The 212750-nt window shown below is 47.0% G+C and overlaps 7 protein-coding genes across 19 annotated transcripts; 1 reads left to right on the top strand and 6 right to left on the bottom strand.

The window, feature by feature from the left end:
• Window positions 1–3449: 3449 nt before the first annotated feature.
• Window positions 3450–42482, bottom strand: TFCP2 (transcription factor CP2). Of its 3 annotated transcripts, none has more exons than XM_050925462.1 (15): window positions 41950–42480; window positions 22237–22388; window positions 21138–21214; window positions 20250–20355; window positions 19294–19400; window positions 18361–18513; window positions 14281–14391; window positions 13371–13459; window positions 12522–12600; window positions 11236–11329; window positions 10957–11047; window positions 7712–7815; window positions 6477–6619; window positions 4729–4780; window positions 3450–4539 (listed from the first exon to the last, which is right to left on the bottom strand). In XM_050925462.1, the coding sequence occupies exons 1-15, from the start codon at window positions 42069–42071 to the stop codon at window positions 4502–4504; spliced, it is 1518 nt and encodes a 505-aa protein (XP_050781419.1). In that variant the 5' UTR covers window positions 42072–42480; the 3' UTR covers window positions 3450–4501. The 3 variants fall into 3 exon arrangements, with proteins under 3 accessions (XP_050781419.1, XP_050781420.1, XP_050781421.1); XM_050925463.1 differs by having other exon boundaries at window positions 12552–12600; XM_050925464.1 differs by lacking the exons at window positions 3450–4539; window positions 4729–4780; window positions 6477–6619; window positions 7712–7815 and adding an exon at window positions 7822–7945 and having other exon boundaries at window positions 41950–42482.
• A 4659-nt stretch (window positions 42483–47141) lies between these two features.
• POU6F1 (POU class 6 homeobox 1) lies at window positions 47142–82135 on the bottom strand. 6 transcript variants are annotated; one of them, XR_007769828.1, is made up of 12 exons: window positions 81874–82135; window positions 63683–63777; window positions 62728–62923; window positions 59898–60019; window positions 59022–59247; window positions 57123–57373; window positions 55469–55597; window positions 54676–54894; window positions 53350–53488; window positions 52098–52272; window positions 49736–50845; window positions 47142–49505 (listed from the first exon to the last, which is right to left on the bottom strand). XR_007769828.1 is itself a non-coding variant. In XM_050925458.1 (12 exons), the coding sequence occupies exons 3-12, from the start codon at window positions 63725–63727 to the stop codon at window positions 50500–50502; spliced, it is 1848 nt and encodes a 615-aa protein (XP_050781415.1). In that variant the 5' UTR covers window positions 63728–63777; window positions 77947–78171; window positions 81874–82135; the 3' UTR covers window positions 47142–50499. The 6 variants fall into 6 exon arrangements, 5 of the variants coding, with proteins under 5 accessions (XP_050781415.1, XP_050781417.1, XP_050781418.1 ...); XM_050925458.1 differs by adding an exon at window positions 77947–78171 and having other exon boundaries at window positions 47142–50845; XM_050925460.1 differs by adding an exon at window positions 58814–58884 and having other exon boundaries at window positions 47142–50845; window positions 59022–59158; window positions 81874–82133.
• A 10462-nt stretch (window positions 82136–92597) lies between these two features.
• Window positions 92598–98563, top strand: DAZAP2 (DAZ associated protein 2). Its single transcript, XM_050925467.1, has 4 exons — window positions 92598–92729; window positions 95509–95630; window positions 96413–96655; window positions 97196–98563. The coding sequence occupies exons 1-4, from the start codon at window positions 92717–92719 to the stop codon at window positions 97322–97324; spliced, it is 507 nt and encodes a 168-aa protein (XP_050781424.1). The 5' UTR covers window positions 92598–92716; the 3' UTR covers window positions 97325–98563.
• A 2966-nt stretch (window positions 98564–101529) lies between these two features.
• Window positions 101530–115044, bottom strand: SMAGP (small cell adhesion glycoprotein). 2 transcript variants are annotated; one of them, XM_050925468.1, is made up of 5 exons: window positions 114037–115044; window positions 111357–112637; window positions 106608–106702; window positions 104942–105019; window positions 101530–102034 (listed from the first exon to the last, which is right to left on the bottom strand). In XM_050925468.1, exons 3-5 carry the CDS (start codon window positions 106639–106641, stop codon window positions 101865–101867), a joined length of 282 nt encoding a protein of 93 aa, XP_050781425.1. In that variant the 5' UTR covers window positions 106642–106702; window positions 111357–112637; window positions 114037–115044; the 3' UTR covers window positions 101530–101864. The 2 variants fall into 2 exon arrangements, with proteins under 2 accessions (XP_050781425.1, XP_050781426.1); XM_050925469.1 differs by lacking the exon at window positions 111357–112637 and having other exon boundaries at window positions 114844–115044.
• Window positions 115045–115128: 84 nt separating this feature from the next.
• On the bottom strand, window positions 115129–141422 carry BIN2 (bridging integrator 2). Of its 2 annotated transcripts, XM_050925449.1 has the most exons (13): window positions 141309–141421; window positions 135617–135697; window positions 135076–135130; window positions 133700–133794; window positions 130911–131006; window positions 130435–130542; window positions 129821–129906; window positions 126796–126871; window positions 125098–125180; window positions 123563–124595; window positions 121839–121913; window positions 119893–119988; window positions 115129–116900 (listed from the first exon to the last, which is right to left on the bottom strand). In XM_050925449.1, exons 1-13 carry the CDS (start codon window positions 141384–141386, stop codon window positions 116790–116792), a joined length of 2073 nt encoding a protein of 690 aa, XP_050781406.1. In that variant the 5' UTR covers window positions 141387–141421; the 3' UTR covers window positions 115129–116789. The 2 variants fall into 2 exon arrangements, with proteins under 2 accessions (XP_050781406.1, XP_050781408.1); XM_050925451.1 differs by lacking the exon at window positions 135617–135697 and having other exon boundaries at window positions 141309–141422.
• A 13312-nt stretch (window positions 141423–154734) lies between these two features.
• CELA1 (chymotrypsin like elastase 1) lies at window positions 154735–164054 on the bottom strand. The gene is made up of 6 exons (XM_050925466.1): window positions 163767–164054; window positions 162105–162205; window positions 158845–158970; window positions 157530–157666; window positions 156286–156431; window positions 154735–154920 (listed from the first exon to the last, which is right to left on the bottom strand). The coding sequence occupies exons 1-6, from the start codon at window positions 164052–164054 to the stop codon at window positions 154735–154737; spliced, it is 984 nt and encodes a 327-aa protein (XP_050781423.1).
• Window positions 164055–170256: 6202 nt separating this feature from the next.
• On the bottom strand, window positions 170257–212323 carry GALNT6 (polypeptide N-acetylgalactosaminyltransferase 6). 4 transcript variants are annotated; one of them, XM_050925452.1, is made up of 11 exons: window positions 212209–212323; window positions 198267–198857; window positions 193645–193817; window positions 186664–186813; window positions 185085–185319; window positions 179381–179498; window positions 178440–178640; window positions 177192–177323; window positions 174429–174530; window positions 172864–173016; window positions 170257–172168 (listed from the first exon to the last, which is right to left on the bottom strand). In XM_050925452.1, the coding sequence occupies exons 2-11, from the start codon at window positions 198752–198754 to the stop codon at window positions 172046–172048; spliced, it is 1875 nt and encodes a 624-aa protein (XP_050781409.1). In that variant the 5' UTR covers window positions 198755–198857; window positions 212209–212323; the 3' UTR covers window positions 170257–172045. The 4 variants fall into 4 exon arrangements, with proteins under 4 accessions (XP_050781409.1, XP_050781411.1, XP_050781413.1 ...); XM_050925454.1 differs by lacking the exon at window positions 212209–212323 and adding an exon at window positions 206133–206269; XM_050925456.1 differs by lacking the exon at window positions 212209–212323 and adding an exon at window positions 205687–205712.
• Window positions 212324–212750: the final 427 nt, after the last annotated feature.

Here is a 212750-nt window from a genome sequence, read left to right as displayed (position 1 = left end):
TTTGTTGCCCTCCGCCAGATTCTCTTCAATTTTTCCACATCCTTCTTGTAGTGTAGGGCCCAAAACTGGACACAGTACTCCAGATGAGGCCTCACCAATGTCAACTAGAGGGGAATGATCACGTCCCTTGATCTGCTGGCAGTGCCCCTACTTATACAGCCCAAAATGCTGTTAGCCTTCTTGGCAACAAGGGCACACTGTTGACTCCTATCCAGCTTCTTCCCCACTGTAACCCCTAGATGCTTTTCTGCAGAACTGCTGCCTAGCCATTCGGTCCCTAGTCTATAACAATGAATGAGATTCTTCCATCCTAAGTGCAGGACTCTGCACTTGTCCTTGTTGAACCTCCTCAGGTTTCTTTTGGCCTGATCCTCTAATTTGTCTAGGTCCCTCTGTATCCTATCCCTACCCTCCAGCATATCTACCACTCCTCTCAGTTTAGCATCATCTGAAAACTTGCTGAGAGTGCAGTCCATGCCATCCTCCAGATCATTAAATGAAGATGTTGAACAAAACCAGCCCCAGGACTGACCCTTGGGACACTCCGGTTGAAACCAGCTGCCAACTAGACATGGAGCCATTGATCACTACCCATTGAGCCCGATGATCTAACCAGCTTTCTATCTACCTTACTGTCCATTCATCCAGCCCATACTACTTTAACTTGCCAGCAAGAATACTGTGGGAGACTATCAAAAACTTTGCTAAAGTCAAGGAATAAAGTCAAAGCTTTCCCCTCATCCACAGACCGAGTTGTTATCTCCTCATAGAAGACATTTCAGTTAGGCAGGCATGACTTGCCCTTGGTGAGTTCATGCTGATGGTTCCTGATCACTTTCCTCTCCTCTAAGTGCTTTAGAACTGATTCCTTGAGGACCTGCTCCATGATTTTTCCAGCGACTGAGGTGAGGCTGACTGGTCTGTAGTTCCCCGGATCCTCCTCCTCCCCTTTTTTAAAGATGGAAACTACATTAGCCTTTTTCCAGACATCCGGGACCTCCCCTGATGGCCATGTTTTCAAAAAATAATGGCCAATGGCTCTGCAGTCACATCTGCTAACTCCTTTAGCACCCTCGAATGCAGCACATCTGGCCCCATGGACTTGTGCTCATCCAGTTTTTGTAAATAGTCTCGAACCACTTCTTTCTCCACAAAGGGCTGGTCACCTCCTCCCCACACTGTGCTGCCCAGGTCAGCAATCGGGGAGCTGACCTTGTTCATGAAGACAGAGGCAAAAAAAAGCATTGAGTACATTAGCTTTTTCCACATCCTCTGTCACTAGATTGCCTCCCTCATTCAGTAAGGGGCTCATACTTTCCTTGACTTTCTTCTTGTTGCTAACATACCCGAAGAAACCCTTCTTGTTACTCTTAACATCTCTTGCTAGCTGCAACTCCAAGTGTGATTTGGCCTTCCTGATTTCATCCTGCATACCTGAGCAATAATTTTTATACTCCTCCCTGGTCATTTGTCCAATATTCCACTTCTTGTAAACTTTTTTTGTGTTTAAGATCAACAAGGATTTCTCTGTAAAGCCAAGCTCGTCTCCTGCCATATTTACTGTTCTTTCTACACATTGGGAAGTTTTTTTTCTGCAACCTCAATAAGGATTCTTTAAAATACAGCAGGCTCTCCTGGACTCCTTTCTCCCTCGTGTTATTCTCCCAAAGGATCCTGCCCACCAGTTCCTTGAGGGAGTCAAAGTCTGCTTTTCTGAAGTCCAGGGTCCCAAACAATTTTTGCTCTAAAAATCCAAATTTGGGTATCAATGCAAATGGAGAGTTTGTGTCCATTCAATTAGCTAATAATGAAGTCAAGTGATTTCCTTAGTGAAGCTGTTTAGGCAAAGAAGCAGTTGATCAAGAGGATTTCTATTTCCTCTTTATTGTATCTTTTATTTCCAGTACTGGCCATTAAGTTTCAGGAGGAGGAGAAGTGAACCTCTGGCTGTTTTGCCCTCTAACCCTTCTCTGAGGGACTGTTTAACGAGCAGCTGTAGATCAAACAACACAGATGCACAAGTTTATGTTTTCAAAGAATGGATTCATTAAGAATCTGTACGCATCCAGAAACATGGATACAAAAATGTTCAACAAGTCTGTCACTATTGTACATTTTCTATTACGCCTCTTGCATACTGAGAACCCGTTCCCCTCCCCTAGATTAAAATACAGGTATCTTCCCAATCTATCACAGATGTAGTACAATAGATACAAAATAATAGCACCTCTGTATGCAGGGTTCATAGTCCCGTCAATTCATCAGTAGTGCACACTGTTCTTCAGCAAGGAAAGCAGGTGAGTTGCTCCAGCTTTTTCTAAGGCTTTTCCTTGGCATCTTCAGCCCCATCGATTTAAGTGGCCGAGGCCTCCACATTTATTAGACAAAGATCCATGACAGAACAAAGAGCCACGGCAATTTCAGAGTGTTTATATTTAAAGTTCAAGATTCAAATGTGACGACTTATGACACAAGCCATCAAAAAGCCAGGTAGAGGAACAATGCAGGTTGCTGCCCACAAATCAGGCCGTGATACAAAGGGGCTTTCAGAGTCTTTTTAAGCAAAACCCAGGAAAAAACAACTGCTTAGGCACTGAAGTGAATTCAGCCCTGGGTGACAAAACCAGATAGAAGAGACTGTCCCGAAGTCCTCTATTTATCCCCAGGACACAAAACAGCAAGCAGCACAGCATGTTCGCACATTGTCCTGCAAAACGTTACTCACCATCAACTCAGTCAGTTCTTCGTCAACAATGATGCCAATGATATGGCATTGACCGGTCTTTCCTAGGGAACTGGGGGTGGGGGTGCGGGTGGGAGAGAACTTCCAGTACCTTTCATGCAGGGGCTACCACGCAGCCATCAAATGGCCAACAACTCCTGCGCCATCGCTGAGTTGTTTCATTATTTCAAATCCAGTCAAGAGGTGAAAGGCTCTCAGATGCATCACTAAATAGCATCTACAGAAGCCATCATTGTCAGAGGGAAGGGGGGATTGGAACAGATACATAATGGTTGCCCTCTTTAGGGCTTTCCAATGAACTGGAGGCAGAGGGGAGTTCAGACAGGTCTTCTTAGGGTTATAAGAGGAGCAGTCAGTATCCTACCAGCTGTTTAGAACTATGGAGATATGGATTGTCAGACTGTTGCATACGCAGCCTTACTCCCGCCCCTGCTGGGCCTTTCCTGGTCCGACTCAGAACCTGGCATTTCCTGCCTTGTGTTGGTTAATGTCACAAGCTAATCATCTGAACACATCTGCTTTGTATTATGTTTCTTGTAAAAATATTTCATGTATGTTTATAAAAACCATCTGTTTATCCAAGAACCTGACATTCTGGGCAAATATAAATTCAGGCCTCATTTTATTATAAGATGCTTTTTATTTAGAACATCTTCTTTTAAGCTATAATAGGTGCTCTCACAAAGAGGGGACATGTGCTAAGGCATCTGTTTTAGAAAGCAGATTTATTTATTTATTTCACACCCAAGAGACCCAACAGCTGCTGTCCTGGAAATCTGTATGTAGGCCCTTTTGTTGCCATGGCGTTTTCAGTAGCTTTAAGCACAGCCTGCAGGCTCTTGCTATGTAAATCTTTTTCAGTGCTCGTCCCATACTGTTCCAGCTCCAAAAGTGAGTTTCAGGCCAATGAGACATAAAAATCAACATACCAATAAAATGTCACCCAAGTTTACAATGAAGGTACAGCAGAAGTTTATCACTTCCCCTCCACCCCAAAGATCAAGAATTTCAGTTCCTTTGAGAGTAAAGCCACGTTTGTCCATATAGACAGTGATCTTATAAATCCATGAGACTGGAGTTAGTTCCTGACAGTCTTGACACTGACACGGAGGACAGAACTACAATCAATCCCTTTCACACACACGCAGGAACTAAACCAACAAGGATTGGGAGAATGAGAATAACGCCTTTACAATGCAGCTGTCCAATGTCAAAAAGAAGCTTAAAAAATAGTGCTTCCCCCCCTACAGTTCCCTCAGTGCAGTTAGAAGGTTATTTTGGGGTGGGGGGGTGGGCAGGGTGTTTGAGAGGTCGCTGTGTATGCCAGAGAGGTTGCTGGGTTGAGTTATTAGAATAGATGTTCACTTGCGAGTCTCCAGCACAATCACAGGAGCCAACCTCTCTCAAAATGTAACACACTTATCAAACCCATACGCAGGTCCCAAGACACAAAGGCAAGTTTCTATCAATAGCTAAGGACAACACAACCTGGCAAGTTTAGCCTCACATCTGCAACTACTTTCATTTTAAACTCCAGAGGTTAAGCAGTGTGCTATCATCATCAGCAGGCTGCATGCCAGAAGAGCTACAGGGGGGCGGGGTCACCTGCCAGAAGATACAGCGCAGTAACAACAATTAGGATCTTTCCAGAAGCCTCCCATGAATTTCTGATCTCTGCTTGCATCCTTGTGCAGTAGGCGATGGGTCTTTGTGTGTGATGAGAGGTGGCTACGGGCTCTCTCCTAATCCAGTTCCCTCTTACTTTAAGATGATGTGGTAGCTATCGTTGGTTTCAGCTGCAAAGAAAGCAGAGCAGCGTCAGACATCTCCAACCACAAGGAAAGCAGCTTTCAATTTCAATTCAACATGCCTCTTTCTATAGAAGAGTTCTCAAGATTGCCAAACAAGTGGTTGGGGGGAAGGAAAACTAAGAGGAGGGGGAGCACCCACTGTTTTATAAAGGCATATTGAATGAATTCAGTTACCTTTCATTGTGTCCAGAACAAAACACGATTCATCTTGGAAATTCTGTATCATCTGAAAGAAGGCATGAGATCAGTTGAGTCCATTACGGAGTGTTTAAGTTTAGGACCGAGGCTCAATTTCTTTTATGTATAAGTCATTCAATGGTGGGGTTTGGCACGGCCCCTTGAAAGGGCTGGAAGCTATTCAGCCACTACTGTGCTTTGGGATGTATAGAATGCATCACCTGGAATAATTATCCCTCACATCGAGAGAAGGAGAGAAATACAGCAGAACCAAACCAGTCAATCAAACAAACGAACAGATTTTAGAACTCCTGCCTCAGATATTGAAGTCCCTTCCCAAATCGTCAGAGAGAATATATACATGCATTCTTAAGGATGGCTGGTCCCTTAAGAAAAAAGATAGGTCCCCCATCTTAACTTGCCTCCCCAGCTATGGAAAAAGCCTAAGCAGAAGCCTAAGGAACTGCAGCCAGCACTCTTACTACAGCTCCCTTCCCTCCCCAGGGACCAGCAGTGCCTCACCGAGTCCCATGTCCCAATGTCCACACCTGAGGAGGTGAGAAAAGCTGGTCGCAGATGGACTGAGGCTCATCTCCCCTTAAGGGGCTGGCCACTCTGTGACAGTCTGGTTATAATTGTTAGTGGCAATTTTGTTACCTGCTGGAGAGGCAGCATTTGCTCACGACATTTGCATTTATTTTTAGAGTCAAGGCAGCAGCTCTGTTTCCTGATGCACAGCCCTGAAGTCAAGTCCCACTAGCCAGCATAGAGGCTATTAGTAAAAGCTTTGTTTGCCTTTCTGGAGACCTCTCTGCAACCTTTATGGCAGGAGTCGCAGCACCTACCCCACCGGTTTGTGCCACTATTAGCTGAGTGGGCTGAGCAGGCGGCAAGCCCAGCTGGGAGGTTGGACTTCTCACTTCCCTTCTTCTAAAGCAGACTTGCCGCTGGCCACACACATGCTGCAGCTAACTGCCCCTCCTAGCAGTTCGGTTGCACTGGACAGTGAGGGTTATATGGATCCCACAGGAGTTAGAGAGACCTAGGAGATCATCCAGGTCTTTGCCCATAGACAGGACGGGCCAGGTATTAGGTGGATCTTTCACTGTGGGCCTGGTTTTTGTTTACACCAAGGCTCCTTCCCAGCTCTATAGCAATGTAAAGGTGCCTAACTTTAAGGCTCTTTTACATTGCAAGAGTGGTATATAAGGGGTTTTATTTACACTAAGACTCAGGCCCCTGCACACAAAGCAATCTGGGAAACTCACTCTAAATGAGTAATTCCAACTTTCCCTTTAAAACAGGCAACATTGGGTGGATCAGATCTTAAGTGCCATGGCCTAAGCACAAAACTGGGAGCCTGGATTCCCTCCAGGGCCTTATTTGGGCCCTGACACCAATTCTGTGGCCTTGGGCAGAGTTTTGGCATCTGTGAAATGGGGATAAGTGGGGTGATGGTTCAGGGTTAATGCTTTGAAACGAAGGAACGCAAGTAGCATGACAGGTGAAAGCACAAATGCAATTGTAAAATCTAGACCATTGGGCTCTGCAGACAGGTACGCAGAGCCCCTAAGATGTTTACCTGGAAAGGGCCAATATTCAAACCATTCCCGTCTATTTGGAATCCTTAGCACGTTTCCCCATGTCACAGATCACAGAACCAGACCAGGCTGGCAACAGACTGAAAGTAGTTGAGCCACCATGACTCGAAGATCCCTCCAGGCTAAGTGCCAAGAGGTACTTACCTCATCGCTGATCAGTACGTGTATTCCTGTAGGGCCCTGTTTGTAGATATGGCTGATCTGTCGAGAGGAGATACTGAAGAGCTGGGCTATTTTTTCTGTCAGTTCCACTGCTGTCAGCTCTTCCAGATAGATAGCGTGATATACTGCAACAGGGACAAGCGCAGTTACAATTAGCTCCCAAAGCATCTATTGCGACCGTGTCTGAGCTTGAATACTGCTTGAATACTGTAAATATTATGGCAGTGCTTAGGCACCCCCGTCATGGATCAGGGCCCCACTGCTATATGAACCCAATGGAATGACCCTGCCTACCGCAAAGAGTTCCCATCTCAGTAATGGTGGCCAAACGTGATTCTGCACCATTCCCGGCTATTTCCACTCAGACAAAAGAAAGTGAAGTGCAACTGACGAGCCCCCTTGGAATACCAATGCCATCGCCTTGGAGGGGACATGAGGAAGCATGCGGGTTATGGAGTCGTAACAAGACGGAAGGACAGAGCCCACGGGCTTTGCAGTTTCCTCCCAGAATGCAGAAAGTGGATGTGCTGGCATCAAGCCGCTCCAGAAAAGTAGGTAAGTCAGTGTGTCCGGGCCATGCTCGATTCTCACATAAGCTATAATTTATCAGCCCAGTGCAGGCACCGTGCCAACCATGAGATGCCGCAGCCACAGTTTCGATTGGGGAGGAGAAAACCAGCAGGCTGGAATGATGGCAGGTCAATACAGAGCCCTCCTTCCAACCCCACTCAACCTTCTCCCCAAATGCTGGCTGTGTGGGGGAACCAACGGCCCTACTGCCTTCATCCTGATGCTGGGTTATCCTCAGGGAAGACTTCCACTTTCTGGCAGCAAAAAAGCAAGAACGATAGGGGCTAGGATAAGAAAGGGCAGCCGAAAATGGAGGCAAGGTTGCATAAAATTCCTCTAAGGTAATGACTAGAGGCACCAGCTGAGACTGAAGTCCCGTTTTACTGGGCACTGTACACATATTGAGAGAATATCAAGCCCTAAAGAGCTTAAAATAGACAGAAATAGTGTCAGCAGGGAAGTGACTTGCCCAGAGTGGAAGAGCCAGGATTAGAACCCTGTCCAGTTCTCTATCCACTGGACCATGTTGCTTCTCCTCTGAGATAACTGGTATCCTACATGCTGCTTCTGTAGAGATCCCACAGCACTAAGCCGTAACTGCAGCACGTGAGGGGAGAAAGCACATCACCCCTTCTGGAAACTCTTACCAAAGAAAGTACTGTTTGCCGACTCCCCATCCTCATGCTTCTGCTGGTCCCTCAGCTGCTGAGGCTCCTGGCACACGTAGATGGTCAGCCTTGGCCGTACCATCCTGCGGGAGGGAGGGCGGGACAGGTGAATACCATTGAGTTTACCCATGAGCATGTTTCCAGTTTCCCTGATGCTCAGGTCCCACGCTCCACTTTTCAGGCTCCTTGATGCAGAAGACCAGCCACACAGGCCTGTCTTCAGGCAGAAATAAGAAGATCACAGCAAGTTTTGTTTCATGGAGACAACACAAAAAAAGGAGGGGGTGAGGGGGGAGGAATCAGGCAGCATTCAGACTCCTGGCCAATTAAGGGCCGTGAGGACTGGCTGCCAAGTGTCCCATTCAACCCTCTTAAGTGGGATTAATAGCAGCTGGGAGTGGATGGGTTGGGGTTTAAAGCAGGGAGACTCTAGGCTGCGGCAAGAGCAGTGGATAACACTGGAATAGGAAACAGATGAAGCTTGTCACTGCAATGTGTGAATTGAGTCAGCTAGGAGGTCACGAATGTCTGCTTCCCCACCCCCATGCCAAGCTGCGACAACGTTTCAGTGCTATCTCACCAGTCATCCGACTGGGTACATTAACTCCCTGGAATGCTCACACTAGCACCGCCTCTTGCCGTTCCTTATCCGAAATCCACACCCTCCCAAAACACACCCCGACATTAGTACACCACCCGTGGCTCTATGCTTCTCTGCCTGGTTGCAATTGCTGCAACAGTTTCTCCACTAGCTGATCCTCCATCTCCGGCACGGGGTGACGAACTGCAAGCTAGTCCAGAGGCTTCACATGGAGATGCAAGGAAAGCTCCCTAATGGAGGAGCTTGCCCACAAGAGACGTTTCTTTCTACCCCCGTCGCCTGAGGCCAGATTTTGTGACTGTCCAGCACTAATGATCCGGTCCAGATTTTCAAGAGAGCTCAGCTCTTATTCATGCACCTCAACAAAGATCTGGATTCTCAGAATTGCTCAGCACCCGACATGCAGAGCTCCTGAAAATCTGGATCCTTATTGGTTGGACTTATGTCCTAAAAATATGACAAAAGTGTTTCAAGTTGATGTAACTTACATCGCTCAGGGCTGTGAAAGACACACACCCCCGAGCCACACGTTACATCGATCTAAGCGCTGTCCACGCCAGCACTATGTTGGCAGGAGATGCTGTCCTGCTGATATAGCTTCCGCCTTTCATGGAGGTGGAGTAATTATGCCAAAAGGAGTGCGGTCTCCTGTCAGCCTAGTGTGTCTCCACCAGACGTGCTACAGTGGCACAGCTGCGCTGATGCAGCGCAGCAGGGCCGCCCAGAGGGGCGGGGCAAGTGGAGCAATTTGCCCCAGGCCCCACAGGGCCCCCCACAAGAATATAGTATTGCAACTTTTTTTTATGGAAGGGGCCCCCAAAATTGCTTTGCCCCAGGCCCCCTCAATCCTCTGGGCAGACCCATAGCCCAGTAGTATAGATATGCCCTTAGAAGCATCTAATCCTCTTCTGAACCCTGCTACACTCTTGCCCTCGACGGTGTTTTGTGGCAGAGTTTTCCAGGAGTTAATTTTCCAAAATGTATAACTATTTTCATTTAGCAATTATGCATTTGTTGCTCTGCAATGTCACTCAATGCCCTCAAGTTTTTGTGTTACAAGGAGGGATAAACAGAAGCATCCAGTTTAGCTTCTTTACCCCGTATGTTTTACCCACCTCGCATCCCCTTGTCGTCCTCTCTTCACAAAATCCAACCTTTCCTCACCTGGAAGTGACCCTTTTAAATCATTTTCATTGTGTCTCTAGACCCCTTCTATTTTTGTTCTATCCGTGGCAGACAGCTTAATGATACGCCCTCTAGTTTTTTCCTTGTTTTTCCAGTGGTTTTCATGCAGAGGGTGTGGGACTCAGTTTCCCTGGATGTTATTGGTTTAACAAGGTGAGGGGAGAGAGTTTGTTGTTACAGAGGACCGGAGAAGGAACCTGGGACCCCAGCCAATGGCCTGGAGGACGGATACCTCAGCGACTGGTGACCTGCTGACCCAGAGGCCCAGCTCAGGAGTCACAGACGGTTCTGGCCAGTGGAGGACAATGGGCTGTAAAGAGAGGACCCCGATGAGAGGACTCTGGTGATCTAACCAGTGGTTCCAGCCAGAGGGGCCAGAGGATAGAAGAGGGGAGATGAGGCCCACGTGACCCTGTTTACCTGGAGAGAAGACAATGGACAGAGGCAGGGCTTGGGGCCGATCACATCAGATGCCCAGCTGGGAAGCAAGGGCTCTGGGCTGGGGATAGGGGGCAGGCAGAGCCCACGTGGAGGTATGGGAGACTTGGAGGTGCTGTGCTGAGGGAGGCCAGGCCTGAGGCCCTGAGAGTTTTCTGTGCTGTGTTCAATGATCAATAACCCCTCCTGTTTTATGCTGGCTCAGAGTCGTGCCGGTCTAGAGAACAGGGTTGCATCAACCCCTTTGGGGGGTGGAGGCCCCAGGGGTCGAAAGTGAGTGGACTCCCTGAGGGGGCCCACGGCGAGGAACAGGTGTGCTAAGGCTCAGAGAGGTGCAGCTCCAGGAGGTGGAGGGGCCTAATCTTGAGAGTGGACCTCCGAGAAGGGTTCTCTCACTGAAAGGGGCACCCCCCCACGGACCGCACGGGGCCAAGAGTGGGCATGATCTGTGAGTCTGTGATATAAGGTCAGATCCTGAAGAACGATTTTGCTTTTAACTGTGCTAGGCTTTTCAACAAATCCACGGAATCCCTGGCTTTTTTCCTGCAGTTTTTGGAATAAGGTTAGCCTTGACATTTCTAACCTGTCACAACATTTTTCTCTCATGCCACAGAAGTCCTCCTTTGTCGTGGGTTTACGGAGGCACTAGGCATCACGGCAGCAGTGCACTGATGAGCCAGAGGCCCAGTCTACACTGAAGCTTTGTTGGATTAGTACATCAGTCAGGGGTGTGATGAGGTAGGATTTGTGACCAACATAGCTACGCTGGCAAGAGCCCTAATGCAGATGCAATTATATTGGTAAAAGAGTCCATTTGCTGGGAGAAACTGCATCTTCACTATCATTGGCGTCCACTAAAACTATAATTATACCGGCAACCTTTTCCAGGGTAGATAAGGCCCAGAACAACAAGAGTGACAGAGAGGCAGAGATCCCATGTACATTGCTCTGTGGGGCATAAAAATCAACACTCATTCTCAGCTTTTACAAGTATACACACCGTCCCTTTAACGCATTGAAGAGCCTGATGCCATCTGCAGGGCCACAGATCTGGATAACGTCTTCCCTGGTTAGCTTCAGTAAGTCTGCACCTGGAATTTAAAACAACAAGGAGCCAATAGATCACCAGTGGGGAAAAGAGTAGGAATGGTTCATGTAAAGAAGATGGAGGTAAGTGTCATACAGTGCATCACAGCAGAGTTTGCACAGACTACAATGCTGCCAGCGATCGATACCTCCTCAGGCAAGAAGCGAGTAGAGATGGGCTTTCATCACCAACCTGAGAAGTTTGTGAAGAGCCGGGAGAACGTGGAGAAGCGGTTTCGATGCAGCCATTGCTGGGCTTCCTGAGGCGTCGTCGTTGGCAGGAGGTTCTGCGGCACGGGAACAAAATGGTTACTTTTCCTTAGACTAGGTAACACACAAGCCACTTGCATTAAAACATTAGCACAGGTCAGCTAGATTACTACTGTAATATGGTAACGCCTAGGACCCCAAAGGCATGGATCTGGGCCCTGTACAAACATAGAATGAAGATGGTCCTTATCCCAGAAAGCTTACAATTTCAGTATAACACTAGAGTCAGCAGGTGAAATACAGACAGACAGGGTGTGGGGGGCGGGAAGGGCGGAAGAAGGCAGAAGTGCAACAACGAGATAATGCTGGTCAGCACAGTAGAGCAGAGGTCACAGAATGCCAGCTGCTCAACCCGTCAAAGTTTTTGTATGGCTTCATTGAGAGGGTTTTCACTCTAGGACCTCTCTCACCAAGTAGGAGCCATTGAGGCAGAAGTTATGGGCTTAACTTAGAAGTTACTTAGGGTACGTCTTCCCTACCCGCTGGATTGGCGGGCAGCGATTGATCCAGCGGGGGTCGATTTATCGCATCTAGTCTAGACGCAGTAAATCAATCCCCGAGCGCTCTCCCATTGACTCCTGTACTCCAGCACCGCGAGAGGTGCAGGCAGAGTCAACAAGGGAGCGGCAGCAGTCGACTCACTGCGGTGAAGACACCATGGTAAACCAATCTAAGTATGTCAACTTCAGCTACGTTATTCATGTAGATGAAGTTGCGTAATTTAGATAGCTATTTCCTCCCCTCTCAGTGTAGACCAGGGGTTAGTGAACTTCTTTGGCCTGTGTAATAGAGGTGGTCAGACTGGATGATAATGGCCCCTTCTGGCATTAAAATGGTCTATGAAATTTATTCTCAAAGGAAGCCTGTCCAGCCCAGAGACAGAGGACTTGTCTACATGGGGAATTATTCTGGAATAGCTATTCCTGATTAACATCACATGTGGATGCTCTTATTCTGGAATCAGAGTGTTTTATTTATCTGAAAGTGGATTAAATGCATTTGGAATAAGGGTGTCCACAGATGGAGTTAACCAGGAATAGTTAAACCACTTTAAAGTCATACCCTACCTTATTCCGGATTAACTTTCATGTGTAGACAAGCCCAGAGACCCCATACTGCAGCATACCAGCAAGCTCCTGAACATAGACACCTAGAAACCCACAAACTTCCAACAGTAAATTTAGAAAATAGGATTAACACCATCCTTACCACAAGCATAAGATTTGAGGTGGGACTTACATCTGTGATCGGAGGAGGTGGCTCGGGTTGGTGGTTTGGAGAGCCATTTCTAGATTTTGAAAAAGAAAAAAAAAAGCAAAAACCAAACACACCATGGTTGGAATCTGCTCTTCCCCACCTCCCAGTCTGATGCCTCTAAAATACACTTACAAAAAGGTGTCACATATGCTATTGTGAATCATGATACGCAATAACCAGCACACAGTGTTTCTAGGAAGTGGGTTCAGAAACCCATAGGCATGGCTGGTTGCAAGTAGCAATGTGACCATTTCAATATAATTGCCAGGGAAATGAAATACCCTGCAGAACAACAAACAGCACTATGTGAGTGGATTGATATGCCAGGGAAAGACTGGTGGCTGAACACAGACAGAACAGCTACACAAATGCACATTCAGTTCTCATTTCAGGGGCAAAGTTTGCTGTACATGTTGGAGATCAAAATAAGCAACCGTCTAGATCTCCAAAAGCTGCCATTTTTGCTGCCATTAGCGCTTTTTAAATAGGATGCTCTAGCTGCTGATTCTAAAATGTTAGGAAATCATTTAGCCTAAGGTCACCAGACAATTCAAATGTTTCCATCCTTCAGGGAAGTCAGAAGAGGATGACAGCCAGCCAAGGGATAGCTCAGTGGTTTGAGCGTTGGCCTGCAAAACCCAAGGTTGTGAGTTCAATCCTTGAGGGGGCCATTTGGGGCAAAAATCTGTCTGGGGATTGGTCCTACTTTGCACAGAGGGTTGGACTAGATACCTCCTGAGGTCCCTTCCAACCCTAATATTCTATTCTATGATTCAAGGAGTTCTTACTGCCCACACTTACCCCTCACCAATGGAAAAGCTGCTGTGGGAGCTGTTAAAGCCAGGAGAAGGTGCATTGTTGACATAAGTGATCTCTGGCCACGGAGAACACTAGAAATGAAAGCCCCATTGTGAGATACCCAGGAAAGTCACAGTATTGTTTTCGACTTTTACAAACTGGTTTCTCTAGATTTAGCTTTAAGCTGGCTTCTATGAACTAGGGCAAAATTGTTACCTGCTGCATTTAATGTAGACTAGAGTAAACCTGCTTTTGCAGAAAACCGCTAAAGCGCTAGTTTACCGCTGCATTACAATTTACAGGGGTAGTACAGACCCTGTGAAACACTGGACTGTCTTCAAATTATAATATTCAAAACAGTGAGCTCTTGGATTGGAGTCACATCTCCTGGGCATTTTGTGTGTTTGCTTAATATCCTCCCACTGTGCCAGCTGCAGACCGTGCACACACATCAAGCAGCCCGTTACTGAATTTAGAAATGGAGTACCACCCCAGAATTTACTCTAACCGGATCAAATGTTCAACAAACTGTTCTACTGAAGCACTTTCCAAGAGTCAGTTTAACATGGCTGTTCAAAGAATAGTATCAGAGGGGTAGTCGTGTTAGACTGGATCTGTAAAAAGCAACAATGAGTCCTGTGGCACCTTAAAGACTAACAGGTGTATTGGAGCATAAGCTTTCGTGATACCCACTTCGTCAGGCACATGACCAAAGAATAAGACAGTTGCCTCTCATTGATAAGCTAAGAATTCTCACCCTATCTAGCTATTTATCACACCCACCACTGAGCTTAACAGTTTAATGACCTTTCAATTAGGCCTGGAGGAGGTGGAATGACATTGTCACCTCCAACCAAGTTGATCTGCGAAGACACAGATTCCAGTAGCCAAATGCACCTCCAAGATGTCTTACCTCTGTGAGTATTGTGGTCTCATAGGAAGGCTGGTATTTCTCCTTCTCATGAGGAGTTCTCTTCTCCATTTTCTCTCTGTCCGTCTTCTGTTTTCGATCTGCTCCTTTGGGCTGGAAGTCCAACATTTTTGTTAGATCACAAATGCCTGGCATCTTGGAAGGGAGTTAGCCAAATGCAGGAAGAGAGCTAGATTCACACTGGCTGCACAAAGAGACAGAAGGAGACTGGAACAGAATAGAAAAGCTGACAGAGCTGGGGAACCTTTCAAGTTACTGAGCTGGGGGACAGATTCCAAACTGCTGCCTTAGGGGAAGGTAGCCCGGTTGGCATGGGCAGAGAATAATGCTCTCCCTGTGACAGATCTTCATATTACGAGACGTTCTCCCTACTAACCCAATCTGCCCTCTCCCAGGAAAAGATTTCAAAATATCTGAACTAGAAAGTGAAAAATCTTTCAGAAAGGAATTAGACACAGACCAGGATGCTATGCCACGCCAGTGAGCTCTAACAGGACAAAGACATGGGTGGGTGTGGCTGCAGATCTGTTCTGGTTTAACTCTGTTGCAGCATAAGGGAAAGAGCCCTGGATGGTGAATCAGACCAAGATTTTATTCCAAGCTCTGCCACTGGCCTGCTGGGTGACATTGGGCAAGTCACTTCACCGCCCTATACCTCAGTTTCCCCAGCTGTAAAATGGGATAATGGAACTGACCTCCTTTGTAAAGTGCTCTAAAAGACTTGATGAAAAGCATAAGAGCTAGGGATTATGATTTAGGCCTTCACCTATTGCTTTAGGAGACTAGCAATTCCCCTTCTACCTCACTTCTGGAGAGATTTAAAGCTAGACTTGCAATTACTATAGGGAATAATTCTGTGCTACTTAGCATAGACTGGCTGACAATGACCAGGGAAGGGAGATGGAGAATTGGGTTCTTCATGCTAACAGAATACGTTTTCCAACACTTTGGTATTTCATAGGGGTGCTGGTATAAGCACAGAATCAGCAGTGAACTGAAAGGGTCACCAAGTTCTTTTGGCTACAAAGCTCTTCCCTGCAATATTTCACAGTGTTTCAGTTCCTCTCTTTTTCCACGTTTACTTTAATCCTTCAGCTAACTCATTTTATTGCACCTCCTGCACTTAGATGAAAATCTAGCAAGGAATTTCAGTGTAAACAGGTTAGCAGCATGCACGCAAACCCCCCACACCCTTTCACAGCTCAGTGTAAGTTGTTAGACAACATAGCTCAAGCTGTGTGTAAATGAAGGCTGGAATTCCCGTTCAGGATTCTGAAGACACTGCCTTTGCATTTGGAGGTTCCTTAACGTGCTTCTCAGGACTACGGTCCTCAGGCCGTTTCTGCATTAAAGAAATTTGCTCTGGCCCAACGACACCAATATAGTTGCATTGATGCAACCCCCTAATGTAGACAGGCTGCAAGAGTGAGCTGCACAGGTGTAAACCCTGCAGCAGGTCTACACTTAAAAGCACTTAAGATGCTCCTTCGCCAGTGGGAGAGCGTCTCCTGTCGGCAGAGTTAATCCATCTCCACGAGAGGCAGTAGCTATGTCCTGTCAACATAATGCTCTCTAGACCGCGGGGGGGGGGGGGGGGGGGGGGGTATGTTGCTATAAGTATGTTTCTACCCCTGAGCAACATAGTTATACTGATAAGTCTGTAGTGTAGACCTGGCCAGATGGTTTGCAATGATGTAATTACAACGGTACCACATTTCTTAATGCAGACATAGCATCAATGGAGTGCCATGCTTTCCCCCAGACTCCTCAAAACTGAGGATCTGAAATGCAAAGCTGGAGTTTCTTTCCTGCCCAAGTGTTAAGCTTGCAGAGCAGCTTCCCCTCCCTGGCTTAGAAACAGCAATGAGAGCAACAAGCCCTTTAAAGAGGACATCAGCTGCTTTGAAACAGAACTTGCATCCCTGCTCTGCCCCATATTTCAGTTTGGGTCTGTGTCAGGTGTCTCTGCGAAGGTTTGGGAAGATGACCCAAACTCCACACGGGGAAAAAGACCTGATAAAAGCCCTCACAAGCCACTTTCAAAACACAGCTGCACTGGACTTCTACTCCCACTATCCTATAATCAATATTACTCATGCGGGTAAGAATGTCCTGAGACTCTCCTGCAGTGAAAGGATTGCACACCAATTTACCCCAGGCACCGATGTTATCTTCAGCCCCAATAGTGCTTGTGCTACAGGTGCAGCGGCTGTATCTAGTGAGCAGATCAACCTGATTCCATGTAGTCAGGAATCCCTGCAAAGCTCTCAACCACTGGTGGAGTTCAAAAGAGTTTTCTGTGATCTCAGTCATCCATCAGCTCTTGAGAGGGAAGGGTTATTTACACTTCAAAATGGGAGCAGCTACTTCCACCAAGAACCCAAACAGAGCATATAAAGGTTGCTTGTAGGATAAACAGCAAGAAGTCCTGCTGCAGAGTAGCAGCTTTTCAAACAGGCAGTAAGAGTGGGTGCATCAAGTGCACGAAGATCATGAATCATTCTGACACTAGATAGAGATGCCCCCAGACCTACCTACCAGCCAACCCTTCTGCAAAGGGTTTATGCCTCTGTTCTAACATGTGCCGGCTTGAAGCCTGGTAAGCAGGACTTTACTTCTGAATAGCTGAGTGGTTTTAACTCTGGTTTCAAAGGGAATTTGGTATTTTTTGCATCTGTTACCATGTTTCCCAGTGTTAGAAAACAGAAGCTGTGCAGAATTTCAGAGTCAACGGCTTTGCAATCCTGCTCTTGAGAGCAAGCTGGCCTATAGGCTGTCATATCACAGCTCAGGATGCTAGAGGTTACATTTACTTTATTTATTTGTACTAAAGTAGCATCCAGAAGACCCAACAGAGATCAGGGTCCCATTGTGCTGGGCATTGTACCAAAGCATAGGCCATGTCTATATGACTAGTGCATGCCTGTGGTGAAGACGTGCTTAGCCGCTAGGAGAGACCTGTCCTGTCAGCATTAAAAACCCCACCTCCGTGAGTGGCATAAGCTAGGTGCTTATGAGCTTCTCCCACTGACATAGCGCTGTGCACACAAAAGCTTACGTTGGTGTAACGTATGTTGCTCAGGAGGCTACAATATTCACACCGCTGAGAGACATACGTTTTGTCGACACAGGCTGTAGTGTAAATGTAGCCTAAGAAACAGTCCCTGCCCTGAAGAGCTCACAATCTAAAGAGACAAGACGTAGTAGGAAAACAAGCACAGACAGAAGTGACTTACTTAAAGGCACACAGCAAGTTAGTGGCAGGGTTGGGCCCAGAACCTCTGTTCTCCTGTCTTGGTGCAGCACCCTAGCCACTAGACCAAGCTATTCCGACAGTTCTTTGTGGAGGGCTCCCCTTTGGAGCCAAGGAAGTTGTCCGGGGTTCTGCATTATTATGAGGGAGTGAAGATTCTCTAAGATGGTGTCACTTGTCCCAAACATCCTGGGGGTGCCATAGGTCATCTGTTCCAGACCCAAGCAGTTCTGCTGGCAAGCAGCCTTTCCTCTAGGGCTATCCTTAAGCTTTGATGTTTTACCTACTCCTCTTACCATTACTCACAAAAGCTAAGGACAGATCAGATCGTCACACTCAGGGCTTATGTTGACATTAAAGCTCTGATCCAATCCTTAACTCGTATTACATGTACACATTTCACTCATGCCTGTGCTAACCCAGGGGCTAGAGGGGGACTAGATTTATGACTTTAAAAGAAAAAAAAAAAAAAAAAAAAAGCACCTATCCCACAATAGCTAGGTGTTAAACAGAGAAAACTGCCCAAGGCCAAGATATGGAGCCCTAGGAGAGCACAGGCAAAGTCCACTTGGATGACATTACGTTACTCCCAGCCTATGAGTTTTGCTGCCTATATAAAAGTTATTTATAGGGTGCCAGTCATGACAGGCAAGGAGCTCCTTCTGTGGCGTACAAAGGCACAGCCCTGTCCCTGAAGTTCACTGAGGCAGCAGAGTCAGTTGGGGTCTGCTCCCCAATTGTGTCACATGGGGGACGTTTGTGTCTGGTTCGAGTTCTTTAGCAGGATGTGCCCACAGCGCACATGGTACCTTGAAGACTTTAATCTGGCAGCTGGCAGAATGCAAGTGCTCAGTGTACTCCCCATTCTCATTGTCTTTGAAGGTGTCGATCTGGACTCGGAAGGGCACTCCCTTTTCGCCACCATGTTTCCTCATGGTGAACTCCGTGCTGATACAGTGCACCTGAGAAGAGTCACACAAGGAGGTGCATCATTAGTAGAGCTCTAATTTTGCAGAACAAGAACATGCCTGGTAAACATTCAAGGCAAAATATTCCCCATGAAGTCTCACACTCAGCTGACGCATGTTCTTGGGCAGCATCCGTGAGATGCATGCACTGCAGGGCGGAGATGGAAACACATCGGATAGCATGAACATTAAAGAGTTAAAGAGACACCAGCTGAAGTGTGTGGTGGGGGAGGGGGGTAATTCACTTTCCGCCCACAAGATTTCCAACCTACTATTGCTACAAATGACGCCCCAAGATCATTGAAACTGAAAGCAGTTTGCAAACCCCACCCATGCTTTTTCCAGTTTATTCCTTCTAGGCCCAAAGGACCAGATTTTCAAAGATATTTAGGCATCCAGTGGGATTTTCAAAGTGACTAAGCAGGTTAGGCACTCGAGTCCTATCAATTTCAATAGGAATTAGGCAACGAGCAAGCTTATGTGCTTTCAAAAATCCTATTAGGTGCCCAAATACCCTTGACAAGTTGGCCCAAATGCACAGGTAATTTCACTGTTTTACAGCTAGTCAGAGGCACTTCCTATTTCATACAGTAACATTGCTCTAGGGGGAGCTCTTGTGCAGATCCTTCCCCAGCCCCTGTAAAACCCAGCCGGCTGTTGTTTCTGAGTATTGACCCAGGAAAGAGCCCCTTTTCCCAGGACAGCTTCTCCCCTTCCCTGGGTTGCTGCAGAGGAGCAGTGGGAGCCGGATGTTCCCCACAACTCCTGTCTTACCTGGATGAACACTGAAGTCCTCTTTGAAGGATCCCAGAGAAACTCCACTGTATTTAGTTGCGTTGGATTTGCCCTGGGGTCAATTATACCCACAGACATAGGGATATCTGTGGAAGCAGAAGACACACTTGGAGGGCAAGCACAAGGCAGAAAGTGGGGGAGGGATAGCTCAGTGGTTTGAACATTGGCCTGCTAAACCCAGGGTTGTGAGTTCAATCGTTGAGGGGGATGCTTAGAAATTTGGCACAAAAATCAGTACTTGGCCCAGCTAGTGAAGGCAGGGGGCTGGATTCGATGACCCTTCAGGATCCCTTCCAGTTCTATGAGGCATAGCTATATCTCCATATATTTTATAAAGTGTTCCTGACCCTCTGGATATACGAGCACAGGTACAGTGACAGACGCATCATCTCTATTTCTTGAGCAAGTTCAGTGTGCAAGAAATCAAGGGACCGAGGAGCTTGGCTAGAGCCCCATATAGTTCAGGCAGATGCTGTGGAATCTTCCCCACTTCCAGCCTCCATGACTGCCAGGTAGTGGTGGCAAGGGAGACAGAGAGCAATATGGAGGCTACAGCTAGGTGAAGATGTGTCTTACAGTAGTGTGAAGGCTTCTGCTGCGCAGGGTACATGGAACAAGGGATACTGAATGTTTTTACACCCTTTAATACCTACAGTGATGAGTCGGTCACTTTTTTTCCTGAAGGGCTAAGAGCGGGGAGGTCATATTCAAAACAGAACTGCCAGCTAAAGTCATGAGCCAATGCTAAACACAGTAATTTACCCTCTATTTTATGAGCAACAAAGAATTATTATTCCCTCTTCTTGCCTATAAAAATAATTCTTGGGTTACTTAGAGCACAGAAGCTGTTTGGATCAGTGGGAATTGCATCAGTTAAGACAAACTACACGCAAATCTGTTCTCCATGCCCTATCCAGGCTACTGCAGACACTCACCTATATCCAATATCCTGTCCCCAGGCCTGTTCCACCTCCAGCCCTCAAGCTGCTGATGCTCCGTATACTGTAGCCGCCGGTCATGAAACACCACTCGAAATATACTCTAGAGGGAACAATCGTAGAATATCAGGGTTGGAAGGGACCTCAGGAGGTTATCTAGTCCAACCCCCTGCTTAAAGCACCGTGTCCAGTCCTACAACCACTAAGCAGCTCAATATCCCCCAGGCAGCGGGGGTTTCCCTGTGTCACCAGCTCAGTGAAAGAGCAAGGAGGGAGAATATGGGAGACCTAGAGCCATCTACAGAAGCTGAAGGGGCAAAACAAAGAGTTAAACTAGGCCCTGTGACATGAGTGACAAGCCACCAAGTCAGCATTTCCTCTTATCCCAGCTCTTCCCTATCAGAGTGCTTGTGTGGAATGGTCCAAAGATCCATTCAAAGATGGAATGAGGTGAAGCATTAGCTGTGGGGGCAAAAGGGGGTACTCTTACACAATGCAAAGTTCTCCTCCATCTCTATACCCCTCAGGAGGTGTGTGTAACCGTCACATTTTCTCTTCTTGGCACTAGACTGTTGTATTTTAGCCTAATGCTTGAGGATCTCAGGCCCAACAGCAGATTCTCTGCCAAGGGGGTGATGGAGTCCAGCTGGCTCAATTTTCCACAGGGCCTTTGGTTCTAGTGAAGCCCTGGAGAGACCAGCTAAGCCCATACCTGCTGGGAAGCACCTTGTGCAGGCTGCTGGCATTGAGTGCCTTACAGTACCTATCAATCCCTATGCCCAGAGGACCCTTCCGTGCAGACTGCCTGGTGTTCTGCTGTGCTGGCAGGGCGCCCTGTGTGAGGAAGTCTGTATAAAAAGGACATTCCTCTTCTCGCTCACTTACCTTTACCAGTTTCCCATTTATCTCAGGCAGCTCCCCGATTTTCCTGTTGTCCAGCATCCGGATCTCATACGACTGACCTAGGGAAGAGGCCTAACGACTGTTAGCTGCATATGGGTTTTTGCTCTTCTTCGGCATTTAATTTGCCATCTAATACAAGAGCGACAGAAGCGGTGAGAAGTGTAAATGATATGCTGATCAAGGAGTGGATGAACACTGGCCAAGGGAGAAGGACCTGTTGGGTTGTTAGCTCCTGTCCTTCCTCGTGAACCAAGATGGAGCTTTCTAAGAATTGTCCACACTAACAAAGCTCATCTACTTGCAGACTAAGAATATGAGAAGAAACCCATTACATGTTGGCTTAATGGGGTTACTGGCAGCTATCCTGATCTTTCCAAAATCCCACCTATGGAAGTGACTGGAATTTATAGAGTCAGACTGTAAGGTCAGAAGGGACCATCATGATCACCTGGTCTGATCTCCTGTGCACCGCAGGCCACAGAACCTCACCCACTCCTCCAAAAGAATACACATGCTGAAGAATTTCCTAGTGTATGCCCAATAATATGCTTGCTCTAACTTACTTCCTCTTACGGCCAGTCACAAGAACGTGTGCTGGCAGCCAGGTGAGCAAAGTCCCAGTAAGGAGAAAGGGGTATGCTCCTGAGGCAGGAGGTAGGATCAGGAGAGGCATTTGTAGCACAATCTGCTTTAGGCTACGAAGATTGTCTATAATGTCTGTAAGATGCAGTGTACCTGTTGCTATAGATGCTAACCAGTCCTATGCTAGCCTTGGTTTAAGAATTGCAAAGGTTAGCAGTAGGTTCTCTGCCAATCAGGCTGTGGGGTTTAGATAGCTCAATTTTCCTTCGGACTTTTGGTTCTGGTGGAACCTTGGGGAAACCAGCTAATCCCACACCTGCTGGGGTAGAGAGAAATGAGGTGAAAAGGCTGGGAGCCTTGAAGCAGCTTGGATTTTAGTACAAAGATGGTTTACATTTGAAGGGTGAACGTTCTTAGGAGTATGTTATGAAAGTCAGACCCTTAATAAATAAATATGTGACCCATGTAGCTGCCCTCCAGCAGCACAGAAAAGCCTCACCTTGATTGAGATAGGTGAGTGTTTCATCATGGAGTTTCACTGCAGGGGATGTGGCTGCACACAGAACGTATTGAAAAGGCAGGATCTTGTTTTCGTTGTCGGGAGGCAAACTTGATTCTTCCTGTTTGAATATGGGCAGGGCTAGAACATCACTGCAACAGAGATTCGTCAGTCAGGTTGGTTTCGGCTCTGATGGCACAGAGATGCCATTTTAATATTTCACTCCTCACCCTCCCCCGAACCTAACACCCATCTTCAGGCTTTACAAAAAGGGCATAAAGCAAGCAATTCCAAACAGCACCCAAACACTGATTCTTGCAAGATTTTTTTTTATCATCCTCCTCCTCCCTGCACTTCTAAATACGATAAATAAAAAATTCCCTGCTTCAAACATCATCAGTTTGTGGCTTAAATGCAGAGACATCCTCTAACAGCAGGCCTATTTTACTCCCTTCATACCCCACGGCACACAAGCAACATTGCAGCACACAATCTCCCACGTTGGGAAGATGGGTAAGTGAACAAAGACATTACTGTCATACTGCAAAATGATCAGTCACCCCCTTGACCCTCAGGAGCCACAGGTAACCACCTCCACAGCCGCAACATCCACCTCCATGCAGCTATCCACAGCCCAAGCTGGGTCTCCAATTGCACCAGCCTCCAGTGACTGGTTTGTTTTATAAGCCATGGTGCAACTGATTTGGTAACACTGAGCTTGCATGAGCTTTGAGGAAGCAATCGCTGGTAATGCCTCAGCATGCTGCTCCTGGAAAGGTCACTCTGTGCTGACCTCTCTTTAAAACAAGAACTATGTACATATACACGTGTATATCAGGTTGGGCTGATTTAAATCACAGATTCCAATCATGATTCAAAAATCAGCAACCAGGAAACCTTGATTTAAACCCATTTTAATCTTGTTTCGCATTTTTACTTTTTAATAACTTTCCTAAAGACAAGCCAATTCTCATTGGTTGATAACTATTACACTGTATTGATTTGCAACTAAATATAGCCTTCACACGATATTTGGTACTTTCCGCTAGTCAGAAAAATAACACAATCTATACACATTTATTAGGCACCTGTGTAGCCTAGCATACCTTTAATTTAAATTTTAAAGTTTTTTCATTTTTATAGCATTAGAAAACTGTGAATGGTGCATTTCTTATTTGCCAGATGATTAGTGTCTAACTGCATTTAGATGGAAATTAAAATTTTGTTTTGGAGCATTTTTAACTGAATTCTAAACTTGTTTTTATTAATTAAATAAGACTACTTCAAACGTGCTGGATAGGCAAGAACATGTTTTATCAAAATATGTTTTGCATTTAAAACAAACTGATTTATTAAAAAAAATAAGTACTATCTGTAGTTAATGAACTGAACTGTTTCCGATCACCATGTCTTTTAAGATCTTAGAACTAGTAGATCTCATCCTTCCACACCTTGTTTTTATTCATAGATTGGAAGAGGGAAAACAAATTTCCCTGCTTTTTCAACTCCCAGTTGGTTTCTCAACCAAAAATAAACTAGTCATTGAATTTATAGAACTGATAAATGAAATTGTTTTTAATTGTTCACTTTATTAATGTAACTTCTGTTCACTATTCACTATACTTGCCTACACTGTAACTTCTGTTCACTGTTTGCCATATTGTAATTCAAATCCCATTTTAAAACATTCATTCCATTTTGTAAAAGCTTCCTCCAACCTTCATTTTTGAAAATCCTGCTGTAATCTTGTTAGTTTAGTTTAGATGTGTGATTGAGGCATATATGGATGATGGAATCAACCACCAGCCCCAGCCTGTCCTGATGAGATAAAGTTCAAATGCCAACAGCTGAAGACCTAGACAACAGCCCTAAACAAAGTAAGAAGCATCCACCTTAAAAAGAAAGGACAAAAGAAACAACAGAAGGAAGATCAAAGCCAGGTTCAAGGCTGAAAGTCACGCCTGCAATTGACGGGTGATCAATCCAAACCTGGAGGCAGCGTGACACAACAAGACCTATAGACTTTGAATCCAAACTAAAAGCCTATAAAAAAGAAGGGTGAGATGAGAGACTTTGGGTAACATTCTGTTGCCAACATGGGAGGACACCGGTACATACCCAACAGAGACCCAGCTTGTCCTTGTGCCCGGCTTTCCTGGCCAGTTAGCCGCCACAAGCTACCAACCCAAGCTGCAAAATCAAGCCATGAACTTAAGCTGTCTTCAGGACTGGTAACTATGCAGCAGCTGCAGAACATCTGATGGGTGTGTGTGTGTGTGTAGGTATTAGGTATGATGTGTGTGTATAAGAATTAAGATATTAGTCATAAATCAAATAGTTATCATAATAAATGTGGCATCTTTGTCTTGCCCCCTGAAAAGATCCTGTGTAGTTTTGTCTGTACAACAAACTGAACTAGCTGAATAATGTGAAGGGAAGAAAATATTCTCTCTGTACCAGCAGAAGAGGCCACTGCTGCCTACAGCTGGTTTAGCACTCAAACTGCCACCAGGCAGCGAAACTTCAAAACTTCAGTACCAAACATGTACTGCTTGAATATAATTTCAATAATTAATAGACTGCAGTAAATTTAAGGCTTGAATACAGCTTGCCAATTTCAATTTTAAATAGGTTTACTTTTAAAAAGAAAAAAGTGTCTTTAAATTTTAAAAAGATTTTTTTTAAATAACTGATTTTTATCCATCCTGATTTTAAAACATATAGCACGCATGCAAAAGGCATGTCCTATAGCAAACCATTAACCTTCAAGGAAGTGACCTACATCATAGCTCCAGCATCAAGTCTGCCCTTCCATTAGCTCGAAAAGTTAGATAAATTCTTGCTTCTGTGTTCAGCTCTGTGCATACTGATAGCTGTCTCCATCCGACAGGCTGAGGATTGAACTCACTGGTCATGCAGCATCACATTTTTCAAGGAAGAATGTGCAGACAGGTTGTAAAGGAGCCATGCTTGGTCACAAACCACTCCCCAACACTGACACCTGCTGCAGGCTGCATTTTTTCAAAAGCTAGACCGTTTGCTAGGTTACTTTGGGGGTGGGAGCGATGGGAGAGGCAGGGATGATTCACCTTGCCTTTCCCTCAGGGCCCGGCTTCTCATCCCTCTCTGCCCCTTGGGCTGCTGACGCCTAACCTATCCCTCACTGGGAGACCTGAGTAAAGTCAATCCCTTTCAAATTCAGAGCCATTACGGCTATGTTAAAACAACGAACAGCCAACAAGAGCTATGGTAACATGAATACAAACCCTAGAATGTGCTCCTGGGAGCAGGGACCATGCCTTCATCTGGGTTTGTGCAGCACCTAGCACAAGGCCTCAATCTAGATCTACTGGGAGCGCTAAACAATAGAAATGCTGCACAACAAATCACCAACCCATCTTCGCCAACAAATCAGCCATGTGAGTGAATGGTACCATCATGCTTTTGGGAGCGTTGGGTATTTGTAGAGTCCTGCACAGAGACAAAATTTATACCTGCAAACGTGGTCTGTGCATATAAAGAAGATTTCTGCAAATTTGCAGGGTTCTAGGCATTTGAACTCCTACATCCAGGTAAGCAGGTATGTCCAGGAGTCACCAGAATAGAAAATTCTCCCACCAAGCTGCCATAGAGATGGAGCAGCTTCTATGGAATCGAGGATAGCAACCCAACCAGATATCCCTTCTGGACAGATAATGGGCAGATTTTTCACAGTGACGATAATCAATTTTTGGAACAAATTACCAAGGGTTGTGGATTCTCCATCACAAGAAATTTCAAAAATCAAGAATTGACGGTTTTTCTGAGTGATATGCTTTAGTTCAAGAACAGCTATTGAACCTGAAGCAGGAATTAATTTACGAGAAGTCCTATGGCCCTGTGTTACACAGATGGCCAGACAAGACCAACACAATGGTTCCTTTTGACCTTAAAACAAAACAAACAAGCCTGCAGCACCTTCCATTAGCTAGTGACATTTCTCAGCACCCTTAACTCCACTAGAGATTATTTAAACCATTAGTAAAAATTATGAGTAAATCATTATTAGATCGTCTATTTCTACATCTCATTTGTCATTGGCTGTTTACAAATGTGGTTTGCCTCAGATGCCACTGCGAGGGGATGGGTCATTGGAGGGGCGCTAAAGCAACACGTTCTAGATACCTTTTCCAACAGTCCCACAACATATCATGATCTGGGTACACAGATTTACAATAAGCCAAGGATTCTCCCCACCATCAATAATTTCAAGTAGGACCCCACAAGGGGTACCAAGGTAGGTATCCTAAGTCTCAATGAATTTAAACAGGTCAACTCCCTAAAGCAGTGGTTTTCAAACTGTGGGCTGCAACCCAGTACTGGGTTGTGGAATGGAAGGCACTGGGTTGCAGCGGCTCTGGCCAGCACTGCCGCTCAGGCCGTTAAACGTCCCGTTGGCAGTGATGCCCGGCTAACGCAGGTTAGTCCTTGCCTGTTCTGACACCATGCTGCGCCCTGGAAGTGGCCAGCAGCAGGTTAGGATCCTGGTGGGGGGTGGGGGGAAAGGGGGGGAATCACGGGGATCTGCACATTGCCCCCGCCCCGAACACTGGCTCCACACAGCCAATGGGAGCTGGGAACGGTGCCTGAGGCAAGAGCACTACAACGCCATTTGTGAACCTCCGCCTAGGAGCTGGACCTTCAGCTGTCCACGGTGCCTTAGCACCCCTGCTGTGTCATTGACTCGGAGCCGCCTGAGGTAAGCCCACACTCCAATCCCCTGCCCCAGCCCTGAGCCCCTCCCACACCCCAACCCCCTGCCCCAGCCCAGAGCCCCTTCCCACACCTTGAACCCTTCATTCCCAGCCCCAACCTGCAGCCCTCACCCCACCCTCTGCCCCAGCCCTGAGCTCCTCCCACCCCCATCCCCCGCTCCACTGGGTCACAGGCATCAGTTTTCTTCAACTCAGTCGCCCCCAAAAAAGTTTGAAAACCACTGCCCTAAGGCCTTGTCAGCACACAAAAGGTGTATGTATTACTAACGGCAGCAGCATACGTGCCCCTAGCAGAGATGCGGTTATACTGCTATCAGAGTGCTGGTAAACTAGTATAGTTTATTCCCTTTCCCACATGGGAATAAGCTATATTGGTAAAACTGCATTCACGCTAGGGGTTGTACTGGTAGAATTCTTATCGGGGGGGAGAGGGGGAGGAGAATACACCCTTAATGGAAAGAGTTCTACCACTACAAAAAACTGATGTGTAAACCAGGCTTTAAGCACTTCTAGAAAATCCCAGCTGACGTCTCTAACAGTCTCTCAGACTTCATCAGCTGTCAAGAGCACTGACAGGAGAGATGCTCTGGAGACCAGTGTTCAGAATTTGATACAGCGCTGGAGAAGCCTGACAATTCTTTACAAACATGTGGCTGTTACTGAACCGCACAAACACAAATCATGATGCATTCGAGGTGGAGAGTGCTGAAGTGCAGCTATAATAGCTGAAGTTGTTTTTGTTTGTTTTTTAAAATGCTTCCCCCTTCAGTTCACTTCTGCCACTCAAGCCCTCAGCCAAACACCAGCTGCCCACCATGCAGTACACTGGTATCTCCAGGAATAGCCCCTTACAGAGGAGATACTGCAATCAAGGCAGCAGCTGCTCAAAGCCTTGTCTATATGGAGTAGTCAACCAGCAGAGCTGTTGCAGAATAAACTGTTCTGGAATAGGACTAAGTGGGAATACTTTATTCTGGCACACACAAAAAAGGCACGCATTCCACAACAGCTCTTCCAGAAAGTTTCGTTGCATAGGCAGGGCTTAAGAAAGAATGTTCTACAGGTCAGATGAAGTCAAGTCTTACCAGACAATGAAAGAAATAGAACTCTTCTCACAAGACAGGGTGGTAGTGTTGCATAAACGGACAAACCCCTGACACCTACCACTGGATGAGACAATGGAATTTCAATTTGCTAGATTAGCAAAGTAACCAGAAACTACTTTGCCCCAAGAGGAAGACTGGATGGAATGTGAGGCTCTATTCAGGCTAAGGTCACCGATACCATTACAAATATAGGGGTGGAAAAACAGCCTAGACAGTTCAGAGCAAACACACACACAGTTCATTTCCTGGTTAAGCAAAGTATTTCAAGTATTAAAATGTGTCACATTCACATAGACAACAAACTTGGGGCTGAGAGTTTTTCCAGTGTAAAAATCTTGGATGCATTGCCCTTATTTTATTCTCTTCTTCGTCCATTATTTGCATTACAGAAATGCCCAGCTACCCAACCAAGATCAAGGCTCCCATTGTACTGGCCTTGTATAAACACATAGTAAGACATAAAAACAACAAGTAGTACAGTGCCACCTTAAAGACTAACAGATTTGTTTGGGCATAAGCTTCTTTGGTTAAAAAACCCACTTCTTCAGATGCATGGAGTGAAAGTTACAGCTGCAGGCATGATAGACTGATACATGACGAAAAGGGAGTTACCTCACAAGTAGAGAACCAGTGTTGACAGGGCCAATTCGAACAGAGTGGATGTAGTCCGCTCCCAACAACAGATGAGGAGACAAGCCCAAATTAATGGTGTTACATTTGCAAATGAAATTTAGTCCCTGTCCCCAGAGAATTTATAATCTAAATAGACAAGACAAAGGTTGGGGTGGGACGGGGGGAAGCTGAGGCAGAGAGAAGGGCAGTGACTTGCTCAGGGTCACACAGTCAATGTTAGAGCCAAGATGAAAATCAAGGTTGTTTCAGACTCCACGCCAATGCCACACAGCATCTCATCTGCATGGGCCCTTCCTTTGAATTACATTTTATTTAAAAGAGTTTCCAAAACTTTGCTTCCATACAAATATTGAGACCTTGCAATGGCTCACACACTTTCCTTAATCCTTGGGGGATGCAACAGTTTTTACTATTTAATGCTTCTTTCCAGCTTGCCCAGCATGCTGTTGACCACAAACATGAAACACACACCACCTTTTAGCACAGGCATCCTACCCTGGCACAGACAAATCCCACATTAAGAGATTGCAGCTGTATGACACAAAGGTAATGAAATCAAAATAAAGCCCAGGCAAAGCCCAGCCACTTGTATTGGTCTAGCTCAGCGTCCTCTAACTTGTCTCCAGTGCACTACGTGAATCTATCATCTGACACTACTGTAACTTTTGTCCAGTCTACAGTTCAAGAACGCCAGGATCTGTACCATAGGGAACAATCCTACACTGGCAAGGAGACAGCTCAAATGATTTACTGACAATTTGACAAGCCATGAACTATGCAAGTCAAAGTGCCTTCTCCACTATAACATTACATTTGAGACAAGTGACAAAAATCTACGCACACAGCCATAGTTAAAACCTCCTTTTCGTCTCCCAGTACATCTCCTCTTATCTCTGTGTCTCAGCTTGCAACCTCCTTGGGGCAGACTGTCTATTTGGTTCTCATGTATGCAGTGTTGCTGTAGCAGTGTCAGTCTCAAAATATTAGACCCAAGGTGGGTGAGGTAATATCTTTTGTTGGACCAATGTCGGTGGGTGAGAGAGACAAGCTTTCGAGGTTACAGAGCTCTACTTCATTTGTTTCTCATACAGCAATGAACACATCAGCTCTTAGAAATATCTATAGCCTGAGAGGGAAGTCATTGTACTTAACAGAACATAGGAGGTGTGGGCCCCAAGCTAGCTTGTTTTAAGATGGGGCTTGGCAAATTTATTATTGGGATTGTATGATGGCATTGCCTGCGATAAGCAGGGGACTCAACTCACTGACCCCGGAGGTTCCTTCCAGTCATATGTAACATTGTAACACCTTCTTGTCAACTGTCGGGAATGGGCCACATCCACCATGATTGAATTGTCCTCGTTAGCAATGACCCCCTCACCTGGTAAGGCAACTCCCATCTTTTCATGTGCTGTATATTTATACCTGCCTACGGAATTTTTCACTCCATGCATCCGAAGAAGTGGGTTATAGCCCATGAAAGCTTATGCCCAAACAAATGTGTTAGTCTCTAAGGTGCCACAAGGACTCCTAGTTGTTTTTGATGATACAGACTAACACGGCTACCCCTCTAGAACACAGTCCGTTTCAAAGAGTCTGAAGCCCAGATCCTCAAAGGTATTTTAGGCACCTAACTCCTACAGATTTCAATTGGAGTTAGGCACCTAAATCCCTCTGAGGATCTGAGCCTGAGAGTTAAGTTACTTTTTTAAAAATAATGTCACCAATCCAATTTAACAGTCAGTGTTACTTATTAGTGGAACAGGAGACTTTGGGGACTACCTGTTGCCTTCAGGAGATAAGCTCTGACAGGATGGTTCAAAACAATCTCTGGTGTGGTCATCTGGCAGATTGTAAAATAGGGGACTTGAGTTTCACCCTGTGCCCCATTGACAAAAATGGAGCCTGGAGAAAGAGTGCTGGAACATTGTGGCATACATTTCCATCATGCCTGACACACACAGATCGGTGTCGGTGAGGGCTGCCCAGCCCCAGAGCGGAGATTTTAACATCGCTGACGACCTTGCTTTGGAGAGGCTGAGAAATTTTCCACCACACTGGAGTTCATTTTAAAACAATTTGAAAAACACATTGAGTTCTGCTGAACGCCCTTTTCAACTACTTTACTTTTACAACTACTTTAGAGGAACGTAGAGGGTATGGGGAAGAAAGGTAGGGAAGGAAGGTTAAGTCAGACCCTTAAAAGGTCAACATGTTTTTTTGCTGAGCATTAAAAGTTTGCTGAGGGAGAACTGGACTAGCTAAACATTTACCATTTTGCCCCCTGAGCAAAGTTTTAACCCTTTCATTTCAGGAGATGAAATATTCATGGGCTCCCCTCCCCCCAAAAACGCTGCAAAAGTAACCAGTCTCCATTTGATTCCATCATTATCGTAACAGGAAGTGGCTGCTTTTAAAGAGAGAAACCCATGTAGAAGGCAAGTTGGGCAGCTGCTGGCTGCAGCCCAGCCACTTTTATATGCACAGGCATCTTATCTTTACTTCTTTTAAATGCCCTGATTTCTATCATCCGTTCCACATGCATCATCATCCCTGCCTTCCTCGAGATGTTCACATACTGCAGTGACAGGGGCCATGTAGCAATGTACACCTCTACCCCGATATAACATGAATTCAGATATAGCGCTCCAGGGAGGACGAGGCTGCACACTCCGGTGGATCAAAGCACATTCGATATAGCATGGTTTCACCTATAAAACAGTAAGATCTTTTTGGCTCCCAAGGACAACATTATATCAGGGTAGAGGTGTTAGGGCCCTACCAAATTCACTGTCCATTCTGGTTAATTTCATGGTCATAGGATTTTAAAAATCATAAATTCATTATTTTTGCTATTTAAATCTGAAATTTCATGGTGGTGTAATTGTAGAGGTTCTGACCCAAAAAAGGAGTTGGGGGGGGGCATAGCAAGGTTATTGTAGGTGGGGCTGTAGTACTGTTACCCTTACTTCTGCACTGATGTTGGTGGCAGTGCTGCCTTCAGGGGCTAGGCAAATGGAGAGTGGCGGCTGCTGGCCGGAAGCCCAGCTCTGAAGGCAGAACCGCTGTCAACAGCAGTGCAGAAGTAAGTGTGGCACGGTATCCACTCTCCGTCTGCCCAACTCTGAAGGCAACGCAGAAGAAAGGGTGGCAATACTGCAACCCCCCTAAAATAACTTTGTGACCTCCCTGCAACTCCCTTTTGGGTCAGGGCCCCCAGTTTGAGAAATGCTGGTCTCCCCCATGAAATGTGCGTAGTACAGGGTAAAAGCACACAAGACCAGATTTCCGTTACACTTTTTTCATGGCCATGAATTTGGTAGGGCCCTATACATAGATTATGTATTTCTACTACAGACCAACAGCTACAAGACCATCCCTTGGTGCCAAGAATCAGCCCTACAGCATGAGACCCCCAGAAGCTTGCAGCTCATTTAACCCCAAAAGATGACAATTTTAGTGAAGCAAATAATATTTAACGATGCCAGCGAGCGATGGAACTAACTTGAGCAAGTGCCTATTGGTTCATGGACTCACACTCCTAGTAAGTGCAATGGGGAGAACTGAAAACACCAGTAGACCATACATACTAACCCTCACATTGAAATGAGGTAGAAGTACAATGGAAGGTGCTTAGCATCCCCAAGCTGAGGGGAAGGGGGAGCGATACCAGGGAAAAATAGAGCCAGGAACATGCACAAGACATTACAGTAAATTCTTAGATTTTAGGGGATCTCCCACACTCCGTGTATATGAGAAATTTATGACACCTCATAAACTGTCAGATATATTGCTGTAGTAGTCATCTGCTCCCAAACAACCAGCTAAACATACAAGGGAGATGACCTACACAGTTACCTGGGTGCTGGAAACACAGCATTGCTGCATCAAGGAACGTGAGAGTGAATTTACACAATTGGGCAGGTTACATAATCTAATGAAACGACTTGGCTTGATGTTTCTCTGCAGAACGGACAGATGAAGAACGAAACTTTGCTATAGACTAGGCATCCCATTAGCACACAGTGATGGCTACCTTTCCTGCAGAAAGATTCCCTGAGCTAGAATTCCCCTGGATGCAACCATCCTATCTTGAGACCACCAGCCTTAACACTCCCTAATGAAACAGCCAGTCATCATTGCATTGGAACAGGTGGCAAACACATCTGGAGCTCTACAGAACAACCTGGAATTAACATCAGGTTAAGAGTCAGAAAAGCAATTTGCTGTTACATCACAGACCGCTTTTCACAGCACCAAATATTTAGCAAATCTATAATAGCTACGGATCCGATTCAGCAGCTGACAAGGCTGTTAGGACCCCAGCTATTTGGAACCCTGCTTAACCTGGAATCTGGATTTCTGTTAGAAACTAGATAATGTTTTCACCTCTCTTATCCACATTCCAATAGGTGATACACAGAGTCGGTTCTGGACCATTGTAATGCTATATTTGTAGAATTAGTCTAATCAAGCACAGAATTCGTACAGTTATCCACTTGTTAACCAAGTGTAAAACAAGCAATACACCACTACCAAAGATAAGAGCTCTGTATAGGTTACAGAAGCACAACTCCTTCTGAGCCTTTGATTACTAACTGAACATACAGATAAGCATTCTGGTCCAGTGATCATAACGATACGGTTAACCGCATGGAGTTATCCTCACTAGAAAGATCACAAACAGCATCCAAAGAAAGCAGTTTTCTTCACTTCTCAGTCCCAGCAGTCATGGATTATGTTAAGAGCTCCTAGGCTGGGAGTTCTAATCATTTCAAGGCCATTATGTTTCTGTTCTGTGCGACCCAGGTAATAGGGTCAGCTTTACATGTTGTATGGTGTAAGAAGTTTAAATATTTATAGGAATGGTATCATTAAGACAGACAGATTAAAAGCTCAACAGTTCCTCAGAAACGCCTGGACTCACAACTAGCATCTCCAGTGGAAATTCTTAATGACTTACCAAGAGATAGCAAGAGGTTGTGACCTCATGTGTTATCTCCAACCTTCTTCAAGACACAGCACACTGCTAAGTCCCATCTTCTCATGCTTTGACCTTTCAGGTCACTATTCATCTGCTCAGTTCAGGAAGATGATGAGTTGTAAGTTTTGTTAAAACTGAGAAGCTCTAACATATTCAGTTATACTCCCCATTAGCACATTTATACTTCCCATTAACAGCTTCCTAGAATTCTCCTAGACAACCAGTGATTCACAACTGAGACACTTTTGTACAGTTGACAGAGTCAAACAAACAACATAGTTCCAAGAATTCTTCAAAGGGAAATGTATGGTCAGTTACTAATGAAATATTTCAAAGCTCTCTCTGATCTCTTAGAACTGCTATGTTGCATAAAGCTACCAGTAACACCAACAATTGCATCCACTAGCAAGATCATAGAAATGTTCAGCTGAAAGGGACGATCTCAGGCGGTCAAGTAGTCCTTCCATCCCCTTGCTTCAAGGCAGGATTAAGTACACCTAGAAATGAATCCTCTGATCCTATACTGCAGAACATAGAAAACATCCTTCTCCAAGGGTGAGGATCATCTCCACCCCCACCTACCAATGCACATTCCCAAGGTAGTATTGTGCCTCTTCCATAGTGAGATTAAAGAGCAACTGAAAACCACAAGGAGTGGTGGAGGGGAAAAACAAACACACAGGAGGAAACGAAATGGCTATAGATGTCTTTCCTCCCTGTGACTGGCATGTAGAACTGTCATGACACAGAAGAAAATGTTAGATGTCAGGAAGGCATTTACCTACAGTATGACAAGCACTATTTATGATCAGTTTAATGTCAACAAATGTCAGGGAAAGAGAGTTAAGTTTCAGGAGGCCAACAGAGTTCAGACCTAAGGCAGGGAAAGCTTTCAACAAAGGAGAAGGGAGTTGAGTTTGCTTAAGTGAATTACTGTTAAGTAGTATGAAAAACTTATTGGTGTCAGACGACATTACCAAGGATGTTTAGCTCAGATGCTCTTTACCCTGGAGTTGCAGGTAATATTTCAGTAGCAGAGCTCTGACTCTGGTTGGTGCGTGTTGCTAGGAGGATATGGAAGAGCCAGGTGTTCTGGGTAGCTATTCCCTGGGGAAAACTCCACTCAAACTCCTGGTATTCAGCACTATCGGCCTGCTTTTATCAAGTGCACAGCTGGGTTTACAGAGCCAGGAGAAGACAAGCCATTTCACCAAGGTCATTTTACAAATTAAAGATTTAAAATCCCACCCCATCCCCTACTACTTTGCAAGCTAACCGAAGCCGCCTTTATGGAAGGCAAGCTCTGAAATGCAGCCAACAGGGTTTCACTTTAATATATTCATTTCTCTGTGTTTCTGGTTTGGAAAAAAAACAAAACAAAACAAAACAAAACAAACCCTGCTGTTACAAGGGAGGGAGACTGCCTTAACTGCCAGACTACAAGAGCTGAAATCTAGTCACGGAATTTGGTTCCCGAGCCTCATGTCCAGCCTCTCTTCACTATGGCTGACAAATTAGGTTCAAAACTGTCTGTTGGGAAACTGCATCCAAAGTTGGATGTGACTCCATAAACCAAGCAGCACGATGACAAAGCACAAACCAAAAGGCACGTATCTGAACTGAACAGGAAGCGGAGGATGACTGGGGATTATAAAGGAAGAAGTATTAATAGTACAAGGTGGCACCTAGAGACCACAACCAAGGCAAAGTGCCCCATTACCCTGGGAACAGCACAAACCCACAGTGGGGGAGAATCTCTGCCTCAAGATTTTTACAATTTAAATAGATAAGATAGAGGGGGGTGGGAGAAGAAAAAGAGGCCCAGAGAAGGGAATTGACTTTTCCAAGGTCGTACTGCAAGTTAGTAGTGGGGCCAAAACCAGAACCCAGCTCCCAGGCCAGCACTCTATCCATTGGACCATGCTGCATTTCATATGGATATCGTCAGACCTGATCCTGTAATGCTGGAATTCTCTGTTCTTGTGGACACCTCTAATCTGTCTACAATTCAGAATAGCCATTTACATTCCTTCCTAGATGGGAGGGTGGGAATCATCCTATCAAGCCCACTATCTGAAGGAGGATAAGACAATGATCCACTTTCAATATGGGCAAGATATGCTGCTGCTGCTGCCCACCCTCTGACAAGTAGGATATATAAGCCAGTTACTCCCAGTTCTCTCCAGGCTGGCTGTTTGTTCCCGGAGCCAGCTCAAAGCCTGTGTCATTCTTAAAATCCTCTGTGCACTTGCTCAGCTGACTTCACAGACCTCAGCCCAATTCTTCACTGCCCCACACCTTGTACCATCATTTCCATCACTGACGTGTAAGACATTACCAAGTCAGATCAGTAGCACTTTGCACTGGTGCAAACGGTAACACAAGATGCAGAGCAATGAAGTCAGGCCTCTTGCCCCGCCATCTTGTCCACCTCCACCAGCTATCTAGGCTCGGCCTTCCTTGCCCACTGCTGGGGGGTGTTGGTGCCAGAACATTCCTGCCACTTAGAACAGGTTTCCTGCATCTCTTGGTCTCACTTCAAGTTTTAGCTGGAAACATCTCCTTGCTGTTTGCTAACACCTCTCCATTTCTCTCCCTCTCAGTCACTCTGAAAACTAAACAACGATAGATAGCTCAGACCTAGCATTTTTGCAAAAATAAAATAAGTGAAGTGTTAGTTTGGAACTCTGAAGCCCAAACTTATGGCAAAGAGCTACAGCAAAACTAACCTGTCTATTTCACTGCTTGCATTTCCTCTCAGAAAAAGGACAGGCCATCTAGCTCTGAAACACTTGACAATAGCTAGGAAAGCAGGTGTGCTGTAACTGCTGCTTATTACATCAATCACAAATCATCTGTTTGCTTTGCGTTCCATGTCTGTCTGTTGTATGCCCCTTGATGTTGCATCATGACTTTGCTCCTAAGCTCTTTGGGTCAGGAAGCATCTTTCAGTTATTACCTATCTAGCCAATATCTTAACGGGGTCCGGAGCCTGGATTGGGGTCTGTAGGCACTATAGGAATACAAAATAATTTAAATAAATAAATAAATAAAAAGCCACACACATCAGCTAATGTTACTACTTTAAGGTTTTTGTTTTGCTTTGTTTTTTGAGGGGGGGAAATTGTGGTAGCACTTAAGATCTGCAGCCATGGATAAGAACCCCATTACACCACGCGCTGTACAAACAGAACAAAGACAATCCCTGTGCCAAAGAGCTTACAATCTAATTTTAATATTTGAAAGTGTTATCAGTAAGATAGTTAAAGGAGTTGGTTTTAAGAGTTATATATGATAAACAGGACACTGTCCCAGATGCATGAGTCAGATCAGGTACCATTTGCACGAAAAACACAGTACAAGAATAAGTTGATGTTGCATAGCCTTGATAGTAGTCTCAGTCATACACTTAGAGGCACCTGGGTGAAAGCGCTAGCTATCCCCATCAACTGGTTAAATAAATGACCAGGCCTGAACAATAACAGCTGCTATTTAACATCCTCTGTCCCCTAAAGGAGATGAAGTAACAGGAAGCAAGGAGCTCTTCACTTCCTATTGACAATGGACTAAGGCTCCTATTTACCATTGTGGGCTGCATATGAGGGGTGTGTGTTACGTGGGCTACATCCACACAATATACATACTACCAGTATGGACCTGAGGATGTCACATGGGCTGCAGCTGTGTGCTGACTGGGCCACAAGCGGCACACTGGCCACGGGTTGAGAACCACTGAATTAAGGGCATATCAACACACGCAGTGCTGCAGCTGCACTGATGTAGATGTGACCCTGCAGCATGTCTGGTGAAGACGCTCTATGCTGACAGGTGAGAGCTCTTCTGTCAGCATAATAAAACCATCTCCAAGAGCGGCGGCAGTTACAGAAGAGTTTCTCCTGCCAACATGGTGCTGGCCACACCAGTGCTTATGTCAGTGTAATTTATGTCACTTGGAGGGGGTTATTCGCACTCCTGAGCAATATAAATTAATATATGGAGATATACCTATCTCATAGAACTGGAAAGGGACCCCAAAAGGTCATCAAGTCCAGCTCCTTGCCTTCACGAGCAGGACCAAGTACTGATTTTTTGCCCCAGATCCTTAAGTGCCCACCTCAAGGATTGAATTCACAATCCTGGGTTTAGCAGGCCAATGCTCAAACCACTGAGCTAGCCCTCTCTCACCTAACACCTCATCAGCCCCTGCACCATACAGTTTCTGGGAGTTAGCAGCACGAAACCCCAAACCAAGCTAAAGCATGTTAAAACCTCCTTGTTTGTCCTTAGGGCTGACCCAAACTAAGGCTGCTTGTTAGGGGGTCACCATCCCCTACAATCTCTGCCTAGCTGACCCCACCGCCTCCTCTGATAGTGGACCTGGAACAAAAGGAAACACTTTTTTGCCAGACTCCTCTGATAACAGCTAAGAGGGGAAGTAACTTGCGGCCTGATTTGCCATCTTTCTGGGATCTTGAGTCCCATAAATGGGAAGGCTGACCTTGGGACAAGTAAAAACAGCCCCAGGATCAAACATGAGGCACAAGCTAATTATGCCGACATAAACTGCAGTGTAGACATAGCTTTAGATTAAGGTGAACCTGTTGCATTGAAAGTGTTAACACCTTGACATTTGCACACCTCCTCCTCCAGGAAACGTCATTAAACTTTTAGCACATTTCAAACTCCACCTTATGCGTCCCCTGCTTGAACTTTTCACAGTGCACCTCTACCCAAATGCTGGCATTATGATTGCAACAACTTACTGGTGGTGAAGTTTCATGTCAACCTATCCTGGGAGCAGCTCTTCCTGGAGAAAAAAAAAAGTTTGCTTCCCCCGCCTCCCTCCCTTGCAATCTTTTGCTCTCTTCTGGCCAGTTCTCCCCAAAATACAAACATGTCCTTGAAACACTGCCAGTTACTGCCCCATCTTTCTCCACCTCACATTCCTCTCCTCAAACTCTATCCTGAGTGTCCTGCCAGTCTGGCTTCCTCCGTCTTCACCTCTCCAAAACTGCTCTCATCAAATTTCCTGCTCCTGCTCCACTCTCAACCTCCTTCAGTTCCCTGCTGCTTATGACACCATTGATCACACATGTCCTTTAAATCTTGTCCTGTCTTCTCCTCTCATCTCTTTGATTAGCCCTTCAGGGCCACATTCAAATGACCAGCTTCATTTTTTGTCACTTTTATGGGCAGTGTTTCCACAGGGCTTCATCCTTGGCCCACTCATCTCAAATTACGCCCGCCCTCTGGGCGATTGCTTTCACCGACAGTTTTGATTATCATCTTCCCATAGGTGACTCATATCTACCTCTCCAGTCCTGACCCATCTCCCTCCACCCTACTCCACCCCTTGGCCTGTCTCTCCAACATCCCGTCCTAGATGTTAAGTTTTAAGTTAGCCAAACTCCTGAACTTTCCTGCCAAGCTGTCTCCTTATCACTGCTGGCAATTCCATCATCCTCCCACTCACTCATGTCTGTAATCAAGGGACATCTTGGACCCCTCCCCCTCCATTGTATTTCAAACCAGCTTCGTTTTGATTCGGCTTCAGTTGATTAGGATTGACCGAAATAAGCCTGGTTTCAGTCGAAACAGGAGTGTCCACACACACTTCTGCACCAGTTTAAAATAAAAACAGAAATCACACCTTAAGTTAAATCAGTGTGACTTTCTCATGCAGACCAACCCTAAGATTTCTAGAATGCCTCTTTTCCCATCACACTGACTACATCACTCCCTTAACTAAACCTTTCCAATAACTCCATCTATTCCATCACCAAGCTCATCATCAAGGCCCTTCACGGTTCTGCGCCTCCCTACCATGCCTTACTGTATTGTCCCCCTACCCACCTCCTCCACTTGGCCAAAAAAATGTCAGCCTCATTTGCACCTTCTTCCATATCACCCCTTATCCATGATACGATACTAGCTCTGACGCAGCACTTTTCATCTGTAGATCTCAAAGCACTTTATCAAGTATTATGCCTTCCCAACAAGTGAGGCCACCGCTTTCCTCATCTTCAGATCACCTCTCAAGGCCACATCAAATCAGCCAGTCAATAACGGCAGGAGAGACAAAGGGACATAGGTGGTACTTCATATATTTGAATTATTGGGCACGGGAGGGGAAACATTGGGCTGCCAACTTATATGTCTATAAAATTCTATCTGATTTATCCCTCCTCCCCTGATGCTGCATGCCATACGTCATCTTTGATTGCAAGGATGATGACCACCACACCAGAGATTGAACGGAGGACGTCCAGAGCTGAAAGCATGAGCTGCTATAGCTTAGCTGGGGCTGTAAGTCTCTTATCCCCTGCAGATCAAGTAGAGAGAGGGACCAATGAGACACTCAGCAGTGGGTTAACACAAACTCTAAGCAAGGATATGTCAGTACAGTGTCTAACACAATGAGGTCCTGATCCTGAGCAGGGCTGTTGGTCACGATTTTAATGCAAGTATTAATTAGGCACTTTAATATTAAACAAATGATCCTTAAACGCCATCCCAGCCCCCATTGTAACGTAGGGAAAGAGACTTCCCCCAAGGCCACAGAAAGGAAGAAAGCCAGAATTTCAGAGCTGCGCAAATTCCAAGGCCAGAAAGGAACACTGCGATTAGTCAGACCTCCTGCACAACACAGGGCACAGAAAAACATCCAATCTTGCTTTAAAAATGATCAGTGATGGAGAATTCCACCACAACCCTCGGTAAATGGTTCTAGTGATTAATTAGCCTCACTGTCAAAATTTTACACATTATTTCCAGTCTGAACGTGGTCAACTTCAGCTTCCAGCCACTGGACCGTATTAGACTCTTCTTTGCTAGACTGAAGAGCCCATTATTAAATATTTGTTCCCCATGTAGATACTTATAGGCTGTATCAAGTCACTCTTCAACTTCTTCTTTGTTAAGCGAAACAGAATGAGTTCTTTGAGTCTGTCACTATACCTACACCAATGGGAAGGGTTCCGAGAGCTGGCAGCTACATCAACAGAAGAATTCTTCTGTCAACCCAGCCCTGTCTACACTGAGAGTTTACATCCCTCAGGGGTGTGAATTTTTCACACCTCAAGAGACGTAGCCATGCTAATGTAATTTTCCTGCATAGACCAACCCCAAGGCAGGTTTTCTAATCCTTTAATCATTTTCGTGGCTCTTCTCTGAACCGTCTCCACTTCATCAACATCCTTCTTGAATTAAAGTTTTAAGATACTGATGCCTGCGCTCAGATCAGAGAGCTGAAGGTGCTTCTCCTACGCCTTGGGGGTGATTATTCAGGGCAAGATTAAGGAAGAGATGCTCTTGGCCTGATTAGTTGAGGGAGTACAGAACAAAGAAGCATGGAACAGGCTCTCCTAACCAGCAACAGGTGGGAGGCACAGGATTTAGACTATATATACACTAGGGTAAAACTTGCGCTGCTCAGAGGTGTGAATATTCCATCCCCCGGAGCAACATAAATTAGATTGACATAAGCATTTGTGTGCACAGTGCTATGTTGGTAGGAAAGCTTCTTTCACCAACTCAGTTTATGCTGCTTGCTGAGATGGTTTGTTTATGCCAACGGAAAAGCTCTCTCCAGTTGGTATATAGCATCTTCCCCAGATGTGTTCCCCAGACGTACTGGTACAGTACAGCAGCTGTGTATGCATAGACATAGCCTAACCTGACAGCAGGAGGCCAGATTTCAGAGGAATGGATTCGCTATATCAGCTGAACAGTCCATGCCACCTGGGAACCTGCCTTCCACCATGGCCAATACCTGATATTTTTAGAGGCAGGTGAACTGAATCACAGAATATCAGGGTTGGAAGGGACCTCAGGAGGTCATTTAGTCCAACCCTTTGGACAGCAGGGAGATCTCCCTCCCACTGGTTTCACTTCATCTTTCACAAATGCAGCACGCAGAGCAAACAGGGGGGAAGGTGTCCCCCCATTACTTGGTACAGATCACTACTGAAAACCAGATACTGCACTACATGACCCCTTGATCTGCTCTAACCTAGCAATGGCTTCAATCAGCCCACCAGAAAGTTATCTGCCACTAAATGCAACACCTGTGATACACTGTGCTGTCTGTTCTTTCGAGCTCAATGCAATATCCGAGTATTCCTGGACTCTGCAGTCTCCCAGCCCGTGGTAGTCCAATCACAACCTCCATATTCTACTCTCATCACTCTTCTCAATTCACGGTGTACGACAAGATGTTCAGGAGGATCTCACCTACCTCATGCTGTAGGCACCAGCGCCCAGCTCCTGGCCAATGCCCGAGAGGCTGGCATCGAAATCTTGCACCAGCCCCGATTCAATCACCTCATCCGCCAGTGGCAGCTTCAGAGCCCACGCCATCCTCACCCAGTGGCTTGGGGCCCAGGCCCCGCCGCAAATGTACCCCCCCCACACACACACCCAGAGATCAGTGGGAAGCAGGGTACTCACTACTGAGTCACCCCTTCCAGGAGATACACCCCAGGCACATACAATACCCACAATCTCCCCCTATGGGACCCCAATACCAAGGGAGTGCCCCTCCACGGGATATCACCCCACCAGGGACCTACAATTTCCAACTCCCAGGGGACTCAACACACAATCACTCCCTTCCAAGGGACACTATCTCTCTGGGACCTGAACACCCATAGACTCTCTTTCCAGGGCCACTACTCCTCCACCCCCCAGGGACCCTGAGAACCAGAGTCCCCCCTTCCAGGGGATACTAACCTCTAGGAACCCCAACACAGAGTTCCCCCCGTCCCAGGGGACAGCACCACCCAGGGACCCCTTCAACCAGAGTCCCCCCTCCCAGGGGACAGCACCCCCCCAGGTAACCCCCTCACTCAGAGACCCCCCTCTCAGGGGACCCCCCCACCCAGAGTCCCCCCTTCCCCGTGGACACCACCCCCCAGGAGCACCCCTTGCCCAGAGCTCCCCCTCCCAGGGGACAGCACCCTCCAGGGACTCCCTCGCCCAGAGTCCCCACCCCCCAGGGGACAGCACCCCCCAGGAGAACCCTTCGCCCAGAGCCCCCCCTCCCAGGGGACAGCACCCCCCAGGGACCCCCTCGCCCAGAGCCCCCCCTCCCAGGGGACAGCACCCCCCAGGGACCCCCTGGCCCAGAGTCCCCACCCCCCAGGGGACAGCACCCCCCAGGGACCCCCTCGCCCAGAGCCCCCCCTCCCAGGGGACAGCACCCCCAGGGGAACCCCTCGCCCAGAGCCCCCCCTCCCAGGGGACAGCACCCCCCAGGGACCCCCCTCGCCCAGAGCCCCCCCTCCCAGGGGACAGCACCCCCCAGGAGAACCCCTCGCCCAGAGCCCCCCCCCTCCCAGGGGACAGCACCCCCCAGGAGAACCCCTCGCCCAGAGCCCCCCCCTCCCAGGGGACAGCACCCCCCAGGAGAACCCCTCGCCCAGAGCCCCCCCTCCCAGGGGACAGCACCCCCCAGGGGAACCCCTCGCCCAGAGCCCCCCCTCCCAGGGGACAGCACCCCCCAGGGGAACCCCTCGCCCAGAGCCCCCCCTCCCAGGGGACAGCACCCCCCAGGGGAACCCCTCGCCCAGAGCCCCCCCTCCCAGGGGACAGCACCCCCCAGGGACCCCCTCGCCCAGAGCCCCCCCTCCCAGGGGACAGCACCCCCCAGGAGAACCCCTCGCCCAGAGCCCCCCCTCCCAGGGGACAGCACCCCCCAGGAGAACCCCTCGCCCAGAGTCCCCACCCCCCAGGGGACAGCACCCCCCAGGGACCCCCTGGCCCAGAGTCCCCACCCCCCAGGGGACAGCACCCCCCAGGGACCCCCTCGCCCAGAGCCCCCCCTCCCAGGGGACAGCACCCCCCAGGAGAACCCCTCGCCCAGAGCCCCCCCTCCCAGGGGACAGCACCCCCCAGGGGAACCCCTCGCCCAGAGCCCCCCCTCCCAGGGGACAGCACCCCCCAGGAGAACCCCTCGCCCAGAGTCCCCACCCCCCAGGAGAACCCCTCGCCCAGAGCCCCCCCCCAGGGACCCCCTCACGCACAGCCCCTCCCCTTCCCGCTCAGCAGCACTCAGGGCCCCTCGGCTGCCCAGCCCCGAGCGCGACTCGCGACCCCGCCACCTCTTCGCTCGGCCCCGCAATATGGAGGCGCCAGCAGCGCCGCAGCCCCCTGCTCCAGCCCAGCCGGGAACAAGCCCCGCCCCTCACTCACTCGCGGCCAATGGCGGCGCCCGGACCCCTCCAGACGCGAAACGAGAGCCAGCCAATCACTGATCACCGGCGGGCCCGTCGCCTCGGCAGCGCCCTTGCGATAGGCTGAGGGCTCCGGACGGGGCGGGACTAGCGGGGAAAAGACGCAGGAGCCGCTCAGCGTGGTACGGTCCGGATTCTCCTCCCTCTACATTTTTAACATGGATTAGGCCAGTTCCTCTGAGTGTTACGGGTTCGATTCCTGTCCCTGGCCAATAAGTGCGATGAGTTGGGGACGGACTCAGCCTGGAACCTAGGGGACAGGATAATGGCAGGGGGACTCTGAGAGCAGTGGCAGACCTGGCGGGAGGGGCAGAGATATTGGCGGGGTGGGGATTGGAATTGCAGGGCATTGGCAGAATTGTTCAGGGTGATAAACCCAGGGTGGGGATAGCAGGGGGCTGCAGGTTGGGATTGAGGAGCGTTGGCAGGAAGGGAAAGTGCAAGGGTGGGATCTAAAGGGCGCTGGGGGACTCCAAGAATAATAGAGGGTTTCTGAGTGAGGCACAAAGGCAAATATTTCATGCTTTACAATAAATATTACTGAACAGCAGCTGAGTTTTCACATCAAATGGGCTGGAAAAACTAAACATGTAGCAAGTTTATTAAAATAACTTGGTACAAATCTGTGACAAAATCCTTCCAGTCAGACCCACCAACTTTGCAGGTGAATCAATTAAGTCTTAAGGTGACCCTGGAGCAAATTGAGTCTTTGAAGCTAACAGAGGAGAACTCTGGCTTTGTGCATAACTACCCCAGCTGATCTGGCTGCTGGGAAGTGCTTTTCAGGGTGGATCTAGAACTCAAATGAGAAAAGTCGGGCTTTGGCTAAAGTGCTCCCAAACTCCATCCAGATTCTACAGACAGAATCTTCCATCCACACAGTCCTCAGCATGCAGACAGGGAGCCCGGCCTTCCCACCACTATGGGAGGCTGGCTGCTGTCCTACAGTTTGGGTGGCAGTTTCTTTCCCAGGAACCCTCAGCCCTGACAGATTCAAGCTGGGGTAGGGGGCTGTTTTCATAGGGTGGATTTCCAATGGCGGCCTGCACTGCTGTTAGGAAGTGTACTAGAGCCCTGCTGCAATGAAAACTCAACTGGAAATGGGGTCAGGCTTATTTACATTAGTAATCAGTTTTCAGCCCCTACTGGAGGGCCATATGATTAACGACATCTGTATTATTTTCCTAGAGAAAATACAATTAATATGCATTGGAAATTCCTACCTATTATTAACTATGAGCCCGAGCCATGGACTATGACCCCACTGTGCAAGGTGCAGTACAAACACAGAGCAAAAAGACACTTCTTGGCCCAAAGTGTTTACATTCAGTCATGTGCTCACATTAGCAGATGGTAGTTTCCCTCCACTCTCAACCTGTCTCTCTGGTTTTCCATTCTTTACAATAAAAGTTTCACTCCCTGCAGAATTGGTTCCCTGATATTCTGGGCCGCATCCTTCTCAGAAAAATGGGCTTGCGCCTCTCTCATCCAGATGCCAGCAGAGGATTAGCACATATTATTTTACTTACACCCTGCCCGAGCCCTATTCCCAACAGCTTCGGGGAAGTCATTTTGTGTTCCTAATGGTAGAACATCTTGAACTTTTCAATCAGTGGCACCAGTTCGGATATTTCCTGGAGGCAACTCTCCGTCATATTGATTTAGTACCGGACCACAGCTTAAAAGTACCTGGGCCGTGGCCCCCTAGCCTATGGAACATTGAGCAAGTGCAAAATCTTCCCCTCTCCTAATTGGTGTTTATGGGGCCCTAATTTTACACCCATTATGCAACTTGCTGCTGTATGATTTGGGAAACGATGCCACCTGGTGGCCACCAGGTCCTGCAGTCAGAAGGGCTTAGAAATCATCAGTGGACTTAGAAATAAAAAAATCAGGTTCCAAAATCCTGCTGCCTGGTTTGTTCCAATGTTGCGTGTGCATCTCTGGACCACAGCGGCACCTTCCCTGGCAGAAAGATCAGCAAATTAATTCCCCTCAGGTGGAACTGAGGAACGCTGGCCTGTTTTTTCAGTGAATTTAAGTGGTGCATAGGCATCCTGCTGTCTGTCAGCACTAGGAGGTCAAATTTCACCCTCAAATCTACATTAGAATCCTAGAATATTAGGGTTGGAAGGGACCTCAGGAGGTATCTAGTCCAACCCCCTCCTCAAAGCAGGACCAACCCCAACTAAATCATCCCAGCCAGGGCTTTGTCAAGCTGGGCCTTAAAAACCTCTAAGGAAGGAGATTCCACCACCTCCCTCGGTAACCCATTCCAGTGCTTCACCACTCTCCTAGTGAAAAAGTTTTTCCTAATATCCAACCTAGACCTCCCCCACTGCAACTCGAGACCATTACTCCTTGTTCTGTCAAAATATGTGTTTTTTGTTTGCTTTTCAGAAACAGCAATAATCCAGCACTCCTCCAGGTAGGCAATTCAGGGTCATTTTGCCTTTAGACAGCAGGCTCTGAATCCAGAATTAACCCCTCCCTTGGCTTCTTTAAGTTTGTGGTACTATGGCTCTTTGGGTCTTCCGAATACATCCCAACAAAAGCAGCTGTGTTCCTGCTGTCAATTTTATCCCAAACATCTGTCATCCTTGGCATTCTCTTGCACCGGTATGTGTATGTGTTGAGGGGTCAGAGCCTCCTGGCTAAGCTAGAATGAGGAGATAGGTACACACAAACCCCTCACTGTCTGTTCCCACTGGTAATTCTTATGATCAACACACAAAAGAATAAGACTGTGACCCACCCACTCCGTTCCATGCTTCGGCAGAAGGGGTCTAGAGAGCTCTTAGCTGGCATATTGTGCTCTGAAGACAGGGACATGGTGTGTCTAACTCCTTGATGAGTTAGAGGAGAGAATGGAGATTGGCTCCCTAAGTTGACCGAGGACTCACTTAGCATTCATGGGTTTCCTGACCAACTGGCTGGCTGAAATGGGAATTGCCTTCTGCTAGCCCAGAGGGTAGGAGTCTCAGTGAGCTGAGCATCACACCCTGGGCCGAGCAGGTAGGAACCAATGACCTCAGCCCGGCAGATGCCGAAGCATTTCAGCATGGCTGGAAGTTGCTCCATGCAGCCCTCACCTGGACCGCCTGTCTCATGCCCCTTCTCCTCTCCAGAGACTACAAATAAATAAACCATTGGGGAACCACATCACACATTTTTTACAAAAGAAAGTGAAAAAAGAAAAAGAAAAAATACTGTTTATTTCACACAACTACATCAAGTGCATCAGTCTAACAGAGCAAGACAGCCTGACCCCAGACGGCTCCCCACCCCCATGGAGTCCTTCCCTCCCTCCTTGTTCAACTTATACCACCTCACACGGCACTCTGTGAAATCCAACAACTTCTCTTGAAACTGAGCAATGGCGTTAACCAAAGCAAGGGGGACTGGCCCGCCCAATGAGGACTGGCTATGTGGGGGGAGCCCTGGAGATTGGAGGCTGGAGACACAGGACTGGCGATAGCGGGTCGGGTTCTGATTGACCCGGGGCGGCGGCGTATAAACCACCTCCTGCTCCAAGGATGGTATGAAACCGCTTTTGCTCCCAGTCCTGCCCACCCACCCTGGCCATGTCTGGAAATCACTGAAACACTCATTTCTTAGGGCAGGGAGAGAGGGAGATGGAGCACCTTTATGAGGGAGGAATTTGCCTGCCAACCCTGCCCTAGCTATTCCAAACAGAAGTGGAGGGACAGCAGATCCGGAAAGGTACTTCCTGAAAAACAAAAAACCACAACCCTCCCTCTAAGAAACCTTCTTTGGACAGATCCAGACGTGCCCCTTGAGCACCCTGTTCTGCCGTTCAGAGCAGAGGTTTGGGGAATCGGCAACGCCTGTGTAGCATTGGTCTCACCACCACACCGGGCAGCCAATGGAACGGATAGCTTTGCTTGTAGCATCTTGGGAACAGCAGCATCACTTCAGGGCAGGGGACCAATCAAACATCCTAGCGAAAGCCTGATTGGAAGGGGAAGGTGCCAAGAAATTCTATGGCACAGCAGAATCGCCCTGCTGATGTTGGGACTGAGGTCTGCTTGTGGAGGCAGCAGCCACTGTCCAATTAATCAGCTTGGTCTTTCCCCTGTTCCTCCTCTCCCTGCTGAGTCTCATGGTCCTGGGCTAGTGACACTCACGCTCCGTTCAGCCTGCGGGCAGATCTTTGCCTGATAAAAATGTGGTAAAACCGAAGCAGCTTTTCAGTTCAGCAAAACCCTCAACTGGCCCCCATCCCGCCCAGGTCGGCTGTCCCCAAATCAATGTGATGTGTACACATTTTGCCTGGCAGTGAGTTACGTTGAACCCCCAGTGCCACCCTCCCGGAGCAGAAAACTCACTCCCGCTGCCATTTGGAAGGTGGGAGATGAACTAGGACAGACACAGATTCCCTGGAGATTCCCCTAGGAATAACAACTAGCCTCTGGGATGTGTCCCGGAGATCAGGATGTCAGACCCATAACCCTCATATATCTTCTAGGATAAAGAGGGCTTTATGGGACACTGGGAGCTCCCATAAAGCACAGGGCCAGCTGACCCCTATACCAGATTCTCGTCCTACTGGGCTATCTGACACTTTCCTAGCCTGTAGGTGGGCCCCTGGCTGCAGATTAAATTGTGCCAGGGTCTGATACCACCTCTTGATTGCCATGCAGGCATGCAGAACCTCCCACTCCACTTAGCAACAGAAGCTACTTTCTGATGATCTACTTTGGGACTGAAATTTAGGCCTTGTTTTTAAATGCTTAGGCCCGAGGCAACCAGCACTGTCTCTTTAAGATAAGCAGATGAGGCAGCACCGAATAGGACCTTTTCCCGGGTTTACAGTTAAGGATTATTGTGAAATCATTTCTATCTATATATACATTTTGGCTTTCACAAGACAGCAAAACACACCTCCCATTCCCTTCTTATGTTAAAGACACACAGTGCATATACAGACAGGAACACGCTGGCCCCACCCTCCCTGGAGGACCTTAGTACACACAGCTCCCTCCGCTTTTGCACTGAACCCAGCTTAGAAAGAGGGCACCTGGGAGTGATCTCAGGATGAATCCCACCTCCCTGCATCCAGCCAGCGAGCTGGGCTCTGGCACGTTTTGCAATGATGCCACACAGGCGGTGGCGGGGGATGACACGCTCAGGCGACGTCCGCCATGCTCTGAAAGGCTGCCGGTAAAGAAGGAATAGACGTTCCCTGGAGAGCGTCCCCTGATTGTTGAGCCGCACAAGGAGGGACTTTGTAGTTCAAAGCTGAAGGCTGTTCATTCCACACACAGCCTCGGGGCCTGGTTTGTCTCCATTGTGAAGAGTCTGAGTCCTTTGCCTGGCTGCTTTCCCACGGGGAGGAAGGCTGGCGCTGCTGGCTTGGAGTCGGCCCCCATCACTTGGCAATTCGACAAAGCAATCAGCTGATGGTCTCCCCTCTTACAGCCGAGAGGACTGCGCCTACTTCCCCATCCCCCTTCCAGCAGTGAGCAAGAGTCCAATCCATTCATTTTCCAGATCATCCCCTTCAGAAAAGCTACGCTCAAAAGGCAAGCGTAGACCCCTGCAGGAGGAAAGTAAAATGTTCCTTGTATAGCCCCGGCACCACGGCATGGCTCTTTGGTCCCCTCTCCTGGTGAGACCACTCAGAGTGGTTTATGCCTCCCAGCTAACAGAGGCCCATGCCTTTAGATCCCCAGGCTCGAGCCCTAGCAGGGGAAGGGGTAACGCTCAACTTCAACAGGAGCCAATGCAAAAAAAAGAAAGAGGATGGAGCAAATGAAGGGCTCACACTCTGTCCACCTTCAGAGGCCTCACTTTGGTGAAGAAGCTGCCTGGCCCAGCCGGTTCTGCCCATTTCTTCCTATAGAAACAATCTCATTTAGTGCAATTTAACCTTCCATTTCCCAAGGGTGGCAGGGGAGATGCCAGGACGCAGGTGGCTGGTTTTCTCCTGGCAAACGAGGTTAGTAAGGGACCTACCTACTGGCTCTTTAAACGACGCGGTGATCCCAAGCCCTAGCAGCTAATCATACGCAGAAACTTCCTTTCAAAGTCTTTTGATGGATAGTGCTTTGTACTCATAGGGGAGGGGATATAAATGAAGCTACTCTGCCCAGATGCCGTTAGCTACCAAGAACCTGTGTCTCACACAGGACAGGCAGGGTTACGAAATAAACAAGGATTGAAATGAAGTAGGCTTCACATCTGCCTGTTCCCGGCCCCTACTGGGCTCCTGGCAGGCCCTGACGCTACCTTGGAGCACTCACATCTGCAGCTCTGGCACTCACTACGTTACACTCAGAAGCAGAAGGAAGGAGCCAGGCTTGCGACGTCCGACGTGTACACGGTCAGATCCTGTGAGGACAAAGGGCGCAGACATATGCACACGGGGGTGGAAAAATAATGCCTGGCTGCAGTCAGCAAAGCTGGGCTGGTGGGGCGGGGGGAAGGTGGGCAGGGACAAGGCCTAGGGAACAGTTAGTCACAAAGTGCTCATGGCAGGATCCTGGGGAGGTGGCCGGGCTGGGCTGGGTTCTGCCCACCCACCTGCCCCCCTAGGGGATCTGAAATACATTGAGTTTGCTAGTGTTTTTGAGTGTCTGTCGGCGGTTGCAGAACCAGACCCGGACGACCTCGCGGTCGTAGTTGAGCTCCTTGGCGATCTCGGTGATCTCCTGGCCGGTGGGCAGGGCATTCTTCTCGAAGTAGGCGTTGAGGGCCTCGATGGCCTGGGGCGTGAAGGAGGTGCGGCGCTTGCGTTTCTTGGAGGGCTCGCCGCCCACGAACTCCATCAGGTTCTGCTGCCCTTCCTGGTTCCGCAGTTCGGCCTCGCTCAGCCACTTCTCCAGCACGGGCTTCAGCTTCTGGGCGCTCTTGGGAGTGATGTCCAGCTTCTCGAACCTGCAGGCAGGGCAGCGGGGAGGGAGAGAAGGCGTGAGGGTCTCGCCCTGCACCAGGGGTCTGGCACAGACAGAAGCAGCAGTGACCCCAGAAGCTCAGGGGGAAGGGTGGGGGAAGGGGCATAAGATCAAGCTGGTTACGTGCCCACACGCCGATGGTACAGTAACAAACACGACAATAGAGGCTAGTAAGAAAAGAGGACTCTGAAATGGGACACAGGCATGGACACATGATTCTGGGGGATCCACAAAAAGAGACTGGACTCCTGGGTTCTTTTCCCAGTTCTGGGTGGAGAATGGTCACAGCAGTGGGGATGGGGACTCAGGTTCTATTACCAGCTTGTAGAAGGGGTGGGGCCACTGATGCCCAAACTGTGGCCCTGCCCCCTAGTCGCCCCTTCCCCCTGAGGCCTCGCCCCACTCCGCCCCTTCTCTCTGAGCCCCTGCCTTCATGCTACCCATTCCCGAGACCCTGCCCTCCCACCGCCCTTCCCCTGAGGCCCCACCCCACCCCTTCTCCCCGAACCCTTGCCCTTGCGCCACCCCTTCCCAAGGCCCCGCGCCCACACTGCCTCTTCTCCCAAGACACTGCCTCCCACTCGCTCCTCTCTGCCCCCTCTGCCCCACATCACTTGTCCTTATGGCCGGAAAAAAGTGGGAGGCCATGACACCTCCCATTCCGGTGTCCCTGGTGTGATCTAAAGGTGAGTCCTGAGTTAATTTCCCAAGACTGGTAACGGACTGGGAGTCAGGCTGCCTGGCTTCTATTCATGGCTTTGGGTGGGGCCTGGGGTCTACAGATTACTGCAGATGGAGAGACAGGACTCTTGGGATTCTGTTCCCAGCTCTGGGAGAGGAGTGGGGTCTAGTGATTGGAGTGGGTGGATGGGACTGGGAGTCAGGACTCGCGGGTTCTAAGTCTGGCTTTGAACGACTATACAACTCACTCCACCTCTCTGTGCCTAGTGCCCCTCTCTATTGAGGGCATTAGTGCTTGGCTGAAAGGAGAGCGTTATGAACATCGCTTCTAGGGTGGGTAGGGCCAGGTGCTGCTGTCCTGGCTCAGGGGATTATCCCAGTGAAGCCAGGGGGTTCAGAAACGCTTTCTCTCCTTTTGGCTGAGACCGTTTCCTCTTTGCTTTTTCAGGGGAGGGAGTCACCGAAACGCTACGTAGACAAGCGGCGCCCTAGCCACTGTCTGCCCTGAACATCCAAGCCCTGTCACAGGGCTGGCACTGAACCCAGCCGCTTACCTGCAGATGGCAGACTGGCTGTAAGCTGGTCCTTCCGTAGCCGTCAAAGCTTGACCCACCTGTGTCTGCGTCAGGCCCAGAGACAGACGTCGGATCTTAAAGTTCTTGGCAAACTCCCGAATCTCCTCTAGGTTGATTCCATCCTCCTCAGTGCCTGTATTTGGAGTTTGTGGCTCTGGGGTAGGGAGGGGAGTACCGTTAATGCAGCGCAGTGTGCTCTTTATCATCACATCCAGCCACAGTCCATCTCCTCACATCTCCAAGGAGATCTCCAAGTGGGAGCAGACACTGTCCACAACTGGCAGCATTCTGGTAGCCTCACCCTATGGTTAGGGCCCCAATGGGTTGACCGACAGTCTCTGCCCCAGGGTGCTTACAGTCTAAACAGACAAGCAGTGGAAGGGGAAACTGAGGCAGAAAGAGGGGAAGCGACTTGCCCAGCGGCAGAGGCAGAAAGAGAACCCAGGTCTCCCAAGACCCAGACCAGCACCACATTCACAGGACCACACTGCCATTTCAGGGGAAGCAAGTCCAACATGCGACTTGTTTTGTTCTAGAGCGCTTTGTGTCTCGAGCAGCAGCTCGTCGGGGCTGGGATCTGCTTGATGCAGGGCACTGGTGTTGCTGTAGACATAACAATACTAACACTGCACTGCTTTGCAACATGTGTTTCGCTGTTTAAAGGCTTTTCCTCCCCACCAAAAATGCTTCCAAACAAATCGGAAGCTTCACCCAGCAGCCCGTGCCAGCGACCCTACAATAACAACCCAGTGTGCGCAGCTCGGAGCTCACCAGCGACCCTACGATAACAACCCAGCGTGCGCAGCTCAGAGTGCACCAGGGACCCTACGATAACAACCCAGCGTGCGCATCTCAGAGTGCATCAGTGACCCTACAATAACAACCCAGCGTGCGCAGCTCGGAGCTCACCAGGGACCCTACAATAACAACCCAGCGTGCGCAGCTCGGAGCTCACCAGCGACCCTACGATAACAACCCAGTGTGCGCAGCTCGGAGCTCACCAGGGACCCTACAATAACAACCCACTGTGCGCAGCTCAGAGCTCACCAGGGACCCTACAATAACCCATTGTGCACAACACTGGTTCTGTCCTGTACTCTCACCACTAGACAATCACCGGGAAGGGCTAAACCTCAGTGGTCACATCACACACTCTCCAATTCCTACAAAGGGAGTGCAAGCTGCTGCCCCACCCCCAGCATGAAATAGACAGGACCTGAGAGGTGCTTACTGGAAACCAGCTGGCTCACTGTTGGGGTCTCCGAGCAAGTGATGGGAACGGGCGCGGAAGAGGGCTTAGCGGCAGGGGCTGGGTTTGCGATGACCACAGCTGGCTGGGGCAGAGCCGGGGCAGGCTGGATTGGCTGAACCTGGTAACACAGCAAACAACAAGGCTCAGATGAAGGCCATATCAGTGCATATAGCCCAGACGGATGGAGAGGGTTGTGGCAAGCTCTCAGCTGCGGTAAAGCCCTGGCCACCCACGCGGCCTCTGCATAGGGGGCAGAGCACAGCTCTGCTCCGCTGATTCCCTGTTGGCATATGCAGTAGTGTAGCTGAGGGGGGAGCGGGGCTGCGGCCGCTCCCCCACTGAGCACAAGTGGTGCCTTGTCAATTTCTTGGCGCCTTTTTACTAACCCGGGGGAGCGATCAAAAAAAAAATAAAGGCACCACCTGCTGTGGTGCTTTTATTTTACTCACCCAGCGGGGCTCCGAGTCTTCAGCGGCACTGCGGTGGCAGGACCTTCACTCGCTCTGCGGGTCTTTGGTGGCATTTCGGCGGCGGGTCCTTCAGTGCCGCCGAAGACACCCGGAGCGAGTGACGGGCCTGCCACCGAAGTGCCGCTGAAGACACGGTGCGCCACCAGGTGAGTAAAAGCGCCGAAGCGCATGGCGCCTTTTTTTTCTACCGTTCCCACCACCCGGTTACGCCACTGAGTATATGGCCCAGGCATCGGTGGCATATGTTAAAGCCACCCCCATGCTACTCCAACTCATGCCAGGGTCACGGCTGGCACAGACTGGATCTTTGGTCTTCCCCTGGGCTGAATGGAGCTTGGCTGCAGGACAGAATCTGGCCCGTAGACAGGCAATCGCCACAAGTGAACTGCAGGCAAAGCAGGTGTCTGTTCAATTCCTACATGCCAGGGCTGCCTGACCTGGCTAAAAGGTGTCCTAGGCGGTGTCTTCTGGCACTGGATCCCGAGAGCTGCCACCTTGGGGGGACCTCTGGAGGAGCTGCCACCTTGGGGGGACCTCTGGAGGGAGCTGCCACCTTGACTCCTTCCAAAGGGAGAGGTCAGGCTCAGTTTCTGAACAGCCTAACGGGCCACCGGAGAATTCAGCAGGGCGCTAGGTCCTGGCAGAGGCTCCCACAGGTTGTTTAATGCTCAGTCAGTGGATCCGTAAAGGGCCGGTGCCCAAGTCACCAACCTCCCCAGGCTTTTTGGGAGCTGCCACGCATGGCATTATGCTGGCGCGCGGCCAAAGACAGCAGCCAGTTGGCTCCCTGAGAAGGCGCCTGTTAGGCAGTCGTCACCTGCCGTTTGGCTCTCACCTCATTCTTTGCCGGGGACTCTGGGGCATTGGGTTTCCTGATGGCCGCCGTCTGGAGGGCGCTGCTGGCTAACGTCGCGATGACCTGCCCTTGGGCATTCAGCAGCAGCTGCGGGGTCACCGCCTGCACCTGCAGGTTCTGGGCCGGCAAAACAGCTGGGGTGGCGTTGGCTGTCGTGATCCCAGCCGGGTTCACCACCCAGGGCAGCGTCCCAATGACCTGTAGAGGAGACAAGAATGGGAGCTGGGTGCATGGCACACCAATATCCTTCCTCGCTTCCCATCTGGCAGGATGGAGTGTCCCTCCCCTCCGGGGCTGGATACAGGACACTGGATGGGGTGAGCTGGTGCTCTGGGGTGGTGCTGAGAACTCTCTCTCAAGTACTCGGCTGGCTGGTTCGTGCTCACATGCTCAGGGTCTAACTGATGGCCATATGTGGGGTCGGGAAGAAATTTCCTCCAGGTGACCTTGATTTCACCTTCCTAGGATCATCTGGGAATACCACACTTAATCAATTCTCTGCCACTGCATGGGCCCTGGGCAATGGGTGCACAGTTGGGTCATCTGTGGGCTGCAACACGTGGATCTAATTCTGGCTGGGTGGTGCCGATGGCCTGTGATACACAAGAGGTCGGACCAGCTGATCTGGCGGTCCCTTCCGGCCTTGAACTCTATGACTATCTCTATCCTGAGTGACAGCTCTCAGGAAGGGAGAGGATGCCCGTAGGAAGGCCTTATGAGTGGCCAGGGAGGATTATCCTCCTGTTGTCTATTGGAGTCTGTCCCCACGTACCTGTCCCTGGGCGTTGGTGAGGATCTGGCTCGTTATCCCTTGGACGCTGGGAATGGTGTTTGCGATCACTGGGGTGGCGGTCAGTGAGCTGAGGAGCTGGGTTTGCCCCCCGAGAGAAGCTGCGCTGATCTGTAGAGAAAACAGGAGTCGGAGGTTAAACACACGCACTCAGCCATGTCTTGTTCAGTGGGGAAACCCCCCTCTGGCTCTCTCTTATGGGGAGGAATCCTCCAGCTACCTTAGGTACTTAACTGGCCCCCAGTTCTTCACACAGTGCACAGTCAGCCTGTGGAACTCCTTGCCTGAGGAGGTTGTGAAGGTTAGGACTATAACAGGGTTTAAAAGAGAGCTAGATAAATTCATGGAAGTTAAGTCCATTAATGACTATTAGCCAGGATGGGTAAGGAAGGATGTCCCTAGCCTCTGTTTGTCAAGAGGGTGGAGATGGATGGCAGGAGAGAGATCACTTGATCATTACCTGTTAGGTTCACTCCCTCTGGGACACCTGGCATTGGCCACTGTCGGTAGACAGGACACTGGGCTGGATGGACCTTTGGTCTGACCCAGTACTGCCTTTCTTATGTTCTTATTACGATACTATTGTGACACTTCACAATCTTTATTGTGCTCATCTTCACAAACCACAGGGGGAGGGAGGGGACAGGGCAGTGCTACTATCCTCACTTTACAGATGGGGCACTGAGGTGCAGAGAGACCAGAGACCACAAATGAAGATGTGATTGTAGCACAGGTAGGCATAGCCCTGCCAGCTTTAAGCTAGCTAGCCCGGGGAACCGTAACAGCGGGACAGAGCCTGGGGCCGGCTAGCAACCTGAATTTGTACCCAGGGTTCCCAGAGGGCTTGTACTTGGGCAGTCAGGCCATGCCGCTGCATCTTCACTATTACTGTGCTAGCTAGATCAAAGCCAGTGCAGGGATGCCTCCGCACGCTAACAGTCACAGCTTCATTTGCAGCCCAGTTGCACCCTCCAGGCAGGCAGGAAGCCTGGGAGACAGCAAGGAAGTGAACCCAGGCCTGCAAAGTCCCAGGTTAGCACCATAACCACTAGGCCATCCTTCCTCTTCTAGGTACTATCTTTCAAGGAGGTCTTGCGAAAGACTCTGCCTATCTCGGCTCACCACCCAGCCTGCTTCTGCTTTGTCAGTGACGGCAGCCGGCCCAACCTGCCGGCTGCTCCCAGGAGTCCCCATGTCCTTTCTCCCGCCTCGCTCCGTATGCAAGGGAAAAATCCCCATCAGAATGATTAATAACCACACCTGGCTCATACCACCAGTAGCTCTCAGAGCACTTTACAAAGGGGGTATCATCAGCCCCATTTTTACAGATGGGGAAACTGAGGCACAGAGAAGCAAAACAACTCGCCCAAGGTCCTCCAGCTGGTCAGTGTCAGAGCCAGGAATGAAATGCAGCTCTCCTCCCTCCCAGTCCAGTGTTCTATCCACTAGGAAACACTGCCTCCTGTTCTGGGCAGGTATAAACGATGACACAAGGGGCCAGAATCAGGCCCCTTTGTGAGCTGCTCTGTCAATACAGACTGCCCGACGTCAGATCGGCTGACAGGGATTCCTGCCCAAGCAGGACAGACAGCTCGGCTCCCAGAGATTCTCTGGGAGTGTCACACCAGCTCCTTACTATGCCAGGGTTAAAGGCAAATCCTGCAGGCTGGACTGTGATTTGCGTCTGCGTCTCCAGTGGCTTCGCCACGGGCGGCGGAGGGGCAGCGGCAGGCTGGGGCAGGATGGCTGGTGGGCTCTGGAGCGAGGGCTGCGGCTGGAACACGGCCTGCGTTTGGACGGAGGGTCGCGGCTGGACTGTCGGAGGAGCCTGCAGTGGCTGGGCAGGCTGCACTGGGGCTGGCATTGCCGTGTTCAGGACCGCAGCTGCTGAAAGCAGAGCAGAGACATGGATGCTGAATAGCCGTAATACGCCGCTCTCTTTGCCCGTCCCTGCAACAAACCATCATCGTAATACCTAGCCTCATCCAGAGCCTTTAAACTGAGCCCCCACCGGCCCCACCTGAGCCTTTTTATCCAGGCACCAGCGCTGGCCTCTGTTCTGTCCTTTGGATGCCTGGCACTAGGACAAAGGACAAGGGTGCATGGGATCCAGGACAGGGCAGGCCCATGGACTGTCTGACAGAAGACCAGCTGCCAACTCTGGTGGCTTTATCACCCATCTCATGATTTAGGGTATTCGGCCCATGGAGCCCCAGCTCTTGGGGTCATGGGACTATGGAAATATCTCAGCTTTCGTCTAAGAAACTGGATGTACGTTTCTAGCCCCCGCGGCTGCAGAGAGACGCTGGGAAACATCCCTAGCACTTTGCATGAGTCGGTCTGAAAGGGTTTTACAAAGGAGGCCAGGATCATCACCCCCCCGTTTTACAGATGGGGAAACGGAGGCACGGGGCGGTGACATGACACGCCCAAGGTCATCCAGAAAGCCAGCGGCTGAGCTAGGAAAAGAACCAAGGAGTCCTGAATCCCAGCCCAATGCTCTAGGTATATCACACGTCAGTTCCTGTACCAAGGCCTGCATGTGATCACGGGCAGGGGTTACACGGATATCCAGGAGCGCAGGGCACCTGAGTGCCATCCGCAGTCATCACAACCCAAGGGAGGGAAATAGGTGGGGGGACCAAGGCACAGGGTTGGGTTCATGCTTAGTCCCAGGTCGCAGAGGAAATCCATGAGTGAACCAGGATGGGAACCCAGTTCCGCAGAGTCCCCGTCGGCTGCCTTATCCGCCAGGCTATCGTTTAGGAGCAGCTTCTTGTTGAAAGGCAGGTGGATCCCCCCACACACCTCTTTTTGGAAGGGAGTTGGCAAAGTTCAAAAACCTGATCTGTCAAACATCCCCAGAATCTGAAAGGTCCCATCTGGATCCACCCTTAACTCCGTAAAGGGAACCAAACTGGCCATCGGGCCAGCGAACACGCACAGTGGCAATCACAGGATTAGACAGCGTGAGGGAGCTGGCCCTTCGGGGCTTCAAAGCAATTAGACGCATTAGCTAAACACGGCTCCACCAGGAGACAGGTCAGCGTTAATCTCGTAGCTCTGCATCAGATGAACTGAGAGGGCACCGTTCACCCCTGTGGCAGCGTGAGGCCTCAGCACTGCGTACATGGTATACCAGCCATATGGACTGAAGTGGTGCCTAGACCTCACGCCGGCCCCCTGTGCGGGGTGGATTTCACCCAGAGAACGAGCATGACTTCCCTACTGACCCAGCCACGGACTCAGAATTTAAATGCAAATCCTGGCCTGGAGCTCAGAGCACTGGCCCATGCTTCTTCCCAGACACAGAGAAATCAATGCAACCTTCCTTGCCCCTGCATGAGCCTGCAGTCCTTATGCATGCAAAGCCAGCTGGAGCCAATGGGAGCTTTTGCCTGCAAAAGAACAGCGGATTCAGGCCCGGTGCTTGCAGCTTTACCCCATTCCCAGGCCAGGTGGACTTTGACTCAGCACAAACAACAGGACATTTGACCCAATTGGGGATGTTCTAAGGCAGAGGAGCGGCCGGTACCTTGCAAGTTGGCTATAGGCGGTTTGAAAATTCCCCCTGTAGGAGAAGCAGCCGTCAGTCCGGGAAGGGCAGCGACCGTTGCTGTAGGAAATGTCCACACAGCCAGCCCCTGCTGACCAGCCACTTGACCTGCAATACTGATGGGGATAAGAAGAGGTTGAGTAACTGCCCCTGCTGGAACCATTACTCCTGTCACAACTGTTGCTAAGTTTTCCTGAGTCAAGACCTGCAAAAGTAAACAAGATTTAAAAAAGAAAAGGGAAAAAAGAAATCAGCGCCACTGCAGACAGCATCAGCCGCATTAGCCATTTCCAAGGCACGCTTTGCCCCAGCCAGGGGGAGCCTGCCTGAGCCATGCGTGGGCGTGGGACCGCTCCCGTCTTAGCAGCTGGGTTCCAGCTGAGTGGAGCCCCCTGAAAGCTGGTTGTCAAATCAACACCAGTGGGTTTTTTGTTTTTTTTTCTTTAGTGCAACCCTACAGAATCATTTCCAGCAGCAGCTCAACGCCACGGGGCCCTCTGTGGCGGGCGCTATACGGAGGAGTGGCCAGGGATGGATCAGGACACAGAACCTCTGCTCCATGCCTAGGCGGGTTGTTTCATTCAAACCCCACCCCACCACCGGGTGCTCTCCCACTGGGCACGTCTCTGTGCAAAACACACAGGGACCATTAACAACCGATATACGACGGGAAGCGTTGGAAGAGCGGGTGTGAATCCCATGTGTCCGTGGCACCCTCACAGGTGCGTCCATCTCACTGCTTGAGCCTCCCCTCCCACATGTCGGACACAGGAGAAACACCCCGCGCTCTTCCCCTGCTCGTCGTCCGCGTTTGCTCCCTTCCCATGCCCAGCTGCGGGACTGCTGGGTAGTTACCTGTGGCGTAGCTTGTACAGCCAAGGGAGCTAGGGTTTGGGTCGGCTGGCTCATTGCTGGGTTGAAGGTGGTGACGGATGAGACGCTGGTGGGAGCCATTCCAGGCAATGACTTTATTTCGCCTTGAGAGGAGGAAATAACAAAACATCAAGAGACCCTGTTACTTAAGTGTAATGATAATCACAATTATATAGTGCTTTTTAACTAGAGATCTCCAGAGCTGCATTAGTACCCTTATGTCACAAATGGGGAAACTGAGGCACGGGGGGGAATGACTTGCTCAAGGTCACTTAGCGAATTTGTGGCAGGGTCTGGAATTGAACCCAGGACTCAAGTCACAGTCCCATTCCCTAACTGCTAGGCCGCATTATCGTCTACATACATAATGAGGCTTTCTGTCTCCCTCCAGTGGCTATACCACAAATGACTGCTGCTGGCAGAGCTGGATTTTTTGGGCTCAGGCAACAGAGCGTGGCTCTAATGTGGCAGCCTCTCCCTACCCCAAAAGAAGCTGAACATCAGAACAGCCATACTGGGTCCATCTAGCCCAGTATCCTGTCTTCCAACCGTGGCCAGTACCAGGTGCTTCAGAGGAACTGAACAGAAGAGGGTAATGTATCAAGTGATCCAACCTGTCATCCAGTCCCAGGTTCTGGCAGTCAAGAGGTTTAGGGACACCTAGAGCATGGGGTTGGGTCGCCAACCGCCCTGACTAATAGACGTCGATGGACCTGTCCTATAACCCACTTCTACTTTTGGAACTCACCACATCCCCCAGCAATGAGGTTCACAGACTGACTATGAGTGGTGTGAAGAAGTGCTTCCTTCTGTTTGTTGTAAACACGCAGCCTGTTAATTTCATATCATGACTCCTGGTTCTCATTTTACAAAGCAGGTCAGGAGTCTTACCCCCCGCATTTTGTAGAGGGGGAAACTGAGGCACAAAGCAGAGAAGCCTCTTGCCCACAGAGCTTAGTGGCAAAGTTGGGACTAGAACTCAGGTGTTCGGTGTCCCATGCCGGTGCTCTATCCACTAGGCCAGCCTGCCTCCCAGGTGGTAATGCCTCTGGCTGCACGGAATGGAGGCGAACTCCTGATCTAACATACCCACTCGTCTGAGTCTAGGTCATTTCCCTGGTCTGGCCACCTCAGCCATGCATGGAGTCAAGGTGACACCTTGTGTCCAGGCATAGGCATTGCAATTCTGTAATCTTGGATGGCAGCAGCGTTCTGAAAAGGCACTGAAATTTTTGGCACAGATTGTTAATGAGCACCACCTTCCCATTGCTACCCCTGGGTAAGAGAGGCTGCATCACAGCTACATTACATGCATCTTCCTTCTCCTCCACCTTGGACTCTAAGACTGAAGTTAGTTCCTGCCCAAAGGAGCTGACGATCATAGGATAACAACACTATCTTGGCAGCTGTCCCCCCAAACACATAACTTACCAAACTGAAACCCAAGAACACTTCACCCACCATTGAAAGGCAACCACCTCTGGGGTGGGATGCAGCAGCTGTTTATCAGCGCATATCAACACTCCGGAACAGCCTAGGGCAGGCAGGGAAGAAAAATCCCGCACCCGTACACTACTCCAGCCGTTTGCTTTGGCATCACGGCTGCAGAGGACACGAGGGATCCCCTAGAGGGTACGTCTACACTGCATACTAAGCTAAGTCTGAGATCAAGCTCCCCTTGTGTGCACACACAAATGGCTTCAGGACACCGACGGCTCCACAGACCCTGCTTGGGTCCCACTGTGACTCAAGTCCAATTCCTGTCATTTTGCAGCGTGGACACAAGTCAACACGAAGCCCATCCTTCTCTCTAAGGCCCGGGTGGGAAAGAACACGGCACATGGAGAAAAAGAAACTCCCTCTAACCCTTCTTATGGATTACATCGAGGACCGCTCCTTGCTGTTACTGTCAAAGGGGTGGACTGGATTTGGATCTCCATGAGCCAGGCAGCAACATGGGTAAGTGCATGCATCGTATGCAGAAGTGTTTTCTTCTTCACAACCTGTGTGTATTAACCCCACGTATCCCTGGGTGGCGCGTTGCATAGGCTGGGCCTCCCCAAACAGCCCAGCGTAGCCCCGCCCATATTCCTTCCCAAAGTCCCCTCCTGCTTGCCCTTTCCCCTTGCCCCCAGGCCAGGCAGGCTGCTCCTCTTCAGAGAAGCACGTGGGGCTGGGACTTGGGGTGGCTGGGGCTGTCCACCGCTGGGGGGCCCCCGGGTGCTGCACCGCCTGCTGCTCGTGGGGGGGGGGGGTTGGACGGATGCGAGAAGGAGGGGCTCCGGCGGGGAAAGGAGGCGGGTCCTCAGGTGGGGCTGGCCGGGGCCTAGCCTCCCATAACCAACAGTTCACCCGCCACCCTTGCGAATATCAGATTCATCACACTGACTCTTATTGGTATCAGAGAAGCACCTACAGGCCCTGCCCATCTGAGCTCAGAGCCCTGTTCTGCTAGGAACTGAACATAGTACATACTGAAAAGCTTACAATTTAAACCAAGAGAAGGGAAACTGAGGCACAGGGCATGACTGTGTCCAGGGTCTTGGTATAGAACCCAGGTCTCCTGGCTCACAGTCCAGTGGCTAGTGAAGCACATGGCCACATCTGACAGCTATCGGTTTCATCCGTTTTGTTGACAGGCAGAAAATTCAATGGAAAGATCGTGCCAGAGTCTGCTGGGAGAGCTAGGATTAGAAAGTCAATTGAAATTGGGAGTATATTTTTCAGGGGACCTTTTGGCCAACTCAGGAGGTTTTCTAGGTCTTGGGCATTTTCCCAGTGAACAGTGAAACAGATCCTGAGGACCTCGTACCAGTTGTCCCTCCACAAGTGGTCTCCAGGTTTGGCTGCACGTCTTCTCTTCCTGGTTCACTTGTTTCCACGGGGCAGCTGCTTGCGACCTCTCCAGCTGTTGCTTCCAAAGCTTTCCCATCATCCTCTGCTGGAAGTGGGGCGTCCACTCCCACCTCCAGCACTCGGATAGTCTCGTGACTCGACATCACAATGACCTAGAAGCAGATAGCAAAGCATAAGTAAGATCTCAATGGGCACAAACCCTGAAAGAGACGAACAAGAAGAAGGCATAATTCTCTTGGCTTCACACTCTCCATCCACAGCGAAAGGCAGAGCTAGACTGGATCCATCTATCTATCTATCTATCCATCCATCCCTATACACATCCATCCATAATCCATGCCCACACATAGCTGTCTATCTTTTCATGCCCATACACATACATCCATCTATCTATCTATCTATCCAGCCATCCCTATACACATCTGTCTATCCAGCCATCCCCATATCTATCTATCCATCTATCCCCATATACATCTGTCTGTCTATCCAGGCATCTCCATATCTATCTGTCTGTCTGTCTGTCTGTCTGTCTGATCACACTAGGTTCAGCTGTAACTTTTTCATCACCATTCCAGTTAGTCAAAAACAGCCAGGCCAGATCCTCAACGGGTGTAAGTCAGCTGCAGCTCCATCAGTAATTGGGTCACCTCTCCAGTTGGTGAGAGCTGGCCCGGCTCCACTGATGTCACCGGGGCAGCCCCTCAACTGGGGTGAATCAGCACAGCTCTATTGAAATCAATGGGCCGAAGCCCCAATGGGCGTAAATCAGTGACACTCCACTGAAGCCATTGTTGATTTACACCCGCTGAGGCTCTGGCCCTGAGCACGCTGGCAGTGTTAGAAGGGCAAGACATTCCCAAGCCCGACGCCAGGCTCTGCTGCCACAAACCCGTGGAAAGAAACCAACATACTTGCTCGTTAACCGTCAGGGAAGCTTCCTGGGGCTGCACGTCCATGACTGGTCACTGCGCGCTGCGGGGGGTGGAGTGGACTCACTCTCCACATACTGCAAGCAAGAAGACAATGGTCACAAGAGCATCTGCTATTAAACCGGTGTCACGCCCGCCACGGGGTCAAATCTTGGAACAACTTGCAAGAGTTGAAGCAACACACACTCTTGCATTTCACACCCTGAAGTGACACGGGAACAGCCCCGAGACCAGCCTCCCTTCGCACTGTGGGGTAGCTGATGGAGCGAGGCACAGGCAGCCTGGCTTCTCCATACCACTACACCTTGTACAGCTGTTCAAACCAGTGCAAAATGCTCCTCTTCCAAACCAGTTCCGCTTTGCAACAGGTCTCTGACTGCAACAAGTGCAGGGCAATGGAAGGTCAAGTGTTGGGAGCACAGGCGCTGACCTTCATTTTTCCCGGTGGGTGGCTCCACACCCGGCTCCACCCTGAGGCTCTCCCACTTTCCAGAGGCCCTGCCACGCCTCTTTCCACCCCAGTTCCGCCCCCTCTCTTAAGGTCTCCTGCCCTCCCCTGAGTGCTTCCTTACCAGCTGCCCAACAGCTGATCAGTGCCCCCACCCAACAGCTGATCAGTGCCCCCACCCAACAGCTGATCGGTGGCTCCACTCAACAGCTATGGTTGGTGGGTTCTGAGCACATCCTATTTTTTTTCACATGGGTGCTTGAGTCCCAGAGCACCCATGCAGTTGGCACCTATAGTTTGGAGCCAGGGCTCCCGGGTTCTACTCCTGGTTCTACCATTAACTTCCTTGGGGAAAGGGTTGGTATGCGAGGTGTCCCCTTCTCTATGCCAGGTGTGGGAGGCGGATGAGCTAATATTGATCATATCTCACAAGGGGAGTGTGTGTGTGTGTGTATGTGTGTGTGTGTGTCTGAAGGGAATTGTGTGATTCACTTAGTAAAGCAGAAGAGCTGAATAGCCAATGAGAGAAGAAAGAGGCGCTGGAGATTTCACTAAAAATACTCATCCCAACTCCACCCCAAAAAAAGCAATGGATCAGTGCAAGAATGTCTACTGACTGGGAGGAGAAAACATCCCAGATGAAAATCTACCAACAGAAAAGCGAAACCCACCCCTCAGGATCAAACCATTCTCCCTCGTCTTGGAAAAACAGAGTCTCGCTAACACACTTCTTTCGGCTGGCATTTTCCTCTCCCGCTGTCCATGGGGGTTACGCGCCTAACTCCCATAAACCCGCTGAAAATTCCAGCCTTAAAGAACAGCTATTTCCAAAGAGGACACTGCCTCTTCGCCCGGCACAGGACCCTCAAGGTGCTCAGGTCTTTGAAGGCTTGTCCTCGGCCATCCTGCGTCTCTGCAGGGGAACACAAGGGGCAACAGATTTAATTTGCTCTTTTTTATGAGGATCCTTTCTTGATGCTGGTTTAAATTTCCTGGTGGGCGAGATTTGTTTTGGAAGGATCTTAGCGCATCTGTTAAAGAGGAAACCGAATCTCTCGTAACGGCCTTCGTGAGTTTATTTGCTCACGTACCGTCCCCTCGCTGCCTTACAGACGTGTAATTACCTTTAGAAGAGGTTGATGAATTTTTTATTAGGAAGGGCTCTGGGATGCATTTAACCGGCCAGGCTGCTTGACATTCAGAACTATTTGATGCAGGCATGAAGGTGTCCTTGTTTACACAGCTGTGGAGGAGTTGGGTCAGGAGTTACTAGCAATGGAGAAAAGCAGCAGAGAGACCGCAAATGACTTCTGCCTCAAGACTCTTTGTGAACAGGGATGCCAACCCTCCTGGACTGGCTGGGAGTCTGCTGGAATCTGCCTCAATCTCCTGTTGTCTATTAAAAGCAATGCAGCAGATTTTAATACACCAAAAGTCTGGTCGGCGGCACAACAGGGCTAAGGCAGGCTCCCTGCCTGCCCTGGCTCCATGCGGCTCCCAACAGTGGACGGTGTATCCGGCTCCAAGGTGCAGGGATGGCCAGGGGGTCTCCCCATGTTTCCCTCTGCGTCCCATGGGAACTGCGGAAAATGGGAGCTGCAGGGGTGGTGCCTGCAGGCAGGGGCAGCGTGCAGAGCCACCTGGCCACTCCTGAACCTAGGAGCCGGACATGCCGGTCACTTCCAGGAGCAGCTACCCGAGGTAGGCACCACCTGGAGTATGCACCCCTCACCTCCTCCCGCACCTCAACCCCCCCTGCCCCAGCCCTGAGCTCCCTCCCGCTCCCAAACTCCCTCCCAGAGCCTACACTCCCTCCCGCATTCCAATCCTTTGCCCCAGCCCTGAGCTACCTCCTGCACCCAACCCCCTGCCCCAGCCTGATGAAAGTGAGTGAGGTTGGGGGAGAGCGAGCAACGGAGAGAGGGGTGATGGAGTGAGTGGGGGTGGGGCCTCTGAGAATGGGTGGGGCAGGGCATCAGGGAAGGGGTGGGGCAGGGGGCGGGGTAAGGGTGTTTGGGTTTCTGTGATTAGACAGTTGACAACTCTACTTGTGAACATGTCTTGTTGCTAGGGTCTTGCCTACATGGGAGAGTTTAACAACGTGGAAATATAACTTCAGCCACTCAAGGCAGGACTAAATAGGATCTTTTCTAGACCAGCCCTGACAGGTGTTTGTCCAACCCGCTCTTAAAAATCTCCAATGATGGAGATCCCACAACCTCACTAGGCAATTTATTCCAGTGCTTAACCATCCTGACAATTAGGAAGTTTTTCCTAGTGTCCAACCTAAACCTTCCTTGCTGCAATTTAAGACCACTGCTTCTTGTCCTATCCTCAGAGGTTAAAGAGAACAATTTTTCTCCCTCCTCCTTGTAACAACCTGTTATGTACTCAAAAACATTTATCATATCCCCTCTCAGTCTTCTCTTCTAAACAAACCCATTTTTTCCAATCTTTCCTCATAGGCCATGTTTTCTAAACCTTTACCCATTATGAATTATGAATAAAGCAAAGAATTCTCATTGGCCGAGATTTTCAAAATTGACTAATGTTTTTTCTTCCTGGGTGCCCAACATGAGAAACCTAAAAAGGGCCTGTTTTCCAAAGTGGCACGGACACTGACTTTCAGCTTTTCCTGGGGGTGCTCCACCCTGAGGCCCTGCTCCCACTCCAACCATTCCCCCAAAGCGTCACCCTCGCTCGCCTCTTCCCGCACCTCTTCCCCTCGAGGCCTCACCCCTTCCCTGAGAGTGCCCTGCCTTCACTCCACCTCTCCTTATCCTCACTCCTCCCAAGCGCTTCCTGCCCACCACCGAACTGCTGATCGGCAGGTGGCTTTAAAGATTAGCACTGGGACCATGGAGCAGATGTTGGGTGTGCATGTTATTATGATATGCACTGATGTTTTAATAATATAGGATGAAATCCTGGCCCTATTAACATCAATGAGGCCAAAATGACACCAATACAATAATCAGTATGTAGTAACTGGGTAGTAGTATCCCTTTAAAGTGTGTGTGAAATTACTGCTTCCTTCACTCTTTACACAACAAACGTAACAGGAAGAAACCTCACAGAAACACAAGGGAGTCCAAGTAACTGTGTTTACTAACTATATACAACAAGCAATCTATACACATATACATGCTGCTGGTAGTAGTCTGTTGGTTTCTGAAACATAAAACCCAGCGAGCGCCATTAGAAGGCTCACAAACTATTTAAAGGGACACTGCCCACCTCCTAGCTGCTGCACACACTAAACTGGGAATTTAGCTCTCAGCTCCCTTTAAAACTATCCCCCTAGTTGGCTTTGACAATCTCAACCTAAACATTCAAACAGATCCCAGGGGCGCTGCCGAGAACTAGTGCCATCTTCTCTGCTACGCTCGGTGGCTTTTAATAGGTTTAGATCCTGCTGCCTGAGTGAGTGAACTGATTGAGATCCGCCCAGTGACTGATGTGTAATATTTGATAAAAGTTTTTAAATCCCACTTTGACTTCAGAGTAGCCAAACGCCATGGGATGTCGGTGCATGCTTTAATTAACAATTTATTCCAGTGCAACAGAGAACAGAGTCAGGGGCCATCAGGTAGCTCTTCTACGCATCTGGCGTTATTAATAGTTAATTAGTTCTCCTACAGCCAGAGCGCAGCAACTGGCAGGAAAAATTGGAGCGACACTTGCTGCGCCAGGGATGTGCCGGCAAGAAGAAAAACCAGAGAATTAAAGCTGCAAAACCTCCTGTGACAAAGACGAGATGAACCGAATGGACAGTCATTCTACCAGGAAGGGAAGATCTGTGAGCTGGACACAGTGGTGGTTACCGACTGGGTTGCTGGTCTCCTGGCATTGGTAAGACTTGCTGTGTGTCTCTGGGAGGAGACTGTAAGCTCTTTGGGGCAAGGACTATCCTACACTTTACAGAGCCTACCACAATGAGGTCACTATCTCACCTGGGGTTTCCAGGTCCTCGTATAATGCAAATCGTAAATAACTGTTGACCCCACAAAAAGACTCTCTGGATAAGTTAGAGCAGCCCTCGAGCAGCCTTTCCCAGGTAGTACCACCACCTGGGATCCCCTTAGCACTAGGTATTATGGCTCCTTCCCCTTTCTGTCTCCTGCACTTGAGCTGGTAAGAGAAGGAAAGCACAATTATGCACATGGCAGCTCTTTGCTGGAGGAATTCTCCTCTACCCTTTGTGGCTCATTCACGACCCCTCCATGCTGCTGGAAAGGCATACAGAGACTGGAGTAAGGGGGCAGAATCAGCCCCCCATCAATTAGAAAGCAGGTTTCATAAATAATGCTGCAATTTTTTTTAAAGGCGTCGGCCCAAATTCGGTCCTGGTAAAGAATAACTCAGCATAGTTCTCATGCTAATCAATGGAAACTCAGCCTGTTTATACCAGGGCTGAATTTGGTTTGTCCCAGGAGGTAGGAAGGCAGAGAAATGTCCACTAGAGAGATCATTTTTATCAGGCCTTGTCTACACGCAAGTTCGAACTGGTTAGTTATACAGGACACTCTGATTTCGGTTTCAGAGTGGTTTCTAACAGTTTAGTCTAAATTCCTTACTGTTTTAAGCTAAACTGAAATAAGCCTGTTTTCAGCCAAAAATCACAGTCCACAAAGGGGTTTGCACCAGCATCACCAAAGTGATTGAAATTCACCCCTTTCATTAAAAAGATTCAACTTTCTCGTACGGACAAGACCCAAGACCTGCTTTCTCTGTTGCTGCTGTGCTATTAAATAATACTGTTTGACAGAGACATCTTTTGCATACAGGTATAATTAAATCTGCAGTAAAATCTTCCAGCTTTGCAAACACACGATGTGAATAAACAGCAATGAGCAATACCAAGGCTGCTGCGTACAGAGACCAATTAACTAGCTGTTTCTGAACAAATTCGGCAGGAACATCTGTATCTATCCATCCATCTAAAAATAAAAGGGTTGAGGACGTTGTTAGCTGGAGTGTTCGCTGTTTGCACAGGCATATATTTTATTTATGGAAGGTTTCTGTTAAATACCTTCTAAAAGCAGCCTGAAATGTTGTATCACTTCATCAGCCTAAGCAGCAGAGAGCGGAAATTTTCACCCAACCTGCTTCCACTAAGAATTTTCCTACTGCCTTCAATTAGAATAGGGTCCATCCAATGCTGAAGGCCTTTAAAAATCCTGTTCACAATACTTCAGCCTTGTGTACATACAGTCATAATGTTTTCCCTGTTTAGAGTTGGGGCATAACTGTATGGCAACAGCGTTAAATTGGTATCATCCCTTGGTCTGGATCCGGTTAGACTGCTCTTTGGGGGCGGAGCCTGTCTTTTTTCCCTTCTGTCTTTGTACAGCACCTTGCACAATGGAGTCCAGGGCCATGACTAGGTGCTATGGTAACACAAATACACCTCTACCTCAATATAACACAACCCGATATAACAGGAATTCAGATATAATGCGATAAAGCAGTGCTCCGGGGGTGGGGGTGGGGATGGGGATGGGGCTGTGCACTCCAGTGGATCAAAGCAAGTTCGATATAACGCGGTAGGATTTTTTGGCTCCCGAGGACAGCGTTATATCGAAGTAGAGGTGTACATAAAATAATAATAATAATATAAAGATGCTTACACCTGTAAAGCTTACTCCTGTCATTTCATCTTAGGTCTGCTCTACACACAGTTTTCATACTGATTTAATGACTTCATTTAAGGTATGTATAACGTATTCCTCAGCCAGGTCTATGCCATAGAGCTTTGCCGGCTTAGCTACATCAGTTAATACTGTAAAAAAATCACACTCCTAACAGACACAGCTATACATGTACATTGGCCATGTACAGTGGCCAAGCCGGACAGTTTCTACGCAAAAGAATAAATGGACACAAATCAGACGTCAGAGAATACTTCAATCTCCCTGATCATTCAATAACATGCTTAAAAGTGGCCATTCTTCAACAAAAAAACTTCAAAACCAGACTCCAACGAGAAACTGCAGAGCTGGAATTAATTTGCAAACTGGACACCATCCAATTAGGCCTGAATAAAGACTGGGAGTGGATGGGTCACAATAAAACTAATTTTCCCCCTCCTGTTATTCAGACCTTCTTGTCAATTGTTTGAAATGGGCCACACTGGCTTACCTTGGCCTCATTACCACTACAAAAGTGATTTTTCCTCCCTTGGTATTCGACTGTTGAGAACAGCTCACTTCCACTTTAATTGAATTGCCTCGTTAGCACTGACCCCCCACTTGCTAACACAACTCCCATCTTTTCATGTACTGTGTATATACACCTGCCTACTGTTTTTTTTCCACTCCATGCATCTGATGAAGAGAGTTTTAGCTCACGAAAGCTTAAGCCCAAATAAATTTGTTAGTCTCTAAGGTGCCACTAGGACACCTCCTTGTTTTTGCTGATACAGACTAAGATGGCTACCATGCTGAAAGCTATATAAGCAATCCCCCTGTGTAAAAAGGGGCTCATCTCTTTAAGTGTCCTTCTGCTGGTATAGTTTATGTTTCTTAGGGAGGTGGTTTCAAGTGTCCTGGCTCCAGCCAGCTTTGCCAATATAGCTATACGGCAGAGCTTTTGTAGTGTATACTGGCTTCCTGGTTTTCTTCCCACGTGGGAACCAACTATACTGGTAGAAGCACATTTATACTAGTAGAACTGCATGTACATTAAGAGGGTTGTATCACTTTAATTATACATGCATAAAGCAAAACAATTTTCTGTGTGATCAAGCCCTTTTAAGCACCTTTGTACCAGCATAACTGTGTCCACGCTAAAGGGTTTTACTGCTTTAACTACACCTGTTTCTAAACCGCTATAGTTAAATCGGTAAAAAAACGGGTGTGCAGACTGACCCTTATCGTGTATCTACACTGCAGCTGGAGGTGTAACCTGTAGCTTGGGCAGAGGCACCTGCGCTAGCTCTGATCTAGCGAGCGTACGAAAAATAGCATTCAGCATAGCCACACCTGCATGGGCGGTGGGAGGGGCTAGCTGCCCTGCGTACAATCCCATCTGAAATCCTAGGTACACACTTTGAGTGGCTAGCCCATTCCCAGCCGCGGCTACATTGCTATTGTTAGCTCACTAGCTTGATCAGAGCTAGTGCAGGCATGTCTGCCGGAGCTGGAAATTATACCAGTGTAGACAAGCCCTCAGAGGCTAGAGAAATACAGCTGCTGATTCCTGGTAAGCCTTCCTTCATGCACTGCACCCTCACTGGGCGTCTGTCATCAAGATCAGGTGCCGTGTATCTCACAGCGGAGTAAAGCTGATTGGGAATTTTTTGATGGAAAACTTTTTCATCGGAAATTGCCCATTTAATGAAGCCAAAACTTTTCACGGGAAAGGGGGGTGCCAGTCTCGACAAATTTCCCCCTTCAATTATAAAGTTCTGAAAATGTCAAAACGACTTCTCATTCCAAAATTTAAGATACTAGAATTTTAAAAATATATCAAAAATGGCCAAAATCGAGGCCAGGATGGGCACCCACGGGGAGATTACTTGATATTCAGTGGACATATTCCTAAAAAGCCAATGCATATTTAAAAAATAAGCAGACATCTGTGCCTCACTGCAACATTCCTTTGCAGTGAATGTTCACGCCAGGACCAGCTGTTTAAGGAAAGGTATAATTCCAAACACACTCGCTAGTGAATGAGAGAGTGTCATTCTTGGCAGGAGATAGGACTGAGCAATTATTAGCTGGTCTGCTAGAAAAATCACAAGAACCCAGGAAATTCTGAGTTCTAATGCTGGGTACTCATTTACTTTTCGGCTTTGGGAAAGGCACAATCTTGGGAAGACACAGGAGGGTTTTGTGCACTTGCCTCCCATAGGGAGCTGGGCAAATTCTTCAGCGTGATCAGCTTCTATGATTTCACTCGCTGGGCTGCAAAATAAGAAGGCTTGGTGCTGAAAATGCCCCAGCTCTCTTGCCCCAAGGGGATTCATCTGCTCCCCAGTCACATCCCTCCTGTTTGTGCATTTTAGGAACGTCTCCAGGAAACGGTGAAAAACAAACAAGATTCCATGCGCTTTCCCAAGGAGGCACATGGGCACAATGGAGTGTTTAAAAAGCAGCATAATCCTTTATAGTTACATACACTTTACGGCGCCTTTGCACTGCCAGAGAGGTACAAAACGGCCTTTGTGTAAATTCGAAAGAAGTTTAGTGCAAGACGCCTTCTTCAAAGTTTGCAGAGGATTAAAAAAATAAAAGGCATCTTTCAACAGAGCCTTGGAGTTTTGCTGATCAAAGTAACACTAAAAACTGCAGCAAAGAGCAGCATGAGACGGGAAACATACTTGTGACTTACAGAAAGTTTATCTCTGCACAGATCTACAGCAACCAAACAAGCTGAAGAACCACTTTTCAGACTCTCAGGTATATTCTAACAAGACTGAACAGGACACACTAACCAGGTTCTAGCTACTGTATTTATCAGAGCAGGACACTTAAGATCTTTTCAGGCCTTCCTACTGCGACAGAGTCAAATAATGGGCAGAGAAGAGAAGCCGAGATCTCTCTCAGTGCTGTGCAAAGAGACTAATTAGCGTGATGGACGATTAAACAGACATTTCATAATGTCAAGCTCAATGCAGTTCTGTGGCGTGGCTTGGGCTGGCTCTTGTTTCGCAGACGTTCTGCGAGTGTGTCGTACCATTTCAGTTTGCTTCTTCGCACATTTTTGCAATTAATGGGACAAATCATTTGCCCAGATGGTGGTGTTAAGTGCACGCAGCACGAAAACAGCCATTTCACAACAGATGGTGACAAGGAAATGAAACGCACAAACTACTACTACTATTACTACTGCTAATAAAAAAGAATTGGAAAAGAGAGGGAGAAGATGATTTACGACACTCCAGTTCTCACTGTGAAGATAACTGTTGTGTTAATTACTAGTGCCGATGAGTCCGAGATGTGACTGCCTGGATCCCATTCCAGGGGGAATCTCACTTTGAACAAACATGCCACAGGCGAGAAGCCCCCGAAGATCCAGATTTTCAACTTATGCCCTCAATTCGGCATTGGTAAGGCCTCATCTGGAGGACTGGGTCCAGTTTTGGGCCCCACACTACAAGAAGGACGTGGAAAAATTGAAAAGTGTCCAGCAGAGGGCAACACAAATGATCAGAGGGCTGGGGCACATGACTTATGAGGAGAGGCTGAGGGAACTGGGATTGTTTCAGTCTGCAGAAGAGAAGAGTGAGGGGGGATTTGATAGCTGCTTTCAACTACCTGAAAGGGGGATTCCCAAAGAGGATAGATCTAGACTGTTCTCAGTGGTGGCAGATGACAGAACAAGGAGCAATGGTCTCAAGTTGCAGTGGGGGAGGTCTAGGTTGGATATTAGGAAACACTATTTCACTAGGAGGGCGGTGAAGCACTGGAATGGGTTACCAGGGAGGTGGTGGAATCTCCTTCCTTAGAGGTTTCTAAGGCCCAGCTTGACAAAGCCCTGGCTGGGATGATTTAGTTGGGAATTGGTCCTGCTTTGAGCAGGGGGTTGGGCTAGATACCTCCTGAGGTCCCTCCCAACCCTGATATTCCATGATTCTATGATCTACGGACACAGATAGGTACCCAGTGTTGTCTTCAAAAATGCCTAAGCAGATTGGGCCCTCAACTCCTGGAGAAATCAATGGGAATTAGAGGAGTAATGTGCTGTGAGCCTTTTGTAAATCCCACTAAGCACCTATCTGCATCCTTAGGTGCCTTAAATACCTTTGAAAAATGAATGCCCAGCCTCACTGGAGTACGGTGAGGGCTCTCGCACTGAGGTGTGTTATATGCTCAGGTACTAAAGTGGGGAGTGCCGCAGAAATACCAATAGTACCAACTAAATTCTGTTTCTGTTGGAGTGAATGACAAAGTTCCCATTGATTCGATGGTAGCAAGTTTGGAACCCACTGGGAGGTGCCCCTGAGCCTGCAAGCAAAGGGAATAATAACTAATGATAATAAGAGTTCTTGTCGTCCGTAGCTTTCAAAGCACTTTACAAAGGAAGTCAGAGCCATCACCCCCATTTTACAGATGGAGAAACTGAGGCATGGAGAATCTGAACCATCTTCCCTACCAATCTGAAATGGTCCCTGGGTTCTACTGTAAGGCAATGAGCCCCAACCTTCTGGGACACTACACCGCTTCACTAGGCCAAGGCAAGGCTCTGGTTATCCCATTGCTGACCACCATTTCCAGTCTTGTTACACCAGTGCTAACCCATCAGGGAGTGTATCCTAAGTACAACTGAGGGTTATAGCATGCACATACTGAATGGAAATTGGACAGCAGGAATGCACTGAGGCTCACTATTAAGGGGGCTAGGGAAAGTGGCTATCCATTATAAAAGGCTGAAATTACAGTGCTGATATCTGCATCAGTAGTTAAGAGCACTAGAGGAGACTAAGACATGAGGCATTAGAAGCTTTGAGACCACAGGGCCTCTCACTTTTGCCTCCAGAGTTAGGGGTTCGACCATGCACTCTGGTCCCCATACAGCAAACCACTTAAGAATGTCATGTGGTTTTAACGCTGAGCAAGGCGAGTGACTTCATATGCATGTGCTGAAGAGCTCTAATAGATTGGGATCAAAGTACTCAGTATCTTGCAGGATCAAGCCCATAAACCAATTTCACAGTCACTCGGGCTCATATTAGGGCTGGTGCAAAGTGACATTGTTTCATGGGCTTTAGTGGGGTTATGCTGATTCATGCCAAATGAAAATCTGCCCCTCATTTTTGCAGTGTTCCCAATTTGAAAAGCCATTCCGCACAAAATGCATGGAGTTAAAGGTTATTTCACTTGTATGTGACTAAATCAGGGGTCAGCAATCTCTGGCACACGGCTCACCAGGGTAAGCACCCTCGCAGGCCGGGCCAGTTTGTTTACCTGCCGCATTGGCTGGTTCGGCAGATGGTGGCTCCCACTGGCCGCGGTTCGCTGTCCCAGGCCAATGGGGCCAGCGGGAAGTGGCGTGGGCGAGGGATGTGCTGGCCGCGGCTTCCCGCCACCCTCATTGGCCTGGGACGGCAAACTGCAGCCAGTGGGAGCTGCGGTCCGCCGAACCAGCCAATGTGGCAGGTAAACAAACTGGCCCGGCCCGCCAGGGTGCTTATCCTGGTAAGCCGCATGCCAGAGGTTGCCGACCCCTGGGCTAAATGCTTGTCTTCATGAGGAAACTGACCAGAACTGTTTTTGTAGTTTATTTCACAATAGTCATCTGGTCAATTTCTCCCTGCAGACAAGCCCTTATTCTCACTGTTTAAGTGGCCTGCAGAGATTGTTGTATCTTCCAGACTGGTTACATTTGTATCTCTTGAGAGATCCATTAAATGGACAAACATGAAGTCACAAAGACCACAAACATTTTCTTCTCCAATGAAGCCACGGAAAGGTCTAAACTGCAATTTAATTAAATTAAAACCTGCATTTAATCATAAAAAGCCATTCATCATCACATGGGTCCAAGCACAAATGTTGTGCCTCACGTTTAATCTGCCTCTTTTCCGTTCATATTTGTTTTCAGAACATTAAAGACATTTCAACCTGGTTTTGTAATTAATTCCTCCCCTTCAACCGCCTCCCCCCTACAAAAAAACCCAAACCTTTGTTTGCATTTTGACCAAACCTTTTCCTCTAGGAATCTCAAAGCACTTTACAATTAGCATCACAACCTTCTCGGAAAAGGCAAATATTACCAAACACATTTTACTGAAGGGGAAACTGAGGCAGAAGGAGTAACTTTTCTATCATTCTGCCAATGAATCACTGGCAGAATGGACACTATAACTCAGGAGCACACAAACCCTGGGCTCCTTTTCAACCAACCTGCCCATTCTTCCTACGGTTCTGATCTAGGCTCTGATCCTGGAATCAGGTCCCCAGAGAGACAAATTCAATTACAACATCAGACCCCTAGAGGAGAGGCCCCCTTTTAGTATGGCTGAATCACACTTTGCTTCTTACAGTCTGAAGCAGTGTCCAGGTAGAAAATGAAACGCCCCTCAGTCTTAAATCCCAGTTTAGTGTAATTCTATCTTGGGAGGAGATAAAATAAACAAGCCAATCTTGCTCCAAGGCAGATGCTCATGTCAGTTACCGTCTGTCATATAAATGGCGATTATGGGTAACAATTTCCAAAGCTCCTCAGTCATTTAGGAGCACAAGTCCCATTTTTAAAAAGTGACATCTGCACTTAGGCTGAGATTCTCAGAGGTATTTAGACATCCTAGCCCCCCACTGAAATCACATTTTGAGTATTTATCCAATTAATCCTTTCCAGCCTCACTCTAATATAATAAAACAGTAATAATATGCAGCACTTTTCATCAGTAGAGCTCCACTGCACACAGACAGTCAATATCATTATCTCCATTTTACAGATGGGAAAACTAAGGTAGGGGGGTGGTGACATGACTTGCCCACGGTCACACAGGGGGCCAGTGGTAGAGCGAGGAACAGCGTATGACAAGGGGACAGGATGCTGGTCCTTTTCTCTGCAGCATGTTGCTTAACTCGACTACTCAAAATCATGTTTACTCGTGAGGCTAGAAACATACACACGCACCTAGGCACGGCAGCAGGGCAAACTTCCAGCACCCATACTCATCTCTTAATGTAGCACAAGACTTATTCCCAGACCAACGGGCATGGCTCGAGTCTCATTTACATAATGCCCCTTCCCATCACCGTGGCTCTCCAAGGAGGCCGGGAAAGTGCATGTAAATGTAACATATGCTCATCTGAAATCCCCATTTTCACCAGAATGGTGCAAAGTGGTCTTAGTGTAACTGAGCATCAGCTATACGGTGAAACTGTTCTACAAGCCACCATTACAGGGCAGCCCCCAACTGTTTGCTGAAACAAAACTGGATTCTCCTTTCTGAAGGCAAAAATAAAACCACGACCAAAATCCACTTTATATAATGGGGGGGGGGGGACTTCAGTTCCGTGCTTGGGAACTTAAAAATGGCCAAAACAATGTTTCTGAAAATGTGCATTTGCTCCCCAGGGAACGTCCCCTGCTTGGCACATTTCAGAGTGAAGTTTTATGGCCATTTAAAAACTCCTAAAGATTTGGGGGCGGGATGGGGAATGAAAAACCAAAGACAGCATCTGATCAGAGTTGGATTTCATGCATCTGAAGAAGTGGGTTTTTACCCATGAAAACTTATGCCCAAATAAATCTGTTAGTCTTTAAGGTGCCACCGGACTCCTTGTTGTTTTAGTGAATACAAACTAACACGGCTGCCACCTGATACCATCTTCGAAGACGGAGATTTCTGCCACCGGGATAACTTTGGCGCGTATGGCAACTCCCCAAGGCTCTCGGTTACTATCTCCTACAAGAGGAGTTAGCCTCTTTCCTGGAAAGCTTGTGCCAGGGCTAGGCCAGGCCAGCTAACTCAACCGACCGAATCAATGGAAACTCATTTGTGACACAGAAAGGACAGCCGCTCCAACGCTACCTTAACGCTTTGAAAATCTGTACTGGGCTGCTAGAAAGAGGGCTGTCATCAGATCAGGCTGCTCGGCTGATCTAATATGACAGTTTCGTCAGCAGAACCAATTACAAATTGGTTACTGTTAAATGTACTTTGAGACAAATAGCTGTGGGACGCAGGGCCGTCTGTAATGAACTGCGGCTTAGAGTTGAGTTTCAGAACTGAAGAAATCACAAGAGGGAATTCATGTCTGCAAAGCACATGCAGCTTCTGCAAACTTTAAAGAGCACCTCTCACCCGCAAAAATGCCTCATTTTGTGCTGACATACTTACCAGCATCTGTGCAGAGGAACTAGAGGTTACTTGCATTTGCCAGTAGTTTGTTGGCAGTTTTTTAGCCCTGATCCTGCAGTCGACTGTGCATGGGCAGACTCCAAGGGACTTCAAGGAAAGCCAGGGACAACTTGCCAATCCATTAACCAAAACACTTGCCCTTCCCATTTCAAGGGAGAAGTGTGTAACGAACAGGGAGCTTGCATCTGCATCCAAAACATTTTACTAAATATGTTAAAAATAAAAAGAAGCCAGAGGTGACCCAGTAACTCCTGCCAATTTCTGGGTTTAACTCTCAGTTATCTGCCAAACCCTCTTAGCATCTTTAAAATAAACTTTTGTTTTCCCTGCTTTTCACGTGTTACAATCGCTGCAACCTTCGAAATAAGGACGATGCTCTGTTAGAGAGACAGTGCGACCCACTGGATTAGGAGATCTGTTCCAAGCTCTGTCATCGATCTGCTGGATGACCTGTGGCAAATCACTTAATCGTCCTGTGGCTCTGTTTTCCCTCCTACCCTTTGTCTATTTTGCTTGTAAACTCTCCAGGGCAAAAACTCTCTCCCTACGGGTTTGTCCGGCACCAAGCACAAAGGTTCTACTGTAATACAAATCCTAATAATACGTTTGCTTGACATCTTCCTGAATTCAGTCAGTGCGGTCTTGGAAGCCATATTTATATGTTTACAAGTATCTCGGACTACACATACCTTACTCGCTCCTGAGAGGGTTGGAAGTATTACTGTCTTTGTTTTACTGATAGGGTATTGAGAGATTAAGTGAATCGCCCAAGGTCTGATGAGAAGCCTATTGCAGAGCCAGGCACTGAACTCAGATCTCCTGAACCCCAGTCCAGTACATTAACCATAAACTCAGTCTACCAGTTGTGAAGGAAGTTCGAAATATCGATGCCAGTAGGTCCTGCAAACATAAAAACATGTCACCTACCAAGCAAGCCTAACCTAAAAAAAATGCACATCTTGCAGCTGTCCAACAGGCTGGCACCAGAGTAATACTGCAGACACCTAACATTCCCACGCCTACTCACTAAGGGTGGTAAAACCACCACCACCGCGTGCGTATTTGTGATGGGGATGCATGAGAAAAATCATCTGGTTGCTGCTTAATATTTCATGCACAAGAACATTTCCTGCAAAACGTGAGGCAGAGAATAAAGCCAGCTCCCTGGAGCCAGGGATGGGAGGTCACACTGCTGAGTGCGTCAAATGCAATATTGCCAGGCATTTCCGTGTCTCTGATCGCCCCCTACTGGCAGGGAACTGTCAGGACATCTGTCTCAACAGGTGTTTCCTGGTCAAGGTCTATTAGTATTTAAAGCCTTTAATATATAATGCTGGGGTATGTCAGGGTTAAGTAAAGACCTGGATAGCCACTATCATGGTAACAGGGAGTGAGGCACAGGCAGGCACTGTTTCTTCACTTGATAAACTTGCCATCCTTTTCTCTTCCCTTCTGCGTTAAGGATAGATAAGAGTTGCAGCTGCATAAGGAAAGTGGTTGTCTGAAGGATTCCCTTTGTGTGAAGACATGTTATCTCCCCTCTCCCTTCCTCTCCCAGCTCAGGGTCATGGCCCCTTCGTAGGGTGACCAGATGTCCCGATTTTATAGGGACAGTCCCGATTTTCGGGGTTTTTTCTTATATAGGCTTCTATTACCCCCCACCTCGTGTCCCGATTTTTCACACTTGCTGTCTGCTCACCCTCCCGCTTCCTCCCTCCTCTGGGAACTGCTCACTATGGGAACTTGTGGCTATAATTGCTACAAAGAAATGTACCTTCGAGGTAAAAATGTCTGTAGCATATGCTTAATGCTGTGAACAGTAAACAGGGGCAGGTATAATTATATTCAGTATATAGCTATTAATATTCATTATATGGGCGTTCATATTATTAAATTAGGGTTTTGGGGGGCGTTATAGTAAATGTGGGTATTTACAGATTCACTTAGATAAACTATTGTGACGTGATTAATTCGGGGCTTACTCGACAACTGGGTCGAAGGGAACAAGTAAGGGAATAAAGGAGTCTGTTTACTCAATACTCCTCTGGGTCAGCCTGCTCCTTCTTTCTATCTCTAATGTGTAAGTGCTGTCTCTGTTGGGGGAAGGGCAGCCTGTGTCCTAATACCCTGTCACAAGCAAGTACAATCATTACCATTACAAGTGCTGGCTGTACCAGGTTGGCATCTTGAGGGGACCAGACCATGGAGCTCGCCTCTTTCCATATACAAAACCCAGCCAATGCAGCCTTAAGAAAACTCCAGAATCTTTTGTTTCCATTCCCTTTGGTAATTCATATTTATTTGTATCGGAGTAATGCCTAAAGGCCCCAGTGAAAAACCAGGGACACGTATTTAGCTACTGGGGTGTCTGTCGTACTGATCACCGTTGTTCAGGGTGCCCGGCAGCCTGTGGGTTTGGGGTGCCATCAAATTCACCATTAGCCTCCATTGCTCTGGTGCGAATTAGCAATAGCAATAATACCCACCTTTCATCTAGTGCTTTTCATCAGCAGACCTCAAAGTGCTTGACAAAGGAGGTCAGTATCATTTGTGCCCATTTTACAGATGGGGAAACAGAGGCAGGGAGGTGATGTGACTTGCCAAAGGTCCCCAGCATGGCAGCGGCAGAGTTAGGCATAAAGGCACTTCCCTGGGAGCCACTCCTCTCTGACTCTGAGCCCCTCTCCCTGCAGGGGCACCTAGCTCAGGGAATGCTTCAGGGGGTCCTGGCCAGAGATAATACAAACCCCTAGTTTGCAGCAATTAGCCCCAGTAATATATTCCTCAGCCTCAGGGGTGGCCCCTCCCCAGCCACCCCGGAGCTCCAGCACCCAGCGCAGGGGGCAGCCCCACCCCACCCAGCCAGGCATGAGCCAGAGCCCGGCAGGGAGGAGAAGGCCCCGCACCCGAGTCCCTGCAACGCGTCTCCCTCCCAATCCGGCAGCTCAGCCCCACGGCCCGGCAGCTGCTCCCCCCAGACCGGTGCCTCCGCAGCCCCCAGTGCAGACTAAGACCTCCCCGGGCCCCGCCGTCCGCTCGCCGCCTACAGCACAGCGCCCCCCGGGGCGGGCACAGCCCGGTCCCCGCAGCCCGATTCGGGCCGCTCCTACCGCGGTCCCTTCCCGGCTCTCCCCCAGCCCCCGGTGCCTCCGATCCCGCGGTTCCCCCATCCCCCAATTCCCGGGGCTCCCCCAGCCCCTGGTTCCTCCGATCCCCGGGTCCCTGTAGCCCCCGATCCCAGGGTCCCCCCAGCCCCCGATTCCCCGGTCCCCTCAGCCCCTGATCCCCGGGGCGCCCCCAGCCCCTGGTTCCTCCGATCCCCGGGTCCCCCCAACCCCCGATTCCCGGGTCCCCCAGCCCTTGACTCCTCCGATCCCTCGGTCCCCCCAGTCCCCGATTCCCGGGGCTCCCCCTGACCCCGGCTCCCCAAGCCCCTGACACCCTCAGTCTCTGGCTCCTCCGATCCATGGGGCTCCCCCCAACCCCGACTCCCCCGGGCTCCCCCCAAACCCGGAACCCCCTCAGCTCCCGACCCCGGGGGGCCACGATCCCAACCCCGGTTTCCCGCGCCCCGGGCTCTCCCCCACTCCCTGGCTCCTCCGGGTCCCCCCGACTCCCGGGGCTCCCCTTAACCCAGGCTCCTCTGTCTTCCCCGACCCCCAGCTCCCTCGATCCCCGTCTCCCCACGACCCAGTCTGCTCAGGCCCCGTCTCCCCCGATCCCCGGGCTCCCCCGACCCGTCTCCCCCGCTCGCAGCGGCCCCGGCCCCTGTTTTTCTCTTTATCATAAATATATAAATTATGCTAATTAAGACCATTGCATATTCACCGAACCGGGTCCCCCCCGCCCCCCCTGCCCGCCCCGCAGCGGCCCCACCGCACCCCCTCTCCCGGGCCCCGCACTCACCGCGCCGGCACCCGCTCGCCCCCCGCTCGGGCCGGGGCTCCGAGCCGCTTTTTTGCTGGGAATAATTAACAATTCATCTCACAGCAGCGGAGCGGAGGCTGCTGCACACAAAGGGGGGGTAGGGGGGAAAGGAGGCGGCAGCCCCCCCCCTCCGCCTGCCCAGCCCAGTCTTTGCACCGAGACCCCCGGGGCTCTGCACCAGGCCTCCCCCGCTTACAGCCGCCCCAGCCCCGGGCCCCCGCTCGGGGGGGGTGGGGGGGGATTTTTTGGTTACTTGGATTTTTTTAGCTGCTGCGTCATGAACATAATTTATGCAAAGGCCTTTGCCGCATCCCGCAGGCTGCAGAGCTGGCCGCGGCCTCGAGGGGGCGCAGGGACCCCCCCCGTACAACCCTGGCTCCCCCCAAAATCTCCCTGTATAGCCCCCCCCAACCTGAAAAGTGCCCCTTTTGTATAAGACACTTTGGGTTTCCCCTCCCAGCACTTGGCAAACATGAGCTGGTTAAGGGAGCCCAGTGGGGGGACTCTAAATAATGGGTGGGAGGGGTGTGTGAAACCACTGCCCCCCCCACCCCCCAAGGTCATACAGCAAGTCACCCCTGACAGAGCTCAGAGATGTAGTCCTGACTTGCTGTTTCGTTCCTCCCAGCCTCCCTTAAACTGGCTCATCAAAACCCTAATGCAGCATTTAATAATAATAAATTAATATATTAATAATAGTATTTACATTATCCGCCTGGGGGCAGGACAAAGGACTCTGACTGTTTCCCTACCTTATCTGGCTCTCTCATAGGGCGTAGCATGGACCTGGAAATCTGCGCACCAATAAGGTTGCCTCCCATCCCGGTTTTCCCAGGATCGTTCCTTTTCTGAGGTGCCTGTCCTGGGAAATTTGTACGGGTGCTCAGGACACGCTGCCAGCTGTCTAGTGTTATGGGATCAGGATCTTCCCGGATGTCCTGTTTTTTTGCATCTCAGAGGGAGCAACCCTGCCCACCGCCCTTGTTATAAAAACAAAACTACTTGTTATAAAAACAAAACTATACCATGAAAACTGTTCCCAGGGGCCAGAAAAATTAGCTGTTGGGGGGCGGAGGGGGCAGGTCTTCCATTAACTGTACTGGAAACCTTGAAGATACACTTTGAAGCAGGGGTTTGGCTCAGGGAGGAATAACACAATTATTGCAGTTCCGTTCCGCACTTTGCAAGAGTAATGTTGCAAGAGTTACACTTTATTGTGTAGTACATTTACTCTCGTTACTAGTACGCTCCAAGCACAATATGCAAAGAAGCCTGCATTCCATACTATCTCTAGCGGGACCAGAGCTGGCTTGTGGTCTGGCTGTCCCTCCACAAGGCCTGTCCTAACTATTATAGTTCAGGAGCCAAATTCATGATCAACATTACCCAAAAGAACTACAGTAGTGACTCTCTCTCTCTATATATATATACATGTGAGACTGACCAAGTATCCTACAAATGGTTAAGAACATAGTAAAAACATCCTGATTGGTTAATAACTTAGATTGGTTAATAATTAAAGCACAGGGTGTTTTAATATCATGTGCTGCAAAGAGTGGCAGAGACCCATGAAAGAGCTACTTGTGGCTCCCGAGTCTTGCCTGAGTATCTTTGTTGTACTATTATTTTATAAAGACATCCTGGCTGGCCTCTTGAACCTACCTACAGGCCTATATGTCCCAAAGCAGACCTGTGTTCCTACATGCTTTGATTCATGACACAGCGAGTACTGTGGGAGAGATCTGTGCTTGTACTTAAAAAGCCTGATGAGAATAAAATGTATCAACTCCTCACAAGCAGTGCAGTCCCAAGGAAATTAAATATTGTGCTTCAGTGGGTTTGTTTCATCTGGAGAAGAGAAGACTGAGAGGGGACATGATAGCAGTTTTCAAGTACGTAAAAGTTTATTACAAGGAGGAGAGAGAAAAATTGTTCTTCTTAACCTCTAAGGATAGGACAAGCAGCAATGGGCTTAAACTGCAGCAAGGGAGGTTTAGGTTGGACATTAGGAAAAACTTCCTAACTGTCAGGGTGGTTAAGCACTGGAATAAATTGCCTAGTGAGGTTGTGGAATCTCCATCATTCGAGATTTTAAAGAGCATGTTAGACAAACAACTGTCAGAGATGGTCTAGATAATACTTAGTCCTGCCGAGTGCATGGTACTGGACAAGATGACCTCTCGAGGTCCCTTCCAGTTCTAACAAATTTATTTGAGCACAAGCTTTCGTGGGTTAAAACCCACTTCATCAGATGCATGCAGTGGAAGATACAGTAGGAAAATATATATACACAGAGAACATGGAAAAATGGGTGTTGCCATACCAACTGTAACGAGGATAATTAATTAAGGTGAGCTATTAGGTGAGCTATTAGCAGCAGAAGAAAAAAAATGTTTGTAGTTCTATGATTCTATGACATGTGCCTGCCAAACAACCCTGCATTCCTTAGCTGTCCAGGTTACTTGCTTTCTCCTAGGGCTTGAGCCAAAGCTCTTGAAGTGAGTAGAATGATTCACATTGACTTCAAGGACTTTGGATATAGACCCTAGGGATTAATAGTTGTTGGGATAAGGAATTGGGCTGTTAACTCAGCGCATTGCAATAGCTTGGCTCAGCCCAGTGCTTGGGCTGCAAACCTGACTCTTGGGTTCAACATCCACCCACTTCTGCTACAGGCTTTATGTGTAACTGTGTGGGCCAGTCTCCTTGCTGTGCGCCTCAGCAGTAGTGGCTGACCTCACAGAGGTGTTGTGTAATACATTAAAGATTGTGCCGTGTTTACGGTAATGGGGACCATATAAGCATAGAAGCAAGCTACCTCTAAACCACACAGAGACAAATTAATTCCTAACGTTACTTCACAGTCACTCAATTTTGACTTTGAGACTGTAATCTACATGAGGCAGGTACTGTCTTTGTTTGTTTTGCTCAGCAACAAGGACATCATTAAGTAAATAGATGATAATCATATGCAGGAAAGTGATGAACTGATTATTTTTATTGAAGTGACAATATATATATATATATATAAAAGACGACTTTCTGAATTCTATCGAGCACCTGTATTTTTTGAGTGTGATCATTCAGGAAACCTTTGTCCAGTTCACTTCAAATTTTGTACAAGAATTCTACCTCCGTTTCAGATCTAACCTACCAATTTTGAGGCAGACACAATTTTTTTTATAGATTTTAGGTGGTGGTGGGGGGAATCAGGCTTGTAAAGGAAACTTGGTTGCAACCTGAACTTTGTCACTCCATAAATACAAGGAACACAAATATCTCTGTTAACTATATACCTCATTAAAAGCACAGATGCAATATTTGCAGTTTTTCAAAGCAAGCCAACTTACGGACCAATTACAGCTAGTTTTGACTCATGACAAAAGAACACAAAGTATGCTATTAGTTTGCATTGTGCATGTTTTAAAATGTATAATTGGATAAATTGTAACTTCTTTCTTATCTTTAAGCAGGAATAAGGGGAAAAAAGACATGCCTCAATTGCTGGTGCCTCTTAAAAACAAACAACAAATGATCTGATAAAGAATGATTATTTTTACCTTATTCTTTCACATCTAGGATCGATTAGAAAGAATTACGTCGTCTGTTTCTCTTTACAGATAAGCTATCAGATTAATTTTAAATTACTGCCTTAAAAGGCACGTTTTTGAGTTCACCATAAGATATTCAAAATGTGCCTCTAAAATACATTTCAGGATATATGTGAATTTATATATCACAGTTTACAAGCGATGCATTCATTTTTTAAAACGTGTAAATACTATTTGCAATTTTTGGGGGGCTACCCTTGATTCTGCATCCTATTTCTATACACAAAAATGTTTCTGGAATGAAAATAAGCTAATTAGATTATCCCATCTCTATTGGCATAACATGATATTTAGTACTAATTAGTAACAAATCTATTTTGTAGAGGAACTCAGCAAACATGATATTGTGTAGGCAGTTCTCTCTGAGGTCCTGATCCAAGAAAGCACTTAAATACTACACATTGACTTCAAAAGGAGTTAAGGATGTGTTTAACATTAAGCACACACTTACATGGTTTCCTGAATTAAGGCTTGATCCAGATGTTAATACCAATGCACAAATATTAACAAATGCACAACCAATGGGGACATTTTTTAAAACAACCAAATCAGTTATGTTAAAATGGCTTTGCTTCAGTACAGCTGTTATTTTAGACTCTGCAGTACAATTCTGTCGAGAATCTGGTTTGCATATGCTGTTCTGTGATTATGAATATTTAAATACTTCCATCGAGCTGAATTTCAGACTCATTTACATATATTGGCATACTATTAATATAATACATATGGGGAAAGGGTACACATTGAATTTTTAACGTATTTTAAAGCTGAATTGATTTTGCGAGTTCCAGAACTATTTCTTTGGAAAACAGCTTGTTTAGCGGGGAAAAAAAATGATACAGTATTCATGCTAGGGTGACTTTCAGCAATTATGAAAAATCAGGACAGAGTGTGGGGCGTAACAGGTGCCCATATAAGAAAAAGCCCTAATTAGCGGGACTGTCCCTATAAAATCGGGACATCTGGTCACCCTAATTCATACATTTGATAAGAATAGCTGGCAGGAATAAAATTCTGCCTGTCTGATTGTTATCAAATGCCCTTTCCTCCAGTGCCGCCTCTGTCCCCAGAAACTCATGACAGAGGACCAAATTAGTATTCTACCTCTCGTCTTTTTCTTTCTCACTGACCTAAGGATTTAGCTTCCCTAACCACACACAGCACTGGGCCAGATCAGTGTTTGCACCTGCGTGGTCTCTGACACATCTGAGGCTACGTCTACACTACAGCATAAAATCGAAATAACTAAAACCGGTTTTATAAAACCGATATAATAAAACCGATTTTATGCGTCCACACTAGGGCACATTCATTCGGTGGTGTGCGTCCATGGTCCGAGGCTAGCGTTGATTTCTGGAGCGGTGCACTGTGGGTAGCTACTGTAAAATGATGATGCCAATAACTTCGATTTCCGTCCACACTAACCCTAAATCGATATAGTAATATCGATTTTAGCGTTACTCCTCTCGTTGGGGACGATTACAGAAATCGATTTTAAGAGCCCTTAAAATCGATTTAAAGTGTGTTGTAGTGTGGACGGGTACAGCGTTAAATCGATTTTACGCTGTTTAAATCGATTTAACTGCATAGTGTGGACCAGGCCTCACTCTCTACAGAAAGGCCTTCAGTTCCACAAGTGCTGAATATCATGCCATAAACCAGTTTCCCTCCAAGGTTCTGGGGAAGCCTGCCTTCCCCCACAGCACAAAATCCAAGCAACAGAAAGCCCAGCATTTCTATTTGATTTAGCAAAACACAAAGATCCCATGGGCTTACACACTTTTGCTATATCAGTACATGCTTCGATGCTTTGCTGGATAGGGAGGGATTTAAGCAGATGCTTTAAGTTAAGCATGTGCTTAATGCTTTGCTGAATCAAGCCCTTCTCAGTTTTCTCCTCTAGAGCTGTAAACAGGATCAGGATTTTGCACTGCAGTTTCAGACACTTCCCGACTTCACTGGTTTTGAGGCTTAGTTTACTCATGTGGGGTGAAATTCTCACTCTGTTGCCATCAGTGACAAAACTCCCACTGATTTAAATGGAGCCAGAATTTTGCCGTTTGTGATTTGCAAGTTGGAGGTGCCATAAGGTAATGAATAATTAATTTATATTATTATAATTAATTTTACACTAATTAGGGGCCTAATTCTGCATGGTCCTGAGCAGCCTCAACTCCTTTTAACCTTCAACTACTTACATGAGTAAAGTTACACTCATGGCTGTTTGCAGGGGCAGGGACTTCACAGACATGATTTCCTTTCTTTCAAGTAGAAACAACAGAAACAGTCCAATTCAGTGTCACTGTTCGCCAGTGTTAAATATTATCCAGTAAAGTAAATGAGTAACTCGAGCTCTGCTCTGGACTTACCCTTTGCCAAAACTAAACTGAACGTACACTCATCTATTTTGCATTTTATTTGTATAGTATCATCATTGTGCCAGGAAAGCTGTCCCATTGCCATTTGGAATTACCCAGGGCAGGAAGCACAGCCCTTTGGCACACAGCTAAATGTTCAAAAGTAGCCTCTAATTTTAAGTGCTTCAGTTTTTGGCGATTCAGCTCAAAACCCTTTGGGCCTGATTTGTAGCGCGAGTGACATCAGTTGGAGTCTGAAAATCAGGCTCAAAGTCTATCAGTTTGACAACTCAAAACAAAAACAAACAAAACCCTCCAAAAGAATGCATACTTTCCCTTTTCCAGCATAATGAAATCTGGTGAGCAGAAACAGGATTCATAACATACACTCTTTCAAATAAATTAGGACTTGATCCTTTCTGGTTATGAGCTCTGTTACCTCTCACTAATCTGAATGCGTACTGGGGGGCTTCATCACCTTCTCATCTAATCTAACCAGTACCTTGCAGGATTTGGGCCCTCGCAGAAAGACAGCAGAACTCAAGTCACCATTTCAGAAACCATTTTCTAGTATGTGACAGGAAAACGATCTGCCACGTCTCCTGATGGAGACGCTGATTCCTTCGTTTGCTCTTGCTGCTTTCATTTTTAGCGCTGTAAAACTGGGGCTATTTTATACAAGCAGGATCAAGCTATCTACACAGATATCTCCTCCGCTTTAAAGAGTAAATTTTTTTTATAGTTCCTGTACAGTAAGGAGGTGACGAACATTTTATGCTCATAAATTATTTATAAAGCCCTCACAGGCATCGCAACTGATGTGCATATTCATTAGTAGCCATGTACATTATTCATGAGGTGTTCACTTAAACAGTGAGAAGCAATGCAATTGTTGATTGAGATGCCTAAGAATTACCTTGATAAAAGGTGTGTGTGGCGGGGAGGGTGGGGGGTTTCACCCCCAAACCAGACTGCATCAGGAAAGTTTGCATATAAGAGGTAAGACAGAAAGTGGCATTTTTTTACTCATGCCCAAAATATAAAATATGCATCTGTTCTATTTATAAAGGAGGAAGATTTGTACTTGTGGAATCTGATAGTCATATTAAGGGAGAATAGTTACAAGCCCTTCATTTCACCTGCCCAAGGGCCTCTGACTAGACATTTTGTTCTAACATCTTTGACTTTGTGACTATCAAACCAGGTGCACAGGAGCTGATCCTCAGAGCACATGGTTTGTTTCAGTTCTGTAGGTTCTGGTTTCGAAGGTGCTGAGCTTTCTTGTGTCCCAAGGTTCATCTCAGTGTCATCAAGACCCAACCCAGACAAGCACTTAAGCACATGTTTAACTTTAACCATATGAGGAATCCCATTGAGGTTAAGAGGACTCTGCACGTGCTTAAAGTTAAACATGTGCTTAACTGCTTCACTGAATCAGGAGCACAAAAGAGGAGCAGTCTTATGGATAAAGGAGGACCTGATCCAAAGTCCACTGAACTCAATTGGGAATCTGTCCATTCATTGACTTCAATGGGCACTGGATCAGGCCTTAAGCACTCACCCAAAGGATCTGTGTCTCAGGCCTCAATTCAGCAAAGTACAGCTGGTGCTTACATGCTTTGGTGAATGAGGGCCTAATTCAGGCAAGGGTGCTCTGGATCATATGGAAGGGGCAGCATGGAAGAAAGCATAGAGACATTTGTGGGAGAAGCAGACAAGCGCATAATCAAGGCTTTGGACGCAGAAGCTGGGAGAAGAGATAAGAACCGACAATGCTTGGTATTGAGAATCCACCTTTCCTAGCATGTTGCAGTTCATCAGCTTGACTATAACAAAACCAAACTGGAGGTACCTTACGACATAGCTGTGGTCGGACAAGGTACAAAGAACAAATGAACAGAGTTTGGCAGAGAAATGGAAATTTTGGCGAGCTACTTGCCTAACTAAAGGCATGAATGTTTCTTAGTTTGTATTTTCTTTTCTCCTTTTCACCAGGCCATCGATTCACGCTCATACATAACCCCAGGAGTCTTGGTGCCAAATGCTTGAATACAGAGCCACTGTGGATGCAGAACATCTAAGCAATGCCTACAGAACTCAACTGCTATATTGCAGTGTGGGCCACTCTCCTTTGTGATAGGCTACCTCAAGGGCGGTGATCCAAGGTTGGATCACTTCAGTTAATGCTGTAGAATGGACCCGCCCTTAGAAAAATTCCAGTGTGGACCAAAAATGGTTGCATTTCTGCAAAAATGGGCGCATTTCTGCAAAAATGGGCCTGTTAGTCAGAAACAGAGAGGAGGCTTGAATCAAAGAGGCATCATCTCCTAGCCCCTACTGAGACTGTTGTGGGATAAAGGGGCTGGGGGATAGCTGCTTCTCATGGGATGTTTACCCGGAAACCATTCAGGATTTCATAGATTATAAGGCCAGAAAGGACCATTATGATAATCTAGTCTGATCTCCTATATAACTCAGGCCAAAGAACCTCACCCAACAATTTCTGCATCAAGACCGCAACTTCTGTTTGAGCGACAGCTTATCACTGAGCAAGACATCCAATCTTGACAAAGACTGCAAAGGATGGAGAAGCTACAAAGTCCCTAAGTTGTTCCAATAGTTACCTTCACTGTTAAAAATTTGCCTGCATATAGTCACATTGATGCGTGTTCCATCCAGGAGCGGTGCCAGAGTTTCTGGCGCCCTGGACAGAATTCGGGAGGCGGCATTTTGTGCGCTCCCCACGGGGCGTGCGGAAGCTTCCGGTTCCACTCCCATCAGGCCGCTGAAGAAGGACCCTCCGTTGAAATGCTGCAGGCGACAGCTGCAGTCATTGAGCTGCTCAATTGCCTGCCGCTGTTTTCCGTGGCGTGTCGGCAGAAGGTCCTTCTTTGGCGGCGTGACGGGAGCAGAAGCAGCAGCTCCCGTGCGCCCTGTGGGGAGCACACAAAATGCCACCCCCTGAATCCTGGTGCCCTAGGCGACCGCCTAGGGTCACCTAATGAAAGCGCTGGCCCTGGTTCCACCTCTGGGTTCTGCAATCACCTTATAAAGAGGATTTGGGGACATTTATGTGTGTGTGTGTTGCGGGGGGGGAACAGGGGGTCACAATTCCTGAGTGAGTCCCATGAGGGTGTGTGATGGGAGTCTGGGGAATAATGCAGACACCAACTTCATGTTATAACAATGAAGAGGATATGTTTTAAAATAACTAACATATCCTAAAGCTCAGGCCAAAATAACTAATAAAGTGTTAGCCGTTGCTAATGAACAGAACTCACTGCCTGATCAAATTTTACCAGCCTTAAGGATTAATTAAATTTAAAAATATTTGGAAGTTATCAGCTATTTCCATTGATTTTTTATGCATGAACTTAGAAGCGGCTGCTTTTTCTGTGTCTGATTAAGAAGGCAAAAAAAACCACCAACAAAAAAAAAACAACAAAGGTTACATGGATATTTTTTCCCAGATTTGTTCAACTGCCTGTTTACAGTATTGCTCTGTGCTATACTGAGGGTTCAGGCTTTCTATGCTCCAAAGAGGTGTACCCCAAGATTGGGTGTAAATGAAAGGGTTGCCTTAGCCAATTGGGGTAGAATTCATTAGTAACAATATTTAGCACTTTCCATCTTCAAAACTCTTCACAAACATTGAAGGATTATGCTTCATAACCTCATTTTATGGTGATACAATCCCTGTTTTCCCTATAGGGAAAGCAAAGCACAAATGCATAGATGGTAAACCCAGAAAGAATCTTTACAATCATCTAATCCCGTCTCCTGTATAATAAAGGCCAGGGAATTTCAGCCAGTGATTCTTGCATCAAGCTTATATTGTTGCTGAGCTAGAGCCTACTTCTTAGAATCATCCTGTCTTGATTTAAAGACTTCAAGTGATGGAGAATCAGCCTCATTCCCTTGGAAAGTTATTCCAGTGGTTAATTACCCTATTTAATACGTACACCTTAATTCTAGCCTGAAAATATCTAGTTTCAGTTTCTAGCCTTTGGAGCTTGTTATGCCTTTGTCTGCTTGATTAAAGAGCCCTCTACTATCAAAAATCTTCTTACATGTTGGTACTTACAGGGGGAAAAGGAAGAGCTCCTGCTCTCCTCCTTGGCTGGGATAAAAGGTGGCTGCCCCACTCCTACCCTTGGCTGTGATAAACAGCCCCCCCAAGCTTCCCCTCCCTTTCTTTACTGGGATAAGCAGCTCCCCTCTGTTACTTGGCTGGGATATGCAGTCCCCGCAAAGCCCCATTAATGTGTGGAATAAGCAGCCCCCCCCACTCCGCCTCCCCTCTTTGGCTGGGATAAGCAGACCCCCTCTGACTCCCCCTCCCCTCCTTGGCTGGGATAAGCGGCTCCCTGACCCATCCTTGACTGGGATAAGCAGCACCCCCAGCTCCCCCTCCCCTCCTTGGCTGGGATAAGCAGCCCCCGCCTGGGTCCCCGACCCCTCCTTAGCTGGGATAAGCAGCCTCCCCCCGGCTCCCCCGCCCCTCCTTGGCTGGGATAAGCAGCCCCCCCAGGCTCCCCTCCCCCTCCTTGGCTGGGATAAGCAGCCCCCCATTTCACTGCCCCTGCCCAGCTGGGGGCTCATCGTTTAGAACTGGAGGTAGCATAGGCCACGCCCCCACGCGCCCCTCTCTCTTCCCCTGCCGCGACGCCGTTACGTCATGACGCCGGGCGGCAAACGTAAGACGTCCTCTCCCCCTCCCCCTCCCCCTCCCCCTCCCAGCGCCGCAGTGACAATAACAAGGAAGTGAGCGGAGCGGACACATCCGGAACCGGCCGTCGCGAGTCCGCGAGCCAGAGCCGAGCCGAGCCGAGCCGGACCGACCCCCCCGCCGCCATGAACAGCAAAGGCAAGGGCGGGGGGGGCCAGGGCGCCGCTCTCCGCCGGGCGCGGCCCCTTTCAAGCTGGCGTCGCCCTCGGTTACCGTGAGGCCGAGCCCGTGATGGGCGGGGAGTCCGGGCCAGTGGGAGCGCGGCGGGGCGGGGGGCGGGCGCTCGGTTTCCATGACGCCGCACGCCTGGGCCTAGTCGTTAACCCTTTGGCTGCCGCGCGGCCGCTGTGTGGGAGGGGCGGGCTCCGAGGCCGGGGTGCTTCCCAGGCGGGAGGACGGGGGCTGGCGTGGGTGGCCTGGAAGTGGGGGCGGATGAGAGCGTCGAGGAGGAGGAGGGGTGCGCCGCACGGGGGGAGAGGCGTGCGGGGGGTATCAGCGCTGGGGGGGGAGGGGTGCAGGGGGGTGTCAGCACCGTGGGGGGGAGGAGGGGGAGGGGTGCGGGGGGGGTGTCAGCGCCGTGGGGGGGGAGGGGTGCGGGGGGGGTGTCAGCGCCGTGGGGAGGAGGAGGGGAAGGTGTGCAGGGGGTGTCAGTGCCGTGGGGGGGAGGAGGGGAAGGGATGTGGGAGGGGTGTCAGCGCCGTGGGGAGGAGGGGTGCAGGGGGGGTGTCAGCACCATGGGGGGGAGGAGGGGAAGGTGTGCAGGGGGGGGTGTCAGCACCGTGGGGGGGAGGAGGGGAAGGGGTATGGAAGGGGTGTCAGCACCGTGGGGGGGAGGAGGGGAAGGGGTGCAGGGGGGGGGTGTCAGCACCATGGGGGGGAGGGGTGCAGGGGGGTGTCAGCGCTGGGGAGGGGAGGAGGGGAAGGGGTGCAGGGGGTGTCAGTGCCGTGGGGAGGAGGAGGGGAAGGGGTGCAGAAGGGTGTCAGTGCCGTGGAGGGGAGAGGTACGGGGAGGGTGTCAGTGCCATGGGGGGGAGGCAGGGAAGGGGTGCAGGAAGGGGTGTCAGCGCCGTGGGGGCTGTAGTTATTTTCTGCAGAGTGAGGTGGGTTTGGCAGGGGATGCCTGTCGTAGCTAAGAGGCAGTGGTGGCAGCTATAGGAGCCGATACTCATGGATCAAGGTAGGGGAGTTGTGAGGGCTGGAGGTGGTGGTGGGGAGAAAAGGGTGAGGGTAGCTGTGGCGGCTCCTTGTGGTCTTGAAGCAGGGAGCCTCAGGCGTTGGTGGAAGGCCTATATTTAACCGTTAGCTCAACAATTAAATGTGTGAACCTTGATTTGCTAACTCAGAATCCCTAAACTGTGTCACGAGGTCTCTCTCGACTGCTTCCTGTAAAAGAACTGCAATGTCTGCAGGATGACGCTGTGCCACAGCAGCACCCTGGAGGTGGACATGACAGTCATGGGGGAGGCCCTTGGGGGAAGTAGTGGGGTCTACGTCCTTGATGGGTGCCACTGGAGGGGTTAATGCACATTTGTACCGCTCCAGTTGATTGGGTTCATAATTTGCCTTGAGTAATGTGAGCTGCTGGCCTTTCCCAAGGTATCACAATCTTTTAAATCGCTTCAGGAATCTTGGCCACTTGCCATTAACAAAACTACTTCTTTTCTCTGAATTTTCCTTGGGGCAGTGGCTCCCTCAGGTTTTGGATGCTCTTCTGGGGCTGGGGTACTGTGAGGATGAGGATCTTATAAAAGCTTGACAAGAACTCAAGTTACAAATCCTCCAAGGCCACTATATTTCCCCCACCCCTTGCTCCCCCCTTTTTTTCTTTAACTCAGTCTTGAATCAGTAACTCTCATAGAAACATTTATATTGGCATTTTAGGTTTGATAGCGCTTTTAACAATCATGACAAGAGTCGTGCTTTGACCTGATGGTGACACACTAAAGCCACACCTCCTTGATGGTGACACACTAAAGCCACACCTCCTTGCCATTGCTAGCTATCTTACATGCAGCTGAACAGACACATGGAAATTATTTAAACACATGATACTGACCTGATGAGAAAAAAACTGTAGAGTTAAGTGCAGTAAGATATTAAGCAGGACTTCCTATTGGCCTTCGCTTTAAGAGCAATGCTACCTTTTGAGACATTAAGATGCATGTCGCTTGAATGGATTGTCAGCTTTTGAACGAATTAATAAAGGGGTAGGGAAGAGTAATGAATGTGAGAGAGCCTGGGATTGGGAGCAGGTCCTCTCTTACTTTGGGGACTATATCTGTTTCTCACTTCAGTTGTTATGCCCCCCTCTCTTTTGTAGAAACCAAGTATCTTCTCTCTGAACTCTGCCTTCTGCGACTTGAGGCAAATGGAGTGACAGTGTTTAATTATAAACATTAAGATCATTAACAGATGATCTCTGGAAACTGCACTTACGACAACCAATAGGTAGCTTCAAATGATACAGGATTTAGAATCCTTGATGTCCCAGTAAGTGTCATAGTTCTGTGGCAGTCTCAAAATTTTGTGACTTGCAAGTCTAAGCAATGAAATGCCCAACTTTGAATAAACAGATCTGCACAGGAAGATAATTTAACTTCACCTAGTTCCTTTAAAAGATTAACAGTACAGAAATTATTTTTTCCTTTAAATTCTGACCAGAGTGCAAGTATTGCCTGAACATGACTGAGTGGACTTTACTGAGTACCTGACATAGTTGCAGGCCTGCAGGGCATTTCCTTCCCTCTTGCGCCCTCTGCCTCTGGTTATGTGTGTAAAACACCTGCAATTTCAATCCCTTATGGTCCTCTCTTTTCTCAGATCCCTAAAGAAATGGCTTTCCATAAGCTCAACTCCCTGTCCCATTTCTGTAATGGCAGTTCAGTTAATGCTGACCAAATTCTCTTCTGCGTCTTAGGTCAATATCCGACACAGCCATCCTACCCAGTGCAACCTCCTGGTAATCCTTCTGTGTACCCACAGACAATGCCTCTCCCTCAAGCACCACCTTATACCGATGCACCTCCTGCTTACTCTGAGGTATGCAATATGTCCCTTTTGTATTCTTGCTCTACACCTGAAAAGTAAACTTGAACTGGTTACAAATGAATACTTAGTACCTGTATTTGTTAGCCTGGAATGACCATTTGCATCTCCCAAGACTGGGCAGCAATCAGTCTGGCAGCTCTGTCTAGTGAGAAATCTGCTGAGTTAGGGCATGCCATTCTGACTACTAATTAGAAAAACATGCTTTATGCACTTTGGGAGCTGTTCCAGGTTTCAAAATCCTTCTCTCTCTCCCGCCTTCAGAAGTCAGTAAAGCATTAGTTAATAGCTTTGGCTAAATGCTCAAGCATAACATTCAGTAAAAATGAATTGACGTTGCCCTCTGCCAGAGGCTTCATGTGTGGATACAAATATTTCTGTTCTGAAATGGGAAAAAATACGTGTTCTATGATCTGGCTGAAATCCACAAATAATATTTCCTTCCCCAAATCCATTTAGAATGCCAGAAACTTTAGTCAAAGCTTCCCTTGGAGTTGCCACCAGAGCTGACCTGTGTAGGCAAAAGCCAATAAAATGGTTCTTCTGGACTGATTCTGGCAGACAATCGGGAAGCACCATGCCTCAAATTGGCATAATCTGAACAAACTTCTCTCTCCCTCTGGATAGAGTTGTGCTTTCAGGAAAGGGAGTGGGATTACCTCTGTACTTGAGGGAGAGTGGCAGCCCTATGACATATGCGAGCTTTGAGAGAGAATCTGCATAAATGGTTCTGGGGTGAGGAAAATCTTATAACTTCCTTGTGCTGCTTCTTCTAGCTCTATCGTCCAAGCTTTGTGCATCCAGGGGCTGCCACCGTACCTACTATGTCTGCTGCATATCCTGGTACTTCTCTGTACCTACCCATGGCACAGTCTGTGGCTGTTGGCCCAATGGGCTCTTCCGTTCCAATGGCATATTATCCCGTGGGCCCTGTCTACCCTCCTGGGTCAACTGTGCTTGTTGAAGGTGGCTTTGATGCTGGAGCGAGGTTTGGGGCTGGTGCCACTGGTAGTGTTCCTGTAAGTATAAATGTATTGCGGAAACCCTGCATGTCTCATTTTCAGAGTCACATGGGAGGCTGACAGCATAGGCAAGAGAGGCTATTTCTCAATCTCTAAACATTTATCAGAAGATGCTTGTGTCCGTATTTAGGAGCATCGACTGCTAGGAGAGAACCGGTGTGAGCACCCTGTACTTGTAGAGCTTAAGGTCTTTTTCTACCATCACATCTCTGCTTGGCTTTGAGGTGGATTAAAAAAAGCCAAGGCGGTGTTCATAGTCTTAATTCTTGCCTATTCCGTTGCCTCACCAATTCTGTCCGATGAATGGAACAGGGATGATTCCTCTACTAGTTCAAACCAGGTGATCAGGGTGTTGCCTATCTGATTTTTGTACTGTTACGTGCAATCATAGTTCAGTAGCTAGCTATGGGTGTGTTGATGGTAATTATTCTGAGTTGCAAAAGGGAGTGCCCGGCAGTACATCTTGTCTACCTGACTGAGGTGCCAAGGTGGCATTGCCTTCTGATCCTCTTAACTAATCCTCTCTTTGTTTTTCAGCCACCACCTCCTGGCTGCCCTCCCAATGCAGCCCAGCTGGCAGCCATGCAGGGTGCCAATGTGTTAGTGACACAACGGAAGGGAAGCTACTTCATGGGGGGCTCGGATGGTGGCTATACTATCTGGTGAACAAAGAGGCTATGTTTGTTTAAGGAAAGACATCACATACTGTCAGCACTTCTCACAATGTAACTGCTTTAGTCATATTAACCTGAAGTTGCAGTTTAGACGCATAACGGTGGGGTGTCTTCCTGGTGCCCAGCCCTTCAGGCACTTTTAAAATGTAATAAGAAACCATGTAATGGTAGCAGTGCCTCTATTAAAGAGGGGTTAATTCATGAAATGAATGTGAGCTAAGCAGCCCCACAGATCTTCCTTTAATTCCACTGGAGTAATACTGCAGCACTGTCTTTTGGCTTTTATTAATCAACTGTCTATAAATTAGGGGGGCGGGAGGAGAAAGGTAGGAAGGAAATCTGACTTAAAAGTATCAAACTATAATTCTTGCAGCTCCATCTCAAATCTATTGCTTGTCAATAGGAGTGAGATACATGCATCCTCTTTCTCCTTCCATAGAATCAATGGTGCTGGATAGAAAGCCAGTCACATTCATTTCTCTGGTTGCCACATAGGGCTTTCCCTCACGACTTCACAATAGAATGGATCCCTTGAAGCACTCTCTGTGCTCACATTCGCTCTTCATTTTTCTCCAGGAAGGTATGCAGCTAGGATGTGACATGGGATGTTCTTTTGATACATTCCTAGTAGCGTTGGGACTTCTTTGCACGTTGAGTCTAATCAAAGCCATGCTTTGGTGCCTGAAACACAGTGCAACTGCTGTTCGAACGTTTCAGTAAATGCAAACTAGACTTTTAAAACTACAGCTTAATAACAAAACCACATTTTAAAAGCAACTTGGTGTCTTGACAGCAAAACTTAAGGCTATTACTCAGAACAGAGAGATGGGTTTCCATCTATGCTTGAGTATGTAGCAACTGTCAATCAACACACAAGTTAGCTTGGTGAATGGCTTGTTTTATGAATGCATCCTTTTAAAAATGACTTGAGTATAATGAAGTCTTATTAGGGTTAAGAAGAATATTTCAGGGATCCTCAATCTTTTGGTTTTTGTTTTATGAAGAAAAAATCTGATTTGGTGAATATATTTTATCTTGAGGTTTCAGTTGAATCTAAATCTCTGTATTGTATGTTGTGTTAAACCGTACAACTGACTGTTCTGGAAGTTCAGCATTATGTTTCTCTCTGTATACACTGTGGTGCACTTAACTTGTGGATTTTTTTTATACTAAAAAAAGTAGAATAAAGACTATTTTGAAAATTTGAATAAAGTGACAAAGTTGCATTAGACCTCACAAAGAACTCCTGACTGTTGCTCAGCTTGGTGGTGGTGGTTTGTTTTTTAGTAAAAGACTTGCATCTTCTTTCCTGCCTTCTTGCAAATTTTATCTTAAATAGATTTTGTGAAAGGGAAACTTTTCTTATGAGGTGAGGAGAACCCTGTAGATCTCCCGAGAGCATTTCACACTAGTCTAACCTAACACAGCGAAGCAGGAAAGAAAAGAGTGAAGTGAAATTTGAGTAGATGGTTCTGTTGCTTTGTGAGGATATCACAGAATGGCATGATGGGTAAGTGGACTTGTGGTACAATAGAGGATCATGCCAAACTGAAGGATTTTTAATCTCTTGGAAACTGTCATGCTGCTTCAGAAGTTCTGCAATACAGGCCATGTTGAGTCATCTAGAGTGGTTCAGTCAAAGCAAACATAAGGGCAGAGTAGTTTCAGGCACCTTTTTTCATCCCTAAAAGGGAATTATTGCTGATAGAGGTAAAGAGCTTTGAATTTTAGCACTTCATTGAGCCTGAGATGACATAGCTTGCCCTAAATAGGGGTGTTTTCTTTTTGGTGGTGGCACTGGTGACACCAAACTAAGGCATTGTGCAGAACAGTGATACAACAGCCTACTCCACATAGAGGCCTGATTTTATTGTGCTGAGTGACTTGTTTACATAAAATAAGCTGCTAGCCCCACCGCTTGTAAGAATGTAATAGGAATTGTGCTTAATTAGACCATAGATCTGTCTGGACTGGCCAGTACCACATGCAACACCTCATAGACTCTAAGGTCAGAAGGGACCATTATGATCATCTAGTCTGATCTCCCGCACAAAGCAGGCCACAGAATCTCACCCACCCACTCCTGTAACAAACCCCTAATCTATGTCTGAGTTGTTGAAGTCCTCAAACCATGGTTTAAAGATTTCAACGTGCAGAGAATCTTCCAGCAAGTGACCTGTGCCCCAAGCTGCAGAGGAAGGCAAAAAACCTCCAGGGCCTCTGCCAATCTGCCCTGGAGGAAAATTCCTTCCTGACCCCAAATATGGCAATCCATTAAACCCTGAGCATGTGGGTAAGACTCACCAGCCAGCACCTGGGAAAGACTTCTCTGTAGTAACTCAGATCCCACCCCATCTAACATCCCATCACAGACCATTGAGCATATTTATCTGCTAAGGAAGAATTAGTTGCCAACATTAGGCTATCCCATCATTACCATCCCCTCCATAAACTTATCAAGCTTATTCTTGAAGCCAGATATGTCTTTTGCCCCCACTGCTCCCCTTGGAAGGCTGTTCCAGAACTTCACTCCTCTAATGGTTAGAAACCTCCTTCTAATTTCAAGTCTAAACTTCCTAGTGTCCAGTTTATATCCATTTGTTCTTGTGTCCACATTGGTACTCAGCTTAAATAATTCCTCTCCCTACCTGATATTTATCCCTCTGATATTTATAGAGGGCAGTCATATCTCCCCTCAGCCTTCTTTTGGTTAGGCTAAACAAGCCAAGCTGTTTGAATCTCCTTTCATAAGACAGGTTTTCCATTCCTTGGATCATCCTAGTAGCCCTTCTCTGTACCTGTTCCAGTTTGAATTCATCCTTCTTAAACATGGGAGACCAGAACTGCACATAGTATTGCAGATGAGGTCTCACAAGTGCCTTGTATAACGGTACTAACACCTTATCTTTACTGGAAATACCTCGCCTGATGCATCCCAAGACCACATTAGCTTATTTAACAGCCATATCACAATAGCAGCCCATAGTCATCCTGTGATCAACCAATACTCCAAGGTCCTTCTCCTCTGTTACTTCCAACTGATGTGTCCCCAATTTATAACCAAAATTCTTGTTATTAATCCCTAAATGTATGACCTTGCACTTTTCACTATTAAATTTCATCATATTACTATTACTTCAGTTTACAAGGTCATCCAGATCTTCCTGTATGATATCCTGGTCCTTCTCTGTGTTAGCAATACCTCCCAGCTTTGTCTCATCTGCAAACTTTATTACCACATTCCCACTTTTTGTGCCAAGGTCAGTAATAAAAAGATTAAATAAGATTGGTCCAAAAACCGATCCCTGAGGAACTCAACTAGTAACCATCTTCCAGCCTGACAGTTCACCTTTCAGTAGGACCCGTTGTAGTCTCCTCTTTAACCAGTTCCTTATCCACCTTTCAATTTTCATACTGATCCCCATCTTTTCCAATTTAGCTAATAATTCCCCATGTGGAACTGTAAATTAAATCCACTACATTTCCTTTGTCTAAAGTGAAAAACCCTGTAGTGGAAAACACTGAATAATCTGCTCATAAGGCAAGTTTCTTTAACTGGCCTCTGTCAGCTAATGACTGTCCTCATTTTGAGAGGCAGTGTGCTCCAACGGTTAAGACACTGGGTTGGGATCAGGAGCCCTGGGTTCTTTTCCAGCTATGCCACTGACTTGCTGTGTGACCTTGGGCAAGTCACTTTCCCCATCTGTGCTTCCAGTTCCCCTCCCACTTGGTGGCCTTTTAGACTAAATTCTTCGGGGCAGGGACTTACCAAGTAATTGTACAGAGCCTAGCATGATGGAGGCCTCTAGGAATTACAACACAAATAATAACTATTAACGTTGTCCCTTAATCTAGTCCCCCCTTCCTTTAGGCAACCTGAACATTCTTTTCTCGAGGAGGGAGAAACTCTAGATCAGGGGTAGGCAGCCTATGGCACGCATGCCAAAAATGCCACGTGAGCTGATTTTCAGTGGCACTCATACTGCTGGGGTCCTGGCCACTGGCCGAGGGGGCTCTGCATTTTAGTTTAATTTTAAATGAAACTTCTTAAATATTTTAGAAAACTTATTTACTTTACATACAATAGTTTAGTTATATATTATAGACATAGAAAGAAACCTTCTAAAAATGTTAACATGTATTACTGGCACATGAAACCTTAAATTAGAGTGAATAAATGAAGACACGACACAGCACTTCTGAAAGGTTGCGGACCCCTGACTTAGATGTTTATTAGTCCTTGTTACAAACCATACAAGGAATTGCACTATCATCACAGCTGGCACTTTTACATTGTAGTGCTTCCAACTGAATCACTTCTAAGTGGGAGATCCTTTCCTTCGGTTTGATAATCATTCTATGCAGTGGAACAATGGTTGAGGTTAGCATTGTGCACGTGTTAAATTAATCCAAGAAGGAAAAGTATAATAAATTAGGGGAAAAAAGGCTCTAGATCCCAGAGTCCAGGAAACATGGGCAGTTTAGCATCAAATCTGAGTACGGCGTAGAAGCTGTTAGCCCCACTTTATGGGTTATATAAAATATTCCTCCTTTTCTCCTTTGGAAGGCAGGTTCTCCATCTGTACTGACACATCTGCTTCAGGTTGCTCATAGGTATGGTAGCTACCTTTATTCTTGTACAGGTATATGATGATCACTACCAGGACTGTCAGTAGTGTGATGAAAACCACTGTGATGACACCTTCCGAAGAAGAAGAAAGCCAGGTTAGGATATGGCCTTGCACAAGTCAGCCTCTAGCTGCTCACTTGGAAATCTGCTTGATCTGTAATAGTACTAGCATTGGTCATAGAGCAGCAGAACAATATGGGATGCTCGCAGGACTACATTTATTTCAAACTGGGAAAATAGTACAAAAGTGTATATTAAAAAATAATTTACTTTAGGGGACAAAGAAGAGCTACAGAGTGGTACACCGCTAGCCTGGGATTTAAGGCCTGGTCTACATTGGGTGTGTGTGTGGTGCGGGGATCGATCTAAGATACGCAACTTCAGCTACGAGAATAGCGTAGCTGACGTCGACATATCTTAGATTGACTTAGAATCACTTTGTGTCTTCGCAGCACAGGATCTACGGCCTCCACTCCCCCGTCGACTTTGCTTCCACCTCTCACCAAGCTGGAGTTCAGCAGTCGACGGGAGAGTGATCGGGGATCAGTTTATTGTGTCTACACTACATGCGATAAATCGATCTGCGACAGATCGATTGCTACCCACCGATCCGGCGGGTAGTGTAGACGTACCCTAAGTCTAGATTCCATTCCCTGCTCTGTCCCAGATTTCATGTGTGACCTTGGCCATGTCACTTGGGACAGATTTTTAAAGGCATTTTGGGTCCTAAAGATGCAGATTGAAAATCCCACTAGGTGCCTATCTGCATCTCGCCATACAGCAGGGCCAGGGAGCAGTGGGAGAGTGGTCAAGGGGAGATATCTAAGCCATAGGCTAATTAAGGCATGGTTCCCTGTAGACTAGGGAAGGTTACTACAGGTTAATTGGAGCACCTGTAGTCAATTAAGTCCTTTTCAGGAACCTAATAAAAAAACCCTGCTTCAGGCAGACAGGGTGGTGCAAGGAAAGAGAGAGGACTGAAGTTGAGAGGCATGTTGCTGAGAACCGAAAGACCAGAAGACTGGAGGAAGGGAGACTCTGCCCCAACGTCAAGGACCGACCCAAGGGGGAAGAGGGTAAGAAACCTGCAGGGGCTGGGGCTCAGAGTGTGGAGCAAACCCAGACCCCCTTCCCTGCTTTCCTCCTCTACCACCTTCCTGGGCCACTAGCGGGACCCTCAGCACCCCAAGAGCAGAGGCGAGGGGGTGGCGTCCTAGCTCCCCACCAAGTAAAGGACGGGATCCACCATCCCATCATCAGACATTTTGCCACAATCTTTAGGCACCTAAATACCTTTTAAAATTTATCGCTTGGTCTGTATGCCTCAGTTCCTCATCTGTAAAATGGAAAGGATAGGAAAGTACTACCTCATCGTATGTGATTTACTATGTTAAGAGTGTGAGAGGCTCAGATACTATGCTGATGGGAACCATATAGTCCTGTAATATCATTTACTATATTCATGCACGGATTTGGGGAAACTGTGTGGCAGGGACTGCACAGGAAAAGACGTGGGTTTCATGTCTAGCTCTGTGACTTGTGATCTTGGACTTGCCATTCAACGTTTCTGTTCCTCAGTTCCCTACCCAGAAAATGACAGTAATATCTCACTTGCTGTTGAGAAGATTAAGCAATTAATGTTTGAAAGCTTCAGAAGCAAGATGGATTTGTCATGATGTTTAGAATGAAAGTGATTAACCACTGGGTGAAAATGATATAGGACACTCCTCTTTTTCCTGATCTTTAAATAGAATATCTTTTGGAATATTAGTAAAGCAGCTGAGATTATGCTAAGGTGTTAGAAAAAACAGTTTATCAGCAGTTTCTGACTACTGGTCTCTGTTACGGGAAGTTATTTCAACATTTCAGCCATTAGCACGCAGATCGCTCTTAACCAGCAACACACTATACCCAGAAGAGATGCTTCAGACAACGGCACCTGTAATAAAGTGTTACACTGGGAAATACGGTATCGAAGCAGCCTATGGCAAGGCTTGGAGACTGGCTAAGAGCCAAGACTAACCTTATGTGCATGGACAGAGATGGAGGTGGCATTGATTTGGTTGGGTGAGTAGCTGAATAACCCATAGATATTTTTTTTCCTACATCCATTTCCTCTTCTTTCTCTTAGTCCTGGTCTACACTGGCAGCGGTGGGGATATCAACCTAAGATATGCAACTTCAGCTACAAGAATAGTGTAGCAGAAGTCGACGTATCTTAGGTCGACTTACCTCACGTCCTCCCGGCATGAGGTCGACTGCTGCTGCTCCACTGTTGACTCCGCTTCCGCCTCGCACCACGGTGGAGTACAGGAGTCAATGGCAGAGCGATCAGGAATCAATTTATCGCATACACACTAGATGTGATAAATCGATCCCCAATAGATCAATCTACCCGCTGGTACCTTTAGTGTGTGGTGGTGGGGTTTTTTTGTTTTTTTTTTTTTAATCCTGACCTGAACTATATCTTTTGTCTCCTCTCTGTGCTTAGATCCTGGGCTGGGAGAAATTCACTGTTGCTTTAGTTCATGTAGGTCATCTATGGAGGGCCACTCTAGAGTTGTTCTCAGTAAAAAGGGACTGAGAGGCTATTAAACTCCTCTGCCTGGAAAAGTTCTGCAGCTGTCAGCTGGATAAAAGTGACCTAGCTTCAGGCGCTGTTATCACAGTTAACCCCTCGGTGATATGACTTGGTGTGGTGCATTCCTGGCGTGCATATCTACCGAGTGCTGAAATTTTGTGCCTTAGCTTGGAATTGCCAAGGTCATCTGTCTTGCAATATGGCCCCTTGCGGCAGTGAAAAGAATCATTAATGCCTCTGCGTGGAAGAAAGATGAGTAAGTCCTGTAAGGTGAGCTACTTTGATTAGGCTCTGAGTTTTACCTGGAAAGTGTCTATATACCTATGTATCGTGGTGCAGAGCAGCGTGATGGCCTGTGTGCTGGTTGGGATCAATGTGCAATGATAGTAATGTCCTACCTGTGATGACACCCACACTGGCTTCTTCTTGGAGAGACGGCGTATTTATCCTCTTCAGAAAAGTGGTGGTCAGCTCTTCTTTACAACGCCAGGGGGTGAAATTGAGAAGAGAGAGGAGGGAGGGAAGAATGTAAATGACACTGTTATTGAAGCATCTTCAAGGCACTTACAGTAAAGCCTTTGGAGGCATCTAGTTACACAAGAATAGGTCTTATCCTAAGACTTGTTTAGTAGTGCTGGTTGAAAATTTTTCATTGAAATAGTTTTTGGTCTGAAAACAGGTTTAAAATAAAAAGAAAGTATTTCTTCCCACAACGCAGAGTCAGTCTGTGGAACTCCTTGCCAGAGGATGTTGTGAAGGCCAGGACTATAACAGGGTTCAAAAAAGAACTAGATAAGTTCATGGAGGATAGGTCCATCAATGGCTACTAGCCAGGATGGGCAGGAATGGTGTCCTTAGCCTCTGTTTGCCAGAAGCTGGGAATGGGTGACAGGGGATGGATCACTTGATGATTACCTGTTCTGTTCATTCCCTCTGGGGCACCTGGCATTGACCACAGTTGGAAGACAGGATACTGGGCTAGATGGACCTTTGGTCTGACCCAATATGGTTCTTATGAAAAGGCCCTTTTGGCAAAAAAAAAATTTTTAGTGAAATTATATTGACATTTTGTTTAGAAAAAAATAGGAAGAGTTTTGAAAAATGTAAAAACAGCCCAGTTTGACGCTTTTAGATCAAAAAGTTTTCGTTTTTCCATGGCAAAATGACTCTGGTTTGAAGCTCACTTCATTATATATATTTTAAAAAAAATGGTTGCAATCCAAACTAAATGTTTTGAGTCAATTTTTTGTCCTGAAATTTCATTTTCTTGCAGCATGGAAAATCAATTTTCTGACCAATTCTGTCATTTACCACAGATGAACCTCGAATGAGAGTGAAGTCTGGAAACTTTTAAACCACATGTTAATTAATTGAATGATTAGAGCAGTGGCCTTGATTAGCAGCCCAGAGGTAATCAACACTTTTTGCCAAATCTGTGGACTTTAATGGTGCAACATGCCTGTTGGAATCTGTGAGTTTTGCTCAGTTCAAGACTCCAAGACTTGGTTTAAAAGGCAGAACTGATTTAACAGCATCTTTCCCATCATTCTGTGGCATTATGTAATCAGGCTATCTCCTTGCACAGCATGTTATAAATAGCAGCAGTGCTACCAGCAGGAATGGTCTGGCAGTAGCTCCGTTCCAAATTGTCTTACAAGTTCTCAACCTGAGACAATTTCTTCTGGCTATATTTTGAGTCAACAGGGAGTGAGATTCTTTGTTTAGGGATGTCTGTTTGTCTTCATGTGGGACAGTTATAAAGGGGTCTTTTGGACAGGGAAAAATAGGAAAAAAATAGAAGCTGCATGCACAGCATGTGTTTTTCCTACAGTTTTCAGCAGAAACAATCTTGCATTCACAAATGCTTCTACAGTTTGGCTTATTATAAACTTCTGCCCCTCCTGCTAAGATGATGTATTGTAAGATGAGGCTACATATAAATCTGCCTCTTCATTTCACGTCATGCAAGAGGTGTTGCTTTACCCTGCCAGCTAGTAAACCAAGCTGTGATTTACTGACTCCTTACCAGGTCTGCAACCTGCCAAGCTTTCAAGCGCTTCATACCTGTAGGTAGCAGAGGTGATGGAGTAGCTGCCATGGATCTAGCTGAGTTGCAGGTGTTTTTGTCCTTACACTTTAAATTTTGGGATCTTTTAGAACTAAAAAAACAGCAAGAAAAGTGATGTTAGATTTATTAGCGTCTTACAATGGGGAATGTAACTCAGTTAATTACCCTTATGCTTAGTTATGGTAGAATCTGAACTTTTGATCAGTCACCCAACATCAAAAAGAACAGGAGGACTTGTGGCACCTTAGAGACTAACAAATTTAGTTAGTGTCTCAGGTGCCACAAGTACTCCTGTTCTTTTTGCGGCTACAGACTAACACGACTGCTACTCTGAAACCATCATCAAAAGCAGCACTTACTTAAAGAAAAACAAAACACTCTAATTTGTGCAGATCTCATTGGAATAGTTGAGCCCAGGGTCAACCCAGGAGCAAGTTAAGACAAGCGGAGATTGGGAAAGCCCAGGTGGCTATCTTCAAGCAGGTCCTGTTCTATTTGTTCATTAAGCCAGGATCAGAGCAGACCAATGATGAAGTGAGGAATTGTCTCTAGATGTGCAATTAGTTCTCTGATTCAATTTAAGCACATATGACACTTTGCACCTTTAAAATGCTTTCCACGCACTAACTAGTAAGTCCTTACAACTTCTGCACCATGCATATAATTTTCTTTGTCATAAAAGGGGACAATGAGGCACAGATATGTTAAGGCCAGAATGTCTAAAGGTGGCCTTTGATTTGGAGGGGTTTAGTTTAGAGTGCTTCCCATGAGCCACGCTGGGCCTGATTTTCCAGGGAGCCACAGCTTCTGTTGACTTCATTAGGAGTGGTGGATGCTCAGCCCTTTGAAAACCAGGCCCGATGGGCACTCTGAATCAGAGGCCATTTTGAAAACTTTGGATTCAAGGCACAGAGTGTCTTTAGGACTTCTAGGCCTATGTTCATACCGCTAGCCCAGTGGTTCCCAAACTTTAACCCCCCGTGAACCCCTTTCATGAAAATATCAAATCTCGTGAACCCTCTCCTAAAAATGAATATTTCCAGGGATTTTCTCCCTTACTTGAGCATAAATTATAGAAGCAGCGACCTTGGAAATAATTTGGGTTTTCTATGACACGCTTATGACACACTCTTTATTACTACATTATTATTTATCATGACATTATTAATTTTATTACATTATGAAAATGGCAACACTCTTCCAAGATTTCACTTTTGTAGCTCATATCACTGATTATGCCTTCTACATGTTTCATCAAGGAGTACCAGACGTGAAGCAGCACGAAGGTATTTAAGAAGCCAACTCAATAAAGCATTCCTCCCACAAGCATTCAGGTCTTGAGCAGTCCAGGCAAACAACGCATGACTACAGCAAAGCTTAAATTTGTTCTGCCAGGAAGTCATGGTCACAGGGCTCAGGCTGCCAGACCGCGTGCGTGGGGTCTCTAAGGACCACTCTGTCCGCCATTACAGAATTTTTTGTCTGAGAACCCCCTGATACATTTCATGAACCCCAGTTTAGGAACCACTGCACTAGAGTTAGGGATTCTTGTTTTCAGTTTGACCTTTGCCATCACTCTCCTGATCAGGAACACTCTTAATGCTCTCCCTGGGTGGGTAATAGAGTTACCACCTTTGAAATGCAAACCTCCGCCCCCTCCCACTGCAAGTCCACCGCACTCCCAACCACAAGGCAACTCTGCAACCCCTCACCTTCAGCAGCCACTTATGTTATCTAGAAAGAGAACACAGAGAGAAGACTGATGATAATGCAGGTCTCCTCACTCTTGCATGACTCAAACCCTCTCTCACAGGGTATGCAGTGTGCTTGTCTGTTGGTGGGCAGTCAGCTGCTGTATTTTCAACAAGTTTGATCTGTTTTCACTTAAACTGTGGAAGTGGGGACCACTGCAACATCTTGAGCTGGACACAAACTTTTAACATTAGGTATCCCAGTGTATTGTGAGAATGCAAATCTTTAGACCCATGCAAAAAAACCCAGCAGAGTAAATTATTTTTCTGGCAACTAGCAAATCCACTACAAAAACCATCCAAGGCTGGTAAAATACCAGCCAGGTGGTAACCCTAGTGGGTCAGTACATGTATACAAAGAGACTGAAGAGTTAGGTGAGAACTTCTAGGCTCTTATTACAAGAGCACGTCATTCGCCAGGATTTGTGTGTGAACCTGCTACATTTTTATTAATTGTCAGGGGGTTGCTCAATTAATAGACTTGACTGGTTTCTAAAATCTAATAACTCTGAATCTTAGTAAGCAAACTCTGAACAGGAAGACTAAAGCCTTTAACATGAAAAAATAAAAAGAGTTCTAGATAACTGGCTCGACCCCAAGCAAGCGAGATATCTTACCACATTCTGCTATACTGCGGTTTGCATTGCCTAAGTCCAAAAATCTTGCTTACCAAAGTAGTGATGCCTGGCATTCATATTGCCTTTTTTTCACATTCAAAAACACGACCTCAACCATTAAACATGTGGAAAACTCCAGGGGCTAATAGGCTGCACTCAATACTTCCATGCTCTTGTAAAGATTCTTCTCAAACACCTTGTCAGAGGAACCGCCCTCATATCTGGATCTCTGGTTTAAATGGCAGTTGCAGTTAGATCTGTGTATTTTATTAGGCAGGGCTCTGCCTCATACACTTTGTTCTAAAGGCTGAATGACTCACCCAAGCACTTGCAATAAAATTGGCAGTTGCTTCCCTACTCAAATCAAGTATCAGAGGGGTAGCCATGTTAGTCTGGATCTGTAAAAGCAGCAAAGAGTCCTGTGGCACCTTAGAGACTAACAGATGCATGCATCCGACGAAGTGGGTATTCACCCACGAAAGCTCATGCTCCAATACGTCTGTTAGTCTATACGGTGTCACGGGACTCTGCTGCTTTTACTCAAATCAAGTGACTCAGCTGCTGTCCAGGAACTGACCACTAGGTGTCAGGCTAAAATAAATTTTAAAACAGCAGTTCAGCAACATTTCCCCATGCTCATTTTCCCCCCTGCTGTTACTCACACCTTGTTATCAACTGTTGGAAATGGGCCATCCTGATTATCACTGCAAAAGTTGTTTTTTGCCTGCTGCTAATAGCCCATCTTAACTGATTGCTCTTGTTATAGTTAGTATGGCAACACCCATTTTTTCATGTTCTCTGCGTATATAGATTTTCCTACTGTATTTTCCACTGCATGCATCTGATGAAGTGGGTTTTAGCCCATGAAAGCTTATGCTCAAATAAATTTGTTAGTTTCTAAGGTGCCACAAGTACTCCTATTCTTTTCTTTTTGCTGATGCAGACTAACCTGGCTACCACGCTGACACAAATTGGGTCAGAGAAGTGTCCTACAGTTTCTACTTCAGTATCAGTCTTTGTATTTAAAAGCACCTTGTTAACTTAAAAGCATATGGCACCCTGTGAGGCTGTAAACCCAGATGTTATCTATTGAAACTGAAAGATCTAAATCAGTTTCTACTATTTACCCTCCATTTTAGTCTGCGGTTGACTTGGGGCCAGATGGTATCTGCTTGTTAACCAGCTCATTATCATCTTGTGTTCTCCCCATGTGTGTTTGTCCACCTGTTGTGTCTCATTTTATACCTGCATTTTAAGCTATCCGGGGCAGGTCCTGCCTTTTTGTTACATGTTTGTACAGTGCCCAGTACAATCGCTCTGGGATCTTATTTAGATCTTACTGTAACACTTAACGAGAGGCCTGCACAGCCAAGCAGGAGTAAAGGAGAGCAAGACAGCCCCTTATATCCCCTAGCACAGTGAAGTGGACAGAAGCAGCCCTTGTAAGACCAGTAGCTTCTCTCATACCTGTGCAGGCGGGGCAGAAACTTCATTTGAAATCCCTCCACCTTCTTCCTCTCCAAAATTGCATCAGCACTGAGCTAGCATGAGGTGGGAAGTAATCCACAGGGGAAGCAGTGAGCTGTGACTCTGAGTCACAGTTTGTCTCATGATCTGCTCTTAGAGCTCCACACTGCCTCTTCCGCAGGCCGGATTGTGAGACAACACGCCAGCCCTTCATTGGCTTGGGCTCCTGTTCAGCTGGGCACTGAAATGTGAGCACAAAACATACCTAGCTACAACCCACAAAACTCAGCTACAGAGCAATCCAGGAGTCACTTTGACCTGCACACACTAATGCCATAGTGAGAGACTAGAAATAAATTCTGCCTCCAGAATTCAGAGTAGCAGCTGTGTTAGTCTGTATCTGCAAAAAGAACAGGAGTACTTGTGGCACCTTAGAGACTAACACATTTATTTGAGCATAAGCTTTCGTGGGCTACAGCCCAGTTCATCGGATGCATAGAATGGAACATATACTGAGGAGATATATATACACAGAGACAGAACATGAAAAGGTGGGAGTTGCCCAACCAACTCTAAGAGGTTAATTAATTAAGATGAACTGTTGTCAGCAGGAGAAAAACACTTTTGTAGTGATAATCAAGATAGCCCGAGCCATTACACACATTGAATCTATTTCCCCATGTTAAGTATCCACACAGCTTCTTGTCAAACTGTCTTAAATGGGCAACTCCCACCTTTTCATGTTCAGGGGATCAGGGGTGCAGGTTCTGGGGTGGGGTTGGGGAGGAGAGGTTTGGGGTGCAGGAGGGTGCTCCGGGCTGGGATTGGGTTTGGAGGGCAGGAGGGTGATCAGGGCTGGGGCAGGGGCATGGGGAGAGGCTCAGGGGTGCAGGCTCCAAGCGGCGCTTACCTCAAACGGCTTCTGGAAGCAGTGGCATGTCCCTTCTCCAGCTCCTATGTGGATGCATGTCCGGGTGGCTCTGCGCGCTGCCCCATCCACAGGCACCGCCCCTGCAGCTCCCGTTGGAGCGCTGGAGGGGGCCGTTGGAGCATGGCCATGCCGCGGCTACCAGGAGCTGTGTGGAGTGGCCCTCGACCTAGCGCCCCAGCTGGAGCACCAGACCAGGGCAAGCACCAGACCCCACTCCCCAGCAGGAGCTTGTGGGCCGTAGTTTGCCCACCCCTGGTGTAGGGCCGAAGAACCCCAATGAGGAGAGCATGCTCCCAGCTTGCTGGCTGTGCAGTGAACCTCAGTCCAAGCACTGGAGGGAAGAGAAAGGTGCTGCAGAAATGGAAGAGCGAATGTTGCAAAGCAGAGCCCCAGCAAGGGCTTTACCTTCAAAGGTGCTGACTCAGACAGGCCTCTCCGAAGCTCCAGTCCTGCCAGGTGCTGAGCACCTTCACCCTTGACGTCAATGGGACTAGTCACTTGAGTCCTGATTTAGGGCCAGTCTCTGAAAGGACATACCACCACCACCAGCTCCTTTGGGAATCCAGCTCTGATTTTGAGAGGCTGTGGTCTTTAATGCTCCGTCCCTCTCCAGACTCCTTGCTGATTGGGTGTAGTTCCACAGCCAGTGACTCACTTCCCTAACACAGTGGATATTTACTAATCTGTAAGTGGTTTTAAAGTGACATGGTGTTGCATATAGCTGTGCACGGAACCAAGGTTTTGGTGCAGTGGCCATTGCGAAAAAGAAACTGTTCACGGGGAAGCGAAACCAACATTTTTTTGCCACCAAAAAGTTAAAACACAAAACAAAAACGTCATCTTGGGTTTGAATGAAATGCTTCATTTGACCCAAAACATGTAGTTCCCAGGCATTTTTAAAATCAAAGCAAAGACAATCAGTCACAAAGGAAGGCTGATGGGGCTAACACCCCATAACCATTACGCCCGTGCTTAGAGCATGCTCTGACCTGGCACATAGAAGACACGTTTGAATCCGTTCTGAAGCAGGGTCTTTGAACCCAGCCTTCCATGAGTGCCTGAATCACCTGGGTATAGGGCATGCTGTGGTGGGGGGTTGCAGTCTCTTCTGTGGAAGCTGTTCCACTTTATATCAATCCATTTTCATTGGAGCAGGGACTGCAACCCAGGCCTTCCACATCCCAGAGTCTCATTTTCTCTTGCTAGCCCCATTTCTATTCCAGTAGCAGCTGATTGACCCAGGATGCATTGTGCTAGGTGCTGTACAAATGCAGAACAAAAAGATGGTCCTTAGCCCAAAGAGCTTACCAGCCAAGTCATGCTGCCATGGTCAGGGATACCTGCACAGTAGAGGTTGGATGGAGACCCCCCTCCCAGTTCAGTTTGCAAAAAGCAATGTGACTATCAAACCTAACCTAGATTCCAACCAGTGACCTAAAGGCTCAATCTCTCACTGCCAATGACCCTAGGCAACTGGTCCCCCCACTCTAAAGAGTCGTCTTTAGATTAGATTTCCAGAAAGCCTTTGACAAGGTCCCTCACCAAACGCTCTTATGTAAATTAAGTTGTCAGGGGATAAGAGGGAAGATCCTTTCATAGACTGAGAACTGGTTAAAAGACAGGGAACAAAGGGTAGGAATAAATGGTAAATATTCAGAATGGAGAGGGGTAACTAGTGCTGTTCCCCAAGGGTCAGTCCTGGAACCAATCCTATTCAACATTCAACATTCAATGATCTGGAGAAACGAGTAAACAAAGGTGGCAAAGTTTGCAGATGATACTAAACTGCTCAAGATACTTAAGCCCAAAGCTAACTGTGAAGAACTTCAAAAAGAGCTCACAAAACTAAGTGACTGGGCAACAAAATGGCAAATGCAATGTAATATGGATAAATGTAAAGTAATGCACATTGGAAAAAATGACCCCAACTATACATACAATATATGGCGGCTAATTTAGCTACAACTAATCAGGAAAGAGATCTTGGAGTCATTGTGGATAGTTCTCTGAAGACGTCCAGGCAGTGTGCAGCGGCAGTCAGAAAAGCAAACAGGATGTTAGGCATCATTAAAAAAGGGATAGAGGATAAGGCAGAGAAGATCTTATTGCCCTTATAAATCCATGGTACGCCCACATCTTGAATACTGCATACAGATGTGGTCTCCTCATCTAAAAAAAGATATACTGGCACTAGAAAAGATTCAGAGAAGGGCAACTAAAATGATTAGGGGTTTGGAACGGGTCCCATATGAGGAGAGATTGAAGAGGCTAGGACTTTTCAGCTTGGAAAAGAGGAGACTAAGGGGGGATAGGATAGAGGTATATAAAATCATGAGTGGTGTGAAGAAAGTGGAAAAAGTTATTTATTTGTTCCCATACTAGAAGAACTAGGGCCCAGCAAATGAAATTAATGGGCAGCAGGTTTAAAACGAATAAAAGGAAGTTCTTCTTCACAGCACACAGTCAACCTGTGGAACTCCTTGCCTGAGGAGGCTGTGAAGGCTAGGACTATAACAGGGTTTGAGAGAGAACTGGATAAATTCATGGTGGTTAAGTCCTTTAATGGCTATTAGCCAGGATGGATAAGGAATGGTGTTCCTAGCCTCTGTTTGTCAGAGGGTGGAGATGGATGGCAGGAGAGAGATCACTTGATCACTACCTGTTAGGTTCACTCCCTCTGGGACACCTGGCATTGGTCACTGTCAGAAGACAGGATATTGGGCTGGATGGACCTTTGATGTGACCCAGTATGGCCGTTCTCATGTCTCTAAGCAGCCCACCATATTCTGGCATGGTTCTAGTTTCTGCTCTTTGTGTTCCACATGCTTCGTTTCGTCTGTTTATTTGGGGAGGATTTTTCACTTCCTGCACATTCCAATGGAAGCCTGGTTGACAATTCAACCGCACTTGTGAGAGGCTTTAGAAGAGTCTGCTGAATTTACACTCCAGTGCAAACACAGCGCCTTGATGCCGCAGTAGCAATCTAGAGGGAAATTCTGAAAGAGGAATAGAGATGAAAGGGGAGCAACATTTTGGCTTTTGCATCCTGCCTCTGCTGCCAATGGTCCAGAAGTTGAAAATCCTCCCTCTGAGCCTGTGCTGAACTCCTGCAAGCACCACCAAGGGCAGTACCCTCAGGATTTGACCCACTGGACCAGATTCTCAGAAGTGTTAAGCATCCAGCAACTCTCACTGAGGGGCCTATATGGAAGCGAAGCTCTTTTGAAAAACTTTGGTGTTTGCAGTTAATCCACTCCAACTGAGCCTTCACCAGGGTCTCTCTGGTTTGTTTCTCCCTTATGCCACAGACTGTATTCAGCTGTAGGGCTGGATTGGGAGTTGATTGACACCCCAGGTGAGCAGAGATGGCTTGTAAAGTGGATCAGAACCAGTAGTGACTGCAAAAGTAAGTCTCTTGCCCCAAAACAGCACTATGCTGCTAGGAAACCCGCGCCTCCCCACTTACCTGATACCATGTCATTAGAGTAAAACACTCCAGCAGCGTGAGGTGTTTGCAGACTTCTCTTCCACCACTTATTTTCACAGAGCTCTTGAAACTGCTGGGAGGCTAAGGCGTTCCCTTCCTGCCTTACCTTTCCAGTTTCCCCACAGTGATGATAAAAGGCACAGTCATCCGAATGCCTTCCCATTGTTAACTCTTCGTTGGCAGGCGAGAAACAGAGAAAATACGAGAAGCCACAGTTGTGAGACCTTCCCACCCACGGATAGACGCACACACAAGGGTCAGGAATTATGCAGCGTGGTGTCTTTATTGAAATATCTTGGGATTTAAAACCATGGCCAAATTTCTGGTGCTAAGAAGATGCCGTGAGTTATTTATTGCTGTTTTCTCACTGGCCCTTCCCAAAGAAATGCCTTTTCTGGAATAACAGGATATCGAGGCCAACCCCAAGAATCAAGCCTTGTCACGTGAGAGCCCGCAGCTCAAGGGGCTCTCCTATTTGCTTTTCATGATAAGATCTTGCCTGTTTTAGTATTGGGGGAAGGGGCAAAACTATTCTATTTTAGGGCCCCCAGTTGGCTAACACCGGCACTGGTCACCATCATGTGCCTTGGGGACAATCACCAGTAACCATGCATGTGGCCGAGAGAAACCACAGCATTGCCAAGTGAAGTGAGAGAAGCAAATCTTTTGTGGATTCAGCCCCAGTGAATGGTGCATTGACATGACCAAGCAGCTAGGGTGACCAGACAGCAAATGTGAAAGATCAGGACAGAGAGTGAGGGATAATAGGAGCCTATATAAGAAAAAGACCAAGAAAATCAGGACTGTCCCTATAAAATTGGGACATGTGGTCACCCTACCAGCAGCATTAGCAGCGGGTGAACCACCTGCTGGGGGAGGCTAGCCCCTGGCTGCCCCCCATCAGAGCCCCCCTCAACCCTGGAGCACCGGGTGCGTGCCCCCCCCCAAGATCCCCACGCACAGGGTGGGCAGCACGTAGCCCCCACAACTGAGCACAGGGCACGTGGTGCGCAGTCCTCCTCAGCCCCCCCAAGCACAGGGCAGGCAGCCCCAGTCCCAGCCCTTCCTGTCCCCCCAACCCTGAGCACTGGGCGGCATAGCCCCAGTGTCTGAGACCCCCCTAGCTATCCCCAGTCCCGTCTGCCCTAGCCCCTGCAGGCAGCTTCCCTGAAGAGGAGGGCCTTGGGGGCAAGCAGGGCTTTGGGGAGGAGCATGGATGTGGCCATGCCGGGCTGCAGCCTCTGCGCCACACCACCCATGACCAGCAGAGCCACACAATAACTCCTGCCCCTCCGGATTCTGAACCCAAGAGGTCAGAGCAAGCCCCCCAGCTGAAAAACATCCCCAAGGCAGCTGCACCTTTCCAGGGTCTCATGGAACCTAGCTGCTAAGGGATTAAGGCCCTGATTCACCAAAGCATGGAAGCCCATGCTTAAAGCTAAGCACACGAGTAGCTGTAGAAATTTCCATCGGGATTACTCAGGTGCTAAAAGCTAACCATGTGCTCTCTGGAACCTGGCCTTCACTGAGCATAAATGCCGGGGTTTTGAAGCATAAGGATAAAACACCCAACTATGCTGCAGTGTGTTCAACCAATGCTTCGCTATTTGTTTTGCCAAACAATTTGGGACAGCAAATTCCCTGATATTTACAGCATGGGGAGGTTCAGGTTTCTGTGCTTTTTCTAAAGGCCATGCAGCAGGTACTGTGGAATCAAACTGAAGCTTGGTCCTACGCCAGCTCCATTAATTCCCCACTTACATTCATTTTGTTTGGAGAGACGGGTTTTCTCTCCCGTCCCCACATGCCCTATTGCAGTTTGACATTCAGAATCTGATTACAAGTGCAACGTTACTGCTTTCAGAGAGACATAAATAGATCCTGTTTCCCTCCCACTCCGCCCCAGCCGCTTTGATTCGCTGGACTCATTCGGAGGAGATGGGTCTGATAAACTCTTGGGGGAAAGCTCTCTTCTGTAAGAGATCCCGGTTCACCTTCCAGTCGCTTTCTTTGAAGCCTGTGAGAAATCCTTCTTCCTGCGGAGAAAATACAAACCTGGATCAGGACCAGTAGGAAGAGTGGAAAGGAATTTCTAAAGCTGAGTAGCAGGAAAATGTTCCTGACTGTGAGGTCTGTTGGACTGTGAAAGTTTCCCAAAAGTTGCAGGGTGGAGACATGATTTGGGACATTTAAAACTAGATTAGATGCAGCAGTACAGAATAATCCTGCATTGGGATCAGAGAGATGGACTGGGTGGAACCTAGCCAGTCTTTTCCATTTAATGATTCAAAGAGGAGTTCTTTGCTTTAAAGTCACCTAGGATGTGTGGAAACCCAGTTCCTGTTAATTCTAACTGGGGTTTCTGAGTCTATTAGATAGCTCTGAAAAATCCAGCTTTAATACTGGATTCTCTGTAGTTTTACCCTCTTTAGATTCACTTCTCTTTAGTTTTACCCTCTTGCGACAGCATCTTCATCACAGAGACAGTATACAGATTCAAGAGTGCAGATCAGTGGTCCCCAACCTTTTCGTCTGGCGGGCGCCAGACGAAGGACCGTGGCGGCAGTTGAGCATCTGTCAAAATGCTGCCAAAATTGGGGCATTGGGGACCCCTGGTGCAGATGAAGGAACCAATTGATGAGCTGAGTGGGAAATGGTTTTCCTATCCTGTGATTTTGAGGTTTTGAAATTTTGTCCTGTCTCAAATCAGGCTGAAAAGTCAAAAGCTCAAAATTTTTTGCAACCTGATAGTTCAAAATTTATTTTGCATCCAGTCCATTAAAATGTTTCATTTAGATTTCGACTTAAAAAAAAAAGAAGCTTTTAGTAATAGCGAACTAAAATTTCAAACTGAAGTTATTTTGAACCAGAAGACAAAACACTTAATTTAGAAAACGTTGTAATGGGCCAGTTCAACAATTTTAAAGTTTTTTCCCCCCAAAATTTTCTGATCAGATTTTTCGAAACCAACCCTTTTCCATGTTTCTGTGAACTGGCATTTTCTGATGGGAAAAAAGTTTCATTAGAAAATTTCCAGCCTGCTCTACCAATCTGCCTTTAAATCTCTTCACCAACAGGAAGTGATTTATCAGCACCAGGGAAATAGATTAGCAAGAGGAGGAAGGAGCTGGGAGATCAGTTAATGATTGATTGAAGGTTTACCTAAGAGAGGAATGAGAAACAGATGCATGCTGCTGCAGGCCCTGTGCCTGCATTTTATTAGGCCTTGTGCTCATGGGAAAGTTGCAGTTGTATAGGGTGACCAGACATCCCGATAGTCAGTCGTTTGTCCCCATTTGTCCTGATATTCTGGCTCTGGTTTTTTGTTTTTTTTTTTTTTGCTCTTTGGTGATGCTCTGGACCTGCCCCCCCGTGTGGCCCGATATTTTGTTCATGTAATCTGGTCACCCTACACGTGCATAACTGAAGGTATGAATTTAAACCGGAGCAAACACCGCACAGACACTTCAAGACTTGGTCTACCCAGTTCTTTTACTAGCATAATGATGTTTATTAGAGGTGTGATTTTTTTTACCCAAAGTTCTACCAGTACAAGCCCTAGTGTGGGCTTATAGTTATACCAATATGGTTTATTTCCCTTCCTGTACGGTATACCTGCACCCACCCTAACGGGAGTCGTATTACTTTAATTATACCAGTAGAGTTAAAGCAGTACATCTTGTCTGTGAGTATGTCCAGACTACCCGTCAGATCGGTGGATAGTGATCGATCTATCGGGAATCTATTTATCGTGTCTCGTCTAGATGCGATATATTGATCTCCGAACGCGCTCTCCTCGACTCCGGAACTCCACAAAGGCGAGAGGCGGAAGTGGAGTTGACGGGGGAGCCGCGGCCATTGATCCTGCACCGTGAGGATGGGAGGTAAGTCAAAATAAGATACTTCGACTTCAGCTATGCTATTTCCGTAGCTGAAGTTGTGTATCTTACATCGACACCCCGCCCCCCCCCCCAGTGTAGACCTGCCCTGTATGTGAACCTAAACCCTTAATCCAGTTTAAGAGTGGTTTACTTCTGGTTAGCTCAATGCTAGCTTTACACTTGAACGCTTTGCTGCTGTAGCTGCACCAATATACTAGACTGGCAAAGAGCTACTAGAGTGGACACAGCTTATACCAGCAAAACTGTGGTTTCACCAGTGTAACTTATTCCAATGGCCTCCCCGCCCCAATGAGAGAAAAGTGCAGTTTTGCCAGTATAACCGTAGCTACACCAGGGGCTTTTGCTGGCTGTATTGGTCACAAATCGCACCTCCGACCGACATTGCTATGCCAGCAAAAGTTTTTAGTGTAGATCTGGCTTTAGTCAATTAGAAAGAGGTTAATTAAACCAAAATAAGAGCATCCACATGTTGCCTTTTGCACCAGTTATACTGTGTTTTTTAAACGGATGCAATTTAAAGTTAGACTGTGAAGCTTTCCCACGTAGACAAGCTCTTTTCTGCTGAGAGAAGAGACTAAGGGTATGGCTACATCTGGAATTTCAAAGCGCTGCCCCGGCAGCGCTGCGGGAGCGCTGCCGCGGCAGCGCTTTGAAGTGTGAGTGTAGTCAGAGCGGCAGCGCTGGGAGAGAGCTCTCCCAGCGCTGCATGTAAACCACATCCCTTACGGGTGTAGCGTGCAGCGCTGGGAGCCGCGCTCCCAGCGCTGCTGCCCTGATTACACTGATGCTTTACAGTGCTGTATCTTGCAGCGCCCAGGGGGGTGTTTTTTCACACTCCAGTTGCAGCGCTGTAAAGTGTGAGTGTAGCCAAGGCCTGCAACAGGTTCATATCAGGTCCCACATGCACAGTAGGCAGCAACAGGAAATTGCCAAGACATCCCATCCTCCATTATGGAATAGTCAGGCCCTTTGTTTTCAGTTTTTATTGATTTTTTCTGAAAGTTTCCCGGGCTTTACAAAAGCCATTATTTGGTTTTTACCAACTTTTCACCCAAATTTTGGAAGTGCTGGAAATCCCACGAACCGCCTCCCCGCTCTGGAATGAGAGATGGTGGCTTGGTGTTACCTGGCCCTGAGAGTTGGATACCACCAGAATTATCTCCCCTTCCCTGAACTGCAGATGATTTTCATCCTCTGACGTGTGAGTCTGGATTGCTTGAGCCTGGAATGTGAAAGATGGGATTAGTGAGAAGTTACTTTCCTCGGAATCACTGACCCTTTCCCCAGCAGCAGGACGAGATGGTACATGGAATATGGATACGTACATTGTGTCAGAATGGTGCAACTGTCTTTTGATAGCCACATTCCATACCATGTGTCATTGCTTAATTAGCAGGTCCTTTTCAGATGACACCCCAGGGAGCAGCACATACACCCAGACTGGGAATACTGCTAGGAACTGCTGCTTTACATTTAGGGCACGGACGCCAAAAAAATATGCATCTGAAGGCAGAATTTGGCCCTTGGAACCTATTTTTTTTAAAGTAGCGATGGAGCAGGCAGGCAAGAAGAACGTGGATTCTCCTGGGATTATCCCGCTTGCAAGTCCGAAATGTGTGTGTCCCTAAAATGTGAATGCAAAAGGCTGCCACTGGTGACATCTCAGGAGGGCAACAATCCCCCCTCCTGCAAGCTGCTGATTGTATCACATTGTTCACTCTGCTTGTGTGTGGTGCCACTTTCACCTATCTGTCATCTGCACTGTCTATAATTATCAGCTCTTCCTGGCAGACCCTATTTTGTGTTTGTTCAGCACTTCCCGCAATGGGGCCCCGGTCTTGGCTGCTTCCCTAGGCACTACCATAATATGCATGATTAATAATAGTAATTAATAATACTGACAGAGGCCAGGACTACACTACAGAGTTTCGTCAACATGGTTCTGCCAGTCAGAGGTGTGAAAAAAACACATCCTTGACTGACACAGGTATGCCGGCAAACCCCCCTGTGTACATGCAGCTATACCAGAAAAAGAGTCCTTATGTTGTTGTGGTTTAACTATACTGGGAAAATATCTCCTCTTGCTGGCATAAGCAGCATCTCCACTAGGAGGCAGTGCTGGTACAGGCAGTGTAGTGTCAACAAGCCCCCTGGCACCAGTGAAACACAAAATTCTTTTGCTGAAGGTCAGCCTTTGAATCAACCCCAGCTGTGTCATTACTGGGAATTCCTATTAGAGTAGCACTTAGAGGCCCCAGCTGGGATTAGGACCCTGGTGATAGGTGCTGTACAAACCCATAGGATGAAATGGTCCATGAAGAACTTACAGTCTAAATAAATAGGATAAAGGATGGGAGGGGAAACAGAGGCAAGAAGCAACTTGCCCAAGGTCACACATCAGGTCAATGAACAGAATCCTGGTTATCTGACTCCCAGGCCTGTGTCCTAGTCACTAGACCAGCTCTGTGCAGCCTTATGTTACAGCAGGTAGTTGATGTTTCTTAGAATATAAGAATGGCCAGACTGGGTCAGACCAATGGTCCACCCAGCCCAGTATCCTGTCTTCCGACAGTGGCCAAGGCCAGGTGCCCCACAGGGAATCATCAAGTTATCCATCCCGTTGCCCATTCCCAGCTTCTGGGACTAGGCTAGGGACGCCATTGATGGACTGATCCTTCATGAACTTACCTAGTTCTTTTTTGAACCCTTTTAGAGTCTTGACCTTCACAACATCCTCTGGCAAAGAGTTCCACAGGTTGACTGTTGTGTGAAGAAATACTTCCTTGTGTTTGTTTTAAACCTGCTGCCTATTAATTTCATTGGGTGACCCCTGGTTCTTGTGTTATGAGTAGGGTGACCAGATGTCCCATTTTTAAGGGGGACAGTCCTATTTTTTGGGCCTTTTTCTTATATAGGTGCCTATTACCCACCATCCCCTGTCCCATTTTTTCATACTTGCTATCTAGTCACCCTAGTTATGAGAAGGAGGAAATAACACTTCCTTATTTACGTTCTCCACACCAGTCATGAGTGATAGACCTCTATCATATCCCCCCTTAGTTGCATTCTTACCTTGAAGAGGAAATCCACAGGCAGCTCATGGCTCCTGCTGCCTGTTTCACCATCTGGGATGAAGCCAAACATGATCTGAAATCAGAAAGACATTTTATGGGTCCGGTTACTCTAGCTTCTTTGCCCATGCACAGAACTATCCCTTTGGCTGGCCCTCTTGGGCTGCTGGTGGCCTCACAGACTAAACAGAAAGCAATTTTGCAAAATAGTTTTTAGAAAATATGATGCAGGAGCTATAGTTGGGAACCAGAACTAATCCGGTCTTTCAGAGTCCCTGCTTCCTTCAGTGGATTCCCAGATCTTCTGTTTTAGATCCAGATGCTGTTACTCTTACATGGCCAGCAGCCCTCTGGAGAAACTGAGACTACACCCAGAGTGAAGCACTAACAATTGCATGTCAGGATAGGACAAGCTGACCCGTCAACATTTCCACTCCTCAGTCAACTCCCATCAAGGAAGAGATTCACAGGTGCAGATCACTAACAGGGAACGCTAAGCAGGTCTGTTGGAGGAGCTTCGCACACAGCACGGATCACTTGCTCCTCATGGGGAAAGCCACAAACTTGGTTAAAATTTGCTTTATCATCCTATCACTTGTACTGCAATAGCGCCTAGGAGCCCCAGTCATGGACCAGAACCCCACTGCGCTAAGTACTGTACAATAACAGCAATTGGATGCAGTATGTTTCCTCTCAAGTAGGCTCTCTCCTTTTCACAGCTGATGACAAGGAGCACGACCAGGCCATGTGAGCGTGCTTGTTTTTTTGTTTTTTTTTCCCCCAACACAGGCTGACTGGAAATGCCTTTTGCCGTGATTCACAAACTCCATTATAATTCAGCAGCAGTTCCCTTAGGCCCCTGTGAAAACCCCAGCCTTACCATGCAACAAGAGCCTGGGAAATAGATGGGTGAGGGAGAGGCTAAAAATACACGTTGATCTTCAGGGCACTTGTGAGCACTTCTGAGTGTGGGAAAAACCTCCCATTTGGGAGGGCTGAAAACATAAGGGAGCCATAGAGAACCTATTGGTGTGTGAGAAATAAGTCCCAGAATTAGTGGCTAAAGCCAGGCGCACAGGAGAGCAACTAGTAGGAAAATGCTATGCACCCTCCTGTGCTCGTCTAAATAATAATGAACACTCACTGATGTCCCTGCTGTTTCTCGGTTGAAGTTGGATTTTTCTGACACACCTTAATGACTATCCAAACACAACTGAGTTTGGAACAAAAGGAGGAGAAAACTAGTTTTATTCAGCAAATACTTTCCTATTCATCCCCAGTAAAAAAAGAAAGCAAACCACATCATGGAGAGCATGCTCCCTGGAGTGACCCAATTCCTTGCTGCTGGGAACCGCTCTCCTCCCCGCATTGCCCTGCAAGCTGAACAGGGGAGCCTTGGAAGCTGGGAAACTTGCAATATATTTTGCCGTGAGCAAATTGCTTTTCAGCTGCAAAGGATCCTGTAGGCAACAGACCCAGGTGAGTGCCCCGATGCAGACCCTGGTTGTCAGTAACATTTCCAGCAAGGATAAGTACAATTCAGATGTGTCTCCTCTCTGGGTCCTAGCACCTCACGCCCGGCTTCTCCAGTAGCCTCCCTTTCATCTCCTCAATGCACCCGCTTGCTCGTTACTCCCATGTTACAACAGAACCTGCAATGACCTTGCTTTGGGCCACTGGTCAGCAGCCAAACCCTTGTCCCACATTCATTCTGTTGTCTCTTACCTGCGTTTCAGTCACCGTTGGGGAAATGTTTAGTTCTTCCATGCTCCCCTCGCTGCCCCCGTCCTCTTCGGCCTCCCTGCTTGGCTGGCAAATGATCCGCTCAATCTCTGGCTCCTTCTGGCCATTGGCCCGTTCCACTGCTTCAGGTGGACTGGAGCCACTTGTGGTGGCTGGGTCTTGATGGACTTCGTGGACTGGGGTGGGCGGGGGAGAATCTTTGTCAGGAGGGTACGTGGCATTTTCAGCGCAAACTAAAACCTCACCGAGGGGCATCCCGTTTCCTGGCTGACTTGATTCTTGCTCGGGAGCTGGGGGTTGGGTATCTCCTGATGGCTCCGTCTCCTCTCTCAAGTCAGGTGAAGGGGGTGCTTGCAGAGATTGGATTTCATTGCTCACCTGGAGTACAGAGCATTCCTTTTCCCCCTGCAGTTCGCTAGTGTCAGCCTCAAGGCTTTCTGGAGTCTGAGTTTGGGCTGATGCACCGTCAGAGGGTGGCGGAGACGTTTTGGCTTTGCACACAGCCTCAGCTATAGCGGCAGATAGAATCGCCGCAGCCGTAGCTGCTGCAACATCTTCAACTCCCCGGTACAACCTCTCTGTAGCTCTGCTGGGTTGATCCAGAGTCCTAGTTTGATTTTCATCCTGGAGATCATTGGCACCGGAAGACTCTGCCTTCACCTCTGCTGCTGACAGGGATTCTCTTTTGTCATGCGTTGGAACAGCAGGAGAGGTAGGTGTCTCATCCTGGATTTCACTGGCACCAGAGGACACGGACCCCACGTCTGCTGCTGACATGGACTCTTTTTTGTTGGGTGTCAAAACAGCAGCAGGAGATGCTGGCTGCTCATCCTGGATTTCACTGCCACCAGAGGATGTGGCCTCCCCCTCTGCTGCTGAAGAAACAGATTCTCTCTTGTGACACATTGAATTGTCAGGAGGCAGCGCAGGGGTCCCATCTGCAGCATTTCCCAGTGATGTGAAAACGACAGGAGGACGACTCACCGGGGAGGAGATGACCAGCGAGCGCCTGTTACTGCATTAAAGAAGACAGTGCTTTTACTTGCATAGGCCATTCTGTGACACAGGTTACCTATCTAAGTACTTTGCATCTACTTCAGGACGCTGCACCCTACATTAACACCCCTCCCCCATGCATATAACCTCAGCAAGAGTACGACTGGGCTGTAGGCTCCAAACAGACAGACTGCAATAACCAAAATGCACGCTTCCTAGATCCCCAGACGTCTTTAACTAATCCCTGTGTAGTGACCGCCAGCTTGGCCTTCACCAGGGATCTCCACAGCTAAAGCATGAGCCTCTGGGACGAACTAAAGGATGAACTCCTCGAGCTTCAGGGGCGGCTCTAGACATTTCGTCGCCCCAAGCACGGCGTCATGCCACGGGGGGCACTCTGCCGCTTGCTGGTCCCGCAGTTCCGGTGGACCTCCCGCTGGCATGGTGCCCAGCGCTCCCCGTGTTTGAGATTTAGCATCCCTCTAGACCTCATCTCCCATGAGAACTGGAAAGCCATTTACCTCGACACCCCTTTAATGATAAAAACTTTGCTGGAATGCTGCTTTTCCAGTTTGCTCATCACCTCATACAAGTCATGGTTCAGCTGAAAACAATGGGAGAGAAGCAAACATCAGAACTTACAATGAGATGATACTTCACAGCTTTCTCTTCTTGCATCAGGGACAATTCACATGGTTTCTCTTCACAACCCTGCGAGCATGGACTTCTGCTCACCCACTGTCTGAATCACCACAACGTGGACTATCTAGACCAGTGTTTCTCAACCTTTTTGATACCAGGGACTGGCTTGCTGCCCTCCTAAACTGTGTCAGGGAAATCTCAGGGACTGGCAAGGAGACTGCCACGGGCCGGTCGTTGAGAAACACTGATCTAAATGACTCAAGACAGGAAGTTGCTTCTGGAGGAGCCCCATGGGTGGCGGGTATCAAAGGCAGGGGGAAACTGAGCCACCCCAAACAGCCCTGCATGGCTCTGTCCATGCTCTGCCCTCAGACCCCCTCCACTCCCCTCCACGGTGCTGCACTCTGGGGTGGGGGGCTGTGCCACCTGGTGCTCCAGGACTGGGTCGGGGAGGGAGGGCACACCACCTGCCCACCCTTCTGATGCTCTGTGACTGGGGGGCACTTGGGCGGGCTGGGCTAGGGTGTGGGGGCCACTCTCTGGGCTTTGGTGGGAGGGGCGGGGCTTCAGGCAGGAGGGGCAAGTCAGGCTAGGGGCTAGCCTCCCTGAGCCTGGGGTTCACCCATCGCCCATGAGAAGCCCTCTTTCTCCCTTCCCTTCATTTGGGGCTGCATTTCCCTCCCCCCACATTCTCCAAATCTTCCCTTTAACCAGGACATAACAAGAACCAATGATTGGACGTTAAAGCCAGACAATTTAAAATTGTAAATCAGGCAGAATTTTTTTTTTTTTTTAAACAGCAAGGGTGATCGACCCGTTGCAAGAAACTACTGAGGGAAGTGGTATCTCGAGGTCTTCAGATCAAGATTAAAGCATCTCAGAAAGGCGTCCAGTCAAACACAAGTATGTAAGACAAATCAGACTCCTGAAAGGGGGACAGGAGTCTGGAAAGGTTGAGAAGCACTGAAGATTGATTGAAGAGTCCCTTTAAAAATCTATGACTTTACCTATAAAAACCCTGTTCACAAGACTCTTCTGGCAGCAGTGGGATATGCTAGTGACAAGTCTGGTTAACACAGATTGTCCGACAAACAGGAGAGCAACATTTAGATGGAACACAAATTCCTTGGATGAACTGACAAGGCCAGTGAGGGAATCTCTTGCATTGGACCAACTTCTGTTGGCGAGAGAGACAGGCTTTTGAGCTTATACAGAGCTTTTCTTCAGATCTGGGAAAGGTACTCAGAGTGTCACAGCTAAATACAAGACGGAGCAGATTGTTTAGCAGAAGCTGTTAACACATATTTCAAGGAACCATACAAGTTGAAGTGGCCTGTTAAGACCTTTCCAGTCATGGCGAGAGGAGGGAAAACACAACTAGGACCAGAGGTAGGTGACTACAGAGCCCGCAGATTATTTTTTTTTATCTTCCTAACTGTCCTCTAAGTGGCAGCAGAGGGCGATTATTGTTAATACTCAAAGGAACAGTTTTTAAAGCAACTGAGACCCTGTTACTAGGAAAACAGATGTTGTGTGTGTCATTTAACAGGTTCTTATTTTAAGGGCCAGTCTCTCACCTTACTCATCTCCTTGTAGAAGATGTCTCTTAAATTGGAAATATTCTGGAAGATGGTCACATAGCAAGCAATGCGGCTGTTCAGAAATAAAACAAAACAAAACAAAAAAAAGCAAATTGAGTCATGCCATGCAGTGAAAGGAACAGAAGGTGAAGAAATGAAAAGAACAGGTTGGAATAACAATTGGGTAATCGATGATCGGAACAACTTACCCTTAGGCTGTGATGGAGTCTCCATAACTTGAAGTCTAGAAATCAAGACTGTCTTTTTAAAAAGAAACACTTTAAGACCCTAACTTCTGTTTGAGCTAATGCAGAAGTTACTGGGTGAGGTTCCTTGGACTGGGGTACGCATAGAGTGACCAGACAGCAAGTGTGAAAAATCGGGACAGGGTGAGGGTGGGCAGTGGGGGTAATAGGCGCCTATATAAGAAAAAGACCCAGAAATCAGGACTGTCCCTATAAAATCGAGACATCTGGTCACCCTAGGTATGCAGGAGGTCAGACTGATGTCAGAATGATCCCTTCTGGCTTTTAAATCTAGGACTAGTAATGCTAATCACTCTGCACAGCCGTCGATCCTTTTTGTCTGAGATTTCACATCACTTTATATCCAGAGCACTATGAAAGCTTCAGTTTTACTGCAGCCATTTTATAGAGGGGGTAGCTGGGGTACAGAGAGATGAATGGTCTTGTGGGTATATGGCAGAGCTAAGAATAGAGAACAGGAGTCCTGATTCCCTGTCCATTACATTAACCCCTCCAGTATACCTGCTTTCCCAGCTGTCTTGGTGCTCCATGAGCTGGATATGTCCTCCATGTGACTTAACAAATCAAGCTGGAGAACTGGCAAATTGAGCAGAGCACTGATGCAAGAGCTACCACATGCTGCCAGTGGAACTGGCTGGTAGGCAGAAGTAAAGTGGCACATCTGACTGGTCCACTTTTATCTCCCCCACCTTGTCTCTTGAATGTGCTGGGACTGGCATGACTTCACCAACACTGCATGTAACTGTTCTACTGTGCTCAGTTCTCCATCTGTAAAATGGGAATTACAATATTTGCCTGACAGGGATAGTGTGTGGGTACATTTGTGAAGCAATCGCATAGGATGGGGATGGCCCCCAATCTAAGACTATAGATCACAGACATCATGCTCCCCCTTTTGCAGGTAGGGAAACTGAGGCACAGAGCAGTTAAGTGATTTGCCCAAGTGCATACAGGAAATATGTGTCAGAGCCAGGAATAGAACCTGGCTGGAAAACTTAAAAACAAATAATTTTTTTTTTGTTGCAGCCAAAAATTTTTTGCGAAAATGCATTATTTCGACTGACCTTTGATGGAATGGCTGCTCAGGTCCAGAATGGACTTTCTGAAGCAGGGGAGAAGAGAGACAGAACCTGACTTTTTTTTTAATCCGAAACGGACATTTCAACCCAATTCCGTGGTCACAGAAAGGTTTGAAAGGTTTTATTTTTGTTCCAATATGGAGCAAAGCCCAAACTTCGAACCCTTGAAAGTAGTTACCAAATGGAATGGTCATTCTCTAGTCTACCAGGATTCCTATTCTACATAGGTTCTTATATAGTGCTCATCATTGTAACATCTGAGCACAATATAAGAACCTATACGGAGATCTAGCGTCTGAGACCTAGGGCAGAGTCTTAACTGTAAGATCATGATAGAAACTAGCATTAACTACTGCTCTTGGCCTGGTTCTATTCCAATACAAACTGCTTACAAATTAAAATGAGTAAAATGTGTCAGGAAATTAAGAGAATTTCTAAAAGCTACGGGTGTGGCAGGGAGTTGGGTATCAAAAAGACACTGCAGGATGACAGGGGGCACGCACAGCAGCTCTTGCAAACTGATAGATCATATAGTTTCGCTCCAGTTTGCGTAATCTTTTATTGTCGCCTTTTCAAACAAAGAAACATACAAATATAGTTCATAGTATTATTACACAGCACATCAGCCATGTTCTCATTTGTGAACCTCTACTGCCATCTTTTGGTCATTATTCATCAGAACTTTTCAGGCAGAGCTCCCAACGCACTTTCATGGGAGGGCGCTCTGTGTCTTATTATTCCCACAACAGCGGGACAAAGGAAGGTGAAGTTAAGGGTACGTTTTCCAAATTTGGCTGTGAATTTTGGGTTCCTGTTTTAGAACGCTTAATTTTAGGAGTCTTAATGCAGAGTTCAGTGTCTAACTTCAGAGAGCGATATTTGGCCAGTGTCTTTCCTTAGGACACAATTATTTGGTAAAGCAAGAGCGGATGTTTACCTTGTGTGCTATAGATTTGTTGAATTGGATTGTGTATCACATTGTTGCATGGCTTGACAAGAAGATAACTGGTGCTAGCTGTGGAATTGCTTCATTTATTCTCCCCTACCCACCCTGTCCTCAAAACAGGCAGCAGCTAAACTGTGACCAACTCCCTCCACCCAATTCAGCTATCTGTGGGGTGGGGAGAGAGGATGTGGTTTCAACACGTAAGATTTGAGAAGCTGGGGGTTAGAAGCTGGAAGGGTGACAAGGACCCATATTCATTAGAACTCCAGATTTTAGCTCACATCAGATTTTTTTTTTGTTGAATTTTTGTAGACAAGTTACTTTGCATTTCTTAATTCCCAGCAAGAACCTTGGAACTGAAGGCATTTAGTATACAGGTCAAAGATTTACTCATACTTTCCTCCAATCTAGATATTAACAGTAAACCCTATTGCCTATCAGGCAAATATACCAGTGGGATAAAGAAACTCATTCCCCAGGTAGGTTTCTCTGCCATTCTGCACCCCTACTATGACCTGTCTCTGCCATAGCGCAGGGTAGCGGCAGGCTGAATTTTGCTTGTGAATTAAGAATGACACACACTCTGTTGTGCCATGGAAATGAACATTTTGGCTCCCCCGAATCCTCCTGATTACATGCAAGTTCTCCTGGATTTAACTTGCCCTTTTAACGCTGCTTTTTAAAGCAGGGTGATTTTCCGGCTGCTTTAGCAGGCAGAGATGTGACGTTACCTGTTATAAAGAACTGGGAGCTCCTCTCGAAGTTCTTTGTTAAGATCCTCAAACACAGCCTGAGCTTTATAGAATTCCTCTTCAGCCTGTGTGACGGAAGGGGACAGCAGTCTTCAGACACAGCAGCGTGCAGGAGGCGTTAACAAAACAGACGAGCTGAGCTGTCGAGGTGAGATCCGAACTCGGCGCTACGAGAATCTTTGCACACAGGTGCTCCAGATAGGCTAGGTAATTGGAAGTCACTTGGGCAGCTAGAGCCAATCCCCCTGTCTCAGAGACTGGCAACAGCCCTGCTGCTTTAAGGCCCTGTGAGATGCTTATCTGGGACTCACCCCAGTATTCAGCATTGAAGGCGCAAAAACCATGGGCACAAATAGTTGCACATGGAATGACATGAGCAAGTCACTTAATATACCTTCTCCACAAGGGTCATTGCAGGCAGAATTATTTGCGCTGCAATTAGGTGCAGGTGCAAAATTGTGTCCATTAGCTGTGTATCGTAGGCCAGGGTGAGGCCCAACTAAAAGCCAGGACTGATCAGGGCTGGATGGAGCTGAAGCTGTAAGTTACATGGGAGCGGCTCCTAGGTTCTATTCTGCACAGGCAGCCTTTACCTTTGCAATCTTAGCTTCATCCTTCTTCTTGGCATTCTGCAGCGCCTCCAGGTGATGCCTGGCACTGTCATAATCCACCAGCTTCCGCCCCCGCTTAGCGATTCGCTCCTGGTCGGAAACCAAATGCATGGAAGGTGAGTTAGTTCAGGAGGAGAAAGCTCTTAGCACAGTGAGCGGTACCCTACTGTTCAGTACCTTTGAATCCATCCACAGCCCTGCTCAAGGGTGTTGTACCCTATAGCTGCACCTTGAATGCCTGGGACACCTCACGACCAATGTAGCTTGTGCCTAGCACATGTTGCATTGTCCCTACCGCCGTGCTGTGTACTCAGTAAGCTGGGCAGTATCTGTTTACATTGCTGCCCAGGGCCCATCCCGTGCTGCTTACTGTAAATACAAAGCCTCCTACTTTAATTTGTTGTGGGGTCGGGAGGCGGCTTTCTGAAAATACAGCCTATGTTTACACTTGATGGTACCTTAATTTCACCAAACTGAGCCATGTAGTTCTCCATGGTTCTCACCGCCTGGTCAGCTAGTTTTTCCTCATAGTCTTCCCACAGGAGGTCATTGCTCTGGAAATAAACACACGTGGGATATTTGAAGGGCTGCTGTGTCCCTAGACTCTCACCTCCACACTTTGTTCCCTAGACTGGTCAGGATGGCTCGGTGGCTAGGGGAGCTAGGCTGGGATTTGAGTAGACCCAGGTTTAGTCCCCTTGTTTGCCACAGTCTGCATGACCTTGGGCAAGTCACTTAGCATCCCTGTGCTACAGTTTTACACGTGAGAAGAATGGCAGTTGCCTGCCTCCCGGAGGCGTTGTGAGGATAAATACTTTAAAGACGGCTCTGGTACGGTAGTGATGGATCCTCATAAGTACTATGCCTAGATACAATTAATGCTTCAGGCTCTTCTTTCGAGTAAGTGGATCACCGAAGGCTTCATTATAAAAAACAGACCAGACAATTATCCTTCCAAATGGTACCCAGGCGCTTGGGTCTATGTGTGCATTTATGTTTTCAATTAGTCAGTAAATCCCATAGAGGTCAGGACCTTCCAGGCGGATTTGGAGACTCCAGGCACAAAGGTTCTATTCACGTTAAGCCTCTGAGATGGCTTTGAAAAGGACAGTCCCTGGTCTTACGCAGCGCTGGAGTAGCCGTGCTGCTCCCAGGATACGAGAGAGACACAAGGTGGGCGAGGGGCTCTCTTTTATTGGACCCACTTCTGTTGGTGAGAGAAGGGAGCTTCTGAGCTGACAGAACTGAAGAAAAAGAGCCTTTTTCCCCTACATCTCTGTGTCAGCTTGGAAACGTGTCTCTCTCACCAACAGAAGTGGGCCCACTAAAAGATATCGCCTCGCCCATCTTGTCTCTCTAACCACTTATCTGTAATACCCATCGCCCATCTAGCCAGCTCCTACCACAACAAGGCTCACTGAGTGAGGCTTTGAGGAGCTGCTGCAATATAAATCATCATCCACGCCTCCATCCACATGTGGCTACCTTAGAGAAAGTCCACAACAAAGTGAAAGTTGCCTATTATTCCTTTTCTATACACCTTAGGTACTTATATGGCCCATAATAGCATCTCAAGCTCTTTCATGTATTTTTCCCCCCCTCACAACACACCTGGGAGGTAGAGCAGAGCTATTATCCCCTGTGACGAATGGCTAGACAGGGTTAAACATCCTGCAAAATAAGTAACCCACAGAAGACATGTGGGGAGATAATTTTTATATATTTACATATGCATGAGTAGGGTGGACAATAATCAACAGTCCCTGTCTATGCTGTATTCTGATCATTCAGAGGTCAAAAGAACATCCTATCATGTAAATGAACTGTAAACGTAGGACATCTCAGTAGTCATCTCTCTTTGAAATGTACTGTGAATGGTGGTGGAACAAGCAAATGGCGTTATGTTAATTCGTATAGTTCAGTACCGGTGACTGATGTCCCTCAAAGTCATCCCTGAGGAACTCCAACTTGTCAGAAGACATGAAATTGTATACAAGATCCTTGGGTCCCCTGATTCTGCCATCTCAGATCTGCTTAGACTTCCTCAGGGGAAGTTTGTGTTGCAAAACTGAGGTCCCAGTTATGCTGGGTCGCCCTGAATGTGAGATTTGGGCATTGGACTATAACCTATGCACTGAATTCTAAAGGAACTCTTTGCAACTACGAAGGCCACCATCTCTGCTATGAATCTCCACCTCAATGAATTGAACTCATGTCTGTATTGATCTTTTAACCATACTCTCTCTCTCTCATTTTTTTAATAAATTTTAGTTTATTTAATAAGAATTGGCTGTAGCGTGTATTTGGGTAAGATCTGAAACATTCGTTAATCTGGGAGGTGATGTGTCCGATCCTTTGGGATAGGTAGAACCTTTTCTTTTATATGATGAAATAAGATTTACAGAAATGTTCATCATGTGTGACATGGGTACTTGGATGGAGGCCTGTACGGTAATAAGGGTGGTAAGGTAATATATAAGATTTTTTTATTCTGGTTTAGTAAATCTGAGTACTGGAATATCCACTAGCTTTTTGGGGTTTGGCTGTCCCATTCTGTGCAGTTCACCCTAATTGAGTGACCACAGCTAGCTCCCCACTAAGATCCCGGTCACAGTGGCATGGTTGTGCTTGGATACATATTACTACAGGTTAAGGGTTTTTGGATCAGAACCACACGCTTGTCAAAATTTTAATTTTTATATTGGAGAGTTTAAGGGTTAAAAATCAGTTACAGTGAGTGACTCATGATCAAGACCCTGACAGAAAAATCTATGAAGAATTGTGCTCACAGATAGGGTGAGCAGATATTCTAATTTTATAGGGACAGTCCCGATTTTTGGGTCTTTTTCTTATATAGGCTTCTATTATCCCCCACCCCCTGTCCCAATTTTTCACACTTGCTCTCTGGTCATCCTACTCACAGAGGGGGTTGTCTTTTAAGCAAAAGGCCCCAGAGCAGGAACTGAAAAATCTGTTAATTGTCAGTGATAAGGAAGCAGACCCAGAGAAAATGCTTGCAGCAAGAAACCAGCAGCTAGTACTTGAACAAAAGCAAAAAAAAAAATAGCTGATATGGAAGGAGAAGCCGCTGAAAGAGAACGGTGTTTTAACATGAACAAGGTGGTTCTTCCAAAATACAGGCTAGTGCCCTAACTGGACGAGCTGTCTTATTACTTCGCTCTTCACTGAACGAAGATTTTCTAGCTAGTGTTTCTTGCCCAAGGGAAAATTTCATCCCATCTCTTACCTCTGCAATGGCTTTCAAGTCCCCGTGTCCATCCCATTCCACATTGTAAATTTCATGCAGGGTTTCCGCCACTTTCTTGGAACTTTCGTGCATCACTGGAAGAGACAATGCGGCATGTGGCAAAACTGCTACCATCCCAGAGTCATTAGCACCCCTTAAACCATCTTCCCAGCTGCATCATTAAAGTTTAAAGCTACCATTGGAGTCTCCCTATGAAACCACCCCCTGATGTACACGCATCCCATAGGAATAAAAGACCATGACTTTAATTAATGTCAGGCACCCAAGAGAATAAAACTCAAGGTGAACGTGGTAAGTAAGCAAGTTTGGGATAAGGGGAAAGCTGTCCGACTGGATCCAGGCATGGCTTCTCCAGTCTTGGACAAGGCACTTGATGGTGGGAGGCCACTGGGTAGCCGGGAGCTTCAAGGATCAATGCCAATGGTTTAAAATCCTTCTTCAAAAGCCATTTCTAAAGGTTGAGCTTTTCTAAGCCTCCCAGGGAATTGAGATGCACAGTATCCCACTGAAATGAATGGGATGTGTCTCTCTAAAGCCCCTAGGAAGGCTTTGAAAGTTTCAGCCCCAAGACTGTAGCCTTCCAACACTGAGAGGTATGGCAAATACAGGTAGGAAGGGTGGTCTGGTAGTGGAATTGGGACTCAGGAGACCTAGGTTCTACACCCAGCTCATGCAAGACACTTAGTTGCTCTGTGCCTCAGTTTCCCATTTGTAAAATGGAGAGGATAGCACTGCTCTACCTCATAGTGGAACTGCAAAGATAAAGCCCATTAAGGACTGTGAAACATTCAGAAACTATACTGATAGGTGCCATATAAAAACTTAGATAGATACCCATTTTACAGACAAGGTCAGTGAAGCAAAGCAACTGTCCAAGGCCACAGAGGGAGCTAGTATAAAAAGTGGGATTAGAACATGGTGGTGTCTGGCTCCCAGACCTGGTTTGGAATGCTAAAAAGCATCTTGCCTCTCGCTCTAAAACAAATGAGGCACCTAATGTTGCCAATCCCACAATTTTATCTCAGGTTTTGAGTTATTTGATATTTTCCCTAAAGTCCCAGCTCCTGGAGTCATGTGGTTAGGTGAAAATCTCCACTTTTGTTTAAAAAAAAAAAAAAAGTTCCTAGACCTCATGGTTGCAGAGAGAGGCTTGAAAATGTGATCTAAGCATGACTCGAGAGATTCAGAAGCCAAATAAAAAGATCCTCAATTTTTTTTTTAAATTCTCATGATTTTTAGGCCAGTCTCATGACTTTTTTCAAGGCTCGGGGTTGGCCACATGGTGTGTCAGCAGCGATGTGGCAGGGAGCCACACAGCAAAAGGTAAGTTTGAAGAAGGAACTGGGACTTCATACCTTTCACAGCGCTGAGGAAAGCCTTAAGGTCCTTGTAGAGTTTGTGGCCTTCAGTCTGAAAAGCAAAGAGCAACAGACAGGGTGCGTGTCAGCAGCTGGCATTCTACCCTGCACTTCTGCTACAAACAGCGAGAGGCAGAATTCACCACAGCAGCCACAGTGGGGAAGGTGAATGGAGCAAAGAAACCTGCCCTGCTGGAGTTCAAGCAGTGGCTTGTTGCACCAGAGCGTGGCTTTGAAAGAAAACTAGCCTCTCTCTCACCCCTCTCTGCCCCACTTCCCTTCTCCAATATCTCATTAGACACTCTCTCCCCCTAGTTCCTGATCTACGCCCCTTCTGCTATATGGGAGATACCCCGCTGCTGCTCCTTCCTTCATATTTCAAGAGAATCTCCCTCCCTCCAGATGTTCAGCGACCCTCCCCCCACATATCTCAGATGAACCCCTCATGTCCCTGCCCCTCCCATATTTTAGAAGACTCCTCCCCCACTCTTTGCCCCTATGTCTTTCAGGATCTCATCTCCCTTCAGTCAGACCCAACCTGTTGCTGCTGGAAATCGTAAGCGCTTTGCTCAAACTGCTCATCTTTGGTTTCTACTGTCTTGCCCAGTTTCTGCAAAACCTGGGGGTAGAAAAAGACACCAAGTTTAAAAAAAAATCTCCCTGGTAAAAACTCTTAAAATATACGGAGTGCTATGAAATTCCCATTTTAATCTCTCATAATGAGCAAGAGCAGCACCTCGTACAATAGGGCCATGATCTCAGATGGAGAATCTAGCCATGACTGTAATTAACAACAATTACTAATCATTTGAAAGTTATTTCCTTGTAATCTCTCATTCCATGTGTAGCACCAGGCACAAAGGGGCCCTGATATCAGCTGAGGCAGCTCAGTGCTACTAATTGTATTAATATTAATAATTTGAAAATTATTCTCCTTTCAGCTGGAACATGTGACTATTAGTAATTTTCAATTGCACGTAGGTTTATAGATTAAGGCTAGAAAAGACCATGATTTAGTCTGATCTCTTGCACAACACAGGGCAGAGAATTTGACCCAGCATTTCCTGAATAGATCCTGCTACCTATTTTGAATTCTCATCTTGTGTAATTATTTTTCAAATGCATTTCACTGAGGATGCGGATTTAAAAGCTCAGTGTAAGTTCATCTTTGAAGCAAAACAAGCTTCTGTTTGGCAAAAGCTTAAACTTGCTGCAGTCTGAGCCACCCAGGGAAGATGATGTGGTGGAATTTCAAAATCCCCCCTTTCCTCTGTTTGCATCGATGATACTCCAAAATAAATGGAACCCATGTGGTGCACCCCCTAGTGGTAACTGGGCCATGCATAGAGATTGACGAGGTTTGCTGCAGCCTTGGCTAGCTCAGATAGTAGAAATTTATACTCTTGGATCCGGAGGTCCCAAGTCTGATCCCTGCTACTGAAAAGCCACCCAGGTGCATGACATAGTGGGGGCCTGTAGTGGGATTTGAGCTGGCTTGGGGCTCACATATCCATTCCAGCGTGGCACTCTGTGCCTGATGACGACCCATTCAGGGGCTTAGCTGAACGCGTGCTGCTCTTGGGTAAACTCTGCACACAGGTGTCCGCATTCAGAAATAGGGACTTAAGCATGTGCGTAAGTGCTTAGTTAAACAGAGATGTTTTCGTGATTTGAGGCCAAGCCAGAGCAGAATATTCAGCACTGGCCGCCATTTCTGTGGACTCAGTTTTCTCTTTAAATCATTTTGAGCCTGGTGTTGTCTGATGGTTCACAAGACTATATGGTTGGAAACATTATGAAGAACTGAAATAACTAGTCATGCCATACTCTATAAAGTGGAAGCAGCCCATCTGGAATCCAGGTCAGCTAACTTCTCCCCACTCCAACATGTGCTGGTCAGTGACATGCCCAACCTCTGAGAGAACATCTCCACCTCAGAGCTTCTCTCCTCTGGAGGGTCCAATCATTTCTCACAAAATCCTCCTCTTCTTGAAAAAGCAGCAAAGAATCCTGTGGCACCTTATAGACTAACAGACGTTTTGGAGCATGAGCTTTCGTGGGTGAATACCCACTTTGTCAGATGCATCTGATGAAGTGGGCATTCACCCACAAAAGTTCATGCTCCAAAACATCTGTTAGTCTATAAAGTGCCACAGGATTCTTTGCTGCTTTTACAGATCCAGACTAACATGGCTACCCCTCTGATACTCCTCTTGAAAAAGATTTCCCCCCCTCCACTCCAATCAAATTGGTTCAATTGGATGAAGAGCAAAGTTCTGGGAGATTAAACCCAAATGGGGAGGATCTTGAAATACAGAACACGGGAGGAGGCTGGCCTGCAGAAGCTGGTTTCTTTGAGATCAGAGGTGTGTGTGTTTTGTAGATTACAGGGCCAGAAGGAACCATTGTGATCATCTAGTTTGACCTTCTGGATAAAAGAACAAGAGTACTTGTGGCACCTTAGAGACTAACAAATTTATTTGAGCATAAGCTTTTGTGGGCTACAGCCCTCTTCATCGGATGCATAGACTGGAACATACAGCAAGAAAATATTTGAACTGCCCCAAAATAATTCCTTTGGACGCATCTGTTTTACAAAAAACATCCAGTCTTGATTGAAAAATTGCCAGTGATGGATAATCCACCATGACCCTTGGTCAATCTTTCTAAAGGTTAATTATTTTCGCAGTTAAAAATGTATGCATTATTTCCGGCCTGACTTCATTTAGCTTCACTTTCCGTCCATTGGATCGTGTTGTACCTTTCTCTGCTAGACCGAAGAGCCCATTATCGAATATTTGTTCCCCAGGTAGGTACCTAGCGTCTCACCAGGAAGAGAGGGTTTCCCAGGAAAGTTGTGAAGGGAACACAGCTAGACAGTTCCTTTCAGCAGGATCAGCACATATTATTCAGAGAGTAGCTGGTCCCGGATGTTTTGGGCAATGTGTAAAAATTCTACCCAGGTTATTGAACTACATGAAATATCTACAAGAGAAGAGGGCTCATCCAATAAGCACAGAAATAATTCAACAATCTACGATTCATATGTGGCCCCTATGATCCGAAGGCCTCAAAATTTTTAATGTTTTTATCCTCAGCGCCCCTAGGAATAGTGCTAGCACCCCCATTTTGCTGATGGGGAATTAAAGACATAGAGAAAATAAGGGGCTTGTCAAAAGTCACCCAGAAATTCTGGGTCGGAGTGATAGAGCAGGGAATGTACTTCAAGGGAACCTAAGAAGAGACAATACACAATAATTTAGTCTCCAAAGGCTTTTCCAAACCACTTCCTCTTTCTCCTCCTAGATGCCAAATGAAAATCCACATTCTCATAGTTAAGCACACCACCACTTTCTAGCATGCTCAAAAGTTTCTTGCCTGTGTTTGTGGTCAAACAAGAGCAAACGCCTTTCTACATTTTCACACATCTGAATTCTGGAGGTGTATTACCAACGCTATGCTACGTGGGTGTAGCTGACGAACAGCAACTCAGGCCGACAACGACCCAAACTTGCAAACAGCCCTGAAGGGTGAAGACAAGTTTTCCTAGCCAGGAGGCTGTACAGCTTTAAGGTCCTTCCTAGACTGGTTTAACGTGTTCAGGGGGGCAGGGAAGTGATAGCTCAGTGGTTTAAGCATTGGCCTGCTAAACACAGGGTTGTGAGTTCAATCCTTAAGGGGGCCATTTAGGGATTTGGGGCAAAAATCTGTCTAGGTATTGGTCCTGCTTGGAGCAGGGGGTTGGACTAGATGACCTCCTGAGGTCCCTTCCAACCCTGATATTCTATGAAGATCATTCTAGGTGGCAAGGCGATTTACAGGATGGTAAAATCTGAAACTGCAATTCCCCAGAATAACTTTGCAGATGGTGCTCCAGATGCCTGCATGCAAATTTAGCTCTAGAAACTGCTTGCAGTTTAGCATCAGATTGACAGCCCTGAAGACCAGAGCCTTCTGGTTATCTCCAAGAACAAGTACAGCATGGACAAGCTTCCTCACCCTGCCTCTATTCTTACTTTGGATATATCAACACTGCAGTCAGAGATGTCACTGCAGCACATGTCAATATACTCAAACTAGCTTTGATCTAGCTAACTTGGGCCTGGTTTACACGGTGGGGTCGATGTAAGATACGTAACTTCAGCTGAAGTTGACGTATCTTATTTTGACATATTTCCCATCCTCACAGTGTGGGATAGATGGCTGTGGCTCCCCTGTCGACTCCGCTTCCGCCTCTCACCGTGGTGGAGTTCCGGAGTCGATGGGGAGTGCGTTCGGGGATCGATTTATCGCGTCTAGACGAGACGCGATAAATCAATCCGCGATAGATCGATTGCTACCCACCGATCCGGTGGGTAGTGTGGATGTACCCTTGGGTACCAGTAGCAGTGAAGCCACAGTAGCATGGGTTAGGGCTCGTTGCCCAAGTTATGTACCCAGGATCCTGGGTGGGCTTGTACAATGTGTGCTGCTCTGGCTTCATTGCTATTGGTACCTAAGTTAGCTAGATCAAAGCTAGCTCGGGTATGTCTGCCTGTGCTGCGGTGAACATAAGAACGGCCATACTGGGTCAGACCAAGGGTCCATCTAGCCCAGTATCCTGTCTTCCAACAGCGGCCAATGCCAGGTGCCCCAGAGGGAATGAACAGAACAGGGAATCATCAAGTGATCACCTCCTGTCACCCATTCTCTGTTTCTGGCAAACAGAGGCTAGGGACACCATTTCTGCCCATCCTGCCTACTAGCCACTGATGGACCTGTCCTCCATGAACTTATCTAGTTCTTTTTTAAACCCTGTTATAGTCTTGGCCTTCACAACATCCTGTGTCAAGGAGTTCCCCAGGTTGACTGTGCGTTGTGTGAAGAAATACTTCCTTTTGTTTGTTTTAAACCTGTTGCCTATTAACACCTCTGATTGCAGTGTAGACATACCATTGGACTAGAAGGATAATTCATCCAAGGTCCATGCAATCTTTGCTCCCTACTGAGACTACCAGCTGGGAAAAACCTATCATGTGACCAGTCGGCCCCATTCAATGAGACTCAGATACTATAGAACAATGGAGGCCAGTTAGCACTGCTCACATGAGAGGATTGATAGGATGAGGCTCAAGGTACCTACTCAGGGCTAAGCCATCATTTCTACTGCTGTAGCACCTAGAGAGGCCTTTTACAGGTCAAAGCCCCAGAACGCTGAGCACCATAAAAACTACTTATAAGACAGTTGTCCTTTGGAAACCAGGTGGAGATCACCCCTGTTTTCCACACTGGCCACCACCCGCCATCAAATGTCACTCACCCTAAAGGGGAGATTCAACACCAGTGACATGGAGGTGAAAGATTCAGCTAAGGATTTCTGTGCTTTGGTCAAAGGGAGATATGGAGCTGGTCTGTCCTGACTTGGACAGCTTGGCTACATCCTATGCCAGAGTGAAACAGGCGAAAATCCTATGCTTTCAGAGATGCTGCACTTAAAAAGGAAGAAATACCAAGGCTAGAGGAACCAGCAGAGGCCAGCTCTATTTCTACCCACTTCCTGAGCCCAGCCCCCATCTCTTCCTGATACAAGTTCATAAAAAGAGAGTTTAGGCGGTTGACTCGTGCAGCATTTCTGGAGTTAACTCCCTTTCCAGCCCTCTGCCCAGTTCTGGGCTTGCTCTCCTTCCAAAGGAACTGCCCTCAGCCACTCAGTACTTGCAGGCAACCATCCCTTGGCATCATCGTCCATGACATACACATTTTGAGTGACAAGGTGATGTTTTTTGGGAAGGTTTGGAGGATGACAATGCAACTCAACTCCTCAGAGAGCTTTGGGGATAGGTCGAATCAAGGCCCCCCCTATAGTAATTGTAGGTGGCACTCCACAGAAGTTAAACCAGGTAGAGATACAAGGTTAATACTCTCTATTATTATTATTTATTTATTTTTTGTCAAGAAGAGCTCCAGTCAGAGTCAAGCTCACTGGGCACAGGGCATCACCCTTGCTATCAAAGCAGCTGTCTCAGGACATTTCATAAATACCGTTGAATTATAAATACCATAATGATTGCAAAAGCACTGGGAATTAGACACACACACAGGCCAGTGCTCAGAACACGCCTCCCACTCACTCACTCTGTTGTATAGCATGATTTCTCAGCTCCCTAAGAAGCTGGACAATTGAAAGGGGATGCTACATTCTGAGCTTTCCTTGCAAAGGCACAAAGCAGTAACAAATGAACGAAGCGTACCTTCTCCTGTGCTCGGCTAAATCGCTTTTGGACCTGCTTTGCAAACTGCCCGGCTCCTCCTGTCCTACCGTCTGCCATCGCTGCAGCTCGCAGTGCAATTTCTTCTTTTCAGTATGAACTTGTGGTTTTAAAGTTTTCTGGGGGAGGAAGTAAACAGATCATCAGCTGCCACCATGCTCAGCATCCGCTTAAAATCAGATTGGGAGCGTTTAATTTCCATTGCTGAATGCTGAGCAGCCACTGTCTGCTCTGCCCAAGGGAGGAAGGTTCTGTATGTTCGGCTGGTTGGATTTGGGTGGGTGTGACACTTGGCTAGAAAGGGTTAAACATCCTGCAAAATAAGTAACCCACAGAAGACATGTGGAGAGATAATTTTTGTGTATTTACCTATGCTTGAGTAGGGTGGACAATGTAATCAACAGGCCCTGTCTATGCTGTATTCTGATCATTCAGAGGTCAAAAGAACATCCTATCATGTAAATGAATTATAAACACGGGACATCTTAGTATTCATCTCTCTTTGAAATGTACTGTGAATGGTGGAGGAATGAGCAAATGGCCTTATGTTAATTCGTAGAGCTAAGTACCAGTGATGGACGTCCTTCAAAGTCATCCTAATTACCTTTTGTTCCCTGAGGAATTCCAACTTGTCAAGAGACATGAAATTGTATAAAAGATTCTTGAGTCCTGTGACGAAGTGGGTGATTTTCTTGTTTTTTTTTTTCTCGTTTTGTTTTCAATGGTTTGCATGCAGTGGGGGTGGGACTCAGTTTCCCTGGGCATTACTAGATTAACAAGGTGATGGGAGAGGGAGTTTGTTGTTACAGAGGACCAGCGACAGAACTTGGGACCCTGGCCAATGACCTGGGGAATGGATACCCCAGCGACTGGTGACCTGGGGACTGGGAGGCCCAGCTTGGGAGTCACAGCCGGTTCTGGCCAGTGGGAGGACAATGGGCCGCGAAGAGAGGACCCTGGTGACCTGACCAGCCGGTTCCAGCCAGAGGGGGACAAAGGACAGCTGAGAGGAGAAAGGCCCAGGCGACCCTGTTTACTTGGATAGACGACAATGGACAGAGGTGGTGCTTGGTGGAAGTGATATCAGACGCCCAGCTGGAAAGCACAGGGTCTCTGGACTGGAGAGAGGGAGCAGGCAGAGCCCACCTGGAGGCAGGAGAGACTTAGACGTACCGTGCTGAGGGGGGCCAGGCCTGAGGGCCCTGAGAGTTTCCTGTGCAGTGTTCAGACTCTCAATAAACCCTCCTGTTTTATGCTGGCTGAGATTTCACTCCGGTCTAGAGATCAGGGGGCATTATTCCCTCTGGGAGTGGAGGCCCTGGGGGTCCAGAGTGAGTGGACTCCCTGAGGGGTCCCACTGTGAGAGACAGGCATGCTAAGGCTCAGAGAGGTGCGGCAGGGGCTTTACCTCCAAGAGAGTGGACCCCCAAGAAGGGCTATCACATTGAAGGGGATTCCCCCCAGGGACTGTGCTGGCCAAGAGTGGCACGACCTCTGAGTCCGTGACAGGTCCTGATTCTGTCATCTCAGATCTGCTTAGATTTCCTCAGGGGAAGTTTGAGTCGCAAGACTGAGGTCCCAGTTATGCTGGTACACGCTGAATGTGAGATTTGGGCATTGGACTATGACCTATACAGTGAACTCTAAAGGAACTCTTTGCAACTATGAAGGTAACCATCTCTGCTATGAATCTGCACCTCAATGAATTGAACTCATGTCTGTATGTATATTGATCTTTTAACCGTAGTCTCGCTTTTTGGTTTTTTAACATATTTTAGTTTAGTTAATAGGAATTGGCTGTAGCGTGTATTTGGGTAAGATCTGAAACATTCATTATTCTGGGAGGTGATGTGTCCGATCCTTTGGGACTGGTAGAACCTTTTGTTTTATATGATGAAATAAGATTTACAGAAATGTTCATCTTATTTGATGTGGGTACCTGGATGGAGGCTTGAGGCTGGATCACTTTAAGGGAACTGTGTTGTGTAGACTTTTGAGTAACCAGTAAGGTAATAAAGAAGATATTTTATTCTGGCTTGGTAAATCTAAGTATTGGAATATCCACCAGCTTTATGGAATTTGGCTGTCCCATTCTGTGCAGTTCACCCTAACTGCGTGACCACAGTTGGCTCCCCACTAGGACCTGGGTCACAGTAGCATAGTCGTGCTTGGATGCACATTGTCACAGGTTAAGGGTTTTCGGATCAGAACCACACGCTTGTCAAAATTTTATTTTGATATCGGAGAGTTTAAGGGTTAAAAATCAGTTACAGTGAGTGACCCATGATCAAGACCCTGACAGAAAAATCTAGGAAGAATTGTGCTCACAGAGGGGGTTGTCTTTTGAGAAAAAGACTCCAGAGCAGGAACTGAAAAATCTGTTAATTGTCAGTGATAAGGAAGCAGACCCAGCGAAAATGCTTGTGGTGAGAAACTAGCAGTTAAAACTTGAACAAAAGCAAAAAACTGCTGATATGGAAAGAAGCCGCTGAAAGAGAACACCAGCGTTTTAACATGAACAAAAAATGGCAAATATTCAATTGCAGGGACTAGAAGGTAAGGCAAAAGTGGACAGACTTAAGCTCCAACTCAAGAGAATAAAGGAATGACAGGAACTGTATCATACTGGAAAGCCAGCTCCTCTCAACAGCAAAGATGGGGATAGAATCTATCCAGTGTGTCAGAATGCTGGTATGTTGTTGGACTCTAAGCAGTCGTCTGCGTGTTACCAAATGTACCCCAACACTGTCACCTTTTACGTAAATGCTTTTACTGCGAGCTCCGGTGAAGGTAACCCTATAACTTGCACAGAGAATGTAAAAGTCAACAGTAAAAGCTGTTTAGGGCAAATTACAGCTTCCAGCATCACTCTTGTTAAAACAGATTTTGTCAAAGAGGAAGATTATTTACCAGATAAGAGTGTGTGCCTTTAGCTAGAATCCATCTTGAATGGAATGGTGTTAAACATTATAGCTGGTGAAAGGAAGTTATTGCTTAAGAATCTTTTGATTGGGGATGATAAAGCTTTGTTCAGTCAGGTTAACTTAAACGAGTCACAGGAAAGAAATAATCCAGAACCTGTGTCTGTTAGGGGCAAAGATTTGCCTATGGAGGGTTTCTCCAGATGTTTGTCTGAGGAAGATGGCTGTTTGTCTGTGCAAAGAAGCAGTGCATATGTGGAAGAAATTGTGGAATATCTGTCTGGTATCTCAGAAGTGAATCTGGCATTAGATAAGGCTCAGGAAAATGTTTCTCTAGAGCAAATTAAAATTGGCGACCGGGTTAAAGCCCTAACTGAGGAAGGAAAGGGTACCGTCTTGATAAGTTATGGATTGTTGGCAAGGTTAGTGGAACGTGAGTATCCCTATACCCTACCTGTTAGCAGTGTGGAGAATTGTGACAAGGAAATGTTCCTGTGTCTGTTAGGGGTAATGACTTGCCTATTAAGGAAGCTACCTCAATCTCCAAGCAATTGTCTGTGAATAGCCATGTGTGCTGGGGCCAGGGCCGGCTCTAGCAATTTCGCCGCCCCAAGCACGGCGGCAAGCCACGGGGGGCACTCTGCTGCTCGCCAGTCCCGCGGCTCTGGTGGATCTCCCGCAGGCTTCCCTGCGGGGGGTCTGGTGGTCCCGTGGCTCCGGTGGACCTCCCGCAGGTGTGCCTGTGGATGCTCCACCAGAGCTGCGGGACCAGCGGACCCTCCGCAGGCACACCTGTGGGAGGTCCACCGGAGCCGCCTGCCGCCCTCCTGGCAACCAGCAGAGCGCATGCCCCCGCGGCCTGCCACCCCAAGCACGCGCTTGGCGCGCTGTGGTCTGGAGCCGGCCCTGGCTGAGGCAAAGGAAAGGATATTCCAAGCTATTTGTCTGTTAAAGGGTGTGACGCGGTAGGGAGCGGGGTGGATTGCCCCGGGAATGTTGTTTAGTTTTACTGGGACTGTCTGCATGGGAGATGGGAGAGCAGGGGATGACTTTAGGTGAGGGACGGTACCTGAGCCAGGAAGGGGGGGTGGGGTGAGTCGACACCTTTGCCCCGGAAACTGGACAAAGGGAGAGGAGGAGAGAAGGAGGGGGAGAGAGCCGGCTGGAGGGGTTTTTGGTGTCAGTTTTGGGCTGGCTGGGAAGAGGCAGGGAACCCCAAGTCTGAGGTCTAAGATCCTTGCCCCCCAGAGGGACCTGGTTGTACCTACAAGCCCTGCTTGGGACTGTGTTCCTGTCGTCTAATAAACCTTCTGTTTTACTGGCTGGCTGAGAGTCACGGCAAATTGCAGGGAGTGTGGAGCGGTGTGCAGGGCCCTGACTCCCCCACACTCTGTGACAAAGGGAAATGTTTCTCCAGCTCTTTTCTGTTTGTAGAGCAGACAGAAAAAGTCCGTCAGCCTATGATGGTTGAAAATTTATCAGTTAACCTAAGGCTGATTCTGGATACCACTAAAGCCCAGGAAGGAAGTGGTCCCAAATTTGTGCCTGCTAGGGACGATGACATTGCAACTAGGTTGCATCCAGCTGGTGTCATAAATAGCTCCCAGAGACCAAGTGACTCTGGTGCTTCTATTTTGCCTGTTGCTAGTGTGTTTCTGGGTAAAGATATGAGAAGCATGTCTGATCAGGGTGATATCACAGCCAGGGCACAAGAAAAGCATGACGGTGATTTGACTATGTTACCCACTGACAGTGTGGAAACTTGTAACAAGGAAGAGAATACTTCTAATCTTTTGATTATGAAGTCTAGCAGTTTACCTGAAAGGGTGTTTTGTGAAAATCCTCCTGATGGGTCAGAGGTGATTCTGGATTTAAGTGAAACCCAGAAAAAGTCTGCTGCTCAGCAAAATGTTGCTTTAGAGCAAGCCCTAGGCAGGGGTGAAAGTAACTTAAAGGACTTACCGGTACGCTGGAGTCCTGAGCAGGTGTGTGTGGCCTCAAGCAGATGAGGAGGGGCCTTTAAATACCTATGCCCTTTAAATCAAGATTTAAAGGCCCAGGGGCTCCAGCTGAAAGCCCCGGGGCCTTTAAATCAGCCCCGGAGCAACCAGCTGCAGAGGCGGCTGGGAGCTCTGGGGCGATTTAAAAGGGCCCGGGGCTCCAGCCGCCCCAGGGCTCCGGCAGCGGGGCTTGAGAGGCAATTTAAAGGGTCTGGGGCTCCAGCCACTGCAAGGAGCCCTGAGCCCTTTAAATCGCCAGCCTAGGGAAGCCGGTCCGATCTGGCACGGCACGGTGTACTGGTTCTTGCCAGTACACGGTACCGGCCTGTGCGGGTTTACTTTCACCTCTGGCCCTAGATGAAAAGGGTAAGAGCAGAATTTCTGTGAAAAATGAGTTGTTGCTTTGAAAGATTCCTGAAGAGGAAAATCTTCAGGGGTAGTTTTTGCAAGCAGTTTGCTGCGGCTGATGGGTGTGGAAATGATTCGATTGAGTTAACTCAAGGTGAATCACTATATAGAGAAAGCAACAGTTTGTTTGGGAGACTAACTGCCAGAGTCTCTCTGAGGTGTATAGATCCCGGGCCAAACGGTGGGGGGGCCAGGAGGGCCATTTGGGCTGGGCCTCAAGCCCAAAGGGGGCCTCAAATTTAGACACTTGTTAATTTTTTGGCATTTGATAAGTTTTGCAACTTGTTTTTATGTGCATCCCTATCAGACCAAAATGTGACACATTCTTTCAGCTTAGAGCTGCAAATTTAAGCAAATAAGAGATGTGATTTGATAAAAGACAATTTTTTTCGTTAACCGATATAGATTGTCATATTAAAGAATTCATGTTCATAATTAATAAAAATATATTGGTTCTGATGGCACAAGGTTAGACTGTGATGAGCGTGTCCTCTCAGATCCGCTGATTATATAAACAAACCACTACTAGTGCCTCGTGCTGGACCAAGTGAGTGTTGAAAGGTAGAGAATTGTTACATTTTAGTGTCTTTATACTTTTATGTCTAGTTGACTAAGGAATTATTTTATATGTGAGAATTCTTCATTGTTATCTTCATATCGTAGCTAAAAGAGGTGACTGGTTGGTTGGTTGAGCCCTAGCTTGGTAGCTTGGCCATCATCATAGGTTTTCGTAGTCTATAGGCCCAAATTCAAGGTGAAAATTTGTGAGGACAATCTTGTACAGTGAGTATCGTGAGGATGCGTTTGAATTTTTTGGACATTATCCCTCTGTATCCGTGCCTGTGTTTACTAAATATGTGTCATCCCTTTGTCTTCATCTCAGCCTGTTATATTACATCTCGCATGCTTGAGTTTTGATTTAGTGATAAGGATAATTGTCTGACTGTTTCATTATGTTCTTAATTAGTATTCCTTCATTTTAAGAATTTTCAGCATTTGTGTACATGTTTACAGTAGAAGATTTCAAGTGTAGATAAGCTACTTATTTATAGTAGAATATTTCAAGTGTGAATAGGTTATATATTGACCAGATAGATCACTACGAAGAGGTGATTTGAAAGTGGTGCAAGCAAGAGATGGCGAAAACAACTGAGTGAAGCAGCAGCTAAGAGCTCAAAGCCAATAACATCATTTCTCAAACCACTGGAGAAAACACCTTACCCAACGAACAATGCTACAGATAATAAAACCCCCGCAACTGCAGCAGGTGATATACCTGAACATGAGGACAGTAGTCAAGGAGGAGATGTGCCAACGGGAACAGATGCAGCAGAAGATCCTGTGTATGGTCAAGAAACTCAACAGCAACAGGAAGACGTAGCAAGAGCAATTCATGAGTACTACAGGTTTGACTGTGACGGACATCAGAATCATTGGCAAGAGCAATGCTGCCCAAATGCCATCTTTTCTTCAAATTAGTTGTTTAGAAATTCCAAGTAACATTCCACGAGATGCTGATAATCCTGCTTTCCCTACTCGTCTGCTGACGAAAAGCTCTTCCAAATGGTGAGACCCACAAAAGAGACTGGTTATGCTGGAGTATGGAAAAACTATCTCTGTACTGTGCACTCTGCTTCATTTTGAACAAAAGTGCTGCAAATGCATCAGTTCTCTGTGATCAATCAGGATGGAGCATCAACAGAGATTGGAGGGAAGTTGAAAGACCAAATACTATCACATGAGAGTTCAACGTCACACAAAGAAAACAATCAGCCAGTAGGGCAGCATCAGTTGAAAGTTCAAGTGAGAATTTACTCTTGACTGAACTCTCTACAGAAACTAATAACCGGAAAAAACTTCTTGAGCGCATCCTGAATGTCATCCTTTTTCTTTCTGAGTGGAGATTGGCTCTCTTTGGTTCCAGTCAATGTATTGGTGATTGTGCAAATGGAAACTTTCTAGGCATAGTTGAGCTCCCCAGCAAATATGACTCACTTTTATCAGATCATGTTAAACGTATTTGAGAATTGCGAGAGTGTCAAAAGTGCATGCAAGTCCAGTCTCTCTCCACACGCATACAAAATGAATTTATTGAGCTATATGGGTCATTCGTACAAACACTAATTCTTGAAAAAAGAACAGGAGTACTTGTGACACCTTAGAGACTTAGCCCACGAAAACTTATGCTCACATAAATTTGTTAGTCGGTGCCACGAGTACTCCTGTTCTTTTTGTGGATACAGACTAACACGGTTGCTACTCTGAAACAATTCTTGAGATTCGCAATGCCAAGTATTTTTCAATCATTGCTGATGTCACTCCAGATTGTTCTCACAAGGAACAGACTACTATGGTTATTTGATATGTTAAGATTGTAGACAGCTCAAAATTTTCAACTGAAGAAAAATTATCAAACAAAATAAATCTCACGAGGAAAAAAATAGAAAAGAAATTGCTGCTCGGGTACTAGCAATTCTAGAAGGTTATTGTTAGATTTTCAAGTCTACATTGGTCAAGCCTATGATAGTGGATCTAATCTGGCTGGGAAATACAAAGGTGTACAAACAGTTCTGCCTGAGCATAATTCAAACTGTATTTTCTCCAGCTGTGAAAACCACACACTAAACCTTGTAGGTGTTGACTGTGCTGAATCATGCACTGAGGCAATTACTTACTTTGGAACTGTTCAGCAAATGTACAATCTCTTCAATAGCAGTTCAGAAAGGTGGGAAATTCTGAAGCAAGATCTTCCTGTTTCACTCCTCGGGATGTCCAATACTAGATGGTCTGCACGGAGGGATGGTGTTCAGCCTGTTGTGCAGCATTTGAATTCAGTGAGAAAGACTTTAAATGAGCGTGAATCTCGCAATCTCACTGCAGAGGCTTGAACTGAACTTCAGTCTATTCAGAAGCACATGTCCAAATCTGAATGCATTCTGATGTCTTCTTTGTGGATGAAGCTACTTACAATGATCCACCAAACTAATCTGGTAACTGAAGCAGGCAATGCTACACCTGATGTTGAGAAGGATAACACTGAAAGTCTTAACAACATTCAACATATTCATGAACAACAGGTGGCGATCCTGACTGAGTCCAAATTAGTAGCACAGAATATTGGCATTTCATCTGAGTTTTCCACCAATCGCAACTTACCTACTGGATCTGATGCTGAGCAGCATTATAGGATCAATGTCTTCCTTGTCATCATTGACTCTATTCAATCAGGTCTTACATGTCAATTTGAGTCACCAACTAATTTGTACCCTTTTGGGGTTTCTTTGGCAATGCAACAGACTGAGTAATTAAGATCTGTTTTCTGCAGCTGAACAATTTCAGCAACAGTAGAACAAAGAAATCTCAAAAGATCTCAGTGACGAGGTCGTCTTCCTCAAACAAATATATTCCACGAACTTTACATTGCATTGCAAGCCAAAGGAATTGCTTCAAGAACTCTCAAACTTGGACTCTCTGGGGTATTTCCTAATATCACAATTGCATTACGTATTTTTGCCAGTTTGTCTGCCTCAGTGGCTTCAGGTGAACGCACCTTTAACGTGTTGAAGCAGGTAAAGAACTATCACCGTTCAACTATGGGACAAGAGCGTTTGAATGGGCTCGCTGTGCTTAATATCCACTGTGACATTGCACACAGGGGGGATAGTGGTTTTGAGCATTGGCCTGCTAAGCCCCGGGTTGTGAGTTCAATCCCTGAGGGGGCCATTTAGGGATCTGAGGCAAAAAATCTGTCTGGAGATTGGTCCTGCTTTGAGCAGAGGGTTCGACTAGATGACCTCCTGAGGTCCCTTCCAACCCTGATAGTCTAGGATTCTATGAGAGCTAGATTTTTCCTCAATAATTAGTGCATTTGCACAGAAAAAGGCTAGAAAAGCATTTGTTAAATAACAAAATTCAAATGATGTCTCACTCATTTTTTGGTGCCTTGCTTTGTTTTCATGTGTCGTCATTTTTTATTTTCATTATGGCTAGGGGGGTCTCAAAAGCCGGAAGTGGCCCGGGCCTCTCTGGACCTCAGAGGGCTTGTATAGGTGCACTGACTTTGCTTTAGAATGACCCAGTATGGATAGCTTTGAAAAGGGTTTCAAATGAAATAAAAATGGTTAGAGAATTTAACAGCCCTATAAGCTTAACCAGCTTGTTGGGGAGACAATATTGTCAGAACACGAATGTCTCCATGTTGATTCTTTAAGGAAGCAGTCTGTGACTCAGGTACTGAGGAAAGATTGGGTTACTGGTTACAAGGATGCAGGGGAGAGCAGGAAAACTCATCTCTTGATATTTTGGGTATGACTTGTAGTCGCTTAGTGGACTTGACATCTGATTCCATGTAGAAGCAGAGGTTGGTTAGGGAAGGACAAAAGAACCTTGAGTCTAACATGCTAGTGAAAATGGATGCAATCTCTTTAAGGCAGAGTCCAGCCTTGGAATTGGTAATGCTTGAGGATCTGAAAACTAGTAAACAAGCTAGCGTCTGTGTTGATGCAAATTACCTGACTGACTTGGGGAAAACAGACTTGCCTGTACCTGTTAGCAAAAAGGACACACCCAGCCGGCCAATGGATTCTGTTCAGCAAAAAAGTTCAGATTTTGACCCTACTGGACAGGGAGGAAAGGAAGGATCAAACCTTGCCAATAAAAGCCAGAGGTTAATCCTAAAATATCAGAACCCCAAAGCTTTCAATTTTAACCACTTCCTACGTTAAGGAAGACCCTGAGGTCAAGAAAAAGCTACAAAGATTCAAAAGGAATAGTGAACAAGCTGACCTAAAGAATGATTTGTCTAAACCAAAGGCTTGGCGTGACAAAAAATTGTAAATGCACACTTGTGATAAAACTGAATTTATTGCTAAGGATTGTAACCAACTTGTTGCTGATACCAAGAACTTGCAAAAATGTACAACGTGCAGGGTTTTTTGGGAAAACCCTTGAACATGTTGCGGATGATACATAAGAACTCATTATGGTGTAAAAGCCTGCATGGTTATATTGTTTCATTACATGACAACACGCACTATGTTAAAAGGCCTGGTGATACTGATGTTTCTCAGTTAGTGCCTGTACCTAATCTTGAAACTGTACACAGCAGAAAAACCACTACAAGCTTCAACTGCTGTGCACAAAGGGAAACTGAAGTACACCTCACAGCCTTCATAGTTGAATGTCAGAGTAAGTGCCCTTTCAAAGTATCAGGGGGTAGCCCTGCATTTGTAACTTTCACTCTATGCATCTGAAGAAGTGGGTTTTTTACCCACGAAAGCTTATGCCCAAATAAATCTGTTAGTCTTTAAGGTGCCACCGGACTGCTTGTTGTTAATGTAAACACAGCTTATATCAAGGTTGAAAGGTCCTTAAGGTGTATTCAAGACCTCTAATTTCACCCTTCCACACCAGTCTCACATTGGGGGTATGACGCTTGGCTAGAAAGGGTTAAACATTCTGCAAAATAAGTAACCCACAGAAGATGGGTGGGGAGATAATGTTTGTGTTTTTGTGTATTTATATATGTCTGAGTAGGGTGGACAATGTAATCAACAGGCCCTGTCTATGCTGTATTCTGATCATTCAGAGGTCAAAAGAACATCCTATCATGTAAATGAATTGTAAGCATGGGACATCTCAGTAGTCATCTCTCTTTGAAATGTACTGTGAATGGTGGAGGAACAAGCAAATGGCCTTATGGTAATTTGTATAGCTAAGTACCAGTAATGGACATCCCTCAAAGTCATCCTAATTATATTTGTTCCCTGAGGAATTCCAACTTGTCAAAAGACATGAAATTGTATAAAAGATCCTTGGGTCCTGATTCTGGCATCTCAGATCTGCTTAGACTGGAGAAGAAAAGGATTTTGTATGTGTTTTTTTCACTACTGAACAGAGAAGAGAGTAATTTTAACAGTTTTATTGGCATCATTTATTGGCATCAGAGTTACAGGTATAACCCTGCAGATCAAATGGGATAATAGAGAAGATGAAGATGGACAGCGTGAGAGTGTATTCCGATTAGGGAAAGAGGTTCTTCTTTGACGTTGGTTCCATCCTCTCAGCCTGTTCAGTTGGAGTTAATTATCTGAACGGAGGAAAAAAATAATCAACCACACCTGACTGTTTCTCAAGAGCTTTCAACAGAGTGGCATCAAAGGCATGGAAGCATGAATGAAGTTGATGTATTAAATCTCTAAGCTGGGAAGGCTCCAGGTTGCCAACTCTAAAACTTCAGTTCCTGATAAAAGGTTACAGCATATAAATATTTATGTGCAGAACTGGGAACTGGCACAGATTGGCTGGAACAGCTGCCATTAATCTCACTGCCTCTGCAACTTTCCATCTCTTCTGATAGACCTCAAGGCCAGAAAGACCATGAGTTCATTTAGTCTGACCTCCTGTATAACACAGGCTTTAGAATTTCACTGTTACCCTGGCACTGAGCTCGACTTGCATTTGGCTAAAGCACATTTACCAGAAAGGCATCAAGTCTTGATCTGAAGACATCAAGAGATGGAGCATCCACCCCTTCTCATGGCAATTTAGTCCAATGATTTATCACACACCCCCCACCGTTAAAAATGTGCCTTCATCTCACCCAAGTTCTTTTCTCCCTTCCAAATGCTTCCTGCTTAGCTTCCCCTATTATATATGGTCTTTTTTGGTATTATATAATATTTTAACTATCATCTGTTTAATTCCATAACTATACTACAGAAATCAGACCTGGTTCAGAGAAGCGAAATTCCCAACTCCAACGGTTGGAAGTTGATCCCATGGCTGGAAGTTGAAACTAGACAAATTCAGACTAGAAATAAGGTGCAAATTTATGACAGGGAGGGTAATTAGCTATTGGAACAATTTATCCAGGGTCCTGGTGGATTCTCCATCACTGACCATTTTAAAACCAAGATGGGATGTTTTTCTAATCGATCTGCCCTAGGAATTATTCTGGGGAGGTTCTATGGCTTGTGTTATCCAGGAGGGCAGACTAGATGAACACAATGGTCCTTTCTGGCCTTGGAATCTATGAATCAAAATGAAGTGTATTACTCCGGCATTGCACGACCTCAGATTCATAGATTTTTAAAGCCAGAAGGGACCACTGTGATCATCTCATATCAGAGGTTCTCAGCACAGTGCTGCAGTCCAAGTGACATCCTCAGGGCCATACAGGTAGTTTTGGATGCGGCCCACAATGGTAAATAGGTTGAGAACCACATTCTTATTGGACCCGCCCGCTTAACCCAGGCCAGAAAGAACCTCATTCAGTGATCCTTGCGTCCTAGTTCAAACTGCAGTTGAAACAGCATCTCTTCTACACAAAAAGACATTCAATTTTGGATTTAGAACGCTTCATGCAATGAAGAATTCACTACTTCCCTTGATAAGCTGTTCTAATGGCGAGTTCCCCCCTCTGTTAAAATTTGTCTAGCTTCATATTCCAGCCACTGGATTTTGTCATGCCTTTGTCTGCTAGATTAAAGAATCCTTCAGCCTCAGATATGATCTTCCCGTGTAAATATGTCTAGACCACCGCTTCTTAACTTTCTCCTTTCACTGCTGTTTTCCATCAAGGCTAGCAGGGGAGAACATCACATGGGAGAGAGTTGACAGAAGACATGGTTAGGATCCCTTCGCATCTAAGTGAGATTATAGTCTCATGCCAGGTAATGATCAGATCTGGTAACCAACACCCAGATGGAAACACCTGAACATAAATTACAGCAATTCAGTAGGGATAATAATACTGCAAACTGAATCTCAAGTGGAAGAATGCTGAATAGCAATCAATCTGACAGATCCCCTGAAGCAATGCCCTTAGGAGAAGTAGCTTTTGGCTGGTTCGGCCTCGTAGAAGAGATTGGTTTGGGAAAAAACACATGGTTAATGTCATCTATCCACCCTCTCCCATGCTGCAGCCACTATGTGTGAGATGGTTTCTAGCCACACTTTTCGGCATAACTGCAGAGGCCGCATTTAAGAGACATGTCCTGCAGCTGGCTCAGAACAGCTGACATAATTAGAACAAAACAATTGCAAGCAAGACGTCTTTGTATGCAGTGGGGTGTTTCCTCATTGCAGTTTCCCTTCTGTGCAAAGCCAACTTACGTTATTGATCCAGGAAATGTAGGCAGACACCCGGGTGAACACCGTGGGCTTCCGGTAGACGTTACAGCCCAAGGAGGAAACAAAACTGGTCACTCCATGGACATAGTACCCGCCATTCACCAGGCAGTTCAGAGGGCCCCCAGAATCGCCCTGCAGAGCAAAGCCAAAGGGCAACAAAACTTGGCACATATTGCAACAAACAGCAATGCTTTGCCCTTCTTAGTACTTTCCAACAGACAACCTCAAAGTGCCTTCAAGGCTCCACATCTCCCCTTCCCCAATGAAGTAGGACTATCTCTGAGTGAGGCAACGGGACAGAATGGCCAGTATTAGAATACAGGCATCCTGACCTGTGGAGCTCATTACCAGGCGATGCTGGGAAGGCCAAAACTATAACAGGGTTCATAAAAGAATTAGTTAAGTTCATGGAGAATAGATACATTAATGACTATTAGCCAAAATGGTCAGGGATGCAACCCCATTGCTCTGGGTGTCCCTAGCCTTTGACTGCCAGAAGCTGCGAGTGGATGACAAGGAATGGATCACTCAATTGCCTGTTCTTTTCATTCCCTCTGAAGCATCTGGCACTGGCTACCATTAGAAGACAGGATACTAGGCAAGATGGACCCTTGGTTTGACCCAGTATGGCTGTTCTTATGACAACTCCTCTTCCCACAATATATAGGGGAATGTCTGGTGAATTCATTTCTTATCAGCACTCATATAACCCCCTGGTGAGTGCGGGCTCTCCCTCTGTGCCCGATCCACAGAGGATACGAGTCTGTTACATCCCCAGCTATCACACGTTGGCTTTTCAGCGTATGCTGCAGCAGCTCCTCCTGCTTTTAGTTCTGGAAGTCCCCAGTTCAGTTCCCGGAGCGTTGTTGGTCAGACTAGCAGCACTGCAGCCGGCACATCTACAGTTCATTCGGCACGGCAGCTGCGCGAGGCCTTGTAAGGGGTTACTGCAAAGTAACACAGCAGCTGGCAAAGCCCCAACGGCAGCCTGACTTTCAAAGACAGAATGCTGAGCTGGAAGTCAGCACGGGAGAAGAGAATGGAAAACCGAGGGTCACTTGGATAATCATTTTTTTCCAGCCCTAACCACCTGGAAAGAGGACAGAGCCAAGTGAACATTGAGGGAGTATGATCACCGGCTTCGACCCACCAACCCAAGTAACATACAATACCCAAGCTTAACCCCTACACAGCACCTCCCTCCCAGGAGACAAAGCACCCTTCTACACGGCTATTCATCTGAAAGTGCTTTGGCAAGAAATTGACTAATGGGTGACGCAGAGAGGAAAAATGACCGGCCCGAGATCACACAGCAGGTAAGTAGCAGAGCCAGGAACAAAGCCCAGGTCTCCTGACTCCCAGTCCAGTGCCACTCGACCACAATTTAGAAACAATACCCAAGTGTAACCGTTATATATAGCACCTCCCTCCAAGGAGGTGACAGGAGCGGCTGAGACCCTGGGATGCTCTTGCTTGGTTCAATCACACGGCAGTTACCTGGCACCCAGAGCGCGTACCATCACCTCCGGCACACACCATGGTGTTCTTGACCGTAGAGCCCCAGTAAGCGGAACTGGAGCAGGTACTGTAAGAGACGACGGGAAGTGATGCTTGCTGCAGGATTTGAGCCAGCTGCCCATTAGCTGCACAAAACACATTAGAGACCCGGGGTTAGTTTACAAGGACGAGGATCCGTTTTCCCCCCGAACACCTGGGGTGAAGTTCTGGGCTGCAGGATCAAATGCAACCAACTTCGGTATCTAGAATCTCTTTATATTTTCTTATTCGTTGGCCGACTTCTTATCCAATATATGAGCTTTGCTGTGCAAATCCCTCCCCTGTTATGGAGTTATGGCCATAAAACTTGGCTGGGAATTTGCTTTCAATAAGCTCTAAAGCAAGGGATTGGAGTCAGTCTGGTGTTATGGACACATCTCAGGATCCCCAAATTATAGGTCATTTACTGGGCCTGATTCTGAGCTCATTTTTATTAGTGTAAATTACATGCAACTTCAAGAGTTTGACACCCAGTGTTAAGATCAGAATGAGGCCCTGCAGTTCTTAAATTTGCTTTAGTCTTGTGCATTTTCTGGAAAAGCAGGAGTTTCTAAAGGCTGCACTGGTCCTGGATACCACAGCAAAGTGAGAATGCAGGATGACCCCACATTTCCCCAGAGTGTTCTCAGGGCTCATCTGAATGAGTGAGCAGATCTCCAAAGGGCAGCTGACTGCAGCTCTGACACTCCTCCATAGCATGTCCTGACTTAGCTGCTGCAGCCGGGAACAGCATTGTCCTGCACATCAGGTTGTTTTGCAAAACCATCGAGGAGGAATGAAGTGAGGCCAAGCTCCCTCTGGAGGGAGAACAAAAAGGGTTTAGATCTTATGCACCAAACTACAGACCGGGGTGGAATCCTGGTCCCGTAGAATGGCAAAACTCCCAATAGGACCAAAATTTCACATAGGTCTTGTGTAACAAGTGATACTTTGGCACATTCTATAGCACATTCAGTGGGAAGGACTTTGCAAACCATTAACAAAGCCATGGGTCGCAACAGCTCTGAGTGGTCACCACTGTTTTATACAGGTGGAAACTGAGGCACGGAATGGTCCGGGGTCTGTTCAAACTTTCAGGAAGTTTGGGGGCAAACCAGGGATGCTAGTCACATCCAAGCCCCACCCACCTGCAAGCCTGTGCCCTCAATCACTAGGCTGGAATGTTACTGAATTATGGCACTTACTCTTGGTCAAGCCCCAGCCAGTGATGTAGCAAGGATTGTTGTTTGGCAGAATCTCGCCTGAACTGGGCAGAGCGCCCAGCTTCACATAGCTGTTCAGAGACGCACTCTGGGAGAGGCGGAGCAGAGCGATGTCGTAGCTGCAGAGGAACAAAGGAAACCGCGTCAAATGGCCTTTCAAAAATGGGTGCAAATGGGCTGCATTTAAGTGACCTCACTGTTGCTGATGGTAAAACCTAGGCTGGGGCTTTCAAAGGAGGGGAGGGATAGCTCAGTGGTTTGAGCATTGGTCTGATAAAGCCAGGGTTATGGAGCTCAATCCTGGAGGGGGCCATTTAGGGAACTGAGGTAAAAATCTGTTAGCAGGTTAGTCTAGATAACCTCTTGGAGGTCCCTTCCAACCCTGATATTCCATGATTCTATGAAAGGAGCCCCAATCAATTGAAAGCAGGGGGTGGGACCACCGTGTTGCGTGAACACTTGACAAAATTACTGTACTTCATGACGGATGCTGGCAGGTGGGGTTATGTCATTCAATTTTTTCAAAAATTGCTACAGACCTCAAAATTTACACCATGGACACGTTGCTGATCCTGATCAAAAGCCAGTTGGAGCTGGGCACCAAACTCTTTGCTCTTTCGAACAGCCGAGCCCTAATGTCTCAAAGAATGCACAGAAAGGGCTGACTTCTGAGTCTCTTCCTCAGGGACATTCCCACCGAAGGACAGCCCAGAGGACTGAATGAGGACCCAGCACTGGGCCTTGGATTATTAAGCAGATGCTTGATCAGATAGCAAAATACCTGTGCTCACTGCCAGCCCAACCCAGAAGCATTCAGTACCATCAGAAGCCCAGCTCCCCAGCAGCTAGTCTGATGGAGGATCCTTACTTTTTCCATACAGACCGTCTTGGGTAACAATATGCAGGCCCAAGTGCTACCATGATACCCACTGGAGTTGTATGAAGACACTGGCCAAACTGGAGTCTGCTTTCCCCATCTGCAAACACTGTTCTGTCTGTGCAACTCTACCTCCTTAGGCCCTGGTCTGAACCTATCTATTGTACCAGCAAAGAACATTATGGAGTGGTACCTGCTCCAAGATATCCATTTGGCTTCTGATTTTTGAATACTCTCTATACTGCGTGCCTGCCAGCTCAGGCTGTACATCACTGAGCATCTCAGGAGGAAGGGTGCTCCAAGTGCAGAGCATTCTGATTTCTTCAGCTGCATGTAAGGAGCTTGGACTTTGTGACCTTAGATGTGAAATCCCTTAACCGAGCCATGCAGGCGGCTGGTGTGAAAAAGGAGGCGCCTTACCCAGCAGCGACGTTGTTGCTGTTCCAAGAAGAATGGATGAACTTGCTCGCCACGCTCAAATACTGCTCCGTGCCATCATTCTGATTCAGGTTGTACTCACCGACGACCACCCGGAAAGTCAAGGATCTATGAATAAGAGGAACAACTTGTGATGTGTTGTAAGGTGCCAACTTGGCATCGATCCCCCTTCACCCCCAAGTCCTGACGGCATTGTGAGGCCACTGGAATGTGAACCAGTCCTCCTCTCTACTTCTGAGGGGAAGGGGGCTGAACATAATGTTAATAATTAACCCATCTATAGCTCTCTCTCATCAGATCTTCACAATCTTTGATGTATTTATCCTTGCAACATCTCTGGGGGTAGGGAAGTATTACTGACTCCATTTTACAGATGAGGAACTGAGACCTGGAGAGGCTAAATGACTTGCCTAAGGTCACACAAGAAGTCTGTGGCAGAGCAGAGAACCAAACCCTGGTCTCCCAAGTTGCAGACTAGTGCCTTAACCATTTGTCCATCCTTCCCCTGAGTAGGAATTGCCATACTGGATCAGATCCAGGAACTCATTGAAGATTGAGTACAGGCCTCAGGACTGGGCCTTGAATTATTAAATAGATGCAAGATAAAAAGTAACAAAGTCCTGTCTGCGAGGCCAGGACCAGCTGCTCCAGAGGAAAGTTCAAGAAACCCTGTAATGGGCAATTAGCGAAATATGCTGCACAATGGGCATTTTTCTGCCTAACTTTGGACCTGGCTGAAGTTTTTCCATTGAAATGTAATCTCATAAAAATCACAGAAATGTCAAGTTTAAGAGGTCATCTAGCCCAGCAGTTCTCAAACTGTGGGAGACAACTCTGTTTTCATGGGGTCATCTGGGCTCGCATTTGACTTGCTCGGGCGGGGGGCCGAAGCCTGAGCCCCACAGGCTTCAGCCCTGAGTGGCAGGACTCAAGCTTCACTAACCTTAGGGGTCAAAGTGTTTCCTAATATCCATTTGGATGAAAGGCAGCTTTTTTTTTTTTTGCGCCTAAAACTAAAATTTGAAGTGAAAAATTATTTTCCATTAAATTTTCCAGTTTCCTCAGTGAAAACCCAAGAATTTTCACTGAAAATGGTTTTAGGAAAAGCAATTTTAAAAAACACGATTTTGTTTTTTCTATAAAAATGTAGAAATTCTGACAAAATACTGAGGGAAAATAAAAGAACGATATACATTTCTTGGGAAAATAATTAGCTGTTTTCAGCCGGCTCTAGCTAGCATCCCCTAGAAACACTTGGTGGCTGGATTCTGCCCTGCAGCAGGAGCATGAGAGAAGAGGTGTGTGTTTTGGCACACTGAGGCCCCACCATGAAGGCGGATGAGCTACTTAAGTCATGTTCGGATCTGATGTGCTAAGAGCTACCAACATTGCATTGATGGTAGTTTCAGATGCTGCATGGAATGGGCAGAGTTACACACAGGAGACTGCGTCTGTAACACACTGTGTGCGTGCTACAGGTACTGGCTAGGGTTAGAGGAGGCTTAACCCCCCCACCCCCCCTGCCCAAATCTCTCTGTTCAGCCACGCCAGGGCAGGGTGTCGCAGGGGGAGGGTCCTGCCTATGCACTAGATGATTCCCAGCAAGTGGAGCTAGATTCCTCAGTCCCAGCAGGGATTGCTGGCTCCTGAGCAGTGCTCCTTAGGAATGGGAAAGAGGGGATCCTGAGGTGATTATGGGGGAGAAAGGGAGTCCCAAAGGAAGGGGAATCCTGAGACCCTGCATCCAACGGCGCCTGGGCCAGGAAAGGGGAGGGCACCACCTGCCTGCGAAGACACGTCTCATGTGATGCTCACAAATTCAGAGCCCACCCCAGCATTGAGAGCCAATGGGTCAGAGCAGGGAGCTGGGCCCAGCCTTGCAGGACAGGCGCAGCCGTGGCGGGGTGAGAGTGGGGCGGGCGGGCTCCTCCCCCTCCTCCTAATATTTTCACCAGCCACCTATGGCAACAGGTTCCCCCCATGCTGATCCTCAGAGGATAGGAGTTGTCACAGCCCCTAGCTACAGAGCCTTGAGTCTTTCGCTCAAGCTGTAGCAGCTCATGCTTTCAGTTCTGGAGGACTCTGGTTCAGTCCCCGGCGTGTTGGCCGTCACACGTGCTCAAGCAAGGTCCACCCATGAGGATGCATGAGGGGCAGCCAAGAAAGCTGCAGGCATACAACAGACGTCCAGAATAATGAGATAATAATGTAGCATGTAATGATGTATGGTTTAACCATATCCTGCCGGCCACCCTCTTTAAATAGCAGACAGGAACAGCCAAATGCTCCATTAGTAGAAATGCATCAGCCAGAATTTCTCTGGGTCTGAACTGATTTCAAGGCCGTAACAGATCTTTGAGGGTCACCATTTTGTCGTAGGTTTAGCATTTTAAAACAAGTAAGAGAATGCCATGATTGTTTTCTTTTGCATTGCAACTGAATGTTCCTCTTCAAAATGTTCTGTGTAAATTAAGTCTGTTTTGTGTGTGAACGAGGAATGTGTGGGTTAAGAGATAAGTGTGAAGGCCATCGCTGAACCAGAGTCAGACACAAGGAGGCTGCAACACACTCCTATTGAAATGTCAGAGGAGGGCAGATTGACGACTCTAAAGATGAGGCACATCAATGGGGACAAGACAGCATGGGGTAACTCCTTGAAAGACTTGATAAAAGAACAAGATAAATTGTCTTTTTCATCCTTTAAGAAAACAAGCACTTGTCAAACAATTGATTACAGCATGACAGTTCAAAACTCATTGGTCCCAATGAAGGAAAAATCACTATATAACAGGGTGCCTTGCCATGAAACTTTGGGTTCGTTCTGCCAAGACTTCCCCAGAACATCGTGTCGCAACTGACAGAACCTGGCTCCTACCTCCCCGTGATCAACCTAGCTGGCCACTAGATTGATCCAGACACTGGACTGGTAACTATAACATCAACTGGTGGGACAGTGTGTGTGTAGGGTGTGACTGATTGCATATGCTAATTGTTGTATCTTCAATCATTGCGGCATATTGCCTTTTCCCCTGAAAAAGATCCTGTGTACTTCTTATAAGCATAACACTCATCCTCTGCTAAAAGCACCCCACTGCATCTTCTCCTTGGCTTCAGATAGCAACTCCCCTCCTTGCCCGGTGGATTGCCAGTTCCCACTCCTGCTTTAGACCCTTACCCCTCATCTGATTAAAAAGTCTCTTTAATGGGCAGATAAACCAACCAACCACCATGGTCTCCATTACCTGTCCACGCAGTGAGCTGCAGTCATCACCCAGTTCTGCCTCACCAACGTCCCACCGCAGGTGTGATGCCATTGTCCACCAGAGTAATACTGGAGGGAAATCTAGATTTTGGGTGATGAAAGGAAAAGAGATAATAAGACAGCAAATATCATAATGCCACTATATAAATGCACACTACACATCCACATCTTGAATATCATGTGCAGTTCTGGTTGCCTCATCTCAAAAAAAAGAGGTATTAGAAATGGAAAGGTACAGAGAAGGGTAACAAAAATGATTAGGGGTATGGAACAGCTTCCACATGAGGAAAGAATAGAAAGACTTTGGACTGTTCATCTTAGACAAGAGATGACTAAGGGGCGATATGATAGAGGTCTATAAAATCATGAATGGTGTGGAGAAAGTGTTATTTACCCCTTTACATAAACACAAGAACGTGGGGACTTCCAATGAAATGAATAGGTGGCAGGCTTAAAAACAAACCAAAGGAAGCACTTCTTCACACAACGCCTGGTCAACCTGTGGAACTCATTGCCAGAGGATGTTGTGAAGGCCAAAACTATAACTGGATTAAAAAAAAAAGAATTAGATAAGGTCGTGGAGGATATTAGCCAAGATGGTCAGGGATGCAACCTCATGCTCCATGTTTCCCTCAGTCTCACTGCCAGATGGTGGGACTGGATGACAGGAGATGGATCACTCAATAATTGCCCTGTTCTGTTCATTCTTCTTGAAGCATCTGGCATTGGCAATTGTTAGAAGACAGGATACCTGGTCAGATGGACCATTGGTCTGGCCCAGCATGGCCATTCTTATGTTCTCATGGTGGAAGAGGAGAGCTGCATTTTAAAGAGGAAATATCTCACAAAGGAAGCAACACCTCTCACCACCGCAAAGTGAACGTGCATCAGGTGCATGAAGAAACAGTCTTGCTTCTGTATGCACCAGGCACATCACATTATCTGGTTTAAGCATTGGGCCACGGTTTATGGACTTGGTCTAAGCAGAACGTGCCCTACTGATAGTGGGGCTGAAGTAGCTGGCTGGGGCTCTGGACACATTACCTAGTGAAAAACAAAAAACAAAACAAAAAAAAGCCACCAGACAAGAAGCTAAGGGCTGACTGGTCAGGGCTGGGGTCCACATGGAGGCATTTCTCACAAAGCTGGACTGGCAATGTGGCCTTGTGCCAAGGCAGTAACAGCAAAGAATAGAGATGCCCACTTTAGATGCCCATCATCCCAGACTCACGCACACCCCTCTCTCACCCCATGATAGGCTCAGGTGAGTGATGGGTCCAAGCCTTGAAGTTCAGGTCAGTCTCTGGATTTCTCCAGGTTGGGAATTCCAGTTTGAGTCAATCTTTCCTCTTTGTTATACTAAATGCTTCTCTTACAGGCAGCTTTGGTGTTGACATGCACATTGTACAACACAGCTTGGGCTTTAGAATTGGCAAAGGCAAATCCCACATGGCTTCCCCGAGTAGGAAAACCATAAACCTTTGGCTTTCAGCCGTGATTCAGCTGCTATTTCCCCCTGCGAGCAGCTAATCTGCACACTCAGGTATTATGTAGGCTGTTCCATCTCTGCACACCCTCCTTGGGTTGTTACTGGGAGGACAGTTAGATGGAGAAGGGACTTAGAAGTTGACTTTGTACCCACCTGTGATGGCCATGCACCGCGCTGTGCATTACTACCCCCAACAACGCGCCCATTGTCTTCCAGCGACTCTTCCAAGCAGTGTCCTTCAGGAGTAAAGGAGGAACAACATCTGGAATAGCTTCTGTGTATTGCAGGAGGAACCCCGAATCCTGTCACGTCTCTGTTTCCACCATAGAACAGGAGACTAGACTTGCTTTTACTCCTTTTCTCGCGGAGCCAGGAAATGTTCTCTAACTCCTCCGAGATAGAGTTTGAGAAGTGAAACAAAGCGCTCTGAGTGCCAGGCATCCCAGCTTTAATGATGGGGGGGCAGATGTTCAACCTTACTTAGCACCCACAGTGGGGGCCAGTTTTCCAGGAGAATTGCATACACATTGTGTGTGGACCTCTTGAAAGTCTGAAGCACCCCAATGGGAAATGTGAGGAGCAGCTAGGGTGACCAGATGTTCCGATTTTATAGGGACAGTCCCAATTTTTGGGTCTCTCTCTTATATAGGCTCCTATTACCCTCCAACTCCATCCAGACAGCAAGTGTGAAAAATCGGGTCACCCTAGGAGCACAGCAACTTTGAAAACTGTGAGGCCCCTGGTGACTAGGGAAGAGATTAATTTCTGGAGGCAAAATGGACATCTCTCTTATAAGGCAATGGAGGTTTTTCCTCATGTAGATGACTGCCCAGTGCAGCAAAACCAGCCACAGCAAACCACATTTCAGTGAAGACTTCTGTCCTAGCTTAGATTGCAGTGGATCTCCCCTGCTAATCTCTATTCTGGAGGTGCCTCTCCAGCTACCTCTTTGGGGTGGAGATTTTTATTGTCTAGGTACCTAGGCTGGTTGAGGCCTCTAGTTGCTACTGCAACATACGGTAACATATGGCATATATGGTAACCAATAAGTTTCTTAGCACCAGAATGCAAGACATCATCGCCTCAAACAAAAAAACCCCCCCACCCTACTTACCACAGAGGACAAAGACAGCGAGGAGGAGTAGTTTCAGCATCATGAGCGAATGGCAGGGACCACCTCAGTCACTCCACTTCCTGTATGCTTCTTGGTCTTGTCTCTCATAATATGGCTGGTGTTAAATAGATTCCTATGGGGAGGAGGGGATGGGAAGAAATGCAGGTGATTTGGAAATACAAACAAAACTCCTTTTCTAACAAAACATCTGTTTCATTCTTGGTTCCAGCGACGGTCAAGGCTGAGACCTGGCATTGAGGGCGCCAGATGCCAATAAACTCTGGAGAGTATAAAAAAAAGATTGTTTTACAAATCTAGAATGTGCTCTGAGAAATTAGAAGTGCAGAATCAAGTGAGCTGGGGATGGGGGGTGCCTGAACAACAAGCTTGGGACCAGTTTTTCCATAGCTGTGCCTCCTCTTGACCTCAGCTGGAGTTGTGGGTGCTAAGGATTAGGGCAAGAATTCAGTTTTTCAAAAAAAGAAGGTGTTTTTTTGCTCTGCTTCAGGACAAAAGGAGACCTTTTGAAATTTTTCATGGAAAACAACACGAAGGCCTTCTGCTTGACTAGCCAATAGCCCTGTTGTCAGGACATGCACCTGGGATGCGAGAGACTCAACTTTAAGCCCTTGCTCTGCCTGATTTGGAGCAGCTGGAGCTTTCAGAAGATTGAAAGGAGTTCGGTGCCCTAAACCCACTGAAGTCCAGTAGATGATGGGTGTTGTTCTCCCTTAGGATACTTCGAAAAATTCTCAGTAGGAGACCTAGGGGGAGGCACCTTCAGGGCTTGGAGAACCAGAGACATACACATGATCAAGCAAAAGATCTGTTGAGGAAGTCTACAAGGGGCACTTAGGAATTCTTGTCCCTTATCCCACATACCCCAACACAGAGCGTACATGACTAACAAGATTCAATACACCTATTCTCTGCCTTGCTCTACTGTACTAGATCTTCACGTATCCTCCGCTAGAATCTAGTTTCTCTTTAATAGCCAGGTCTGCACATAAAACTGGCAGAGCAGACCCTCACAGCCCAAGCGTTCCCCGGACACTTACAATATGGTTGAAGTTTCTTGTGTGGATTGGACCAATGTGCGTTGACACACTCGCGTAACTGAGACCGCACCTTTAACATGGACAAGGCTTTGGCCCAGTTACATAAACCCCAACTAAAATCCTTTCTATATTACACATTATACTCGCGTTACGACGGGCCAAGTGAAAGCTGTATTTGTACCACAGGGCCTTGGAGCCTTGTTTGGCTCTGTTCCATGAGTTATAGATAGACCATGACCGGATAACCATTTTACATGTTTCCTATTGATATGACCACCATGCTGTTTTGCAGCCTGAAAACTTCCATCTTCCTTTGTGTTTGGGGAGCTGTTGCAATAAACACATGGGATTGTGGCCATTGGAAAGCAGCTGTAATTGGGTCACAAAGTGTGCTGTTGGCAACACGTTCTTATGCAGCCCACTGGAGAGCGTACATTACGCATCCCCGGCTATACAAGAAGGCCCTTTGGTGCCAAGCTACAGAGGCTCACACTTTCAGCTCTGGAGATCCCCGACATCTGCCATCCCACTGAGACACCTTCCTAAAGGCACCCAAATTCATGGCAAATGCCTCCCAGAACAGAAGAGGTCAACCCTGCTTCTGAGAGATCGGGGGAAAAGAATTTAGATACAAAACGTTTCTTCAGTGTAGCTGCCATTGGATTTGGTTCTGCGTAGTGGTTGGAACACGCTTTCTAAATGGATGGCTTCCTGCCTGTGCTGATGATCTATCGTATAGTATGTGTCTCAGGCAACATAACTCATGAGCGCCCACCACTGTGTCTTAGACACTTCCATAATAATAAATTAATACCTAGCTCTTCTCATCAGGAGATCTCAAAGTGTTTACCAAGATGGTCAGTATTGTTATTACAGGTGGGGAAACTGAGGCACGGAGTTGGAGCAACTTGCCCCAGGCCACCCAGCAGGCCAGTGGCAGAACCAGGAACACAACCCAGGGCTCCCAAGTCCAGCATTATAGCTACTTACAGCAAACTGCTACCGTATGACCACCATCATGAGACATATGCCTTCTCAGGCTTTGTCTACACCCAAGTTATACAAAGCTTTAACTATAGTCAAGCAGTACCAACCCACCAGTGTGGACACATTTATACTGGTTTAAGAGGTCCCTTTACTCATAACTTTATTCCCATACAACAAAGGGAATAAGCATACCAATATAAGGCAAGTTCATACTGGTATAACTCCGTCCACAGTAGAGATTTGTGACAAACAGTTACATCAGTACAAAATCTGTGTGTAGAACAGGCATTTGTTTCTTTAGGTCCAAGACGTGAGATTCCCATTTTCTCTAAGCTCAGTTACTACCTACAACATGACAGCAATACAGATCTAACAATAGTTAGTTCCTCCTAACTATTAAATGTCCTGGTTCTTGTGAGCAGTGCTAACATTTCAGAACTAGGGAGGTGCATGCTAGTGACACTGTACTTCAGGTTGGATCTTGGCTTCTCCCATCTGACAGGACATTAACAAGAGCTGAAAACACAAACCGTGTTTTTAACTAACCAGTGGTTGTTCTGGAATAAGAGCAGGCTCTCTGGTCCACAGCACAAATTGTCCCACAGAGTGATCACTTTGAGAACTAGTTTGAGATACAGACATTCTGTATCAGTGGCTACACAAAAATAGCAACAGGCACTTGGATAGAATCCCAACACTTTTAGCACCTGCTGTATTTCTGCTTTTTATCTGTGTTGAAGTACAACATGCCAGGAAATGTAGCCATGAAGTAAGAGTAAGATAAGGGGTAAGGGACTGACTGCAGAAGAGCCAGAAACCTATAGGCCTGTAAGAATAGCTTAAGCAATTAGTATAAGTGCAAGGCCTACCAGCCTGCGTAGGAGTAGTTGCTTAATAAGTTAGCAGAAGTAAGTGAACGAATAGTAACCCTAAGTCACAAGATGACATCAGGCTTTGTTGCTGTTTTGTAACAAATCTCAAGTGTTGAAAACTGCTGACAGGTAATTGCAAGAAGGCAGTTTGTACCAGTTTGGGGTATTTTTGGAAGGGAATATCAGCACACGCCTAACCGCAGGTAACCATATTAATCCAATTGACGTGTGTGTTAATGGCTTTCATTTAATTAATAGACTAACTGATAGGAGGAGGACATCCCAACACTGTGCGGGTACGGAAGTTAAGATATCGTAAAGGAGGGAAGAGGTATTCATACATATGCATGAAGGACATTGAGCTTATACAATATTTGGTCTTAGGTAAAACCTTTGGAGTTCTTAATTGGCACGCTAGGGTCAGACTAGGATCTCTCGGTCCTTAGAGCTCTCCCCAGGACTGAGTGAGTATATACACATGTAATGGTGCATGTCGTCCTTACGGTGTTATTTTATCTCACTTTACTTGTTTGGATGGTTTTACTTCTTGGACTAATCATGGTAGTAATAAAACTTATACAATTGCAGAAGGTCTTTCCCGAGTGCGAGGGATGTTGTCATTGCTGGGTGCCCAAAGCAGTAACTCTGATAAATCCTGGGACAAGAACCTATCAAATTACAGAATGCTAATTGGGGAACCTAAACCAGTAATATAATCAATAGACCTTCAGTAGATCAGGCAACAGAAAACGGTCTATGCAATAACTAATATGTTCATATTTAAACACATCACACCCAATAGGCAACATTATTCAGAAGAAATGGGCTGTGAATAGCTGTCTTCGGAGTAATTCAGACTCTGACATTGATGAGACAAACTCAAGATGGTTGATACTGAACTTTGTAACAACATTGGAGTAGCATTTCCAGCACCATTCAATTGCATTGGTAGATGGGGAGTTTTAATCAGAGGAACAGGAATGAGACGGGATAAGCCAAACCAGTGTACGTCTGGGGTGCATCGGGGAGGGGAAACAGAATGTGGCAGGACTGCAATAACTGAAAATAGTGTGCCAATTATACAAATTGTCTCAGGTGTGCAACCTTTCTCCGACTCTGCTTCAGTCAAAACTCACACGATCCAAGGATGCCTCCTTCACCAACTCCAGAATCAAATAGCTCAGGGCAGGTATAATCACGCTTTGCATCTTCCACTGCTGGCTGGCTATCAGAGCTTTCAACCAACGTTAGCTGAGCTCCATTACTTGGTTTAAGTCCAATTCTCCAGAGGGGGAAACTGAACCACAATGCAGCAAAGCAAGGTGACCAAGGTCACAAAACTGGTCAATGGCGGAGTCCCGACTAGAATCTAACTCGATTCTGGTATTGGGAAAGTAAGTACATTTACAAATTCTGAAGTGCTCAGACACTATGGGAATGGGTGCCATGTAAGTACACAAGATAGAGATCCATCCAATTAAGTCTGCTGGCCACTCAAACAGGACAGGGACCTGGAGACTCGTGACGCCCAGCGAAGATACTTGGGACAAAGGAAAACTGACTGGGCACTGGTGCCCCACTGAAATCCACCCATGCTATTTTTCTAGCACACATTTAATTGGCTGGCATTTTCATGCAGAACTCAGGCCCTTTAATATTCTCAGCAGCCTAGAGGAATTACAAAGCAAGGCCACTTCCAGGAGATTGTGCTCCAGTCATCCGGGATGGAGGGGCGGCCTTCCCCATCCTGCTCCAACATTAGGGGTTAGGGGCTTGTGTCTGATCCTATTTTCCTTGCGCGATGATGAACCTATCGAGCAGCAAAGAGGATACCTGAGTCCTTTGGAGGCAGTCACAAGGAGAACGAGGGCTAAAGAGGTGGATGGGGTAAGAGCGCCACCTAAAGGGGCCATATCAGAGTGATGGCTCTAGCAGCAGCTTTTAGTGCTGTGTGGGGTTTTTCCTTCCAAACTGGGAAAGATCCCTCATACTCAAGGTGCTCCAAAGGGACTCCCCTCCACTATCGATGCCGCCAGAACAGACCCTGCCTGTCCAAATCAAGTGCCTTGCAAACCATTGGTGTGCACCAGAGTGAACGCTTTGAAAACCTGCCATGCCTAGAAACGATCTGCGCCATGGCGCTACATCGTGACTTGCCCCTGGCATCCAGGGATGGATTGCATTTGGGAAACAGACTAAACCCAGGGTTGCGAGTTCAATCCTTGAGGGGGCCACTTAGGGATCGGGGGCAAAATCAGTACTTGGTCCTGCTAGTGAAGGCAGGGGGCTGGACTCGATGACCCTTTGGGGTCCCTTCCAGCTCTATGAAATAGGTAACCCCAAAAGGCAAAATGTAGCCCTGTCCTCCTGGGTGGATATTACCAGCAGGGCCTGGGAGTTTGCTTCCCCACTCCTGCCACTACTTTGGCAACACGTGTCTAGCTTATCATGCCGACAAAGTCTCATTTAAATGTAAACTCTCCCCCATCCAATAAAATTAAACAAATTGTGGAACTAAGGTGATATTTACCACCACTGCATTATTCCACTGGTAGTATGTTCTACCCCCTTCCTCCCCCTCCCTGTATGTCTGTCTTTTCTATTTAGACTGAGTTCTCTGGGGCAGGGACTGTAATACTGTGTACAGTGTGGCACAATCATAATACGTGTGGTTAATAACTGAACTGAAAGGTGCGCCAACTCAGAAACAGCTGGGTGAAGTGTTTGTGGCTCTAGGGCCTGTTGCAGCAAACTGGGAACATCTGCTCCAAAAGAACCAAATCCAGACTGGATTCTTTTGTAAAATAGAACATCTCTTTATTTTAGGTTCAGGTCACATGTCCAAAGGTAGGTCATCTCCCCCCATTTCCAGGGAGATTTTTCAATTAAAATGAAATGGAATTGCTTAGAAACTAATGTAAACTACAGTATTCAAGCCTCAAAAAAGGGCTTACATTCACTCTCCTACTAGGCCATCTTTCCACAAGATGCTAAAATGGTAGAGAAACGAGCTGCACAGTTTAGTACAGGGGGATCAGCATCAGGGTTTAAACTAATTCCTCCAGTAAAGAAATCCCCTCTGCCCCCCCAGATTCTGAAGAGTGCAAGCATCCTGGATTTGCAGCAGCATATCCTGAAAAAACCAGTTACTCTGCTTGTGTACTTCTTAATTTAAACTGTCTATGGGTGAGGATGAGTCATCAGAGGCGTTACTTGGATGCAGATTTTTATAAAGTACCAAAACCCAAGCACGAAAGTGAAGCAGACAGCCCAGGATAAAAGTGGCACTACATATTTCCCTCGACAGGCACATACTCTAAGTTAAAGATGGTAGTATTACTTCATTGCACAAGGAAATCAAAAGCCATGAGCTTGCTGGATCTCAGGATCTGTGTTGCATGTGCACTGATCCAGTGATTAAAAAAAAATCCTCCTCCCATACTCTTCATGCTATTCCATAATCTTCATTCCAACCACCAACATGATCTCGCAGGTTCAGAGTACCCATCTCTTAAGCAGTACTGCCACTGTATCAGGCTTTCCCCTGCTAGTCTATGCTCAGCAGCACCATCACCAGGTCACTTCCCTGCATGGGCCAAGTAAATGATGATTCATCTCTCCTTTGGGGGATTAACTGCACCGAAAGTCCTTTTTATCTGCAACACAATTAGTACTACTATCTCCTTGTGCTGGCAAGAGCTTCCCAGGCAACACACAGGTTTCATTCGGTGCAACAGGCTGGGATTTCGCACAACAATGCACCCTGGTGTTATGTTTTAGATGCACACAGCTATCTCCTTCAGGGTTAAAAATCTCATTAAACAAGAGCCTGTGCTAGAGAGCATGAACATGCTCTCCTGACCATGACACTGCAATTTCTTCTTGCAGCATCCTGATCTGCCTTTGCATACAAGCCTATGTGATAACTAGAGGACACTGGGTACTATCTTTGGCGTGAGACATATTCAGAGGCCAGCTGGCACCGCTTCTTTGGGACATGTGTTGTATTCAGTCTCATCCCTTGCATTCTGACTGGTTGTGGTCCAATTTTCCGGGGCTTAGGAAGTGGGATTGATCATTCATGCGATTATGGATGTAGTTGGTCCCATGTTATTTATCTTTGGATATGTTACAATATGACACTCATGTAGGCTGCAAACAAGAAGTTTGCTTAGTCTCTTAGAAAAAGTGGAACAAAAATCTCCATGTATTACACAGTCTTATCCCAAAGGCACAGAGTAGAATTAAAGGCAACTGTGAAATGCAGCATATTTAAGACGTTAGCTTCTTTTAAATAAAAGGAGAGAGGCTTAGCTTCTGTTTTCCTGAGTGCAGTTTGGAGTCAAGGTCTCAAAGTGAGATGGGCTGGCACATTTCTTGCTGACACTGGTTTTGTCTTCACTACATATCTTGGGTAAAGAACCACTGCTGATAAGAATCTGAGGGGTTACAGGCAGTCATAGATGGATGCTCATCTCTTGCCGACAAACACATGTTAGAGGCCACATTTTTAATCAGATGATCCTAAAAACAAATAGAGATACCTTGCTCACATCATCCACTGAACTCAAAGTACTTTACAAAGACCACTGTTAGCCCCATCATACAGAAGGGGAAACTGAGGCACAGGGAGGCGATGTGACTTGCCCAAGGTCACCCAGCGAACCTTTGGCAGAGCGAGGAATAAAACCCAGGTCTCTGGAGTAGATCTGGGCCAGATTTTTCAGCCAAGACTTTTTTTGGTGGAAAAAAAATTTGGATCGACTAAAACACTTCACAAACATGTGTCAGTTTTGGCTGAATTATTTCAGTTGGGAAAAAAATTCAAAAGTTTTGTTTTGCCGTTTTCAGAACAAAATGTTTACTTTGATTCAAAATGACTATTCACTTAAAAAAATTCATTCAATTTTAAATGTTTTTTTAAAAAAGCTCCAAATTGTAACAAAACTGTCTGACCCAAACCAAAATTTTTCAATTTTTTGGAACTGCCAGGGAGCCAAAATAAGGTTGGTCACTTGCATGGCTCCACTCCTGAGCCCCAGTCCAGTCCAGTCCTCTCCCAAGTAGGTCCCGCTTCTTCCCAAAGGAACCCTCCCAGTTTGACAGCAAAGCACAAGACAGGCTTCTGCAAGGCAACTGAGAAACTCTCGTCAGAGGTGAGGAAGAGGGAAAGACACTGCTGCTTCTGGGTGCATTGAGCCCCTGTGTTCTTTACTTACGTGGGTCAGTTCCCATTCTTCATTTCCTGGAACACGCGAGTTTTTTCCTGTGAAGTGACAGTCTCCCAGCTCCACCGGCCCAAAGGCAGATCGGAGGCAGAGCTGCTTGCCAATGTTGTGCCGCAGGTCCTTCTGGGACGTGTATTCGAAATACTGAGAACCAAGACCAGGCAGGGAGATTAGACTGCTGCTATCCTTCTCTCCAAATGGTCACCTATGCTACAAGAAAACAGCCCGCCTTCTCCACAGCACCAACATTAACTCAAGAGTGAGTTCTAGCACCTTATGCCAGTTGATAATCAAGTGCACCGCAATGCTGGTCAGTCCCCACAAGTCTGAAGGATCCACCCCCCTTGACGAGACACCTAATCCCCCAATGAGCTGCACACTGAACAGCGTGGATACTGGATGGACAAGAGGCAGCCTGCTCATACCACCAGTGGAGTGAATCCCATCTCCAACTGTGATGTAATGCCCTGGGACTGTCTTCAGCAGTAGGGAAACGGAGACCTCTGGATCTTAATGCAAGAGCCTCTACTGCTCAACTCGAAATATCTGTCTGTTAGACAAGGCTATAGCAGACTCATTGATTCCTGGGCAATCTAGCCACCACAAGAGGGCCACACTGAGTTGAGATGCCAGGGGGCAAGAGAGTGCACTATAGTGGGGCATATTCGAAAGCAAAACAGTCAGACACCCAACGGAGCTGGCAGAGTGGGGTAATAGATTTAGTGGTTGGAGCAGAAGACTAGAAGTCAGGTCTCCTGAGCTCAGATCAACCACTGATGGGCTGCGTGAGAACTGAGACAGAATTATTTTCCCTGTCTTACTCCTCCTCCATCCTCTACCATCCGTAGGGATAACAACCTACTTCATGAGGGAAAAAGGGAGCAGAGCTAAGGTGAATTTTTTGGATGATGTTTTTACTGACAAACAATGAAGATTCAGATGGACCAAAACGTTTCATGAATTCATGCTGAATTCACCAAATTCTTTTGGTAAACAAACCAAAGAATCAGGAAAAAAAATCTTAATGTTTGTTTCAACACTTTCTAACATGTTTTAGGATAGAATTTTACATTTAAACCAGCTAAAAGTCAAACAATGTTTTTGTTTCAGTTTGAATGAAATGGTTGGTTAGACCCAAATCAATTTTTTCCTTCTTCAGTGGTTTGGTTCAGCCCAGAAACAAACGAACAGAAAATTGGGATGGTTCTGAAAGGGGGCTTTAATTCACACTGTAAAGTGTTTAGAAATCCTCTGATGAAAGGCAGAGGCACATAGAGTGTCACTGAAGTGCTATGGACTTCGGCTGTTTGGGGCAGAGACCATTCAGGCTCAGGACTTGAATGGAGGTTATTGTCTTTACCGAAATAAAATAACTTGTTTAAATAAGAAGAGGTACAAAGGAGGGGGAACTGCCCAGATTACATGCATGATTCACATCTTAACTGCGAATGGGGAAAGGCTGGGTTTTCTCTCTTTTCCCAGCTCTGGGCCTTCCTATTTCTGTGGACGTGGGATGGGGTGAAAGCTGGTGGGATATACTCACACAGACTGCATACCTGATTGCCGCCCATCCCATGGCATGGGTACATGATCAGTGGCTTCCCTCCATGATTGTTCTCACCAACATCCAGGCAATTCTTTGACCCTTCATTTTTAATCTGAAAGGAAAGAACAAAAAGCAAGCAAGCAACTCAGGTGACTTTGCTGCATTCTGGGTGCTCAGTCACAGACCTGACCCAACCCTGTGTGCCTGGTCAGGCATTCAGCTCAAAACACGGCCCAGCAAATCCTATTACATCGTGTCAGGAACCCTGGGCTGTTCTATGTTTTTAAAATCAAGGCTTTGCTGTGGTTTTGTTTTAGTGCCTGGGATCCTCCCTATTTCTCTTCTTTCAGCAGGGGCTCGTTTAATACTCAGTATATTTAGGCTGAAATTTTCAAAGCCACTGGAGATGGAACACTAGACAGAGAAAACGCTGAGTTACTACAGTGAATTCTTACCCCAGGTGTCCAGCTGGTGGGTTTCTCCAACATTCACAGGGTTGGATCACTATTTGGGGTCAGGAAGGAATTTCCCCCCAGGTCAGATAGGAAAAAACCCTCAAGGTCTCTGCCACCTTGCATTTGCAGCGTGGGGCACAGGTAACTTGTTGGTTTGAACAAGAGCACATGGTGGATTCTCTGTAATTAAAAGTCTTTCAATCATGATTTGAGGACTTCAGTAACTCAGCCAGAGGTTGGGGGATGAGGTGGAGGTTGTTCTGTGGCTGTGATGTGTAGGAGGTCAGACTAGATGACCAAGATGGTCCCTTCTGGCCTTAAAGTCTATGATTGAAGCAACCAATTCACATTAAAATTAATGAGTACTGGACATCCAAAAAATGGCTTCACAATCTCTGCCTTGGAACTCTAAATCCTAAGAGGCTGGGACCTTTCCAGGGATGATTATTTTTGGGAGATGGGAAGACAAAGCATTCTGGGGAATATAAGGCTGAGAACTCCACAAACTGAAAACAACCCAGAGCAGGAGTCAAGTAATCTGCTATGGCCAGATAGCTGTAAACTGCCTTCGAAACAATAACTTCAGGGAGCAGCCCTTCAAATTAATAAATCATCTGCCACGCTGACTTCTGGCTGCACCTGTATTCCGGAATGCAAGCAAGGGCAGGAGGGTTCAACCAGGATTAGGATCCTACGCACACTCTTCTTCTGCTTACGTATCAGTAGATAGCTGGATCAGAGAACTGGAGCTGCAGGTTTTTACCATGCAAAACAACAACCTTTCTCCAGTTGACATTTAACTCCATTGCTGTGAATTGGAAAGAGCCCAGCTGCGTGAGCTGACTTTCCAGGACAAACCCAAAGTGTGTATTTTCCCTGAGGCAACTGACCTTGAATAGCCAGAGAAGCCAAGCACAACAATCCTTAGTGGCCATAAGAGATAAATAACGCTCTGCACATAACTGATTTTTTAGTCTGGAGCTAACAGCACTGCTGCCTCTCACAGGGGTCCGTGGGAATTCTGCATTTAAGATTGCGAGGCACTCAGATATTATGGTAACACAAGTCAGATAAAAACAGAGATGCTGTTTTTCTGGACTCACTGGGAAGGTGGGAGTCAAACTCCTTTGTCTGTTGCTCAAAGCCTCAATTTTAAACTCCCCAACTCTCAGAATCCTGTACTGATACCAGTATCCCTTCAGCCAAGAACTGGATTGGCCACTTAGAAGCCTATTACTTGGCCAGAAGTATCGACATGAGGTGTGCCCAACCCTGAGGCAGTGAGTCATCCTTACTGCACTGCCTTTTCTTGCAGGCCTGGGTGAAAGAGCAAAACCTGCTAAATCAAAGACCAGCCTTTCTGGGCATTGACATGCCCCCACCCCTACCGCTTAACCTCTACCGTTCCATTCTTGAGCAGAAGTTGCCAATCTTGTAGCTAGCTGGGGAGGAATATACAGGGAGAAGTCTTTTGAAAGGAGTTAATTTTCATTGTGTTTAACATGAAAATGAAGCTTTTAGTCCTGATGCAAGATTGTGTCAGTAGGACTAAAAAGCTCACTTAAAAAAACCCAACAAATGCCTTTTCCACTTGGGGGAGGAGAGAGGCACGGTTGTGTGAGTAGATAAACGGAAAATTGGTTCTTTCTCTCACACCCAGCTAGTATAGACGAGCCCTGAGACAAAGAGGAATGGGATGGGGGCGCAGGAGGAGAGAGCAGATGACTGAACAGGAGTTTTCCAAGTCTGACCGAGTTGCTCATGAATAACAGAGGATTCCAAGTGCCAGGGCACCATTTAAGGCTATATCTCTACTACGAGTTAGGGGTGAGTCCCCTGCTCATGTACACATGCTCAAACCTACGCTCTCATCGAACCAGCCGTGAGTATAAATAGCTGTGTTGTCGCTGCAGCAGTGCCAGTAAGCATACGGAAGGTATTCCTGGCTCCTGCTAGGCTGCCTTCATTTGTAGATTCCAAACCCAGAAGGGACCAGTGTGATCTGGTTTGACCTTCTGTATAACACAGACCATAGAACTTCCCCAAAACAATTTCTATAGCGGATCTTTCAGGAAAACATCCAGTCTGGGGCAAAGTCATTTCCCCTTTCTGTGTCCGTCATCTGTTTTGTCTTGGACATTTAGACTGTAATGGGGCAGGGACCGTCACATCAGGAGTCTGCTCAGTGCAATGGGGTCCTGATCTTCGCTGGAGCCTCTCGAACCACTACCACCATCTCCATTTGTCTCTAGAGAAGGAGGGGATCAAGGGGGGTTTGCCAGAAGGAAACAGGACAACAGACACACTCCTGCACTTACTGCTCCGTAGAAGGTTGGAGTCAAGTCTGGGATGAAGATCTCTGGATAGATAGTTTGTAGATACCAGGTGAAGTTTTTACAGTGCAGTTGCTCCTTCAGTTTGAGCCGTTCTGTAATGTCGCCGTACGTTTTCTATCAAAATCATGCAAGAAAATTAAAACTAACCTCAATAGGGCAGCAACAGAATCCAAAACCTGGTGTTCCCTTTAATAGGTTTGCCTTAAGGCATCACAGAGGTGGTTTCCATTTGTAATTCACCGTAGAACCTTATGGGATTAAGTTACAACACACTTTCCCTTCTTATCACAGGTAGGATGCAAAACAGCACCGAGGAGCATGTTTCCCAGGATGCTGGTCACTGGAAGTAGAGAGAGAGAGAGACAGGAAACCTGTTTTCCCCTCCAGCAAATCTCTGAGAGTTTGAAATCCTCACCCCCACCCCCAATCCCCAAATCATGACAAAAAGTGGAAATCTCCAAAATATTTTGACAACCTCCCCCCCCCCAGAAAGTTCAGGTTGGGTGAATCGAATGGTTTTCTTTTAAAGCTTTGTTTTTTAAATCTAATTTGAAATTTAACCTAATGATGTTTTGACCCAGAAAACCTGATTTTTTTTTTGTTCAGAAAATGTCAAAATGAAACACTGATAGTTCTGAAGCTTTTCTATGGTGGTGTTTTTTTGGGGGAGTCAGGAGGTTTGTCCAAACCTATCCTGTTTTGCAAACAAATTTCAATGAATCAAGATTTTTTGATGAAAAACCATCTGTTGAAAAATTCTCTGACTGGTTCTAATTGAAATGCTCATCTCAGACAGCCCAAGGCATCTGGGAGCCATCCTCACTGTGGGTTCTGATCAGTGGCAGAGCTGATAGGGAGGTGGGTGTGTCTCTGCCTGCCCCGGTGGCCTTTAGAGGTACCTGTGGCACCTTTTCAAGCCAATAGCTATAGTTGAAGGTGGTACCACCAATAACCCATCGTCCCCAGCTCTAAAACCTAGCTCCGCTACTGATCCAGATCCCACATGGGTTGGCCACTGACCCGGTACAGAGTCTAGTTGACTTCTATGGAGTTCTGCACAGGCAGATGGGTCCATCCATGTGGTTCTCTTCATAGGACCAGTGCCTTAAGTGTGATACTAAAAGCCCAGCACTGTCAAGAGGAATCAACCCACTAGTTTCCTTGCATACAGAAACACATCAAAGATGCTTTGATTACTTGTGAGATGCTTTATGGAACTGGGTTCGGTACCTCTCTGGCCATCTTCGAGGCCTGCTGGTTTCTTCTGTAGAAGATTTCCTTATAGTCATCCATCCAGACCTCCGCCAGGCGCACTTGGTTCCTGGAGATGACCTGAGTTCCTTTTGGGAAGGTGTGTGGACTTTTGGAGCGGAATACGTGCCCAACCACCGAGCAGGGGATGATCTCCAGCTGGCCACCACACTGCCAAACCTACACAAGAGAGAAGCAGCCCATCCAGTGGATTTCAAAGGGAACTTTAGTCAAACAAACCCTGACACACAAATGAAAGGGGAAAAATAATTTTTCCTATATCCAAAGTGTTTTCCTCCATAGTTTGAAGTACAGAACTGGATTGGGTTGAGATCTGGCATAATGTGCTTTGAGCTTCGTTATTTGTATTGCAGTAGGACCTTGAAGCTCCAGTCACAGACCCCATCACGCTAGGGGCTGTACAAACAGAGCTCTGCCTTTCTAGCCACATGCACTGAAAACAAAGGCTCTGGTCTGCAAAGGTTCTGGGCCCCTTCTATCTGGAGCAGCAAGACATCAGCACTTCCGGAATTCAGGCCCAAAGCTCACAGTTAAGGGATTTTGTTGGCCAAGGTTACAAGGCCTTATACTCAATGGCATTTCTCCATAACGTGATAACTTTTGAATGCTACATCTGATCAATGCCGGAATTTCAGGGAATGTTCTAGGCATTAGTGGGCACAAGCCTATTGATTGGGGGGGAGGTGCAAGGAGAAAATTTCAGAAAATCAGAAGAGGGAAAAATGGAAAACACAGGGACTGTGTGTGTGTGTGTGTGTGTGTGTGTGTGTGTGTGTGTGTGTGTGTGAACTCTTGCAATATGACGGGCCTACAGAAGCAACAAGTGTGTGGGCCCCCTAGTTTAATTCTGCTAGAAGTTAACGGTCCCCCCCCACCACTGCACTTCACTTGGCTCTTACCCTAAAGGACATTTCCACATTCTCCCCACCCCAGATCTCCATCTGGTCATCATAGGAACCAATGTGTTCAAAATAGGACTTGGAGATCGCAAAGAGGCCACCAGCAAAAGTGGGAGACCTGAGGAGAGACAGAAGCAGAGTCAAGAGACCATACTTGGTGCATCACAAAGGTTAGTTTAACAATCCTGGCAAACCCCACCATTCATCCTGCTGCAAGACAAATATCCATAGGAAGTGGTAGGACAAGATCAGAAATGAGGATATTCAAAGACTAATCCAGCAACTGCCTCCATCAGCACTGGTTTGGTATTGGCAGCTTTCTTGGTTTGGACATACAAGGACAGAAGACCAAGGAATTCTGGAACACGTTTACCACGGAAGGCTGCTACCCAGCCAATCCCAAGAGCTTTGGTAGGGCAGTAAGGTCACCAAGGATGGACAAACTGAACATACAGCCAGACTGTTCTGGGGATTTGGCTAGAGAATGAGCCAAGTGGCACTCAAATCTGTAGGGAGGCCAGGGGTGTATGAAGGTCCCTAAAAGTGTGTGTGTGTGTGGGTGGGTGCAGGACTGGCACTTGAAACATGGCCCCGCCACTGTGCTGCACCTTCCCAAGGCCCCACCCCTCCCCACAAAACCCCACCCCACAGTCACTCGCCCTTACAGCTGGTAAAAAGTGACGGGGCCATGACCTCCTGCCCCTACCCCATTCTGGGGCCCTGAGGGAGGCTACGTCCCTCTGGGCTTTGTCATGATGATGCAAATGTCCCCAGTTGGCAGACATTAAATAATCTTCACATTCACAGCTCTGAGTCCAGGTATTGCGGTATCCTCCCGTGACCAGGAAAAATATTGCTCTGTTGTGAGTCTACAACATTAGGATAACAAAGAAACCCTTAGAACGACCATCAGAATCTCTTGCCAAATACTTCAGATAGGGGATCATCATCCAGACAAGGAGGGTCCAGTGGATAGCACACTAACCTGGAGACTCTGAAGACCTGGGTTCAATTCCTCCCCCCTGCCACCATCTCCCTATCTGACCTTAGGCAAATCACTTGATCTTTGTGCCTTGGTTTCCCCATCCGCAAGTGAGGATACTGGTGCTACCTTGCCACACAGGTGTGTTGGCTGGGAAAATACATAGGACTGTGAGGAGCTCAGATTGTCTGGTAATGAGGGCTATGTAAGTACCTAATACAGAGAGGAGTCAAGGAAGCAGCTGGTAGCTGCGACATCAGGTGGATGCAGGACCCAGGGGGCTGATCTGATCTGATTCAGGAGGAGGAGCCCAGAGTATCATTACTGAATGTCATAGCAGACAGGAAATCCAGGTACTCCGGGCTAAACTTCTTTCCTTCCATCTCCCTTTATAATCTGTTACATCTGAACTTTAAATGGAGGGTGGGGGGAGAAACCGAAACTGGCTTTTATAAAACGTACTGAACTGCTGTGTTGTTGCCGAGAGGAGCCTGCGGAGATTAGAGGCAGCTGGAAGCCAAGTTACCAGTCCACAGGAAAAAAAGGGACCTTTATTGAGACAGAAACTTCTCCCGTCTGACCTTTCCACAAAGCGGAGCCATACTCCAGGGCCAGAGGCCAGGCTTTGTCTTGCTATCGTGGAAAGGTCCAAGAGCAGGCATTGAATGTCTTCACTTGGGAATTCAAGGTTATTCTGTTTCTGGCAGGGTTTGAAGGAGACAAAAGACTCTTTTCTATGGAGCTGCAGGAGCAATGCACTTTCAAACGTCAAAGGTAAGTTACCAAAAGCAAAGAAAACACCTCATCTTAGGAACTTATCTGGCCCGTCACTGTTGTATCTTTATTGTATTTATCCGTGCAGCAGTTCAGTGCTGTTCTCCTCCCTTTCACAAATGGGGAACGGAGGCAGAGGACAGGTCTACATGAGACAAGGTTTGCCGATATACTATGCTAGCACTGTGGATGGACTTCACACTGGCAAAACTGTGCTTTGGGCAGTACAGCCGATTCCAGCCCTTCTGAACAAAATGAGTTCTCTCAGCAATGCTGTGCTTTTACCAGTATGTCAGTCACAAATCACACCTCCTCACGTCCCAGACTCAAACAGCTATGCCAGCAAAAGTTTAAGGTGTAGAACGGACCCTAGTTTATATTAGAAAAGATTTGCTGGTATAGTTATACTGAAAACCCTCCTAGTCTAGACACAGCCTATACTGGCCAAAGGAGAGCTTTTGTGGTATAGTTAAATCTCCTCCCCAAACGACAGGAACTGTACTGGCAAAATACCTGTTCTGCTGGTATAATACAGGCAAATCTCTCGTGTAGACAAGGCCTAAGTGGTTTGTCCAAAATCGCATAGGAAGACAGTGGCGGAGCAAGGATTTGAACCCAAGCCTCCTAGACCATGCTGCCTCCAGCCTACTAGAATTAATTGGAAATTAAGCAATACCATCTCACTGGCAAAGAAACTCCCCCCCCCCACCATAAGTTTTGTTAAGTCTCAGTATTGCAATAAGCAGGTGCTCCTGTTTTGTGAGGGCCAGCAATTCCTACTAATCTTCAATGCTCCCCTGTTCAAACGGAAAAGGGTCTTTTCGTAAGACTGAACTGGCGGATCGCCCCCCCCCCCCCCTTCCCAACCCAGGTACTGAGTGCGTTCAGATGACAGAGTTTTTGAGGTAAGTGGAAAGATGAAGAGACATAATAATTAGGCCGTTAATGAGAGACTGCCAGAAAGCAAGGTCTGTCTGGAGCCTGAGGTGATTAAGATCTTCTTTTGTAACACCGACAGACCCTGGTCGTAGGCGGGCCGGATCAAACCGGGGACCTCTGTTGCTTAATGCGTGAGCTAAAAGACAACTGGCTCTTAGCTAAGGCTGCAGAGCAGACTCATTTTAACTCTCTTCCTAAGTGGCCTCGGTGTCACTAGATGGGACAGAACAGTGTGTGGGTTACACGTTCATTTGCAGAATTAAGTTCATAATGGCTCTCTCTCTCATTCAAACCCAACCAGAGATATCCTTCCCGCCAGCCACCCCACTCCTTTCAGCTAACCCGAACAGAACGTACACCAGTGTCTAATGTCGCTGCGTTACACCGGGAAGAGGAAGCTATTCAACTCCTACAGCCAAGCAGCCTAAGGGAACATCTTGACACTCAGTTAAGAGGCTGTACATGGTATCTGAACAAAAGGCCAAGCTGCCAGGAGCTGCCGCTGGCTTTGGATGTTTGTTTTCGGGTCCGATTTTTGGATAATTCAAGGACCTGCAGGGCCATGCCAGTCCAAAGCATCTCAGCACTAGATCTGAGCTGGAAAACAAGAATTCTGTTTTGTGAAAATCGGAGGTTCTGAAACGTGCTTTAGTTTTGCATTGGAATGATGAAACTCTTTGAAAAATTTCCATCGAAAAACATGAGCCAACAGCTCTGTGGTTAGGTCACTCACCTGGGATGTGGGAGATCCAGGTTTAAGACACTGCTCTGAGTCAGGCTACTGGTTGTTCTGGGAGCCCACCCCAACCACTCAAAAAAAATATCCATCTCAGATATTAGACACCTTTGTGACGAATGTTTAATCAAAACTGCTGTTTCCATTCGAAGTTCTGGTTTTTGACAGATCGGATTTCTCAGACACAAAAGTGTTTCACTGAAAAATTCCTGGCGAGCTCGCTGGCATCTCTCAAAGTCAGGCCTGAGGTACCTTGAGTGGCACTCAACATTTGACACATTCAAAACATGACATGCCGAAACTCAGCAGCTCTGTATGAGAGCTTGGCTGTAGGGCAAATTAGGAAGGGTGGAGTCAAGGGGCTACCTCTCCCCACAAAGATACATGTTGCATGGTAGATGGTGTTTGTCTTCGCCTCTTTTCTTCCCAAGAAAAAGGAAAGATGCCATCTAGAGCTGGTTGGGGGGGGGGGGAACCCAAAAAACCCAAACAATTTGGTAAAAAAAGCTTCTTAAATAATTAAAATTTCTTTCATTTTGCAGAGTTCAACCCTCCCATATTTTTAACTGGTTGTTTTATCCTCTCTGATCCCCGTTTTTGGGGGTGGGGAGGGAGAGGGAAAGGGTGGCCACCTGATTAAAAAAATTGACTGGAAAAAAGAAAGCAGAAGACAAAAAATGAATATAACCCCACCAATATTTTAAAAATCATGAAAAATTTTAAATGGGTCATTTTTTAAAAACAAAGATTTTCCAAATTCTGAAAAAGGCTGACAAAAAACGAGAGAGAAAAACAAGCCCCTGCAAAAAGCCACCACCACACATCATTTGTCAAGAAGAGTTTGGTCCACTCCAATACCCAGGACGATATTTGCAGGTCAGATTTTCCCTCTAACAAAACAGGCCACATTGAATAAACCTTGGACAGATCTGAGGGCTTGTCTGCGCTAGAAAGTTGCACCGCTTTTACTATCCCAGTATACCACCACCTAGCTGTTATCACTCTTTTCACCAGTGGGTCTCAACATGCTTCAAACTTTAATATACTGATTCTCACAACGCTCCTGTAAAGTAGGGCAATGCCATTATCCTTACTGCACAGATGAGGAACTGAGACACACAGAGGCTAAGTGACTTGCCCAAGTTATGCAGGGAACCTGTGGAGGAGGAGGGAGTTGAAACTAGGTCACGCATCAACTAGGCTACTGCTGTCATCACTGGACCAAGCGGTATAACCCTTCTAGTGTGGATTCTGTTCACTGTATAAAGGTGCTTATATACCAGTATAGCTTATTACTATATGGGAATAAGCTATACTGGTATAAAGCACCTTTATGTCAACATTACTGTTGCCATTAGGGGTTGTACCTGTATTCTGCAAAACCTAGTTATTAGATTTCTATGAATATAGAGGTTTATTGCTAAGCATTTCCCCCTTGATTTTTATCAATTTAAAGTTTCACAGTTCTGCAAAATTATGGTAGGTTGGACCACGGGTGGGGGTATGTGTCACACAATTATTTAATGACAGTAGATGCTGAGATTCAGAAAATTAAAGCTTTATAACAGTAAAACACAAAATTGTCCCCATCACATGTCAAAAATACACACTAAATATCCTTAAACCAAACTTTAGTAAGTTCTCAAGCAGCATTTTTTTTTTTTAACTTCACCCATCTGTAAATCTCAGTAATTAATCGAGGGAAATATTTTTCCTTGGTTTGTGTATATATGGTGAAATTGACATTTACTGATATTTGCCCACAAAAATCTAATCCTTCCAAGCCTAAGGATAACTAAATGATAAAACAAAACAAAACAAAAAAAATATCACATCCCTGACTGGATGGATAGATCTGTTTTTAGACCAGGCCTAAGCAGAAAACCTTGCAACTTGAAGGAAAAAAAAAACAAGAACTGCTTCTCACATAGAATTATTCTAGTATTTGTTAACTACATCCTCAGCCTGACAAGGAAGACTAAATACTCCTTTCCATTACAGCCTATTGCACTACTGTATCACACACCCACAAAGAAAAACAGTGTGTGTTACCATAACACCCAGAAGCTCCAGTCAGGGCCCCTTTGTGTCAGGTACTGTACAAAAACAGAACAAAAGTCCCTGCCCAGAGGAGTTTACAGTCTAAGACAAGAGACAACAGATGGCTACTGACGAGGGAATATATGGCACCAGGGAGACAATACTGGCCAACATGATAAGCAGTGGTCTCAGAAGTCTGCAGTATACCACAGGCATATTCATTTTGCACTTACTTGATAGGGGTGGTCTCATCTTTTCTTCTCTGCTTCTCCTTAGGAGGAATGGCCTCCCACCCAAAGGTCAAACTCCAGTCAAAATTTCCCCGACTGTGTTGCTTTCCATATTGGATTGGCTTGGAAAACTCAAAGGTATTCAGGTCGATGGTGGTGATGTCTGGACTCACTACAGCAGTGGGTTCCTCTGCGATCCGGGATAAGAGAGGCTCCAGCCAGCCGTGGAAACACTCGCCTAAGAAGCAGCGAGGAGGAGGACCATGAAGGTGGGATTTCATCACTACTGTTTAGAGTGCAAAAGGAATGGCCTACGGTGCTAACCTAGCCCTGGACACAACGGCCCCCTGTTTCTGGCGGGGCATCGTGACACCAATGGAATACAAATGATGAATGATGAATATTCTGGTGAGACTGGCCTCACCCTGGGTGGAGGGAAACAAGTTCTGCCCCTTTCTTAGAAGGCTTGAGAATAACAGCCAAAACACACTGTATTTTCAGGAAAACACTGTCATTTCATGGTGGTCCATATATTGCTAGCCTTATGTGCACAGAACAGCACTTTACGCTGCAAGAAATTCCATTCAAACAACTGAAAAAAGGGTTCACGTAGGAACAGTTTTTGGTTTCGGCTTGCACTGCAACTGACTGGACGTCCTGCAGAATAAAGCACTGCTCAGCGTGAGCGAGACCCTCTGACACTATTGATTATGTACAGGAAACCAGGAAAAAAGGCAAAAAGAACCATTACCCCCCCCCCGCGCCGGTAATCCAGGCTGCTTCCAAACACACGTCCTGTTGTAAGCAGGGTGGGGGGGAAAGACCGATCAAAACTGAAGGTAAGTAACTATCCAATCGGCATGACTGAAAACAGGGCTGGATTTAGGGGTAGGTGACCCAGGCGACTGTGGGGTGCTGGGTTTGGGGTTCTGGTTTCCTTGTTAATGACAAAGGGGAAAATAGAATGTTCGAAGTAAGATGTTTCAGGAATTCCATATGTGCCTTCGTAGAACCTTCCAGACTTTCAGAGAAATAAATTTTCTTGAACCTCCTAAATGTTGTCCGCCACACCCATGCGGCTATGTAAGGGGCCGGACGTCGCCAGTCAGTGAGATATAAGAACGAAGGGAAGTGAAACAAAAGCCCAGCTGTGATATTGTAAACCATGTTTTATTGTGTCACAGTGAAAGCATACCTCTTTTAAAACGTGGAAAGTGTCAGTAGTGACAAATAATGGACATATTTAATGAGACGCCAGAGGCATCTGCTGAACCCCTATCTATGCAACATGCTTAACACATAACGTTTGATGACTTTCTAAGACTGCAGAATGGAAATGAGCTACAAGTACAATACAAAAATGAGATATTCAAAAGTTTAACAAACGGGGCAGGGCAGACGGAGTGCCAAAGACACACCTAGCCTGGTGCGCCATTTGGCCTAGGGCCGGGGCCTGACTGAAAAGAACCCAAAAAGCTGGAGGAAATGTAAGTTCTTTCCAAGTAACATTTTCAAAAGCAGCTAAAAGCCACACCCGGGGTCCCGAAGCTGACTCAAGGCAGAAAGGCCCAGCTATACTTACAGTGAGCATCCAGGAAAGTAAGCACCTCTCCGCTCGCCACCCCGGCGCCGAGTAGTCGTGCAGTTATTAACCCTTTCCTCTCCCGCTGCCGCACAACTCTCACTATCTGCAGCTGCTTCACGTAGAGATCCAGTTGATCTTTTAAATAGTCTGAAAGGGAGAGTTTATCACATGCACAGGAAGTGAGACAGGATCATAATTCAGAAGGTCTGACTGACCTCAAAGCACTTTGCAAAGGCAGCAAGTGATACTCCCATTTTACAGATGAAGACATAGTGGCAGAGGCAGGAATAGAAATCAGGTCTTCCGATTTCCAGTCCTGCCCCCTATCCACTGAGCAACACTGCTTCTCCAGAGAGGGACTGCCCACCCTAAGGTATCTCCTCACCTCATCCCCATGCGCCTCTTGCCCAGAGCAAACTTATTAGCTTTGCTGATCATGAAAACGTGGTAGTATCATAGTTCTAAATACACAGAACACGCTGTGGGCTTGACGCATACAGCACCTGTATCAACACAACCTGAAGTCTGAAAACCCCCAAAATACGTGGTAATTGACCAGGCTGATCCTAGGTCTCATCCTCACAGAGAGGACTAAATCCATGACAAATTCCAACTTTTAAAAAGTTGTTTTCTCCCCCCCCCACCCCAGCTGAGACCTCTTCTCTTTCCCGACCCCTCAGGACAAAAAATAATTGAATCTTCTCTGCAGAGCCCACTGACTCAAGACAATTACCTTGATTTTCTTCCACCTCACCACTAAGATTCATGTCCAACTTGAGCTTAAACACGGAAAAACAAAGACACCATCCCCCCAAAAAAGGAATTTTTTATTTGTTAAAGTGAGAGTGGGCCTTGTGATGAAAGGCAGTTCAGATTGCAGAATATCAAGCTCTTCCTGCAGCTATAATCTCTCCAGCTTTCTCCCATCAAAGAGATTAGTCTGGGACTCGACAGTACAACTGAAAATTTCTCTTGACCCACAGTTAAAACGTCATCATGACCAAGCAGATTAATTGTCACCAGGAGGGGGTGGGGGGAAGGATGAGAGGAGTGCGACTTGCTCAGAGACCAGGCTCCGAGTTGAGTCCAGAAAAGGGAAAGAATTAGGTTTTTCCTCCTGACACAAAGGCAACAGAGGATGAGCTCAGCAAAGACAAGGAAAGGGATGAAGGAGAAAGAAATATCTTGGTTTACTCATGGAGGCAGGTTTAAGAAATGCAGGTGCACAAAGCTACTCCCATCCCCAACAGAAAGAGAAAGAAAAAAAATATCCGGTCACCCATGCCTCCTCAACATGCAGCCAGGAAACATTCCCCAGTTAACATTTCAGGGGCTTATATCTACCTTAGATATTTACATGCCCTCTATCCCTGTAGAATCTGGGTACCTCATAACCTTTAATGTATTTAATTATCCCAGTATAACAACAGTTCCTGTCTTTTATGTAGTGTTTTTCATCAGGAGATCTCAAACAGCGTTGCAATCTGTAATATATTTATTCTCCCAATACCCATGTGAGGCAAGCAGTGCTGTCAGCCTCAGTTCCCTATCTGTACAATGGGGATAAGGAACTTGCCCAAGGTCACACAAGGCAGCCTATGACAGAGGAGGGAACTGAACCCAGGCATCCTAGAATCTCAGGCTAATGACCTAACTGCTAGACCATTTTCCCCAATGATTGCAGAAAGGAAATGATTAGCGAGAATCTAGGCATCTGCAGAGTGAAAATGGAATCTCAGATCCGGTCATATTAGGGAACAAAGCAGGGAATTACACTCTTCGGCTACCCAAGGACATTCAGGCTCACATAAGCGGCAACAACAGAGTCCGCTGCTGCTGCAAGGCTCTAGACAGGAAGTGGTGAAGCAGTTTGCGCTTCTGTAAATGTCAGAGTTGAGCAGCTGTGGAAAAGGCACTCGAGTTACTGGTTACAACTGAGTCCACGGCTCCAGCACCTGGGTCACAACAGGAAACGGGGGCAGAACAGAAAGCACAATCCACATTAGAGCATGTTTTGTAATGTTGGCCTGCCAGTCAGGATTCCTTCCCCGGCTTTTGTGTCACTTCCGCGCTCTGTGCCTTTTTGTTTTTCCTCCAATACTTTTACTAGTCTATTTAGACAAGCTCTGTAGGGCAGAGCCTTTTTCACATTTTGTACAGCACCTAGCACCAGGGGCCCCACTTTCCAGGGGAAGCCGCTTGGTGCTCCTGTAGTGAATAACAGTTGCTGCTAAAATGCAGGACGCTCCAGCTGGTAAAAGCCATCTGCAACAGAGTTAGGCTGTAAAGTGGGTGACGCAGTTGGGGAGGGGGGGAAATGTAGTGCTGCTTGGTGCTGAAAGAAAATAAAGCCTCCGCCATCCTACCAGCATCCTTTTCCCCAGCATAAAGACACCAGCACAACAGAGGCCACTGAGCTAGCAAAGCAACTGGAGAGCACATAAAAACGGCACATGAGACATTATATTTCACAGGACAGTCTACAGCGCTCTTTTAAACAGGCTGGGTAGTGGGCAGGAAATGAGATCCCCTTAATCTGATAAAGATGAGTTGGAAGCTTTATAACCAAGTGCTGAAGTGTCAAATGCCAGGTCTGTCTTTAGGGAGATCCAGGTTTTCCCTCCATTAAATTAAGAGTGTAGAGAGGTCATTGGAGGCTTGAAACATCTCTGGATTAGCAGGGGGCATGCTTCAGCCAACTGACTTGATTTTGTTTGCATTGACAGAGCGAGGGCTCCATTACTGCTGCAGGGAGTGACTCATAGACTTTAAGGTCAGAAGGAACCATTATGATCATCTAGTCTGACCTCCTGCACGATGCACAGTAACACTTCCCTAAAGAGTGCAACAACAAAAAGAGCATCCCCTGTTGCAAAATATAAACCTTTTCTGAGCAGCGAGTGGAATCACCACGCACGGCACATACCTGTCCTCTCACCAAACTTCTTAACCGGCCTGCTTGCTGGTGGACATGTGGGTGGTAACATTCAGCTAGGACACTGGACAGAGTCATTCAGCAAACCTAGGTTCTATTTCGGGACCTGCTGGCATGACCACGGGCGAGTCACTTCCTGCCTTGGTTTCTCCACCCTTTCTTTTATGCATTTAAAATGATAAGCTCTTCGGGGAAGGGTTTCTCTCTTATGATGGCTATCAGAGGTGTGACTGCAGCATGTGTATCCATACTTGCGCTAGCTTTAATCTAGCTATCTTGGTACCAACAGCAGTGAATGGCTGAAGTGCAAGCATGCATAGGTGCCGATGCCATAGTTGCTCCGGTGCTGGAGCACCCAAAGGGAAAAATTAGTGGGTGCTCTGCACCCACCTGCAGCCAAGCTCCCCTCACCCCCCGCCTGGAGCCGCTGCGTCCCTAGTCCTCTGCCTACTTCCCAGTGCTTTCTGCCAAACAGCTGTTTGGCAGCGTTAGCATGCTCGGGGGGGGGGAGGAGTGGGAACGTGGCATGCTCAGGGGAGGAGGCGGGGCCAGGGCAGGGGTTTGGGGAAGGGGTTGGAATGGGGGTGGGAAGAGGTGGGGCCTCATGGAAGGGGCAGAGCAGGGATCGAGGACCCATGTGAAAGAGGGGAAGTCAGCGCCTATGCAAGCATGCACTCAGGGTCCCAGGCAGGCTTGTACAGCTGTGATTTCACTATTATCAGTATGCGAGGTAGATCAATTAAAGCTACTTTGGACATGTTTACACATGCTACAGTCACATCCCTCCCTTGACTGCAGCATAGATGCACAGGGTCTGTCTACAGAGCATTTATCATAGTGGGGCTTCTTGGAGCTTCTAGGTTCTACCATAATACAAACAAAAAGACAATAAAGCCATCCCACAAACTGAGTAAAGCAAATCATAATATAAATTTCACCTCCACTCAGTGTCCACATGGTGTTCATATAAACACACATCCCAAAATAAGGACCCCTCAGCCCTATATGGTGTTCAAAAGAGAATTGGGGTGGTCATCTGTTTGGGTTTTATCCCGATGGCCCCATTTTTGGCTTGTGTCCGGGTGCCATTTAGGATTGCTAGGTGCCTGGTTTTTAACCAGAAAGTCCAGTCAAAAAGGGGACCTGGCAGTTTCTGGTCAGATATACTGACTGGACACCAAGAGTCCAGTTACCGCAGGGGAGGAAAGGCACGGGGTCATTAACCCATGCCAGCCCTATTCAGCTGGGGCTGCCTCCTATCTGCAGCAGCTCCTGTCCCCGGAGAAAAGGGAGCCCAGCCAGGGGTGGGAAGGGAAGTGAAGAGAAGAGAAGATGATCCAGTGAGCAAGGAGGGAAGGGCCTCTTCAGAGAGGCGGAGCAAGAGGCGGGGCATCAGGGGTCCAGTTACCAGCAATTAGAAAGGTGGCAACCCTAGCTTCCACTATAGAGGTCCGTGCCGCTGCCCATTCACCTGCAGCAAACTGAAGATACTTGTTTATCCCCCACCCCCACCACTTGGTCAAAGCTTGATCTTCTCCAGGATCTAAGCTGCAGGCAGATCTGATGCTGAACCATGTGATTAATTTGCCTTGGTTGCAACTAGTTTAGATCGCTAAATGGCAGTGTGCCTTGCAAGTGAGTAATTCCCAAGAATGGAAAGCATAATGTGTTCTGTTTACAGGATATGGGAGGGGTTCCCAGCTTGTTACTTGGTGACAGTTATGTGCAGAGACCAGATTTAAAAAACAACAACAACAACAGAAAAAAACAACCCACCAACAGGATTCAGTGCTACCAAGAATCAAGGAATCCATCACATAGGGTGACCAGATAGCAAGGGTGAAAAATCGGGACAAATCGGGACAGGGGATGGGGGGTATTAGGAGCCTATATAAGAAAAAGCCCCAAATATCAGGACTGTCCCTATAAAATTGAGACATCTGGTCACCCTACCGCCACACAGACAAAGGGGGATCGTCTGAATGTTACCAACTCTTTGGAATTGCACCTCCCCTGCATGTGGGAATGGAAAGCAGCATTTAACCTAAAATAAGGCATGGTCAGGATTGCCAGGCCAAACACACGACCTCCGCTCCCTAGCCCCCACCTCCACAATCGTAGATAGGAACCTATGACTCATTTCACCTGCCCGAAAGAAAAATGAAGTTTGCAAGTCTCCTTTCCTTCTCTGGGGAGCGTTAAAAAGCCTAACTCATTTGCCAATTGCTAAGCAGACTGCATCAGTGGAATATGCCCCCCATAATTAACCCAGTGTTCCACAGACCTTTGGGAACTAAGCTTCCTTGGAGGAGAGTGGAACTAACCCCCTTCAAAACCTGGCACTTCTTGCTAAAGGCTCAGAATAAACCAACAGTAGATTATGGAGCTCTTCCTAATATGATACTTCCTCTCCTTTCATGCTCTGGCAAGCAGTAAAACACTTAACAGCGTTGATATTTCACGTATCACCCAAGTTAGCACCTGCTGAAGTGAATGGGGCAGTTCACATCTCTCTGAGGTATTGTTTCAGGCTCTCTGCAATCTCAGGCAGACGCCGCTGTGTCTGTTACAGATGGGTCAAGTTAGGTTGCAACAAAGCCCTGAAAAGAGCTACAGAAAAAAATTAAAGGGCTGAGACTGGAGAGCGGGATGCATACCTTATTCAGGCCTGCTGTGCACGCCTGTTGTAGTAACATGCAGAACAGGACCCTCGTGCATTGTGGGAGGTGGCTCTTCTGGGGGAGCCTTATTGGAAGCTTTCCCTGGCTGAGCCACTAGGAACTCTTCATCACTCTCATTTCAGCCAAGTCCCCTCTGGTGGGCTGGGTCTTGTCTGGGAATCAACTCTTTGCAGCCCAGCTTGGAAAAAGCTGACACCTTGGGAACAATTTTGTTACTGCTGGGTGGAAATTAGCTCACTATTATTGGAGTCATCGCGGTGGATATTATTCTCCCCGTTTCCTTAATACTGTCAGCTGCATGCGCCGAACAGCTTAATGCATTTTTTTTTCCTTTTTACTGGCCAAAGATTCCTGCCTCGTAGCCCCGAGGGAACATCCTTGCAGTTTAATGGGAACTATTTGCAATTGTGCTGAAAAGCCTTTAGGACTGAGCTCTCTTCGGCCCTTTGATGACCAGTTTCACTTGCGTTTGGTGCAACAGACTGTGCCGCATTGTTATTTTTTCTTGAGGATCCTGTTGTAGGTGGACTTGTCTCATTTTCACACCCAGCTGTGCATCACAGAAGCGGAAGCAGAAGCCACTTGAGACTAACTAGAGGCCAGCATCAGAGTTTAGAGTTCTTAATGTAACTTGGAATCGGGCCCATAAAATCCCTTTTTGGGCTGCTATGGCTTTTAAGCGGGTGTAAAACAGCCCCACTAAGAGTGTCCTTTGTGCAAGCAGCTTCTTGAGCCCATAGAACTAATAAGAGCTCTACACCAATGCTGCTTCTAGCCCCCAATACAAGGGCACATGTACTGTGCATGGAGCATGGCTATTCTATATGCTTTACTTCCCAGGGCCTAAGTTAGAGCAGCCCCAAGGCTGCTCTAGCTTACACCAGGAACCGGGTTAGCTCCTGCACAGTCCTGGAATAAAGGGAGTTTGCCCTCATGCTAATCCTACGTAAGCCCTGTCCCATGTGCAGAAAGAGTAACTGAGAAACCAGGCCCCAGCCTTCCAGTGGGAGGGTAGAGGCCTTTTAGCAGACAGGGAGCTAAGAGATTGCCATGTAGGAAGGAGGTTTAATAGACAGAGCACTGCACTGAAACTCCAGAGACCTGGTTTCAATACTGGGCTCAGACACAGACTGTGTGCGTGACCTTAGGCAAGTCACTTAATCTATTCTGAGCCCCAGTTCCCTATCTCAGAGGGTTGCTGCAAGGGCTAAACCCCTTAATGTCCATGAGATGCAGTGATGAAGTACATAAGTTACAATGGTATGGGGGAGAGGGAGCAGGGGAACCTCGTATCACCAATAGACTCTGCAGTGCCTCTCCCTGGATGCGCTTCCCACAACCAGTTCCAAGGCCCTAACTCACCATCTGTGCTGGCGTCGTCCACCAGAATGATCTCCTTCAGTAAGATGGCAGGGGAGGAGTGCAGGACGCTGTACACAGTGCGGAGCAAGGTGGACCAGGCCTCGTTATGAAACACGATGACGACACTGGTGGTGGGCAACGGCGGGCAGCGCTTGAACTTCTGATCAATGCACCTACGAGAAAAATCGAGCCTAGTTAGTGAGGGCGTTTGTAATGCCCTGGCTGCTCTTGGCTTTGTCTCCCTCCAGAGCCTGGACCTCACAGCTTTATGGACCTGCTAGTGTCTACAAGCTAGCAGGCCTGATCTTTTAGCTCAAGCAGCAGCAACCTATGTGGTTAGATCCAGAGGACCCAGATGGCAGGTTTTCCTGTCCTGCAAAGATTTCAAAAAAAATTCTCCTTCTGCATCCAGAGAAAACAGAGACCTTTTGCTAAGTTTCTCAAAAGAGGAGACCCACCTCAGGACAGCCCAGTGGTTAGCGCTCCCCTGGGATATGGAACAACCAGGTTCAAATCACTGCTCTAAACCAGGCAAAGCAGGGATCCCTGTTCCCCCAGGTCCAAGTCCCTGATTCAGAGCAGGGATTTGAAGCTGGGTCTTCTACATCCTAGCTAGGTGCCCTAACCAAAGTGTCATCAAGATGGATACATTTCTGCAAAAACAAAAAACAAAAAAAAAACAACCAACCAAACAAAAAGAAAACCCAACCACACGTGTCATGCATTGGCATTTTCTGACGAAAAATTGTTTTGTCAAAGACATTCCCAGCCAACTCTATTCCCCTACTCACTCCAGGCAACTGACCTAGTCGGGACATTTTCACATGCATATTTGCAGTGCATAATCCAGCATGATTAAGGCTCTCCAGTGGCAAGTTGAACCTCTGATATTTCTTTACCTAGGTGTTTAATCCCAACGTTCAGAGACAATATCCAGCTCTCATCACGCCTTATACTTAGATTGCTTTGGGGGGCAGAGACCATGAGTGGGGCTCCCAGGGATGACTGCAATAAAAGTAACTAACAGAAGGGCAGCTTTTCTCATTAATATGCAAGGCTACTTAGCAGCCACAATGGGAACTGAGCTCTGAAAATCTATGAGCGCGCGCGAGAGTGCACATACCCTGTGGAGCAAAGTCCTTCTTTGCCACAGAGTGGGTGCAGCAGGAGGAGAAGCTTGCACTAAAGCATCATTCCAGACCGAGAGGGAACCTCATTTTTCAGTGGTTTGCTCAAGTCACAGCCTCTCCAGCACAACCAACCAGAGGGGAACATTCAGTGACAAACATGGTGGCGGTTTTTGCCAAAGAGACTGAGACTCCTTCCCTTCCCGTAGGCTGCCCTACAGCCATCCCATTTCATTTGCATCTGCTCTCGACATGGGCTCGGCTCTATATCCCGTTTCCAATCCTGCTCCTCCAGTGGGAAAGGTTTACAAACCCCCTTAACAATTAACTCACCTAGCAGTGATATGTTTAAACCAGGTTCCTAAAGCACTTAGACAGCCAGGCTGCAGCCTCCAAGGTTAAGCTTTGCTGAAGTGCTCATCTATTTTAGACTCCTCCATGCCCTCTGTTACTTTAGCATTGGAGCACCTCTGTCTTTTAGTCTATTTAGCTTGCCAACACTCCACTGTACAGATGGGAACGGAGGTACAGACACACTAAGTGACTTTCCCAAGGTCTCACAGGAAGTCTTTGCCAAAGCAGGGACTAGAACCCAGCTCTCCTGAGTCCTAGGCAAGTGCCCTCACCACCCCACCTCCCACGTGTCTAGTACTTTTTGGGTGCCTAAGATGAAACCTTCTAAAGGGGCCTGATTTTCAGGTGGCAAATGCTCAGCACTGTTACTATCCATCTGAAAATCTTTCATTGTTCAATCAATACAATGCATATGTAAATAGTATACATATAAGAATATGTAAACAGAATTACTCTCTTTTTGGAATAAGAAAATAGTTAGCTCCCAGCTACAGCCAGTTCAATATCCATGACATTTGGGATAGGCTGTTCCTAAGGATGGCATCAAAGTGAGTCTTGAAATATTTTGGGGCTAGCATGAAAAGAAAAAGAAAAAGAAAAAAAAACAAACCCAAAACCAACTCCCTCTTTTGACTCGACCACACGCGAGCCCCGTTCTGAACTTGCCGGAGGGCGTGTGAACGGTTCCCTTACAGCCTACATACTTCAGCTGCACATCAAACGGGGAAGTGTTCCACATGGTAGATCAGGTTCTGCATCAGCTTTCAAATCAAACAATGACGGCCCCTTCCAGCTGAGGGGCAGAGCCAATTTCTGCAGCTAGCTGATTTCTGTTCGGTTCTGGAGCGCTTTATGCTTTAATTTAAATTGGTTTATGCCTTTTCAGTTGAGTGAATACCACTCCTGTGCTTCCCCCTTCCAGAACTCAGCGACCTTCCATTGTCACAGCCACACCTGCTAGCCAAAGATAATTGCCTGCTGGGAAACAGTCTGCAAACTGGGTCTGGGCTTCTAACCACTATTCAAAGCCATTTTCTTGAATGCCCTCCCTACAAAGCCTTTCCTAACCCACCTCCCAGCAAGGGGGCAGGCTGAAGTCTCAGAGTGCCTGGCTGAGACCACAGGAAGGTCAAGCCTAGTCTGGCACATCTGACTCCTTTAGCCATAGCAGGAAGGTAGGGGGCTGTTCCACTCACCTAAGAAAGAAAAATTAGGGCAGGGCTTCCTAGGAATAAAGGGAAAATCGATCAAACCCAAGGGCAGGCTGGGAACAGGGAATTAAGTGTTTTTGAAGTAGGCAGACTTTTCTCTGTCTTTAAGGAGGGGGGCTGAATCTGCACTGGGAGACTTATGTTGGCTGGTTTTTAACAAAGGGCAGCAGGAAGAACTTGGGCAGGAGAGCGTAAGAGACAGAAGAAGGAAAGAATTATTGTCCTAGGCTATCACTTTAAGTCTGCTGTAGGGAGATTTCTTGTGATCTCCCTTTGTCCCAACTAATCAAAGTTGACAGTCAAACTATGGCCACAGTCTCTCAATATTCCCTACCATCATATCCATAAAAGTCAGTCAAGCAATCATGTGGCTAGGGACTATTTCACATCAGTAACTGGTCGGTCCTAGATAAGGCAGTTAAGCTCAAATCAACTTTCTCCCTGACTTCGATGATTGTCGGGTGTAGACCTAGTCTACGTTGCAGAAGTTGCACTGGGGGTAACAAATTGATTTTTTTCTTTTTTCCATCTAGATATACTACAGATGCACTTAAACTGATTTAAACCTAGATTAAACTGCTGTTGTTTCATTGAAATTCAAGTACAGTTGAATTTATTACAGAAGTTGCACTCATGTAACTGAGACAGGCCCCTGGAAATCTCACATACCTGGCTCTACCCACATATACCAAGTTGGACTGGTGCCTATGGGCTGAACTCTGCCCCCCAGTGTATATGCGCAACTGACTCAGGTCAATCGGAGGACGTTGGATGTATCAGAGTGTGGAATTTAGCCTAGATACTCAGCTGCAGATCTGGGAGTTGCAACGACTCTGCATCTACGTGAGTTTATTTCAGTAACTAAGTTCACCTCATGCACAATAGAGCATTTCTGAAACAATGTCATGAGTTGGGATGTGTGTCCATTCAGAACCTCATCTACCCCAGAGAATATTTACGGCTTGCAGTAGTAACTTCAGATTTCAAATGAGAAGTACAGATGCACCTGTCTGTGAAAGGAATGGCACAAATTCTGTATACGTTGGTTTAACAAAAAAACCCTTTTCAGAAAAACATATTGGTGGCATTTGTGACTGATCACTTAAGAAGGAAGGGAATGCCAGGCTACACCTGAAATCAAAACTGAAAAGCAAATGAAATGTCAATGAAATGCAAACTAGCTGCCTGGACCCTGTAATAGCTACAGTAAAAATCCTAGCGATGGCCTAAGAAAGGAAAGATGCCAGATAAAGAGAGTTTTCTGAAGCACTGCTTAGAGACCTTCAGAAAACACTATTGGGTCTCTGCTGTAATGCAGGGAGCACTCAGACTGCCGAGATGGGGGTCAGACTTTTCAATGCAGTCCACACATCTTCCATGCTCTTAAATTGGAAGATGTGAGGTTAACTCCTCTGGCTTGCTTTGAAAAAAGAAACCTCAACTATAACTCTCCCTTGCCTTGCACTTGGGTCATCATTTACACCTGGGCAAAATGGGTGTAACATTTTTCACATTCATTGTGCACAAATATAAATGATAAAATGCAAGACAGTGAAGAATCAAGCTCTGGAGACGACAGTAATGAGAAAGACTTCCCCTCTGCACTGGATCTTAGAGCTGGTCTCCATCAGTTGAAACCAGTGCAACTTTCAGGTGTTACTTTAAGGCGATTTAGTTAAATGGGTGCAAAGGGCCACATAGCCATTTTCATTTTAGTTTAACTTATATCAGTTAGGAACAGACTTATGATGAACCCAAATTAAAGTTTACAGGGGCTGAAAACACAGATTTAAGTTATATTGGTGCAACTTGTGTGTGTAGATGTGGCCTCAGTCCAAGACTTGGGTTTACAGATCCCATCTCTCCTACGGTACTGATTTTTGTGCTGCTATTTACAACAGGCATAAGAAGGGGAAGGGGGAGTTCTTACTCTGGAGGTCGGCTGTCAGGTCCCAGCGCCCTTTGGAGAGAGATCTGGTCACTGGCAAAGGCATTGAAGCAGTGCTTCTCATAGCCGCGTTCCTTCTCCTTGGTCTCCTGCGGTGTCCACTGGTCCTTTTTAAAAGCTTTGCCCTCAGCTCCTGGGCTGTTGGGGTCTTGGGGCGGTCGTTCCATCAGTGGTTTCAGTTCAGCTGGGGTATAGTAGCCTGGAAGGCAGGACTTGCTGCTCTGCAAAGGCACCTCTTGCCGAACCGGAGCCCGGATCTGCAGCTTTGGCATCGAGTCGCGAATGTTATTGACTGCCCCCATCATCATGTCAATCACTTGGTCTTTTCTCTCAACAATGTTTTTCAGCCAGGGCTCCTCGGTGTGGTCCCCATTCCCGACATCCTTGTGTATTATGAAGAGGAAGATCACAAAGACCACACCCACCAAAGCCAGCTTCAACGGGCCATACTTTCGTCGGAATAGCCTCATCTTCAGGGATGCTTCCAAAGTCCCCGCTAAAGTAGAGCTATGTGCATTTCAGGGCTTTACATTCTTTGGCTATTCCATGGCCATCTGATGTCTTGTTCCTAACCTGGGGGGAACAAAGAAATATGTATGAGCTCTATTTACTATAAACTCATGCTTGCCTCACTAGTGTGCCACTGATAAAGAACCTAGCAGATGGAATTTATTCTAGGCACGATGTGGAATAGATCATTTCACATGAGATGTAAGAGAGAAGACATGATTCCTTGGAATTATTGTGAGCCACTGGCAGAGTGTGTAACAGGAAGTCAGTGGGGGAACAGGACCTTCCATTTCCTGGGAAATTCTACTAATTTTCAGAAGTGTTTTCATTCCCAATCAGAACAAAACAATGAATTTAGAAATTTCCAGCCAAATGAAATTTTTTTGGGGAAAAAAAATAGCTTCAGGTCAACTGAAATATTTTGTTTCAATTTGACTTTTAAAAAAAAAAGTGATATTGAAATTTAGAATAGAACATACATTTGAAATGAAAAGTAGTTTTAAAATGAAAAATCAAAATGTTATCAAAATGCTATGTTTTGATTTTTTTTAAACCACACAAAATCAACAAGTTCTCACAGACTGTTTCGCTTTTCACTAATTGGCATTTTCCAAACGAAAAAATGTTCTGTTGGAAAATATTCAGCCAGCTCCAGTGTGGAATATTAGCGCCAATATCTTGGAGATATTCTAGATGTGGAGATTTTGGTTGTTTCTCTGGACTATCCAAATCTCTTGGGGGTGTGCAAAGCTGGGCTGAAATCTCATGAGTTTGTTCTTGTGAGATTTTCCAGTATTTTCTGCTTCTGATCATTCTGGATATATCATGACAACAGCCCATCTTGGAGTATGTTAGCAATTTCTGTCCAGTCCTGTACCTAAAACAGCAGCTGCAGTAAATATTAAAAATGCAAAAACAACAAAACTTTATCCAAACTTTTTTGAATCTCACCACCAGGTTTGAAGACCCACTCCCTATCCAACAGAGAATATTTTGCTCAATCACAGAACTGGAAGGGACCTCAAGAGGTCATCTAGTCCAGTCCCCTGCACTCGTGGCAGGACTAATTATCTAGACCATCCCTGACAGGAGTTTGCCTAACCTGCTCCTAAAAATCTCCAATGATGGAGATTCCACAACCTCCCTAGGCAATTGATTTCAGTGTTTAGCCACCCTGAAAGTTAGGAAGTTTTTCCTAATGTCCAGTCTAAACCTCCCTTGTCACAATTTAAGCCCATTGCTTCTTGTCCTATCCTCAGAGGTTAAGAAAAACAATTTTTCTTCCTCCTTGTAACAACTTTCTACATACTTGAAAACTGTTATGTCCCCCCTCAGTCTTCCCCAGATCTCAGTTTTCCCCAGATCTAAGAGTCATGGATAAAGATCATAACTAATTTCACGCTGGCCTTAAGGCAACTGAAAGATTTTGTATTTTCAGACCCATTTATGAAATATGTGCAACACTATATAATACACATGTTGTTTTATTATGTACTATAGACCCCAGATATTTATTTCTCACTACAACAAAGATTAGGGAGGATTGAAAGACACTGTGGAGATTGGAATAAAGTTACATGCATGGAGGCTAGCTGACACACACACAACTTAAATTCTAGGTTAGTTAAATAGTTAGGTAGTCGCCCTTCGATTACTTGCATTGAATCATTACCTACCATGGGACATAAGGCTGGCTATATTAGTTTGGCGGTCTCAGTAGAACGTATTCCTACACAACCAGTAGGGCAAAATTCAACCTCAGCCTGAATACACCGGATTCCTGGTGCTTTCACCAGGAGCTGGGTCTATTTGCATCATGGATTCATTTGAACTTTTGAGACAGGTGTATCTCTAGGTCAGGAGTGATGGGCATTCATAGGAAAGTGATGTGCGCTTTACTTCAATCCAGAAGTGAGTGTGAAATTTTATATACACACACACACACACACTTTAGGTATATGAGTATATTTCTGGCACTGGCAGGACAGTTGAGTGGTTAGAGCAGTAACCTAGGACTCTGGAGACTCAGGGTCAATTCCAGGCTCTGCCATTGGCATCCTTTGTAACCTTGGGCATGTCACTTAATTTCTGTCTCTGTTTTCCCATCTGTACAATGCGGGTAATAGTACTGTCTTGCCTCATGGGAACATGAGGATAAACATTAAAGATTATGCGGTGCTCACATACTATGGAAATAGGGCCCTGATAAGTACTTAAGATCAACAGGAACCTGTACACTTTTTGAGAGCATCATTCACCAGATTCTACCACTTCCTACTCACCTTAGATTTCCAGATATTTTAGTCTTTGTTTAGCTTGTGTAATCACACAGATTCAGGTGGTTAATGTCCTGAAGTGGAATGAGACACCTGCTATTAGCTCAGAGGGCTGAAGAAGGTTATCTCTAGCTTTCCTGTTTTCTTGGCTGTGTGAGGTTTTATGTGCCAAGAGAGAAGTGGCCGCATCTCTAAAGGCAAGGGAAAATCCAATCTATGTCGCAGGGATGTAGAGGTCATTACTTTTAGCTACAAGGAAGACTGTGAGATCAAGGAAACCTTAGCAGGAGAGCTGTAAGCAAGCCTGCGGCCATCCCAATGTTGACTTTCAAGGGTACATGCTGTGCAGAAAGAACAATCCTGGGACTGAAATTTGGTGATATGAGCCTTGACAGATTTAAAGCTGGAAAATACCCATTTATGTTAATGCAAAGAAATCAGTTTTATTTTAATATCCCTACTGATTTTATTAAGATTTAAAATGATACAAGACACCTCTCCAGGGCTCTAGGTCCCCTAAAACATTTGCTATATAATAGAATGAAGTACCAGCAGCATTAAAACAATCATTCCACAGGAACTCAGTCAACCAGCCACCAACAAAAACTCCTTTCAGCCTCTTCACTGTTATAGCAAATCCTCAGCCCTTTCCAGAAGCCCTCTCAAAGCAGAGATCTTTTGCAGTGTGCCTGAAAGGCCACCTAATTTGGCCTGTCATTGTGGACGGAGCAAGTTAAACAATCTGGGAATACTCAGAGAGAACACCCAGACAGGCTTGGATTCTTGGGTCTGATTGTAAGTTCGCTGAGGGCAGAGAGAGTCTTTCTGTCCTGTGTTTGTCCAGCACCTAGCACCACTGGGGCTCGTAGATGCTACAATAATGCAAATAAATAATAAAATTGATGCTGAATATGCCTCTAGATAGGTGCTGCCTCCACTAATGAGTGACACTGGGCAGTTTCAAGGGATTCTCTCCTTGTTAAAATACCAATGGGAAGCTTTTCCTCTCTACTGATAAGCCACTTCCAAGCCACTTCTCCAATTCCGTGGCCTCATAGAATCAAAATAATCTGTGTGTTACTGTTATGCTCAACATGATAATGGCATACAGAATACACTACTCATGTTTCTGGGTGATACCGAGCTGGGAGGGGTTGCAAGTGCTTTGGAGGACAGGATTAGAATTTAGAATGATCTTGAAAAACTGGAGAAATGGTTGGAATTAAATAGAATGAAATTCAACATGGACAAATGCAAAGCATTACACTTAAGGAATAACCAACTGCACAAACACAAAATGAGAATTGACTGTCTAGGAAGGAGTACTGCAGAAAAAGGATCTGGGAGATATAGTAGATCACAAACGAAAGATGAGCCAACAATGTAATACCATTAGAAAAAAAAAGCAACCATCATTCTGCGATGTATTAGCAGGAGTGTTGTAAGCAAGACATGAGAGGTAATTCTTCCACTCTACTCAGAACTGATAAGGCCTCAACTGGAGTATGTGTGTCCTGTCCAGAGCAACACACTTCAGGAAAGATGTGGGAAAACTGGAGAAAGTCCAGAGGAGAGCAACAAACATGATTAAAGATCTAGAAAACACAACCTAGGAGGAAAGATTGAAAAAACTGGGTTTGTTTAGTCTGGAGAGGAGAAGACTGGAGCAAGGAAATTATAACTGTCTTCAAGTTCATAAAAGGTTGTTATGAAGAGGAGGGTGATAAATTGGTCTCCATATCTACTTAGGACAGCACAAGAAGTGATGGGTTTAAACTGCAGCAAGAGAGATTTAGATTAAACATTAGGAAAAACTGAACTGTCATGCACTAGAACAAGTTCCCTAGGGATGATATGGAATCTCAGTCACTGGAGGTGTTTAAGAACCGGTTAGACAAACACCCCTCAAGGATGATCTAGATAAACCCTAGTCCTGCCTCAGTGCAGGGGACTGGATTAGATGATCTATTGAGGTCCCTTCCAGGTCTATATTTCTGTGATTCTATGAACATGGCCCATGAGCCTCATATTAGGCAGCAAAGTTCAGCAGAGCTGTCTGTTTCGGTCACTTTTGTGGGACTCTCAAAAAATATTTGGAATTTTCTTAAAGGGCACCTCAAGACTGTAGCAGTCTGACATAATTCTGAGACAGGTAATCAAGCAAAAATACAGCGGCTAACTCCCCCTTCTCCAAAAATCCTATCCTTCAACAATTCTCCATGTTCCTGTCTGAACGTCAGCTCTGATCAAACACCCTCCCCTCCAAAGCTCTCACTAAGTACGAGCCTTGTGGAATGATCTGAAGGGCAGATCCAGGCGAGTCAGGACTAGTGAGAAAGGATGGTCCAGTGGTTTGGATACTAGGCTGTGACTTGGGAGACCAGGGTTCCATCCCTTGCTTCTTTCCTGCACCCAGTGTTTATACTACCTGTCTTCCGCTGTAACCCACAGCAGAGTCTCCACTTTGGCCTTGTCTACACCACAAAGTTGCAGCGCTGGTGAGGGGGTTACAGCGCTGCAACTTAGGAGGTGTACACATCTGCAGGGCATTACCAGCTCTGCAACTCCCTGTTTGCAGCGCTGGCCGTACACCCGGTCGAACCTCGGGTGTAGAGGATCCAGCGCTGGTGATCCAGCGCTGGTCATCAGATGTAGACACTCACCAGCGTTTTTCTTGACCTCCGTGGAATAAGCAGGTATCCCAGCATACCTGAGGAAGTCTCTCTGGTAATCAAGCAGGTATCCTTCCCCGCGGTTTGCTCTCGCGTTCCCCGAACCCCCTCGCAAGCATGTCTCCTTCCCCGCGGTTTGCTGGGGGGTTCGGGGAACGCGAGAGCAAACCGCGGGGAAGCAGGTCTCCTTCCCCGCGGTGTACTCTCGCGTTCCCCTAACCCCCCCGCAAGCAGGTCTCCTTCCCCGCGGTGTGCTCTCGCGTTCCCCGAACCCCCCTGCAAACCGCGGGGAAGGAGACCTGCTTGCAGGGGGGTTCGGGGAACGTGAGAGCACACCGCGGGGAAGGAGACCTGCTTCCCCGCGGTTTGCTCTCGCGTTCCCCGAACCCGCTTGCAAGCAAGTCTCCTTCCCCGCGGTTTGCTCTCGCGTTCCCCGAACCCCCCTGCAAACCGCCCAACAGCGCTGCAGTGTGGCCACATCTAACACCACTTGCAGCGCTGGTTGCTGTAAGTGTGGCCACTCTGCAGCGCTGGCCCTATACAGCTGTACTAATACAGCTGTAACAACCAGCGCTGCAAAATTGTAGATGTAGACATACCCTTTGACGGCAGAATGGAGTTTTCAGTGGTGCAGGCACACACCAGTAGTTTTTCCTGTTAGCCCAGGAAGCTGACAAAAGAAACCAGGATTTAAGATATTTCTTGCCACCCTGAAACACCATCCACTGAAGGGTTTGCCTCAACAGCCACGTCAGCAAACTGCATGAACTGGATTCTTCGGCAAACTTCACCTGAGGCAAACAAAAGAGCCTCTGCAGTCACTTTGCTAAAGAGAAGAAGCATTTTAAGACAGCTTCGGGTTCATACACTTAGGACCACACTTGAAACATGATCAGAAGTGTTGGCTTTCATAAAGCTCAATGAGCTCCATAGCAGCTCAGAGCTTTGCCTCATACCGTAGTTTTTTCTCCTTATAACCTGCACCTTACAAAGCCTATACATGGCTGGGAAGAGTTTGTTGCTAAAAGACCAAGTTGTCGGCAGAAGCACTATTCCCAGGAACACTGGGCTGGTAAATTCAGTCTTGCAATAATGAAGACTTAAGATACATTCCATAATGAATCCTTCCTGCTGCTATGAAAATAAGATTGCTTTTGCTGAGAGAAACAAGAGGGCTGTGAAATCAGAGAAACTCTTCTACCAGAAGATTACAAGATTGATTTTTTCAGCATACGTTTTATGGCCAGATTCCCTGGGGGGGGGGGGGGATGACATTATTGGTCCCAACTTGAGGAATTATTTAAAAAAAGATTAATATTAAAAAAAATCCACTTCCCGTTTAAAATCCAGAATATTGTTGCTATAGGGTAATATCTTCAAAAGTGTTTAAGTGACTTAAGCACTTATGGCCAGATTTTTGTAGAAGGTATACAGGTACCTAGTGGGATTTGGGAACCTAGGTGCTTTGGAAAATCCCTTTAGGTACTTATCAGCATCTTTAGGCACCTATGTACCTTTAAAAATCTGGTCCTCAGGAGCCTAAAATTACATTGAAACTTAATGGGATTTAGGCTCCTAAATAACCTCAAATTAGATTTAGACCATGAGCAACATTTTCAAAAGTGCCTATATAATATGAACTTTTACTAGTTAATTTTTGCAAAGTATCAAAATCCCCCCCCCCACCCCACCGCTGCCCCTGTCAAGACCACACTTCTCGGGACATGAGAAGGAATTAGATACGCCTCGTCTTACCTTAGCAGTGAGATCTCGTCTAAGCAACAAAAACCCACCGCACTGATATTTGGTCAAAATGAAATACCTGCTCCACCCATATCAAACAGGAAGTAATTTTTCTCTGTTTCAGATGGATCATAACCTGAGTATTAATAAATGCAGTGGCTTGTTGATTTTATAATCCAACAAAAGACACACACAACCAACCTGTTTGACAGACATTTCAGCATGAAAAAGCAGCCAGCCAGTTACTACTAGTGGCAGGGTAACAGACAGCTCATATCCTGTCTGAAATAAAATGACATCTTCAACTCTCTACAAGAGCTGAGTCATTACGTCTAAACCTGGAGCACACAGAGAGAGAGAGTTTGATTTGCCAGGGTCGATTTTACAGCTATAACTTCATTTACACTTCTCTCTACTTAATTCATACTTTCGGCACCAAGCACCTACTTCTCACATCCTCCACAAAAAAACAAAACCAAAACAACCCCCCCAAAACCAAAACACCACACCCCACCCTCTTAGCTTCTCTGGTTTCATGTGCTGCTTAAACCGGACTAAGAGAGACAAAGGCCTGAGAGGACCGTGTGATAATCTAATGATCTAACCTTCTGTATAACAGACCATGAAATTTCCCAAGACCTACTTACGCATATATTGAGCACTTCGCATTTGTCATGCAAAAGTTTTTAAACCCCAAATGTTCTTTGTGCCTTCACTGCATTTCAGAAGCTACTATGCTAGGGACAGGCAACGAGATGCAGATGAAATAACGACTGACCAGAACATTAGCTTTTGAAGCTCACTAGATAGTCACATAGTGTGTGTGAGACACTAGCATGAGTAATCTCTGAACTTCCTCATTCAAGCCGGAGGTGGAAACAGTATGATAGAGCCTATTCTTGCAATATTTCCGAACCAGCTGAAGCAAAGACGCACTAGACACCTTGCAAGAAAAGAAAATGGTTTTACTTTCCCCAGTATGACATCCCCACCCCCAAAAAAGCAAGCACCACAGCCTTCTACCCTACGTGGCATGCAGAAAGCAGCCAGTTTTATCCACTTACATATTTGCACAGTAATGCAGAGATTAGCAGCACACATAACTACAATATTTACTTGAGGAAACAAATGCCACCAGGACAGTGTTACAATGCAAAGTGTGTGATCACTTTAATACAAAGACACTGCTGTGTGAATTAATTGTCATTTTGCATCTCTCCTGGAGCTGGAACAGGTTTTTATTACTAAGTACAGGAGATCCTTCTTTCCTACCCCTTGAGGTTCTTTAGATAAACCAAGACTGGGCAGAGTTATTTAGACCCAAAAGATTTTCCCATTTTCCCAAGTGGATTGTTACCAAAGGCACTAGAGGGCTCAAAAATAAGTTTTCCCATTGACAAGCCGGAGGTTGATGTCAAGGAAGGACTAGTTTCAATTTCCCTCTCCCGCAGCTTGAGAAAGTTATTCTCATGTATTGGCTTTCCTAGAGCATCTGCCACTGCAGCATCTGAGCTCAAAGGTCAATCCACTCAACAACCTTTAAGGAAAGGAAGTTTTATTAGCCATGTGCCCAAGGTCACATAGGAAGCTCACAGCCATGCCAAGAACAGAAGTCAAAAGTCAGCTGAGTTCTAGGTGAGTCTAATCATCCTCTTTCTCTCTGTGGCCCCAATTCTGCAAAGCCCAGGAGCATTATTCAATCTCTATTCAACAAGACACTTGAACACGCTTTTAATTTTAAGCACATGCTTAAATCCTACTGAAGTCAATGGGGCTTTAAGTGTTTTGCTGAGCAGGGACTGGATTACTGGTGTGCTTAAAGCTGAGCATGTGCTGAAGTGCTTTATTGAACAGGGGGCTATGAACAGAAGCAGATGCACTGGAGTTATCTGAAAGCAGATGGTGGAAAAACTCACACTGAATTGGGGTTACATTTGGAAGGCTTCTCACAAACATGAAGGGTTGAACTGTAGTTTTTAATTTTATAACTATAGACCTGCACATATTGGTCATTTAGCCCAACTAAGCCATGACCACCAGCTGCTAATTTCAAGTATTTTCATTCTGTATGTCTTGCTGCTTTTCAATGGAATTCCCATAGATCACACAAGAATCTTTCATTCTGGCAATTCCAAAACACTGGAGAAAACATTGAGTTCTATTCATGACTCCAAGGCAGGGGGAGAAGGCTCAGGGATGTACTAGCCACCCAAAAGCAGGTCCAGTTACTGCAGGAAGCAGTCTGAACAAGCCATATAGGTAACTGAGGTTCGACAGGTACACAGGATGTGTCTCTCATCAACGACATGAATACCAACCACTAGAAAGCAAATCCATCACTGTATCTCATCCTGAACACCATTACACCTTTACTTAGCATCACCACTTTCCTTTGTACCCTGTCCCATTCTATAGGCCATCTCCCCTCAGTTATTTTCCTGGACAGCAGTTCTGTATCTAAATCTTATTCCACTCAGTTTCCCTAAGGAAGGGTTACACTCCTCAGCTCAGGTGTTCAAGTGTCTTTTGGTTTAACTCACTGACCACACATTGCCCCATAAAAGAAAGTGACATCAGATTAGCCTGGGTTAGGCTACACGCAGGGAGAGACATCATAGCCATATATTTTCCAAGAGAAAGACTCTCTCTCTGCACGCTTCCCACCATGCTCACTAAGCTAAAAAATTAATGTTGATTTAAGTCAGCGGGAGAGTTTCCATTTGGCTTTGTATTTGACAGGAAATAAGTACCTGGAAAAGCCAAGTACTGATAGTATGCTTGGTGCTGAATGAAAACACAATTAGAAAGACTAAGAATAAATAATACATATATTTTTCTATTACCACCATTGTACTGCTATCACCATTTTGATTCAGGACAAAAAACTAACAAAACTATAAAATTAATTAGAAGGTCTGTAAAGGATAGTAACACAAAAGACCAAACTGATAACTTCCACCAAGATTAGGAGTTTGAAGTCTTCTGACAGTACAGTATTGTTAGTAGCCACGGAGGACTAGGAAGAGAGGATGTAAGTAAAAAAATATAAAATAAAAAAAAATCCTGTCAAGGAACTAAAAACATCCATCTGTTGGTCACCGTCATGAAGACCAAAATGAAGGTCTTGGAATCTTCAACTAATTTCAAGCTAGGCGTAAGCAGGTGCAACTTTGTTTGAACTCAACTAAATTGCGACTGCTTCCACCCGGTCTGCATTTGACACTGCATTATGGATGTCCTGAATGTGTGCGCATTTCAAAGCCTTCCCCCTAACATTGTACTAATACTGGGTTTCATTTAACGTCCTGATGAGGGTGTGATATTGGCCTAGAGAGCCATGAAGGAGTCATGCCCTAGATGGATATGGTAGGCCAAAATCTACGTGAGTACAGATCCATGTGCCCATTTGCAGCAGAAAAACGGATCTTGCACTGACTGTTAATATAAAAAAAAACTAGAACTGAAGATGCCTGGGTGAAAGGCAACATTTAATAGCTAGAGTTAATTAGCCACTAGGACAGTTATTAAGGGAAATTCCAAATTAGTCATCACTCAGAGTCTTTAAAAATCAAGACTGGGTGTTGGCCTAAATATATGCCCAAATTCAACCACAAATTACTGGGCTCAATAGCATTCACTTATGTTAATAGGCAAAGAATAATTTCATCCACTGCAGAAATCACGGGCTGAAGTTCAAAGGCAGACTGATCATAGCTGTACTTTCCAGCCTTCAGAGTCTAGGCATGGACAAGCTTATTCTGTGCCTCTTTAGAAGACAGCGTGAAATCACAAAGGAACTCGGCAGACTTAGACAGGGGTCATGCATAACTGCCATGATGTTCACACCAGCTTAGGGACTGCACAACAGCAATGTACTTGGCTACTTTTAGGGGGGAAACTGAGCCTTTCCCCTGTTTCTTTAAAAACTAGGTCTGTCCCTCCCTGTACAACATAGTCAGGTACAGTTATCTAGCGATTAGCTTGTTAGCCTACCCCACTTACATCAAATCTATTCTGCCCCCTTTGAATCCTCTAACTAAAGTTGTAAGAAGATAAATAAAGGTTAACTTGCGGGACTATTGCATACAATGGCTGTTTTGTTATTCTACAGATACTCCACACATTTCATATACCGTGAATTCTGCATTGCTACACCTCATGATTATACTGCAAGGGTCACACTATTTAGTATCAGAGGGGTAGCCGTGTTAGTCTGGATCTGTAAAAAGCGACAGAGTCCTGTGGCACCTTATAGACTAACAGACATTTGACGAAGTGAGTATTGACCTACAAAAGCTTATGCTCCAATAAGTCTGTTAGTCTATAAGGTGCCACAGGACTCTGTCACTTTTTACGCTATTTAGTGTTATTCTTAAAGCCTCAGCACCTGGAGTCATGGTGAAAAACCTGAGTTTTCATTAAAATAATAGAAAGGAATTAAAAAATAGCCCCCCATCTTGCAGAGAAGGCCTGGGAAGATAACCAGAGTGCACCCAAAGGGCTCAGAAACCAAATAAAAGAACGCAAGAAATACTGTTTAATTAAAAAAAAATTCTAATGATATTTAAGCCAATTGTGATTTTTTAAATGAGAGGTTTGCAACATCAGGAGTATAATGATACGTCAAACTTTAGCACAGAGTACTCCCCAAACCTAGCCAGCATTCACAGGTGTGCTTGGTGCCTTTCAGCTTCTGGCTCCAAATGCACATCCGCATCCCCTGGAGCGCCAACAGCAGCCTGGTTAGGAGCAGGGAGTGTGCAGCCACGGGAACCCATCACACCCCTCCAGAGGCTCCACCTGGGAGAAGCTGTTGGCAGAAACTGAATGTTCAGGGAGAAAAGCTGGCCAGGCTGGGGAGAAGCAGCCAAAAGCCATTCCCATGAAGAGCATCCTTGACCTGCCAGAACAGGGAGGTTTAACCTCACAGCACACTACTCAGTGTGGCCCCTACCTCACTTGGCCCTCTTCTGTCCACAACTTCTACTGGGGTATGGAACTGAACTCATCATACAGGACAATTAGGGGCACGTGACAACCCGTCCAGCCACGGATTTGCCTGTCCCCAATCTTTCCCCAAACCAGAGAGAGCCCCCCTCTGCCACCAACGCGAGACTTGCTGCCCTCCAATACCACTCTTCTCTCCAGGTTACCATAGCCACCCCTAACTGAGGGGGCAAACCCTGCCACTCAACCAAGAGAATACAGCCCCTCCAGTGCCCCCTACCCCAGCAAGAGCCATCTGCCCCCCTTCCCCCAGGGAGCCAACACCCCCACCGGGGGGGATATCGCCTCCCCTTCCCCCCAGGGAGCCGACACCCCTACCCAGGGGAGATACCGCCCCCGCTTTCCCCAGGGAGCCGACACCCCCACGGGGGGGATACCGCCCCCTCTTCCCCCAGGGAGCCACACCCCCACCTGGGGGGGATACCGCCCCCTCTTCCCCCAGGGAGCAGACACCCCCACCCGGGGGGGGATACCGCCCCCCCCTTTCCCCCAGGGAGCCGACACCCCCACCCGGGGGGGGATACCGCCCCCCCCTTTCCCCCAGGGAGCCGACACCCCCACCCGGGGGGGGATACCACCCCCTCCAGCGCCCCCCAGGGAGCTGACACTCCGACCGGGGGGGATACCGCCCCCCCCTTTCCCCCAGGAAGCCGACACCCCCACGGGGGGGGATACCGCCCCCTCTTCCCCCAGGGAGCCGATACCGCCCCCCCCCTTTCCCCCAGGGAGCCGACACCCCCACCCAGGGGGGGGATACCGCCCCCCCTTTCCCCCAGGGAGCCGACACCCCCACCCGGGGGGGGATACCGCCCCCCCTTTCCCCCAGGGAGCCGACACCCCCACCCGGGGGGGATACCGCCCCCCCTTTCCCCCAGGGAGCCGACACCCCCACGGGGGGGATACCGCCCCCCTTTTCTCCAGTGAACCACACCCCCACCCAAGGGGGGATACCACCCCCCGTTCCCTCAGGGAGCCGACACCCCCACCGGGGGGGATACCGCCTCCCCTTCCCCCAGGGAGCCGACACCCCCACCGGGGGGGATATCGCCCCCCCTTTCCCCCAGGAAGCCGACACCCCCACGGGGGGGATATCGCCCCCCCTTTCCTCTAGGGAGCCGACACCCCCACCCGGGGGGGATACCACCCCCTCCAGCGCCCCCCAGGGAGCCGACGCCCCCACCGGGGGGGGATACCGCCCCCCCTTCCCCCAGGGAGCCGACACCCCCACCGGGGGGGGATACCGCCTCCCCTTCCCCCAGGGAGCCGACACCCCCACCGGGGGGGGATTTCGCCCTCCCTCCCTCCCTCCCCCAGGGAGCCGACACCCCCACCGGGGGGGATACCGCCCCCTCCAGCGCCCCCCAGGGAGCCGACCCCCCCCCCGGGGGGGATACCGCCCCCCCTTCCCCCAGGGGGCCGACCCCCCCCCGGGGGGGGATACCGCCCCCCCTTCCCCCAGGGAGCCGACACCCCCCCCGGGGGGGATACCGCCCCCCCTTTCCCCCAGGGAGCCGACACCCCCCCCGGGGGGGATACCGCCCCCCCTTTCCCCCAGGGAGCCGACACCCCCACCGGGGGGGATATCGCCCGCCCTCCCTCCCCCAGGGAGCCGACACCCCCACCGGGGGGGATATCGCCCGCCCTTCCCCCAGGGGGCCGACACCCCCACCGGGGGGGATACCACCCCCTCCAGCGCCCCCCAGGAGCCGGACTCACCTGGGTGGGGGAAGTTCCGAGCCCCGAGACGCGGCTGCAGCAGCCGGGACGCGTCAGGTGGCCCAGCCCGGCTCGGGGGCGGGGCCGGGGGCGGGGCCAGGCTCTTCACCTGCCCGGGCTCTGGCGCGGGGGAGGCAGCGGGGAAACGCTGCCGCCGCCGCCGCCGCCGGGCACAGGTGTATCCCGGCCGCCGCGCGGTCCTAGCGCCGCCGCTTCCGCCTTGCCGGCCGCCGCGAGGTCCTAGCGCCTGCCGCGTGTCGGGCTCCTAATGGCGGGGCTGCTGCAGGGCGCTATAAAGTCCTGGCTCCTGCAGCCTCCTAAAACCCCGGGTGCTGCAGGGTGTAGGGGCTCCTACAGGTTCCTAATACCTCCAGCTGCTGCAGGGTGCTATAGGGTCCAGAGGCTCCTTTAGGCTTCTAATACCAAGACTGTGGCAGATTGCTATGGGGTCCTGGTAACTGAGGCTCCTATTAGCTCCTAATGCTGGGTGTTGGCTGCTGCAGGGTGCTATAGGCTCCGGGGATCCTATAGGCTCCTAATGC

Source organism: Gopherus flavomarginatus, chromosome 16, assembly GCF_025201925.1.
Source record: "Gopherus flavomarginatus isolate rGopFla2 chromosome 16, rGopFla2.mat.asm, whole genome shotgun sequence".
NCBI lineage: Eukaryota > Metazoa > Chordata > Testudines > Testudinidae > Gopherus > Gopherus flavomarginatus.
The sequence above is the reverse complement of the archived record's forward strand: the minus strand, read 5'-3'. Positions and strand labels throughout refer to the sequence as shown.

Bases quoted from the DNA above. Each gene is read 5' to 3' on its own strand.
- DAZAP2 (XM_050925467.1), top strand. The intron at 95,631-96,412 runs GTATGCAATATG...TGCTTCTTCTAG, and splicing joins CACCTCCTGCTTACTCTGAG to CTCTATCGTCCAAGCTTTGT. The intron at 96,656-97,195 runs GTAAGTATAAAT...TTTGTTTTTCAG, and splicing joins GTGCCACTGGTAGTGTTCCT to CCACCACCTCCTGGCTGCCC.
- CELA1 (XM_050925466.1), bottom strand. From the start codon at position 164,054: ATGCCTGGCACTCAGAGCGCTTTGTTTCACTTCTCAAACTCTATCTCG. The intron at 158,971-162,104 runs GTAATGGAGACC...TCTTATTCATAG, and splicing joins GCAGCTCACTGCGTGGACAG to ATCCTTGACTTTCCGGGTGG. The intron at 157,667-158,844 runs GTAAGGCGCCTC...GTTCCTCTGCAG, and splicing joins AGCAACAACGTCGCTGCTGG to CTACGACATCGCTCTGCTCC.
- POU6F1 (XM_050925458.1), bottom strand. From the start codon at position 63,727: ATGGACGTGCAGCCCCAGGAAGCTTCCCTGACGGTTAACGAGCAA. The intron at 55,598-57,122 runs GTAAGGAGCTGG...TTTTCTCTACAG, and splicing joins TTGCCTTTAACCCTGGCATA to ATCAGCGCAGCTTCTCTCGG. The intron at 52,273-53,349 runs GTAAGCACCTCT...TCCCTACCCCAG, and splicing joins AGTGAGCCAGCTGGTTTCCA to AGCCACAAACTCCAAATACA.
- SMAGP (XM_050925468.1), bottom strand. From the start codon at position 106,641: ATGGCAGCTACTCCATCACCTCTGCTACCTACAG. The intron at 105,020-106,607 runs GTATGAAGCGCT...GGCGTTGTAAAG, and splicing joins ATCACCTCTGCTACCTACAG to AAGAGCTGACCACCACTTTT. The intron at 102,035-104,941 runs GTAGGACATTAC...CTTCTTCGGAAG, and splicing joins CAGTGTGGGTGTCATCACAG to GTGTCATCACAGTGGTTTTC.
- BIN2 (XM_050925449.1), bottom strand. From the start codon at position 141,386: ATGGCAGACGGTAGGACAGGAGGAGCCGGGCAGTTTGCAAAGCAGGTC. The intron at 129,907-130,434 runs GTAAAGGCTGCC...TCCGTCACACAG, and splicing joins ATGAAGCTAAGATTGCAAAG to GCTGAAGAGGAATTCTATAA. The intron at 126,872-129,820 runs GTAACGTCACAT...ATTTCTGAACAG, and splicing joins CTCCCAGTTCTTTATAACAG to CCGCATTGCTTGCTATGTGA.
- TFCP2 (XM_050925462.1), bottom strand. From the start codon at position 42,071: ATGGCGTGGGCTCTGAAGCTGCCACTGGCGGATGAGGTGATTGAATCG. The intron at 22,389-41,949 runs GTAGGTGAGATC...TCTCTGTTGCAG, and splicing joins GCTGGTGCCTACAGCATGAG to TGATGTTCTAGCCCTGCCCA. The intron at 11,330-12,521 runs GTAAGGATGGTG...CCCGTGCCGCAG, and splicing joins CCTCAAATCTTATGCTTGTG to AACCTCCTGCCAACGACGAC.
- GALNT6 (XM_050925452.1), bottom strand. From the start codon at position 198,754: ATGAGGCTATTCCGACGAAAGTATGGCCCGTTGAAGCTGGCTTTGGTG. The intron at 185,320-186,663 runs GTAAGTATAGCT...GCTGCTTCTTAG, and splicing joins TACTTTCCTGGATGCTCACT to GCGAGTGTTTCCACGGCTGG. The intron at 179,499-185,084 runs GTAAGTGCAAAA...GTCTCTCCTCAG, and splicing joins GATGAGACCACCCCTATCAA to GTCTCCCACTTTTGCTGGTG.